The sequence below is a fragment of the Carcharodon carcharias genome, chromosome 2, assembly GCF_017639515.1.
Source record: "Carcharodon carcharias isolate sCarCar2 chromosome 2, sCarCar2.pri, whole genome shotgun sequence".
Lineage (NCBI taxonomy): Eukaryota > Metazoa > Chordata > Chondrichthyes > Lamniformes > Lamnidae > Carcharodon > Carcharodon carcharias.
In genome coordinates this window covers 39,176,208-39,414,938 of record NC_054468.1, presented here as the reverse complement: position 1 = coordinate 39,414,938, position 238,731 = coordinate 39,176,208, and the positions used below count along the sequence as shown (strand labels likewise).

The window sequence follows — 238,731 nt, the reverse complement described above, 5'->3', positions numbered from 1 at the left end:
TCCTGATTTATTATTTTGCCTCTATCCTCTCAAAGGCGATAATAACCTTCCTATAAATGGCTGATTAGGCTGCAGAAGGCGATCTCACTAAAACTTAGACTGTGGTAATACATTTATATTCATTTAGCTAATGAAATACCAACACCAAATTTGCCTTTTTTAACTGTAACTGTTGTTTTCACAAATATCCACTGTAGCCCAAAACACTCTTTAGAAGCACTGTACCATTTAACACACTTGTTCTTTTGCTCCCATAATAATCATTTTACATGTACCGGCATTGTCCACTATAATCACTGGAATATTATTTTAATTCAAAAACAAACTGCTAATTGTAATTTTTAAAATTCATTCATGGCATGTGGCTAGGCTGGTATTTATTGTCCATCCATAATTTCCCTTGAGAAGGTGATGGTGAGCTGCCTTCTTGAACTGCTGCAGTCCATGTGTTGTAAGAACACCCACAGTACTGTTAGGAAGGGAGTTCCAGGATTTTGACCCAGCAACAGTGAAGAAACAACAATATATTTCCAAGTCAGGATGTTGTGTGGCTTGAATGGGAACTTCCAGGTGGTGGTATTCCTATGCATCTGCTGCTTGTCACAAGACTATGATCCTTTATTTTTTGAAAATATTACTTTTCAACTTTTAAGTGACTGGAAATTTTGCAATTTAGACTGAGGCGAAGCAAACTGCTTAAAAATGCAAGGCCGCATTCTAAAGTGAAGGTGAGAAACAAACAAATCACCCTTAGGGGAGTGTGAAGAAAGAGACATTTCCTGCAATCCAGACACCCATTGAAACTCATAACTGCAAAGTATTGGATATTTAAACAATGGCTGCCACAGACAGACATCACCAAAAACCTCTTGAAAAAGTACTATGGGTGAAGTATTTCAAGGCAAGACTGCCTGGCCACTAGTGACACAGGTGGTAACAGAGGAAACAAGCTGAAGGCTTCTTTCTCTCTCCCTTTCTTTCTTTCTTTCTTTCTCTCCTGTTCATTCTCCCCTTGTTCTGTTGTTGGAACGCATTCATTCAGATAAGTGGAGAGTATTCCATCACATCCCTGACTTGTGCCCTGTAGATGGTGGACAGACTTTGTGGAGTCAGGAGGTTAGTTACTGGCTGCAGGATTCCTAGCCTCTGACCTGCTCTTGTAGCCACGGTATTTATATGGCTAGTCCAGTTCAGTTTCTGGTCAATGGTAACCCCCAGGATGTTGAGAGTGGGGGATTCAGCAATGGTAATGCCATTGATTGTCAAGGGGAAAGAGTTAGATTCTCTCATGTTGGAAATGGTCATTGCCTGACATTTGTGTGGCACAAATGTTACTTGCCACTTGCCAGCCCAAGCCTGGATATTGTCCAGGTCTTGCTGATTGTGGACATGGACTGCTTCAGTATCTGTTTTCGCGAATAGTGCTGAACATTGTGCAATCATCAGTGAACATCCCCACTGCTGACCTTATAATGGAAGGGAGGTCATTGGTGAAGCGGCTGATGATGATTGGGCCTAGGACACTACTCTGAGGAACTCCTGCAGTGATGCCCTGGAGCTGAGATGACTGACCTCTAACAACCAGAACCATCTTCCTGTGTGCCAGGTAAGACTCCAACCAACGGAAAATCTTCCCATGATTCCCATTGATTTCAGTTTTGCTAGGGCTCCTTGATGCCATATTCGGTCAAATGCTGTCTTGATGTCAAGGGCAGTCACTCTCACCTCACCTCTGCAGTTCAGCTCTTTTGGCCATGTTTGAACCAAGGCTGTAATGAGGTCAGGAGCTGACTGACCCTGGAGGAACCTAAACTGAGTGTCAGCTTATTGCTAAGCAAGTGCTGTTTGATAGCACTGTTGGTGACCCCTTCTATCACTTTACTGATGATCAAGAGTAGATTGGTGGGGTCACTTTACTGATGATCAAGAGTAGATTGGTGGGGCAGTAATTTGTCAAGTTGGATCTGTCCTGCTTTTTGTGTACAGGACATACCTGGGCAGTTTTTCAAATTGCTAGGTAGATGCCAGTATTGTAGCTGTACTGGAACAGCTTGGATAGGGGCATGACAAGTTCTGGAACACAAGTCTTCAGTACCATTGCTGCAATGTTGTCAGGGCACATAGCCTTTGCAGTATCCAGTGGCTTTAGTCATTTCTTGATATCTAGTGGAGTGGATCAAATTGGCTGAAGACTGGCATCTGTGATGCTGGGGACCTCTGGAGGAAGCTACGATGGATCATCCACTTGGCACTTCTAGCTGAAGATTGTTGCGAATGCTTCAGCCTTATCTTTTGCATTGATGTGCTGGGCTCCCCCATCAATGAGGATGGGGATGTTTGTGCAGCCTCCTCCTCCAGTGAGTTTAATTGTCCACCACCATTCACAACTGGATATGGCAGGACTGCAGAGTCTTAGATCTGATCTGTTGGTTGTGGAATCGTTGTGGATTTGTCTAGTTTCATTCCTTTTAGACTTTGTAGAGGTTTGATACAACTGAGTGGTTTGCTAGGCCATTTCAGAGAGCATTTATGAATCAAACACATTGCTGTGGGTCTGGAAACGCATAGGCTAGAGCAGGGAAAGACGGCAGATTTCTTACACTACCCTAAAGGGCGTTAGTGAACCGGCTGCATTGTTACAGTTATTGACAATGGTTTCGTGGTCACCATTAGACTAGCTTTCAATTCTGTATTTATTAATTGAATTTAAATTCCATCAGCTGCCGTGGTGGGATTTGCACCTGTGTCCCAGAGCATAGCCTGGGCCTCTGGATTACTAGTCCAGTGACATTCCCACTACACCACCACCTCCCCTCCCCTCCCCTTAATACAGTCAATATTAATGGTAATTTTATCCAATTATTAAATTGTATTCTTAAATTCATTCTTCCTCTAATATTTCCTTCACTGCATGTCACAGCCATTTCTTGGTTCTGATGGGACGTAGCTTATGCTTTGGTCCCAACTGACAATCTGGGCACAAATTGCGCTGGTTTCCTGAAATGAAGTTGTGCCTCAAGTTTCTGCCCAAAGTCATTTGCATAACCATGTATAATCATCTATAAACCAATGTAATAGATTGTAAATATTTTTCATTGAATTAAAAATATGTTTGCCTGATAACCAACATTATTAATAGAGCTGAAGGTGGGTTTATCACAAGAGCTTTTTTTTTTAACTAAGTGCCTAATCCACTTATGGGTAGCCTGTTTTTAAATTGCTGTAATTAATTCGAAAAATATACACTTTACTAGTTTGGTGTATGCTCGTCATTTTGCTGTTGTAGTGAGACCAGTTTTGTGGACAGGGCCAGCATTTAAACCAGCATTAAAGATTGTGGAAACTTGATATGTGATTAATGTAACATACATTTAAAATTTGTTGATCATCTACACTGGTTTGGTCAACTTCAGATAAATTGCACCAATGACTTCTCTGCCTGGGACAATCCTGGATGGAGCTTTTCTCTTGGTTCACAACCACCACAAACCCTCCCTCCTCCTCCTCCGCCCCTCTTTCCCCCTCCCCCACCCTTATATTAAGGCCTCAGGAATATAATTTGGAAGTTTGGTGATCAGCTTCTATGTGTACACTTGTGTTTCTAGTGATACAAAGCCAATTAGTGCCCTTTGCATTTGCCCGAGCAATAGTAAGACCTAGATGAGCCAAATTTGCTTAGCCTCTCATCATAGAACAACCCTTTCATCCCAGGAACAAGTCTAATGAACCTTTCCTATATCAACTCCAATGAAAGTATATCCTTTAAATATGGAGACCAAAACTGCACACACTGTGCCAGGTACGGTCTCACTAAAGCTCTGTACAATTGTAGCAAGACTTCCTCCAACCTTCCTAATTGCTTGCTGTACCCACATGCTAACTTTGTGTTCCTTATGTGAATACATCCAAGTCTCTCTGAACATCAACATTTACAAGCTTCATGCCTTTTAAAAAATATTCTGCTTTTCTATTATTTTCAAAATGAATAACCTCACACTGTCCCACATTATACTCCATCTGCACCTTATTGCTCACTCAACCTGTCTATAATTTCTCTGCAGCCTCTTTGAGTCCTCCTGACAGCTTACATTCCCACCTAACATTGTATCAGCAGCAAACTTGGATACATTACTCATTAATATAGATTGTAAATAACTCTGGCCCCAGCACTGATCCTTATGGCATTCCACCCTGCCAACTTAAATGCCCCACTTCTTCCTACTCTCTTTCTGTTTATACCCAATCCTCCACATGCACTAATATATTACTCTCATCTCCATGAGCCCTTATTTTGCATATTAACCTTTTATGTGGCAACTTACCGAATGATTTTTGGAAATTTAAGTTTACTACATCTAATGGTTCCCCTTTATTTATCCTACTAGTTCCATCCTTACTATATCATAGATCACCATAGCTATCTTACTTGCAGTCATAACTATCCTGTCCCCGATCACTGCCAACTCCATTTAACCTGAGGGTATATCGTGGAACAGTGTCCACAAATAACTCTCTTCTTCCCTGATGCCCTGTAACATCTGTAGCTTGGACTCCAGCTCAACAACTCTGAGCTGAAGTTGCTCGAGCTTCAGGCACTCACCTAGGATATGGCTGTCCAGGATCCCCAAACCGCCATATCTTGCAGTTATGGCACAGCCACAGCTGCCCTGTCATGGCTATCTAAACACATTTATTTGATTAGTTACTAATTTAGTAAAGCGAGAGCAAGTACTTATAGGCTAGGATTTTCCCCTCAGTGATTTGGGGGCAAACCCTGCTCGCCGAGGGGAAAATGACGCGGGATGACACTGAGAGGAACCCCCGACGTCATCCCGGTCCCTTTAAATTCTTAGGAAGGTGGGCGGGCAGCGAAATCAGCTGTCCGCCCGCTGACCTGTCAGTGGCCAATTGAGGCCATTGACAGGCTAGTTAAGATAATTAAAGACCTGCCCGTCCAAGCTTAAGGCTGGCGGGCAGGCCAGGAGCCCCAGCGGGCTCCAGATTATTCATGAAACTTCATCCACTGGCAGGATAAAGTTTCATGTCCGTTTTTTAAAAAATTAATAAACTTTATGTTTCTTATTAACATGTCCCATCTCGTGTGACATTGTCACATGAGGGGGACAAGTTAATTTAAATATTTCTCCATTTTTTGACTTTTCTTATCTGTCAGTAAACTTCCTGAGACAGGACTTTGCCTCAGGGAGCAGTGCACACTTTCCCGGACATGTGCGAAAGAGCGCACTTTGACAGATGGGGATTCCCTCCACCCCCCACACAGGAAGGCCACCAGGTGGGCCTTAATTGGCCCACCCACTCAAAATGGCGGCGGGCCCCGTTTCAGTGGCGGGGTTTGGCTGTTCGCCCGCCGCTGAGCCGGTGGGGCCCGCCCACCATCCAAGGGCAAAATTCTGTCTACATTGGTAGTTTCCTAGCTTTGAGACAAAGGAAAAACATTCATTGCAGATAAAACAAAACAAAAAATGGAAGACAGCATCTCCTTCCCCCTCTGGACTGAATTCCCACATGCACCAAATTCCTGACTCTAGCACTGTACGAAGTAATCTGTCCCCTGATTACTCTGTGTTTATTACGACAAAGAGTGTGAAGCACTATATGGAAAATGTATGACTCATCCAAGTAACAAGGCTGCTAAATTGGCTTCCTGCTACTGCCATAGAGAGTTTGATAACTAGATATCTTAATTAGTTTGCTGTTTAAAGTTCTAAGTCAAATTCCAAACTGAATTACAGCTTGAGAAATACTGACTAGAGATCCCATGTACAGCACTCTGATCAGGCACTCTGTTCTCCGATTACTGTGGCTGGGTTTTTCTGTGCCCGTTTGGTGGTGTGAGCAGACAATGTGGTGAGAAGGCCAAAAATCTGTTTCACAACGTTGTGAAATCAGTTTACAATTATCCGCTCAGTCAGTTGATGGCAGGCCGCATTTCCTGCCATCAGAAGGGGGGAATCTCATTGTAATACATCAGCATAATCCCCCACTTGCCAGATCGTCCACCCACATCGGTGGGAAAACACGCTGGTGCAGAACACATCTTGACAAGTGTATCGTGCAGAAGTCGGGACTTACCTGCCACAGCTTTGCTCATATTGCGGATGTTTGAGGAACAGGAGCCTGACACCAATGGGATCCTGGAAGAGCGTCATGCTGGGTGGAGTCTCATGGACATGGTTCTGCTGCAAAGCAGCTTATGGAAGTTGGAAAGTCACCGTTGATGCTCACAATGGATGATGGTTGAGGGGGTGGGAGAGGAAGAGGTGTTGGGAGAGGTGAGGTTTCAGGTGGGAATGGAGGTGTCGGGGGATCGAGGTTGGCGGGGGGAGAGAGGTGGGGAACGAAGGCGAAGATGGCAACTGGGGAGGTAGAAGGTGTAAGGGAAGGAATGCAGAGAGGGGAGGGCATAAGGGTGTTTGAGGGAGTCAGGAAGGGGGAAGGAGCAAGGCTGAAGGAATAAGTGAGGGTGGAGCAAGACAAGGCTGGAGGAAGGAGTCAAGAGGGGGAAGGATTAAGGGTGATGGAGGAAGTAAGGGTGCCTGAGGGCATCAAGAAGGGGAGGGACTAAACAGGGGGGTAGTCTGGGGAGTCAGTGGGAAGACTGAGGATGGTGAAGGGTTTGGGGGAAAGGGCTCCAGAGGGTATACGGGAGGGGGTGGGGGTGTCCGGATGGGGGAAGGGGTTCTGCTGATAAAGGGGTCCAGAGTGGGGGAATGACCAGGTGAACGTGCAAGGGAGAGATCTGATGGGTCCATGGGGAGTGAACTGAGGGTGGGCGTGGTATGATGGAATGGTGAGAATAACCGAGGGCAGATTGAGGCGGTATGGTGGGAGGGCGAGGGTTCGACGACATTGATAGAAGGGATGGCGAGGGTGGTTGGTGGGACTCGGAGACAAACACAGTCCCTGGGGTGGTTAATGTAGATGGAGGTAGGCTTTCTGGAAGTAAGGGACTGTGCACTTTCACCTGGATGTCCCTGAAGGAAAAGTGTTGTAGCTGGTAGGTCACGGAGGGGAGGTGGAAGGTGATGCCAGGAGAGTCAACTGGGGAAAGGAAATGGATGTGTGGGGGAGGGAAAAAGACGGGGAGTGCAGGAAAAACAGAATCCAGACCATGCTGTCCAAATCGAAAGTGAAACGAGAGTCGTGCTGGGTGAGAGCAGGTGCTGCATGGGGGGATGTGATAATTGGGTGGGCGGAGACTCAGGTCGGCTCAGATGGATAACTGAGAGAGAGCTCCAGCAGGCAGTATTCAGAATGCCCAGGACGTTGAGGTGAGTGTGACACGGGAAGGATCCATATGGGTGGGAGAGTGCTTGCATGAGGCTCCAAAAGGTCCTGCCACACATGCACTGGCTGGCTGTTCCCTCTGCAGTGACAGAGGATGAGGTTGAGGGGCTCACAGGCAAAAAGGGACTTGGAGGGAGAGGGCAGCCTCTCAGGTTCTTGAGTGGATGACCTGGGGCTCCTCCTCTCTTCCAGTACCCAGGGGCCCCAGCCAGACTCCTTCAGGCAAAGGAGCACCTGGAGGGATATTGAGGTGCCCCGTTTCCTTCTCATGTTGCCATTGCAGGAACTCATCTATGGCTACTGCGATGGAGTGCAGGTCTGCATGCATCTCCATGTTCTGCTGGACCAGGGCCTCCATGGCGTCTGCCATCCTCCCCATGGAGACCTCCAAACGTGCACATGTGGGCACCACTTCATTAGAGAGCAGGCAGACACACTCCTCCAATTTGCATGCCACTCTTTTGAGGGCTTCTAACAGCTCCTCATGATGTTCCCACACCTTCTGCTGACTCTCCAGGATGAGTTGGAAGACCAAATCTAGAGGCTCGTCATCCGACTTGGACCCGACTTGTTACCTGATCCCCAGCAGTCCTCTGAGTGCTGGGGAGCTCACACAAACCTGCCTCCTCCTGCTGCGGACATGTATCTGTGCGGTGATCACCAGATTGTGAACCCAAGCCTGCTCTGGATCTAGGTCCCACCGTGGCATGTCTCTCTGCGCTGGTGGAGGGTAGGGTTAGCGCTATGATGAGTTTTGCAGGCTGCTTATAAATACAAGTAATTATCATTGTTGAAAAGGTGCCAGAGGTTAGGGGCCCAGAGGGCTGACAATGGCAAAGGAAATTGGGGATGCACAAGATGTCAGAATTGGAGAAGCACAGTATTTGGAGGGTTGTAGGGCTGGAGGAGGTTAGATGGGGTGAAGCTGAGGGATTTTGAACATGGTGTGAATTTTAAATTCAAGGTGTTAGGTGGCAGCAAGTACTGATGTACTAGGTCAAAGGTTGTCTAGTGTTCTATTCACCCTATTAAAGCTATTTAGATTTGTCCAATATATAGAGCAGAGTCCCTAACATGACACATACAACTTAACCAGTCCAGAGTTATAGATGAGCAGAGCAAAGGTTTGAGGTTGCCAGTTACATATAGGAATACTGCTGGATCATCTAGCGTTCAATCAAAATCATTCAGAAAAATCAGTCAAAGCAATGTGACTTGAGTTTTCTTAAAGCCTGCAATCTACAAATCCACCCCCTGTGCTAATTTGCTTAGATGTGCGTATAAAACAATTCTTTTTGCAAATTTGCTTAAATCGGTGGTTCGTAGGCTCTAACTTTGTTTATGACTTAAACTAGACTTCATGTTCACCATGGACTGAATTTTTTGAGGCACGATGAACACATCACACCCCCTGGCTGAAAATTAGGTGGGGAGACTGCCCAAGAAAAGAATGGCTGCCTTTACTGTCATTTAACGGCCAGTTGGCTGTTAATAGGCTTGAGGCAGGCTTTCCACCCCTCAAGGGCAGGACGTTCTTCCTCAGAGAGCTGCCAGCCATCCAATTAGCAGCACCAGATGGGAGTGGTAGCCACTGCTGGGACCGAAGAATTATATCAAGAGCAAGAGCAAGACAAAGCCAAGTGTGTTCCTTAATTTTGCAAATATTTGTTTCTCAGCCTATCAAGCATGGATAAGACACACAGGTGGGGGGCAGGAATTGAGAAATGACCAAAAGGCCCATCTAAGAGGTGGGATTAGATCTAACCTTGAAACAAGAACTGCGTTATTACAGTTGATGCTGCAGAAACAATTTGAAATGGTTATTTTTATGTATTTCTATATGTTACACCATCAACTAAACTTCAAAGTGCTTCAGTAGCTGTAAAATGTTGTAAGACGTCCTGAGGTCATCAAAGACCCCACTTAAATGCAAGTATTTTAAAAAGTGAAAGAAAATAAATATAATGATTATACAAGCAGCTTAAAAGTTTCAGGAGCACACCAAGACTGTTACAGCCGTATCTACAGCATGGACAATTGTATTAAGTGAGCTATTTAAATTCGGATCTTGCAAAGTTGTCATAAGTTGATGTAAATAACTTTGTTGAAATGTTTCATCCAGATATGAGTTGGAGTAAATGTTGCTGTGGGTGATAAGTGGCTGTTCTTTGCACATTCTTTCTATAAGAATTGACAAGAGGAAGGCAAAGGTCTTTTGACCCAAAAGCAAAATACTGCAGATGCTGGAAATCTCAGAAAACTCAGCAGGTCATGCACCATCTGTGGAGTGAAACAGAGTTACTGTTTTAGGTCAATGACCATTCATCAGAACAGAAGAAAAATAGAAATGTGATGGGTTTTGAACAAGTGAAAAGGGAGAGGTGAATGTTTAGTTGGTCACCTTTGGAAACCACACCACAAGTTGGTTGAAACCAGACTGTTTCAGAAAACACAAGAATTGAATTTCAAATATTGACTAATCCATTTGATGAAATGATCAGGAATGTGATATAGGACATATTGATAAATAATTTCAGATATAAAAGCAGATATAACTTCACTAAATATCATTCCAAATTAGTTCCAATTATTTTTATTAAAAGCTATCAACCTATAGTTTTGATGACCAGAGAAATCTCTTTTACTGAAAAACAGCATTACTTTTGATTATCTTGTAAATGCGTATTGAACAAATCATCTTTTGAGGATTAGTTAACACTTATACAAGATGTGCAAGTGAGATTTGGTAGTCCTAAAAATTATAATGGAAACCCAGAAATGTGCTGAGAAACTCAAACTGAATGGTGTAGGAGGTAAGACATTTGCCATTCACCTAAGAAGTTGAGTTGGATCTGTCCCAGAGTGCTGGGGTGAATCTCTTTGTAATGGTGCAAGGATCATATGTAAAGAGTTGGTCAGCTGGCACATAATTGGCAAAATCTGGAAAGTCCGATGTGAGAAATGGAATACCATAGAAACATAGAGAAGTTATGGCGCAGAAAGAAGCCATTCAGCCCATCATGCCTGCGCTGGATAAAAAGAAAAACAACTAGCTGCTCATTTTTAATCCCACTTTCCAGCACCTGGTCCGTAGCCTTGTAGGTTACAGCGCTTCATATGTAGATCCAAATACCTTTTAAACTAGTTGAGCTTTTCAGCCTCACCCACCGATTTAGGGAGTGAATTCCAGATGCCCACCACCCTCTGGGTGTAAAGGTTTTTCCTCATGTTCTCTCTAATCCTACCACTCACCTAAAATCTATGCCCCTTGGTAATTGATCCCTTAGCCAAGGGAAACAAGTCTTTCAGTCGACCTTATCTATTGCACTGGTGCAGTTTAGGGTGCTCTTCTTCCAAAGTCAGAAGGAGCATTATTTTGCATCGAACTGTTTATACATTTAAAAATGCCTGCCCAATTCTGCTCAATTCTGCTGAATATGCTCAATTCTGACCCTGTAGATAAAAAGGATTTTGTAACATTTCTCAGACGAGAAGCCCTCACTCTACTGAGCATACAAAAATGATTAATTATGAGTGGTTCAAGTGTATATAAAGATATGTGAACCTATTGGGAGGATTGGTGAATAGTTTCTGTTGCTTCATGGGGAAAAAAAAAACAGCAAAATGTAATATATTATTTGATTTCTTCATTAATTCAACATTTTTGGATCAGTAATTCATGAGTTGTTGTCCTGAGTATCTAATGTACTGATGTTGGAATACTTGCAAAAGGATGCACTGCAGGTGAGATAGCTTAGTGGACTTACAAAGTGGCATGTTTGATGCCCATGATCAGTAGGATGAGTAATATTTCAGCCACTAGATGGCAACAAGTGGTCCACATACAGTACTTGCCACAATGATAGTGAGGCCCATAAAAAGAACTGGAAAGCTAGAAAAAAACCTTTACACAAATCACAGAGTTCTCTACCACAAACCTGAAGCAGAATCTCAATTTTTTTTAAAAAACAGGATTAATTAACTGTTTGAAAAAGAGGAATATTAAAAGTTATTCATGTGGGATCTTGTCAAAGATTTGAACATCAAATAAATACATCACAGAAGTGCTTTTTTTTTTAAAATGTAACATTCTCAAAGATTAGCCAAGCATGATTTTCTCCTAAATTCATGTCAGTTCATATAATGATTTTTGTAATGGTTTCCATGATTAATGTTAATCCAATGGGTGTGCACTTGCCTAGTTGAATTTGTCCCCTTTTTAGGCATGTCTACAAGTAGGTTTCAGTTCTACAGAACTTCAAGTACTCAATGATTATTTTACGACCATAGTAACTGGCTCACAGGATCTGTTAGTTTTTGGTCCTTTAACTTAATCTCTACATTCAAGGCATTTCAAATAAATCTCCATATACTATTGACATAATTCCTACGTTGTATCAAAAGGCTCTGTTAAATCACGAAAATATTTGATCCTATTCACTAGGGGCTACAATGTTGGCAAAGTTTTCTTAGCAGCTCTTAAGTTTTCCTTATATAATTATCTTTATTATAGTTAAGATTACATTAAAATAATGAAAAACACAATCAATTTTAATATACCTTTATTTTATCCCCTTGGTTTATTGGTCAATATAAACATAAATGTTGTAGGAAAAGTTTTACCAACATAGAGTGGCTTAGGGATGAAAAAATCAACAGAAAACAAATCTTAATAAAAACATAATGCAAACACACAAAACAGCGAGAACCTGTGTCTGAGGTCCAAGATTCTCAGTTTTTTTTTATTGCTACTGATGTAAACATACCAAAAGCATCTGTACCAATGTGTCTTTCAGACTAAAGTACCACTGGACACAAACAAGGCTTTGGGGATTCTCACAGCCTTTAGCCTCTGCTTCATTATTTGCCACATGACAGTCATTCAGTCATTTTCAAGCCAAATTGTACCGCACCCATTTCTCCATCGTGGAAAGGAATTTCAGAAACACTTTGGAACAGAATAGGACAACATCACACAAAAACTGGAGCAGATTTACAAAGTTTTTCAAGCTTTGAAATGTTACGTTTTAACAAACCCATTTTTTATCCTTCTCATTAAATCACATTTACAAGGCACGTTTCGTTCAGATTCAATCAGAACTAAATCTCAAAACACATTAAAAAGCATTTTGTAAACATTTCAAAATTTTGCAAGACAATCATTAAATTCAGTATTTAACTTTAATAGATATCCATGCAAAGCCAGCAACTGTTACAAATCTAACACTTTTAAAGTGAAATCTGCAACTTTCCCTTTTCCTGCATTGGGTGTCCATGATTTTGAACTGAATATATCAATGAATAAATTAATTTACTGTATTATAAAATATATTTTCTGTCCAATGATAGAACTTTGCTCTTCCTAATTAGCTAGTTGATGGAGTATAATTACCACTATCAAATGGTTAATTTTTAAACCTTCTAATGTTATCTTAAATAGGAATGTGGCTAAGAGTTTCAATAGTTTACTCAAGCTGTGTATTTAGTTGTGTGCCCTTGCACAAAAACACTGTAATCATTCACTAACAGGTAATGCAATTCTCTTTTCTCCTTAATACTTGCCTGCCTCGTTCAAAGACAAATCTTCCCACTGAAAATAGTACCAAGCAGGATGCAATATACATAGTACTTGACCACCTGTATCTTGTACCCTTTTACTCAGGTACTATATCAAACCTTGAACCATTTTACTGGTAAAACCTGTTACTATGGAAGTAGAGGAAAAAAATCATTCATGCGGTCAACATTTGCAGCACAGGTTGGCTACTTCAAAAACAAAATAAAATGATTGTGCTGTGTATTTTTTAATATTGCACTGACAATTGGGTAGATAACAGCGCCTGTCTATTTAGGAAGAAATATTAAAATCCCACTAATGTTTAATTACACTTTTACAAAACCAATTTCAATAAAACTGGCACATGCTAGAAATACATTCAGGAATTATGAATTTCCCAGCTTCCACTAGAATAAACTTTGAACCCCTGCTGAGAAACACCTTCAATTTGATAAATGAAATTAAATTGAAAAGTAATCTCATTTTGACAATATTCATTAATCTCCTTCTTTGAAAAAGCACCCACATTGTAGCGTTTTGCTTCTCTTCAATTACTAATTAACTGTTGTGTTAATAAGTCAGTGTTGGGAATGGTTTACTTAATCCAGTTCAGTAACACTGAACAATATTCCCCAAACATTTGGACATAGATTGGAAACATAACTTACCCTAACAGTGCAGCTTGCAGTTTTTGACATGCAGCTGCACTTATTAAATTGTAATTTATCCACACTAACTTGTTGACACAACAGGCAATGTATTTTTTGCCTAGAAATCACAGAAACCAATGTGGTGTAATGGTAGAACCAAAGTATGAGTTATAGATAATGACATTTTTCTAGGTGAAAGCACAGGTACAGATGAGTCTCAAAGGAATACTCCAGTATGATATCCAGTAATGGTCTTAACTTGCAAGATATACCCTTTAGCCCAACAACAATTTTAAGCACTTTAAAAAAAATCCAAATCTTATTTTGGGGTTCTGATAAGCACCTCAGTCTTTTTGCATTTCCAAATCTGCTGCAACAAGTGTTAGCAGGTGCTGGCAGCTAAGGCAAACTACAGAAATATTAGACAGGGGTTGCCACTTCTGCATTCACCATAGCAATTTTCTGTCCATTCAGTTTAATTGCCAGAAAATGACAGGCTAATGAACTCAAACTGAATGACCCAGCCCACTGCTTTTAGTGACTAGTTTTAGAAACAGCACAAAACAAGTTTCTGATCAAAACAGACGCGCTGCACTAAATTTAAGAAGTGGATTAACATTTTTTGGAAATAATAGATATTGTAATATTTTAACTTGGCATATTTCTTGATTGCATTTTTATACTAGTTCATAGTGCAGCTTCAGTATTGACTGCTTCTACGACTGGTTCACTGTATTAGTCATTCAGCAAAATCCAGCAATGGAAGCAATTAGAATGGTAATGATGCCATCAGCTTTTTGAAGTTTACAAGAATGAGTCATATGCCAGAAATTCCACTTCCATAAAGTCACTTTTCGACTGAACTTTAAATGTCAAAAAAATTGGATTCAGCAATAATGCAGATCTAGCCCTAAAAAGGGGATGCACCAAAGGGAAGTTTCCACTATCCCACTCCCTTATCCTCCCCCATCCAAGAACAAAAAAATAGAAAAATATAGCTCCAGAATCACGACATCTTGTAAAGAGGAAAATGCGGTAAGTTACAACTATTTACAAATAAATTACAATCTTAACTGTCACTTTCTGCCCCTGTTTCTTATACAATGGATTAACTTCTTTGGGCTGTGATTGAATATACAATTAAATAGGGAATTGGAAAAAAAAATAACAGCAGAAAATAAAGACACAGCATCCACTATGTCTTCACTCAACTGTTAAGCCACTGAAGAATTTGAGGAACCATCCATTGATGAGAGAGTTAAGATGCTCCTGTCATTCGTGCAGTAGGGATCCAGGTCACTCCAACATCTTTAAAAACAAATAAAACACGTTTGACAACCTGATACATAGAGTATGCTGTATTGTGGAAACTGTACAGATTTAAACTTGGGCTAAGAGCTTAACCATACTTTAAAAAAACACTATCTTAATTTCTACATGTCAAGATCCCTAATAAACCAATAGTATTTAGTCAAAATATATACAAATTCAATAATTTGAGCATTAACTTTATTAAAGACAAATTGCACTGTTGTGTTAAAATTTGTAAGGAATTCCTATTAGCTATTAAAATTTTAATACAGATATGGTTAATCAAATAACAGTGCTGTTCAAAACTATTCAGTTTATGCCCCTTTAGCTGGTAGACCATTTTGTTCTGAAATTTTTGAAAAGAAAAATATATTATTTTACAAAATAAATGATTACAAACCACCACTCTGGTCTAAAATACATGAACACTGCAGACATATACTTTGAATGAGGTTGAAACGGCCTCAAAAGCCTTTTAATTCCTGCATGAACGCTTTCAAACTTTAAAGTATTAAGTGATAATGCAAGAACTTAAATTTAACCGCACAACTCAATTTTCTATTTAGGTTGTTAACTAGGTAACTTAATTCATCACATTGGCTGACCTTTTTTAAAATGGTGAAAGCTCGACGAGGACCCATGGGTTAAGACACCATCAAGATTGAAAAGAGGAAAGAAGATGAGATAAATCAAGTTAGGTGATGCTAAAGTTAGATTAAAACCTGCAGGTGTCAGTGAAAGCCAAAAGAGGTAAGGAGGTAAAGCTTTCCAAAGTTGAGGTGCAGAGAAAGAATAAATTGCATTACAGGACCTTTGTGATGACTCTTCATTTCAATACAGAAAAGAAGCATATAGAACGCTTGGGAAGAACATGGAAGTTCAGAGAAACCGTACTTACTAAGGAAATATTAACATAAAGCATGATTGATAAAAGATCATCTGATCTTACAAGCCCACATATTCCAAAGAGCACACACAATCTATATTACCCCATGTGCTACCTGACTGTTTCAATCTGAACAGATAACATTCTGCATAAAAGTTTCAACCCTCAAACAATGAAACAAAACTCCATAATACTTATTCTCTGCTCTATTAAGTTCCAGTCCGAAGCATTACCCCGCTGTTGCCCCCTACAACTCAGGGTCCAAAACATCCTAGAGAGTCTTGGCTTAGTGGTAGCACTTATGAGTCTCTTAAACCCACAATCTAGACTGACACATCAGTGCAGTATTGAGGGACGGTTGCATTGAACTGTCCAAAATGCCTTCTTTTGGATGAGGTGCAAAACTAGAGGGCCCTGCCTGGCAACTTAGATGGGTGCAAAAATCCCTTGACATTTTTGAAGAGCTAGGGAATTTACCCCTCAATCACCTCACTGCTATTTTTGCAACTTTGCTGAAGGCAAATTGGCTTCCATGTTTCCTAAAACGCTTCACTGGGTTGAAATGCTTCGGCATATCTTGAGGATGTAAAAAGTTTGTACAAAAATGCAAGCCCTTTGCTTCTTTATTCAGTCAATTCTATCTGCATTTATCCCAATACCTCTAATCCCAAAACAGACTATGAAAGTTCAGTTAGATTGAGAAAAATTAAAAGCAATTTATATTGTTAAAATAATGTGGAATATCCATTGGTCCCTGCATTGAGAATGTAATCAAAGTACTGCCATAAAATAAAAAGCCAGAATTTTCCTTTTGCTGTGTATTTTCGGTCTCCAAACATTCTAATGGGACAAACCACAGCTAATTTACAAAATAGAAAATTGATATCAGAAAATGTTTTAAAATTTTTAAAAATTTTGACTACTTGACTGCTTTAAAAAGTAATTCCTGTCAAAATTCTAATGTTTTTACACTTGTAAATTTACTTTGAGGACAAAGTCTGATTATTTTGAAAACCCATGCGCATATAGTAGAATTATCATTTTAGCATAAGAATAACTTAAATAACCTATTACAATTTTATGAGGATGAAACTTGAATGGAAATGGGTGAATGTTTAATTAATAATTGATTAAATCATTTAACAGATCTGATTCTCAATCACTGTGATAATAAAAATGGTGATGCACAATTACAGTACCAGCAGACACTTCATTACCTAAACTACTTCTTTAGCCCAAGTTAACCAGTAAGAATATCGGACTGCTTTTGAAAAGTTGACGAAGCATAGTGCGATATTCTTTTTAATGTAAGGGCAGGGCAAATAAATTTATTCTCATGTAGATTTGGCTCAGTAACTTGTTTGTCCTGAATTTTCCCCCAAAAGTTCATTCAGAGCTTGTCATTTTAGAAAAGGAAAACATGGTACTTGGATTGTGAACTGCCGTCATATCACTTTGCTGGATAACCAAAATCAGTGTAATTGAGGAGCCTTTCAAAAGCGTTTGGGTGATTTGTAACCAGCAACTCAGGAAAAGTGAAAGAGTGAACGAATGCACAGACACCACAGATAAATTCTTTGCAGAAATTTACCACACAAATAGAGAGCTTGAGAATGCTTCAAGAATTAGAAAAGATATAGTGGGGAAATACCCACAAAGCTATTAGTTGTTAATAACTATTCAGTAGCAGAGGGAAGCAAGCTCAGCATAAAACTGAAGGTCCACGACACTGCAAAGAACAGAATTTGAAAGTCCAAATTTGACAAAAGAAATACGACTTCTGATCATTTAGACAAAGTAAAGAATGACAGGAAATTCTCACTTACACCCAACACAAAGAACAGACAATACAAAGTACATTGATAAAACAAAATTTCAGTTTTCTTTACCTTACTGCTGGGACCAACCTCCCCCTCCTAAATCCCAATGCAAACTTACTGTTTGTCCGACATTTTTAAATGTTTTTGAAACAGGATCACTCTTTAGTTTTATTAGGACACACCTACTGCTGTTCTACACATCAACAGCAGCAGGGTCCTCATGTTCGAGTTTGTAAGGGAAATGCTTGCAGCACAGTCTATTTAGAGAAATTCCACACCTGTTGACTCGCAAGGGGTTGCATCTTCCCATTATTTGATCTAGTATTCTTCTAAGAGGCGAACATGCTGTTTCTCCTCTTGAGTAACAGCAAATCGATTCCATACAGGTGATGCCAGAATTGGCGTCCATGAGCTGCAGGGCAAAAGAAGAAAGAAACATTTATTTGCAAGGAATACAGTATGCAATGACATATAAAATGCTTTATATACAAATGTAATGAAAAAATTAAGGTATCACTATTTTACTATGTACATTTACTCTGGACATAATTGTTGGTACATTGCAAAATATCATTTGAATTTGTATTGAAATTTAACTTAATAAAATTGACAAAAAGCTAGAATCTTTTAAGAACTGGACTCTTCAAATCTCAGTTTTAACTATTATTCAAAGTCTGATGATCAGTTAGGTGAACCTCCTGGTTCTGAGCTGGACTGTGATAAGACATCTTGTTGGTTGGGGATGGAAGAAACATAATGGAAAATTAAAAGGCTGAAGATGAGAAACCATCAACAGAATGGTCCATTTCACTCTATAAAAGGGTATTACATATAGAAAAGCATAAACAATAGAATAGCTCTTCTTCTGAGTAAAGGAAGTGAAATAAAAACATTTGGATAAAACAAGGACCTATGATGAAACTTATACACCCTACAACATTTACAAATGCACATCTTTCATCGTACAATTCACAATGCATTATGCGCAAGGCAGATATGCAAAAAAAAAAATTATTCATTAGAAATATTAACCAGCATGTGAGTAACTCAATCAACAGATACTACGACAAGTATTTTGCCAAATCTGATGTGATCAACTTGAAGCACATACCAGTAAATTACTAACTTTAAAAACAAACATCCAATAATTCAAAACAGCTTGTGTATTCTTTACCAAGAAGCCACATTCCACCTGTTAATTGGGGAGAAGAAATTAACCTCTTTGACCAAACCTTTGGTTGAACATCTCTACATGGCTTGATGTTAAATTGTGTCTAACAGTCCAGTCTTGATGTTTTATGACATTAAAAGTCCTATACAAGATGCTGTTGACTCCTTCAATTAGATCATAGTCTAGGAAAAAATTCTAAGTGGGTATACCGAGATACATCTGGAAACCGAGAGCTCATTAAAAGACTATGTCACTCTTGCAGAAGATCTCAGGATTCTCTTGCACTAAAAGATTATAAGACCTATTGTTGTATCAATCAATCAATTTGAGTATTGTGTCAATTCAGCAGCACGTTTACTTGGGCTCTGTCCCTGCTCAAAACATCTGATAGTTTCACATCTGAAGTACTGAGTTGAAGGTATTAGAATATTCTAATAGAGCCGTAACAACAAACCTACACTGCAACTCCTTCTTCTCTGTAGATGATTTAAAATTTACCGCATCATAATTCTATCCAACCCGGTTAAAGAAAAGGAGTGCAGTATATTTTAGTTGCTTTTTGTAAGCAGATGTCAAGCTGCAAACTTATTGATGTTGATAAAATTGAGGCAACATTGGGCCAGATTCTATGTGAAAAAAGAGCGGCCCAAAGTGCTCACCTTTATTAATCAGTAAACTGGTCAACAACTTCCAGTGATTGCATTTGTGCAGTTAAACGTGTGTGCCATCTACAAGATGCACTGCAGCAACTCACCAGGGCTCCTTCGACTGCACCTTCCAAACCCATGACCTCTACCAGCTAGAAAGACAAAGGCAGCAGATGCATGGGAACATCAACACCTTCAAGTTCCCCATCAGTCCTCTCAACATCCTGACTTGGAAACATATCACCGTTTCATCACTGTCGCTGGGTCAAAGTCCTAGAACTCCCTCCCAAATAGCATTGTGGGTATACCTACACTAAATGGACTGCAGCAGTTCAAGGCGGCAGCTCACCACCACCTTTTCAATGGCAATTGGGGATGGGTAATAAAAATGCTGGTCTAGCCAGTGACGCCCACGTCCCATGAAAGAATAAAAAAAAAAGAGCAAATCAGGAAGTTACTATCCAAAATGTCCCATTGTCGGAGATGTCCACTGAAACACATGGACAACATAAAGTTGTTACACTTATCTCACACGTAAGCACTAAACTTGTCAGAAAAATTTGGGATTGTTCATTCCAGGTAAATGCCCTTCTAATGGTGTAGCAATTCTTAAATTGAGTCAGAGATTTTTCCTGTTGGTGCGTGGTATTGAAATCAACTACTGAATGAATATTCATGTTTATCACCTTTCAAAATAAAAATTGATTTATAATTGTCTCTATCAGTGCACAAGCCTTAAACATGACTGGACAATCTGTTTTGGTCAGTACTTTGGCTGAAGGAATCGTTCAGGAAATCCAATGTTTTAGCTTCTTCGCTGACACCCTATTCTTTGTTCTGAGAAAGTACACAAATATTATTGAGTCAATTTTGAGCCATTTCATGTTTAGGCTTCCTGCTGGAATTGATCGGGATCAACAAACAACTTCAAGGTGAGGAAGTGCCAAAGTCAGTGCTCACAAAGCATGGAAACTGGTTACTTACCAGTAAGCAGCCTGAATTGACAATGTTCACCACAACAGCAAAGTACTGAGGATGCTGGAAATCTGAACTGTAAACAGAAAATGCTGGAAAACCTCAGCAGAGGAACAGTGTTGATATTTCAGGCTGGCAATCTTCATCAGAACTGGGAAAAATTAGAAATGTAATAAGTTTTAAGCAGGTGAAATGGGGGATGGTGAAACAGGGTGGAGGAATTGCTGGATCTGGTGCTGGGGAATGAAGTGGGCTAATTGGACCAAGTGCCTTTGGAAGAACACTTGGGTAACAGCGATCATCGTATCATAAGGTTTAGATTAGTGATACAGAAGAGCAAGGGACATTCTACAGTAAAACTCTGAAATTGGAAGAGGGTTAACTTCAATGTAATGAGAAGAGATCTAGCCTGGGTAAAACAGAAATGAAGTTTGACAGAAAAAAATGTAATGGAACAATAGGTGATTGTCTAGGCAACCAGAGGCAGGGCCCCTTGGATGACAAGGGGGATGAAACAATAAAAAGATGATGCATGTCAATGTATTCTTCAAGCAAGAACCAGGCCAAGCTGACACAGGAAGTAAAGAGGAAAATAAGACTGGCAGAGAGAAAATATGAAGAGAGAACGGCAGTTAACATAAAAGAGAACCCAAAAATCTTTTACTGGCATGAAAGTAGTAAACAGAAAGTAAGAGATTGGGCATTAGAGACAAAGGGATGATTATATGCTTAGAGGCACACGGCAAGGCTAGAATACCATGAGAACTTTGTGTTGGTGTTAACTAAGGAAAAGGATGCTGACAAAATATTGGTGAAAGATGAGTTGGTAGGAGGTAATGGATGGGGTAAAAATTGATTGGAAGAACATGCTGGAAAAGCTGGATATGCTAGGTATAGAGAGTGGATATGTAGCCTTATTCAGATAGCTTGCGTCCTAGGCTGCTAAAGGAGGTGGGAGTAGAGATAGTGGAAGGGCTTGCCTTAATCTTCCAATCTTCTCTAGAAATGGGGGAGGGGGTGTTGGGGGAATTGTCAGAGGCCTTGAGAGTGACAAACGTGATATCCTTATTCAAGAAAGGATGTAAGGTCATTCCTGGTAACTACCGGGGTTGGTCACTTCAACATCAGTGATGGGTAAGGTTTTAGAAACAATAGTCAGAGGCAAAAAGTCAACAAGCACTTGGAGAAGTTTGAGTTAATTAAGGATAGCCAGCACAGACGTGGAAAAGGCAGATCATGCTTGACTAATCTAATTGAATTTTTGACGAAGTAATAGAGAAAGTTGATGAAGGGAATGCAATGGAAGTTGTCTCCATGGATTTTAAGAAAGCATTTGACAATGTACCACATAAAAGGCTGGCTAATCATATTAAGATTCGTGGAATAGGAGGGTCAGTGCCAGCTTGGATAAAAAAATTGGTTTGAGTATAGAAAACAATAAGTTATGGTAAATAGCTTTTCAGTTTTTCAGACTGGAGGATGCGGGATATAGATAGGTTAGCTGAATGGGCAGACAAGTGGCAGATAGAATTTAATAAATAGGGAAGTATGAAGTGATGCATTTCAGCAAAGCATATGGGAAGTTGGATATCATAAGTAGAGATGTTGAGTAGTATTGCATTAAGTTGTAGTCACAAGACTTTGGGAAGGTGTGAAGGTCCTTGAGAGGGTGGAGAGGAGATATACCAGAATGGTTCCAGGGATGAGAGATTTTAGCTACAAGGTTAGGCTGAAGAAGCTGAAGTTAGACTCCTTTACTTTAAGGAGAAGAGGAGGAGCTTTGATAGAGGTGTACATTATTGTGACAGGTTTAGATAAGGTCGACAAAGAAAAATGGTTTATTTAAGGTATTAGGCAAGAAATAGCAGGAGGATGAGGAAGAATTTTTTTTTTAAACACAGCACACAGTAATAACCTGGAACTCACTGCCCATGAGGTGGGTGAAAACGATGAATGATTTGGATGGGCACTTAAATAAACTTACAGGGCCATGGGGATGGAAGGGGGGAAAGGAACTGATTGGATTGCTCTATAGGGACCTGGCATAGACTTGATTGGCCAAATGGCCTCCTGTGCCGTAATTACTCTATAAGAAGAACAAAAGGTCATCAATAGAAGGGAAGACAGGAGAGATTAAATGACAAAAGAGTTAGTCATGCTGGGCCAAAGGGAGTGGTAATGGGGCAAGAAAAAACAAAAACAAAAGATGAGCAAGATGATGAATAACTGCTGCCTGAAAGCAAAACAAGAGAAAAACAAGGGTAACACTGAAACATGCAAAGAAAAGGAAACAAAATAGAGGCAAGAGATTACAATCTGAAATTGTTGAACTCAATGTTGAGTCCGGAAGGCTTTAAAGTGTCTAATCTAAATATAAGGTGCTGAGCCTCAAGCTTACATTAAGCTTCACTGGAACATTGCAGTAGGACAGAGAAGTCAATGTGAGAGGAACATAGGAGGATTAAAATGACAGACAACTGGTGGCTTGTGGTCATGCTTGCAGACTGAATGGAGGTGTTCTACAAAGCAGTCACCCAATCTGCATTTGGTTGGTCTCTCCAATATAGAGCAGACTGCTTGTAAGCAGTAAATACAGCATAATAAATTGAAAGAAGCACATGTAAATAGCTGTTTCACCTGGAGGAGTGTTTGGAATCTTGGATGGTGGGGAGAGAGGAGTTGCATCTCCTGTGCTTGCATGGAAAGGTGACATAAGAAAGGGAAGGGGCGTTGGGATGATTGAGGAATGGACCAGGACATCATGGAGGGATTAGTCTTTTGAAATGCTGAAAGGGGAGGGGAAGATATGTTTGGTGGTAGCATCTCGCTAGAGGTGGTGGAGAATGATCCACTGAACATGGTGGCTGGTGGGGTAGAAGATGAGGACAGGGGGAACCCCCATGATGGTTTCTCCCAGGGAGTGGAAGGGGTGAGAGCAGAAGTGCATAAAGTGGAATGGGCAGTCCAGGGCCCTGTCAAACATGCAGGTAGCTATCGTCGGGTGAGGTAAAGGAAAATATCAGAGGGGCTTGTATGAAAGGTTACATCATCAGAATAGATGTGATGGAGATGGAGAAACTGGGAGAATGGAATGGGATCCGTACAGGAAGCAGGCTATGAGGAAGTGTAGTCCAAGGAGTCAGTAGCCTTATAGTCAAAATTTGTGGATAGCCTATCCCTAGAAATGGAAAGAGAGAAGTTGAGGAAGGGTAGAGAAGAGTCAGAGACAGACCATGTGAAACTGAGATAAGGGTGGAAACTGGATGGCATTTTCCAGTTCAGGGGATGGCATGGATAGAGTCATCAGCATACCGGAAAAAGAGATGAGGGAGGGGGCTTTGAGAAGAACTGGAACAAGGATGTTCTACTTGTCTGGCAAAAAGGTGGGCATAGCTAGGCCCCATGTCAATACCCATAGCTTTTATTTGGAGGAAGTGAGCTGAGCTAAAGGAGAAGTTGATAAATGTGATAATGAGTTCAGCCAAGCACAGTAGGATGATGGAGGATGGGAACTGGTAGGACCTTCATTCAAGGAAAAAGTGCAGAGCCCCAAGACTGACCTGGATGGAAGTGTCGAGGAATTAGATGTCCATGGTGAAAAGGAGATGGTTAGGTCCTGGAAATTGGAAACTGTTAAAGTGACAGAGGGGATTGGGAGAGTCACGGTTATAGGTGGGAAGAGACTGGATGAGGAGAGAAGAAATAGAGTCAAGGTAGGAAGCAATCAGTTCAGTAGGGCAGGAGCTGAAATGATTGGTCTACGAGGGCAGTCCTGTTTGTGGATCTTGGGAAGGAGGTAGAAGTGGATTCTTTGGGGTTGGAGGACTATAAGGTTAGAGGCTGTGGGGAGAAGATCTACATAGGAGACAAAGTTAGTGATAGTTCTGAAGACAAATTCTTGATGTTTGGTTTTGGTGTCATGGTCCAAGAGGAGGGAGTGTCGGAAGTTTGCATTTAGCCTCTGCTAGGTAGAGGTCAGTACACCAGACAACAACTGTACCACCCATGTTGCTGGCATGATGATGATGTTAGGGTTGGACCCGAGTAAAAGTGTAGCAAGGCCAGAGGGAGAGAGGTTTGAGTGAGCAGCAGAAGCAGAGAAATCGAGGTAGCTGATGCCAAGCTGGTAGTTCTCAAAAGGTCAAGCAAGGCTGAAAGACCAGAGGGAGGGATCCAGGTGGATGGAGAATACTGGAGATAGGTAAAAGGGTCCACTGTGCGGGTGGAGGACTCCTGGCCAAAGAAATGGGCGGAAGGAGAGGCAAAATAAGGCAACAGAAGGAGAGCTCAGCATTATACCGAGCTTGAAATTAATTGAGATAGGGGCATAAGGGGATGAAGCTAAGGTGTTTGCTAAGGCAGAGGGTGTTCAAACAGAGGGGGTTAGGTCAGAGGGTCTTGTGAATACACAGGAGGTGGTAAAATTAGAAGCGGGAATGGGGTCAGAGGGAAATGAAGGGGAAGATAGATCTGGAGAGGCATTGGTACCCATGAGTTGTTGGAGTTTGCGCTCCTTCACACCTATTATTTATTTATTTGTTAAGGCATCAGATGAAGTGAAGGATGAAATGAAACTGCAAACCAGGATACTTGAAGATGGTGTGATTTGGGGCTGCTGAAGAGAGAGGTCAAGGGTGTGCATGTTGCATGTGCAGTAGGCACATGGTCAGTGCAATGTTGGATTCTATATCTGACCTGGGAGTAGAAAAATGCTTTGTTGTCACAAGCTGAACCAAAAGTGTAGATTTGTGCCAAGAGAAATCAAACACCAACATCCTTGCAGTTGAAGTAATGCCCCATATGAAATGTTAGCAATATCTTATTTTTATGAGGATTAAAGTGCCAAAAAGTATTTAGGGATACTTTTTAAAAAAATCAGTTTGCCAATTTTTGTGAAAATTTTAGAAATAAATATAAAGTGGTATCACTGGCATTTGTTTACCTTTTTTTATTGAACATAATGAAGGAAAACATGGCCTTAATTTTGATGATGACCTGCCCAGATTTGGTCACTCTATTTAAGACATAAGGGCTGTCTGGTTGATTAAACAGGCAGTGAGGATGAACTATTGAAATTACCTCAGTAGAAAGAGAAAGTATTGAGAAGTTTAACATCTTTGATAGTGGTAAATTGCAGGGCCCGGATGAATTGATTCCCAAGTTGTTAAGAAAAGCGAGAGAGGAAATAGCAGAGGATCTGATCATCATTTTCCAATGTTCTCTGGCTACAGGAGTGGCGTTGAAGGCCTGCTAACATTGTACCGTTGTATAAAAAGGGAGGAATGTAGGCTAGTCAGCCTAATCTTAATGGGTAAATTATTGGAAAACTTTGAGTATTAAATTTTCATTTAGAAAGGAGCAGATTAATCAGGGACAGTCAGTGAGGATCTGCTAAGGAAAGTCACGGCCAACTAACTTGAAATCTTTGAGGAGGTATCAAGGAGGGTGATGAGGGTACTGCATTTGAAGTTGCTTACATGGAATTTAGCAAGACTTTTGACAAAGTCCCACATGGCAGACTGGTCAGAAAAATAAGAGCCCATAGGATCCAAGAGAAAGTGGCAAGTTGGATTGAAAATTGGCTCAGTGGCAGGAAGCAAAGGATAATTGTCGATGAGTATTTATGTAACTGGAAGGATGTTTCCAGTGGGGTTCTGCAGGGCTCAGTACTAGGTCCCTTGCTTTTCATAGTTAATATCAATGATTTAGACCTAAATGAAGGTGGCATGATTAAGCAGTTTGCAGATTGTGCAAAAATTGATTGTGGTTGATAGTTGTTTGGAGAAATGCCTTTGTTCACAGTTGCCTGTTGTGTACTGTGACTTGCAATTGTCATGTGACCTCTGATGTCATACCTTTGAGAATAAAGGATTGAGGCAGAAACCATTTTATCACCACATGGTGTCAGCAGTGCAGCTGAAATTGAGTGGATTTTGATCACTGGAATTCAGCCAGCTGCTAAGAAAAAGCAGAGAGTAATTGAAACTTTAGTCTGCAATTTTGTACAGGACATTAACGGCTGGATGAGTCACTATGGCTTTGAAAATTCCAGTACTGGCTCCTATGGAGATGAAGTCAGATTTGAGAAAGAATTGCAAATTCTTCCGGTCTCAATGGCGGAATTATGAAATTACCACAGTGTTAGACAAGAAACCTGAACAAATGAGCAACAACTCTGTTATCAGTGCTAGGGAAAGAGCGCTACAAGCTGTATTGCACCTTGGACCTCACTGAGGAGCAGAAAAAGCTAGTCTTGTGAAATTCTGGAGGCCTTGAAAGCCCATTTTGAACCCTCTATGATTGTTATTTATGAACGCTACATGTTCAACACCAGAGCTCAGGAAGAGGTGCAAAATATTTATTAGTATGTGACTGCATTGAGATGTCTAACTGAATCTTGTGGAATTGAGCAACTGAAGGATGATCTGATCCGAGGATTATCTTAGGAGCAAGAGATCCCACCATAAGAGCATATCTGCTGAGAGAAGAAAAACTTACTCTCAAGAAAGCTATTGACATGTGCAGACACTGTTCAGAAACTCTGAAGTGATTAATCGTCATCTGAAGAATATTGATGGGAGAACTGATATGGCTTTGCACTATGGGGAGAGGCAGTGCAGGCCTTACAAGCACAAGGCAATGGAGAAAAGGAAGAACTATTTACAGCAGGGCCAGCAGAAGGATCAAGGCCAAAGTACTGGATGTAAATACTATAGAGGATACCACATAAAAGAAAAGGAAGCATGTTCAGCATGGGGAAAGCAATGCTCTAACTGCAAGAGGTTGAATCACTTTGCACACCAAGTGTTTTGCTGGAAATAAGAAAAGTAAGCTTGTAAAGCTGGTTGCTGATGAGATGTTCGATGATGATTCTGACCAATTACTATACCCCAGAACAAATTGGCACCATCATGTCTCAATGGTTTGCGACTATTGGAATGATGACTGCAGAAGAAGAGCATCAAGTTAATGTGAATATGGACAATGGTGCCATGTCCAACATCATGAGCTTTGCAGACCTGTGTGAAGTTGTTCAAGATAGTGACCCAAAAATGAAGCTATTGAAGGTAAGGTTGAGGCTACATGATGGAAGCATGTTCACCCCAAGAGGGCAAACTAAACTGAGAGCCCAATGCAATGGGAAGAAAGAACATCTACAGTTCTAAAATGGTAGATACTAAGCAAAATCCCCTCAGCTCAGCTAAAAAAAAGTCAAAAACTTGGACTCCATGTACCTGAAGAAATTTGCAGTGTTTCGCATGGCACCAAGCTGCATGCCCTGACAAATTGCAAAATTGTTTTCATAGGTCTTGGGTATTTTTCTGGTTATCATCTTCAAATAGATGAGTGAGGGACCAACTCAATCTTCTGGAGGACAGTGCCAGCTGTGCTCAAGTCCAGCCTAAAGGACAAGATAGAGGAGCTTGAAAAGACAGGAGTAATCAAGAAAGTGACAACTCCTACAAATTGGATTAGCAGCATGATAGTGAAAAAAAAAACCTGGAAAGCTGAGAGTGTGCACAGATCCTAATGACCCCAATAAAGCTTTGAAGAGATCTCACTACTCAATGCCAATTACTGAAGAAATTTTTCCGCAACTTGCCAAGGCAAAGGCCATAACCACCCTAGATGCAAAGTGTGGATACTGGCAAGTGAAGTCAGAAGAAAGCAGTATTTTCTATGTCCTGGATGCCATTTGGGAAGTACAGGTGGTTACACATGACATTTGGCATTTCCACTGCTCCAGAAGGATGTCAACACAGACAAAGAGATGCTGAAGTGCATCCAATCAAGCCACCAAGGAATTGATTCTGGTCTGAGGAAGGGTCTACTGGCCAAACAAGAGCAATGAGATTAAGGATCACAACAGCCAATGCAGTGCTTGTATTGAATGTCAAGCTAAGCAGGCTAAAGAGCCACTCATGACATCCCAGACAGACCATGGATAAAGCTTGGAGTAGACCTCTTCATTCTCTTAGGAACCGACTATTGCATCACTACTATTCAGACTACCGGGAGTTAGATGGGCCAATGATCAATAACTGCCAGTGAGATCATAGAATATCTTAAAGCACACTTCAATCATCATGGCATTCCTGACACTATGATGAGAGACAGGCCCTCAGTTCACAAGTGAAGAATTCAGACACTTCATGAATGGGAAATTCAGCACTACGCATCATTTCCACGCTACCCCCAGTCAAATGGAAAGGCTAAGGCAGTGGTGAAAATTGCAAAAGGATCATCAAAAAAATTGAATAGATCCAGCACAGATACATACAAGGCGATCTTAGATTGGAGAAACACTCCTTCTAAAGCAAAGTAGTCTAGTCCAGCAGCTAACGTCACGCCACACCCAAACCATTCTTCCTCTAGCTGAAAAAACTACTGAAGCCAGTAATAGTAACAGGAGTAAACGACAATATTAGACAGAAGGCCAAATTTCACTTTGATAAAGCATATCATTGCACTCTGACTAGTGTCAATTCTGGCAAACATTCAATGCACTCAACTTGGCAACTTAGAACCTTTCTAACGCAGTTGTCACAATTGTATACTGCGAAAGTGAATGACCATATATATTACTGCAACCTCACACATACTTGCAATCACAGAACTGCACCTCAACAGCAGACATATGATCAGGAGGAGTTGATTTTGCCAATTGAACAAAGAACAGAATGACCATCAGTCTCAGAGATCAACTGCTCTCCAACAAATGCAACAGATCAGCTGCAGTCACAGCAACAACATTCTCCAGAGAGACAAAGTCACCCCAGGAACCAGCTGAGGCCAGACCAACAACCAATAGCAACCCATGTGCATCATTAGAAGACCTGAATACTTGAAAGATTATATGTGCAATGCATGTGTAGAGCAGACAAAAGTGAGATGGACTACAATGAGCAGTCTTCTGCTCTTGCTTGATGACTTTCTTTATAGTCCATGTATGTGGGTAACTTGCAACTGCGAATGATAATGCATGCAATGATTTTTTTCTTTTTAATGCAAAGGGGGTTTGGAGAAATGCCTTTGTGAACGGTTGCCAGTTATGTGCTATAGCTTGGCATTGCCTCTGAGTCATGTGACCTCTGATGTCATTCCTGAGAAAGTAAAGGATTAAGGCCAAAGCTTTTACCCACCACATGGAACGATAGTGAGGAAGAAAGATGCAGACTACAAGAAGCTATCAATGGACTGTCAGGTAGGCTGAAAAGTGGCAAGTGAAAAGAGAAATGTGCGGTAATGCATTTGGAGAGGGCAAACAAGGCAAGGGAATAAACAATATGATAGGACACCGAGACATGTAGAAAAGGGACTTGGAGTGCTTATCCACAGTTTCCTGCAGAACAGGCAGATAAGGTGCCTAAAGTGGCAAATGGGATACTTTCCTTATTAGCCAAGCGATAGAACAAGGGGTTATGTGAAACTCTATAAAATACTTAGGCTGTAGCTAGAGAATTGCATACAATTCTGGTCATCATATTACAGAAGAATGTGACTTTACTAGAGAGGGGGCAGAGAAGTTTTAAGGATATTGCAAGGATCTGACAATTTTAGCTTCGAGGAAAGATTAGAAAGACTGGGTTTGTTTTCTTAGGCACAGGGAAGGCTGAGGAGAGCTTCAACTGAGGTATCTAAAATTATGAGGGACTTAACGTGTATAGGAAGAACTTATTTCCTTAGTAGAGGGGTCAACAACCTGTGGGCATAGATTTCAAGTTGATTTAAAATTGGTAGATCGATGAGAGATGAGTTGAGAAGCAATTTTTTTCCACCCAGAGGGTGGCTGGAGTCTGGAATTCTCTGCCTCAAAATGGTGTAGAAGCAGAAACTCTCACTACATTTATAACGTATTTGGATATGCATTTGAAGTGCCATCACCTACAAGGCTACAGGCTGAGAATGGAAAGGTGGGATAAATCTTTTTGGCGGGCAGACATAAGCAGCAAAGCGGCCTCTGCTTGCACTGTAAATTTCTATGAATCTACCAATAGTGTGCGCTGAGTGGTGATTTGCGCAGCTATAAATTGATCAGATGTGAAATAGATATACCTTTGATAATGTGTAAATTTGGAATGGATGGTCCATATCAATTCTAAATGGTGTCCCTGTTGCTCCAGCCTCTCCAACTCTTCTTTTTAAATACACACTTTCCAGTTGCCACTTGAGTCAACAATGGTGCTTTCTAGGGCTAAACTTTCAGAGCTGAATCTGCAAGTGAAACCTGTTTGCAAATAGGTTACAAGCTCATTTTTGAAAACTGTGAAAGTATTCCCAGAAGTACTTCAAGAAAATGAGATTCTTCAGGTCTAAAATTTTCTTTGGCCTACCAGGAATAGGTGAGGTAGAACTACTTGAATGTTGCATCACAGCAGTTCCTGGATATGGACCTCCATAAGGTTGTGATTTCCTGGTTTACTTTTCTGAAAGTTTAGCCCTAGAAAGCACCATTGTTGACTCAAGTGGCAACTGGAAAATGTGTATTTAAAAAAAAAGAGTTGGAGAGGCTGGAGCAACAGGGACACCATTTAGAATTGATATGTACCATCCATTCCGAATTTATACATTATCAAAAAGCAAAGGTATATCTATTTCAGTCACTGTTGATTTAATTCCCTATTTAAAACATGGCAACCTTGAAATTTTTCCACAGAATTTACACAGTATGAGGTATGATCAGGAAGAGGAGCTGGTCAGATACTAAAAACATTTCCCAATTTACATTAAAGCCTGCCTTAATTTACATAATATGGAATCAAAAATAAAAACATTTTTAAACACATTTGCAAAAATGGTTATAGCAAATGATAATTAGAAGGTTAACCATATGGATGTAAGAGGGAGAAATCAAAGAATGTTACCATGTCCTGTGCAAATTATTTTCTTTTTCCCGATTTTAATCTCCAATTATCTTGTTTAATTTTCACGCATCACATGCATTGTAACAAGCTAATTTACTGTGCAAGTACAAATGTAATCTGCTGTCCTACTTGTGCAAAATATAAGGTATGTAAAGTATGAAAGAGTTAGTCAAGCGTTCTATGGATGGCTATTTCATACATGATCAAATAGATTTCAGTATAAGATTAAATGGGCATTATGATACAAAGAGGAGCATAACTGGATGGTGTAAATTAAGAGCATGCACCCTATTCCAAGCAAGTCACAAATAAGTTCCGACATTCACCTAAATAAATGATGACGAGCTGCTATTCAATGTCAACTTGAAGCAAGACAATGCACAAACACAAATGTCTTGAAATCAGTAGGAATAAAAATGCTACCTACAGCAAGAACTGTCCTGCTAGCTGGAAAAAACTAGCAGTCCCCTACTCTTCTTCCCTCTGTTCCTGCTTTCAGCAACAGCATATCTGAGCTGACTTTACACTGGTCCTCTTCCATCTAAAGCAGAGAAAAGCCATGAGTCTCAGGACTAAAGACATCCTGGACATGGCACAGTACAGAATGCTATTTCAGCACACAAACATGGTTTTACTAAAGGAAAATCCTGTTTGACAAATTTATTATGAGTTTTTTGAGGATGTAACTAGTACGGTACATAAAGGGGAACCAGCTGATGTAGTATATCTGGATTTCCAAAAGGCATTGGTTAAGGTGCTGCACAAATGGTTAATAGGGAAAATAAGGGCTCAGAGAGTTTGGGGTAATATATTAGCATGCACAGAGGATTGGTTAGCAGATAGAGTGGGCATAAACGAGGCTTTTCCAAATTGGTAGGAAGTGAATAGTGGAGTGCAGCAAGGATCAGTGCTGGGGCCTCAGCTACTTACAATCTATATTAATGACTTAGATGAAGAGACAGAGAGTAATGTATCAAAGTTTGCTGATGATACCAAGTTAGGTGGAAAGATAAGCTGTCATGAGGACAGAGAGAGGTTGCAAAGAGTTATAGACAGGTTAGGCGAGTGGACAACAAGATGGCAGATGGAGTATAATATAGGGAAGTGTGAAGTTATTCACTAGGTCGTAAGAAAAAAAGTAGAATATTTTTTAACATGTGAGAGACTTGTAGGTGTCAGGTCATGCCTGACAAATCTGTTAGAATTCTTTGAGGAGGTAATGAGTAGGTTAGACAAAGGAGAGCCAATGGAAGTTATCTACTTGGACTTCCAGAAGGCCTTTAACGAGGTGCCGCACAGGATGCTGCTCAGTAAGATAAGAGCCCATGGTGTTAGAGGCAAGGTACTAGCATGGATAGAAGATTGGCTGTCTGGCAGGAGGCAGAGAGTGGGGATAAGGGAGTCCTTCTCAGGATGGCGGCCGGTGACTAGTGGAGTTCTGCAGGGGTCAGTGTTGGGACCACAACTTTTCACTTTATACGTTAATGATCTAGATGAAGGAACTGAGGGCATCCTGGCTAAGTTTGCAGATGATACAAAGATAGGTGGAGGGACAGGTAGTATTGAGGAGGCGGAGAGGCTGCAGAAGGATTTGGACAGGTTAGGAGAATGGGCAAAGAAGTGGCAGATGGAATACAACGTGGGGAAGTGTGAGGTCATGCACTTTGGGAGGAAGAATAGAGGCATAGACTATTTTCTAAATGGGGAGAGAATTCAGAAATCTGGAGTGCAAAGGGACTTGGGAGTCCTATTCCAGGATTCTCTTAAGGCTAACTTGCAGGTTGAGTCGGTAGTTGGGAAGGTAAATGCAATGTTGGCATTTATTTCGAGAGGGCTAGAATATAAAAGCAGGGATGTGCTGCTGAGGCTTTATAAGGCTCTGGTCAGACCACATTTAGAATATTGTGAGCAATTCTGGGCCCCGTATCTCAGGAAGGATATGCTGGCCCTGGAGAGGGTCCAGAGGAGGTTCACAAGAATGATCCCAGGAATGAAAGGCTTAACACATGAGGAACGTTTGAGGACTCTGGGTCTATACTCGATGGAGTTTAGAAGGATGAGGGGGGATCTGATTGAAATTTACAGAATACTGAAAGGCCTGGATAGAGCGGACGTGGGGAAGATGTTTCCATTAGTAGGAGAGACTAGGACCTGAGGGCACAGCCTCAGAGTGAAGGGAAGACCTTTTAGAACAGAGATGAGGAGAAACTTCTTTAGCCAGAGAGTGGTGAATCTATGGAACTCATTGCCACAGAAGGCTGTGGAGCCCAGGTCATTGAGTGTATTTAAGACCGAGATAGATAGGTTCTTGATTGGTAAGGGGATCAAAGGTTACGGTGAGAAGGCGGGAGAATGGGGTTGAGAAACTTATCAGCCATGTTTGAATGGCTGAGCAGCCTCGATGGGCTGAATGGCCTAATTTCTGCTCCTATGTCTTATGGTTAATGTTCAGAGAGACTTGGGTGTGTATGTACAAGGAGCACAGAAAGTTAGCATGCAGGTATGCCAAGCAATTAGAAGGAAAATGGCATGTTGACCTTTATTGCAAGGAGACTGGAGTACAAGAATAAAGAAGTCTTGCTATTTGGAGTAGTGTACAGTTTGGTCTCCACATTTAAGAAAGGATATACTTGCATTTGAAGTGGTACAGCAAAGATTCACAATTGGTCCCTGGGATGAGAGGGTTGTCTTATAATTAGGGGCTGAGTAAATTGGGCTTATATTCTCTAGAGTTTTGAAGAATGAGGTGATCTCATTGAAATCTACAAAATTCCGAAGTGGCTTGATAGGGTAAACGCTGAGAGATAATTTCCATTGGTTGGGGAATCTAAAATATGGGGGCACAGTCTCAAGATAAGTGGGCTGAGGAGAAATTTCTTTACACAAAGCTTTGTGAATCTTTGGAATTCTCCACCCCAGAGGATTATGGATGCACCATCATTGAATATATTCAAGGCTTGAAGAGACAGATTTTTGATCTCCCAGGAAATTAAGGGATGTGGGGAGCGGGTGGGAAAATGGAGTTGAAGCTTAAGATCAGCCATGATCGTACTGAATGGCAGAGCAGGCTTGGTGGTCTGTATGGTCTAATCCTACTCCTATTTCTTATGTTCTTACTAGAGAGTATGGACTTGTACTGGTGAGCTCATTATCTCTGTATTAGGACAGAAACCCACATAGACAGGTTGCAAATTATTTTGTTTTTATACATTGACAAGGCCAGCATTTATTGCCTGTGCCTAATTGTCCTTGAGAATGTGGAGGTGAGCTGCTTTTTGACAACTGAGTAGCTTGCCAGGGTATTTCAGAGGGCAGTTAAGAGCTAATGATATTGCTGAGCCCCTGGAGACACACAAGTCAGACCAGGAAGGCAGATTTCCTTCCTTAAAGGAAAGATTTCCTTCCTTAAAGGACAGTGAACCAGATGGCTTTATATGACAGTCCAGCAGTTACACAGTCACGATTAGTGTCACTAGCTTTTTACTGCAGATTTTGTTTAATTAACTGAATTGAAATTCCCCAGATGCTTTGTTGGAATTTGAGCTCATGTTTCCAGATAATTATTTTAAGCTTCTGGGTTACAACTGCAGTAACTATGCTACAGTTCCCATCCTCCAAAACCTTGAGTTGTTTGATGAAGACAGCACAATTAAACTGAGTTATTATGGGAAATTAATCTGCTTTCAGTTTAAATTACTAAACTAAAAACATGCTACTGTTTCAAGTAATTCCTGGACATGTGTATTGCTGGCAAAAGGGACATGTTATCTTGTACTCATCAGGATAGATGCAGGAATGCCAAATTTCTAAGGGAACAATTTATACTGCATGAGAAAAGGGGTGCCAATTGGTTGGCAAGTCAACACTGATTAATCGAGACATTGCCATGGCATATGCACCAAGGTGCTACTGTGTCCCATGCTTTTGTTTATTCAAAAAAAGTGCAATGTCTGGACTCTGCCTGCAGGACAGGTCCCTGCATATGAATACATGTAGCTTCCAGCAAGTGTAAGTGAGCTACACTGCGAGCCCGACTGACAATCTTAAATTGGTCGTTAGTGTAATTCTTAGCACACGGAACGGTTCAGCAAATGCTGCCCAATCACATCTAACATTAGACATTATGTTCTGAGTTTTGCAAGCACAGGTTAGTTGAGTATGGTCAGTTCTCTGCCTATTGTGAATAGCTGAAAGGATGTGCTGTTTGATACAATCTGCCAGCTGTAGCCGTTGAGACATATGGCCTGGACAAGTTGGGAAATATTTATGCTAATCTGTTGAATAAATATCCTCAATTGAAATTAACTATTCTGTTCCCCAAAAATACATGAGTAAATAAGATTTCCTCTCAGGTTTCTCCAAATGGCTGATGGAAGTAAATACTTGATGGGGTTTTGAGCCACAGAGCAAAAAGATACAACATTCTTTAGCTGGTCTCAGTTGGGGCAGCGGTGAGACAAAGGCATGCTCTATTTTTTTTAAATGTCACTTGACAAGGGAGAGAATTCCAAATAAAAATCATCCAAAATAAGCACATTATGTATATTAGGTAAGAAGAGGATTGCACTTGGCTATGGTGACCCCCAACATCTAGATTGTCTGTAGCAGCTCAACATCTAGCATGAGCTCTATCAGAGGACTGGACATTCTCCAAGGAGCTGTACCTCAGCATCAGTCACTATCTTTAGTGAAGGGAAAGAGAAGTGAGGAAAAAAAATCTACTCGCTTTTAACAACACTTCCCATTCTGTAAAAAAAGAGACATGCTATCAAAGTTTTTCGTCTTGCACTCATTGGGATAGCACGCAATAAATTACAAACAGTAAAGGGAATAACAATTTATACTGCATGAGAGAGCACTGTTTGTTTGGCAAGTGGACTCTGATTGGAGGGGGTGTTGCCATGGAAAATGCAGCATGGAACAGTTAACAGCCCAGCTTTATTCAAATTCAAACTGGGCAGTTCAACTGATTGGTCAAGGCATTGCTCTGGGGAATGAACCAGAGAATGACTATTCCCTAAGCTTTTGTTTGAATTTGAACAAAGCTAAGCAGTTAAACTGTTTCATGCTGCATTTCCACGGCAACACCTCCAGCAGAGTCCACTTATCAACCAAACAGTGCTCTCTTCTCATGAAGTATAAATTGTTGTTTCCCTTTACTGTTGGTAATTTCCTGTGAGCTATCCTGAGTGTAAGACGGAAAGCTTTGATCGCATGTCGCTTGTCTTAGCAATGCTCAAGTTCTGTACTACAAAATGACTATTTCCCATTCTATAAAACCTGTAGTTGTTTTAGGAAGACAGCATGGTTCAATAGACAGTAGATTAATTTACTGTATTAACTGTCAGAATATTACTGTTTGTGAATTAATAGGACACCAGTCTAAAGCAGCATTAAATCATTTCCTGAATGACCCTGGAATGCTGGCCAACTACAAAACAATGCTAATGCTAAGTTTTGTTTCCATTTATATATAAAAATTATGCTCTATATAAATTTGCACATTGATTTTGTTTATTGCATATACTGATACTAGCTTAATCACAAAAATTAATTTTCTACTGTACTGTCAGAACAAATGGGAATTTCTGAACACATCCTAATCTACAAAATCAACCAAAGTTAAAGGAATTTTCCTGCTGACTGTAAATAGGGAGAGTCAGCATTATAATTTTTCCCATCATTTTTACTTAATACTATTTCCCTCCTCTTATGCATGGTGCGATTTGTTTCCCTCATCACCTCCCAACACCCAACCCCAAAAAAGCTTATGACAGAGAAGCTACTATCTACCATTTCTACTAACTAATTGAGGAGATGTACTGTTTTTTCAAAAAAGAGGAAAGGGCGGGTTTCAATTAAATACATCAGGTATTTAAATATACTAAATATCTGTGTAAATGTCTTGCCCACGAATACTGAACAATACAGACTAGGAACGCCCCAAACCTTTGCTCCATAATGCAGAGGCTGTAATTGGTGCCTTAACTGGACAACATCCCAGGACTACAACAGCAAAGATCCCTGCTTCTGATCATTAGCAAGTGAAAACTCTCAGAAAGTGCATCCATGTAAAGGTATTGGATGAACTCGGCTTAATGTGCTGCCACCCTAAAGTCAAACAGCCCAATGACTCTCGTCATTTGATTAAGCACATAGAGAATGGGTGCTAGAGGGTAGCTGGTACCTATGGAGCTGTTAATTAGGCAAACATTTATTACAATTGCCTGCAGCCATTGCGAAAATGTGAGTGCATCACACATTCGAAGTTCAATTTGGTCCAATGCTTGAAGGTAGAGAGAGAAATTAAAACAGGTATGAAAATATAATTTCAAAGAAAGTATTCCACCATATGTAACCCATTTAAAAAGATGGAAAAGTTATAGTGAATGTTAACTTAATTTTAACTTCTCTTCTATTTGGGTTGCCAACATTATAGAGTAAAATAAGCTGAGTGCAATAGGTAAAACTGAGATAATCTTCAGTTGAGAGTACCTTGGTATTTCATGTATGAACAACTCGGGTTTATATAGCACCATTACTGGGGAAAACTCTCCAAACACTGTACAGAAGCATAATCAGACAAACATTGTCACAAGACAAAAGTTTTTTTTAGGAAAGGTAATGAAAAGCTTGATCAAACAGGTATACTTAAAGAAGGGTCTAAAAGGAGAAGAGAGAGACGGAGGCAGAGAGGTTAATTTTATAACTTTGGGCCAAGATGGCTGAAGGCACAGCTACCTTTGGAGGTGTGAAGAGAGTGGAGTCTGCATGAAGCCATTGTCGGAGGAACACAAGTGTTTTCAGAGGGTTGTAGGCTGGAGGAGATTACAGAGATAGGGAAGGGTGAGGCTATGAAGGGATTTTAAATACAAGGTGTTGGTAGATTTGGTGCAGGTCAGGATATAGGCAGCAGAGTTTTGGATAAGCTCTAGTTTATTGAAGAAGAATGGGAGGCTGTTCAGGAGAATATTGGCACACCGAAATCTGGAGATGAAAAAGCAAGAATGCAGGCTTCAGCAGCAGGTATTACAGAGATGGAATTAGTCAGTCTTTTATGATGGACAGGAAACGGGGTCTGGTTCACTGGCATATGGCATCAGTGGTAAAGGAAATACTTCTATTTAATAGCCCCTCCATTTCACCATATTTGAGAGGCCTGTACCATTTTAGAGATAAAAGACTGCTCTTACAGAACTTTAATCACCCAGGTACTGGTCCAAAAGAACATGCAAGACTATAAACGGGTCATGAGGTCCCACATTGTTTTTTCTTTGTGAAAATGCCACTGGAATTGCAGTTACTGCAATATCTATGTTTCATTTACTTGTGTAAAAAAAAAATCACAGGCTTATTTCCAAATGCATCATTTAACTTTCCCCTAATTGGAAGCAACTCCCTGTGCTAGGGATGGTGTGGATCTCTGCCAGATCCCGATGTACCCAATATATAATTTAGGCTAGTATGGTACTAATATTGCTATCGGTGGTATAAATATCAGAACTTTGTTTACTATCTTAAAGCACCTAATGTAATCACACTGAATCTTTCACACATTGTATGTCAAAGACCCCAACAATCAATATTAATTACCAATACATATATAATTACCAAAAAGATATATATAATCTTTTTTTGATATATTCTCATTTGTTATTCAATTTCTTAAACCTGCTTATTATACCTATTCATATTCACCTCCTATTTTTTTCAATTACCGTTGTTTGTCTTTCACTTCATAGTGCACCACTTTACTACTAACTTTCAAAGGGCCTCATGAGAATCCTTTGTGCTGTTGTATCCAAAAGTGGCCACTACTCCAGTACAGCAATTTTAACTTACCTCCACTTCATCCTATTCTTCTAAGTAACACAAGATACTTTCCATTTTATCCAATTTGATTAGCTCTGTTTCATAATCGGTGTACCCAAGGATGGCTGCAGTGGGCTGAGACTGATGTCAAAGAGAATCTGCACTAGAACCGTGTGTTTATTTGATACTTTTGTCATAATCACGATTTGAAGGAAATTATCTAGAAGCCATGGAGACCATTTATACTACTGACTAGAAAACAGTACAATCTGTTTTGATGGGAATAAATGGAAAGACTCTCCTGATTTAAAAAAAAACTGTATGAATGAATGTGTTACAAATGTCTTAGAAGGGACATCACCTGGGTGAGATTTCCCCTATGGGTTGATTGAAATATTTTACTTAGTGTAGAAGCTGAATGAATGGCAAACTATTACGCTGTTTTGCAAAGGCAGGTACTTTCTTTCTATAGACACTTAATTACATAAATATTAAATGCATCAACATATAGTATTTGGTTTTATTGCATTTCTGAATTCAATAAAAACACATAATTTCCAACCTTTTCTTAAAAAACATCTGAACTTTCCTGTTAATGTAAAACATACTTATAATAAATTGATCTGAGTAATAGATGAAAAGTATAACATAGGCATTACAGAAAAAGTAAGGCCCCTTTATAGTTTGAAAAACAAACATTATACACGTGAGTATATAAAATAAGAACGGACCTTTCTGTAAAAAAAGTTATTGCATACCCACCAAAAGACAAATATAACTACAAGGCACTTGCTGACACAAACATATAAATGACATAATTTCCAAAACAGCCCAAGCAGTTTCATCTTGTGCTTTATTGCTTCTATTCTGCAAGCTGGTTAGAAGGGCAGTCACATTCAGTTATGAACAGAAATGTTTATTAGGTCCATGCAATGCAAACAAAAATGTGCCACAGCTAATATTGGAGACATTTTAAGCATGCACAGTGATTTAGTACAATACATGCTAAGCAGAGGGGCAAATTGCACTTAGGTTTCCAATCATTTTACTAATGTCAGAATGTGAATGGATTTCAAAGAATTTAAAACACAAAAAATTAAATCTTTAAATAATAAATTTGATAATATATGAATGTGCTTTAGTATTATAATTAAAGCTTCTACCTACCCCAAAAATGTACATCTGCATTCACATAAAATTCCTATTTATACCATATGTAAACTTCATAATTGGAAACAGTTGCCAGCAACTGGCTAAACAGATCACTAGATATCTCAAAAACATGTCATATTTTAAAATTAGATACTGTTGGTCTACTATAAAGTGCACAAATTATAAAGAAGTTATGCATGAAATTAATCAGAACCTACCATTGGATGTAATCACAATTTCACAGTTATTAATTTTCAATTAATTGAAATTCTTCAATTTCAAGTCATACACAAATTATGTAGCAATTTGAATGTCAATTTCATTTTCACCAATGAATCAAATACATGTGCTATAATAGAACATTCAGCACATCTTACACTCCCATCTTTTGTACCAAAGTATACATATTACCTAGTCTTCTGAGAAGACGTTTAGATTGGTTCTGCTCAAAGTTAAAAAAAAATCCAGTCCAAATGAGATTCATCCTTAGGTGCTGTAGGTCACAAGGGTGGAAATTTCAGATGCTTTGGCAAAAATCTTTGAAACCTCCTTAGATATGGAGGTAGTGCCAGAAGACTGGGGGATTGCAAATATTACACTCCTACTCAAACAAAAAAGAGGGGAAGGTGATAAACCCAGCAATTGCAGGCTGGACAGGTGAGGCAACCTTTAGAGACGTGAATCTGGGACAATATTGAATGTCATTTAGACAAGTAATGGCAAATAAATGAAAGTCAGTATGGATTTGTTAAAGTTAATTCATTTTTGAATAACTTGGAGATTTTTGAAGAATTAGTGAAGAGGGTGGATGAGGCTAGTGTGATTGTCCATACATGAAACAATCAACAGGAGTACCATATGATATACCCATTAGCAAATTTGAAGCTCATGGGATTAAATAGACAGCATGGATATGAAATTAGTTCAGGAACAGAAAGCAGAGAATAGTGATGAACATTTGCTTTTGCACTGGTGTCTCCTAGGGGTCAGTGTTGGAACTACTGCTCTTTTTGACAACTTAGCAGCTAGGTCATAATTTCAAAGTCCGTGGCTAACACATGAAAGAGGCCTTGGGGCGCAGTGGGTAGCGTCTCTGCCTCTGAACCAGAAACTCCAGGTTCAAGTTTGACTCCAGGACTTCATGGCCAAGGGATGTGTGTTCATAACACAGCCAAACAGGTTGAGTATTAACTTGTAAATCCTTCCAACATACACCACTGGCAGGCCGTAAGAGTGGAAGAGATTACTGGTCAGTCATCTGATGGAAAAAATGATGGAGCGTCTACCATCCATAGTTCCAGGCTACAATATGTGCCTGGAAGTTATGCTGCCACAAAACTCTGACTCCTTGGGTTGGCTCAGTTGGTTGGATGGCCGTTGTGCATCAGATTGGTTCCAACATTATGGGGTCTGATCCCTGCTCCAGCTGGCATGGATTTTGGACCTGCCTCCTTACCCTACAGGCAGAGAACTCAAGAAGATGACACAAATTGAAGTTGTAGGAAAAAATAAGGAGCATGGCAACAAGCTTCAGGAGGACATGGATGAAATTGAGCACAGAGAAGTGTGAAGTGATTCATTTTGGTAGGAAGAGTGAGGGGAGGCAATATAAATTAAATGGTACAATCTTAAAAGGAGTGCAATTGTGCATGCACAAAAATCATTGAAGGTAGCAAAACAAGTTGAGGAAACTACTAAAAAGCATATAATTCTTGACTTTATAAACAGAAGTAGAGTACAAAAGCAAGGAAATTATGCCAAACTTTTAGAAAACATTGGCGAGACTTCAACTGGAGCATTGTGGCCATTTCTGGGCATCACACATTGGGATGGAAGTCAAAGGGATTTACTAGAATGTCAGACAGCATCTTTGGAGAGGGAAACAGAGACTGTTCTAATAAAAGGTAATTCTCTGCTTTTCTCTCTCCACAGATGCTATCCAAGCTGCTGAGTGCATTTTCTATTTTTATTTCCAGCTTCCAGCTCGGAGTATTTTATTTTGGCTTTTATTTGGATGGCACCAGGCACGACAAACTTCAGTTCGTGGAAAGACTTGAGAAACTGTTCTCCTTAGAATAGAGAGGTTAAAGGGAGATTTGATAGAGGTGTTCAAAATCTTGAGGTGTTTTGATTAAGTGTGGAAGCAGATTAACAGTAACATTCAAAAGTGAATGGGCTAAATACATGAAAAGGAAAAGTTTTTAGGGCTGTAAAATACAGCAGAGGAATGGGACTAATTGTATTCCTCTTTTAAAGAGCTAGCACAGGTATAATGGGCCAAATGGCTTCCCTCTGTGATGTAAGATTTTATGATTCTTGCCTAACAGGATGGTTCTGAGTAACAGTATTAATGTTTTAAGAGCATGTTGCACCGAACAAGTCTGTTTGAATTTAGAGTGGTAAAAATGGAGAGCAAGCTCTCTCTCAAAATATATTTCTGAACAGCTAAAAGTAAATATGGCCAACTGCTCATTCAAAACAATCTCATACTGTTAGTTTTAATCTGTGAAGATATAGATTATCTATTTAGAAACTCATGCAAAATCCTTCCCTAGTTAAAATTAAGTATTTCAAACTGTATTCAAGTGTAAAACTTCTTCAAATGCTACAGATTTTACTTCAGTTGCAGTAAGCTACCAACTGCAACATATATTACAAAATTTTAAAAGTGCAAAATTTTGGATATTTTTAATAAAAATCAAGTTTTCAAATAGCTGCATGGTGGTGTAAGTGTTTATTTATAATAAAACTAAGTAGTTTCTCAAACTAGTTATATTCTTTAACATGTGCTAGTTTTCCAACTGGATTTGCTATTTCTTAATAGGGAACCAGGAAGGCCCTAAAACAGGCGCTTGTTAAGCCATTATCCTGCATGCAGGTTTGCTTCTCCACCCTACCCCAATATTCATGCCTTTTTGTCCTTGCCTAAGCACTGGTTATAGTCCAATCATATTTGCCATGCAAATAACTGAGCAGTTGTTCCTTCCACTCTACCTAATCTTGCTCAGTTGATTCCTGGCCCTGGCCAGTGGCTGTAGAGCAATGTAGTCATCCTCTAAAGCAACTCTGTTGGTGTACATCTATAGAGGAACAGAAAAGGGATGGAACACATAATATATAAGTAATAAACAGAACACTTTTAGTACCTTTTCTAAGATGATCATAAAAATAAGTCATCTCAGATCAAGGTAATATTTTATTGCAAACTTTTATTTTGAAGAGAACAATTATTTAAAAAAAACACTCTATAATTATTTGGGGGTAAAGAAAAACCTGAGTGCACTCTTCCAGTGTTGTAGCGGCTAAATTCACCATGTGACATGATACGAGGATCATACAGTCTCAGACAATCCTAAGTTTGGTTCCCAAGATTTTCTGATCTCAGCTGGGTAGTACAATAATCTAGGTTGGCTTTGGTTTTCTTTTGGGGTGGACCTCACTTGCTTGATTCCGAAGACAAAGTACCAGAGGGCTGCCACTGCTCTTGTAACCAAAATGAAAATGAATCACTCTTTCAGGCCAAGAGGGAAGGAAGTTGAAGAATTGTTTTGATTAGAAAGTATCGCATTGCTGTACACTACAGATGCATAATGATCTGAGATGGTTATACTTTTCAACGTCTGACATTTGAAAAGTGCTGACACAAGGGTTGCATATTCCTAATTTTAATATTAAATTTGTGTTTCAAGAAAGTCTCCGCTTAGTTGTAGATTATATAGTAAACTTTTAGAGATAAGAATTTTTAAACTTACCTTCATAATAAAATGGATGAGTGTGTTCACTATAAATGTTATTGGAGATACACCATCTATTTGTTCCCAGGCCTCATAAAATACAATGTTAACAAAAAAATCTTTATAAACTACATTAGTTGACTTTCGATCTATCCAATTCAACTCAAACTGTACACTGACTTTAGCTCTAGTTGCTTGGTAAATAGTGAGTTTCTTCAATTCATTGCTGTATGGAAACCAAACTACAGATGGTTTCCTCAAGCTGATTAAAGTCTCCGCTGCAAAGCTCATAAAAGTGCGACTCTGTAGTTAAATTTAACGTACAAAGATACTTGGTGATGCTGTATTAACAATTCTGCAAACGAGACCTGACCTTAACTCACCATGAACGGCTACTCCAAATTAAATTTAACAACCTAATTCTTAGCAGATAGTCTTTAACTCGATGCTCAACTTGTAATTCTGGGACTGAATGCAGTTAAGTGACATATTTACTGAACAGTGCTCCTCTTCACAAAAAATGAGCTAAAATTGAAGTAATTTTGGAAATCGTACAAATCAATCAAGATGCAATAAAAATGCACTGTGGAGATGCAACTCATATTTTAGAAATCAGATACACTAAATACTTTGTAAATAACATTACAATAAAAATTCAGCTCATGGGAACTAATAAAACCATCTTTCAATTAAGCAGTCGCCACTTTTAGCACCGTCACTGACAGGCTTAATCATTTATGAAAATCGAGTAGAGATGTCAGCTAACAAGTATCTTGGAGTTATTCAACCCATCTCATGTAAGCAAATATGATTCTTCATTTTATAGCAGGATGTGAATAAGTTGCAGATTTTCTGAAAAGCTTAAATTTCATCATATACAATGCAGCACAGAAGGTGGCCATTTGGCAGTTCTTTGGTAGAGCTGTTGACCTGGTTAGGAAATTGGATTAATGGCAACAAATAGAAAGCAATCAGCAGTGACTCTGATTGGCTGAACATGGCCAGTAGTTTCGCACAATGATCTGTGCAGGGGCCATGCTGGAATCCCTCCAAACAAGCTTCTACCCCTGCCACAGTACCAAAACAGCTCTTATCAAAGTCACAAATGGCTTTGACACTAGGCTACTGTGACAAAGGTAAACTTTCCCTCATCGCGCTGCTTGACGTGTCTGCAACCTTTGACATGGTTGACTACACAATCTTCCTTCAATGGCTCTCCACTATCATCCAGCTGCTCTCGCATGGTTCCATTCTTATCAATATAATCATATCCAGAGTATCACTTGTAACGTCTTCTCTTCCTGCTCCGGCACTTTTACCTCTGGTGTCCTTGGCCCTCTCCTATTTTTCATCCTTGGTGACATCATTCGAAAGCAGAGTACTGGTTTTCACACATATGCTGATGACACCCAACTCTATCTCACCATCACTTCTCTTGACTTATCCATTGTTGGTAAATTATCAGACTGCTTATCTGACATTCAGTACTGGATGAGAAGAAATTTCCTTCAATCGGACCCTGAGATAAGTTTCCAGCCATACCCTCATATCATTAAGACCACCTATTTCCGCCTCTGCAACATCATCTGATTTCACCATGTCTCAGCTCATCTCCTGCTGAAAAGCCCTTCTCCGTGCCTTTGTTACCTCTAACTTTGATTGTTCCAAAGTACTCCTGGTTTCTCTCCCACATTCTACTCTTCCAAAACTCTGGTGCCCATGTCTTAACTCAGACAAGTCCTGGTCCCCATCATCCCTGAACACAATGCTCCAGCTTAACCAATGTTTTGCAAAGGTTCATCATAATGTCCTTGCTCTAGTACTCTGTGCCTCTATTAATAAAGCCGAAGATCACATATGCTTTTTTGATATCCTTCTTAACTTGTCCTGCCACCTTAGCACTCCCAGGTGTCTTCCATTTCTAAACTCCCCTTAAAATTGTACCATTTAGTTTCTATTGCCTCTCCTTGCTCTTTCTTCCAAAATATATCACTTTAAATTTCTGTTTTAAATTACATCTGTCATGTGTCTTCCCATTTCACCAAACTATTCCTTCTTCAAGTCTATTACTATTCTGCTTAATATTTAACACATTTTGAGTTTTGCATCATCTGAAAACTTTGAAATTTTGTCTCATATACCCAAGTCCCGGTCATTAAAATATATCAAAAAGGGCAGTGGTTCTAATACCAACCAAATACAGTATACACCACTGAATACTACCTTCCAGACTGTAAAACAACTGCTGTCTCTTTTCCACCAGCCCTTTAATAACATCTGCTCCAATTTTGCCAACTAGTCTATTAAGCTCCTTTTAAAGGTCAATATCCACATCATCAGCTGATCTATCCTCAACCATCCTCTCCTTTATTTCAAAGAGCTCCATCAAGTTAGTCAAACACAATATGCCTTCAGCAAATCCATGCTAACTCTCATTTATTAGCTCATCCTTGGGTAAAGGCAGCAGATTTCCCTCCCTAATGGACATTGGTGAACCAGATGGGTTTTTATGACAATTGATGAAAGTTTCAGGGTCACCATTGCTGAGGCTAGCTCTCAATTCCAGATTTTAAAAAACTAATTCAATTTAAATTCCACCAGCTGCTGTGGTGGGATTTGAACCCATGTCCTCAAAGCATTAGTCTGGGCCTCTGGATTATCAGCCCAGTGACATTACCACTACGCCACTGTTTCCCCAAAGTTGAGTGTTCTGGATCTACCAATTTATCCCCTCCCCCTTTTTCCAAATAGGGGTGTAACATTTGCAATCCTCCACTCTTCTGGCACCAATCCCATAATTAAAGGAGGATTGGAAGACTGTGGCCAAAGCTTCTGCAATTTCCATCCTTACTTTCTTCAGTAGCTAGGATGCATTCCACCCAAAGGTGTCACTCGGCAACCCGTCTTCCTAACACCCCTCCCCCAACTCACTCACTCAGCAGCCCCTTTTCCCAAACTCTCTAATTGTATGACATTCTACAAATGTATGTAACAATGCAAGTTTCATTGTCTTGGTGGCCAATGATATCCACAGATCTATTGCAATTAACACAATGACTGCTCTTTGTATCAGAATTGTCTGTACAGATTAGAATGAAGTGTTGCAAAAATGCACCGACCATATACATTGACTAAGATGATTTAATATCTCTCTCTCTCTGATCACTAACTAGAATGGCCTTTAGCATCATTTACATATAGGACAATGTTCATGCATTTTGAATCCCTAGCTAGTATAGAAATTCTACTTAATATCTGTACTCAGTTTTCAGAAAAACATATCCTGTTACCTTAGAAGGATAACAAAAAATCCAGACCTTTAAAGGCAATAGAATGCACTAACATTGCCAATAACTACCTCTTTCCAGTTCTGGACAAAATGGAACTGTCACAGTTGTTGAGTTAAGAAAAAAAGACTCTTAATTTTCTGTTGTTTCACATTAGCAAGCTTGTAGCAAAAAAGTTCAAAAACAAGAACTTGCATTAATGTAGCACCCTTTACATCCTCATGATGTCTCAATGTGCAATACAGCTAAATAATTATTTTTGAAAAATAAACAGTAAGTGCTGGAAGTACTCAGAGGTCTTGTAGTATCTTGGGGAGAGAAACCAGGGTTAACGTTTCAAGTGACCATTTGTCAGAGCTTTTGAAGTATGGTCAACTCAGGTCACTGATCTTAAGTGAACGTGGTGGACAATTAAACAACTAACTGGAGGAGGAGGCTCCACAAATATCACCATCTTCAATGATGGAAGAGTGCAGCACATCAGTGCAAAACACAAGGCTAATGCATTTGCAGCCATCTTTGCCAGAAGTACCAAGCAGATGATTTACCTCTGCCTCCTCCCTAGGTCCTCAGCATCATGTCAGCTCTTCAGCCAATTCAATTCCCTCCACGTTATATCAAGAAACGGTTAAGGGCACTGGATGCTGCAAAGGCTGCGAGCCCTGATGACATTCTGGTAATAGTACTGAAGACTTGTGCTCCAGAACTCGACTTGCCCTAGCCAAGCTGTTCCAGTATAGCTACAACACTGGGATCTACTTGGCAATGTGGAAAATTGACAAGGTAGAAGATCCTTTCCACAAAAAACAGGATGAATTCAACCATGCTAATTATTGCCCATCAGTCTACTCTCGATTATCAGCAAAGGGATGTACTATCCTATCAAGCGGCATTTACTCAGCAATAACCAGCTCACTGATGCTCCGTTTTGGTTCTGTTGGAACTACTCAGCTCCTGACCTTAGTACAGCCTTCGTCCAAACATGGACAAAAGAGCTGAACTCAAGAGGTGAGGTGAGAGTGACTATCCTTGACATCAAAGCAACATTTAACTGAGTGTGGCATCAAGGAGCCCTAGCAAAGCTGAAGTCAATGGAAATCAGGGAAAAACTCTCCACTAGTTGGAGTCATACCTAGCACAAAGGAAGATGGTTTTTGGAAGTCAATCATCTAAGTCCCAGGACATTGCTGCAGGATTTACTCAGGGTAGTGTCCTAGGCCTAACCACCTTCAGCTGTTTCATCAATTAACTTCCCTCTATAAGGTCAGAAGTGAGGGTGATTGCACAAGGTTCAGCAAAATTCGTGACTCTTCAGACACTGAAGCAGTCCGTGCCCATATGCAGCAAGACTTGGACAATATTCAGGCTTGGGCTGATAAGTGGTAAGTAACATTTGCACCACACAAGTGCCAGGCAATGACCATCTTCAACAAGAGAGAACCTAACCATCTTGCCATGACATCCCATGGCATTGCCCTCGCTGAATCCCTCACTTTCAACATCCTGGGGGTTACCATTGACCAGAAACTGAACTGGACTAGCCATATAAATGCTATAGCTACAACAGCAGGTCAGAGGCAGAGAATTCTGCTGAAAGTAACTCACCTCATGACTCCCCAGAGCCTGTTACAATCTACCAGGCATGTTAGGAGTGTGATGGAATACTCTGCACTTGCCTGGATGAGTGCAGCTCCAGCAACACTCAAGAAGCTCGAAACCATCCAGGACAAAGCAGCCCACTTGATTGGCACCTCATCCACCACCACCAGCACAGTAGCAGCAGTGTGTGTCATCTACAAGATGCACTGCAGAAATTCAACAAGGCTCCTTCAAAAGCATCTGGCAAATCCACGGTTTCTACCACTGAGAAGCACAATGGCAACAGGTGCATGGAAACACCACCACCTGCCAAGTTCCCCTCCAAGCCACGTACCATCCTGACTTGGAACGAGCTAATCATTCCATCACTGTCGCTAGGTCAAAATCCTGGATCTCCCTCCCCAAAAGCACTGCGGGTGTATCTACACCATATGGACGGCAGTGGCTCAAGAAGGCAGCTCGCCAACAACGTCTCAAGGGCAATTAGGGATCGGCAATAAATGTTGGCCTAGCCAGCGATGCCCACATCCCATGAATGAATAAAAAGTATTAACTCAGTTTCTCTGAATATAAATGTTTTCAATATAAATTGAAAAAGAAGTGTAAAGGATAGCATTATACAGATAATTAAGACTCTACTGAAATCTAAATGGGACATTTATGAAACTAAGGTTAACACATCTGAATAAAATAATGGGAAATATAGGAAAGAGTGTGGGAGAATGAAAAGGAAAATTAGAATGTCTAATACAGAATCTGAAAGAAGCTCAGATGATAATGTAAAAGTAAATAGGAAGGACTTTTAGAAGCATATATTAAAAGTAAAAGGATAATTACAGATTGTAGAATCACTTATGGATGAAGGTGGTAATTTAGCTGTGAAGAATAAAAGATATTTAATTTTGCATCAGTGTTTACGAATAGCAGAAGTGAGAATATACGTATAATGGAGAAGGATGTGAAACAGTTGTTAGGTAGAAAAGAAATTGGTTAGGAATCTAAAGGGGGCAAGTTATTGGATTGCAAAGATGTAAGCCAGAGAGGAATTAGCAGAGGCTCTCATTATACTTTTTTAATCCTCAGATTTACAACTGTGATGTGGGACTGGAAAGTGGCCAGTATAACAACTTTGTTCATAAAAGGAGAGAAAGATAAAACAAACGACGATAATAACAGCTTGCATTTATAGAGCACCTTTAGTGTAGGGAAACGTAATGGATGAAAATTCACACCAAACAGAAGGGGATATTAGGAAGGGTGACTAAAAATTGGTCAAAAAGGTAGTCTTAAAGAAAGAGAGGTGGAGGGGTTTAAAGAAAGCATTCCAGAGCCAAAGGCCTAAACAGTTGAAGACACAACTGCCAATGATTGAGCAAAAGAAGTGAGGGCTGCATACGAAGCAAGAGTTGAATTTCTTGGATTATGGATCAGTTAGTCTGACTCATGGCAAAATCCTAGAATCCATAATCCAAAACCAAATTAACATTTAGAGATTACCTTCATTATCAGTCTCCCATGCGGGACCTTATCAAAAGCTTTGGTGAAGTCCAAATATACTACGTCAAATGCATTGCCCTCATCTACACATCTGGTCACCTCTTCGAAAAATTCAATCAAATTGGTTAGACATGACTCCCCTTAACAAAACCATGTTGACTGTCTTTGATTAATCCCTGCCTCTCCAAGTGTAGATTAATTCTGTCCCTCAGAATTGCTTCCAATAGTTTCCCCACCACTGAGGTTAGACTGACTGGCCTGTAGTTCCCTGGTTTATTACTTCCTCCCTTCTTGAATAACGGTACCACATTGGCTGTCCTCCAGTCCTCTAGCACCTCTTCTGTGGCCAGAGAGGTATTGAAAATTATTGCCAGTGCCCCTGCTATCTCCTTGCTTTCCTCATTCAACAGCTTGGGATACATTTCATCCGGGCCTGGAGATTTATCTACTCTTAAGCCTGGTAAACCACTCAGAACCTCCTCCCTTTGTATGCTAATTTCTTTAATTATATCACAGTCCTTCTGCCTGATTCCCATACCCATGTCATCCCTCTCACTTGTGAACACTGACACAAAGTATTCATTTAGAACCCTACCTACATCGTCCGGCTCCACACACAAGTTACTACTATGGTTCTTAATGGGCCCTACTGTTTCCCTTTCTTCTTATTCTTGATGTACTTGTAAAATAACTTTGGCAGGTAAAATAAAGGAAAATCCAATGTTTATTCATGCCCCCTTTTTGCTCTCCTAACTTCCTTTTTAAGTTCCCCCCTATACATTCTTTACTCCTCTAGGGCTTCCGTTGTTTTGAGCCCTCGGTATCTGCTGTAAGCCACCCTTTTTCTCTTTATCCAATCCTGTATTTCCCTCGACATCCAGGGTTCCCTGGATATGTTGGTCCCACCCTTTGTCTTTACTGGAATATGTTGGCCCTGTACTCTCCCTATTTCCTTCTTGAATGAGTCCCACTGCTCTGACGCAGATTCGCCTAAAAATAGCAGCTTATATTTCACCCCTTTCCTATTTCTACTTAGTTCTGTCGAAGGGTCATGAGGACTCGAAACGTCAACTCTTTTCTTCTCTGCCGATGCTGCCAGACCTGCTGAGTTTTTCCAGGTAATTCTGTTTTTGTTTTGGATTTCCAGTATCCGCAGTGTTTTGTTTTTATCTTATTATTATTATTGCTTCCCAGTCCACTCTGGCCAAGTCATCTTTAAGAGTATATTTTTTGAAATGACTGACTATATAGCCAAGGGAACACAGTAGATGCATGTACATTTTCGGAAATTGCTCAATAATGATATAAAACATTATATTTGATGGGAAGAAAACACTGTTAAGGGGTGTTGCTTGGTGAAAAGTCAAAAGTGGTGTAGCCCAGGTTTCAGTGCTGGGTCCAATATGACTCCTCCTCTTTGCTCTGTAGAAAAGTTATAAAGAACTCAAAACATTAACTCTGTTTCTCTCTCCATAGGTGCTGTCAGACCTGCTGAGTTTTTCCAGTACTTGGCTTCCAGCAACCGCAGTATTTTGCTTTTATTTCAGTGCTGGGTCCATTTTTTATCAGGATGTACAATTTCCACTTGGTCATAGGGAACACAATATCAACATTTGCTAAAGACACAAAAGGAGGAGGACTGGCAAACAATGAAGATTATAAAATACTTCAGGACAACAGACAGGTTATTGGAATACTAGGACTATTACCACTGGAGTTGAGAAGGCTAAAAAAAATGAGTTTTCAGCTGTCTAGGTCTCAAGCTCTGGAGTTTGCTCCCTAAACCTGTTCACCCATCTACCTTACTCCCCTCCTATAAATCACTCCACTAAAACCACACCTTGGTCACCTGTCTTAATACCTAGGTGGCTTGATGCCAAACTTTGTCTGATAATGCTCCTTGGGACACTTTTACTTCATAAAAGCTGTTGCAGAAATACAATTTGTTGAATTTAACTTATTCAGATATCCTGGTTCTGGGCCTTCATTCAGGACTCTTTCTTTACCTGCACATTGTTTATTAAGTAGTTAAGCTTTTTGAAGCTATCCGTCAATTTCTCCAAGTTGGACAACAATAGAATATACACAACTTGGATTGTCCTATAGCCAAACGGCTTACCGGCATTCAGACAAGGTCACACATGGAACATGTCGAGCTGAGTGAATTACTGGACAGCTGCTGAAACCCAACACTCGGGAGAGGGGGGGGGTGCAGATGAATCACAAAAGGCTAGTGTGCAAGTACAGCAGGTAATTAAGAAAGTTAATAGAATGTCATCATTTATTGCGAGGTGAATTGAATGCAAAAATAGAGAGGTTATGCTTCAGTTGTATAGGACACTAGTGAGACCACATTTGGAGTACTGTGTATAGTATTGGTCACCTTATTTAAGGAAGGATGTAAATATGTTGGAAGCAGTTCACATGAGGTTTAGCAGACTAATACCTGGAATGGGTGGGCTGTCTTATGAGGAAAGGTTGGGCAGACTAGGCTTGTATCTGCTGGAGTTTAGAAGAGTAAAAGGCGACTTGATTGGAACATATAGGATCCTGAGGGTCTTCACAAGGTGGATGGGGAGAGAGTGTTTCCTCTTGTGGGAGAATCTCGAACTAGGGGTCACTGTTTAAAAATAAGGGATCTTTCATTTAAGACAGAGGTGAGGCAAAACTTTTTCACTTAGAGGATCATGAGTCTTTGGAACTCTCTTCCTGAAAAAGGTGGTGGAAGCAGGGTCTTTGAATATTTTTAAGGCAGAGGTGGATAGATTCTTGGTAAGCAAGGGGGTAACAGGTTATTAGGGGTAGGTGGGATGCAGATTTCAGGTTACTATCAGATCAGCCACGATCTTATTAAATGGCAGAGTGGGCTCAAGAGGCTGGATGGCCTGCTCCTGCTCGTATGGTGCCAAACACCAGGGCCCTGGCTCAGTGTTGTAACAGTGTCCAGAATGAGGAGCCAGACCTAAAAGATTGTTATTAAAAAAAATCAGAACCGTCAACCTGAGGGTTATGATTTTTTAACAGTTGGTTTTCCGGCTTAGTTTTGGCGAGCTGCTCCTTCTGACAGTTTTGTGGTTCCAATTTTGAAAAGCCCACCAAAAAACCATGAAGTGCCCGAAGGTCAGAAGCAGCAATTGAGTGTTCTTGATTGCAGATCTGTTCAATAGCTAAGTCCCTTAATCATTTGAGAGCTAACTGGATGCTGGAGTCAGTTATTGGGGGGGGTTCCAGTGAGAGGATGAGAGTATGTGGGAGGTGAGGGGGTGGGGATGTGTGGGGATGGAGGTGGGGTGAGCTGAGAGGGTGGGGATAGTGCGGGGAGGTGATGGGGTGAGGTGAGGAGATGGGGTGGGATAGGGTGGATCACTTTTAAGGTTTAGCAGTACAAAATTAAATACTGTACATGTCTGAAAATTACTTTTAAATTAAATTTAAATCAACATATAAATAGCAGTCTAAATTTTCATTATGCCCTAAATTAGTCAAATATCTGATGAAATGCTGCATTGATGTACCAGAGGCTTGAGAATCTTGGGCCTCATCAAAATAAGTATAAGAAACTAAAAACTGGGAATGATGTAAAACAGGATGTTGACTCACTATCGCCCGTTTTATTACTCTTGCAAAGTCTGGGATTGAAATCCCTATTTGTCACGTGGAGATTGCTTAAAGAAAGGTTTTACAAATCTCTACACCATCCTAAGTTCACCCCAGATAGACTGTAATACACAAGTGTACAACATAATTTGTATGACAGCTTCTTAGGGAAGGGGAAACAATCCAGTTCTTGAATTTAGGCCGTACTAAATTTTTGTACCATGTATCATTAGTCTCTGAATTATTGATCTGAATTTTTCAATGTACATTTTTCCTGAGCTGCAGGTAGATGTCTGATTGACCTATCCTGGGGATAGTTTCATTAGCATAAAAGGGGCAGATACCATTTATGGTACATTGTGAGTTGGTGCCAGAGGAGTCAGACCAGTATGATTGCATTAGTTACAGAGTTGAGTTGTTTTGTAAATGTAGTGATATCTTTGTAGCCACTTTCCTAACATTAGTTGATTGCTCTGTGATTAATTATCCTTAGAAACTCAGCATTGGGCCTCCAATTTCACCATTGGCACTGTAACTCTGCCTACTGCACGCAGATGTAATGAAAGAAACACAAAACCTCCATTTATACAATACTTTCACGATGTCCCAAATTGCTTTACAGCCAATTATGTGCTATTGAGTTGTAGTAGTCACTCTTATAATGTAGGCAATGTTATCAAATGGCACAGCAGGCTTGAGGGGCCAAATGGCTTACTCCTGCTCCTAGTACATATGTCATTTGGATGGATGAGATGAGCTGGGCTAGATGGCCTTTGTCATCCATAATTACCTTGCAAAAAGAGGATGGAATCATGGCTGGAGTTCTGTTTATTTTGCTGCTAATGGAGGTTTGCTGAACAGGCTTTTTGGGGTGAAATTGCCAGGACAGGAGTGCGTAATGGGCTCATTGTGAATCATTAGCCTGTTTTACACTGTACATGATTCTCAAGAGTCTTTTCCATTGACTTAAATCTTGTCCTTTTGTCTACTTACCTATTATTCCATTCTATCTTGGTGCTTTTATGAGTTTTTTTTTTAAAGTATTTGATATCGTAATAAAGTTGTGTTGCAAGCAAGATATTGAAAATATATTGTACTGAGAAGCAACAATCAGCAGAGTCTTCAGACTTGCTTATCAAGAAAACACAGCTAAAATTGTGAACCAGTCTTTGTGCTATGGCCTCTTAAAAGTTGTGTTGCAGAGACACCTGAGGGCTCCAAAGTTTCTCACTGACAATGTTGTTCAATCATTCCACTTTGTTGCTCAGGAGTCATAAATAACTAGATTGAATAATATCATGCACCCAGGCAGGAGAAAGTCTTCTACTTCTTCTACAGAATGGAAAATGTCTTGTGCAGTTTATCTGGGTTGCAGGTATTAATCTTCCCACCCCCCAATTATGAATTTACTGTCACCGTGTCCATATGGTGCAATGTGAGAATATGTTAGTGGGGGATGAGACAGTCACCAAAATCAGTGTTATCGTCTGCACAGTGTTATAATTAACCAATGGGATATTTTCCTGTCAAATTAACAATATTGCATGATGCTGTTAAAGTTAAATTTGTACACTCTGGTTTGTTTAATAGTTGTGGTGGGATCACCTATAGGGTGTACACAAATTAACATTGCTTTATATCTTTGCTGCTCTTAATATTAATGACCCATACTGTGTATAAAATCGTACGATATTTGTGACCAGATACCAACAATGGATGTTATCATTTTAACAGGACCTATGATTGTTTGGTGAATTGATTAGTGAATTTGGAGAGGGGAAAAAATATCATATATGATTGGAGGAGAGGAATAAGGGGCTTGGAAACAGGAGAAGCACCAGGGCCCATGATTTCTCTCCCCAGCCCTGCTGTAACCTAGTTCATGCCATCATCTTCACAGGATGGACAGAGAAGTAATGGATAGATTTAAGGACAACTAAAAACAAGGTATGCAACTGAAGACTAGATGACAAGCTCCATGCCATTATCCCAAATTGAAGATCTGAGGTGTTTACAAAATCTTTATTTGCCAAAAAATGTTCATAGGTGAATTATTTTAAAGTAATTTGTTACTAATTATATAGAGCATTTTAAGAGCATCCCCCATTCGTATAATAAATGGGACAAACTTAACCATGCTTTTCTCAATCAATCGCTGAACTACCTATTGTGGTTACAACAAAAGACTCGACTCTTACCATATTAAGGGATCAGATGTTAAGGGCACAGTACCTTTCATCTTAAGATCTAAATATATATTCAGTTAAAAGCTTTCATTAAACAGGTTTACCTTTCTTATTCAAAAATAAAACGAAAGAAAACCAGCTTATTGCCACTTGCAGTTACATATGAGTAAGGGAGTGAATGCGGCTAATAATTCTTCTATTGCTAGAGGACTGTCTGGGAGGTTTGAATCCTCCTTTATAGAGCGACACAACCGTGATCTAGTTGAAAAAGTAATGTAAAGCAGATAAAGAAGGAAAACACAGTTGTGCATTTGTACAAAATAAACAAATTCTGCATAAAATGTAATTAATATATTCCAACTTAACTAGCAATTTTCACATTTCTCTCCATTCGAAAATAACCTATCAATTTCAGCTCCTCTACACAGTGGAACATTCCCAGAGAGAAAGACCAGGCCTCTCCTAATGACACTAAAGAGCTCATAATATGTGTACAGCCCAAACTGACATTCTTTTTCCTGAGGGGATTGTACTTTTACATCGATACAGCACTGCGTCATCCAACATTCCTGTCAAGATCCAGAATTTCGTGCGTTAAGAACTCTTTGCAAGAATCCAGGTCCTTGCTCTCTATTTTTGACTTTTATTTTAAGAAGCCTAACTACAAGACTTCTTCTACTTGCTCAGATGCTGTTTGAATATTTTCTAGATAGGCTAGACATCTACCTAGCAGCTGGGCTTAACTCTTTCTCAATACTTAAATAATTAATAGTATTTACCAGTTTTGATTTCACCAGGGCCAATCAGTTCCAGGTCTCATTATAGCCTTGGTCCAAACATTTGGTGGGGGTGGGGTTGGGCGGTGGAGATAAAGCTGAACTCCAGAGATGAGATGAGAGAGAGATTGCCTTAGACATCAAAGCACTATTTGACAGAGTCGTATCAAGGACCCCTAGCAAAATTAAAGTCAATGGGAATGGGGAAAAACCCAAGTCCTGCCTTGCACAACGGAACATGATTGTGGTTGTAGGAGGCCAATCGTATCAGCCCCAGGCCATCACTGCATGCATTCCTCAGCATAGCGTCCCGTGCCCAACCACTTTCAGTTGATTTATCAATCAGCTACCCTCCAACTTAAGGTCAGAAGTGGGGATGCTTGCCTCCTCCTCACCATCTGTCCTCCTTTAAGACACTCACTCCTTAAACCTACCTTGTTGACCAAGCTTTCGATAATATGTCCAGGTTTCACCTTATATGGCTCAGTGTCAAATTTTGCTTTATAACAATTCTGTGAATCGTCCTGGGACATTTTATGATGTTAAAGGTGCCATACAGGTCATTATCCTCCAAAGTCCTCCTTCCCAGCCTCCCATATTTCTCCCTTCATAAACTTGTCCATAACTTAGCCATCTGTATCCTGACCTGCAATTAGACCCAATTACCAATCACCTTCTCTTCACTGATCTATATGATGTTCTTGATCTCAATATGTTCAATTTAAAATTCTCGTCCTAACCTTAAAATTGTCGATGACCTCAAGCCACCTGATTTTGAAATCTCCTACAGCTCTAAGTCTCTTCCAATACATTTTGGTTCTGTGCATTCCACCATCTTTCAGAACACATTTTTGGACATATCTTCAGATGCCTCAAATATACCCTTTGGAAGTCCCTTTCCAGACAATTTCATTTCACTCCATCTTTAAAAGTACATCTTTCTGACCAAACTTTTACTTTTCCATTATTGCTTTTATTTTTTCCTTCTGTAAAGCACTTTGAGATGTTGTGATGCTACATAAATTTAAGTTTTCATTGTTTCGAGAAACACAAGCTGCAAGTCTCTACATTATCTCAATGTAGAAAGTCTTGAGTTTCCTATTATTTTCATGTTATTGTTTTAAGTTTCCCAGTGCTAATTCCCTTTATTTTGCTCCAGTGCTGCTAGACTCTGGCCCCTTCCCAGTATTGTAAATGTGTGTCCTTTGCAGCAATTCCCATTTAATGCAACTTAACCTAACACTTGTGCTCTTTAAAGCCTTTGGCTCACTATGAGCAGTGCCACAGGAGACCTGTTTATTTTTTACATTTAAAGGATGATAAATGTTTGAAATAATCTGCTAGTTAAGACTATAGAGTCAAAGACATTAGAGGCATTCACAGGACAGTTGGAGGTTAGTCTGAACATCTTAAATTGGCTGTAGATTCAAGATGTCACAAAATGCAAGAATGCAATGGGGTTCCCTCCAGGGATCAATTTTAGGCCCATTACTGTTATATGTAAATGACAGGCTTGGGTGTAGAGAGTACAAGTTTGCAGATGATACAAAACTTAGCAACATAGTGGAGGAGGACAGCATCAGACTTCAGGATGCAATTTAATGTGGATATGTGTGAACTGATGCACTTTGGGGAACATAAAGCGGCACTTTTTAAAATTCATTCACAGGACGTGGGCATTGTTAGCAAGGTCAACATTTATTGCCCATCCCTAATTGTCCTCAAGAAAGTGGTGGTGAGCCTCTTTCTTGAACTGCTGCAGTTTGTGCAATTGAGGTACACCTACAGTGCTGTTAGGAAGGGAGTTCCAGGTTTTTTACCCCGAAGTGAAGGAAGGGTGATAGATTTCTAGGTCAGGAATGGTATATGACTTGGGAGAGAATTTAGAGGTGGTAATGTTACCCTTGCTTCTGTTGCATTTGTCCTTCTGCATGATAGAGGTTGCGGGCTTGGGAGGTGATGTCGGAGAAGCCATGGTGAATACAATCTAAATAGCACTATTTTGAGGTGGTGCAAGAGCAGCAGAGCCTTGGGACTATGTATTGAAGGTGGCAAGGCAAGTTGATAAAGGGGTTAAGAAAATGTATGGGATACTTGGCTTTGTAAACAGGGACACTGAATACAAAAACAAAGAAGTTATGCTAAACCTTTACAAATCACTGGTTGGCCTCAGCTGGAGTACTGTATTCAATTCAGGGCACCATACTTTACGAAGGATGTCAAGGCTATGAAGAGGGTGCATACAAGTTTTACTATAATGGTACCAGGGATGAGGGGCTTCAGTTATGGGGGAGACTTGGGGAAATTGGGTTTGCTACCCTTAAAGCATAGAAGGTTAAGGGGAGATTTAATAGTGATTGAGGGGTTTTGAGCAAGTAGGGAGAAATTTTCCTCTGGCAAGTGGGTCGATAATCAGAGGTAATAGACTTAAAATAGTTGACAAAAGAACTATAGTAGAAATAAAGTGAAATATTTCCCACATAGGGGGGTTGTTAAGATCATAAGGCACTACCTGAAAGGTAGTGGAAGCAAATTCCATAGTAATTTTCAAAAACAGTATCACAGTATTTTTTTTAAACAGTGCAGGAAGCAGCCACTTGGCCCACTGGATCTGCTCTGGCTCTCTGAAAGAGCATTCCAGAGTTCCACTCCCCTGCCTTATCTCTGTAACCTTGCACATTCCCTCTTTTCAGATGGCAATCCAATTCCCTTTTGAATACCTCGATCAAACCTGCCTCCACCACCCTTTCAGGAAATTTGTTCCAGACTCAAACCACCCTCTGGGTGAAGAAGTTTTTCCTCACATCACATTTACTCCTTTTGCCAATTATTTTGAATCTTTGCCCTCTAGCTCTTGATGCTCTCTTGAGTGGGAAGTTTCTCCCTATTTACTCTATCTATACCCCTCAGGATCTTGAATACCTCTATCAAGTCTGCTCTCAGCCTTCTCTTCTCCAAGGAAAGCAATCCCAACCTCTCCAATCTATCCTCATAGCTACAGTTCTTCATCCCAGGAATCATTCTTGTAAATCTCCTCTGTACTCTCTCCAATGCCCTCACATTCTGCCTCAAATAAAGTGCCATCAACATATCATGGCAAGCATTTACACCTTTAAGATGTTTGTGCCGTTACTCCTGACATATGTCACAGATACATGGACAAATCGGTTACATAAAATCTATTTTGAGGGTTATGCTGCAACTTTAATATTACGCTAGAATATTTATATTGTATTTTAAATGGATAACTGATAAAACATGCCAGTTTTATGTCACTTTCCATTTTGATGGTGGCTCACCACCATTTGCTATATTTTTTTTTATCCATTGCACAATTTAACAGGATACGATTTCAGTCACCTACCCATCACAAAATAGCACCGGCATATTGTAATGATTGAGAAAATAGTTACGCATGCATGTGGTGAAAGAGCAAAATATTGCTCAAAATAAAACCACTCAGAATCACAGAATCGCACAGTGCAGAAGAAGCCTTTCAGCCCATCGCGTCACGACACCGACTGATTACAACTTTTACCTAACACTTTGTGCAAAAACACACAGATAGCAGACTAATTATCAACTTGCTAATGCTGATCTTAAAAATAATTGCTAACTGCTATTGTACTGTACTGTTATAATACAGTTAAGATACAGGCCATTATTATTATATGGTATCCATCTGATGTGAACTGCAAGTGTATATCATTTTACATCTATAAAATTCACACAAAAAATGGCAATCAACAAAAAATACCAACTGTTATTCAATTGGATGATTTTTTCTGGTAACCTGCACAAAAATTTAAACTCAAAGATAAACTGCAATGCATCTGAATGTGCCACTGTTGATACAAGGGGAACACTTACCTGCGCTCTTTGTAGTAAGGTAGGTCGTGTATGCCTCCAGAATACTTTCCTTAGGACGTCAGGGAACAAGCAGGCAACTACTATAACAATAATGCCAAGCCAGGCTGAAGCACTGGACAGCAACTGAACGAAGACACAGTACATGTCTTGCGACTGCAAAAATGGCCTGTAAAGAAAGAAATTGGAGATTAAAAGCACTGTTAAGTGTGTTTCTGCTGTGCAATCCTGTGAAGCTCCACCTTAATCCCAAGCCATATCTTTTAAAAAATCTCTCCCAATGCAATAAACCCCAGAGGTAGGATCTTCTGGCCACTAAGCAGAAGCGAGGCCTGCTCGCCGACACATAAAATGACACGGGATGACGTCAGGTGGAACTCCCGACGTCATCCCGCGTCATTTCCACTTTCAGGTCGGCGGGGGTGCAACCGAATCAGCTGTGCGCCCGCCGACCTGTCAATGGCCTATTGAGGCCATTGAGAAACTAATTAAAATCATTAATGGACCTGCCCGTCCAACCTTAAAGTTGGCGGGCAGGTCGGCAGCCCTGATGGCCTTCAGAAAAAGCATGAAACCTCATCCATGGGCGGGATGAGGTTTCCATGAGGGTATTTAAATTTTTAATAAAGGTTTCAGTTAAAGTTATGGACATGTCCCAACTCATGTGACAGTGCCACATGATGGGACATGTCAGGGAGATTTTTCTATCATTTTTATTGCAAATTTTAATTTGGAGCCGATCTCCCTGAGGCAGGGCTTAGACGCCCCTCCCCCAAACAATGGGGGGAAAATATTTTCCCCCCAAGTGTCTAAACTTACATTAATTCTGAAGTCATTTAAGATATTGTTAAATACACAAATTTATGCAAGCTTTCATGTATTGAAATGCCACTACAACGCATCTAAAAATTGAATATGTACCCATAAAACATGCTGATGACAGCTTCATGTTAACTTGATAATCCTGCCCAAATTCTCCATTCTTACCAAAGGATTCTCATTATTTTTGTGTGATTCACTTTTCTCTACCAAGTAGATGACTTAACATATTAAAATGACCTTTATTCCAGTCAGTGATTCAATGTACAAATTAATCAGTTGTTTCTGCACTGCACTACCAGATATATAGAATTAGATAACAGAATTAATTTCAAAATGGGCATTCGTTATGCTAACAAATGTCAAGAATGAGATACTGTAGGTCCAATACAAATTGCTAGAAATAATATTACTAGTTTAACCTAAAAGCAATAGCCCTAGTACCTTAACTCTACACAAATATTGACTCCTGAATTCAAAATAGAATGAATTGTATAATTGCATGTAGCATATTGCACTTTTACAGTTTGTGGAATTTTTTAATTAATGAGGTTAATTGTATTTAAGAGAAAGATAGGGAATAAAGCATTTTCCTTGCTTTAGCAACCAACATTATATGAAACAGCTGGCTAGTTCAAGTGCAGAGCTTTCTCACTCTGCCCAGTAATATGCTTTGATTCCAATTTCAGAAGAGCACTCTGTTGCTACAATACAAATTTTCTATCTCCTACACCATTCATCCTTACAGCTGCAGTATGAATGACAATGTAGTACCAGTCTTTATGGGCAGTTAGGGTGGAATTTTACAGCCCTATCATGGTGGGGGCAGGGTCATAAAATGTGGCGAGCCGTTCAAAAGTCCACTGATTTCGGTGGGGCTGGAAAATCCCACCGGGGGAGGGGCCGTAAATTTCTGCCCTAGGGTGTTTTTTTGCGATGGACTTGAATGTCACTACTACAATTCAATTGAGGCGACTGGAATTCATTTCCCATCACAAAACCATCACAAATGACAAGAGGGGAAGACTTTCTTCTCTCATCTGAGCTGATTATTAGTCCAGTCCTCAGATATGACTCACTGCACTATTCTTCATTTAGAGATTATATTTTATATTCAGGGAACACACCATCTTTCTCCATTTTCAAATTTTGACATCAGTTTTATTTTATAGTATTGCTACAGAACTTGGATGTTAAAATGTTAGTTCCTGCAAAAGTAAATGTACATATGCTTGGTATTTAATTCTCAAGACTATTGCGTGCAACTATTCGAAAAAGCGACTGAGTGGCTGAAACCAAGAACTGAAATATGATACTAATATTCAAGATCCACATCTAAAGCCACAGATTAGTGGAATTTTCTAGCTCTAAACATTTATATATAAATATCCAAAATTGTATTTTTTTTTAAATCAGTTTATCAAATATTCCACAAATTGCTACTCACCAAAGTATTGCTCCATAAAGCAAAGAGAACACGAAGTAAAAAATTATCGAACCCCAGGTAACAAAATGGTTTATCCAGGTCCAGTAGTGTGTCTCTATTCCAAGCTTGTGGTTTTTTGGAGAGGGAGGATGACAGTGGGGAGGAAAACACAGAGAGAGGGAGAGAGAGTGTTAATTTAAAAAGGGTCACTGGAAAAAACAGCAAAGGTACCAGCAGGGTTGGCATAAAACAAAACACTACCACAGTCAAATTTTAAAAGAAATTCCAATTAAACTAATGAAGCATTTTTCAATCAGTTTCAATTTTCAACTCAGTAACATCTAAGGAGGTCGTCATTGGTTCAGAATATTGGCAATCAGGTGAATAATTAAAAATGGAAAACAAAATTCACTTTTCAATTGTTTTAAAATCTAATTATGAGATTTCCACTTTGCGAGTAAAAGGTGATTATTTTAGGAACTTCAAGAGATTTGCATTATTTACTACTTTTGATACCACTCTACCAAGGGCAAATTGCTAAGTAACAGTGCCAGCATAACTAAATTCCTTAGTTCCTTCACTGATGTTGGGACAAAACCCTGGAACTCCCTTCCTAACAGCACATGGACTGCAACAGTTCAAGAAGGCAGCTTGCTACCACCTTCTCAAGGGCAATTAGGGATGGGCAAAAGTGCTGGCCTGGCCAGCGATGCCCACATCCCATGAACGAATAACAAAAATCTAGCTGCTACTGAGCAGATTTTGTTTCCAAAAATATACTTTATTCATAGAATTTCTGAAAGTACATTACATAATGTCATATTTGAATTGTTATGTGGGGTACAATACAGATCAGTTTCTTTCAATACAGTACATGAGGTGCCTCACTACACTTGTCATTACAGGTTATATTTACAATGTACAATTACATTTCATGTCAAGGATTCTCTGATGCATGCGGCCTGAGGGGTTTTAAAGTTGCTACTGAGATGATTTTGAAGGGATGAGGTATGTATGTTAGGTACCACTCATTTAATGAAGCAATAAGAGCCTGAGACAGAGCAAACGGGAGCAACTTCCAAGGATAGCTGACGACGACAATCTAGAAATGCACCCAGAGAAATTTTAATACCAGGGCCGGATAGCTATGGGATCCTTTATACCAAAGGCTAACAAATTTTTGGAGCATACCACATGAATTAGATCAGAATGGGAAGGGGTCCTCACAATTTCTTTAGTCCAATAAGATAACCAGAGTGAAACCTTTATTTATAATATCTACAAGGAAATTCTTTGATGAACAGGAACAAACTTAATAGCCCTCATAATCATACATTTGTGAATAGATGAAACCAATTAAATTTCGCTAAAAATGACGTGTTGTTGAAGGTTTTTGTCTTGCACTCAGGACAGATGCAAGAATGCCAAATTTCAAAGGGAACAACAATTTATACTGCATGAGAAAGGAGGTGCTGATTGGTTGGTAAGTCAGTTCTGATTGGTCGAGACGCTGACATAGCAAATGCACCAGGGAGCTATTGCCCCCAAGCTTTTGTTTATTCAAAAAAGGTGCAAGGACTGGACATATTCCTTTTGCCTGCAGAGGACAGACCCTGCATTTGAATATATGTAGCTTCTAGCAAGCCTAAGTGAGCTACATTGTGAGTCCGACTGATAATCCTAAATTGGTTGTTAATGTCATTCATTACCAGTGAGGTAATTTCAGCCCCAATGCGATGTCAAGTATGTGGGCCATACATCTCAACAACTAGCGGATCATATCAAATAGCATGTCCCTTCAACTGTTCACAATAAGAGCACTGACGGTACTCAAACAACCCATGCTTGCAAAACTCAGAACATAATGTTTAATGTTAGATCTGATTCCACAATCGGGCAGAATTTGCTGAACAATCCTGAGTGTGCTAACAATTTTTGAACAAACAAAAGCATGAAGGATAATAGCTCCCTGATGCATTCTCTATAGCAAAGTCTCAACCAATCCGAGCCAATTTACCAACCAATCAGCACTCCCATTCCCATGCAGTATAAAATTGCTATTCCCTTTGAAAGTTGACATTCTTGTGTCTCCCTGATGAGTGCAAGATGAAAGGTTTTGAACAGCATATCTCTTTTTCCATCAATACTTAAGTTCTGTACTAACAAGCAAATATTTGATGAAATGTTGTTTCCTGAAAATGCTCTTAGATTTCTGCTCCATATTCTAGTTTGTGGTACACTGCTGAGGAACTAATCTGTTTATGATAGCACTCAAGTCTAGAGTCAGGTCCAAGGTTTCAGCTGGGAATAATTCAAGATACCAAGCTCCAGCTCTTTGAGAGAAAATATTTACCAAAGAGAAAGAAGGTGTTTTTATTTTTGGTGCACACAGTCCCTTTTGACTTGCTCAAATCCTAGGTATTTATTGCATTTAGAATGTATATTTACTAAGCTCGTTATCAGATTCAAACACTAGAGGTACCAAAAAGCAATAGGACATATGAAACTGACCAGCAAATTCCAGTTTGCAAAGTCCCTTAAGCAAAGAGCAGTCAAACACTGCATGAGTCAAGGGTAGGCTTACTTAACAGTTTAATTTTGTTAAAAAAGGACACAGTTTCACGTTATACCTCGTTCCACCAATACACTGTTAATGTTCCATTCCTTATAAAGCAGCGCATCATTTGACATTGAATGAACAATGCAAAGGGATGTATGCATATAGCGTTCTCTCTTGTATAAACACACACATGCACATAGTGTGGAATTACTGGGCTCCATTTCATGCGGTTTTGACGCCATTTGTCAGCAGTAGTGAGGAAAAGCATAAACAAAATTTGTTCAAGGAAATCCTCATCGAAATGTTAATGAATGTGGTGTAATTGCCACATCAAGTCTGCTGGAAACCATTATGCATTATCTATAGTTTCAGTACGATGAAAGGTTTCTATCAAAAAGATACTAGAAACAGGTCCAGATGATATGTAAATTTCATGACTTTTCAACTAACCTCTACTTTGTGGAGATCATGTTTTCACTTTTGGGAGAATCCCAAACTCGGGGTCATTAATACAAGATACAGGGATGAGAGTGGCCAAACACCAAAAAGGTCTGAAAATTGGTGACCGAAGACAAAAATATCTGAAATTCTTTGTAACAAGGAATCCTGTACAAAGCAAGGTCGCTGCAGCATGAGAGGCCAGGAAATTTCAACACTTTTTATGATCTGTAGTGAAATGCAAAAGCTTCTAGGCTACTTCAAATGGCTGAAATTATTAGACTTCAAGTGGGTAGAAACGTTAGTTTTCCCCTTGTATACCTTCTATTACCGTCAAGACTGTGGACCAAAGCATATGCATAAAATCACCCGTGACCTCAACATTTCAGCTTTTCATGCAGTTAGTACATAATAAGGGATGAAGTCCATTCTAATAACAGAAGATGTCCTTGCTGGATTATGTACATCATAGGCAGGCAAGTTTCAGTAAGGGGCAAGATATCACCACCCTTGAGCTAAGGCTGCATGTGAAATGTCTCTTTCATCACCCATGAAGTAAAGGTGATTCAGTCCCTGCCATTAAAAGTCAGTTCCGGATACCATTCTTCCTTAGTCCCATGCTATTGTCTCTCAAGTTGGATTCGAAATACAATTCCCAGTTTATAATAAACTAAGATCAGATTCATCCTAAATTCAACTATTGGACACAATCAAATGAATATCAGACAAGCATAAGAAGCAGTTTATGTAAGTTAATAACAGACCAAATTAATTTCTGCATGATTGATCATTTTTCTTCTCATTTGTCATCAGCTCCAACCCATCACCAACACAGATAGCAGTCACAATCCTAAAGGTCTAGCAATCTATCCACTAGACTCAAGTCAGGAAGTTCCCAAGTTCAATTACCTATCTCTGCTGAACTGACTGACCTTCATTGGTCTTGACTGATTCAGTGGAACTATGCTGCAGCCAAGAATCAACACAGTGGGAATGAGATAAAAACAAAAATCTGACCAGTTCTGTTGAAGGGTCATGAGGACTCAAAACGTCAACTCTTTTCTTCTCTGCCGATGCTGCCAAACAGTGGGGATGAGGGTAACCATATTACCCAACAGTATCATCTCTCACTTACAATTTCAAATATCACTAGGCTGATCATAGTCCCATGTTCAAAAGATGGTTCATGAGATCCTCTTAAATCGAGAGAAGTTGCCATGACAATCTTGGGCTGTGTTCCCACACTTGAACACAGAGCCTCGAGCATCAAGAGCAGTGGCCAGTCTGACACACGCCCTCCAAGCCAACTCGGCACAGAGACACCACCCCAAACCATCTCAGTGCGCAAGCATCACTGAATGCTGCATGTGCTGCTAATTAATGCTGATTCTTTTACCATAAAAATTAAACCCTGAGCTACATTCGTGCTCTTTGTTGATATGACCAAGACACCTTTGAAATCTAGTCCTCTGCCTGCCTGCTCCCTCTACAGCCTGGGGTTTGCAGAGTGAAGCTGAGCACACAGTCAACGCCAGCCCCCACCCCCGAGTGGCAATTTAAACATTTTCTGGTTTTTTAAATAAACCTCTCGCCTGTCCAATACTGCAGAGCCATGGGCCAGGAAGACAGACCTTCTCTCCACTGAAGACATTCTTGGTAGAGAAGACTCCCTTAGGTCTGGCCTTGTTACTGGCAGGGATTTTCCAGCCTAAGAGCCTTGTTTGAGTTAGTCTGATACAAATTTTATATTTCACATAATGCAGAGCTGACAAAAATCAAATTCAATAATAATTCTTAATTTTATGATAGCACTTATTTGTATAGCATGTCATTAAATGAAACTGGCATAGGGAAATGCATATTAGCAAAAACAGGATTCAATAAACTGCTCCTTATTTCTTAAGTCCTCAGCTTTAATAATGCACTTACCTTTAATGTAACAGTAATAAACATAACTGTGAAGACCAAAAAGCCAAATGTCCAGTTTCCAGACATCTAAACATAAAAAGAAGCAAATTAAAACACAAATCCAAATCTCCCAAAATCCTCACAAAGAATGCATATTAATGACGAAGAAAATGGAGTAATTGATGAATATTACCTTTGCTAGAAAGCAAGAAATCTCTCCTCTGTAAATTTCAACAATTATAATATTAAACAGATGGGATAGCAATCTAAATCGCCCAAGTTACTCATTTGATTAAGTAAACTAAAGTTACTTTTCTAGATAATTATAAATTCTCATCAAATTAAAGACTAATAACACAATGAGATTGAAAGCTAACTTATAACATAGGCTCAACTCCAAGGCCTACATGGAGATCAGCAGCACCAAATTATATGACCCTGTTCACATTGCACTCTGGACAGGGAAAACAGAATCCGTGTGTTTAAATATATTCACAAAACTCTGCTCGCCTGTATCCCAGTGCTAATAAAATGTTTTATATTAGAGCACAAATGGGGCAGTTAAATCTTCTCAAACACTTAAACCTTAAAAGACCGCTGAGTGTTTCTTAAACTACAAACATAAAACTTAAATTATTGGCTTTGATCACAATTAAATGCAAACTAATGTTTAACCAAAGAGATGTAAGATAACCTCTTCAAGACTGTCGTATGTTACGTCCGATAAGTCATTGCCCTGAGCACAAATTGACCAAACTCTGTAGTATGGATGGTGCATTCGTCAATTCTATCACTGATAGTACTTGAAAAGCAGATGCAAGTTCTTCTAATTCCATTAAAACACATGCATAAAGAACTTAATGCTCCTAGTTTCATAACTTAGCCTGAAATCTGTTTGTCATCAAAAAACTTGTCAAGCCTCCTTCAACAGCACGTTCCAAACTTTTGATCTCTACTACTGAGAAGGATAACGCTAGCAGATGCATGGGAACACCACCTCTGCAGGTTCCCCTCCAAGCCACACACCATCCTGACTTGGAACTATATTAACCTTCCTTCACTGGGTCAAAACCCTGGAAATCTCTTCTGAATAGCTCTGTGGGTGTACCTACACCAGTTGGACTGTAGCAGTTCAAGAAGGGGGTTCATCATTACCTTCTCAAGGGTAATTAGGGATGGGCAACAAATGCTGGCCTTTTCAGCTATGCTTGCATTCCATTAAAGACATTTTTTTAAAAAAGCTAACATAGAACTATCAATGCCTAACCCTGTTCAGCATTGTCATGAGAGCATCATTAACTGCAAATTCACCAGGTTACACAGCATCTTGAATCTGGGCGTAAAGCACCAATCTTATTGTCAGGGAGTCAAAATGGAAGTCCTGACTGTGATGAAATCTGTAGTTTCAAAGCTTGTATTTTTTGAGACGGATCCTAACTGAAAAGGGAAACAGAGGAAGGAAACGAAAACTGAAACCGAGATTAGAAACCAAAACTTCTAGGGAGATTGAACCTGGTTGAAAGCATATAAAAGGACACAGATCAATCCAAACACACTATGGGCAGGACTTTTAGGTCAGCAGGAAAGTGTAATCGGCGGGCCCGGGAGTGGCCAGGGAATGGACCGCTGCTCACGATCAGCGCCCGACTGCTGACATAAGTGCGGGCGTGGGGGAGCACAGAATGAAAGCTGCCTCAGGGAGCTGAAGAATTTAAAACCAACAAATAAAGATTTTAAAATCCGTAAAAAATATCCAGTATCAGAATCAGTCACCTGAACATATCCATGATGAAAATTCTGTCCATGCATTTTTTATTTTAAAAAATTTAATAACAGAAACCTCCTCCTGCCCTTTGATGGGGTTTCATCAATAATGCAAGGGCCCGCCTGGCAGATTTGCCTGACCACCAACTGTAAGGTTGGACAGACCACAAAAAATCAGGTACAACTGGAACTTTAGTGGGCTTAATTGCCCTCTTAATTGTAGGCGTGCGCGCTTCTGACTTTTGCACGCGCCCGCCCACTGAAATACCGCGTGAGCGCGGGATGACGTGATGCTCACCGGATGTCATTATGTGCTATTTTATGCTTGAGTGGGTTGGGCGCGTGTCTGCACACTGAGCTAAAAATTCTGTCCTACAAGTTGATGAGTACAGTGGTACAGTACAGGCAAGCTCAAGAAGCTAAACCCAGAAGCTGAGAATAAGCAAGTACAGACAATGAGCTGTTTCTGTTACTTGAAGATAACATTGATGGATCTACACCATCCAGACCTAGTCAATGACGTTCTGTAGATATGTGCCATTTTTGGCGGAGACCATACCTGTGCAACTCAGATTGGGCGTGCGCTGCTGTCGGTTGGGAACCAGGCTAGCTCCTAGAAGGAGTGGAGCCAAAATTCATCGTGAGCAAGATAGAGTTTTGATGGGCTTTTGTGACTGAGATTGATGACCTATATGCTGAATGGACTGCCGAGCCAATTCATAAGGTCGGTCTTCGTTGTATCTGCCATTTAATGTGTAATTTATAGTTTACAATCAACCACAATTTGCCTGTGAATTTCTGTTTAACTTATTCCTGATTTGAGTGTATGGGTAGTTAGTTAAAATAGTATGAAATGTTTGCTTTTTTGATTGTTGTATAGTAAAAGTTCTTCTGTTTTAAACTGTGGAATTTTGTGGCTTTATTCTTTTAGTAAAAAAACTGGATTTCAAATTTCTTTTTTCTCTACATCCATTTTCCAACAGGGTCATGAGACAGCAATCAAATGCAGGAACCCTGGCTTAATACTGCTCACTGGCCCTGGCAGTTTAGGTTACGTGAAGCATCCCAACCATTGTATTTGCAGAGATCAGATAATTTAGCACAGATCTTATACATCCATGGAATGAATGGCTTAATACACCAAGGTAGCATTTGACCAAGTGTGGCATCAAAGGGCCCTAGCACAACTGAAGTCAACAGGGATCAAGGGAGAAACACTCCGCTGATTGGAGTCATGCCTAGCACAAAGGAAGATGGTTGTGGTCATTGGAGGTCAATCACCTGAGTCCTGGGACATGTTGCAGGAGTACCTCAGGATAGGCTGAATCATCTTCAGCTGCTTCATCAATGACCTTCCTTCCATCACAAGGTCAAAGGTAGGGATGTTCGCTGATGATTGCACAATGTTCAGCACCATTTGTGATTCCTCAAATACTGAAGCAGTCCATGCCCATATGCAGCAAGATCTGGACAATATTCAGGCTTGGGCTAAGTGGCAAGTAACATATGTGCTACACAAGTGACAGGCAATGATGATCTCCAACAAGGGAATCTAACCATCTTCCCTTGACATTCAATGGCTTTACCATCACTGAATCCCCCACTATCAACATCCTGGGATTACCACTGACCAAGAACTGAACTGGACCAGCCATATAAATACTGTGGCTACAAGAGCAGGTCATAGGTTGGGAATTCTGTGGCGAGTAACTCACCTCCCGACTCCCCAAAGCCTGTACACCATCTACAAGACACAAGTCAGATGTATGCTGGAACACTCTCCACTTGCCTGGATGAGTGCAGCTCCAAGAAGCTTGACAAAGCAGCCCACTTGATTGGCACCCCATCCACCACCTTAAACATTCACTCCCTTCATCACTGATGCATAGTGGCAGCTGTGTGTACCATCTACTAGATGCACTGCAGCAATCACCAAGGCTCCTTCAACAGCACCTTCCAAACCAGTGATCTCTTCCACCTAGAAGGTCAAGGGCAGCAGATGCATGGAAACACCACTAACTCCAAACCACACACCATCGTTAAAATCCTGGAACGCCCATCCTAACAGCACTGTGGGTGTACCTACGCCACATGGACTGCAGCGGTTCAAGAAAGCAGCTCACCACCACCTTCTCAACAGTAATTAGGAATTGGGCGATAAATGCTGGCCTAGCCAATAATGCCCACAACCCATGAATGAATAATAAAAAAAATATGCTTTTAAGCATATATAATAGTGAACTGTGAAACACGGATTTTCATTAGTGAGGCAGATCTTCAACTTGCAGGTAGCCAGTCACATAGGAGCTGTTACTCATCAAAATGTTACTATTTTATTTGGATTTTATGACAATACAATTTTCATATATTTGTACATAAATTTTGCCAGTGCCAAATCAGGGTATTGTGAAAGTAGCCAATGGAATTCCCAGGATTATGCATAAACTTAAATTTCATTAAAAATGCATTAAAATATTGAAGCCTACTTCATGAATATGAAGTAATAATTGACATTTTGAAAATAGCTTTCCACTTTGAGATTATAAAGCTCTTTACAATCGTATTTTCAGGAACTGTGTTTGTTAATATCCCTCACAATACTGCCCTCCCAAATACATTTGATAAGCCAACAACTATCTTTCTGAGAACAGGATTGGCCACGCAATTTCCAGGCTGTGATAATAATAGTTATTTTTAAGAGATCATTTTGAAATAATGCCAGTTTTCACAATATTCTAGAATCATCTATTATCTCTAGATCAGTACAAATAGCAAAAATAAATATTGCTTATTAACAACTCAGCTTATCTTTTAGAAAATATTACTTTTTTCAAGTCATCATGGCATTTCTGCTATGTTGAACTCCAATTTTATATTAGTAATAGATCAAAAAAGACATGTTTGTATCCAAGTAGGCATTTGTTTTACACTGCTATTGCTTGCTTTGAATGTCAAATAACACCAAATGGTTGTTTCTAATTTATGAACATAATGGGATAATCACAGCACATTCTATACTGCAGTAGGGGACATACAGATGATTTTAGCATGAAAAAAATACCTCATCAGTGCATTTTCACAGGTTTCAGTGTTATATATATTTTAGCACAAAACCTCTTACATTGTTCATTTAAGCATTACAAAAGACTACTCTTTTTATCATGTATGCAATCAGATTTATACAACTTCTTTGGCATTTATTCATTCAGACTCACTAAGAAATTAAATCAAAGATCTAGTTAAGAAGTATAAAGTAATTGCAGCACTGAATGACTAAAATGTGAATGCTTGTAATTTTTAGTAAAATAAACCAGATTGTGAAGTGTGCTTCAAACTGTAATAGCTGAGTTTTATCCATATGAATTGAGAACGATTAATAATGTATAACTTTATCTCCTTCTGCCCCACCCCATCATAAATGTTAAGATCTAAAACAGTCAACTCTTACCAGTTGCCTGTTAGATTTCAAAATATGAAGTCATGCATGCAATGGGAGAGGAAAGGAAAAACAGCAGAAAGCCAAAAGTTCAAGCAGAAGGTGTGCATAACATTTAATGTTAAATAATATTTGAAACATTTAGAAAAACATATCAATTGGAAACGTATTTTTTGTAAAACTCTCAAAGTAAGAGTTACAATAGTCCATGGTGCACCTTCTAAAAAGAGAAAAAATTTACTAGTTAGAGCCTAATCACATCCTCAGGCTTTTCCAAAGTGCTTCATAATTGATGAATTACTCAAACACAGTCACCATTGTAATGTGGTTTATTGGCTCTAATTCTCCAACTACAGCGCCTGTTGCTGCTATTTGTAAACAACATGGCACTTAATTTAGACTAGCTAGCTTTACTCCAGTTTTCAAAACCAAACAGCCATCACCTTAGTTGCTTCTTGTATTATAATCAATGTTGAATACTCTCAGTATTAAGATAGCACGTTTCAAATACAATTTAATTTTCTTGGATATGGCATACTACATCTAAAGGCTATATACACATGATCTTAAACAATGAAGACAATTTTACTGATATAGAAATTTTTAAAAATGCTCAGTTCACTGTTTTTCATCATGTTTCAAAGTCAATTAAGCTTTAAAATGGAAAGATATGCTAAGATGAAACAAAAAATCCTTAAATAATTTTAGTTTTATTGAAAATGTAAAGTCGGTCCTACCTGCCCATTCCCCATCATGGATGCATCATCTCCCCTCAGAAGGTAAGAACCAAAGAAAAATATAAAGGCATGACAAAATCCTAGCAGTGTCCAATACAGAAATTTTTTGAGGGACAAGACCTCATTTCTGCTAATCTCTCTGTAAAAATATAAAATATTAATGAGGTATACAAAATAGCAAGAATGATTTTAGTTAATTAACTACCTAAATGTAGCATTTTGCAGAGACTTGAAACCTATTTTATGACCACTGCAAACTTATTCACAAGTTGAATTTAGGACCCATACTGCTGGTTCACTAGAACTCCACCATTCCGGCTCCCAGGTTAAAATGGCCCTTTTCTTTACCCTTATTAATATCAAAATAGGCTTAAAATCTGAATATTTCATTGCCACAATTTTAAAAAGGAATTAATTGCTTTCATTCAGCATGTGAAAAAGATACTAAGAATGTAATGATCAAATTCAACCTACTTGTACAAAGCTGGCTTGCTCTGAAGTATGTGAGGGCGCACATCTTGTTCAAACAAACTGTACATGAGGATGGGTAAGGAAGTGAAGCAAATGTTGTACAATGTCAGGTAAGCACCATCATACAATGTCTGTAAGAAAAATACATTATTGTAATATTTTGAAGCTTAAATATCTCTCAAGCTATTAACTTGTATGTACATGCATTCTCTGCACCCCTGCTATCCACTTTCTGGCTATCAAAGACTTATGTACAATATATATTGCAGTTGAACACGTACACATACCACACACAGTTCAACTTTAATACGTGAGAAAAGCATAGCCTCCAGGACAAATTGTAGGAGTGTGTTTTGAACACAAAAATCTGGTGTTTCAGGATCTTAATATTTCTTCAGAAGTGAAGAAAAAAATATTTATGTATTATAGGCAACTTACATATAACAAAGCCGTTCACAACCTTTGGCACGCTCCAAAGTATTTCACGGTCTATAAATTGGTTTCCAAGTCAGTATCTTAACTGAGGTGATTTAGGGAGGAAATTCCAGAACTTGCCGGTCTAGGCAGCTGCAGGTACAAGCTGGTTAATGGTGGGGTGAAGGATATTGGAGATGTACAAGAGGCCAAATTCCAGGAGTGCTGATTTTCTAGAAGGTTGTGGGGCTAAAGGAGGTTATATAGATGGGGAGGGCAAGGCCATCTTGGGGTTTGAAAACGAGGATGAAATTTTTAAATTTGATGCATCGATGAACTGGCAACCAATGTAGGTCAGTGAGCACAGGCCTGATGGGTGAATGGGGCTTGATGTGAGTCAGCAAAGGGATAGCAGATCAACAGGCAGTGACCAAGCTTCTGTCCCAGTATTCTTGTGGTTTGGTCTCAAATTTTGTCCAATAGTGCTTCTGTGAAGCACATTGGGACGTTCAACTATGTTAAAGGTGTTGTTTTAAATACAAGTACTGTTGTTTGTGTCAGTTACTTACAGTAATTCTCACCTATAATCACTATTGTGTGAACTGTGGCAATGGAAGCTTAAAGGGTAATCTCAAAGTAGATAATATACTTAGATGCATCTAACTGCAAATCTGATGGGGAGGAAAAATGGAGTTTGGGATCCCTGCTCAGAAAAGAGCAAAAATAGTATGACATTAATACTGTCAGTGAGTATGAACAGAAATCAGATTTAGCTATGCTGGGTGAGGTGTTTGGCAGGGTGGGGGTGCATATATTTTTCCATATGGTACTGAAAAGCATCAAATAGAAGTCTCTAATATGGTTATTGTTAGATTGTTAATAAACAGTGCCCCTAAAAACTGCTGCTTTAAAAATGACAGCGATCTTTGGATCAAATTCAAAATAATTTTGCCTTGGGGATTCTTTGCTGCCAACCTTTTGACATCATATATTTGCCTTGCACCCTTTTTCAACTGATTGGAAAGCTGGAACCTTTCTGCCTCTCCTTCAAATATTCGCATTGATTTTATCAAGTAATCCCTTGACATAGCAGGGTGAGTAGCAGAGGAAAACAGTGAGTGGATAAATGATAGTGTGATGGCATAACACTAAAAAGCACAACGCCTTCAAACTTACTCTATCCATCCCCAGACAAAATTACTCAAAACACTTTCTCAAAATAGAAGTTATATTAACAAACTCTACTTAACTTGCACCATTAGAATTAATTTACATCACTATTTCCTAAATAGCAACAAAGGGAATCAGAAGTGATACAGTGTAGAAAAAAAATCGTTCAATGAAAATCTGTTAGACATATGAATAGAAACATACAAATCCATCACTGCATTTGATAGCTCCATAACATTCTTAAAAAGGTTACTCAATTTTTTTTTTATTTCAGAGAAATTGCATCACATCCAGAAGTGCAACCAGCTGGTTGTGCCTGAAAATTGTATTGAAAAGGTTTCCAGATATTTCAGTTCTCGATCCAAGGGGAAAGCTATTAATTTCACAATCAAAATATTTTACATCAACTGTCTGTGGTTTCATTCAAGATTTATCCATGAAAAAAATAAATGGAGAGTGCACCAACCACACATCGGAAGTTGCCCCTTTATTACAAGAATTATTTATTCCCTAGTTAATTACCTAAATTGTTTCTGTTCTCTTATGTAAAAATACATAGCCGGATGTGCATTAAAAGGCTATTTATGAATATGTATTATTCTACTGTTATTAATAAAAGTTCTGTCTAAAAATGCTGGAAAATGCCCTGGCATGAAAAAATGAACAAAATGCAAGTCATGCCCAGAGTAACCCTGCCACAAAAAATAAATTTTATGCTTTCAATAACTACCTCCCCCTTCAGAAGCTTGTAAATCCATTAAATGAGAACTACCAGAAGTAGCAATTACAGTATGTGGAAAAAGTTAATAAATTCTGGACTCAAGTTTATTAATTTATATGAAAAGTAATGCTTACCTGTTGTGAAAACAAACAGAAGAACTGATATAAAAACTGAGGTGTAATAAAACAGACATTCTAGGGGGAAAACAGAGAACACAGGTTTGGTTAGTTTTTAATAAGCTATCAGGCACCTTTGAAAAATAATGCATCATATTAAATTTACTGTAGGCAATTACGAAATGGCTACAAAATCCACATATCTGCACGTTGATTCTGTGGGGTTGATAGAGAATGTAACTTTCTGCAAAGCATTTTTTTTAAACACTCACTCATTGACATTGTCTAGTAGAACTATGCCCTACTAAACTGAAGTTTTCAGGTTTGATTACTGATATCAGCAAACTCAACATAGGCAAGTCTAAACAGTGCTGCAGCATGCCTTCAGAGGCCCTATGTTAATGAAGGTGGAAAAAGTTACATTTTGCGTTCCTGATTGTGATCTTGTTTGAAAAGTGCATAAATGGGCATGAACAAGATCGAGCTTGCATGAGGCACCCTTCACTTTCAAGCAGCCTGACCACATTTAATGTCTTGGTTCATAAAGTAGGCATTTGGCCACAACAATAAGTCTTGGCTCAGCTGGTAGCACCTTTGCCTCCAATTAAGAAGGTCATGGGTTCAAATCCCACTCCAGAGACTTGAGCACCGAAGTCAAAGAATGACGCTCCAGTGCAGTACTGAGTGCATGCTGCATTGTTAGATGAGAAGTTAAACCGTCAGCTGGGTGTAAAAGATCTCATGGTACTATTTTGAAGAAGAAGAGCAGAGCTATTCTGGTGTTCTGGCCAATATTTATGCATCAACATCATAAAAACTGCTATATGGTCATTATTACATTGCTGTTTGTGGAAGCTTGCCGTGTGCAAATTAACTGTTGGATTTTCTACATTACAACTGTGGTGGCAGCCTACATCTTATAAGACTATGGTTTTTGCCATGGTTGACAACTCTGTTAAGCATCGCCTGGTGTAGCTCAGGAGCTCCATTCTGTCATGACAGTCTCTGCCACATTTGCTGCAGAGGAATAACGTGGGCAAAAATGATGCATGATTTGCTGGTCTCTTGTTTTCCTGGGCCCTCTTCTCGGCCAGCTGAGTTTTTCACTTCTGCTTGCCTCTTCTAACGCCCATCCAAGCAAACAGTCAGCCTCCAGAGGTCATGGGCATCTGTGACTATCTTCCGGTTGTCAGTGTCAATGTCTGCCACCTTAATATGTTGTATAACAGTGACTAGAATTCAAAAGTACATCAATGGCTATGAAAAGGTAGCAAAACGGCAACTCTCAAACTGCATGCAGCTCTTCCACATTCCTTGAGCTGTGAAACCATTGGAGGGAGGTAAACAGTTGGGTGCAGCCTCAGCCATAAACAGCTTCACAGAGGGAGAGAACTGGAGAGTAGGCAGCAAAACTGGGAGGAAGGAGGGATACGAACAAGATCGAGGATATGTTTTGGCTCATCTTGAATTTGCTCCGCTGCTCAAAGGGTCCATGACTGATTCAGTCTCCATCCAGCGCTGTCATGAGATCCCTTTCATAGTTTCCCATCAGTCTGTCTTAGGGCTCCATGACCCTATCAGTGCCATTTTAGAGAGACCTCCCCAGCTCCCCAACCCATCCTCTTGCTGCTGACCTGCCGGCTTGCGGCCTCTGTCTGGAATGGGAGGGTACAATTTAATACAGAACAGAAGAATGTAAGAATCTGTTGTACTGGGACACAGGTGCTATGATTCAAATGTGTTGTTCAGTAGGTGGTTACAACTCTCCCTCCCCCCACAAGTACAATCCTTTTTTTTTAAAGAGCAGGGCTGCCAAAGTTAGTTAAGCAGTGAGTAGTATATTTGTAAAGGTTGTCCATGTCTTGAGGCTCATGAATGTCTGAAGTATAATCTTTGTGGCTCTAAGGTTCAGAAAGTTTGGCTACCCCTGGGCTTTAAAGAGCTTTAAGATGTCCTGTGATCACGAAAGGAGCTATAAAACTGCTGTCACATGCACACTGTACTACAGAAGTTAGGAAAAAGAAAGCAGAAAGGGTCAGAATGTCAAGAGAAAAAATGTTTTGTTAATTAGCAGGCCAATGTTAAAAATGTGACTGGTAAAATTACACAAGATTCATCAAAGCAACATACCTTATAAAAAAAGTACTGTACAAGATGTGATATTCTGACATAATAAAAGTGGCCATGGACAAACAGTAACTTAGCGAGGAATCTGAACCTTGCTATCGCATAGTCACTATTTCTCACTGCTTGCCTTCCTTCTTTGCCCATAATTCCTGTGAGAAGAAAAATAATAAAAGTTAAATGTAAAAGGAACACAACAAAACATCCCAAAATGGACACAGTTCACATACCCAGTTGGGAGAAATGTTATGAAAGGGGACCTAAATCAATACTAAGGAGGTGGATTTTTAGCAGGGTTTTAAAGAAGAAGAGTCTAATGGTTTAAGGCTCTGCCAAAAGGCGGAGTGCGGGGGTGAGAAGAATTTGAAAAGTAGTCCAGAGTGAGCAGAGTAGGCTATTCAATGAATTATATGTTATACAAACTATTTCTAGTCTTGAAGATTAGAGGGCACTCAACTCCTCTCCAGGTAGAGCTGTACTGATCAGTCTAGTAGTCTATTACACATTCTAGTTGACAAAATATGTAAATATATCATACACACATTTAATTTTAGACACAAGTTTATTGATTGGAAAGTTCACATGGATTATTGGAGAATCTCCCAATCCATTTTCCTCTGACCTCACTACTGTTTGGATTTGGCGGGGTGCTCAAACTTGGTAAGAAATGACTTACATGATACAGGCCCAATTACTGGCTCATTCACCAAAAACTCCTGTAATTTTGCGCAGCCAGATATATAAAAAGTATGAACCCAAAAGTTAAGTGCTTGAAAGCAGTTTATATCAAGTACCCATGTACCCAAAGAGAAAATAAAAACCGAAATGGTTAAAAAAAGTGCTAAATACTTGTTTTGTGACAAATATACATGAAAATAAAAGTCACTTGATCAGGAACATTCCATTAATTTACTGACAGACGATTAGATGTTATCTGGTATGTCATAATTCATTTTCAGCCACTATCCTTAGGAATTGTTGTGCCCATTATAATTCTGCTCATTCATGAGACACACAAAATTGTAATATACATATAATTGCCAATTTTCTGTTTACATACCAATGCCAATATTTGCTTCCATTATCATGCTGACATCATTTGCACCATCACCAATTGCTAAGGTAATAGGCTTGGCTGGCGATGTCTTTAAAAGCCTGACAACCTGAAAATATATAAAACCAAATACCAACTTTAAGGCAAAAGATACAAGGCATGGGGAGGCGGTGGCTTACAAGTATTGTCACTGGACTAGTCTTCCAGAGACCCAGGGTAATGGTCCGAAGACCAGGATTCGAATCCCACCACGGCAAATGATGAAAGTTGAATTCAATAAAAATCTGGAATTAAAAGTCTAATGACCATGAAACCATTGTTGATTGTCTTAAATACCCATCTGATTCACTAATGTCCTTTAGAGGAGGAAATCTGCCTGCCCACAGCAATGAACAGCCTCCTGATTCACAAATACTGCTATTATTATTCATGGTCACTGGCCTAATTCCCAATTTCATTTAAGAATCAACCACATTGCTATGTGGTCTGGTGGTGGGTTTTATGACAATTGGCAATGGTTTTGTGGTCATCAGTCTTTTAATTCCAGATTTTTATTGAATTCAGATTTCACCATCTGCCATGGTGGAATTTGAACTCGGATCCCCAAAGCATTACCCTAGATCTCTGGAGTACGCATCCAGTAACAATACCACTATGCCACTGCCTTCCATACGACCTAAAATTCACAAGTCATACACTAGTTCAATGCCACACATTTTGCCCAAATTGCCCAGTATCTTGCCTGGGTTAACCCTAACCTGTCCGAAGGAAGAGAGACTTCACGTGCTGAAATTACCTCCCGTGAAAAATATACTTCCAAAGACTAATAGGCTATTCTCTCAATTGTCTAGCAGTGTTAGAACTTGTCATACTACATTTTCTGTCAATTGTGGGGAGGATACTTTCATTAGCTAATTATCCAAATAGAGACAGACATTTCACCCTTGCTGTGAAATTATAAAAAGGGACTTGGTAAACACCATAGGCAGATTTGGTCAGGCAACAAGGAAAGCACAATGTAATGGTAGTGTGCGTGTCAACAGGCGTTTTGTTATTTTCCTTGACCTTAATATGATGTGCACAGTCTTTAGATTGACTGCAGCTGTAGAGTCTCCTGGGTATACTTGTTTGCATGATCTGTTTCAGGCAATCACTTCAAAGTAAAGACATTCCCAGCTCTAAATCAAACAAAATAATCCATTATAGGATTGAACCTTAGAACAGTTACAGCACAGAAAGAGGCCATTCAGCCTTCGTGTCCTTGTCAGCTCTCTGCAAGAGCAGTTCAGCTAGTCCAGCCCTGAAAATGTTCTCCTTTCAGGAGCTTATCCAATTCCCTTTTGAAAGTCACAGTTGAATATGTCTCCACCACACTCGGGTAGTGCATTCTGGATCCTAACCACTTACTATGTAAAAATGTTTTTCCTCATGTTGCCTCTGGATCTTGGCTTCTCACTATCTACTCTATCTAGGCCCCTCACGATTTTGAGCACTTCTATCAAATCTCCTATCAACCTTCTCTTCTCCAAAAAGAACTCCAGCCTCCCCAATCTATCCATGTACTGAAGTTCCTCACATCCAGGACCATTTTTGTAAATCTTTGCTGGATTCTCTCTACTGCCTTCACAGCTTTCCTAAATTAAAGTGACCAGAATTGAACACACTACTCTAGTTGAGGAAGAACTAGTGTTACAAATATTCATTATGACTTTCTTGCTTTTGTACTATATGCCCAGGAACCAATGAATTTTAATTAATTCAATTTTCATCTATTTAATTAACAGCAAATAGAACTTACACTCTCCATAAAAGCTTGAAGTTAAAGCCGTTCACTGGTCACAGCAAACAACAGATTCTATGACACATTTGTTCAAAAGTGTTCTATGCTCCCATCCTGTCTTTCTCAAGAAAACCATCTCCCCAATTATGGAACAATGCCTGTAAGAAGGGACTGTATCACTAGCCCTTGACTGACATACAAGACTTCCAGCAGGAATCTCCAGTCAGATGCAAGCTGATTTTCTTTTCATTAATCTGGGAAGACCGCGATGAATTGTCACTTGAGATAATAATTGGGATCAAACCTATAAACTTCCCAAGATGATCTAATTAGCAAATACATCTGTTGCATTGAGTCAAAAGGGGAGCTGAATTTTAAAGATCAGTATTTTCATTCAGGTAAAATAAGTTAATTTCTATTTTCATACCAATATACTCAAGGATAAGGGGATCATGGGACTTTTGGTCTCTATCATATTAGACCACAATTTGACATTGCTAAATTAATATGAACAACATAAGAAATTGCACAAGTAATTTTGATTTCTTTATCCAACTGCACTTTTGAATACGCAACTTACTTTTGCTTTTTGCAGGGGTGCCATTCGGCAACATAACACAGCACTGCAGTTTTTGCTAATTTCCATGAACAGTTCTTCATGTCCCCTGAGTGCGATTGAAAGGCTAGTTCCATCTACAACCAAGCCATGCTGAATCACATGATCCTGTTTTATTCTGCAATCATAAACCATTTGTTAAAGTTTATAATTCAAGTTTCTGATTTTTTTTGCATAGTTAATCTGTGCATGTACATCAGGTAAAACACTGCCTGTGCCAATCTATTTCAGGCAGGATTTAAAGGCTCAATTTAATGAACAGCAAAGAGAATTTACCCTCTCCATAAAAGCTTACATTAAAATTATGGATCCATATGAATGCATTTATTACACACCTTCCACTCATGCACAGGGAAATTTATTTATGGCACAGTGCATGGCTTGCTTAAGTCAATTTATACAAATACATGAATTAGGAGCAGGCGTAGGACACTCGGCCCATTGCGCCTTATCCCATTACTCATTTACTATAGCAATTGCTGCTGCTAACCAGAAGTACCTTTTTACATACGCTCAGATCTTGGTCGTTAGTTGGTTCATAGACTAGAACAAATACAAATTAAATATGGAAAATGACTTGAGGGGATTGCTTTTCTTTTTAAAACAGTACCAACTAACCAAAAATGATAACTGCTTCAGGCAGAAGGCCTATGGATTCATCTAGTCCACCCCTTTGTGCATTTCTGGTAGCCCAAAATCCCATTTGTTAACAAAAACTTGTCTGTTCCTTTTTGAAACACATCAAGGTTTCTAGTTTCATACTCCAATGCTGGTAACCTGTTTTCCATACTTACCACCTTTTTTATTGAAAAAAAGTCCTCCTGCATTTCCTATCTTGTTTTATTCTTAATTTGTAAATATGACCCCTTGTGCTCAAACTCTTTACATGGTAGAAAAGCGTGCAGATCCAATTTGTATGAACTTCATAATGTTAAAAACTATCACAGCCCCTCTCATTTTTCTCTTTCCAAATTCCTCACCTGCTCACGCCAATTTCCATTTTCAGCAGGACTGCTGGGGTCGGTTGGGGAGGGGGAAGAGGAGGTGGAGGGGAAGAGGCTATTCTTGCCACTGTCCTGTTCATTCTTTCCACCAGTATTGCCTTCTTGAATTCTACCCCGTCAACAATCATGGCCCCTCTTCACACTTCCCTTCAGAACGCCTCTTCACTCACAAACCAAGCCCCTGTTATTCATAACCTTATTGGTTGCACTGACAAACCTCTCTCATGGGTGGCAGTATCACACCCCTGATTGAAGCCTCTTTGTCCATCTTTTACAGCCACCATCTGCCCATCCAAATAACCACGGTAATGGTGTGGTCCTTATCACCAAATTGGACCTTTGTCTCCTCCTCTGGTGCCTTCTCCTCCTTACAAGCACTTCAAGCTGTTCCAAACCCCTTGCCTATACTTTACAATCCCTTGTTTATCACTGCCCTGCCGAGTCTATACCAATTTTTGTAACTAAGATATTCGCCCTTAACCTCAACACCAAGTGACTCCTCATTCCCTGTGATTTCAATCTCCATCTCAGGTCACTTTACTCTCTATCCTCTGACAACACTAAATCTCTCCCTCCAAATAAATTCCCCACATTCACTGCCATCCCTTCACTTTGCCATGTTACAGGCCACACCCCACCCCCCCCGACCCCCCACCAACCCCCACCCACCCCTGACTCTCATCACCTGAATTCCAGGTGAGGCCATTTCTGACCACATCCTTGCCTTCCTCACCATCACTTCCTTATGCATCTGTCCTTGGGATAAATTCTCTCCCAAGTCACTTATAACTGTACTTTCAAATTCCCAACTCTCTCATTTTTGGTCCACAATGCAGCTGTTGATCCGCTCAACCACTCTTCATCTGTGATTTCCTGGTTTACAGTTCAACCTCTATTCGATCTCACACTGGGAAATCCCTCTGATGTTGCTCCAATCTTTGCTTCCTCAAGTTCAAGAGGCGCTGACTTGATCCTGTCTAGCACCAAGCTAATTTAGCGTTAATTGCCAGGTCTGGCTGGATCACATCAAGCATTGTCAAAACCTTAGTCTGGTTTATCAAAACCATCCACTACTTCAGGCTCACTCAGAATAGGAAAGATAATCCCTGGTTTCTATTTTCCATCACCAACCGTGTGGTTAAACCACTTCTTCTCAGCTTCCATTGCCCTCACCTCCAACAACAAGTGCAAGGGCATCTTCCTTGTTACCAAGATTAAGACCAACCATTCAGCTACCTCTAAATTTCCCCCAAAGATCCCCACAACACCCCCACTGCATTTTGGTAGTTTATTTCCTATCTTCTCTCATGCCCTCTCTGAACTCATCATCTCTATAAGATCCACCACTGTTCCCTTGAACACATTCTCACTGAACTGCTGACAATCCAATTCCACTTCTTGGCCCATCCTGCTTGCCGATATTGCAGAAGAGTTCTTTCTACGCAGATACTGCTCCCCTCCTTTTCAAAACCATCATCACACCACTCAGGAAAAAAAAAATCACCCTCAACCCCTCTCCTAACAAACCTAACCCCTAACCTCCAACTTCCCTCCCTTCTCCAAAGTACTTGTAACATGTTGTTCCATCCCCAATTTCATGCCCACCTTTCTTGCAAGTACTTGGTGGAAACTCTGCAATCAGCTTTCTGCTCCTCACACAGCACCAAAACTGCTTTGAAGTCACAAAACATTCTTTAGGACTGTGATCACGGGTGCACCATTCTTCTTCATCCTTAAATTGACCTCTCTGCAGCTGTTGACACTGTTCCACTGAGCTGGACAATGGAGGAGCAGCAATGGGATTTGTCCTCAAGGTTCCTTTCTTATTGATACAATTGTAAGCAATGCATTTCCATCAATGCCTTCTCTTTCAATCAAGCACCATTACCTTTACAGAACTCAATGAGCCCATCTCTAGCCCTAACCTCTTCCCCCATCTACATGTTATCCCTTGGCAATATCACCTGAAGAATTAGGGTCAGATTCGACGTATGCACTGACAAGGCCCAGCTCTATCTCACCAGAATCTCTAATGTTCCTTCCTCTGCCTATGTAAGACAGCTTGCTTGTTTGACATCCATCCTGGATGAGTGGCAATTTTTTCCAGTTAAACAATGGAAAGAAAAAGCCACTGTCTTTGAGCCTGCCACAAACTCTGTACTCTAGCCACTGATTCTATCTTCCTTCCTCGACACTGGCTTACATTGAAGCAAACCGTGTCTGACTTCTGTGTCCTCTTTGAGTTGTGCTGAACTTTTGATCCAATATACTCTCCAAAGATTGCCTACTTCAACCAATAACATCACTCAAATTCTTAGCCTGTCTTAGCCCATCTGTTGATGGAATCTATACCCATTACCTTTGGCACTTACAGATTCAAGGTGGTCAATTCCAAGTCAGTATTTGATTCTTCAAAACCCAATCCAAAATTCTGCAGCTGTCCTGTTCACTAATCAATCAAAACTCTACATGCTGACCTAAATTAACATCTAGTCACTCAATACCATAGATTTAAATTTCTCATGGTCTCCCTCTCCTTCTTTAAAGGCCTCCTTAAAATCCATCCAAGCTTTTTGCTACCTTGATTAACATTTCTTTCTTTGGCTTGGAGTGATTTTTGTGTGTTTATGATTTTGTGAAGTGCTTTGGGAAATTTTTCTCCATTAAAGGTGTTATATAAATGAAAGTTGTTACCGAAGGACAGAGGATTTGAAAAAAAATGAACAGTATATAGAAAATAGGAGCAGGAGTAGGCCATTCGGCCCTTCGAGCTTGCTCCGCCATTCATTATGATTATGGCTGATCATCCAACTCAATAGCCTTCTCCCGCTTTCTCTTTGATCCCTTTTGCCCCAAGAGCTATATCTAACTCCTTCTTGAAAACATACAATGTTTTGGTCTCAACTACTTTCTGTGGTAGCGAATTCCTCAGGCTCACCACTCTCTGGGTGAAGAAATTTCTCCTCATCTCAGTCCTAAATGGTCTACCCCGTATCCTCAGACTGTGACCCCTGGTTCTGTTTACCCCACCATCGGGAACATCCTTCCTGTATCTACCCTGTCTAGTCCTGTTAGAATTTTATAGGTTTCTATGAGATCCCCCCTCATTCTTCTGAACTCCAGCGAATATAATCCTCATCGACTCAATCTCTCCTCATATGTCAGTCCCACCATCCCAGGAATCAGTCGAGTAAATATTCGCTGCACTCCCTCTATAGCAAATACATCCTTCCTCAGATAAGGAGACCAAAACTGCACACAATATTCCAGGTGTGGTCTCAACAAGGCCCTGTACAATTGCAGCAAGACTCCCTGTTCCTGTACTCGAATCCTCTGGCTATGAAGGCAACATACCATTTGCCTTCTTTACCGCCTGCTGCACCTGCATGCTTACCTTCAGCGACTGGTGTACCAGGACACCCAGGTCTCGTTGCACATTCCCCTCTCTCAATTTATAGCCAGATAATAATCTGCCTTCCTGTTTTTGCTACCAAAATGGATAACCTCACATTTATCCACATTATACTGCATCTGCCATGCATTTGCCCACTCACTCAGCTTGTCCTAATCCCACTGAAGCACCTCTGCATCCTCCTCACAGCTCACCCTCCCACCCAGCTTTGTGTCATCTGCAAATCTGGAGATATTACATTTAATTTCCTCATCTAAATCATTAATATAGATTATGAATAACTGGGGTCCCAGCACCGATCTCTGCGGTACCCCACTAGTCACTGCCTGCCATTCGGAAAAAGACCCGTTTATTCCTACTCTTTGTTTCCTGTCTGCCAACCAGTTTTCCAGCCATTTCAATACACTACCCCCAATTCCATGCCCTTTAATTTTACACGCCAAGCTCTTATGCGAGGCTTTGTTGAAAGCCTTCTGAAAGTCCAAATAAACCACATCCACTGGCTTCCCCTCAACAACTCTACTAATTACATCCTCAAAAAATTCCAGTAGATTTGTCAAGCACGATTTCATAAATCCATGCGGACTCTGTCCGATTCTGCCACTGTTTTCCACGTGCTCAGCTATCAAATCTTTTATAATGGACTCTAGAATTTTCCCCACTACCGACGTCAGGCTGACTGGTCTATAATTCCCTGTTTTCTCTCTGCCTCCCTTTTTAAATAGTGGGGTTACATTAGCTACCCTCCAATCTGTAGGAACTGTTCCAGAGTCTATAGAATCTTAGAAGATGGCCACCAATGCATCCACTATTTCTAGGGCCACTTCCTTAAGTACTCTGGGATGTAGATTATCAGACCCCGGGGATTTATCGGCCTTCAATCCCATCAATTTCCCCAACACCCTTTCCCCACTAATACTGATTTCTTTCAGTTCCTCCCTCTCACTAAACCCTGTGTTCCCCAACATTTCTGGTATGTTATTAGTGTCCTCCTTTGTGAAGACAGAATCAAAATATGTATTTAGTTGGCCAGCCGTTTCTTTGGTCCCCATTACAAATTCTCCTGTTTCTGACTGTAAGGGACCTACATTTGTCTTCACCAATCTTTTTCTCTTCACATACCTATACAAAATTTTACAGTCAGTTTTTATGTTCCTTGCAAGCTTACTCTCGTATTCTATTTTCCCCTTCTTAATCAATCCCTTGGTCCTCCTTTGCTGAATTCTAAACTGCTCCCAATCCTCCGGTTTGTTGTTTTTTTCTAGCCAATTTGTATGCCTCTTCCTTGCATCTAATACTATCTCTAATTTCCCTTGTAAGCCATAGTTTGGCCACCTTTCCTGTTTCACTTTTGCACCACACAGGAATAAATAATTGTTGCAGTTCACCCATGGTCCAGTATATATTAATAGTAAATGTAACTGTCACAAACTTAAAATTTACAATATTTAATTATTGATTTTACTAGAACCAATTCACTGCACAATCACAAACACAGAAGGATCGTGTGGAATTGATTAAACAGACCACAAAAAGAGAACATGATTACCTTCTATCAAGCCTTTGAAGCTGCGCAACACATTCAGTGTCTGATTTCTGATTGGTAAGTTCCAAAATATTCATGGTCCTGTGAAAATGTCCACTTGATAAACTCACACTAATTGCAGTTTCCTGTTTATCTCCTGTAAGAACCCATACTTTGATTCCTGCCAATTTAAGAGCTTCTATTGTCTCTGGAACTTTTTCTTGCAACCTGGAACAAGAAACAAAGCAGTTAAGATACTCTCAGCAAGCAACATATTATATGTCTAATTAAAATTTCTGATAGTTATTCAGTAACATTGTCAAATTATGCAACTAGGTGGGCAGCAGCTCAGATATAGGCACAGCTCTGATACTCCATGGTCAAAAGCACTGCACACACACATTTCCTGAACTTATACATGTAAAGACTGCTATTTATCCAAGGTACCAAAGGGCCAGTTACTATAGAATTGTACCTAGAATGAGTCCCTATTTTTTGGAGGGAAAATGGGGTAGGTGAAAACTAACATGGAAAACAAAATTATGTTCGAATTGATGTTGCTTTGTAAGTGGCATAAGTGCATTAAATGGGCTACATTTTAAAAATCCAAATGAGTTATTGTCACTTCTAATGAGTGACTCCTATCAGGTCATTTGTTTTTAAAAAAAGATAAAATTCAACATTCAAAGACCCAGGCCCTCGAGGTAGTGCAGTTCCAGGTAAATTAGCTTAACTTGCCATTGAGGAGATGATGTACAAAAAAACACCTTGGTAAACTATGGCTCTTCCACCTCAAAAAAGTTCTTATATGGACTTTCTACAACTATACAAGATTCCCAACTGGTTAGAGAAAGTAAATGTGAAATAATACAGATATGCCAAGAAAGCAGGTCAAAAGAGTACACACTCCAAGATATGAAAACCATATTTAAGGCAGACGTAAGGAAGTATTTCTTAGCAGTGCAGTTGAAATAGGTTACCAGGAAAAGTGTTGAGGCAAGGATATGGGTTAATTTAACTGACAGCTGGATACTATGATGGGAGGATGACTGAATAGATATCCTGTATGAATGAAATAAAATAACATGGGGGTCCCTTCACTGGAACCCTTCTTTTGAGTAAATTCCTTGCTCCTTTCCTCAACGATTAAGTTAATTGTGTAATCAATAATTTTTACTTAAGAAGTTCCATATCACAAAAGAACACACACTCAATCTCATAAATTGAGATATGCAGCTCTTCTCAAAATAATGTAATACTTTATTATTAGTGTGAATGCAAGGCCTGTGGTTATGTGACCTGCAACATCTTACGATGTGCTGTCACGTTTTAATAAATGCGGCCAAAAAAATTGAAATATATTAAGAAGTTATGTCCAAATCACTACACAGCTAAATAATACTGCTGAGAAATGCCTCAATAAAATGTTTTCACTTTAAAGGAATCAAAACATCAGCTCATGACAGTGCTAACATCCAAACTTTTAGGTGCAAAGTATTACTCAAAACATTATCACCTGATTTCATCAAATGTTTATTACAACTAAAATCAATTCAAAAATAAAACATAAGAATAGATTACTTATAATAAAGAGTCTTCATCATTGTATGATCAAAGTTCAAAACCCAGACACAATCAGGAAATGCTGTTATCTCACAGGGGAAGTTACCAGGAAACATTGTCACTTGAACTTCATGTTCTGGGAGTCTGGTAACCTCATTTCCAAACCTTATGTATTACAGCATCACTTTGAAACAGGCCTTCACTCCTCTGTCTGGCAAAGGCAGCAATAAAACCTGTAGGACCACCAAGAGCACTAACAGGTTACAGAAATAAATAACTGTTAAAAAACAAAATTGGGGCTGGCCAGGAGGGTGCTTCATACGAGGAGGCTAAAGTTCAAAGAATGGAGAAGCCTTCACCTATGGTAAGTAATTATAATTTTCTTTTTATTTGTTCATCCTCCAGATAAGGTAATTTTTCGAAGCAGTAACATCCCTGAGAAATTGAATTTTCAGATCATCTTGAAGACTAACTGAGCGCTTTTTGTTTGGACAAAAATGATTTGTGACAGCATATGAGCTGCTCCAGGCAACTATCATAGAAATAAAAGAAGGCCATACTTGCATTTATAGAGCACATTTCACAACCACTGGAAAAGTCTCAAAGCAATTTACAGCCAATGAGGTACTTTTGAAGTGTAGTCACTGTAGTAATGAAAGAAGCCTTGAAGAAAATCTGCACAAGTTGGCCCATCAAGGGACCCGCACACAAACTAAGTGAACTTCATTCGAGTTGGTCTCGCTTTGGCATATAAGTGATACAGTCAACTATCTACATTGTTGACTTATTTAATAATATTTTAAAAAATTTATTATAATTATAATGTAATAATTATTAATAAATATTCCATAATTATCTGAATTTATAAAGGTCTTTCACCCTGACTGTTGACTTGGACACAAAATCTAAGTGGTACTTTCATTAAAAGAAATGTTGAATGATTGACAATGCTTGATCAGTATAATTTTCAGAATTTGGTAACAAAATGATTTTAAGCAGAGATGGAAATTTAACCTCACTCCCCGTCAAACAAGTTAGGTCTACTGGTGAAAGCCATTCACTAGCCTTTGGTGTTTATTATGAAGGCTGGCATCTTTAAGAGATTTCACAAGGGTTGATAAGAATTTGACTTGAGCTTTGATCCCAACAAGTTAAAGTTCCATCCAGGGTCAAACTAAGAAGGAAATGGTTGAATTTATCAAATGTACTTCATAAATAGGATTAAGTGAAAAGCTCTACTATTACCGCATTAGCCAGGTCTAAACCACAGGCAGAAATGGGCACAAATGAATTTGGAGAAACCCCAGCAACCTAAAAGAAATATTGGTATATGATCCTGCATATTTATACTGATCATTTAATGAGCACGTGAAGCAATTCAAATTAGTATGCTAAATTTCCCAAGTGGAATTGTTCCTAATGACCAGCGTATTGTTATATGAATGATTGTTGGATACCCAACAGATAAAAGCCGTGCATTTAAAGACCAGGCTGACAACTACATTTTCTCTGTATAACTTGTAAAGCAAAATCTGCATTTTCTTCTTCCTCACTAGGAACTTACTGAACAGACCACTAATCTCAACAACTCTACTTGGGGTGAGTCCTCCTTCATCACCCAAACATGTTGGAGATATCAATGTACATTCTAAACTCATCAATATCTTTGTTTAGATTCGAGAGTACAGGTTTTGTGATCTAGACTTTCTTCTAAAAGAACTTCAATGTTGAAAGAAACCAAGTGTAACAAGTTTCAATCAGCGCCTTTACCAGGGTATACCAGGTCAATGACATTGACATCTGTTTTGTCAATAACTGTTAGTGTCACTGGGATGGTACCAGAGTCAAAGCCCAGTCAGTAGAATTAGTGGCAAGGTCAACTTGGATGAAAATTGTTTGAGGCTGACGCCAATGCTTTGAGTGGGACAAACAGCTGCATCAATGGTTGTGGTGCCTTGTCTGTCAAAGATCCAGATGTGCTGCTCATTCTACCACTGCCACAGTTGGCAGAAGACCCAGAATCCAAATCTAAAGATTAATTTGCAGCATGGTTAAACGCAACTTTGAGGAATGTTGCACCCTCTCTTCAGTCATGGGAGTTAACAAAAATTTAATTAAACTGATGCAGCTTTAAAGGAACAATCCTGTAAATTCTCCTCATTCACATTTGATTTCTCATCTGGGCCTGGGGCAGGAGATGCTTCATTCCACTGAATATCCCCTTGCGCAAGGCTGAGTTAAACTTTGACTATCTGGATGCCAGAAACTGCTTTCAATTATTAAGTCAATTATGTTTTACTTATGAAATAAATCTGGAATAATTGTGTGTCTATCACAAGGAAGACCTATGGTATCCTACAAAAAAATTTTAAGCCAACACCAATTAGCAGCATGGTGTAATCTCAAGTTACGTTGGTCAGATTTGATGAAAAATAGTTCATCAAAATTTTAAAAAGGATCATTGCTGTGTTCTTAAAGAATAAAAGAGACTAACTTCTATTAAGTAACTGAAAATAATACATGGAAACATGGGAAGCTGCCTACTGCCTCAAAAAGGAAAATGAAAACAACTCTTCAGCGATGCTGTGTTATAGGATGGGGAAAGGTCATCGCACCCGAAGAGTACAATATTCTTAATAGCAATTCCTGATTGTACTTGAAGGCTGAGTAAATTTTAAAAATAAGCATAATCCACATCAGGAATTGGTGGTTAACAAAATATGCCACTCTTTTCTCTAGCAATGTGTCAGGTGCCAATTTGATTTCTTCTCTAAAAACCACCATCTCCTGATGTGTTCCTTACCTTCACATTGCACATGCAGCATGGTCGATGATAAGGAAAACATCCAATGTACAAAACTGAATTTCAATTCTGAAAAGAACTTAAGTATCCTACTATTTTGTTAAATCTCTGAATTCCATTAACACCATTTGAGTGAGTATAGGTAGAGCTGCGTTCATTTCCGTGATAGGGTTAAATACATCAAAAGAACAAGACATCTATTATGCATTCTTAAATTGCAATAAAAACAAATAATTGGATTGATGAAAATGCATTAAACAACTATTGGTTCCAGCACATTTGAGGTTACCTTGACACTAGTTTAAAAAAATGAACCAGATTTTCATTATAAGTTACAAAATGCATAAAATGACAGATGATTAATAGCTTTAAAACAGAAGAAATAAAATAATTTCTGCCTTCTACAATAGATCAATCAGCAACATTTCAAAAATATCCACAGCATAAAAACTTAATCTACAGGATTTGTTAGAAAGGTTACAGCACAGAAACATTGAGCCAATCGTGTCTGCGCTGGCCGAAGAGAAAATAAAACTAGCTGTCCATTTTAATCTCACTTTCCAGCATTCTCAGAATAATTATTTCATTAAATTAATATGAAGAGTCTAATTTATTTACATAACTTATAACTTCATGGCAAAGTAAGAGGATTCATAGATATCTAACTGGAGTAACAATAATGACAAAGCATAAACATACTTGTCTTCTACGCCAGAAACTCCCAGCAGATGCAGGTCTCTTTCAACAAAATTGAAAACATCTGCTATTTCTTGTTCTCTGTGCTGCAGAGATGTCCTAGCTTCAAGAAGCCGAGATGCTATTTCTTCATATTCTTTCTTGGTTAAATTCTTGCATGCTATGCAGAGCGTTCGCAGTCCTTTCTAGAAAGAATGTGTAAAATTTGTGATTTCTGTAGCATCTTGTGCGTCCGAAGTTGCATAGCCAATGACTACTTTTTGGATTGTAGTCAATGTTATGTAGGAAGATGTAGCATCCAACTATGCACAGCAATGTCCCATAAGCAGCAATTGGCTGGATTTTGTGGACAACAGCAAGGCAACGGTGCTTGCTCTGACCTCAAAAAGCTGCCCATAAAGATCCAGTGATCTTTGTGGTGCAGATTTCCCATTTCCTGATGGCAGTTTAAATTTGGTGCCAAGTTAAGGAGATTTCTTGATGTGCAGCAGTGATGTCAACAAGCAAATAAGCAGTCAAACACATTGAAGTATCCAAACACAGCAAACCAGGAAGTTAAAAGCACTAAATCCTTCACACTTAAATTAAAATTTTCAGATCAGTGAAATAAATGATTGTGGTTGAATTAAAATGGAAAATAAAATGAAAACAAACAAAATGGTTTTAAGAAAGTAAAAACACAAATATAAACTGACTTTTCAGGGTCAGTGAGGAGTTAGCAGTAATTATGAAGTTAGTACTATTAAAAATCCTGTTGCACCTTAATCAACAAAATGCAACTTTTACAAGGGTTTTTACTGCAGGGCTGAAATTCTCATCAATTTAAGATTCCCCATTGATTACATCCTAGGGTGCATCTAGGATACTGACAGCAACTTTTGGATTTCCACATTATTCTGTGCACATTTGGATTCCAAAAGTTGTCAGCTTAATTCAGCCACAACATTAAGGGTCCCGCATCCAGCTTTGACCAGTGACAAATGCAGACATGACAGCAATCCACATTCTCTCGAAGGAAGGATTGCTATTTAAAGGATCCAGGGAAGAGTCAGAATGGCTGCAGCGGGCAGAAGAAAGGAGAAGAATGGCATCAAGATGTTGGAAATTGTCTCCCAATTCTCTGACTCTTCCTTGGAGCTCATGCTTAAGGCAGTGAGATTCAGCAAGGAAGTGTTGTTTCCAGTGGACAGGAGGAAGAGGCCAAGCAGCCAATAGCAAATGGGCATAGCTGCAGGTCAATGAAGTAATGATGAGCAACAGGAGTGTGGTCCCTCGCATGTGGGAACAGTGCCACAATGCCACAAAAGATTTAGTGACCTAATAAAGGCAGGAAAGATGAGTTGCATAACACAAGGTGCCAAACGCTATACTCCGACTCCCCAACCACTGTCCTTCATAATACTCCTCAGGCTATCAATATCCTTCAGCTCCACTCATTCCTGTCTCTCCAGACACTTCAACGCCCAAAACGCACTCTCACCCTCACCTGATATCTCATTCCCAGGCTTACAATCACTCCCCAAAAATGTTCTCAACCATCCTCCCCACACATTCCACTTCTGCAATGAGTGAAAGCAGAGAATTATGAATGTGAGAAGAGAAGAAAAGCTTCAGGAAGAGCCACAGAACCATGGGTGGACCTGCAGTTGTTGCCACATTGATTGCTGTGGAGAAACAGGCTCTGGACATCAGCAGGGAGGCACAGTCTGTGGGCGTTAGCGATGGAAAGACTGTGGTCGCCCACATACCATTATGTGCAATGTGCCAAATGGCATAGGGTCAAGCAGATTAGAAAATTAAATGCGTGGCTCAAAGAGTGGTGTGGGAAGAAGGGGGTTTCGGTTCATTGGGCACTGGCATCAGTTCTCACCATATCGCCATTCGTTCACTGTCGTTGAGTCAAAATCTGGGAACTCCCACCCTAACAGCACTGTGGGTGGTCCTACAACACATGGACAGCAGTGGTTGAAGGAAGCAGCTTGCCACCACTTTCTCAAGGGCAATTAGAAGTGGGCAATAAATGCTGGTCTACCCAGCAACTGCTGGAACCCATGAACGAATAAAAAACAACTCAGGAAGAGAGAGTTATTCCTTGGAATGAGCTCCACTTGAAGCAGGCTGGATCAGTGTCCTGACCAATCGTATAACTAGGGCTGAAAGGGCTTTAAACTAATGGGGGTGGGGTTCAGATGAAGGGAAATTTGAAATCAAAAGAGAAGGATTGAGGCATCACAACAATACAGCAACGGGGGCAAAGACAAGCGGAGTGGGACAGGAAGGAACAGAAATTTTAAAATTGTGCATCACCAATTAAGGTTATTACAGGGAATAGAAGAAAAAAAATGAAATTAAATGTTTTTTTATCTGAATTCATGAAGCAGCAACAATATTACAGAAGGTTAAAAGGTGATCAAGGTTGGGAAATATTCCAGGCTACACAATATTTCAGAAAAACGGACAGAATGGCAAAGGAGGAGGCATAGCCCTGATAATAAAGAACGACATAAGGACATTAGTGAGAAAGGGTCTGGCTTCATTGTCTCACTGAAATGCTGTCAAGAGCTTATAAAGTTCCTGGCTAACAGTGAAGCGCAAGTAGACCAAGATGGAGAAAGGGCATGTGAAAGTGGGGACTTCTCTCAAAGTGCTCTCACTTGTCATTCATTGTCCTCCCTTTCCCAAAGGGAGCTCTACATGCTGCCTCCTACCCAGAGTCAGGTGCAGTCTTTGGCAGGGCCCTCTGGCTCATCCTCCTTTCTCCCTCCTCCAAGAACTCCAGTTGGTTGCACCGTTCTCTTCCTATAGCGCCATTACTCTCTGCAGCACAATCTTGGGCAAGGCGCTTCAGGCCACAACCATTCTGGAGACTTTTCATGGCATATACGAAGTGTGTCCCCAGATCTGATAAGGCACCTGAATTACATTTTCAGCAACCCGATGACTTGCTCTATCATCCTTGTGGTAAAGGGGCTCCTGTTGTACATCACCTCCGCATCAGAGATAGGGGTCCTCACAGGAGTCATCAGCCACCTGCCCCTACTGTCTGGAGCTTAAAAACCTTTGGTAGACATAACTGAGGTAGAATGAATGAATCACAGCAGCTCCCTCGATATTTAGTACAGGCATGTATGTTAACCTTCTGATGGTCATAGAAAAGCTGAGCATTGAGTGAATGGAATCTCTTCCAACTGATGAATGCTCCAGGTTATGAACATATGCATTAGGAGGAGCAGGCCACTTGGCCCTTTGAGCCTGCTTCGCCATTCAATAAGATCATGGCTGATCTGATTGTAACCTCAACTCCACATTCCTGCCTAACCCGATCACTGTTAGCCAGGAGGTGAAAAGTTAAGTTGATCTGAGGTCGCCATGTATGTTCAAGCAATGACTCCGTCTATTTGTGGGAATCCAGTCGTATATCCCAAGAGCCTTACAGGCCTCAATTAGTCTCAAAAGTGGACAAAAATAGTAGCTGGCAGCCTGCAGAAATAAGATAAAAACAAAATACTGCGGATGCTGGAATTTTGTTTCAGAAATAAGACATTGGTCACTCGGGGAGGTACACTTGTGGCAATAGATTGTCAGAGTCTGGAGATGTAATCAGAAGATCTCTGGAATAAGCCAGAGGTGAGGAAATTCAGGGCGGTGGTGACCTTGACAGCCACTGGCAATGCATGCTCACTTGGGAGGAGGTCTTGTTCCAGGAAGCTACGTATGTCAGCCTGACGTGATGTTCTGAGCCTCCTGAGGTACTACTTTTTCATCACATCAAGGAAGCTAATTCTTTATCAATGTACATTGTGCTGGGTGTATCACCTTCTTCAAGTTGCAGCACTGTGTTCAGCCCCTCTGTCCTGCAGAGCAGCATGTGGCTATGCAGAAAGCAGCTCCTGCTGCTGTTGGTATGGCTTCTCCTGTTGTTTCTCATCAGAGGTCCATGCCTTAGATGCAAGAGCTGTTCTCCATGCTGCAGTCAAGATTGACAGCAGGAGAGATCAGATCAAGATGAGTGAAGTCAAAGGTAGTTGAAATGACTTCCAAAAAGTTAGAAATCACCTGTGATGCAACTAAATTAGGCTCCCAGAATAAGTCCTATGAGCACAAGCCTTTCACGTAGGTTGGACCAGCTGCTATGCAATTCTTTGAGCTTGTCAGTTTCATTGAACAATGACTCCTCAATGTGCTCTCTGGTCTTGTTGACCCTGGTCAGTTCCACACAACTCGGGAAACCTGTGCGCTGGCTATTAAAAGCCGGAATTTTGAGTTAAGTTCACAATTAATTGACTATTTAAGTTACTTACCCAACAGTGCCATGGGGGTTTCCCATTTGCCCTCAAACGTACCCTGGTTAAACTTGGAAGTGGGCAGATCATGTCAGGTTCCTAACCCACTGCCACTTTGCTGGGCTTTAACCACCCTCTCCCACCCGGCAGTTAAAATTCTGCCCTTTGCTTCAGCATGAAATTTTAAATCAACAAAAACAACTTCAGTGCCAGCCAGACCACTCCCCCTGTACATTATTCAAACTTTAGCCCAATATAAAACATAGCTACAAAAAATGTACAACTGCACCAGCAGCCAGAAGAAATAATCCATCAACTAACCTATAAGCAGTTCATGATCCCTTTATATAGTACTGGCAGAGGTCCTTTATACCATTTAACATGTGCTTGGCTGGTCAGTGGTCTTCAAAAATGGCACCACCAACACTAATTAAGGGGACTGACATCATTATCTGTCTGCTCTGTGTGCTGCTGGAAATCATGAAACGTATACCCCTTTGCCAAGATGGTGCCAGATGTTGTGAACCTCATTTGAACAATAGGAGACCAAGTAACACCTTAAAAAAGTGCTGTACAGCCTAATTTCTCACTCATAATTCTACAGAAAGGTGCATCACTTACCATAGCAAGTTCGTCCACATGTGTGCTAATTGTAGGTATTGCCCCAGTTTTGGCTAATGGGAGGATGGAAGATTCAGCCCCTTTGGTGAACATTACTGTCTTTCCTGAAACAATCATATGTTACAAATCCTCAATGATTAAAGAAACATTATTTATATGTAAATTTGTTGAAAGAGTATATTTTCTCATTCATTAGAATGTCTATGCACGTAAGTTGTTTCAAAGAACTTATTGCTCCACAAGTTTACAACTTTAACAATAGCAAAACATGATATTTCCTATCTTGAGGTGTCAACCTGGTGAAGCTATAACAGGACTACTTGCTTGCCAAACAGCAAGTGATAGATAGACAGCCACCAACAGATCAGATCTAAGCTGTAAATGATGGTGGACAATTAAACAACTCACTGGAGGAGGCAGTTCCACAAATATCCCTATCCTCAATGATGGAGCCCAGCACATCAGTGCAAAAGATAAGGCTGAAGTATTTGCTACAACCTTCAGCCAGAAGTGCCGAGTGGATGAATCATTTTGGCCTCCTCCGGAGATCCCTAGCATCACAGATACCAGTCTTCAGCCAAACTGATTCACTCTGTGCGATATCAAGAAACGGCTGAAGGCACTGCATACGGCTAAGGTATGGGACCTGACAACATTCTGGCAATAGTGCTGAACGCTTGTGCTTCAGAAGTTGCTGCGCCACTAGCCAAGCTGTCCCTGTACAGCTACAATACTGACATCTACCCAGCTATGTGGAAAGTTGCCCAGATATGTCCTGCACACAAAAAGCAGGACAAATCCAATCCGGCCAATTACCACCCCATCAGTCTGATCTCGATCATCAGTGAAGTAATGGAGGGGGTCATCAACAGTGCTATCAAACGTCACTCTCTTAACAGTAACCTGCTCATTGACGTCCAATTTGGGTTCAGCCAGGGCCACTCAGCTCCTGACCTCATTACAACCTTTGCTTAAACATGAACAAAAGAGTTGAATTCTCGAGGTGAGATGAGAGTGACTGCCCTTGACATCAAGGCCGCATTTGACCGAGTGTGGCATCAAGAAGCCCTAGCAAAACTGGAATCACTCTCTGCTGGGTGGAGTCACATCGAGCACAAAGGAAGATGGTTGTGGTTTTTGGAGGTCAGTCATCTCAATTCCAGGACATCACTGCAGGAGTTCCTTAGGGTGGTGTCTTCGGCCCAACCATCTTCAGTTGCTTCATCAATGACCTTCCTTCCATCATAAGGTCGGAAGTGGGTTTGTTCGCTGATGATTGCACAATGTTCAGCACCATTCGCGACTCCGCAGACACTGAAGCAGTCCATGTCCAAAAGCAGCAAGACCTGGACAATATCCAGGCTTGGGCTGATAAGTAGCAAGTAACATTCGTGCCACACAAGTGTCCGGCAATGACCATCTCCAACAAGAGAGAATCTAACCATTGCCCCTTGTTGTTCAATGGCATTACCATCACTGAATCTTCCACTAGGGGGTTACCATTGACCAAAAACTGAACTGGACCAGTCATATAAATACTGGCTAGGAGCAGGCCAGAGGCTAGGAAACATTGCAATGAGTAACTCACTTCCTGACTCCCCAAAGCCTGTCCACCATCTACAAGGCACAAGTCAGGAGTGTGATGGAATGCTCTCCACTTGCCTGGATGAGTGCAGCTCCCACAACAGTCAGGAAGCTTGACACCATCCAGGGCAAAGCAGCACGCTTGACTGGCACCACATCCACAAACATTCACTCCCTCCACCATTGATGAACAGTAGCAGCAGTGTGTACCATCTACTAGATGCACTGCAGGAATTCACCAAGGCTCCTTCAACAGCCACGACCACTACCATTTATTTAAGAAGACAAGGGCAGCAGATAGATGGGAACACCACCCCATCTGGAAGTTCCCCTCCAAGTCACTCACCATCCTGACTTGGAAGTATTTTGCCGTTCCTTCACTGTGGCTGAGTCAAAATCCTGAAACTCCCCTCCTAACAGCTCTGTGGATATACCTACAGCACATAGACTGCAGCAGTTCAAGAAGGCAGCTCACTACCAACTTCTCAAAGGCAACTAGGGATGGGCAATAAATGCTGGCCCAGCCAGTAAAGCCCACATCCTGTGAATGAATTAAAAAAACTACAAATATATTTTGAAAATAATATGTTAAATAGATCATCAAACCAAAATTCATAGTTGTCTGACATCTATGTATTTGTATAGTGTCTAAGCTGACTAGGGAAAAAAAATCATATTTGCCAAAAGGTGCTTTTCAATTCAGTGTCACCTTAGTCCTGCCAGCTCCTAATGCACAGTTGGGTAATTAATTGGCAGGCCCAGCTTCATCTATCATACTTTTGCTGTTATATGTGCCGTCCATCAATAGTATTAGATTGTCTCTTCTATTTATCTGCTAATATAGAGCTTATTTTTATGTTCTCAGCTTTCCTTTACATGCACATATTTGTTGTACATTAACAATATGAATCTTGATATCTTAAACTCTTCTGTGTAGTTAGAGTGTGTTTGTTAACATACCTTCTGGTGTTCTGACAATTACACTCATTCGCCTGCGCTCTGCATCAAACTCTAAAACCTCTAGAAGTGTGTACCTGTAGGAAGGAAGAAAAAAAAAGTTATATTCGTCTGAAGGGACTTTTAAATTGATAATCAAATGGTGTTATAGTTACATCTGAGACCTGTATTTTTCAGTATAGTACTGTCTTTAACTCATGTCCACCATGTGGCATATACCCTGGTAAATATACTTCTTTTCAGTAATGGACTAAATAACTTGCCTCTGATGTTACAGCAGGAACATGGAAAGCTGCAGAAACCACAGGTCAGTACTCATGAGCAGCTACACGTGTCATGATCTAGTAACTATGATCCAATACTCAGGTTGGATTTACACTAAGTGCAGTATTGACGCAAAGTGAAACAGCTTAGCACCAACACTACAGCTGCAGTGTAAATGCACACTTAAATACATCATCAAACAGCAGTGGTGGATAGATGAAATTGAAATGAAAACTGCATCGTTAATACACAGTCCAGCATAGCAAAAAGCTCTATTCCCATCTATGGCGAGAAGGCCAACTTCGCCCACAACAGTGGTAGCGGTAATGCAACTGGCCTCAGGGTTCTTAGCTGAGGAGGGTAAAGTAAGCTGTGGTCCAGTTTCTTATTGCCATCCAGTAACTCTTCTGGGAAAGTCTGTCTGCACGTGAATGTTGGATGGGTATGGAATAGGGTAATAGCTATGGTCTCCCCTAAAAACCTCCCGAGGCTCACTATCCTGGCTGATGCATGAAGAATGGTCAGTTGAACAACATAGCAGTAAACAGGTGACATCAGTGGAACCATATCTTAATACATAGCTGCATATTCAGGAAACAAGGCAGGGGGTTGGGGGAGGGGTGGGGATGAAAATCAGACAGAAAGAGAAAATCCAGTTTCTGGATTTGTTGGTATAATCTTTTAAATGCCTGAATTTAAATTTGTTGTAATTATTCCCCCTCCACAATTTGAGAAAACATATCAAGGCCATGCACACAATTTGGTTACCTTTCATCCTTTCCAAAGGTGTTAAGTAATATATTTTTCTCCTTGGATCCAGCAAACGTAACCCCAATCCTATGTGAAAGAAAGAAAATCTTAAATGCATTGTCAAAACAGACAGCATTATGACAGAATCTAACAAATAGGTCTGTGAAAAGCTTTACTATGGACTCATAGAAAAAGAGCCACACAAGATTCGTTGCTCAGACATGGGCAGCCCAATATTCTGAATATTTGCTGCACCAGATCAAATATTGGTTCACAGGAAATTCCAGGCTTGCCCATTGGAACAGTTAATGAATTAAATAAAATAAAAAGTATTTAAAGATCGCCCAAATTATAACATAGGTGATGATAGACAAACTGAATTCTATATTATTCCATTTTCCATCACATTCAACATACAAACATATGAACTAGGAGCAGGAGTAAGCAACTCAGCCCCCCGTGTCTGCTCCGTCATCCAATAAGAACACAGCTGATATGCTTGTAACTTCAACTCCACATTCCCACCTCCCCCAATAGCCTTTCACACCCTTTCTTATCAAGAATCCATCTAGCTCCACCTTAAAAATATTTAAAGACTCTGATTCCACAGCCTTTTGAGGAAGAGAGCCTCAAAGACTCATGGCCCTCGGAAAAAATTTCTCATCTCTGTCATAAATGAGCGACTGCTTACTTTTAAACAGTGATTCCCTGGTTCTAGATGCTCCCACAAGAGGAAGCATCCTTTCCAGATCACTGGTCAAGACTCCTCAGGATATTACGTTTCAATCAAGTATCTTTACTCATCTAAACTCCAGCGGTTCCAACCTTTCCTCAAAAGACAACATGCCCAATCTTGGTATTAGTCAAATAAACCTTCTCTGAACTGCTTCCAATGCACTTACATTCTCCCTTAAATAAGGAGAACAATGCTGCACACAATATTCAAGATGTGGTCTTACCAATGCCCCATATAACTGAAGCATAACCACCCTACTTTTGTATTCAATTCCACTTGTAATGAACAATAACCTTATATTAGCTTTCCTAGCTGTGCCTCCATACTAACCTTATGTGATTCATGCACTAGGAAATCCAGATCCCACTGCATCTCAGAGCTCTGCAATCTCTCACCAATTAGTTAATATACTTTTTTATTCTTCCTGCCAAAATGGACAATTTCACATTTACCCACATTTACTTCATTTGCCAGTTTTTGCCCACTCACATAACCTATTTATATCCCTTTGTAGCCTTCTTGTGTCACCTTCACATCTTACTATCCTACCCATCTTTGTATCATCAGCAAATTTAGGAACAAAACCTTTGGTCCCTTCATCCAAGTCATTTGTATAAATTGTAAAAAGTTGAGGCCTGGGCACTGATCGCTGTGGCACACCACTTGTTACATCTTGCCAACCAGAAAGTGACCCATTTATGCCTACTGTTTTTTGTTAGTTGGCTAATCTTCTATCCATGCCAATATGTTGCTCTGTACACAATGAGCTTTTATTTTCCACAATAACCTTTGATGTGGCACCTTATCAAATGCCTTCTTGAAATCCAAGTACAGTACATTCACCAGTTCCCCTTTATCCAGAGCTTATATTACTTCTTCAAAGAACTCCAATAAATAGATTAAACATGACTTTCCTCTCAGAAAACCATGCTGGCTCTGCCTGATTACCTTGAATTTATCTAAATGCCCTGCTATAATGTCGTTAATAATAGTTCTATTATTTTCCCTATGACAAATGTTAAGCTAACTGGCCTGTAGTATCTTTTCTCTCTCCCTCCTTTTTTGAATAATGGAGTTACACTTGCTATTTTCCAATCTAATGGAACCTTCCTGGAATCTAGGAAATTTTGGAAAATTAGAACCAACACATCAACTATCTCACTACCCACTTTTTTTAAGGCCCTAGGATGAAGTTCATCAAGACCTGGGGACTTGTCATCCCTTGGTTCCAACAATTTGCTCAGTACTACTTGCCTGATGATTGTAATTTTCCTGAATTCCTCCCTCCCATTTTCTTATTTACAGCTACATCTGTGATGTTACTTGTATCCTCTATAGTGAAGATCGATGCAAAATACCAGTTCAATTCATCTGCCATCTCCTTATTTGCCATGATTAATTTCACCGACTCACTCTCTAAAGAGATCAACGCTCGCTTTGTTAGCTCTTTTCTTTTGTAAATATCAATAGAAACCCACACTGTTTTTATATTTCTAGCTAGCTTTCTCCCGTACTCCAATTTTCCCTTCCTATTCTTTTAGTAATTCTTTGCTGCTTTGTATATTCTATCCAATCTTCTGACCTGCCACCAATCTTGCGCAATTATATGCTTTGGCTTTAAGTATGACACTATCTTTAGCTTTTTTAGTTAACCACGGATGGTGGATCCTCTCTTTGGAATTCTTCTTTCTAATTGGAATGTATCTATTATGTATTTTGAAATATCTCCTTAAATGTCTGCCACTGCATCTCTATTAGCCCATCCATTAACCTAGTTTGCATCTCACTTTAGCTAGCTCTGCTCTTATGACCGCATAATTGCCCTCATTTAAGTTTAAAATAATAGTCTTGGATCCACTTTTCTCTCCCTCAAACTGAATGTAAAATTCAATCATATTATGATTGCTGCTACCCAAAGGTGCCTTCATTATGAGGTAATTAATTAATCCTATCTCGTTGCACAGTACCAGTTCTAGTATAGCCTACTCTCTGGTTGGTTCCAGAGCATGTTATTTTAAGAAACTATCCTGAAAACATTCTATGAATTCCTCATCTAGACTACCTTTTCCCATCTGATTTTTCCAATCTATATAAGAACATAAGAACTAGGAGCAGGAGTAGGCAATTCAGCCCCTTGAGCCTGCCCCGCCATTCAACACGATCATGGCTGATCTCATTTCGGCCTCAACTCCAATTTCCCGTCTTCTTCCCATAACCTTTCAACCTGTTACGAATTAAAAATCCGTCTATCCCCTCCTTATATACAGATTAAAATCCCCCATGATTATCGTCGTACCTTCTGACAAGCTCCCATTATTTCTTCCTTTATACTCCATCCTACCACTGTTAAGCAGCCTGTACACCACTCCCACAAGTGACTTCTTGCCTTTATCATTTCTCATCTTTACCCAAATTGCTTCTACATCCTAGTTTCCTGACTTAGGTCATCCCTCTCTATTGTGTTAACGCCATCATTAATTAATAGAGCCACCCTTCCACCTTTCCTAGCTTCCTGTCCTTCCTAAATGTCATGTACCCTTCAACATTCTGGTCCCAATCTATGTCATCCTGTAGTCGTGTTTCTGTAATAGCTAGCAGGTCATACTTATCTATTTCTATTTGTGCTATCAGTTCATCTATAATGTTTTGAATGCTTTGTTCATTCAGATAGAGCCTTTAGTTTTGTCTTTTTATTATTTTTGTAACTACTAGCCTTATCTGATTTACTCTTAGATTTGTACTCTCTACCTCTTCCTATCATGTTCTGCTTATCATTTCCCCTATTTCTTGCCTTGTCTCTTCTCTTTGATTTACTGCATTTTCCCAAATTATTTCCTGTGGCAAAATGGTTTCAACTTTCACATTTAAGAAACATAACTCTTCCAATTGATTGTGGTATTCAACTTATTCAACTAAGGTGGTGCCAGATGTGACACCCATCTCTGTTGTATTCATTCAACTCTGCCAGGTTGACTGTACAAATAATACAATTCTTGTCAACAAACCTAAGCCCGATATTGAATAAATCAACCAGTAATTAGCATTTAACATGCAGGATTAGTATTCCTTAGCCTCTACTTGGAAAGTTCCAGAGTTTTTCACTGGGTGAAGAGAGAGTTGGGCTCTACAATACTGCCCCACAGTCAAATACCCCCTGACTTTCATTGGATACGTGAAGAATGATTACCTGCATGAGGTAACAGCACCTGGGTAATAATATTCTTATATGAATCATTGCTGTCAATTAAGGAAGACAGGTGTAATGTTAGGGGGCAAAATCCTCCATAGGTGGATGTTAGGAGAAAATTTGACTTGGCTAAAATGTATGGAAAGTAGAATGCCAACACTGCCTAGGGTTGCACCTGATTGTATGCATTTGGAGTAACAGGCAGTGCCATGCAACTGTACTGTATCCTGAGTTAACATTTTCAGCAAAATGGAAAACACTGGGGCAAAACAAAACAGTTAACTGATTTAAAAATATAATGGCAGCAAAGGTCACCTGCTTCATTCAGTAACATATTTCAGAGCAGAGGGTGGCCTTACAGATTTTGCATTTCATCGACCAACATCAATGACATTTATATAGCAACTTTAACATAATAAAATATCTCAAGTTGCTTTCCAGGAGTGTTATAGAATAAAATTTGACACCATAAGGAAATATTAGGTCAGACGACCAAAAGTTTGGTCAAATAGGCAGATTTTAAGGTGCATCTTAAAAGGAGGGAGGAAAAATAGAGAGGCAGAGAGACTTAGGGAGGGAATTCCTGAATTTGGGGCCTAGATAGTTGAAGTCACAGCCACCAATGGTAGTACAATTAAAATCAGTAATGGTGAAGGGGCCAGAATAGGTAGAGTTCTGAGATCTAGGGGAAGTGGTTGGGCTTGAGGAAATCAGAGATAACAAGACCATGAAGGGATTTGAAAACAAGTGAGAATTTTAAAATAGAGATGCTGTTTAACCAGGAGTCAAGGTAGATCAGCAAGCACAGCTGAGGTGGGTGAGCAGGACTTGGTGCGAGTTAGGAGGCGGCATCTGAGTTTTGAATGGCTGCTAGTTTGCAGAAGCTAGAATCTGGGAGGCTGGCCAGGAGTGGGTTAAAATAATCAAGTCCTGAAGTTAAAAAAAGACATGGATGAGGGTTTCAGCAGGAGAGTAGATGAGGGAGGGGTGAAGTTGGGCAATGTTACAGAGGTTAAATAGAATATTACTGATAGTGCAGTATAAGGCTGAAAGCTTATCTCTGGGTTAAAGGTGGTGAAAAATCTGTTTCAGCCTTAGTCAGTTGCCAGGGAGAGTAATGGAGTTGGTAGCGAGGGAATGCAATTTGCGACAAGGTACGAGGAAATGGCTTCTGTCTTCCCAATATTTAATTAGAGGAAATTTCTACTCGAGTACTGGATGCCAGACAGGCAGTCAGACAATTTAGAAATGCCGTTACAATTAACTAGGTTACATGTGCAGTTTGTAATATGCCAAAGCTCTGATACTATGAAATATGCTTTATTCACAGTGCAAGTGAATTTCACAGATTATGTGGTGCGTCAAAGGGGAAGAACAGAGAGAGAGAGTTGCAAAAGAGAGGGGAGAGAGAAATGAGAAAGAAAGGGAAGAGAGAAAGAGTAGAAAGAGAAGCGATTATGAACTTGCATTTACATCGTGACTTTCACAGCCTTAGGTTATCACAAATTGCTTTACAGGCAATGAAGTACTGCACTGAAATGTTGGCTGCAATTATGTTCTCAAGTTTCTAGTGAGGCTTGAACTAAAAACTTTCAACTCAAGTATGACAGCTACCACAGAGCATTGACATTTTTGACAGCTTTTCCACTTTTCTCACTCACCAGTCTTGGTGACTTGCAGAATTTTACTTGGCCATCCAAAGCCAAGGTTTTGGCCATCCAAACACAGGTTTATATGCAAGATTAAAATTTCACTTCATGAGTGTATACTGCAATACGTGCAACTAACCCTTGTTGTATATCAACATATTTCTCTGAACGCACATTGTGCATACATGGAAGTGCATACATGGAATTACAACATTGCTATAGAGCAGCATTGTAAACTATACACAAGTAGAGCCCCTCAAACGCAACTATATGGCATCACATCCACAATATAAATAAGGACATGAAACTAAATGTCATATTCTGTTTGAGTTATACCCTAGATGTGATATTCATAGGCATATGCGAAATTTGCTTGGTGAGGCAAGTGATTTACAGAATGTCAACTAACTTTTTATTTCTTTATTCTTTCATGGGATTTGGGCTTCGCTGGCAAGGCAAGCATTTGCTGCCATCCCTAATTGCCCTTGAACTGAGTGGTTTGCTCAGCCATTTCAGAGGACAGTTAAGAGTCAACCACATTGCTGTGGGTCTGGAGTGACATGTCAGCCAGATCAGGTAAGGATGGCAGATTTTCTTCCCTAAAGAACCAGATTTTTTTTTTAAAACGACAATCGACGATGGTTTCATGGTCACCATTACTTTTCAATTCCAGAGTTATTATCCAGAATTTAAATTTCACCAGCTGCCATGGTGGGATTTGAACTAATTTTCCCGGAGAATTTGCCTGGGCCTCTGGATTATTGGTCCAGTGACATTATCATTATGCCAACTCCTCCCCTGGCTGTCAATTCACATTAGGTATTTCATTTTCATTGGTCTTAATTTAACTGACCCATCATCTACCCACAAGAATAATCCAGCAGAATCATTGTGATGAAAGTCTGAAGTGATTGCTTCCTTATGCAAAACTCCTATGAATTGTTCAAAATAATTTCAGAGCTCAGATTTAACAAAAAAAACGACGCCCGAATCAAAAGATGACATATACCTACTGAAATGAACAGTTCATTGCAGAAAAAAAATCCTTACTTTCTGGCAGCTTCTACCAAAGCCTTTTCATCTGGGGAGGCAGCATAGTATTGCACATTGGATGGATCTCTAACGACATTCCTCAAACTTGGTCTCTGGGTCTCTTCCTGGTCGTTAATATGCACTGTATGACAAATGGAAAGTGCCTTCAAGAACATCTTCTCCTCATCAGTCTAGGAATTGAAGCATGAAAATGTCAGAACACTAATAATATTCATTCAGGCAAACAGTACCTTTTTGCAAATAAGGAGCAGATCTTTTAAATATTGACATTTATTGGGTTACGTTATTTTGTCTAATCAAGGCTCATTAGCTAACTTCCATCAGTGCCAGAAATAATGGCCCAAATCTTCCATTCACTGGATCGGAGATGGGACTTACATCAGGAGATGTGTCTCAAGGCCACATGGAAATCCTGTTGTACAGGCATAGGTGGGAATTGCCCAGGAAATTTAAAAGTCTGATGGGCTGATTTCCAGCAGGGAACCCTCCATAAACGTCTACGGCACTGGGAGTTCAGGGTAGAGACTTGAGTCAGGTATGTGGATGCTACCTGGATACTTACCCAGGAAATGTTAGAAAATTTGATGCCTGTGCTAACAGTTGGTTAGCTACTGAAGAAAGAGACATGTCTAAGATTTTCATCTTGCACTCATCAGGACACTCGCAAGAATACCAATACAGGGGGGAGAAACAACAATTTATATGTATATGAAGAGAGTGCTGATTGTTCAGCCGTGGGGAATGCACCACTGATGGTGACTGACAGTCAACTGCCACTGACACTGTGCCAGTGTAATGCTAGGTATGTCCTAGCCAATGTTCACAATGGGCAAGGTACAGACTGTATCCAACCACCCTGCGCTTGCAAAACTCAAAACAGAATGTCCGACATTAGATGTAATTCCGCAAATGGACAACATTTGTTAAATAACCCTTAATGTGCTAAGAATTATGGTGACAACCAGTTTAAGACTGTCATTGGACTTGCAATGTGGTGCATCTACGTGCACCAGAAACTACATATTTAATTAAAATAGGGTCCTGTTCTTTGTGACAGAAAGAACATGTACATACATTGCACCTATTTCAGCTAAACAAAATGAGTGACAGCCATTTGCTGACAGGAGAATTTATAAGAGAATAAGGATATGGCCAAGCAATTAAACAACTACTTTAGTCTGTCTTCATGGAGGGAGACGCAAATAACTTCCCAGAAAAACTAGGGAACAAAAGGTCTAATCAGAAGGAGGAATTGAAGGAAATTAGTATTAAAGAAACATGGAAAAATTAACGGGACTGAAAGCCGATATACCCCCAGGGCCTGATAATCTGCATCCCAGGGTGCTAAAGCTGGTAGCCATGGAAATAGTGGATGTTGGTTGTCATCTTCCAAAATTGTTTAGATTCTGGAACAGTACCACCTGATTGGAGGGTGGCAAATGTAACCCCACTATTTTAAAAAGGAGGGAGGGAAGAAACAGGGAAACACAGACCAGTTAGCCTAAGATCAGTGGTAGGGAAACTGCTAACGTCTTTATAAAGGATGTGATAACAGGACACTTAGAAAATATCAATGGGATTAGACAAAGTCAACATGCATTTATGAAAGGGGTATCATGTTTGACAAACATACTGGAGCTTTTCAAGGATGTAACTAGCAGAATAGATAATGGAGAACCAGTGGATGTGGTGTATTTGGATTTTCAGAAAGCTTCTGATTAAGTCCCACATAAGAGGTTAGTGTTTAAAATTAAAGCACATGGGTTTGGGGGTAATATACTTGCATGGAATGAGAATTGGTTGGCAGACAGGAAACAGAGTAGGAATAAATAAGCCCTTTTCAGAATGGCAGGCAGTGACTAGTGGGATACCACAGGGATCAGTGCTTGGGTGTCAGCTATTCAAAATATATAGCAATGATTTGGATGAGGAAACCAAATTAACATTCAAGTTTGCTGATGACACAAAACTAGGTGGGAATGTGAGTGGTGAGGTGGTGTTAAGAGGCTCCAAGGTGATTTAGACAAGTTGTGTGGGCAAATACGTGGCAGATGCAGTATAACGTTAGCATGAAATTATCCACTCAGGGAGGAAAAACAGAATGGCAGGGTATTATTTAAATGGTGCTAGATTGGGAAATGTTGGTGTATAAAGGGACCTGGGTATCCTTGGACATCAATTACTGAAAGTAAGCATGCAAGTGCAGCAGTTAGGTGGCAAATGGTTTGTTGGCCTTCATTGCAAGAGGACTTGAGTACAGGAGCAAGGATGTCTTACTGCAGCTGTACACAGCCTTGGTGAGACCACACCTGGAGTAATGTGTGTAGATTTGGTTTCCTTATCAAAGAAAGGATATACTTGCCATAGAGGAAGTGCAGCAAAGCTTCATCAGATTGACTTCTGGGGTGATAGGGTTGTTGTATGAGGAGAGATTGGGCCGAATAGGCCTTTATTCACTGGAGTTTAGAAGAATGAGAGGGGATCTCATTGAAATGTATAAAATTCTGAAAGGGCTGGGCAGACTTGATGCAGGGATGGTGTTTCCTCTGGCTGGGGGGCAGGGAGGGGGTCTAGAACAAGGGGTCACAATCTCAGGATACAGGATAGGCCATTTAGGACAGAGATGAGGAGAAACTTCTTTACTCAGAAGGTGGTGAACCTATGGAATTCTCAACTACAGGGTGCTGTGGAGGCCAAGTCACTGAATATATTTAAGGAGGAAATAGGTAGATTTCTAGACTCAACGTATCAAGGGGTATGGAGAAAGAGCGGAAGTATAGCGTTGAGATAGAGGATCAGCCATGATCATATTGAATGACGGAGCAGGCTTGAAGGGCCGAATGACCTACTCCAGTTTCTATTTTTCTACATTCATTCCTCAGGGCAATGCCTTGACCAATCAGGGTCAAGTTGCCTGGTTTAAATTTCAAAATGCTTGGCAGTTAACTGGCAGTGACCATCAGTTGCGCATTCTCCATGGCAACACCACTTGCCAACCAATAGCACTCTCTTCACACTGTATAAATTGGTGTTTTTCCTCCCTATATTGATGAGTGCATGATGAAAAGCTTAGAAATGTCTTTTTTTTCAGCAATACTCAAGTTCTGTGCTACCAAACCACTAGTTGGGTAACTCCACAACCAACACTCCCAAACAGCTCCCCCCTCTCACTGACCCAACATCACCAATATCCCCCTCACCAGACACATTCATTAAAAGACTTGGACCTTTATAAACTTTGCTGAATACGGCAGCTCTCATAAAAAGGGGGTGCTACTCTCCTACTCCTGATGCTACTAATGCTACACTGCCCATTTCCTGGAAGATTCCAAAGAAATAAGCAGTTTCATTGGGTTGGTAAAAACTTTGTGGGCAGCAGCAATGTACCCAGCTCTGCTGCTGATCAGAAGACCTTGGCTCATGGAATAGTCAATCCAGCTGAACTGCTATAAGCAGCCAAGCCAGGAATGATCATAAATTAAGCTGATCTCATTCAACTACGTTACAATTAACTTCAGCACCTTTAATTAGGAACAGATAACATCAAGCAGGACACCCATTTCTGATCATCATCCAGCAATCTGTAACTGTCAGCATCAGGCTCAGGCTTAACTAGATAGTCTGCCAACAATTACTGTCTTGGTCTATGCAGGAAGAATGAGGTCTTGGGTGAAACACTGGAGGAAGACCTGCACTGTTGTACTGTATCCCAGCGAGCTGACAATGTCTCTTTTGAAAAAGGTGATACTAATCTGTGTTTCAGTGAAAGTAAAATTATTGTCCTTAAGTTAGGATGCTAGTTCTCTCAACAACTTCTGATATACATAAAAAATCAGAGAAACCCACATGGGGATTGGTATTATATCAGCTGTTTAATAAATGCATAGGTATCGTAAACATCCACCTTTGTGTCTGCTTCACTCCGAGTATTAATTTTAAACCCGTGGGAAATTATGAGGCCTTTCCCTTCTGAGATGAAGGTTCAAATCCAGTTAGCTCAGTAGACTGATAGTCTGCTGACAATGCAATGAGTGAAATAAGCCTCAACCCAATTCCTTGCAGGTAATGACCTACAACATAAAAATGGCAATGACACAAATAGGCAATCTCACAGATAGTTTGTAAGAATACTTGATTTGAGAAATGTAAAAATTGACATTGATACACAACAGGTTATATTCACATTTGCTAGGCAAGGGAGAGAGTACAGGTACAGTGCCTCAAATCCAGCTATCTGAAAATCAGATTTTTTTTTTTAAAGCTACCATCCCCTGACTTTTCCCCTCTTCGCCAACATCTTTGATCTAACTATATGGCTGGAAAGTTTCTTGGAAATGCTCCCAATCCACCACTAACACTTCACTGAAATGCAGTGGGAACCTCATTTACATGCATAAACAGACTTTCTGCCATGTTTCCAGCAAAGTAACACTGATGAATCTGAAGCAGCCCCAAAGTGTTCCTGGCTTATCTTTATTTCTTTCAAAACTGCCGTTTACAATCCTCACTTGAGAAAAGAACCCCAAACACTCCACTTGCCCTACGTGGCTTGGTCCAAAAACCAGCAAGATCCAAAATACTGCAGGGACTTGGTCTTGTAGCTGGTTTTGAGACATTGTGCCTACATTTGGCAGATGGTCTGCTTCACCCAAGACAACGTCATACTGATACTACATATGAAAATAAAACAAGTATCCATCGGGAGTATACATGGGGAGTTCGGTGAGGAGGGAGAGGTGGTGCTTCTTTCCCTTTTGCTTTTTCTGCCTTTTTCACTCTGTAGGAATTGGTTCTTAGTCTACTACAGGGAAAGGAGTTAGATGTTTGGTGAGTATCTATTTTTTTATATTCGTTCATGGGATGTGGTCATTGCTGGCTAGGCCAGCATTTATTGCCCATCCCTAATTGCCCTTGTTCAGAGGGCATTCTTATGAGTCAACTACATTTCTGTGGGTCTGGAGTCATATGTCGGCCAGGCCAGGAGGATAGCAGATTTCTTTCTCTAAAGGACATTAGTGAACCAGATGGATTTTTGTTATGACAATGGTTTCATGGTCATCATTAGACTTTTAATTCCAGATATTTATTGAATTCAAATTCCACCGTCTGTTGTGGCGGGATTCGAATCCAGGTCCCCAGAGGATTACCCTGGGTCTCTGGATTACCAGTTACTGCGCCACGCTACCCCAGTGGGAATGCTGAGTGGTTAAGGTCTATTCCAGTCCTAAGGTTCAAAATTATATACTAACTGGTGATAAAGTTAATAAGATATATACAAAAGGAAAATAAATAAGTTAATAATATAATTAAGCAATTAATTGAAACACTTTGAGGATGGTAGGACAGGTGATGTGTCAAGGCTGCAGCATGTGGGGACTCCTGGGTGCCACTGTGATCCTGAGCAAACATATTTGCAATAAGAGTTTGCAGTTTGAGGAGCTTCGGCTCAGAGTCATTGAGCTGGAGGCCGAGTTGTGGAAATTGCAACACATCAGCCAGGGGGAAAGTTACCTGGATGCTCTGTACCAAGAGGCAGTCACACCATGGACAGGGTCTCTTGATTTGGTCAGGGACAAGAGGGTGTGGCTGTGAGTGAGGTAGTAAGGGGACACAGAGGACAGGAGTTTTTTTTATTCGTTAATGGGATGTGGGCGTCGCTGGCTAGGCCCTAACTGCTCTTGTTCAGAGGGCATTTAAGGGTCAACCACATTGCTGTGGGTCTGCAGTCACAAACCAGGTAAGGACGGCAAATTTCCGTAAATGATTAGTGAACCAGACGAGTTTTTAAAAAAAAATCATCAGACTTTTAATTCCAGATTTTTATTGGATTCAAATTCACCATCTGCCATGGTGGGATTCGAACCCCGATCCCCAGAGCATTACCTAGGTCTCTGGAATACCACTCCAGTAACAATGCCACTATGCCACTGCTTCAGCCTTTGCAATTGTCCAAAAGGTCTTAGGTTCTCTCAGCTTGTTTGAATGAGAGTTGGAGATGGTCATTGCCTGGCACTTATGCAGCATGAATATTACTTTCCACTTGTTAGCCCAAGCCTAGATATTGTCCAGGTCTTACTGCTTTTGGACATGGACTGCTTCAGTATCTGAGGAGTTGAGAATGGTGTTGAATTTTGTGCAATCATCAGTGAACATCCCCACTTCTGACCTTAGGACGGAAGGAAGGTCACTGCTGAAGCGGCTGAAGATGGTTGGGCCTAGGACACTACCCTGAGGAACTCCTGTAGTGATGTCCTGGAACTGTGATGATTATCCTCCAACAACCACAACCATTTTTCTTAGTTTCAGGTATGACTCCAACCAGCGGAGAGATTTCCCCGATTCCCATTGACTCCAGTTTTGCTAGGGCTCCTTGATGCCACACTTGGTCAGATGCTGCCTTGATGTCAAGAGCAGTCACTCTCGCCTCACCTTGGGAGTTCAGCTCTTTTGTCCATGTTTGAACCAAACCTGTAATGAGGTTAGGAGCTGAGTGGTCCTGGCGGAGCCCAAACTGAGCATCAGTGAGCAGGTTATTGGGTGCCAATTGATAGCACTGTTGATAATATTAATATAGTTTAATTTTACAGTTAGTTTGAAGGTGAGAAGAGTGGGTACAAGACTCGTATTTTAAAACTAAATAAGGGCAATTATGAGGGCATGAAAGTACAGCTAAATAAAGTAAACTGGCAAATTGGGTTAAGGAATAGGTCAATAGAGATGCAGTGGTGGACGTTTATGGGAAAATTTCAGAATACCTGCATACTAGCCTTTTGTGATTCATGCACTAGGATATCCAGATCCCTCTGAATCTCAGAGATCTGCAACCGTCACAATTTAAGTAATAAGCTTCTTTTTTATTCCTCTTTCCAAAATGGACAATTTCATATTTGCCCACATTGCCAGATCTTTGATTCCAACAAAAAAGAAAAATTCCAAGGGGAGGACCCACCATCCATGGTTAACCAAAAAAAATTAAAGGTAGTATCAAACTTAAAGAAAAAGCATATCATTGCACAAAGATGGGGAGCTGGTTAGAAGATTGGGGAGAATATAAAAAGCAGCAAAGAATGACCAAAAGATTGATAAAGGAGGAAAAGTTAGGGCATGAGAGAAAGCTAGCTAGAAATAAAGATAGATAGTAAGAGCACCTAAACATATTTAAAGAAGAAAAGTTAGCAAAGTAAGCGTTGGTCCTATACAGAGTGAGCCTGGGGAATTAATAATGGAAAATAAGGAGATTGCAGATTAAACGAACCAGTAGTTTGCATCAGTCTTCACTAACGCAGATATAGCCGTAAATCAGGAAATGGAAGGAAGGTAGGAGCTCGGGAAAATTACAATCACCAGGAATGTGGTGCTGAGAAAAATGTTGGAGCTGCGGGCTTCAAGTCCCCAGGTCCTGATCGACTTCATTCCAGGGTCTTAAAAGGAGTGGCTAGTGAGATAGTTGATGCATTGGTTCTAATTTTCCAAAATTCCCTAGATTCGCGGAAAGTTCCATTAGATTGGAAAATAGCGAATATAACTCCTTTATTCAAAAAAAAAGGGAGTGGGATAGAAAGCAGGAAACTACAGGCCAGTTAGCTTAACATTTATCATAGGGAAATGCTAGAAGCTATTAATATAGACGTTATAGCAGGGAACTTGGAAAAATTCAAGGTAATCAGACAGAGTAAACATGGTTTTGTGAAAGGAAATCACGTTTAACCAATTTATTGGAGTTTTTGACGAAGTAACATATGCTGTGGATAAGGGGAACTGGTAGGTGTACTGCACTTAGATTTCCAGAAGGCATTTGATAACGTGCCAACATCAAAGGTTACTGCAAAAAATAAAAGCTCGTTGTGTAGGGGGTAACTTATTGGCATGAATAGAAGATTGGCTAGCTAACAGGAAACAGAGGGTAGGCATAAATGGGTCTTTTCCTGGCTGTCAAGAGATAATGAGTGGTGTGCCACAAGGATCAGTGCTGGGGCCCCACCTTTTTACAATTTATATAAATGACTTGGATGAAGGTACGGTTGCTAGATTTGCTGATGATACAAAGATAGGTAGGATAGTAAGATGTGAAGAGGACACAGGAGGCTACAGAGGGATATAGATAAGTTAAATGAGTGGGCAAAGACCTGGAAAATGGAATACAATGAGATAAAATGTGAACCTATCCATTTTGGCAGGAAAATTAAAAAGCAGCATACTATCTAAATGGTGAGAGATAGCAGTGCTCTGAGATGCAGAGAGATCTAGGTATCCTTGTGCATGCATTGCAATAGACTAGTATGCATGCATAGCAAGTAATTAGGAAAACTAATAGAATGTTATAATTTATTGCACAGGGGATTGAATACAAGGGTAGGGAGGTTATGCTTCAGTTATACAGGGCATTGGTGAGACCACATCTGGAGTACTATGTACAGTATTGGTCTCCTTATTTAAGGAAGGATGTAAATGTGTTGGAAGCAGTTCAGAGAAGCTTTGCTATACTAATACCTGGAATGGGCGGATTGTCTTATGCGGAACGGTTGGACAGGCTAGGCTTGGAATTTAGAAGAGTAAGAGGACTGGATTGAAACATACAAGTTCCTGAGGGGTCTTCACAGGTTCAATATGGAGAGGATGTTTCCTCTTGTGGGAGGATCTACTACTAGGGGCCACTGTATAAAAATAAGGGGTTGCCCATTTAGGATAGAGATGAGGAGAAACTTTTTCTCTCAGAGTTGAGTCTTTGCAACTCTCTTCCTAAAAAAGCAGTGGAAGCAGAGTCTTTGAATATTTTTAAACCAGAGGGAGATATACTCTTGATAAGGGGTGAAAGGTTATCAGGGGTAGGTGGACAAGTGGAGTTGAGGTTACAATCAGATCAGCCATGGTCTTACTGAATGGCTCGAAGGGCCTACTCCTGCTTCTAATTTGTATGTTCGTATGCTCTTCACTGCTGACATTCCTCACATTGATAAGCACAAAATATAACTAAAAAATAGAAAAACGCAACTATTTAAAATCCAACAACATCAACGATACCCCGAGCTCGGGAACAACACCCCGAGGCCGGAGACGACACCCCGAGCCCGGAAACAACACCCCGAGCCCGGAAACAAAAAAAAAAAATCTGACGTTTCAACCTGTTAATTTGCTTTCAAGAGCAGTAACCTACTAAGGACAAGCATATTACACAAATCATTCTTTTCCAGTCAGAAGACATAATGTGGTGAATCTCAAGGCTGCATTTTTAAACAAAAATGACACAGTAAAATGTCTCCCAGACATCCAAGAAACATTAACCTTTTTCCCTCTGAATATTTGAAAACAGTTCTTTCCACCCGGCATATCCTTTAACTCAAGGATTAAAATCATGTTAAAATAATGGAGAACAAATATAGAAACTTACAAAAGTTGGGTTGCTTCTTTCAAACTTCCCAGTCACTCCTTCATGGACCAAATTGCCGTTCATGTATTTGTATTTAACACCATTAATAGAGCATTCCCTGAATTTCATTTCATTTTCAGTCAGTGTTCCAGTTTTGTCTGTAAGCACATACTCCACCTATTTATACAAGTACATGAAATCATTATACACATTTGTTGTGACATTTGTACATTTTAATATAACACACAGCTCCTTGATCACTCAATGCGGTAGGGGTAAATGCACCACTTACTGGGGTACTCAGAGACCAGGAAGGCCCCCATTTTCAATGGTGTCTCCTTAGTTGTTCAACCTCAACTGACAACAATTGGCCTCAACTATCCTAGACTAGGAACTGGAAAGAGCTGGAAAATGATTGCAGGAATGCAAAAAGTGATTCAAATAAATTATACAACCAAATTATAGATCAGGAATTCCATTGAATAATGTAAACTCAAATCATTTAATTTGCATGGAGAAAAAAACAATGAAGGAAAGTGTGAACTTGTCCATTTTGGCATAATCAAACTGCATAAAGTGAAATGGTCCTCAGTTTAACCCTTAACATTTCCATTGCACAAATACTTACAGTGTAAATGCATATTACGCAAGCCATTACAAACATGATTATTTCTGACTCAGAGGTAAGTATGAACTGGGCCAAGCTGCCACTTCAATTCTGACAAAGAAATGCATGTGACATTACTGCCACACACTGAGCAGATTGTGTAGCAAGCACAAGTTACTTTGTTTGATTAAATTGCTCATTTCTTACTGCTGAAATCAATTTGATGGTAGGTTCCATCATGTTTTAGATTGATTCCAGTACCTTTTGTTAACTTTTTACTATTTCAGTAACAGTCTCAGTGATCAGTTTTTTTTTTAAAGGATTTAATAGTTCAGTGTCTTAGATGTCAGTTTTAGATTTTTAAATTTAAGTATTTTACTGGTCAGGGTCTCAGTGATTTAAAAAAATCAGTGGATTGACTACCGTGGTATGGTAGTTGACACCCATTGTATACATATTCTGTTCTATGTGGGAGCTCCAGGGCACTTCATACCTGTTGAATAGCTACGTGTGCAGGGAGTGCCAGCAGTTGCTAAAGCTTGAAATGTAGCAAGACTCAAAGGGTCACTGTTGTGTATTCAAGAGTCAAAGTTTCCTTGAATATATATTCCAGGATGTGGTCACCCCAACAATGATATTATAGCAGGGCACTTAGAAAAATTCAAAGTAATCAGGCGGAGTCAACATGGTTTTGTAAGAGGGAAATCAAGTTTAACCAATTTGTTGGAGTTCTTTGAAGGAGTCACATGTGCTGTGGATAATGGGGAACCAGTGGATGCACTGTACTTAGATTTCCAGAAGGCATTTGATAAGGTGCCACATCAAAGGCTATTGTGGAAAATAAAAGCTCTTGGTTGGCAGGATGTGACGAGTGGTGTGCCACAGGTTGGGGCCTCAACTCTTTACAATTTACATAAATGACTTAGATGAAGGGACCGAAGGTACGGTTGTTAAATTTGCTGATGACACAGATAGGTAGAAAAGTAAATTGTGAAGAGGGCACTAGGAGACTACAAAGGGACATAGATAAGTGAGTGGGCAAAGATCTGGCAAGTGGTGTGTAATGTGGGGAAATGTGAAATTGTCCACTTTGACAGGAAGAATAAAAAAAGAAGTTTATTTTCTACATTGTGAGAGATTGCAGAGCTCTGACATTCAGAGGGATCAGGGTGTCCTAGTGCTTGGATCACAAAAGGTTAGTATACAGGTACATCAAGTAATTAAGGAAAGCTAATAGAATGTTATTGTTTATTATGATGGTTTCTGATTAAAAAAGTAGGGAGGTTGTGCTTTAGTTGCACTGGGCACTGGTGAGACCACATCTAGAGTACTGTGTACAGCACTGGTCTCCTTATTTAAGGAAATATACCAGAAATGGGCAGATTGTCTTATGAGGAAAGGGGGACAGGTTAGGCTTGCATCCACTGGAGTTCAGAAGAGTAAAAGGCAACTTGATCGAAACCTTTAAGGTACTGAGGGGTCTTAACAGGGTGGATGTGGAAAGCATGTTGTCTATTGTGCGGGAATCTAGAACTAGGGGTCACTGTTTAAAAATAAGGGTTTACTCATTTAAGACAGAGGTGAGGAGAAAATTTTTCTCTCAAAGGGTCGTGAGTCTTTGGAACTTACTTGGTCAAAAGGCCGTGGAAGCAGAGTCTTTGAATATTTTTAAGACAGAGCTAGATACATTCTTGATTAACAAATGGATTAAAGGTCATTGGGGGTAGGCAGAAATGTGTGGTTCAGGTTACAATCAGATCAGCCTAGGTCATATTGAATGGTGGAGCAGGCACGAGGGGCCAAGTGGGCTAGCCCTGCTCCTAATTCATATATATGTATGCTCACAGAAGTTGCAGGAGGTAGACCATCAAATAGAGTAGGAAAACACCACAGATAGTGTCAGAATTTTCCAAGCCAGTGGCACTCATTAAATGGTTTTCAGTTTTGAATACCAGGGAGAGTCACTACTTCTTCGAAGAATGAGTAAGAATCAAACTCCTAGAATCACAAGGTATTTGGCTGCACGCAGGGGAAGCAGTAAAAAAGAGGAGGGGGAGGTTAAGAACATGATAATAGCATCATCAAAAGTTGATATGTCACCTGGTACATATGGAATGCATTCTAGGTGCTGAAAGAAGTAAAGGTAGAAACAGCAGAAGCATTGGTCACAATCTTTCAAATCTCATTGGATAGAGGGGTACTGCCAAAGGACTGAAGGGCTGCAAATATTGTAGCACTATTTAAGGAAGTGGAGTGAGATAAACCAGGAATATACAGGCCAGTCAGCCCAGTATCAGTAGTGGTGAAGCAACTAAAACCATTTTCAAGGACAAAATAAACCTTCATTTGGAAAAACATGGGTTAATCAAGGAGAGCCAGCATAAATAAATCATGTCTGACCAACTTGATTGAATTCTTTAATGAAAGTTGATCTTGCAATGCAGTCGACTTTTGGAAGGCATTCAACAAAGTGCCATATAGGAGGCTTATTGAGAAGATGAAAACTTATGCAATTAAGGAGAAAGTGACAGTATAGATACAAAATTGGTTCAGTTGCAGAAAGCAAAGAATGGTGGTGGATAGATGTTGCAGTGGTTTTGATTAAAGGTCACAGACTCAAAATATTTTCTCGTTTTTTTCTCTCTTCACAGGTGCTGCTAGGCCTGCTGAGTATTTCCAGCATTTTCACTGCAGTTGTGTTTCCCAAGGGTCAATTTGGATCCATTACTCTTCATCTTTACGAACCTAAACTCAGGTGTAGGGAGCAGCATAATAAAGTTTGAAGATGATATAAAACTTGGCAAAAGAGTAAAACATGAAAAACATACCAACTAAGAGGAGTAGGCCACTCGGCCCTCCAGCCTGCTCCACCGTTCAATAAATTCATGGCTAATCTGATTGTAACCTCAACTCTACATTCCCTCCTACCCCCGATAACCTTTCATCCATTTGTTCATCAAGAATCTATCAACCTCTGCCTTAAAAATATTCAAAGATTCTGCTTCCACTGCCTTTTGGGGAAGAGAGTTCCAAAGGCTCACGACCCTCAGAGAAAATATTTCTCATCTCTGGCTTAAAAGGGTGATCCCTTAATTTTAAATAATGACCCCTAGTTCTAGATTCACCTACAAGGGGAACATCCTTTCCACACCTACACTGTCAAGACCCCTCAGGATCTTGTAGGTTTCAAGTCACCTCTTACTCTTCTAAACTCAAGCGGATACGAGCCTAGCCTGTCCAACCTTTCCTCATAAGATAAGCCGCCCATTCCAGGTATTAGTCTAGCAAACCAAACAAGGACAGTTATAGGCTTCAGAATGGCAAACAGGATGGTCAAATGGGCAGAAGGTGAAATAGAATACGGAGCAGCGTGAAGTGATGCACTTTGGAAGGATGTAAATGGAAAGACCATCAAATAAGTTCATGGCTGATCTGACTGTAACTTCAACTCCACATTCCCACCTACCCCCCATAACTCCTATAACATTTCGTCTCTCTTGCTTAAAGACAGTGTGCTTACTATAAAAGGCATCATTTTGTAAAGTGCAGATGAGTAGAGACCTCTTTGCCCAGAGACAAATTCTTAAGAGGCGGCTGGACAAGTTGATAAGGTCTTTAAAAAAAATATGGATTACTTGGGTTTACAAATAGAGGAATAGAATATAAAAACAAAAATCAGGCTGGAACTTTATAAATCACTCAGCTGGAGTATTATGATCAATTTTGAGTACCACACAGGTTTGTCAAGATGCTATTCAGGACGAGGGATTTCAGTTATGAGGAGAGGTTGGAAAAGTTAGGACTGTTCCCCTTGAAACAGAGAAGGTTAAAAGTTGACCAAATTGAGCTTTTCACAATGATAAGAGGTTTTGATAGAGTAAAGATGGAAAAAATATTCCATCAGGTGAGCGGGTCAATAACTGGAGGTCATAGATTCAAAATCATTGAGGGGAGTCGAAGAGAATCTTTCTCATTCTGAATTGTCAGGCCTGGAAAGCTCTACTCTAAAAGGGTGGTGAGCGCAGATTCCATAAATAAGTTTTTAAAAAGGAGCTGTGCGGGTACTTGAAGTTAAGGAAAACTTGCAGGTTCACAGACAAAAAGCAAAGCTATGGGCCAAGCACATTCAACAGGCCAGCATGGCGTACAAATTATATGTTTAGTATGTATAAAATTAGTTTGAAGTAGGTAAAGGAACTAGCTTTGCAAGTTCGTTTTTTAAAAACTGGAAATTGCTTAAAATTTAATTTCCATGGAAAGCAGGCTAGAGAGATAATTGTTCAAATTAACTAACCTTATCTAAGGATAAAGGGTCGTAGTGCAACCAGTATATTTTAAGATAACATTAGTACAGAGCTGTGTTGGTTATACTTTGCATTTGACTTCGCTTAACTTAAGATGCTTGCTAAAGTACACATATTCATTAGGTTGAATTGACTGGATGTGACTGTGGTGGACAATTGCATGGTCAAATAGCCTGCTAAGGAATAAGAACAGCTGCACTGAATGTCCATTGTGAAGAAATGGAATCACAAACAGCCGTAGACATAAACAACAGATACTGAAATGAATGAAACCTTTGGGAGTTAATTACTGGAAGGATGTAACTAGTCTGTGAAGGACAGCTTGAGAGGTGGTAAGGAAAATATGAGGCAAGAGTGACTAAATATGGCCAGAAGGTACATCTGAAGGCTCAAGAATATAAACTGGTCTAGGTTTTAAATTTTATTTTAGTAGGATTTAGTGTGCTTGCTTAACTTGACAATTTTTATTATTAAAAGCTTTTTTCAAACATGTATCCTGCGAAGATCTAATTAAGTGGCCATTTTATACTAACGTGAACAGAAAAGAAGCCATGCTGACGTTGCTAATCTTTTACATCAAACTAACCTAATTTAGTACTATGAAGTAGTCACCGACTAACAACAGATGATTGCATTAGAAGAAAGTACCTCAAAAACCCTGTAACTGAAGGATAAGTAAATAATAATCATAGTTAATAAAAGTCAATTATATTATTTCTGTATTTTCTACTAATATTCATACGTTAGGATTTTAAGTTTCAAACTTAAAATGCTATAACAGAAGCTGTGAGAAAGAAATCTACGCTGTCCAGTGATGGCCTGTCAAGAACACACCGACTTTGACAGTTCCAGTGTTGGTCTAATGAATGAGATACTAGTATGGTATTAAGACAAGCAATACAGTCCATTGTCTTAAGTTTAAGGCAATGTGCTCAAATAGCTAGAATAAACTTAACTTACAACATTATTGACCAATTAACATATAACAGCAACCATGGGCTAAGGTGGGGTGACACATCGTTTTCGGTATAAAAGGTGTGACAGAAACCATTTGGTGGTGTACACCAAGTGAAGGGAAATAGTTTTGATCTTCAAACACAGGAATTTTCCTGTGAGCACAGCGATCGTGAGTATAGCACCAGGCCCAGGGCCAGAGGCAGTTTTCCTGTCAGCGTGAAGTCTGGATAGTGCAGTTTCCTTCAAAGGCACAGGCAAATACCTCCTAGTGCAGGCTGAGATAATTGATGTCAACAGATCTCCAGGACAGAGGCAGTTTCCTGTCAGTGCAGGGATCAATTTGAGTCTATATTGTTTAATTGATAAGAATACTTTTGGTCTCTTTCATTAATTAATTGATGAGCGTATTGTTGTTTTATTTTGCTTATGTTCAACAAACTTTGGTATTATTTGCTAATTCAGTGTCTTTGCCTGATGGTTATATCTCTTTCAAGCTGAAACAGTTTAAAGGGTTAATTTGGAATTAGGTAATTAGGCTGCATGTGACTAAATTAAATCGAGTCTAAATTTACCAAATATTCCCTTTTTAAACGTACAAGTTTAGACAAAAACTCTATGCCTGATAGGGTACTTTGAAATAAAATAGATCCTTATAGGCCCAAAAGGTCTTGTCAATAATTTATCCAAGCATCCACCCTTGAGAAAGGGTATAAAGTAAGAGACTTTGGGAAAGTTCAGTGCATTAGGCGGTGGAAAAGGACTCTGAATTAGACTCCAGTCAAACACTCCAGAGGGACTGAAGAATTCAAGAAGACCTGAACACTAAAAAGAAAAGTGGTTCGTGCATGCCACCTATCCTGCCTGATCTGGACTGGTACAAGCTACTTGTCACTGCTGTATTTTTTTGCTGTATAAACTAGTAATGTCATACCCAGTCTTAAATTCTTATTAAAAACTCACCATCCCACCATATTGGTTGCATTTCAATCTTGATAGTGATATGCTTTGAAAAGTACTTGAGCATTAATTCAAAGCATTATTTGACGATTTAAAAAGATTTACAAATAGCACAAATTGGTACCCACAGGTGACACATGCAAACAGGTTGAAGTTAATAAAGGTTGAAGGTGGATTCGAGCAACATGTGTTACAAGATGCCAGGCGTTATGATTTGGTTGGAAAACCTGTGGCTTACACGGCAGGAATGTTTCATCACTGAAACTAATAATTCCAGGTAATTCTGTTTTTGTTTTGAATAAAATGGCAGGTGTGTTTTTTAGGGAAGAAGCTGCAAACAGTCTCAGGGAGAAGATAGGGGCCCAAGTAAGATTGAATTGATACAGTGACAGGAAAAGTTACTTTGAGGTCTAGAGTGATGTATTGTCCCAGGCACATGCAGAGAAAAATAAAAGCAAGGAAGCTGGATAAAACTGGTTTACCCAACCCACTGTTGCATACAGGTGTTATGTGGTGATATAAAACTTAACAACTGTCATAGAGATGAAACAAAGAGCAAAAGTATGCCAGAAGCTAGAAACAAGAAGTGGTGCTTTAAGCTGTATGCTGTTAGCTGCAGTAAAAGCACTAGGAATTCTAATGAGGAATTTCCATTTAAGATTGCGCAGGAAGGCATGGAGGATGTGCACTTAAAGCAATTAAGTGTTGTAAAAGAGTGGCATAAAAGAAAACTGAGTTAGGGAAAACAGTTAGGAGGAAAAGAAATAAGTTAAAGAGCCCACAGCAAAGTTTAAAACTGCTGCGAGAAAGGAACGTGTGTCATGTTCTGATTTTAAGGGAAATGCAACTGGCTTTAGTCTTTAGTATGTGCATTTGTGAATGTTAGAAGCTTCCTGTGAATTAAAGCCTGTTCATATCTATGCATGTTACACATGCCTGTGCTCTTTACTGCAGAGCTAAAAGTTGTTAATCTTTTGTAGTCTGTACTTTAATGTTGGAAACATAAGTTTGATACTTGTCATCTCTATGTATCTGTACATGTGTATTTTTGGTGGAAAACTTGAGTCATGTTTTGGTTGTGAATTGGTTGAAGCTGTGAGCTCCTTGGACTCGACAATGAGAATGTAACAGATTTTTGGCACTGTTCATAACCCATTACAGGAATCAGTATTTCTAAGTTGTTTGGAATTATGAAAATATGACTGTGACTATTGAGTCTGTTCATTTCAATTGAAGATTGTGCATTCAGAAGTAGAAAAATATAAAACCTGAATTACATTTTAAGTGAAAAGAAACTGGTGTGAATATTCAATTCCCATTGGTGGCCACAATGAGCTTTGAATTATTACGTTAAGGTATGAGGGAGTCTTTGGCTTCCAATATAAAGTTTGCTTATATATTAGCAGAATCATCTGGTTGTACCAAACAAATATTGGGCTAGAAACCTCTTACAAAAAGAATGGTAAAAAAAGTTTGGAAATGACTGACGTTTGATCTAAAATGCTGTCTTTAAGATGAGAAATGTTTCCTTTGAAATGGTAATGTTACAAATGATGTGTTGCTTTCAATTCCTAAGGATTAAAAAAACTTTAGGTTTATAAAGGGCACCAAGGCGTCGGGAAACAGGTTAAAATGGTGTTTGGCTTGTCTTCAATCAGGAAGGGAAAAAGTATGTAAAATTATGCAATTGTGTGCATCTCTGAATATTTTACTCCACCCTCTTTCACACAAGTTAACCCTTTCCACTGACAAAAGCGCACCATATAATCAATTTGTACTGCTGAATGGACAGGTATATTTGAACAGATTAAGCCTTTGGACTCCTAAACAGAGCTGCAATGCAGTCTGTTTTTTTAAACAGGTGACAATGGTTTCCAAGGCTACCCGAGTACCGACACCGCAGAAACAGATCTAGAAGTTTTAAGAATTTAAGCGCTTATTTGCAGACTTCAAATGTCACAGCATAGTCAGAATTTGACTAAAACTTTGTCTGTCAAAGATTTGACCTTAACCCGTTCGGCCCTTGGTTATCTTTTGAGGCAAAGTGCTCAAGAAAGGGAAATATGAAAGGAACCAAACTAAATGCTCAGCACAATATAACATTTTATTTTGTTAGAAAATCAAAGGCCCTCTAGAATAAAGAACAAATAGACAAAATGTGTTAATAACTGGGACCTTGTGGAATGTTTAATATCAGTTTTAAAAATATGAGAACATTGTACTGAACAGTAAAGTTTGCTCAGGGCTCCTGAATGAGACAGAATGGTAAATAATCGGATGCCCCACTTAGAAGGTGGAAGACAGGGAAAAAAACACCACCAATTGGGAACAGGAAAAATCACCTGAACATAATTCAATGGAATATGTCATTCTGGCATCCATGTACATTTTACCAAGGGTTAGGAAAAACCAGTTAAGAATTATAAATTGATAGCTTTCTCTTGGCGACATCTGTATCCTTGCCTATGAACCTTTCTTAAGAACATTGCATTTAATAATCTGACTATTAACCGAGGCATTGGGACGGTAAACGGAAGAAAAGCAAAGAGCTCGATACAGACTCTGGCAGGCCCTGATTTTTTGATAAGATCACCTGAAAATCCAGAAATAGCTTTATCAGATGGCATATGTGGCATGATATTGGAATACCAGTGTAGTAAAAGTGCAAGTATGCTTAGTTATCGGCACATCAGCTAATATGCAGAATTGCAAAACAAAAACAGAATTACCTGGAAAAACTCAGCAGGTCTGGCAGCATCGGCGGAGAAGAAAAGAGTTGACGTTTCGAGTCCTCATGACCCTTCGACAGAACTTGAGTTCGAGTCCAGGAAAGAGCTGAAATATAAGCTGGTTTAAGGTGTGTGTGTGGGGGGCGGAGAGATAGAGAGACAGAGAGGTGGAGGGGGTTGGTGTGGTTGTAGGGACAAACAAGCAGTGATAGAAGCAGATCATCAAAAGATGTCAACCACAATAGTACAATAGAACACATAGGTGTTAAAGTTAAAGTTGGTGATATTATCTAAACGAATGTGCTAATTAAGAATGGATGGTAGGGCACTCAAGGTATAGCTCTAGTGGGTTTTTTTTTTAAATTTTTTTTTTATATTTTTTTTTTATATAATGGAAATAGGTGGGAAAAGGAAAATCTTTATAATTTATTGGGAAAAAAAAGAGGAAGGGGGAAACAGAAAGGGGGTGGGGATGGGGGAGGGAGCTCACGACCTAAAGTTGTTGAATTCAATATTCAGTCCGGAAGGCTGTAAAGTCCCTAGTCGGAAGATGAGGTGTTGTTCCTCCAGTTTGCGTTGGGCTTCACTGGAACAATGCAGCAAGCCAAGGACAGACATGTGGGCAAGAGAGCAGGGTGGAGTGTTAAAATGGCAAGCGACAGGGAGGTTTGGGTCATTCTTGCGGACAGACCGCAGGTGTTCTGCAAAGCGGTCGCCCAGTTTACGTTTGGTCTCTCCAATGTAGAGGAGACCACATTGGGAGCAACGAATGCAGTAGACTAAGTTGGGGGAAATGCAAGTGAAATGCTGCTTCACTTGAAAGGAGTGTTTGGGTCCTTGGACGGTGAGGAGAGAGGAAGTGAAGGGGCAGGTGTTGCATCTTTTGCGTGGGCAAGGGGTTGTGCCATAGGAGGGGGTTGAGGAGTAGGGGGTGATGGAGGAGTGGACCAGGGTGTCCCGGAGGGAGCGATCCCTACGGAATGCCGATAAGGGGGGTGAAGGGAAGATGTGTTTGGTAGTGGCATCATGCTGAAGTTGGCGGAAATGGCGGAGGATGATCCTTTGAATGCGGAGGCTGGTGGGGTGATAAGTGAGGACAAGGGGGACCCTATCATGTTTCTGGGAGGGAGGAGAAGGAGTGAGGGCGGATGCGCGGGAGATGGGCCGGACACGGTTGAGGGCCCTGTCAACGACCGTGGGTGGAAAACCTCGGTTAAGGAAGGAGGAGGACATGTCAGAGGAACTGTTTTTGAATGTAGCATCATCGGAACAGATGCGACGGAGGCGAAGGAACTGAGAGAATGGGATGGAGTCCTTACAGGAAGTGGGGTGTGAGGAGCTGTAGTCGAGATAGCTGTGGGAGTCGGTGGGTTTGTAATGGATATTGGTGGACAGTCTATCACCAGAGATTGAGACAGAGAGGTCAAGGAAGGGAAGGGAAGTGTCAGAGATGGACCACGTGAAAATGATGGAGGGGTGGAGATTGGAAGCAAAATTAATAAATTTTTCCAAGTCCTGACGAGAGCATGAAGCAGCACCAAAGTAATCATCGATGTACCGGAGAAAGAGTTGTGGAAGGGGGCCGGAGTAGGACTGCAACAAGGAATGTTCCACATACCCCATAAAGAGACAGGCATAGCTGGGGCCCATGCGGGTACCCATAGCCACACCTTTTATTTGGAGGAAGTGAGAGGAGTTGAAGGAGAAATTGTTCAGCGTGAGAACAAGTTCAGCCAGACGGAGGAGAGTAGTGGTGGATGGGGATTGTTCGGGCCTCTGTTCGAGGAAGAAGCTAAGGGCCCTCAGACCATCCTGGTGGGGGATGGAGGTGTAGAGGGATTGTACGTCCATGGTGAAGAGGAAGCGGTAGGGGCCAGGGAATTGGAAATTGTTGATGTGACGTAAGGTGTCAGAGGAATCACGGATGTAGGTGGGAAGGGACTGGACAAGGGGAGAGAGAAGGGAGTCAAGATAACGAGAAATGAGTTCTGTGGGGCAGGAGCAAGCTGAGACGATCGGTCTACCGGGGCTGTTCTGTTTGTGGATTTTGGGTAGGAGATAGAAGCGGGCCGTCCGAGGTTGGGCGACTATCAGGTTGGAAGCTGTGGGAGGGAGATCCCCAGAGGAGATGAGGTCAGTGACAGTCCTGGAAACAGTGGCTTGATGTTCAGTGGTGGGGTCATGGTCCAGGGAGAGGTAGGAGGAAGTGTCTGCGAGTTGACGCTCAGCCTCCGCGTGGTAGAGGTCAGTGCGCCAGACAACAACAGCACCACCCTTGTCAGCGGGTTTGATGACAATGTCAGGGTTGGACCTGAGAGAATGGAGTGCAGTAAGTTCAGAGAGAGACAGGTTAGAATGGGTGAGAGGAGCAGAGAAATTGAGACGACTAATGTCGCGCCGACAGTTCTCAATTTCTCTGCTCCTCTCACCCATTCTAACCTGTCTCTCTCTGAACTTACTGCACTCCATTCTCTCAGGTCCAACCCTGACATTGTCATCAAACCCGCTGACAAGGGTGGTGCTGTTGTTGTCTGGCGCACTGACCTCTACCACGCGGAGGCTGAGCGTCAACTCGCAGACACTTCCTCCTACCTCTCCCTGGACCATGACCCCACCACTGAACATCAAGCCACTGTTTCCAGGACTGTCACTGACCTCATCTCCTCTGGGGATCTCCCTCCCACAGCTTCCAACCTGATAGTCGCCCAACCTCGGACGGCCCGCTTCTATCTCCTACCCAAAATCCACAAACAGAACAGCCCCGGTAGACCGATCGTCTCAGCTTGCTCCTGCCCCACAGAACTCATTTCTCGTTATCTTGACTCCCTTCTCTCTCCCCTTGTCCAGTCCCTTCCCACCTACATCCGTGATTCCTCTGACACCTTACGTCACATCAACAATTTCCAGTTCCCTGGCCCCAACCGCTTCCTCTTCACCATGGACGTACAATCCCTCTACACCTCCATCCCCCACCAGGATGGTCTGAGGGCCCTTAGCTTCTTCCTCGAACAGAGGCCCGAACAATCCCCATCCACCACTACTCTCCTCCGTCTAGCTGAACTTGTTCTCACGCTGAACAATTTCTCCTTCAACTCCTCTCACTTCCTCCAAATAAAAGGTGTGGCTATGGGTACCCGCATGGGCCCCAGCTATGCCTGTCTCTTTATGGGGTATGTGGAACATCCCTTGTTGCAGTCCTACTCCGGCCCCCTTCCACAACTCTTTCTCCGGTACATCGATGATTACTTTGGTGCTGCTTCATGCTCTCGTCAGGACTTGGAAAAATTTATTAATTTTGCTTCCAATCTCCACCCCTCCATCATTTTCACGTGGTCCATCTCTGACACTTCCCTTCCCTTCCTTGACCTCTCTGTCTCAATCTCTGGTGATAGACTGTCCACCAATATCCATTACAAACCCACCGACTCCCACAGCTATCTCGACTACAGCTCCTCACACCCCACTTCCTGTAAGGACTCCATCCCATTCTCTCAGTTCCTTCGCCTCCGTCGCATCTGTTCCGATGATGCTACATTCAAAAACAGTTCCTCTGACATGTCCTCCTTCTTCCCTAACCGAGGTTTTCCACCCACGGTCGTTGACAGGGCCCTCAACCGTGTCCGGCCCATCTCCCGCACATCCGCCCTCACTCCTTCTCCTCCCTCCCAGAAACATGATAGGGTCCCCCTTGTCCTCACTTATCACCCCACCAGCCTCCGCATTCAAAGGATCATCCTCCGCCATTTCCGCCAACTTCAGCATGATGCCACTACCAAACACATCTTCCCTTCACCCCCCTTATCGGCATTCCGTAGGGATCGCTCCCTCCGGGACACCCTGGTCCACTCCTCCATCACCCCCTACTCCTCAACCCCCTCCTATGGCACAACCCCTTGCCCACGCAAAAGATGCAACACCTGCCCCTTCACTTCCTCTCTCCTCACCGTCCAAGGACCCAAACACTCCTTTCAAGTGAAGCAGCATTTCACTTGCATTTCCCCCAACTTAGTCTACTGCATTCGTTGCTCCCAATGTGGTCTCCTCTACATTGGAGAGACCAAACGTAAACTGGGCGACCGCTTTGCAGAACACCTGCGGTCTGTCCGCAAGAATGACCCAAACCTCCCTGTCGCTTGCCATTTTAACACTCCACCCTGCTCTCTTGCCCACATGTCTGTCCTTGGCTTGCTGCATTGTTCCAGTGAAGCCCAACGCAAACTGGAGGAACAACACCTCATCTTCCGACTAGGGACTTTACAGCCTTCCGGACTGAATATTGAATTCAACAACTTTAGGTCGTGAGCTCCCTCCCCCATCCCCACCCCCTTTCTGTTTCCCCCTTCCTCTTTTTTTTCCCAATAAATTATAAAGATTTTCCTTTTCCCACCTATTTCCATTATATAAAAAAAATATTAAAAAAAAACCCACTAGAGCTATACCTTGAGTGCCCTACCATCCATTCTTAATTAGCACATTCGTTTAGATAATATCACCAACTTTAACTTTAACACCTATGTGTTCTATTGTACTATTGTGGTTGACATCTTTTGATGATCTGCTTCTATCACTGCTTGTTTGTCCCTACAACCACACCAACCCCCTCCACCTCTCTGTCTCTCTATCTCTCCGCCCCCCACACACACACCTTAAACCAGCTTATATTTCAGCTCTTTCCTGGACTCGAACTCAAGTTCTGTCGAAGGGTCATGAGGACTCGAAACGTCAACTCTTTTCTTCTCCGCCGATGCTGCCAGACCTGCTGAGTTTTTCCAGGTAATTCTGTTTTTGTTTTGGACTTCCAGCATCCGCAGTTTTTTTGTTTTTATCTCTGTGCAGAATTGCATGGTGATTTTGCACTAAAGAATGGGTCTCAGATGTCATTGTATCAGTAATTACATGGTTATTGGACCATGACAATCTTTTCTTCTTGACTGGCAATTACATTGTCTAGCATTTACATTGTTAAAGACAACTGCTGGTTAAAACAGGTGATAGACATTTGTTCACCCATAACAATAGTATAAATGGGTACAGTTGTAACACTGGTATGGAAGGGATTGGAAAAGTCTGCTGCACTGAAGAGCTGTCTTGAGAATAAATAAGCTTGAGGTAGCTTTGGACTCATTCTTGCATGACAAGCACTTATTGTGACTAACATCAGACATGCTCAGCAACTTGACAATAGCACAACATAAATGGTTAATGTGGCCAATAGGGTGAGACAGCATATTAAATAATCAAGGCCTCTTCACAATAGCGAAACTGACTTCACAAGAGTCAGAGAATTAAACATTCTGATAATGGTGAGGGGGAGTAAAATTAAGGTTAAGAGATACAAAATTTGAATTAGGATAATTAAGGGTAGGGAGTAATATTACTTAGTAGGAACTATCCACAAAATGGAAAAAAGCAAAGAGAGAGCTGGAGAATCTTTTAAATCCACACATGATCCATTCTGAAACATATATATTTACAACATGCCAATAATTTAGAATTAACAGTATTTTTGCAAAAGAACAACTAATTGAGCGAGGTGATCCATAGGTGTTTAGTGCTAACCCAAGTCGTAATCAAGGCGCACATTTTACTGTGTTTTTGCCTTTTTTTTAATAAACAGAACACAATGGATAATAGCTATTTGACATAAATTCCATATATGTCACCACCCGTTGTCATCTAAGGTTGTGGAAAGAGGAAACTGAACTCTGAAAACTATGTTAAACAAGTTATGTGCAGATCACATCTCTCACGAGCTACAGAAAGATAAAGTGGTAAAGAACAAATGAGGGAAAGGGTGAGTAAGTAAAATCTTGCTCTGTGATAATGGAAGGTCCCTAAAATGGTTTTGTAGTAACTCATACCCATGGGAGTACAATGATGTTAGATATGAAAATCAGTCTGCCACTGAAATGTCAAAAGGCTTGTACAACTATACCTATGAGATCATATCATGTAGCCAACCTTATGTTTCAAGTCTTATAAAATGAGTCTCGTAGGAAGTGTTCATTTAGTACCCGTAAGAGCTCATAACATAACCCAAGTACAAATGAATATTGCTCCAGAAAGCCTAGAAGCAATGGTACAATTTGGAGTGATTCTACTCCATTCTCTTAGTTTAAGATCCAATATTGAAAGAAGTAGTACTTCCCAGAAACACCTCGATGAAACAAGCTTAAAATTGAATTGAAAAAGCAATAAACAAATAAGAAGACCGCCAGTGGCGAGAAATAGCTTACAATACCAGCCAACATCCCTGGGCCAGAATGGCCTCACCGGCCCCAGTAATTGCTCAGTGCCCAGTAGATAGCAATGACATGACATTTGAGGTGTCTAACATGCTGACTGAACAATTGAACTAGTAACTGGTGTGGTTAATAGAAAGTTGAAAGTGAGAAGTTGAATTATGTTTCTACCTCTCAAGGTGGGGAAATACATGGGTATGAGAGGCCAAATGACCTCTTTCTGTGCTGTAAGTTCTTATGATTACTTCTGTTGCAAACAGCCCAGAGAGTCCTCCCAGCTTCATCAGGTCAAGGATGGTTTACCAACTATGCAAATTAATTCTCACCTGCCCAAGTTCTTCATTGAGGTCTGAGGTGTTAACCTGTGCACGTTGACCTGATGCATCATGGTACAAGTCAAGATCCCACATGATGAAAAAGGATCCTAAAAACTTCTGCATCTCAACGGTAACATAGAGTGAAATTGGAATGATGTAATTGTACAGCACCAAGAAAGCCAAGAAATCAGATATACCAGTCAGAATCTACAAACAAAACAAGTATTACACAGTGAAAATAAAACACTGATACAACAGCTATATGAACATGATACATTTTGAAAATGTACATATTGCTTATCTCATACACTCTTTGCAGTTTTCTTAATACTGTGAAATTCATTTGGTTATACATGGCTGATCACCAAGCTAAAATAAAATTTCAGTTTCCCAAATTCTTGAAAATATTAAATATTGAATTTATTGCATATTTTGCCTCTCAAACCTATGCACTGATAACATGTTAAATATCCAAAGCTTGGCACAAGACAATATTTGAAGGTGGTGTGCATTTGACATATTGGGTGAGGAGGTGACCTCAGCCAATGGTAAAGAAAAACTGTTTTCTCCTGTCTGGAAACTCACCCCTATAAAAGCAGGTTCTTCAGTGGGACACAACGAAAATTTATTTTAATCACAAATCCAGATGAGTCCTGCAAAGTTAGAAAGTGTTGCACCTCTTATTGAGTGCTCCTGAAAGTGAAGCTGGTGTCATTGGCCAGTTGTTTCAGCTTCCTTTCAGAAGGATTAGCATTTTACATTCAGTGGCAGCTTATTGCATGATTGCAATTGGAAGATAGCTGGCAAGTTGCAGTGGAAGCATGATTTTTCTGATGCCCGAGGATCCTTAGGAAAGGTTATCTGGACAAAAGACAATAGAACTAGTGTGCAAGGGCAGCTGACACTGGGAACACTTAGGTGAAATATTTTCAACAGCCAGTCAGCTAAATATCACAAGCAGTCTTACACTAACTGATCCTTTCATATGCCCTAAGTGTGCCTTGGTTATTATTCTGCTGCCCAAGGCTGCCCCTTCTAACTCTTACATATGGAGATCACAGTGGTGATCCTGATTTTCCACCATGCTGAGCACGAGAGAAAACGACAGGGACAGAAAATACAAATTGGCCATTCAGCCCGTCTGTTCTGCCATTTAATTAGATTGTGGTTGATCAGTCTCTTAAAACCATTTTTCATCTTGGTTCTGTCATCCTTAATACCCATGCCTAAAACTATCACCAGTAAAGTATGCTGGAAATACTCAGCAAATTTGGCAGCAACTTTGTGTGTACCTACACCACAGGGACTGCAGTGGTTCAAGAAGGCAGCTCACCACCACCTTCTCAAGGGCAATTAGGGATGGGCAATAAATGCTGGCCTAGCCAGTGATGCTCACATCCCATGAATGAATAAAAAAGTTAATATTTCAGGTCTGTGACCTTTTATCAGAACTGGGAAAAGTTAGAAACATAAAAGTTTTTGAGCAATTAGAAGGGGGTGAGGGCATAAAAAAATACAAAAGGGAAGGTTTTTGATCAGGTGAAAGGCAGAACAGGAAAAATGACAGAAGTGTGCAGGGCCAAAGGGAATGTTAATGGGGCAAGAAACAAAAGATGTGCCTAGAGGAGGTGTAAATGGTAGGATCCTGAAAAGCAGCCATCTGAAAGCAAACCAGAAAAATGAGAAAAAGGATCAAACCAGCAACGAAGGAAGCAAAATGGGGGCAGAGGATATGACGTACAATTGTTGAACCCAATGCTGAGCTAGAAGAATGTAAAGTGCCCAGTTGAAAAGTCAGGTGCTGTTCCTCGAGCTTTCTTGATCAAGCTACCAATCTCAAATTTTAAATTTTCAATCGACTCATCCTCAAAATGTTTTTTGGGCCGAGCTCTAACTTTAAGATATGTCCGCTTGTTTTGGAGGACTCCCACATCAGAAGAAATAATTTCTCTCTAATTACCGTATAAAATTCTTTAATCACCTGAAACACCTCTATTAAATCATCCTTAATCTTCTATACTCAAGAGAATACAAGCTTAGTCGGTGAAATGCCTCATCTACATTTAACCCTTCTAACCCCAGTATAATTTTAGTAAAACTGTTCTGCATTGCCTCTCAGGTCAATATTTCTTCTTTTTCTTCCATAGGATGTGAGCATTGCTAGCAAAGCTAGGATCTGTTGACCATCCTTGAGCAGCAGCTGGTGGGCTTCCTTCTTGTAACACTAAAGGAACGGCAATATAGTCTCAATTCAGGATGGTGTGTGGCCTCAAGAGGAACTTGCAGGTGATGCTCCCATTTGTCTGCTGCTCTTCTCATTCTAAATGGTGGGGGTTGCAGGCTTGGAAGATGCTGTCTTTTTTAAGAATTCATTCACGGGAGGTGGGCTTCGCTGGCTGGGCCAGCATTTATTGCCCATCCCTAGTTGCCCTTGAGAGGGTGGTGGTGAACTGCCTTCTTGAACTGCTGCAGTCCATGTGGTGTAGATACACCCACACTGCTGTGATGGAGGGAGTTCCAGGATTTTGATCCAGCGAAAATGAAGCACTGGCAATATATTTCCAAGTCAGGATAGTGAGTGACTTGGAGGGGAACTTCCAGGTGGTGGTGTTCCCATCTATCTACTGCCTTTGTCCTTCTAGATGGTAGTGGTCGTGGATTTGGTTGTGCTATCTAAGGAGCCTTGGTGAATTCCAGCAGTGCACCTTGTAGATGGTACACACTGTTGCTACTGTTCATCGGTGGTGGAGGGAGTGAATGTTTGTGGATGTGGTGACCATCAAGCAGGTTGCTTCGTCCTGGATAGTGTTAAGCTTCCTGAGTGTTGTCACAGCTGCACACATCCAGGCAAGTGAGGAGTATTTCATCACACTCCTGACTTGTGCCTTGTAGATGGTGGACAGGCTTTGGGGAGTCAGGAGGTCAGTTACTTGTTGCAGGATTCCTAGCCTCTGACCTGCTCTTGTAGCCACAGTATTAACATAGCTAGTCCAGTTCAGTTTCTGGTCAATGGTAACCCCCAGGATGTTGAGAGTGGGGGATTCAGTGATGGTAATGCCACTGAGCGTCATGGGGTGATGGTTAGATTCTCACTTGTTGGAGATGGTCATTGCCTGATACTTGTGTGGCACGAATGTTACTTGCCACTTGTCAGCCCTAACCTGGATATTGTCCAGGTCTTGCTGCTTTTGGACATAGACTGCTTCAATATCCGAGGAGTTGCAACTGGTGCTGAACATTGTGAAATCATCAGCGAACATCCCCAATTCTGACCTTATCATGGAAGGAAGGTCATTGATGAAGCAGCTAAAGATGGTTGGGCCAAGGACACTACCCTGAGGAACTCCTGCAGTAATGTCCTGGAGCCGAGCTGACTGAACTCCAACAACCACAACCCTTTGTGCTAGGTATGACTCCAACCAGCGGAGAATTTTCCCACCGATTCCCATTGACTCCAGTTTTGCTAAGGCTCCTTGATGCCACACTCAGTCCAATGCGGCCTTGATGTCAAGGGCAGTCACTCTCACCTCACGAGTTCAGCTCTTTGGTCCACGTTTGAATCAAGGCTGTAATGAGATAAGGAGCTGAGTGGCCCTGGCTGAACCCAAACTGGGTGTCAGTGAGCAAGCTATTGCTAAGCAAGTGCTGCTTGATAGCACTGTTGATGATCCCTTCCATTACTTTACTGATGATCGAGAGTAGACTGATGGGGTGGTAATTGGGCGGGTTGGATTTGTCCTGTTTTTTGTGTACAGGACAAATCTGGGCAATTTTTCACATTGCCGGGTAGATGCCGGTGTTGTAGCTGTACTGGAACAGCTTGGCTAGCAGTGTGGCAAGTTCTGCAGCATAAGTCTTCGGTACTATTGCTGGAATATTGTCAGGGCCCATGCCATTTATAGTATCCAGTGCCTTCAGCAGTTTCTCGATATCAAGTGGAGTGAATCGAATTGGCTGAAGACGGGCATCTGTGATGCTGGGGATCTCTGGAGGAGGCCGAGTTGGATCATCCACTCGGCACTTCTGGCTGGAGATTGTTGCGAATGCTTCAGCCTTATCTTTTGCACTGATGTGCTGGGCTCCTCTATAATTGAGAATGGGGTATTTGTGGAGCCTCCTCCTCCAATGAGTTTTTTAATTGTCCACCACCATTCACAACTGGATATGGCAGGACTGCAGAGTTTAGATCTGATCAGTTGGTTGTGGGATCGCTTAGCCGTATCTATGACTTGCTGCTGATCTGTTTGGCACTCAAGTAGTCCTGTGTTATAGCTTCACCAGATTCACACCTCATTTTTAAGTATGCCTGGTGGTGCTTCTGGCATGCCCGCCTGCACTCTTCATTGGACCAGGTTTCAATTCCCTACAACATTTTCTTATGCATATTATAGGGAAATCATTCAGCATACAGCTGGCCCTGTCAGCTAAAAACAGTGGAGCAGCATAAGTGGGAGATGCTCAAAGTCATAAACATAAGCTACAGATTAAATTGCACTGCACATTGCTAAACTTGAGTGTAAGGCAGCTGCAAAGAACACACATGATCCAAAATAAGACAAGAATTTGCATAATTCCTATGCAAGGAAAAGAACATACCCTGCAGCATTTGCTATCAGTGGAAGCCTTATAATCCGTATTATAATCGGTAATAAAAACAGAACTTTTCACTTTAAAAATGGGAACCATTGCAGAATGGTTATGTTTAATGCAAACGTTCACATAATACAATTAAACATTTAAAATTGAAAATAACATTATCCACATATATAGTTACAAAAGTATATGATGCCCTAAATGAAGTTAAAATCTGTCCATACTCACTTTACTGCTATTAGTCTCCTGTGTAGTTCTTTCATTGTATGAAGGTTCATACTGCCAAACATATTTCAAGATGGTACTAATAATTGCTTCAATCACAAGAATTCCCAGGAAGACCATCAGAAAAGTGTTCATAGACCTAGCCAGAATGGGAAAAATATCACAATTATGTTTTATTACATTTCCTTTTGCTTCCTCATACTTACTTCACCTCAGAATTCTGCATGCTTCCTAATTCAATTATATATTGATAACATCAGTGCTTTTAAAAACTTCATATCTGTAATTACTCCCTGACCTCTAAGAGCGTAAGAAATAGGAGCATAAGTAGAAATGGCTGAGCCATTCAGTAAGATTATGGCTGATCGTCTACATCAAATCCACTTTCCACTCTATGTCCATTCCAGTTGGACTTCCTGTCCCTGTGCTTTTATCAGACTTCTTGTGTTGATGTTTCTGCCTAGAGCAGTGACGGTGAGAGTGAAATTTGGATTATCTAATCAGAGTATGTGCAGTGTACTTAAATACCCAGGATGTAATACTAGAGTCAACAATACTGAGGAATATTTTTCTTCAGCTTCAGTTTCTGTTTAAAGACAGGTGACAAATTTCAAAAGCTTCAGAGGTAATATTCATACTGCTTCTCATAAAATGGTAGCTCAGGGTAGGTATCTTCTAATTATACTCAACTGATGTATGTTTAATTAACTTTAGAGAATAAAAGACAGCAGACTGAGATCAGAGTGAGTGGGAAAGTTGAGGGTGCGAGAGGGCAGAGGACGAGTTAGTGGGTGCTTTTCTGCATTTGGTGTTACTGCAACTTTTAGAAACAACATTGATCCCATCTGCTATCACACCCGTGCTCTTTTGGTAATTATAAAAGGTAAATGTGAAAAGCTTATTCCGTGATATATTTTAATCCTAAAACCTGTCAGGGAAAGAATGAGTGCGCAGGAGAGAGTGGGAGCAAGCAGGTAACAAAGAGTGGATAAGAGGGCATGTTCGCGTGCTGTTGCTATTGTTATTTTTTAAACTTGAAATTTGAAAGCAAACAAATCTGCTAAGGGAAACCAGTTGAGGACTAATTGATTTCTGGTCGCTCACAATCTAGAAGGGTGTGGGAATCAAGGAGTGGATGGAGGGAAAAAGGTAAGGCAAATGACAGCAGAGCTAGGAGGATTCAGTGGCATTGCACGAGAAAGATTTGAAGGTAGGGTTGTAGGAAGGTGGAGAGATGAGGTCACATCCTAGGATATCCATAAAACCTTCAAGAGGCTCCATTCTCATGTAGTTCTTTAACAAAAAAAGTGGTAACATTGAATGAACACTTGCTTTCAAATTCTGGTTAACTTTTGGTCAAAACTGCACAGGTCTATTGGAAGAATATACTTTGCAGAACATAGCTCAAGATGTTAGAAATATTTCAGAAAAAAGTTTTGATTAGAATGCTCCTAGTGCAAGCATCCTCAAAATTAGACAAGTTCACAATGAATTGTTCCTAGAAGAATGCAACCCACACTTAATATTAATTTGGCTAGTTCTACCCAGACTATTATGACAAAGACTTAAATTTAAATCAATGATAAATAAATGTGAACTTAGAAAAACTGCCCAATCAAAACTTGATCAATCTACTTGGCGAAGTTTAAAGATATTGGAATGTTTCTAATGATATAGGCACTATACAAGCGCATGTTGTTAAAAGAGCTTAAAATGTAATAATGTACTAGATTGGTTGAGTTGGGATAGTGAGAACCTTGATGAGTTGGATGGACTGGATGGTAGTTTTATTTCTATTCTCAACTTTCTAAATTCTCTTTCCTCATTTAAAGAAAAAATCCTCATCTTTTCTCCTCTTGAAATTTTAGTGAGAACTCACTTTTCTACAGAGGACCGTTTCTGTGATTTGCTCTTGTAATTCAAAGCAATCTTTGCATCCATTCCCGTGTAAACAGCCACACCTGGAAATCAGAAGTATTGTTTACATTGTAGAAACCAACAGGCTCAATCGGCTGATTCAAAATGGCTTAGTTCATCAAGAATGTGAAACTGCTTGCAGTATGTACCTCAAGAACATATTGTATATAGTTTATTTAATCTAACAACTGAATCTGGCATTCACCTAATTCAAATTGACAAGGCAAAAAAGACAAAAACTGAAGCAGATTAACATCAAACAAAACTTAAGTAAAATACCTCAAACAACTTGTTTCTTTAAAACAAGATTATTAGGGTAGAATAATACCTTCTGCCACAAAAAGTCACCATAAATTTTGAGATTATAAATATCTAGTTACTTCTGTTGGTGATATTTGATAGAGTGCTAACCCAACATTGATTTTTCTCTTAAACACATCTACTTCCATGTGCTAATAGGAATTCCTGTTATCCTACATGAATGAATCATTTAGGGACCTAATCCCACTAAATAATGCACATCAGTGGTTTATTTTGGTCAGGTGAGTTTCCTTCTCCGAATGATATTTCTGTGAAAGGCAGATAACAAGCCAAGATTAATTGACCATAAACACTGTGAGCCTGAAAAGTGCTCTTGGCCAAGCAGTATTTCTGACAAAGTCAAATCATTGAAATATCATGTTTCTTGAAGTTTAAGTCATGGTTTCAGCACCAATAGATAAACCATTTCCACTCAACATTATAAAGATTGAAGCTCTTCTGAATACAAAGATCATTATCACGTAGGATTACTGAGAAGACTATTTTGTTAAATTGCACTCTTGTGAAGTAACTTGGGACAACTTATTCCACTAGTTTTTAAGTTAAAGGTGCTATATAAATATAAGCTGTTGCCATCATCAAATGAAGACTCTGAGGTACTGTGTCATATCTGGCAGTTGAGTTGGGTCAATACTTTGTTTGCGTTGGTTTCTAATACTGAGAAACTTAAGCCATTAGTAAGGGGTCAACAACAGCCAGTTGTCTCCAATAGGATTTTGTAAATGGTCCTTGCAATAAGTGAAGAAAGGTACAGAGAGCTGGCATACAAATTTTCCATTTCAGGAGTTTTGGCATGATGTTGAGGATGAGAATTACTGTTTCCCTACCTTACACAAAACCTTAGTATTTGTTTTGAAAGGTAGTGATAAGCTGTCCTTCTAAAAATTCCAATTCTTCAAAATAAGATTTGGGATTAAGATTGTATACCCAAGGCTGAAACACAATGTTAAAGTCAGCATGGCTATACTGTTCACTCCCAGAGGTATCAAGTGAAGAGACCTGCTTGTTGGTGACTGTTGTACAAGAACCTGATACGCAGTAGGTGAGAATGTGCTCTACTTGCTTGTTGGCATATTGCTGTGGTATTTGAAAGAGTCAATTACTACAGCAAAAGGTAGCAAGAGTGTTGCAGTTACAATCAGTAGATAGCAATTGCCTCAAGGTCACTATGGTAGAGTAGTAAGTTTCTCCTGGTTTATTGCTCAGAACAAGGAAGAAGTGGATGTTACTCATTTTTCCAGAAGACAGATGAAAAAAGGTTCCAAAAGCTTTACATTATCCTTAAAAAGGTTATTCTTAGCACTAGAGTAGTGTCCTATTACAACCATCTTCAGCTGGTTCATCAATGACCTTCCCTCCATTATAAGGTCAGACTTGAGGATGTTCGCTGATGATTGCAGAATTCCATTCACAGTTCCATATGAAACTCATCAGAATAACGAAGCAGTCCTTGGCCAGAAGCACAAGACATGGCTTGGGCTGATAAGTGACAAGTAACATTCGTACCACACAGATGTCAGGCAATGACCATCTGCAATGAGAGTCTAGTCACCTCCCCTTGAAGTTAAATGGCATTACCATAGGGGAATCCATCACCTTCAACATTATTGATCAGAAGCTTAACTCGGCCAGTCATATGAATAATGTGGCCACAAGGGCAGGTCATAGGCTGGGTATTCTACAGTGAGTAAATCATGTCCTGACTGCACATCCATCTACATGGAGGTTTTTTTTTTAAATTGTTTCATGGGATGTGGTCGCTGTCACTGGCAAGCCCAGCATTTGTTGTCTATCCCTAAATGCCCTTGAACTGAGTGGCTTGCTGGGCCATTTCAGAGGGCAGTTAAGAATCTGGTGTCACATGTAGGCCAGGCCAGGTAAGGATGGCAGATTTCCTTCCCTAAAAGACATTAGTGAACCAGGTGGGTTTTTACAATAGTCACAATCATTATTCCGGAGACTAGCTTTCGATTCCAGATTTATTAATTGAATTTAAATTCCACCAGGTGCCATGTTGGGATCCAAACCTGTGTCACCAGGGTATTAGCCTGGAGCTCTGGATTACTAGTCCAGTGCCACCGTCTCCCTTGAGTGTGATGGAATACTTCCCACTTACCTGGATCAATGTAGCTCCAGCAACATTCAAGAGGCTTGACATCATCCAGGACAAAGCAGCGCATTAAATTGGCATCCCATTCAACAATCTTGAACATCCAGTCCCTCCACCACCAGGACACCAGTATGTAGCATCAACAAGTTGTAGTGCAGCAACTCACCAAGAGTTCTTTGACAGCACCTTCCAAACCAGTGACCTCTACCACCTAGATGGACTGGGCAGCAAGTGCATAGAAATATCATCACCTAAAAGTTTCCCTTCAACTGCTTAGGATATGCAGAAGGAGCACAGCTGCTGCTGACAATGGGAAAATGTTAAACGAAGGAAACAAAGCTGCATGATGCAGCACATTTCAAGGAAAAATGCCTCTCGGTAAACCCTTGCCTCATCACTTTCCACTCTCCCCACTGAAATGACATTAACATTTGCATATGGAAATTGAACAAATTTTAAAGGTTATTTGAAAATCTACTTAATCAAATTACCAAGTTCATTCAAAGCAAGAATGATGCTCAACTCAATGCTCAATTTCATTGAGATGAATACATTCAAAGCATGTGAAAGATATGAAATCGCAAGAACAGACTCGCAACACATTTCAGACAAATTAATATAGTAGTATACTTTCAACTAACATTTTTAATTTGACAGAAATATAAACTTGTTGTGCAACAAGGTTTTTTTACTGCAAATTTCATGCATTCTAGTCAAAAGTAATTTTATTAGCTTAAGTGGATACAAAATAGCAGAAACAAATCTTGGTACCAAAAACTGCGCTGGTATTTTTCAAACTTGCTCCTCTAAGTAGAAGGTTTTCTGGTCCCAGAGGTCTAAAGAAACACAAAGAAGTGAGGTGATACTTCAGCAAACCTTCAATCTAAACTTTATATTTTGTCTAGAAGGATAGAAATTAAAAACTTTTTCTTTGTGAAAGAAATTAAACATTTGATATTATAGTAATAAAGCAGGTGATTTCTGGTATTCCAATGGAGCAGTTCTAAAAGACAACCCTTGTTGTGGAATATGCCGCATTTCTACCTAAAGGCACAACTAACAAAAGATAACTGCATATAAGCCAAATTTCCACATGTGCAATTGCTCTGATGTGGTAACTTTGGCAGTCTGGGCAGAATATTCTGCAATTTTGGAGAAGGATATGTGGACTTCGGCAATAGAGAAAAGCATATGCTGGTTGGTGCAGGCAGAATAGAGATCATCCCGCCCAACATGAAATACAAAATGACAGGTAATCTACATGCTTTTGGCAGACAAACATAAACAACATTTGCATGTGGATGGCACAAGGTTTCATGTTTTAAGAGTTTTACTGTAACAAAATACAAAGCACAATTGACTAAATATTATCTTTGGAGGCAACTTATATTTTAAAACAGAACATTTACATTTTTCTTTTAGCACAACTGAAAATTTTCTTCACAGATATGCTTTACACTGTTCATTAAGCGGACATTCAATTTTCCAAGGGGATTCTTAGCTCCTGAGGGTTTACTTCTGTTCTTTTCCTCTGTCAGCTGGGAACTTTTAATCTCAGAATTGTCTTTCATGGTGAGATATTGCCCCTGAAGATTCTTCCTCCAGCGCAAGCTAGGTTAATCTTCCAGCATCATTTTAGCTCCTCGTGAATTAGATCTTTTCAACCCAAGTGCAGGACATTTAGAAAATTATAACACAATCAGGCAGAATCTGAGTTTGGTCTTATTTTATGGTTTCATGAGTAGATTTATTAGAGTTTTTTGAGGACATAACAAGCAGGGTGGATAAAGGGGAATTTGATTTCCAAAAGACATTTGATAAGGTGACACTTAAAGTTTGCTGTACAAGATAAGAGCTCATGGTGTTGTGGGTATTATATTAGTATGGTTAGAAGATTGGCTAACTTAACTGGAAACAGTTGGGCTAAATCGGTCATTTTCAGGTTGGCAAACTGCAACTATACAGGTGCCACATGGATCAGTGATGGGGCCTCAACTATTTCCAATCTATATTAATGACTTGGGCAAAGGTACTACAGCAAAATTTAGTGATAAAACCGAATTAGAAAAGCAAGTTGTGAAGAGAATACAAGTAGTCTACAAAGGGATATAAATAGGGTAAGTGAATGGGCAAAAATTTGGCAGATGGAACTTAATGTGGGAAAATGTAAAGCCAACTACTTCGACAGCATTAGAAAAGCAGAATATATTTAAATGGAGAGAGACTGCAGAATTCTGCAGTACAACTGGGTATCCTCAGATATGAATCACAGTGTTAGTATGCAAGTACAGCAAACAATTAGGAAGGCAAATGGAATGTTAAAATTTATTACAAGGGGAATGAAACATAAAAGTAGGTAAGTCTTGCTACAGCTGTACAGGGCATTGCACATTGCAACACCACACCTAGAGAACAGTGTTTTTGCCACCTTATTTAAGAGGGGGGGTGGGGTAACATATGTGCATTGGAGGCAGTTCAGGGAAAGTTCACTATGTTGATTCCTGGGATGAAGGGGTTGTTTTACAAGGGAAGGTCGAGCAGCTTGGGCCTGTACTCATTGGAGTTTAGAAGAATGAGAGGTGATCGTATTGAAACATAAGATTCTTCGGGGACTTGACAGGGTAGATGCTGAGAGAAGATTTCCTCATGATGGGAAACATAGAACTAGGTAGTACAGTTTCAAGCTAAGGGATTACCATTTAAGACAGGAATGAGAGGAATTTCTTCTCTCAGAGTGTCATTAATCTTTGGAATTTTCTAACTAACAGAATTGGGGAGAACTCGATCATTGAATATGTTCAAGGCCGAGTTAGATAGATTTTTGATCTACAAGGGAGTCAAGGGTTATAGGATGTAATCAGGAAAGTGAAGTTAGGGCCACAATCAAATCAGCCATGTTCTTATTGAATGGCAGAGCAGGCTTGAGGCCAAATGGCTTACTTCTGCTCCTATTTCTTATGTTATGTTAAGTCACTCCAATGGGTTAAGGATTAGTTTATTCAGTTTACTGCTTTGCATCCAATGGTGTTCAAGCTGCCAGAGGCAATTGTGTTATGGAACACTCACAGATTAGCCAAAAGAGCATTCTGCCAAATGATTTTAATGGCTTCAATTAATGTTTCACTTCAACAGATGTAGAACTGATAAAATCAGGACCATTTGATATTATGGAGCAACTTAATTTGGGAATGAGTGCATAACTGAGTGGGGGTCTATTATCCCAAACTGCATATGTACACTGCACCATTATCAACATTCCACGGGGGGTTAACCATTGTCCAGAAACTTTCTTACACCTCCCCACCCTTACTTCTGTAGCCTCCTTCAACTTTACATTCCCCAGCCAAAGTCTAGTGTCTTAGATTCTGGCCTCTTGCATTTTTTCTCCCCATTCCTTCACCTCATCATTGGTTGGCACACCTTCAGCAATTCAAGCCACATTTTCCAATTCTGTGCCGAAGCCCTCTGCCTCTCCTCTTCTAACTTTTTGACAAAGATTTTGGTCATCTACCTCATTTCTTCTCAGTCCCCTTTTTTGCCCAATTATGCCTGTAAAAGCACTTAAACCCACAGAAGGAGACCATTCAGGCCAAAATGTCTGCTCAATTAGTCCCACTCCCTGCTCTCTTCCATAACCTTGCAAACGTTTCCTTTCCAAGAATTCATCCAATTCTTTCGCGAAAGTTACTATTGAAATTTACTTCCACCACCCTTTCAGGGAGTTTTTCTACATTCAAAGGTATAAAACGTATGAGTTATTACTGATGTTTACAGATATGCACTTTCCAACAGGTATCATTTTAAAGGAACAAGAGCATGAACCATGGGCAATTTTCTCTCCTCTCTATCACAAAGGTATTGAGGTCAATAATGGCATCCCAACTACTGCTCTAGTTGGGTTCAGTTAACATCACAGATTGGGAATTAAACACAGAGATTACTAGCCTCTGGTTCAGCACTAAATCACGTGGCACCTTTCCAAATGGGACCAATGGAGGAGTTCCAAAGCAGCTTATGAGTGATTTGCAGATGTGAACTGCCTGTCATATAAAAAAGAACTGCTCCTTCACTAGCATTAGAAAGAGAGAACAATTAAGGGGCTTGTGGACAGTCGGGTAAATGGGAGCGGGTCGACGAGTTGAGTAATCCAGTCCAGATCAGCGTAAGAGACATTTTTGGAAGGCCCCAGCAGCGCAAATCAGCCCATCAGAAGTGTAAACTTCTTGGGCAATTACAATGCATTTTTTTTATTCATTCACAGGATATGGGCTTCGCTGGCTGGGCCAACATTTATTGCCCATCCCTAGCTGTCCTTGAGAAGGTGATGGTGAGCTGCCTTCTTCAACTGCTGCAGTCCATGTGGTATAGGTACACCCACAGTGCTGTTGGGAAGCGAGTTCCAGGATTTTGACCCAGTGACAGTGAAGGAATGGCAATATATTTCCAAGTCAGGATGGCGAGTGACTTGGAGGGGAACTTCCACGTGGTGGTGTTCCCACCTATCTGCTGCCCATGTCCTTCTAGAATGTAGTAGTAATGGGTGGTGCTGTCTAGGAAGCCTTGGTGAATTCCCGCAATGCATCTTCTAGATGGTACACATTGCTGTTACTGTGCGTGGTGGTGGAAGGAGTGAATGTTTGTGGATGTGGTGCCAATCAAGCGGGTGGCTTTGACCTGGACAGTGTCAAGCTTCTTGAGTGTTGCGGGAGCTGCACTCATCCAGGCAAATGGGGAGTATTCCATCACGCTCCGGACTTTTGCTTTGTAGATGGTGGACAGGCTTTGGAGGGTCAGGAAGTGAGTTATTCGCCGCAGAATTCCTAGCCTCTGAACTGCTCTTGTAGTCACAGTATTTATATGGCTAGTCCAGTTCAGTTTCTGGTGAATGGAAACCCCCAGGATGTTGATTGTGGGGGATTCAGTGATGGTAGTGCCATTGAACGTCAAGGGGCAATGGTTAGATTCTCTCTTGTTGGAGATGGTCATTGCCTGGCATTTGTGTGGCACAAATATTACTTGCCACTTGTCAGCCCTAGCCTGGATATTGTCCAGATCTTGCTGCATTTCGACATGGACTGCTTCAGTATCTGAGGAGTTGCGAATTGTGCTGAACATTGCGCAATCATCAGCGAATATCCCCACTTCTGACCTTCTCATGGAAGGAAAGACAGTCACTAATGAAGCAGCTGAAGATGGATGGGCCTAGGACACTACCTTGAGGAACTCCTGCAGTGATGTCCTGGAACTGAGCTGACTGACCTCCAACAACCACAACTATCTTCCCAAATGATAGGTCTGACTTAAACCAGAGGAGAGTTTTCCCCGATTCCCATTGCTAGGGCTCCTTGATGCCACACTCGGTCAAATGCGGCCTTGATGTCAAGGGCAGTCACTCTCACCTCACCTCAGGAGTTCAGCTCTTTTGTCCATGTTTGAACCAAGGCTGTGTTGAGGTCAGGAGCTGAGTGGCCCTGGCAGAACCCAAACTGAGCATCAGTGAGCAGGTTATTACTAAGCAAGTGCTGCTTGATAGCACTGTTGATGACCCCTTCCATCACTTTACTGATGATCAAGCGTAGACTGATGAGGCGGTAATTGGTTGGGTTGGATTTGTCCTTTGTGGGTACCTGGGCAATTTTCCACATAGTTGGGTAGATGCCAGTGTTGCAGCTGTACTGGAACAGCTTGGTTAGAGCCACGGCAAGTTCTGGTGCACAAGTCTTCAGTGCTATTGCCGGAATATTGTCAGGGCCCATAGGCTTTGTACCTTCAGCTGTTTCTTGATATCATGCGAAGTGAATCTAATTGGCTGAAGACTGGCAGCTGTGATGCTGGGAGCCTCCAGAGAAGGCTGAGATGGATCATCCAGCTGACACTTCTGGCTGAAGATTGTAGCAAATGTTTCAGCCTTATCTTTTACACTGATGTGCTGGGCTCCCCCATCATTGAGGATGGGGATATTTGTGGAGCCTCCTCCTCCAGTGAGTTTTTTAACTGTCCACCACCATTCACGACTGGATGTGGCAGGACTGTGCACACATCAGAACTTCTTCAGGGTCCTGACACGCTCCCAAAGGAAAATCACTTGTGATTGAAATAGGCTGCAACCGATTTGAGAGAAATTACCAAATCTGAGACAGTAGCCACACCCTTGAAAAAGGCACAGGGGGAGTCTGAGCTAGGGTGTATGGGGGGGATTAAAGATGAAATAAATTTGGTACAAGCAGTATGCTACCAAAGGTATCCAGGAAGGCAGCAAAACTCAAGCCTTAAATTTGTGAAAGAGGAGCAGAACTTAGAAGAAATATTATTGCAGAGATTTGAAATACCACAATGAAAACCACATAGACAGGTTAAATTACTTTAGAGTGTTGTTCATTTTTTTTAATTCGCTCATGGGATGTGGGCATCATTGGCTAGGCCAGCATTTATTGCCCATCACTATTTGCCCTTGAGAAGGTGGTGGTGAATCACCTTTTTGAACCACTGCAGTCCATGTGGTGTAGCTATTTTGTACAGGTTTAAACAGGACAGGGTCACAATCAAGACAACATGTTAAAATTGCTTTCAAAAAAATCTTAAGCATTTTGATTAGCTGCTTTGCTGGATAATGTCTCCAGTTGTTTGGTAAATGATTTGGTGAATGAGTGAAATCCATTAAGCACTGTTCCCTTAACAATGAGTTCTGACTGATTGACGAATACTTTATCCTCAACTTACTGTCTTCAAAAAATATCCCCAGATTTGCTATGTTGTCTTTGGCGAACTATAAGTAATTTATTATTCTGTTCTCCTCAAAGCTGTGGAGAATTTATAGGTAAATATTTTTATGACAGAGTGCTCTTTTATAATTTTATAGTAAACCAGATGGTAGAAATTCTCATACCTTGCTATGTCGTTCGGCTTTCCACTTATTATAAGTTGACCGACAAATCTGTAAACAAACAGTTATGAAATACTGAAGCAGAGAAAATAGTTTTACAAAGAAAATAAAGTTAAAGCTAAAAACTGCTATAGAAAACAGACTCACAAGCACCAAATCATATTTACTACAGTACAGTTATATGCTGTGATCTCACCTATACAAGTCTGGTTCTGGCTGGTGGCAGGTTATGACAGCTCTCAGTGTGTCCAGCTGACGAACAGTCCGCAATTTAGCTATTTCTGGAACTGCATGATGCGTCTAAAAATAAAAGCACAACAAAACTGAAAATAAAAAAAATTGTGCATGAAGTCTACTCTCAATAAACCTCATTAGCATCTAACCAGATTCACTGAATGAAAACTGCGAATGTTCATCCATTCCTCCATCTGTATTCAACCAGTTATTTTCCACATACAGCATTTCCTAGAATTGCAAGATGATAATAGATGAGAAAGGCTGTTCAACCCATCTTAGCACATCCATCGAGAGAGATCAGAGGGTGCTCCCATTTTGGAATCCAATTACTTCTTAAAAGGCTTTACTGGTTTAGGGAATGAAATTCCATTGTGGAATCCCTTCCCTAAATTCCTCCACCTTTTAAGACTCTTTTTAATACCACCTCTTTCACCAAGCTTATCAGCTCACCTAGTTTTTTTTTTGGCTCAGCATCCATTTTAGTTTGATTATAATTGTGTGTAATATTTCAAGATGCTTTCCTAACCATAATAACAACCCTCTTCATCCACGACCTCCTGCACATTGGATATTTTGAAGAGCCCTCCAGACCCTGCCCCACACCCTGCTGATCAAGTCATGGAAACATTTCAGCACCTGAAGAATAATCTACCTACTTCACTGAACTATTTCAGAATGATGTTGAGGAGTTCTACCAATGCCTTACCCACACTGGAACAGTTATTTAACCCTTTTAACACCCTCTCTCCTCTAAACCAATTATTACACCCTTCTATGCAATTTGTCTCTACTGAGGAAGTCATCATAAATATTTAAACCCTTATTTCCCCAAATAAGTTATCATAAGTCTTCAACCACCATTACCGAGCTTTCTAAGTTCTAGGAAATATCTCTCTGGCTGAACAAGTTTTAGGACCACTTCATTGCCACCCCTCATGCAAACAAAGTGATCAACCATCTCCATAATAATGAATGAATGGACATCTGAATTCTGTATGAAGATAAAATTTTATCAGTTAACAACCTTGCCACTCCAGCTACTAACATGTTCCCCCACTCCCCGCCAACAAAATCACCCATTTTTCCAAGAATCATATTTGTCACAGCCTGCATTCACCAATTTAATCACCATTTAACAAGTACCACTGCTGGCCAAAACAGTCCCCTGCCCCATTTTTCTTTTCCAAGTGTTTCTGCCAATGAACCCTAACCCACAAATCATCTTTACCTCTTCCTCACTGAACGTAAATGTCAACCAGCCTCCACCCAACCCCCACCTAGCTTTGCACCATCAATGTTTTGTAAAAACCTGGAGCGCCACAAGAATTAGTCAGGAACCACAGCTACTTACAATCTATACTATTGAATTAGACGAAGAGGCAAAGGGTAACATATACAAGTTTTCTGACATTACAAAGCTAGGTGGAAATGTAAGCTGAGGTGGATACAAACGACCCTACAAAAGTATGTAGACAGGTTAGAGTGAACAACATGGTGGAACTTGGAGTACAGTGTGAGTAAATGTGAGGACATAAAAATAGAGAAACAAAAGATTTTTAAAAAGCATGAAACTTCTAAACGTTAATGTCCAGAAGCTTGGGTTCGGTCATGCAAGGAATACAAAAGATGGCATGCAGGTGCAGCAAGCAATTAGGAAAGCAACTGGCATATGGCCCTTATTACAAAGGGCCCAGAATACAAAAACAAGGAAATCTTGCTACAACTGCACAAAGCTTTGGTGAGATTACACTTGGAATACCATGCACAGTTTTGCTCTCCACATCTTCCTCCAGGAAGGATATAGTTGCCTTAGAGGTGGTGCAGCAAAGACAATATGGATTATTTCCAGGATGAGGAGCTGTCCTATGATGAAAGGCTCAGTAAATTAGGCCTGTAATCTGGAGTTCAGAAAAATGAGATGTGATCGCATTGAAACATACAAGATTATGAAGGGGCTTGATAGCATAGGCACAGGTCGTTTTCGCTGGCTGGAGAATCTACAGCATGGGGGGGGTGGGGGGCCACAGTATCAGCATAGAGGGTCGATCATTTAGGATGGAGGTAAGGAGAAATTTCTTCATTCAGAGAGTTGTGAATCTTTGGAATTCTTTATCCTAGAGAGATGCTCCATCATTCAGTATATTCAAGGCTGGGATAGATAGATTTTTGATCTTGGGGAACCAAGGGATATGGGGAGCAGGCAGGAACATGGAGATGAGGCAGAAGATCACTGATGATTGTACTGAATGGTAAAGGCTCATGGGGCCATAATATCTACTTCTGTCCCTATTTTTACATTCTTAGACATTTGGCTTGTGTACCACAAGGGCCCTTTGATTCTTGGATTGAAATCTGGTTTGCTGATTCACTTGTTGCACTTCTTTGCAAAGTGGCGAATGCTTTATTGTGGTGTTTCTCAGAATTCAAGATGGGCAATCTTTTACAAATATGATGGTGTGAGAGCATTATAGAATCTCATTAATTCAGTCAAGATGAGCTTGTTAACGAAAAACTTGAACGTACAATATCACGTTGCAGTGAAACAAGAAGCCAGTACTAACTAGATGAGAATCTGAATTGATTTGCGAGCAAAATTGGTGGCTATTTGGAAGGCTCCAGGATGATGTTTTTTTTGACACTTACTTGCCCGAGAGATCAGGAAATAGAGTTTTATTTTAGCTGTTACCATCCCATGATTTTGACAGTGGTAGTTCAATGCTTGCTTTTGAAATAAATGTTTCTATATTTCTGTATAGATAACCACTTTATGAGAGCATAAGTTAGGGACAGAGCCCAAGAATAGCTGTCATTCACTGTCTTCAAATAACCAGGTCTAGCGAATGGGTCTGCAGAAGTGTCTCTGATCTCAGCCATGCCAGGGCAACATGTACTGGATTGAAATAATAATTGACTTCAAGGCAGTCTCAGAATCTGCTGAGTATCTTGTGATTGGTTCAAAAGGTAAGATTTGAGTTCACTGTTTCTCAGACAACCCCAATATCATGTGCCACAGATGGACTGTTCATTGACAATTAAATTTATATTGAAGGAGACACCAAACAAGGATGGGAATGCATTTTGTCATAACGAGCAGCCTCAATATTTACAGCAGACACCTCCAATGGCTTCCAAGTCCAGCAACTTCTCACTTAAAATTCTCATCCTCGTGTTCAAACCCCTCTACGGCCTTGCCCCTCCCTACCTCTGTAACCTCCTTTAGCTCTACACCTCTCCAAGATCTTCGTATTCCTCCATTTCTGGCCTCATGTGCATCCCCAATTTCCTTCATCCCTCCATTGTTGACTGTGTTTTCAGCTGTTTAAGCCCTAAACTCTGGGGTAACCTTCCTATATTTGTTCAGCTGTTTACTTCTCTCTCTCCCCTCCAAAATACTGCTTAAAAAGTTCTCTTTTTGGACAGGCCTGTTCTAATAGCTTCTTGTATAGCTCAGTGTCAAATTTCACCTGACAACATTCCTTGGGACATTTTATTATGTTAAAGGCACTATTTAAATACAAGTTGCCATTGCTAGAACAACAACTTAATTTCTTAAAAGACTATATTCAATGAAATTGGCCACTAAGACATTTATGAGAAACTTCATTCTATTCAACAGCAATAGTACTGAAGATTTGGGCTCCAGAACTTGCCATGCTGTTCCAGTACAGCTACAACACTGGCATCTACCTGACAATGTGGAAAATTGCCCCAATATGTCCAGTACACAAAAAGCAGGGCAAATCCAACCCGGCCAATTACTACCCCATCAGGTTACACTTGATCATCAGTTAAGTGATGGAAGGGGTCAACAACAGTACTATCATTTGCTTAGCAATAACCTGCTATTGATGATTAGTTTGGGTTCGGCCAGGGTCACTCACTCCTTACCTCATTACAGCCTAGATTCAAACATGGACAAAAGAGCTGAACTCTAGAGGTGAGGTAACAGTGACTGCCCTTATCATCAATGCAGCATTTGACCGAGTGTGGCATCCAAGAGCTCTAGCAAAATTGGAGTCAACGGGAATCAGGGGAAAACTCTGCTGGTTGGAATCATACCTAGCACAAAGGAAAATGGTTGTGGTTGTTGGAAGTCAATCAACAGGAGTTCCTCAGGGTAGTGTCCTCAGCCGAACTATCTTCAGCTGCTTAATCAACGACCTTCCTTTCATTATAAGGTCAGAAGTGGGGATGTTCATTGATGATTGCACAATGTTCAGCACCATTCACGACTCCTCAGATAATGAAGCAGTCCATGACCAAATTCAGCAAGACCTGGACAATATCCAGGCTTAAGCTGACAAGTGGCACGTAATATTCAAGCCACACAAGTACTAGACCATGACCATCTCCAACAAGAGAGAACCTAACAATTGCCCCTTGACATTCAATGGCATTACCCATCACCAAATCCCCCATTATCAGCATCCTGGGGGTTAAAACTGACCAGAAGCTGAACTGGACTAGCCATAAAGCAGGTCAGAGGCTAGGAATCCTGCAGCATATAACTCACTTCCTGACTCCCCAAAGCCTGACCACCAGATATCTACAACGCACTAATCAAGAGTGTGATGGAATACTCTCCACCTGCCTGGATGAGTACTGCTCCAACAACACAAGAAGCTTGACACCATTCAGAACAAAGCAGCCTGCTTGATTTGCACCTGTCATGAAACATTGTCTATAACGTTATTGGAAATTATTTTTAAACTGGAATTGTGGTAGGGTGTGTGTGTGTGTGTGTGTGTGTGTGTGTGTGTGTGTGTGTGGGGGGGGGGGGTATGTGTGGTGTGTGTCTTAATTGGATTAAAGTCAGCTAGTCTGGGTGCTTTGATATATAGTAGTTTTTGAGATGTTAATTAGATAAACATAAGTTAATTAAAAGGTAAAGTGCAATTTGCATTTTTAAATAATCCATTCAAAGAAATGGGTAAAATCCTGCACCTAGCTGGGAGACACCAAGCAATGTGTTTATATTACTAATAAAATTGGTGGAATGAAAGGATTATTGTTAGGGGAGGAAAAATTTAAAAACCTAGAAATATAATGGAAAATTTACAAAGGGGAAGCTAGGTATAAACAGAAAGAAGTTTGTGTGTGGGTCAGAGGCATGTAAGAGCTAACCGGCCGGTAGAGCTTACAACTGTGTCTGCAAATTGAAAGGAACCTCATTTTAAATTTGTACAGTCAAATGTGCTTTGGCTGGTGTCTGTTTAAAGTCTATGGGTTACTGTTGCCTTGGTGAAGATTGACCTGGAAGTGATTAATTTAGGGGTTTGTTTAAAAGTTATTATGGTAGTAATTTGTAGACATGTGTATGTGTTTCATTTGTTGTTAAATTAATAAATGTTTAATTTAGTTTTATACAAAAACCAATTGAGGCTTGGTGGGTTTTACTCTTGAATTCAGAGCTGCCTCTCAAACATACCAATTGAAAATATAGGTTATGGCAGTTGTTTAAGTTTCCCTCTGGGATTTAAATAACTCAGCCTTTATCAACTGCTATATCATAACAGCACCCCATCGAAAAACATTCACTCTCTCCACCACCAACGCTGGCCAAAAATTTCCAGAGACTATATTTACGCAGTTAAATGCAACTATGCAAAAGCATAGTGGCAGCAGTGTGTACCATCTACAAGATGCACTGCAGGAACTCACCAAGGCTCCTTAGACAGCACCTTCCAAACCCGCAACCACTAACATCTAGAAGGACAAGGACAGTAGGCACATGGGAACGCCACTGCCTGGAAGTTCCCCTCCAAGCCACTCACCATCCTGACTTAGAAATATATCACCATTCCATCACTGTCGCTAGCTCAAAGTCTTGGAACTCCCCCAACAGCACTGTGGGTATAGTGACACCACCACATGGACTGCAACAAGGCAGCTCACCACCACCTTCTCAAGGGCAATAAAGGATTGGCAATACATGCTGGCCTTGCCCACATTCCATGAATGAATTAAAAAAAGCCGAGCTCCACATTGTATGGGTATTCTCAGACAGCGTATAGAGCATTTCCCTTCCAAACCTCAAGGCAATCCTTTGAGCAATTTTACGGGGCCCTGTTCCTGCAGTGTGATTTTTTTTCCCCATCTCTGGACACACTCAGATACATAAAACAACAACTTATATATATTTTTAATTCATTCACGGGATGTGGGCATCGCTGGCTAGGCCAGCATTTATTGCCTATCCCTAATTACGCTCATTCAGAGGGCATTTTTAAGAGCGAACTACATGCTATGGGTCTGGAGTCACATGGAGGCCAGTCTTGGTAAGGACAGCAGAATTGTTGCCAGACAGCTGGGACTTTGAAAGTGTGGTTGGAAATGGAGAAATAGATTTTTTTCCAGGAACAGTTATAGGAGATGGTAGGGATGAGGCAGGGATGGGGAATATGGGTGTTGAGTGATACAAGGTGGTGTTTAGAGATGGCAAGGTCAAGGCAGCAGCCACGAATATGGGGTGGGAAGTTTACATGGAGGGAGAGATTTATGGAGGATAGGAGGGGAGTGAACTCAGAGGAGAGGGAGAGAGAGAGAGCATGATGAGTTGAAACTGAGGTAGAAATCATTCTGCATGAGAAGTCATTCAGTGCAGAGGCTGAGGGAAGAGAGCAGTGAAGATATATCTGAAAATTTTTAATCATACTTTGGAGCAGAGAACAATGATTGTGAAAGCGAGGTGAATGGAGTAGAACAACGCAAGATGCTCAGAGGAGGAAAAAGTGCCAGAGGAGTAGGGCATCATGCCAAGGTGTGATTTGGTGATGTACACCATGAGTCTTGATAGGGAAATTGGTAGATGATGTAGCCAGGCAGGAAGGAGGCTTCATTAAGGGACAAGCTGTCGTTACCTCTCAGCCATGTTGTCGATGCAACCATCCACAGTAAGTTCATGGATGGCAAGGGTCTTGCTCACAAGTGAATGGACATTCTGGATGGAGATGTGCAGAGGGGTGATGAGGGCTGATTCATTGGCAGAGTCCACAGGATTAGCAATGGGAGGAAGGGGGTGATCAGAAAGAAGATGGGCAAGTTTAGCCCCCAGCAGGCACAATGGGCAGGAAGGACAACAAGCAAATGGGATGGGGCAATTGGGGCTGCTGCTCATAATGAGCCAGTGTCAAGTGCCTCCATGAGCCAGTCAGAGGATGCCAAGAGGGGCACGGAGGAAAGCTGTAGACTTATTTAAGAGGGGATCGAGCCTGGGACAGTGGCAACAGAACAAGAAGGTCGAGGGGTACTGGGTTGGGATAGGGAATTGGGAGGGCAGAGTACCTAAGAGTGGAGAGTGAAAGGAGGCATGACAATAAAAGATAACAGTCTAGGAGGGGTAAAGAGAAAAGCAGTTAAAAAGAGCAAGTGGAAAGAGTGATGGGCTTGGGTCTGGAGCAGCAGTCAAAACGTACATGCAAATAGACTGAGGGAAGAGTTCAAATTGCAATGGTCTGGTTACATAAAAATTAGAATACATAAAAACCTCACAGAAAATGGGAAATAGATAGGAGATAATAGGAAGGCATCATGTGTTAAAGTCAGAGGTCCCGTGGTGGGTTGATGATGGTTTAGGAAGAGTGGTGCATTGAGCTGTTGTCCGAGTTCAGAGAAAGGTGAAGTGAAGTCCAGCAACAATTTGAGGGGAGGTATTCTAGTAGGAATGTGGATCCCGGAGGTGTACAGAGTCAATTGCAGGATGCAAAGATGATCGCGAAGCAGATCCAGAAGCAGAAGTTTGTTCTTCAGCCCTGGTAAGTGATTTTCTGGCCAAGCACATACTGAAGCTGAAAAACTAGTAGAGCCAGTAGATAAAAGCAAAATACTGCAGATACTGGAAATCTAGAACAAAAACAAAAATACCTGGAAAAACTCAGGAGGTCTGACAGCATCTGCAGAGAGGGATACAGTTGACTTTTCGAGTCCATATGAACCTTCATCATTTCTACATGTCTTAGTTCTGATGAAGGGTCATACGGACTCGAAATGTCAACTGTATCCCTCTCCGCAGATGCTGTCAGCCTTGCTGAATTTTTCCAGGTATTTTTGTTTTTGTTCTGGTATAACCAGTAGTCAGACACAGGCTCAGAAGGAGTCTTAGTCTCTCAGTCATAGCCCTAGTGGGGGAAGGACAGTCGATTGATCAAAGTTATTTTAAATATTGCAAAAAAGCAGCAAATCAGAGACAGGAGTTGGGTCTTACAGTATAGCCAATATAGTCCAGAGCAGAACTGTCTTCTTCAAGATGAGTCAGGAATTTGAGAGAAGATCTGGACATAAATTTTTCCAAGTCGTTTCCACAGTTCCCAGATCCAAAAAAAAAGCACATTTTAGATAAAAGCAGAGTCTCTGTTTATTCCGATGCATTTCAGTGCAAAAATGTGTCCTCAATGGCCAGAGGAATCCAGGAATTTGAAGCTAGATTTGAGGAAAAAAATCCACATCCAGGTCTTTTCCAGATCTTTACCAGAGCTCATAAGGTTGAGGGGATGGGGTTTGAGGGGAGGCCATTTAAGCTATAAGTTAACTTGAAAGTTTGAGCTAAAAATGCACCCATTGTTAGAATCAGAATCACTGTCAGACAGAACATGAGAGAATTTAGGAGGAGAAAGAGCAATGGATAGCAGATGGCCATGGATTAACCTGCATAGCAAGGAGAGCCTCCTTAGATAGCTGACTGCCCAGCTGAATCACAGTGCAGCCAATCCTGCAAGATCCTCCTTATTAACACAAGGAGACTGGTACCCAAGTTGGGTGAGAGAGGGACCAAACACGTACTATTCACAGTTGTATCATTCAGTTAACTTTTGAAACTACTCCATCATGATCCTTGTATAAGCCCTGTGCCACAAGTACAAACCTAATAGAGATGGAGACACAATCTTCAATATTGACTTCAGACCTGATGAGATCTCGCCACTTCAGGGCAGAAAGGTCAAGGGAACTTCCTGTTGAATACTGCTTCCTATGCACCCTTCAACTGGGAAATTGGTTATCTTTTATAATTCAACACTATATGGAAGCAGCATTGAGGGAAGTAAGGGCATAAATTTAGGGTGGGTGATATCAACATCCAATACCAAAGCTGGCTCAGTCATATCAGCATTAGGAAAGCATACCCGCAAAGCTGGATAGATTCTGAAGAATGAATCTGTCCAGCTGGGCATGCATCAGGTGCCGAGGGAACCAAATCAAGAAATTAACCTCCTTGCTCTCATTTGCTCTGTCCATCCAAAGCTTTAAGGGAGTGAGTTAATCTAGCAAGATAGTCGAAGAACGTGTTCCTGATTTCTGCTTTCCTATATCTATTGCAGAATGCTCAGCACAAACTGACTAGATCCCACAAATTCCACCCAGATGCCCTTCTCATTATTTTAGATTGTAACAATGTAGACAAAGATGCATTGAAAATTACACTACATTCTTACATTTCTTAAACAGAATTTGTTTTGAAAACCTCACTTTTAAAAACTCAGGAGGTCTGACAGCATCTGCAGAGAGGGATACAGTTGACCTTGAGTCCATATGAACCTTCATCATTTCTATATGTCTTAGTTCTGATGAAGGGTCATACTTTTTTAAAAAATTCACTTACAGGACGTGGGCGTCACTAGTAGCCCAGCATTTATTGCCCATCCCTAACTGCTTTTTGAAGATGGTCAGCTGCCTCCTTGAACCGCTGCTGTTCCTGTGGTGTAGGTACACCCACAGTGCTGTTAGGAAGGGAGTTCCAGGATTTTAATCCAGCAACAGTGAAGGAATGGTGATATATTTCCAAGTCAGGGTGGTGAGTGACTTGGAGGGGAACTTCCAGGTGGTGGTGTTCCCACATGTCTGTTGCACTTGTCTTTCTAGATGGTAGCTGTCATGTCTTTGGAAGAAGGTGGTGTCGAAGGAGGCTTGATGAGTTTCTGCAGTGCATCTTGCAGATGGTACACACTGCTGCCACTGTTCGTCAGTGGTGGAGTGAGTGAATGTTTGTGGAAGGGGTGTCAATCAAGCTGGCTGCTTTGTCCTGGATGGTGTCAAACTTCCTGAAGACCTACAATGATGTCACAACATTCAGCCTAGTCAATTCATGTCAGCATTTAGTTTCTAGACATAAGCAGCTTTACTGAAGAAATTTCACACCACTCAGACATGCCATTTGACCATAAATGCAAAGATATGCCTAAATTAATAACAACTAGTTCATTGAAATGTTGATTCTTTTAAAACCAAAATCTTGCACCTACTTTCCTGTGAAACTCACATTTTAAAAAAATATTAAGATAAATTTAATATTTACTGGACAAAATAATACAAGTGACAAGTCCAAAATTGAAAAAAATTGTGTATAACGAGTAGTTTGGCTTCTGACTGTGTATAAACCATAAAATCCAACCATTTGTACCCTGAAAAATACATAGCTACTTATGTTTCATTTGTCACTTAGATTTACAAAGGGCCAACTTAAAAAAGTAATGCTTCCATGCCATATGTCAGACTACAGTTTTATACTTACAAAAACTTTATAGAAAAAAAATGTCATGTTAAATCCTTTAAAATAGAATGTTGTAACTGATTTTTTCAAAGCACTCTAAAACCTTCCCTCCTTCTTAGGTAGTTAATTAATAATTTCTTATATAAGCAAAAATGGTGACCTTCAGATTTGTTTCTCCATCCAAACTTGCTGTAGTGACATAACATGTCCCATCCTCTTGGTCAGTCGACAGCAGCACTAAATCTGTGGGAAACGTTTGATCTTTTTCTATTCTGACAATGTCACCAACCTACAAGTAGAAATAAAAGACAAGGTATTTCAAAGAAAACACAATTTAAATATTTGACTATTCCATATCTTTTTCTATTGCAGTGTTTTTGGATTTCTCTGCCTGTGGGCAACACAGCAGAGTCTGCATCTACTGTCCATTGCTAGTTACCCCAAGAAAATAATGGTGGATCATGTACTTTTTTTTTAGTAATTTATTTTACAACTATGTAGTTTGGTGAGCCATGTTCGGGGGCATAAATGGTCAACCATACAGTGCAAGACTTTTTTATTCATTCATTTATGGGATGTGGGCATCACTGGTGAGGCCAGCATTTATTGCCCATCCTTAATTGCCTTTGAGAAGGTGGTGGTGAGCTGCCTTCTTGAACAGCTGCAGCCCATGTGTTGTAGGTACCCACAGTGCTGTTAGGGAGGGAGTTTCAGGACTTTGACACAGCAACAGTGAAGGAATGACAATATATTTCCAAGTCAGGATGGTGAGTGACTTGGAGGGGTACTTCCAGGTGGTGGCGTTCCCATGTGTCTGCTGCCCTTGTCCCGGTTATGGGTTTGGAAGGTGCTGTCTAAGGAGCCTTGGTGACTTCCCGCAGTGCATCTTGTAGATGGCACACATTGCTGCCACTGTGTGTTGGTGGCGGAGTGAATGTTTGTGGATGGGGTGCCAATCAAGCAGGCTGCTTTGCCCTGGATGGTGTCAAGGTTCTTGAGCAATGTTGGAGCTGCAGTCATCCAGGCAAGTGGAGAGTATTCCGTCACACTCCTGACTTGTGCCATGTAGATGATGGACATGCTTTGGGGAGTCAGTATGTGAGTGACTCGCCAAAGGATTCCTAGCCTCTGACCTGATCTTGTAGCCATAGTATTTCTCATCACTGGAGTCATGAGGAGGCCAGACTGGATACAGGTGGCATGCTTCCTTACCTTTAGGACATTAGAGCATCAGTTCAGTTTATATGAGCAGCTTTCATGCTTACAAATCATATTTTTTGAACTAAATGTCACAATATGGTGGGGCTTCAGTGCTCAACTTCTAGTTGCTAGTCCAATACTGTAACTGCCACATCACTGTACCCACCTATAGACAAAGACTTGTGTAGGCCATTCAACCCCTTGAGCCTCCTCCCCTATTCAATTAGATCATGATTGATCTCAGTCTTAATTCCATTTGTCCCAGCATTGCTCCACATGAATTAATACCCTTACTTAAATTTTTTTAAAAATATCGACCTCAGTCTTGGAGTGTCAATTGCCCCACCATCCTTGTGGGAGAGAGTTCCAAATTTCTACTATCTTTGTGAAATAGTGCTAAGCTTCCTCCTGATTGGCCTAGCTCTAATTTTATGACACCCCCCTAATCAAACTAAATGACTTGACTAAATAATTCCATACATAAGTTTATACATGACACATGAAACATGCACACAATAATGTTCCCCAGTCTTTACTGTGTTAATCTGTTTCAGCCAGGCAGAGGGCAGGGTGCTACAATTGGGCTAAAGAAACGAGGGAAGAAACATAAAATGTTCCTGCTACTAAGCACTATCCAGTACCCTCAGCTGGAAGAACACATATCCAGGCATTGGCAAATAACAGAATCAAATGGTTAAATGCCCTGTAGCTCTCCTCCATTGTCCAGCTCTGTACCCTTGCATGATTCACTTCTGCCTTGTCTTGGCAAAGCCAGCACATCTCTAGCAATGACTTCTCCTCCTTCTCCTGCACCATGATCTTGAGATTCCCTCAAGGGTTTAACCTTGGTAGTTTTCTGCTCCTTGTCAATGTGCTGCCCATCGGCGACATTATCCACAATTACACATTCAGTTTCCACGGGTGTGTTAGTGATATGCAGCTCAATCTCACCACGATGGGTTACCATTTAATGATTCTGACCGCCTCCACCTCGCTCACTGACCTCATTTCCATTCACAGCTTGAGTCCATGTCTGTCCTTCTGATGCTAACCTGCACCAGGATCCATGTAAATAAGAGAATGTAATTGATAAAGTAAATTCAGTATAATTAAATTGTGTATAAATGGAATGTACTTGGGTACAAGTATAAACAGCGGTAAATTAGCTGTGTAATATTGGTGTGAGTGAGTGGGGAAAACTTAGCTATATCTCTGGCTATGGTTTAAAGTAATCTTTGAAAAAAACTGCACAAGTCTCAACTTGTCTCAAAGTGATTGAAGGTGCCATTGATAGTGCTATCAAATGGCATTTACCTAGCAACAACCTCATCAATGCTCAGTTTCGGGTGTGTGAGAGCCACTCAGTTCCAGGCCTCATTACAACCTTCATCCAAACATGGGGCTGTAACTTCCTTGGAGTGGCAATCAGCGCCAAATTTCTTCCGTGCCTGTCTTACCCGACCTTCCAACTCAGGCTGGGCAAGATCCAGGCAGCACAGCTGTCTATGAAGTCCAGCACCGTCAAATTGCTCCTTGATGTTCCAGTCAAATGCTGCATTGAGGTCAAGGGCAGTCACTCTTGCCTCCCCTCTGGAATTCAGCTCTTTTGTTCATGGGCTGTAACCTTCAAGCTCCCCAGCGCTGGATTTGGGGGATACCCCAAAGATGCACTGGGGCATCCCTCTGGGAAGTTCCCAGGTAAAGGTTTGCGTGGCAATCACCCAGAACTGCATACTTCCTCTGGACAATTGCGCTGTGCTGGGAACCACCCGAAAATGTGATTTAAATCACAAACTTTGGATGGTTCCGCCAGGGTTATGCCAATAAAAACCTCTTTTAACTTCTGGATAACTATTGTGAAGACCTAGACCGGTCCCCCCCATGGGACCTCCCCCACGGTTTTCCCCACCCACCAGCCTCCCACAGGACACCTCACCCAGCACCCCCGGAGGACGCCGGAGGAGGATGCGCCCCCCTTTTTTTTTTTTTTACAGCACTAGCTGCTGTAAAGCAGGTAAGTTTAAAGGTCCCCTTGAAATTGATATGCCAGGGAGAAGGTTAGTGCCTATAGTAAGTGAAAAGGAGGGGTTTGGGTGTTTGGAGGTCAGTTGGGAATGGTGTTGGGCATCAGGGGTGTTGGAGTTGGAATTCAGGAGGGGATGCAGTGGGCCAGACATTGCGGGAGTGTGGGTCAGACATAGGGGTGGGTGTTCGGGTCGGTGGGTAAGAGTCAGGCCCACAAGCAGGGGCATCAGGTGAGGAGTCCCATTCAGGTGTGTGTGTGTGTGTGTGTGTGTGTGTGTGTGTGGGGGGGGAAATACCATGGGGGAAGTCCCATGGCAGGATTGGTCTTTATAATAGTTACCCAGAAGTTAGAAGAGGTTTTAATTCTTTTTCTGGGTAACTATTGGCATAACCCTGGCGGAACCATCCGAAGTTTGTGGTTTAAACCGCGTTTTCAGATGGTTCCCAGGGCAGCGCAATTGTCCAGAGGAAGTGTGCAGCTCTGGGCAATTGCCATGCAAACCTTTACCTGGGAGCTTCCCAGAGCAATTCCCTAGTGCATCTTTGGGGTACCCCCCAAATCTAATGCTGGGGAGCTTGGAGGTTACAGCCCATGAACAAAAGAGTTGAATTCCAGAGGGGAGGCAACAGCGACTGCCCGTGACCTCAATGCAGCATTTGACTGAGTGTAACATCAAGCAGCACGAGTAAAATTGAAGTCAATGGGAATCAGGGGGAAAATGCTTCACTGGTTGGAGTCAAACCGAGCACAAAGGAAGATGGCTGTGGTTGAAGGCCAATCATTCCAGCCCCCACTGCAGATGCTTCACAGGGTCCAACCACCTTCAGCTGCTTCATTAATGATCTTCCCTCCACCAGGTCAGGAGTGGGGATGTTTGCTGATGATGAAAGTACTATTCCCAACTCAAAAACTAAAGCAGTCCATGCCCACACATTGCAAGACTTGGACCACATTCAGCCTTGGGCTTTTTTTCCCTTTATCCTTTCATGGGATGTGTGCACCACTGGCAAGATTGGGTAAGGACAGAGATTTCCTTCCCTACAGGACATTAGTGAGCTGGATGGGTTTTTACGATAATTGATGATAGTTTCATGGTCACTATTATTGAGATTAGCTTTATATTCCAGATTTATTAATTGAATTTAAATTCCAACAGCTGCAGGATTTGAACCCATTTACTCAGGTCACTATTAGTCCAGCAAACATTATCACTAAGCCACCATCTCCCCTGATAAGTGGAAAGTGATACTCGAGTCACACAAGTGTCAGATGATGACCATCTCAAACAAGAGAAAATCTATGCATCGCCTCCTGCCATTCAACGGTATTACCATTGCTAAGTCCATCACCATCAACATGGGTTTACCATTGTCCAGAAACATAACTGGAGCAGACGTATAAATACTGTGGCTACAAGGACAGGTTAGAGACTGGGAATTCTGGGGTATGTAACTCATCACCTGACTCCCTAAAGCCTGTCCATCATTGACATGGCATAAGTCTCCCATTTGCCTGGACGAGTTCAACTCCAACAATACTCAAGATGGCTCAACACCATCCAAGACTAAGCAGCCTGCTGATCGACATCCCAATCACCACCAGCCCACAGTGGCAGAGATGTGTACCATCAACAAAGATGCACTGCAGCACTTTCCAAACCTGTGACCTTTACCACCTAGAACAATGGCAATCACCGTTCCTTCATTGTCACCGGGTCAAGCGTTGTGTAGGAGGGAAGGCTTGAGATTCTTGGGGCATTGGCATCTATTCAAAACGGATGGGCTGCACTTCAACAGGACTGGGATCAATGTCCGTGCAGGAAGGTTCGCTAGTGTGATTAGGGAGGGTTTAAAATTATATTGGCTGGAGGCTGGGTACCAGCACGTAGAAGCAGAAGAGAGAAATAAGGTACATAAAGGAATGGGGGGTTTGTATAGTACTAGAGGAGGAAATCATATCATGTTAGATAGGAGTATCTTAAGAAGGACAACAAGGAATATAAAGGCAGGTTTAGAATGCATGTGTGTGAACACAAAGTGTGCTGAGTAAGGTTGGTGAGTTACAAGCAAATAGACTACTGGGAATATGATATGCTGCCAACATCATGGATGTGGCTTAAAAATGGTGATTTTATATTTTTAAAATAGTACCTTAAAAATAGGCCATTAGTATTGAAGTATACAAAGTGTTCAGAAAAGATAGCGCAGGAAAAATGGGAGGTGGGATGGCACTGTTGATTAGGGAAGACATTATAGTGTTGGAAAAAGAGGTGTCATTGAGAAGGCAGAGACAGAATCCATTTGGTTAGAGTTCAGAAGCAAAAAGAGTATGATCACATTACTGGTGGCATTCTGGAGGCCTCCAAATGATGAGAAAGAGATAGAGGAACAAATCTGCAAGAAAATCACAGAGATGTGCAAGAACTATAGAGTAGTGATACACAGGGACTTGAATTACCCAAATATCAATTGGAATAATGGTAAAGGGTAAGGAAGGGGAAGAATTTCTGAAATATGTTCAGGAGAACTTCCTTGACCAGTATGTTCACAGTCCAACTAGGATGGAGGCATTGCCAGATTTGATGCTGGAGTGGTTAAGGTGGCTATGTGGACGAAGTATCTGTGGGGAACACTAGGGTAAGAGGGATCCTTGGATCATAAGGTCTAGATTAGTAGTGGAGAAGAACAATGAAAAATCTAAAAAAAAATCTAAACTGGAAGAAAGCTAACTTTATAGGGATAAGAAGGTATCTCACCAGGATAAAATGGAACCAAAGATCAACAGGAAAAATGGTAGCAGAACAATGGGTGATCTTTAAGGAGATTTTTCAGGTACATTTCAACAAAGGTAAAAGGTAGGAGAACAAAAGGTAGATGCTCCTTGGGTGATGAGGGAGATGGAGAATATGATGAAACAAAAAAATAGTATATAACGCATATCAGGTGAATTCTTCAAGAGAGAACCAGGCCAAATACAGTAAATTGAAGGGGAGGTAAAGAAGAAAATAAGACTAACAAAGAGAGAATATGTGATTGGATGGTGGTTCACATAAAAGGGAACACCAAAAATCTTCAATCAGCATGTAAATAGTAAGCAGAAAGTGAGAGACAAGGTGGGACCTACTAGGGGCAAAGAAGATGTTATATGTTTGGAGATGCAGGACAAGGAGTACTTTAATGAGTGCTTTGCATCGGTGTTTACAAAAGAAGAGGATGCTGACAAAATATAGGCAGAAGCAAGATGATAGAGGTAATGGATGAAGTGAAAGTTAATAGGCAAGATGTACTGGAATGGCTTGTTATGCTTAGTGGATAAATCGCCTGGTCTGGATGGACTGCATCCCAGGTAGCTAAAGGAGGTGGGAGTGGAAATACTCTAAGGGCTTGCCACAATCTTCCAATCTTCCCTAGGTATGGGGGATGGATTGGACAGGGGCAAAGGTGACATCCTTATTCAAGGAAGGACATTAATAGCTACAGGTTGATCAATTTAACATCAGTGGTAGATAAGGCTTTAGAAACAATACTCAGGGACAATCTTCCCTCTAATTGTTTCCAATCCTTTGAGGAATGAATTTTGTTATGTGCATTCATATCAAGGTAATGTGAGGATGTGCATCACCAGTAGGATCAAAAACCTATACATAATATATATTTCTAAAGAGTTACCATAGGTATAGAATACCACCCCAACCATTGACACAGTAACATGCTAGTCCACAAATTACCAGATTTACTGAACTCAATTTTAAACTTACCATGGTGGTATTTGAACTCGCAACCTCTAGGTTTTAAGTTCAGTAATGTAATCACTGCATTACCATACATGAGAGAGACATTTATTCATTTTCATATCGTAGCTTGTATTTTAGTCATTTGACAGAAGAAAAGTTGAATTGGTAGATCTTTGTTTCAATTTAACAAGTTCAGAATAGAAAGACCTAAGGATGAGTCTCTTTCGAATTGACAGGAAATGTAGAAAAGGCAAGTTTTATTTTTTCAGCTTGAGTGTTTTTTTTACTTAAAACTGCTATGAATATAAGGAAAATAGTTCAGTCATTTTTTCACATCAACAAGCAATCAGGCAGAGGTAAAGTGTCTCTCTGAATTTGGACAGAGGTTGGCTCTAATGAACCAGAGGATGAAGATCAGAGAGACACAGTGTCCCTGTAAATTAAGTGAATGCTGAAGGGGGAAATGGTAAACTGGGGAAAAGAGCTTTGTGTTGACGAGAGAATGGAATCTCAAGAGGGAAAATGACTGCTGAGGTAATTTTTGGGGAAGTAATGGAATTTATTCCACCTACAGTTTTTTTAAGATTAAAAATCTAGCAACTGCAAAATAATAAACCGGTTCACCATTCTTAAAGTATACCATCTTTCACAAAACATAAAAACTCTTCGGAAGAGATGGTATTTGGAGGCATGCAGAGTTTAAAATGTCCCATGAGATAAAATAAATTTTGCATTATTATTTGGAAATCTGTGCTAGGAATCCAAAACTTTCCACAAACTCCCTAGAAATATGCTTGTGTTTTTAATACGTCAAGTGTCTTTGGAATCAATCTTCCTTTAATAATTCTACAAAACCAGCTGCAGCAGAATGACTAGATCAGTGGTATTAAATGGCCCAAAAATCCTCTTACTAACTCTTGATAACTTAACCATTCTTAATAATTTATTAACTCTCAACTTAGCTCCAGCTCACCATTTTCTGCTCCAACTTGCCACGACTTCGACACAACCCACTCGCCGCCTCCCTTCTTGACCATCCCACTTGCCACCTCTCCCTTGAACTGCTTCCCTTCTGCTTGCCACTTCCCTCTCCTGAACACTGGCTGTGAGCGAAGGCTCAGTAGAGGGACAGCGAGTGGGAGGAAGCGAGGCAGCAAAACAGAGGGTCAGCAAGGGAAGTGGCAGGAGGGTCACCGGGCCAGTTATAGGAAAGACAAGTGTTGACACAGCTTCGGGCTCCAAGAACCGACGAGTGAACTTCAGCTGTTAATTCCACCTGTTTAATCATGTCAGGTTTGGCTCACGTCTGTTAATTTCCTATCGTGGGGGAGTCTACCAGCTCTTTGCTTGTGGGCTAGAGTGGCAGTAAACCTCATTTAACCATGAGGATGTGTGCGGTTGTAATAATTAAGTGAGCAGCACTTGGTGAGCTGTTGCACACTTGGACTGAACGCGGCTAAGGATAAAACAATCAACAGGCACTGGAGAAATTTGAGTAAATTAAGGACAGGATTTGTGAAAGGCAAATGGTGCATGTCTAATCTAATTGAATTTTGGATGAAGTAACGAAGTAGGCTGTGGAAGGAAATGCCATGGATGTTGTCTCTATGGATTTTAAGAAACATTTGACAAACTACCAGACAAAAGGCTGATTAACAAAATACAGAAAATGCTGGAAGAACTCAGCAGGTCTAGCAACATCTTTGGAGAGAGAAGCAGAGTTAACGTTTTGGGTCTGTATGACCCTTCTTCTCCAGCAGCCGCAGTACTCTGCTTTTATTTGATTAACAAAATAGAAGGGTCAACATCAGCTTGGATTTAAAAATTGGCTTAAAGACAAAACAGCGAGCTGTGGTAAATGGTTGTTTTTCAGACTAGAGGGTTTTAGACAGTGGTATTCCCCAGGGGTGAGTGCTGGAATCACTGCTTTTTTGATATAAATGTCCTGGATTTGGAATACAGAGTAAAATTTCAAAGTTAACATTTCAAGTCAATTGTTATTATCAGAGACTGATGAAAGGTTATTAACCTGAAACATTAACTTGATTTCTCTCTCCGCAGATGCTGCCTGACCTGAGTATTTCCAGCATTATCTGTTTTTATTTCAGATTTCCTATATTACACTGAATTTTACATTTGTAAAATTTCAAACTTTGCTAATGATAAACATTGAGAATAATACAAATTGATGCCCTGGGACATAGATGGGCTAGCGGAATGGGCAGGCAAGTGGCAAGTGGAATTTAATACAAAGAAGTGTGAGGTATTGCCTTTTGGTTGAAAGGATAGGGAGAGGCAACACAGACTCAATTATACAGTTCTAACGAATTTGCAGGGACAAGGCGACCTTGTGGATCATATACACAGATCCTTGGAAATGGCAGGACATATTAAGAAAGTGGTTAGCAAAGCATATGGGATCCTGAGCTTCATAGATACACGCAGAGTACAAAAGCAGCAAAGTTATGCTGAACCGTTATAAAGCTGTGGTTAGGCCACAGCTAGAGTTCTGGTCGCCACACTTTAGATAGGAGGGTCCTTAATCAGATTGCAAAGGTGATCTTACCAGAATGGTTCCATGGATGGGGCGTTGTAGCAACAAGGTTAGGTTGGAGAAGCTGGATCTGAGGAAAATGCATAGGGGATATGAGGAGGAACTTGTTTAAAAAAATACACAGAAAGTCGTAATGACTGGGAACTTGCTGTCTAGATGGGTGGTGGAAACGGAGATAATCAATGATTTCAAAAGGAAACTGGATGGGCACTTGAGGAAAATAAACTTGCAGGGGCTAGAACGATGGAGCAGGGAAATGAGAATGAATGAATTCTCTACAGAGAGCCAGCACGTACATCCTCTGTGCTGCAATGACTCTTTGGCAGCTCAAGGACAATTAGAAATGGACAATAAACTTTGGTCTTGCCAGCAACACTCATCCCAAGAATGAATAAAAAAGTTCAATGCGCTACAAAAACTGCAGAAAAGAAAGACTTACTCTTATGTTTTGTGATCTTGTTTGGACAAGACCACCACTTCGAATCACATACACAGGAGTGTTATTTACTTCATTGTCTGCTCTATGTCGTAGCCAATCTTCATAACCCTAAACACAAACAAAATTTTCATTTATTACCTAATCTAAACAAGAATTTAGACTTCTTGCCATGCCAATTTATATAGGACCATTTTAAAACAGAGAAAACTAGGTCCATATAGTTAAAAAAATGCTACCAATACTGTTTTTGTGGAGGGATCAAATGTACCATTTACATACTATCGGTTTGCTAACTATTTTGAAATGCTTTAGCATATACCATGATTTCAGCACGGGAAAAATTATGAAAATGTATGTTGGATTAAATGCTTGTACTATTCAACTTTGAAGAAAAGTTGTCTTTTGATTGCATGCATCAGGTACCATTTCAGGGCAAAGAGCAAATCACTCTACTGCTCCTAACTACAACAGTTGTCTAAGTCAAAATGCAATTAGTTTTTTCCCCTCTTTTTAAAGACATGACGGAGAAGAGGAGGAAAGTACACAGACATTCATTTAACTCTGAAGCTTCATGTAGATTAAATATGATGTGTCACCATTGATTCTTGTTTTAGCTTAGCAGCCTCAGTTCTAGGCATTGAAAATTATTTAAGCAATTTCTCAGATGAATTACAATGCATATATCCAAATCTGTAATTAAAGCAATAATCCTCTGAAATTTAGTCTTGATATGCAAGTAAATGTAAATTGTTCCTGTGGATCATGTATATATTTTGTGATTTTAAACAAAACACAAACAAAGCAGAATAAGACAAGGCACCTAAAACAACTTAAATTGAATGTACAATCATGTCAGTGTAAAGCATCACACCTCCACTAAAATTATAGTGTAAATCTAGACTCAGGACCTGACCTTACTGCCATAGGCAGCAGAACGAACAGGGAATCTCATTACCTTTGTCACTGAAGACGGGCAGAGGTAATGCTTTTGCCCCCTATTTGTTAGTATGTTTATCTGTGAACAATACATCTCAAAAAATAATGGGTGTATTTCAAAGAAATGCAGTACACAGATAGGGTATGGCCCAAGGAAGAACTGATTAGTTTTTGTCGAAGATGCGGATCCGGATCCTGAATTTTTTTTTAAAGGACTAATTTTTGGGAGAGAAGGCAAATTGATTGTTTTCTAGAATGTTATAGGTTGTTTTGTTTGGAATGTGTTGATTGTTTTCGAATGTTGTGGATTGTCGCAGCTGCTGTGGTGTAATTTGTCACAGCTGTCAAAGTGAGCAGAGTTTTCAGAGCAGATTGTTGGATGTGGATAGGCCTGAAGACTCCTCAGTGAGATGGAAGCACTTAAAATTTATTTTTCTAGCTTTGTAGTTATAGAGTATCCATCAGGCAGGGAAAAGCCTCAGGAAAGAATTATATAATAATAATTTTGAGTAAACACAGTGTGGCACTGTACTGAATACTCTCTTCACTTGTTTTGTTCCTTTTGGGCTTTAGCTTCAGAATTCTACCATAAAACTTTACTGTTGATGCGAAGTCAGTACATCAACTCTATCACTCTGGTGTGAATGCAGTCTTAATATAGGTGAAGGTCACCGTGCAAGGCAATTTTTGTACTACCAATTATAAAACAGGATAGCTAATATTTGCAGCAGTCTAACCAAAATCAGTTCATGCAGAATGCCCTATTCCCCTTGTTCATTTGATACTATGCAGCAGCAACAACAAATGGCCAAAACAATTAAGGGGGTAAAGGTGGGCAGAAAAGTATTACCTGGATAAAAAGTTTACTCAAAAGAAAAGAGAACTGCTAATGCAGTGGTAGAATTGTTTCCATATGCAATCAAAATGCAACTTTTGCCATAAATTGAGTAATCAAGTTAACAACCAAAGCTCATAGTTCAGGACACCACAAAGGTTGAAAAAATGTAAATAGGGAAGTAGTGATTAGGTTATACCAAAGGTTAGATTTTAAAAGCCCAAATACTTCTACAGTTTTGATAAAGGAGGTGATTAATGGGATTGTATACCCACCAGCCATGGGTGCAGATTAGTTATTGGAGATTATTATTCAAGAAAAATGGCACTATACAGAAATTTGACGTCAAAGAATCTGTCAGGATCTTCAAAGAGGCAAGGGAAGAAAGAAGGCTGTGACAGAGGACATTAGTAAGGATCCCGGCTCAGAAAATCAGGAAGTAGAATCAGTATGGATGGAGACTAGGAATAACAAGGGTTAGAAAAGGAAGGTGGGAGTGGTTTATAGGCCCTCCAACAATTGTTATGCCATTGGACAGATCATTAAACAAGGAACTATTGGAGCATGTAAGAAAGGCAATGCAATAGTTGTGAGGAACATTAACCTCCATATAGATAAGACCAATCAAATTGGCAAAGGTGGACTGGAAGGTGAGCTTGTAGAATGCTTTTGTGAGTTTCCTGGAGCAAAATATCATGGAGCCAAGTAGGGATAAAGCTACTTTAGATCTAGTATTGCACAATGAGGCAGGGTTAATTAGTAAGGTTATTGTAAAAGATCCACTGGGAAATAGTGATCATAACACCATTGAATTCCATGCTAAATTTGAAAGAGACATATTCACTGAATAATTTTAGGCAGAGGTAGCCAGATTCTTGTTAGGCAAGGGAATCAAAAGGTTATTGGGGGCCGATGGGAATGTGGAACTCAAACCACAAACAGATCAGCCATGTTCTTATTGAATGGCGGAGCAGGCTCAAGGAGCCAAATGGCCTACTTCAGCTCCTATTTCGTAGGTTCGTATTTCAATCACAAACAAAAATCTTAAACAAAGTCAGTTGCATAGGTGTGAGGAGAGAGCTGGCTAGGTTGACTGGGTAAAAAGACTAAAAAATATAGCAGTAAATAAACAGTGGGAAACATTTAAAGAAACAATTCAAAATGTTCAACAAAAACATATTCCATTGAAAAATCAAAACTCAGGAAGTAAGATCCAACTATGACTTGCTAAGGAGGTTAAGGATAGTATTGGTTTAAAAGAAGAGGCTTATAATGTTGCAAAGAATAGCAAGTCTGAAGATTGAGTGTGTTTTGGAAACCAGCAAAGGGCCAGCAAAAAGTTGATAAGGGAAAAAAATAGACAGGAATATAAAAAATAGATTATATGAGAAGAAAGTAGCTAAAGTAAACATTGGTCCCTTAGAAACAGAGATAGGAGAAATTATCATGGGAAATAAGGAAATGGCAGAGACATTAAATGAATATTTTGTGTCTCCTACTATGAAAACAGACACAAGTTATACCAGGAATACAGAGTAACCTATGTGCTAAAAGGAGTGAGGAAATTAAGGTAATTAATATCAGCAGAGGCAAAGTACTGGAGAAACTCAACAGAGTAAGCTATGAGGAGAACACAGAGAGGCTGCAAAGCAATAGAGACAGGCTAAGTGAGTGGGCAACCAGGTGGCAGATGGAGCATAATTTAGGGAAGCGTGAAGTTATTCACTTTGGTCATAAGGATAGAAAAGCAGAATATTTTTTTAAAGGCGTGAAACTTGTATATGTTGATGTGCAGAGAGACCTGGTATTCTTGTACAAGGAACAGTTAGTATGCAGGCACAGCAAACAATTAAGAAAGCAAATGGCATGTTGCCTTTTTTGTAAGGGGATTGGAGCTCAAGAATAAAGAAGTCTTGCTACAGTTGCACAAGGGCTTTGGTGAGGCCACACCTAGAATACTATACAATTTCGGTCTCCATATTTAAGGAAGGATATACTTGCAATGGAAGTGGTATGGTGAAGGTTCACTAGATTGCTCCCTGGGATGAGAGGGCTGCTCTATAAGGGGCTGAGGAAATTGGGTCTATATTCTCCGGAGTTTAGCGGAATGAAAGGTGATATCATTGAAACATTCAAGATTCTGAAGGGGCTTGATAAGGTAGGTACTAAGAGGTTATTTCCCCTGGCTGGGGAATCTAGAACAAGGGGGCTCATTTTCAGGATAAGAGACTGATCATTTAGGACTGAGATGAGAAGAAATTTCTTTGTTCGAAGGGTTTTGAATTTTTGGAATTTTCTACCCCAGATGGCTCTGAATGCGATCACTGAATATAATTAAGGCTGTAACAGACAGATTTTTGGTGTCTCAGACAAGTGATAGGGAAGTGGGTGGGAAAGTGGAGTTGAAGTCCAAGATCAGCCATGATCATGTTTGATGGTGGAGCAGGCATGATGGGCCATTTTGATGTGCTCCAGCTCCTATTTCTTATGTTCTAGGACTGGAAGGTGACAAACGTGATGGTCCTCCAAAAAAAAGAGATAAAATAAATCAAACTTCATAATTGGTAAACTTCTAAAGTTTAGAATATGGGATGACGTTACTACACTTTTGAAGAAACGAGTTAATCTTAACAGTCGGCACATGATTTCTGAAGGGCATATCGTGCTCATCTAACCTTGCAGAACTCTGACGAAATAACAGGATAAATTATGATGTGTAAATGCAGTGGCATGGTTTATATGGATTTTTGAAAAGTATCTGACAAGATACTATATCTGACATACATGAGACTATCTATTTTCTAAACAGCCCAACATTGTGAGTTAATGCTTTTGTCATAGTAAATGAAGAGTGGTTGAACTGATTATGATAAGTCACTTGGCAGTGTTCTATAAGTTTTACCTAAAATGGAATAAAGCAATTTAAAAACCAAACAACACTTTGCCTCACGTTAACTTGGCCTTTGGCGAGATTAAAGGGGTATACTTGCTCAAGAACAGAGAAATGGTCCGGATCACAAGAGAGCTACTATTATGCTCCCAGATCCCGCTATCATGTTAGCAGATAAGGGGCAGTGGGAGCTAACTTCTGTAAACAGTCAGGCAACTTAACCACTTAATGGAATGACCAACACCACAGAGCACCATGTGGGTATCTGGGGCAGTGGCCAGTGCTTTGTTAAGCACTTGGTAACCTGTGATGCCAGGATTCAAACATACCACATATAAAGGAAATGTACCAATTATTTAAGAGCCTAAAATATCTTCATTAAATAATAACGCCCTCAAAAGACTGAAAATTGTTGAGGTTTCTCGCCAACTGTCCCAGCCTTGGGTGCTATCCAAAGAAGCAGCATTTGGATGTTCCTCCACAAATTATTCAAAGGCTTATCAAAGGAAGAATAAAATGAACCAAAAATCAAACTGTTTCTCATAAAGGTCTTAGAGGCTAATTTCATAGTGATGAGAGCAAGATGTCCACCTGCCTTCTTAGTCAGAAATGGTTTCAGTAACAGACTCAACTAAAGTAAAAAGTAGTTCAAAAAATGTAATGATTTCAGGGTTAATACAATGAATATTAGCTTCATATCTCACCTGTTTGATTGCTGTTACTGTAATTACAAAAAATAATGGCAGTCCACTGGTGTAAGGGCTGGTAGGAGTATCTATCATCAGCTGGAAAAGATGAAAGCACCAATATGAAAAGATAACTTAAATTCCATAAACTACTGTGTGGATGCATCAAGGAACATACTTGGTATCTTTGCTGGTCAAATTTTGCTAACACTGCACAGTGCCGAATTTATCAATGATTTGTGAATTTTAAGCTAAACACCTGCGACAAAGAGAACATTCGTAAAAGAAACTGGAAGGAATCAGTAACATCAACATATTCCAACCATACAGCCCAAAATGTCTTCTTTTCATAGTAATGTTTGTAAGTTAAAGTCAAATGCTTAATAATGTGTTATCTGACTTAAGTTATATACAAAAAACGGAACACTTCCTAGGTGCCGAGCTAGTCAACCACATATTAAACCATTAAGACATTTAGAGTAATATGTTGGCAAATAACACTTGACCTCTAGATCCCAAGTCTGAATCCAGGGTGATAGTTGAAAGGGGGAAGGTGGGAGGGAGAGGGAGGTAGCAGTGGGTTCACATTCATAGGTGAGATCAATTCAGTATTTATTTGTTGGCTATTTAAAAGCTTTGACTAATAGCATGTTCAACCAGTGATAACAATAACTCTCATGCAGTTTTGCTAAAAAAGAGAGACATGTCTAAGCTTTTCGTCTTGCACTCATCAGGACACTTGCAAGAATACCAATATAAGGGGGAAACAACAACTTATACTATGTGATTGGTTGGCAAGTGGTGTTGCCATGGAAAAAAGCATCACTGATGGCGACTAACAGGTAACTGCCAAGCATTGTTTGAAATTTAAACAAGGCAGCTTGACCCTGATTGGTCAAGACATTGCCCCGAGGAATGAGTCGGCAAATGGCTGTCATTTATTTTGTTTAGCTGAAACAGGCGCAATATATGTACACGTTCTTTGTCTGCAAGGAACAGGACCCTGTGTATTAACATATGTAGCTTACAGTACATGCAAATGTGCCACATCGTGAGCCCGATTGAATTTTAAACTGGTTGTCTGCGTAATTTTTAGTACAATGAGGATTATTTAGCAAAAGTTCACTCGCAGAATCACATCTAATACTGGACACTGTATTTTGAGTTTTGCAAGCATGGGTTGGTTGGGTATGGTCTGTACCGTAAGCCTGTTGCAAACAGCAGCTGGGACATGCTGTTTGATATTATCCGCCAGTCTTAGGGATGTACAGCCTACAGGCATCACACTGGCACTGAAATTCATATACCACATTATTTATTTGTGCAATAGGCAGAACGTCTTTTTGGCTTGACAGCAGCATCCTGTTAGTGGCGAATTCCACTTGTGTTGCTACTGCATGGTAGCAGCGTGAAACAACTTCACCTGTTCCTCAAATTTTTGAGATACCTTGCCCTTCCAGGCTAATCTGAGGTAGGCAGGGCACTTTTCAGAGTCAAAAGTGGCTGCCTTTGGCCTGTTCATGAGTTTGCATTATATACAACGCAAAACGATCTGATCAGGGTAGCCATTATTCTGCACCTTTGATGCGCCATATTTCAGTATCAAGCTTGCAGAGTGAGCAAATGGCTCGGGCCCTATTAGTAAGGTGCTGATAAGACCAATCTTATAGCATGTGCAACTGTAAGAATCTCAATGCGTACATTGACCAGCGAAGGTAGGCTTGTGGTAGGCTGTGGTAGAGAATCCCTTGGCAGATTTCTCAACTAGTTATGTTCATTTGACTGTTCCACTTCATAGGTGAATTTGAGCACAGGATGGAGCCTATTAAGAATGTAAGAAAATTGTTGCATGCAGCTCCAAATTTAAATATAGCAAACATATCATCCACATATCAGAAATATGTGAGGGGTAAGAGGTTAGGTGTCATTCCATCGAAGACGTGTTTCTCATGAACCCAACAAAGATGTTTTTGAGAACTGGACCTAGAGGGGATCCCATGGCAACGCCATCTATTTGAGCATACATGATGTCATTAAAACTGAACTCAACTGCGCGAGTTGCCGAGTTCATAAATTCAATGAATACTGATTCACGCAAAGGTGGCAGGTCTAAATCACCATGATGTAGTGCTGCAGTGCAAATATCTGTGGCTTTCTTAAGTGGAACACTGGTGAATAGATTGGCAATGTCAAATGAGCACATGAACACAGCATTGTTATCAATATGCAAGTCCTGTTTTCCCCTTTATATTCTTGCAAGCGTCCTGATGAGTGCAAAATGAAAAGCTTAGGTATGTCTCTTTTTTCAGCGATACTCAAGTTTTGTACTGTCAAACAACTATTTGTATACCTGAGACAGGGGTACAACAAAGAACAAATTCAGGATATCAACGACATAGTTCGACTTACAGGTAAGTTAAGAACAGGTAAGCTAACTATTGGATTTCTCCAAGCGTGCATTAAACCCAAGGTTGTGCCAGCTTTCATTTCCAAATGTATTGATAATGCTAAAGTGAGACAGTCCCACGATCAAGCAAGTGTTTATGTGAGATGAGATTGAACAGATTCGGAATAGGGTTACTAATTTATACCGTGCCTTACACTGTGCTTGGTCTGAGGTGCACAAACTTCTTTCATTTTTTGATTTGATCCGTTTATGCCACTGTATTGCTTCAATGGATGATTGTACCATAAACAGTACCCGTTTGAAACATGTCCGCACCATAAACTCACTTAAGTGGAGCGGTTTGGCAACGCAAATGATGCCACTAAACACGTAACAAATCTCTCTGACCATGTACTCCCAGAAAGCGAGGAGTTTCTTCTTACGCATGGTTTCAATTTTGGTGTGCCTTCACTCCTAATCAAACGGGAAGAGTTATTTTCTGAGTTTGAACTCCTCTACTCCCAACTATCCAGCCACAAACCAGCGTCCATTGAAGACGGTGAATCCTTGAAAGCACGCCTAGCTGATCTAGTGTACACATATTGCAGGATTCCAAATGACCTGTCTGATTTTCACATGCAACGCGAAGGTCTTACAGCGTTGCGAGGCCTTAGGACCAACCCGGACATAAACATCAGTAAACCTGACAAAGGGGTGAGAATGGTCATCCTTAACAAGCGTGACTATCAACAAATTGTACGCCATCATTAATAACAGGTCCAAATTCGTATCTATTGGGCCTGCCGCTCAACATGCCCAGACAGCCTTGCTCGAAAATAAGCTTAAAAATGCCTGCTGGACTTGTGTAAGAGCAATGAGCTATCGAGTGATATATATGACAGGGTTTGTCCTCATGGTTCGTTACATCCGCATGTGTATGGACTGCCCAAGACACACAAAAATGTCTCTCTACGCCCTATCTTATCTATGACCAGTTCTGCACAACATGAATTGGGCAAATTGTTACAACCAGTTTTGACCAAGTATTCCACATACACGGTGAAGTACTCCTTCACATTTGTGAAGGCCATACAGCACTTGCATATCGATAGCAATGTTGTGTCCATGTGCTCATTTGACATTGCTAGCCTATTCACCAATCTACCACTTAACATTTGCACTGCAGCACTATATCTAGGCGATCTAGGCTGCCACCATTGCATGAATCAGTATTCAGTGAACTTCTGAACTCGGCAGCTCTTGCAGCTGAGTTCAGTTTTAATGACACCATGTATGCCCAAATAGATGGTGTTGCCACGGGGTCTCCTCTGGTCCCAGCTCTTGCAAACATCTTTGCTGGGTTCCATGAGAAACGTATCTTCAATGGAATGACACCTAACCTCTCACATATGTCTGATGTGTGGCTGATACGTTTGCTACATTTAAATCCGGAGCTGCATGTAACAATTGTCTTACATGTCTTAATGGGCTCCATCCTGCACTCAAATTCACCTATGAAATGGAGTAGTCAAATGAACTCCCCTTCTTTGACGAACTAGTTGAGAAATTTGTAGGGGGTTCTCTACAAGCCTACCTTTACTGGTCAATATACGCATTGGGATTCTTAAAGTTCCACATGCTATAAGATTGGTCTTATCGGAAACCTTGTAAATAGGGCCTAAGCCATTTGCTCACCATGCAAGTTTGATGGTGTAATGGGGGGCATCAATAGCATCCTACAGGATAAAGGCTACCCTGATCAGATCGCTTTGCGTTGTACATCACGCAAACTCATGAACAGGGTCTAAGGCTGTCACATTTGGCCCTGAAAAGCGCCTAGTCTACCTCAGATTACCCTGGAAGGGAAAGATATCTCAAAAATTTGAGCAACAGATGAAGCTAGATGTTTCATGGTGCTAATATGTAGTAGCAACACAAGTGGCATTTGCCACTAATAGGATGCTGCTGTCAAGCCAAAAAGACGTTCTGCCTATCACACAAATGTGTAATGTGGTATATGAATTTCAGTGCCAGTGTGATCCTAGGTATGTAGGCCGTATGTCCCAAAGACTGATGGATCGTATCAAACAGCATGTCTCAGCTTTGTTCACAACGGACAGGGCATGGACCATACCCAACCAGCCTGTGCTTCCAAAACTCAAAACACTGCCCAACATTAGATGTGATTCTGAGATTGAGGATTACTTTAGAAAATGTTGTCCAATGTGTAAAGGATTATGCTTACAATCAATTTAAGATTGTCAATCAAGATTGTAATGTGGCGCATTTGCATATACTGGAAGCTACATTTATTAATATACAGGGCCCTGTTCTTTACAGACAGAAAGAACATAGGCATACATTGTGGCTGTTTCAGCTGAACAAGATAAGTGACAGCTATTCGCTGACTCATTCCTCAGGCCAATGCCTTGACCAATCAGGGTCAAGCCACCTAGTTTAAATTTTTAAATTTCAAACAATGCTTAGCAGTTAACTGTGAGTCACCATTGGTGCTTTCTCCATGGCAGCGCCATTTGCCAACCAAACAGCACTCTCTTCACATAATATAAATTGTTTTTCCCCTTTATTGATATTCTTGCGAGTGTCCTGATGAGTGCAAGAAGAAAACCTTAGACATGTCTCTTTTTTCAGCAATACTCAAGTTCTGTACTACCAAACAACTATTTCATACAGTTGCTAGGGTCACTTACTTGTACAAGAAAAATTACAAGAAAGTAGAAGTTAGCTATTCTTCTGAATTGTTCAAATAAATTCTTTGGGATAAAATTCCATACTGTGTACTGTAAAGGAAAAAGAAAGTCCTTATATGTACATTATAAAAAATGAAAGGTACATTAATAAAGTGTTTTCAAATGCAAAATACATCTGTTTTATCAAATAAGAGGCCTGTTGAGTCTTGCTGATCTGGTATTAGACTTATTTTACTTTGATTTATATTCATTGTCTATCTTAAGCAATATTACTCAAAAAGTAAACACAATTCTAAATGCTTTAAGAGTGTGACCTATCTTAGCCTGGTAACCTAAGAAATAGGAGCTGGAGTAGGGAATTCAACAAGATCATGGCTGATGTATCTCAACTCCACTTTTCTGCACTATTCCCATATCCCCTAATTCCCTTAGTACCCAAAAATCTGTCAATGTCTGTGTTGAATATACTCATCAACTGAACATTGTTGATATATTGCTAGTGCAATGAAATTTATAGATTCACAACAGTGAGTGAAGAAATTTCTCATCTCAATTTTAAATGGCTGACCCCTTGCTCTGAGACTGTAACCCCTAGAACTAGATTCCTCAACCAGGGAACACATTTTAGTAGCATATACCTGATCAAGCCTCTTACAAATTTTATATGATTCAATAAGATCACTTCTCATTCTTCTAAACTCCAGGGAATGTAGACATGGTTTACTCAATTTCTCCCCACAGGACAATCACCTCCTTCTAGAACCAGTCTTGTGAAGCTTTGTTGCACTCCCTCTAAGGTAGATATGTCCTTCCTTAGGTAAGGAGCCCAAAACTGCACACAGTACTCCAGGTGTGGTTCACCATACCCTGCATATTATACACAGTAAGACTTCCATACTCTTATCTGCCAATCCATTTGTGACAAAGGTTAACATACCATTTGCCTTATTAATTGCTGGCTGTACCTGCATGTGATTCATGTACAAGGACACCCAGGTCCGCATGAATGTAAACATTTCTCTATCTCCGACCATTCAAAAAATATTCTGCTTTTTCACTTTGCCTACCAAGTGGAAAACTTCATGCTTCACCAGAATGTATTCCATCTACAATATTCTTGCCACTCATCAAACCTGTTACCCCTCTTATCAGCAAACCTGGATATGTTACGCTTATATTTAAGACATCAATATAGACTGTAAATAGTTGAGGCCAAACACTGATCTTCGTGGTACCATATGAGTTACAGCCTGCCACTGAAAATGTCCTGTTTATTCCTATTCTCTGTTTTTATAACCAATCCTCAATCAATGATCCCACCACTGAATTTTATGCAATAACCTCTTGTGCAGCACCCTGTCAAACGCCTTTGAAAATCCTTATACTTCTACATCCACTGTAACCCATATTTATCCGACTGATTATATCCTCAAAATATTTGATTGGTTCCTTTTAAAACGAGCAAAGTGGCTACCTGGTTATGAAATGGTCAAAGAAAATAGGCATCGCACTGATTATAGCCCCAAAAAATTCTAACAGGTTTATCAAACACTATTTTCTTTTCATAAGTCCATGCTGACGCTGGTTAACCAGATTATGATTGTGTAAGTGCCCTTTTACCGTACCCTTAACAACAGATTCTAGCACTTTGCCTACTACTGATGTTAGGCTAACTGTTTTCTCTCTTGTTCCTTTCTTAAATAGCAGGATTATGTTTGCCACCTTCCAATCCCAGGGAACTGATCTAGAATCTATGGAATTCTGGAAGATCAAACCAGCCCACTCTCTCTCCAGCTATCTCTTTTAAAACCCTAGGATACAGGTCATCAGGTCCAGGGGATTTGTTGTCACATAGTCCCACTAATTTCTCCAATACTCTTACTTTATTTATACTGATTTCTTTATGTACCTTATTCTGATTAAGTTCTTGCTTCCCCATCATAACTGGATTTTTTGTGAAGACTGACAGAAAGTATTTGTTTAGGTCTTTGTCACTTTCTTCAAAAGAAGAAATTGGGAACCTATTCATCAATTGGGTTACAAAACAAAGGTCAACAACCTCATTATTAATACAAGTAGGGAATTAAAATGCCTTCTAGCCTACTCCCTGAAGAATCTACATGCAATTTTGTGGTGTTATGGAATCTATTCTACTTAATCTTATAAGAGAAGATAATCATCTCCGGTAAAATCTTCAAAGAAAAAACACAAAAATCCCCATCACCACTGATGTCCAAAATCAAAGCAACCAAAGATTTAAGCTATCAAAATTACAATCTATTTTAAACTTATTCATCAATGGTTTTATACTCCATGAAATTCTCATGTAAACATATTTTCTTTGACTATTTCGTAAGCAGACAACCACTTACCTTATTTTAAAAGGAACCAATCAAATTATTCATCAACAATGATAAAAATAACAATTATCCACTTTAGAGGATGAGGAAGGAAAGAAGATGAAATCAGGAACAAAGGGAAACCAGAAGAAACACTCATTTCTCACCACTCTAACCCTGTAAATGCTGTACTTGTCGCATCTGGCCTTGGATCAGAGTTAAACTGAAATATTCCTGCATATATCCTCACTTTCTACAAATTTGATCATTTTTACAACCCAAATTACCATAGCCTTGTACCCCCTACCCCTGATATCCTCCCACCCCACAATCCTAGTCTAGCAATGTTTCAATTTTAAAATTTTCATTCTTTTTTTCCAATCTCTCCATGGCCTCACCACCGTATCCCCCACCTCTGCCACGGTATCTGTAACTTCCTCCACCTCTACAACTTTGAGATTTCTGTGCTACTACAAATCTGGCCTGTTGTGCAACCTGGATTTTTATTGCTCCAGGACTGGTGGCTGTGCCCTCAACTGCTTAGGCCCCAAGCTCTGGATTTCCCTTTCTAAACCTCCCCATCTTTCTCCAAGATGCTTTTTAAACTTTGCTCTTTGACCAAACTTTTGGCACCTGTCCAATATTTTACTGTTTGATAATTACTTCTGTGAATTGTCTTAGGATGTTTTACTGTGTTAAAGGTGCTGTATAAATGTAAATTGCTTAATTACTACAGCTGTGCTGCAACAGAAAGCATCTGAGCAATAACATCAAAACTTGAAGATTACAGGAGCGGCCATAAACCAAATTTCCCATAAAATACAAGGTTTACTATCGCAATGCTGATAAATATTTGAAAAAGCAGACATTATGAAACAAATCAGCTGAATTAAATTCCTCCATACCTTGGATGATATCATCCTATTGTCTGGAAACTTTTGATGAACAAAATTACCAAACTGGGGGAAGTGATTGGAAACATAAATTGTCCTCATGGGACTCTGATGCGGTGGGTCAAATCCCTGAAAAAGAAAAGAGTTTGTAGCTGGACACATTTTATATTATGTCATGAGAAATTTCACCATCTAAATATAAATACCACTAATTTCTATTTTTAAACTGAAGAAACAGTTAAGATAACCAATCTTCCTGACTTATCACAGTGGCAATTTAAAACTGCAGGAAAAGTAGCAAACCATACCTGATAAAAGGTTAGAATCTTAGAAATATGTGAGCTTAAAAAACAAGTGGAAAGCTGACAGAATTTAAAATGTGTTTTTGTTAAAGCTGAAACAACAAAACAGATTCAACCAGATATCTGCAAGTGGATGGAAGGATAGGGCTGGTGGCTCCAAGATCAATTTGATAGGGTACATTCAGAAGATGGGGAAATCCAGAGCAAGGGAAGAAGTATTTAAGTTGGAGTTCAAGTGTGAGGTTGAAACACCTTAAGAGCAAAAAGGAGAATGCTTGGTAGGCCAAAATTGGAACAGCCAACTAATGTCAACAAGTATACAACTGATGGATGAGTGGGACAGTGCATAGTAAGCAGATAAGAGTTCTGGATGAGCTGTAACTGTGGTAGGATTGAGCTCAGGTAGTCAGTGAAAAGTGTGCCAGTTGGGTCCACTTGGCTGGTGATGACATTTCAGGAGCAGCATGAAGGTTAAAGGAGCAGGAGAGAATACTTAGCTTTGCAAAACAAGTAGTGATCAGATAGTGATAAAACCTTAAGTTGCCTTCACTGTTTAAGTGTCGTTGGAATGGAGAAGAAAGGAAACAGAAGTGAGAAGTTCTACAATAGTGTTATGAAGTTGAAGTGGGACATAGTGCAATTAATCACGATTTCAACATAAGTTTGCTTTAATATTCATGATTGAATGGGAACTTTAAATGTAGTTTTCTAGACATTTAAATTTCATATATAAATTGCAACATTATAAAATAAATCATGAACATTAGCAACAATGAAAATACAGGAAGGAAGATCATCGTGTAGGATGGCATATTTAGAGCTCAGGAGAAGCAACAAAGTTTAGAGGAGCAGTCAACACTGATACAGAGAAAGACAAGAAATGTGGCAGAGATGCTTTAGAATTTGGCAAGTTTTATCTTTAATTCTGTGGACTGCAAGAAAAGTGTCAGGGGAGCCCTCTGAGCTATGGGAGTTTTGGACAGATTTCAGCTTTATAGGAAGTATAAAAAGTTGAAGGAAAGTATCTAGCATAAAAAAGCAAGATTAGCTCAATTGAGGCAGCTTAGGATTTAAAAATTCTAATTAATGGTCAGGTCATAAATTACACTACATGATATTGTCAAACAAACAAATTAGTATATGGGGAGTTGAATGCATTTAATAATTCAATGCAAATATTTGCAGCAGACAGAAATCTACTTACTCATGACTGCATTTGTGCCTAACCTCTAAGTCATCTGGTCTTCCCAATTATTTTTACAATTTCTCTAATTCACATACGAGTGGCAAAATTCTCAGGACACACTTGCAATATGATTTGTCTTGAAGGGGAGATAAATACAGGGATTTGGTGGTGGGGGACATTTATTCTCAAGTAGTACTCCCTAATATTTTATAAGCAAAAGTTAAAATGAATAAAAATATCCTTTTCCCCAATAGCATGAACAGCTTCAAGTACAATTTCCATTCCTGTTAACATCATTCTGTAATTTCATTGATGCCTCTTTGCATCCTTGGGAGGTTCAAGGGACCCCTAGAAAATTGACACATTCAAATGATATGATTTTACTTTTTGTGGGATGTAGGTGTCATTGGCAAGGCCAGCTTTTATTGCTATCCCTAACTGACCCCGAGAAGTTGGTGATAAGCTGCTGCAATCCACATATTGTATATACACCCACATTGCTGCTAATTAGGGAGTTCCAAGATTTAGACCAGCAACAATGAAGGAACAGCAACATATTTCCATGTCCAGATGGTGTGCGACTTGGATGGGAGCTCTCAGGTGATGATGTTCCCATGCATCTGTTGCCCTTGTTCTTCTAGCAGTTAGAAGTTTGGGCTTGTAAGGTGCTGTTGAAGGAGCCTTTGCAAAGTTGCTGCAGTGCATCATGTAGATGGTACACACTGCAGCCACATTGTGCCAGTGGTGGAAGGAGTGAATGTTTAAGGTGGTGGGTGGGTTGTCAATCAAGCAGGCTACTTCTTCCTGAATGGTGCCAAGTCCTTTGACTGTTGTTGGAGCTGCACTTATCCAGGCAAGGATAGATATTCCATCACACTCCTAGCATGTACCTTGCAGATGGTGGGCAGGCTTTGGGAAGTCAGGAGCTGAGTTACTAACCACAGAATACCTAGCCTTGACTTGCTCTTATAGTCACAGTATTCATGTGGTTCTTTCAATTAAGTTTCTTGTCAATGGTGACCCCCCCACCTCCAACTCCAGGATGTTGATGGTGGGGAACCAGCAATGGTAGTGTCATTGAATGTGAAGGGGAGTGTTGTAGGGTGACCGAGTTGTGCTATTAACGATAGAGTTGATCTGCAGACACTTCTTGGGTGGAAACATTTAGTTTATTTACAATATACTCTGCAGCAACTACACATGTGCTTTCAACTCCAACTCTATCGCTACACTGACTCCTGAGGTAGCCTGCGCTACTCTCCTATTGGTTACTACAGGTCACGTGATCTTGCCTAACAAGTATTATCCTTAAAGGTACATTACACTAAATAAAATCATAATTACTACATTCCTCCCCTTTAACTTGGCTATACGTATTTACAAGTACATATTTTTCAAGACAACATAATATTTACACTGGGTAAAGAATTTACAAGTTCAGTCTTTCAGGTGGTTTCCTGGTAAGTGTGGAACGTTGCAGCTCACAACTTCAAATTTTTTGTCAGGAGCCTCCTTTTCCAGAGTTGCCTTAAAATCAGGTGCTTCGGTGGGCACTTGCAGTTCTGTATCCTCAACTCTTATAGGAACATCAGACATGTCAGTCCTGGGTTGAGTATCCTCAACAGGAAACGCAGATTCGGTCATGATCACTGGTGGAACCAAATCTTGGTGATTTGCCTCTCTCTTCCTTAAATGGTGCACATGTTTACGAATGATCCGGCCTTCCATCTCCACGTGGTAAGATAGAGATTTAGTCACGACACTTATTTCACCCGGTAATCACTTTGGTCCTTCCCCAAAGTTTTTTCACGTATACCGGTTTTCTGATGGTAAATGTCCTCTCATGACTATGCCAGTCACGTCTAGTTTTCTAGCTTCCCTGACTCCTTTCCACCTCCCCCTCTAAATTCGGCATCATTAAGCTCAATCTCATCCTGAGACGGTGTTTCAATAATAACTCCACAGGTGTGATACCTGTTGTTGTGTGAGGGGTAGTCCTGTAATGAAGAGGAAAGCATGCTAGCTTGGTTGCCAAGGAATCGCCAGTTAGCTTTTACATGCTTCCCTTGAACGTTTGAACCGCCCTATTGGCCAGTCCATTTGAGGAAGGGTGGTACTGTGCAGTTTTTACATGAGTGATACCTTTGAGGCTGATAAGCCGTTGAAACTCAGCACTTGTAAATGTCATGCCGTTATCAGAAATGACTGCTTCTGGTAGCCCGTGAATGGCAAAACTCTGACGTGGTTTCTCAATTGTAGCAGCCAACGTTGGTGACTTCACCTCATATACATCCAACCATTTTGAATGGGCATCGACAATGAGCAGTAACACTGTTCTCAGGAAAGGTCCAACGTGGTCAATGTGTAACCGCACCCAGGGTCTACCTGGCCACTCCCATGGGTGTAATGGAGCTGTCACTGGCAAATTTTGCAGTTGTTGACATTGCACACAGTGCTTTACTAAACTCTCTATTTCGCCATCCATCCCAGGCCACCATTGATAGCTGCATGCTATGGTCTTCATTTGGGAAATTTCTAGATGGGCACTATGTAGTTCAAATAAAAGTGGCTCCCTTCCCTTTGGAGGAACTATCACTTGTGCTCCCCACAATAAGATGCCATCCTAGCTGGTTATTTCATGTCTTCTGATTAAGTATGGTTTCATTTTGCCACATGCAGGCTCCTGCAACCAACCATGTAGCACTTGTTCTAGGACTTGTCCAGGGCATACCAGCGAGGAATCCAAGAAACTTTGCAGTAAAACAAGGTTCCTGTGGAACTTGGACATGCTCATCATTTTATTGTAAAGCAAACAACTAAGGGCATCAGCGTTTGCAATTTGATTACCAGGCCGATGTACGAAAGCATACTCATATGCTGCCAGAATTAAAGCTCATTGTTGTATTCTTGCTGAGGCTATGGGTGGTATAGCCTTGTCCTCAATAAACAATCCTAGCACTGGCTTGTGGTCTGAAACGATTGTTAAATGACGGCGGTGAATGTACTGGTGAAATTTCTTGACACCAAAGATGATGGACAGGCCTTTTTCTACCTGTGAGTATCCCTTTTCCAATGTGGTGAGCATTCTTGATATGTAACCTATTGGCCATTCTGTGCCGTCATCCATACGATGAGAGAGCACTGCACTCACTCCATAGGGAGATGCGTCACATGTCAGCACCAATTCTTGCATCTGGTCATAATGCACGAATAGATTGGACAAGTGCAACAATTGTTTCACCTTTATGAAAGCTTCTTCTGGGGTGCCTTCCAAGACCAACGTTGGTTCTTTTTGAGTAGAGAATGCAGGGGAGCCAGCACTATAGACAAATTGGGTAAGAACTGCCCATAATAGTTGATCATTCCTGTGATTTGAGCTCCGAGACGTTCTTTGGCGCAGGTGCCTCTCTTATGACTCTCACTTTATCCTTAACTGGTGGAGGCCCTGTGAGTCTACCCAGTGACACAAATAGATTACATCCTTCGCCTGGAACATATTCTTTTCTTTTTTCAAAAACTCCAGCTTGCAAGAAGCGTTTTAAGACTTCTAAGTTTGCCAAATGCTCTTTTTCAGTGAATCCTGTCACCAATACATCGCCTAAATAGACTACAACCTGGGCAATCCCTGCGGCAAGCTTTTCATTGTTCTCTGAAAGATGACAAGCAGAGGAGACAACAAAAGGCAATTGTGTATATTGGTACAACTCTGTGGGTATCAATTGTAACCAATTCCTGGGAGGCATTATCCAACTCTAGTTGTTGATAAGCATGACTCATGTCAGCTTGGATGGAGGTCTTTGATTTTTGGAATGGGGTGCCTGTCTAGCTTAGCTACGTTATTAACGGTCAGTTTGTAGTCTCCACAAATTCAGATGCTTTGGTTGGGTTTAACGACTGGGACTAAGGGTGCTGCCCATTCTGAGAACTAAACGGGTTGTATAAAGCCCAATTTCCTCTAGTCTGTTCAGTTCAATGTCAACTTTTTCCCACAGGGCATATGGCACTGGTCTTGCCTTCATGAAAGGGTTGCGGATCCACATGAATCTTGGCCTGCAGGCTCTGGGTTTTCCCCTGTTCGCCCTTAAAGATGGTGGCATACTTTCTAAGTAGCTCTGGTAGCCAACTTGCTCTCAACTGGAAAATTTCAGACCATTCTAACTTGATCTCTTTTAACCAATTTCACCCCAGGAGACTTGGCCTTTCACCTGCTACCACCATCAAGGGTAGCTTTGCTGATTGGCTTCCATAATGGACAGTTGCTCTGCTTGTGTCTTTTACTTGAATGTCTTCACCTGTGTATGTTTTTAGCTTGGAGACTGTTTCTTCTAAACTTGATTGATGTTCACCATTATTCAAATATCCGAAGATATGTTCCCTAATTACTGTAGTGGAAGCTCCCGTGTCCACTTCCATTCTAACAGGTTTGCCATTTTTTTTAATTCATTCATGGGATGTGGGCATCACTGGCTAGGCCAGCATTTATTGTCCATCCCTAATTGCCCTTGTTCAGAGGGCATTTAAGAGTCAACCACATTACAGTTACATGTAGGCCAGACCAGGTAAGGACGGCAGATTTCCTTCCCTGAAGGACATTAGTGAACCAGATGGGCTTTTACAACAATCAATACAGTTTCATGGTCATTAGACTTTTAATTCCAGATTTTTATTGAATTCAAATTTTATCGTCTGCCATGGTGGGATTCGAACCCAGAGCATTACCCCGGGTCTTTGAAATACCAGTCCAGTGACAATACCACGATGCCGCCGCCTCCCAGAGTGAATTTACTTTCACTGTGACAAATATTGGTTTTTCTTCCAACTTTCAGATTAAACAATGAGTAAATGTCTAAATTTGTTACTTCAGGCCCTTCTACATTGTAGGTTTCATTGGGCTTCTTTTGTTTACAGCCTATTTGAATCTTTCCTTGCATTGCCTCATCATATGCCCATTTCTATGGCAAAAGTAGCATTTGATTTTTTAAACTGCCAATCGCTAAAAGGCTGATTGTTTCCACCTCTATTAAAATTATTCTTCGATTTCGCTGCTAAGTTATTTTTCTTTATTCTTCATCTAACAGGGCTGTTTTCCGCTTCTCGGCAGAGTCTCACTTGATCACTCCTCTTTCAGCTGAGATTTCCCACCCGATGTGGAGGACTGTGCCATTTTGCACACCCTATATTACTTTTGAATCTCTTACTTCGCTTTCCATGGCCAGCGCTATCTCTAGCGCTTTCTTGAAATCCAGATTCACTTCAGACAATAATCTTTTCTGAATAGGGTCCTCTTTCACACCATACACTAAATGATCTCTGAGCATGTCGTTCAGAGTTGTACTGAACGCTCAATGTTCTGTTGGCTGCTTCAAATTTTGCCATGTAGCATGCAATTGACTCACACGGGGCGTTATTTTGCGAATTAAACCTGAATCTCTGCATTGTGACTGAGGGCTTTGGTTGAAAATGACCCATCACAAGGTCCACCAATTCATCGGAATTTTTTGAATCTTGGGCAATGGGTGGCATCAAACTTTGAATCAAGCTGTAGGTTTTGCTCCCACAAATACTCAAGAGGATCGCTCGCCTCTTCTTTTCCCCTGTAATTTCATTTGTTTGAAAAAAGAACATGAGGTGTTCTATGTACTGAGACCAATCATCTGTGGCTGGCTCAAAAGGATCAATTCATCAAAATTGTGGCATTTTGAGAGGGGATAACTTCTTCAATTCTAACCAAGTTTGCTACTTAATCTGGGCGAGGTACAGTGTTAATTTCTTTTTAATTTGATTTCTTCTGTTCAATCCTATCCTATCCTAATCGCCAGTTTGTTGTAGAGTTGCCAGGTTGTGCTATTAATGATAGAGTTGATCTGCAGACACCTCTTGGGTGGAAACATTTAGTTTATTTACAATATACTCAGCAGCAACTATACGTGTGCTTTCAACTCCAACTTTATCTCTACATTGATTCCTGACATAGCCCGCGCTACTCTCCTATTGGTTACTACAGATCATGTGATCTTGCCTAACAAGTATTATTCTTAAAGATACATTACACACTAAACAAAACTATAATTACTACAGGAAGGTGGTTAGACTTTGTCTTGTTGAAGATGGTGATGACCTGGTACAAATGTTACTTGCCACTTATCAGCCCAAGCTTGAATATTGTCCTGGCCTTGTCACATGCAGGCACAGACTGCTCAATTATCAACGTAGATATGAATGGAACTGAACACTGCAATCATTCGCAAACACCATGACTTTTCACCTTATGATAGAGGGAAGGTCGTTGATAAAGCAGGAGATGGTTGAGCCTAAAACACTGCCCTGAAGGAACCCCTGCAGCAATGCTGTGGGGCTGAGAGGATTAGCCTCCAACAACCACAATTTAACACAGAGGAAGATGGTTATGACTCTAGCCAATGGAGATTTTCCCTGGCTCCCAATGACTTCAGTTTACTAGGTCAAACACTACCTTGACATTAAGAGCAATCACTCTTACCTCACCTCTGGAATTCAGGTTTTTTTGTCTATGTTTGGACCAAGTCCAAAATGAAGTCTGGTGCCAAGTGGAACCCAAACTTGAACATTAGTGATTAGGTTACTGCTGAGTAAATGCTGCTTGAGAGCAGAGTCAACGACACCTTCCGCCACTTTGCTGAGAAAAACCTAGTACAATAAGTCTCTGAAAGAAAATTTCTGATTCCAAGTTAATTAAGGATAGTCAGCAAAGGTTTCTAAAAGGGCTGATTGTGCTTGGCTACTCTAATTACATTTTTTGATGAAGTAACAGAGAAGATCGATGAATGGAATGCAGTGGATGTTATCTCTTTGGTTTCGCATTTGACAAAGTACCACATAAAAGGCTGGTTAACAAAATTAAGGTTCATGGAATAGGAAGGTCAGTGTCAAATTGGATTTAAAAATTGGTTTAAGGGATGAAAAACCATGAGTCTTGGTAAATGGTTATTTTTCTGCTTGGTAGATAGTAGACAGTGGTGTTCCCCAAGGCTCAATGCTAGGGCCACTGCTTTTTTTTGTTTCATACAAGTGACTTAGATATTTGAACACAGAGGCAAATTTCAAAATTTGCTGATGACACTAAACTTGGAGCAGTGGCCAACATTGAGGATGATATCAATCGGCTGCATTAGGACATAGGTAGGCCAGCAGAATGGGCAGATAAATGGCAGGTGGAATTTATTAAATAAAAGTGAGTTGATGCAGTTTTGCAGTAAAGATGGGAAAGTGCAATATAGACTTAATGGCACAGTACTGAAAGCGTGCAGCAAGAGGGGACCTAGAGTGGTTAGCAAAGCATATGCAATCTTAAGTTCCATAAATGTAGGCATTGAGTATAAAAACAGGCAAATTATGCTGAATCTTTATAAAGCTCTAGTTAAGCCACAGCTAGAGTATTAGATCCAGTTCTAGTCACCACACTTTAGGAAGGATGTGAGGGTTCTTGAGAGGGTGCAGAAGAGATTTATCAAAATGGTTCCAGGGTTGGGGGGTTTTACCTTCGAGGTTAAGTTGGAGAAGGTTGGATTCTTCTCCTTGCAGCAAATGAGATGGAGGGTAGATTTGATAAAGGTGTACAGGGTAATGATGGGTTTATATAAGGTTGACGAGGACAATCTGTCCCCATTAGCTGACGGTACAAGAACTATTATTCAAAAAGGGAGGGAGGCAGAATGGAGGAAACCAGAAATGGAGGCCAGTTAGCTTAACATCTGTCATAGGGAAAATGTCTGAAGCTATTATTAAAGATGTTATAGCAGGGCACTTAGATAAATTCAAGGTAATCAGGCAGAGTCAGCAGATTTTTGTGAAAGGGAAGTCATGTTTAACCAATTTTTGGGGGGTTCCTTGAAGTAATGTGCTGTGGATAAAGGGGAACTGGTGGATGTACTGTAGTTAGATTTCCAGAAGGCATTTGATAAGGTGCCACATCAAAGGTTATTGCAGAAAATAAAAGCTCAAGGTGTAAGGGGTAACATTGGCATGGAAAGAAGATTGTTTCTTGTTAGCTAGCCAGAGAATAGGCATAAATGGGTCACTTTATGGTTGGCAAGATGTAACGAGTGGTGTACCACAGGGGTCAGTGTTGGGGCCTCAACTTTTTACAATTTATATAAATAACTTGGATGAAGGGACCAAAGATATGGTTGCTAGATTGGCTGATGACACAAAGACAGGTAGGAAAGTGAGTTGTGAAAGGATACAAGGAGGCTACAAAGTATATAGACAGGTTAAATGAGTGGGCAAAGATCTGGCAAATGGAGCATAATGTGGGAAAATGTGAAATATTCTTCCTGCCAAAATTGACAAAAAGAAGCATATTATCTAAATGGTGTGAGATTGCAGAGCTCTGAGATGCAGAGGGATCTAGGTGTCAGAGTGCATGAATTACAAATGGTTTGTTTGCATGTACAGCATGTAATTAAGAGAGCTCATAGAATGTTATCATTTATTGCGAAGGGAAGTGAACACAAAAGTAGGGAGGTTATGCTTCAGTTACGAATACATGCACATACTTGACCTCATCCTCACCAACCTGCTTGTCACAGATGCAACTGTCCATGACAGTATCGGTAGGAAGGACCACTGCACAGTTGTTGTGGAGACGAAGTCCCACCTTCACACTGAGGATATCCTCCAACGCGTTGTGTGGCACTACCACCATGCTAAATGGGATAAATTTCAAACAGATCTAGCAACTCAAGGCTGGGCATCCATGAGGCACTGTGGGCCATCAGCAACTGCAGAATTGTACTCGGACACAATTTGTAATATCGTGGCCTGGCATATCCCCCACTCTACCACTATCATCAAGCCAGGGGACCAACACTGGTTCAATAAAGAGTGTAGGAGGACATGCCAGGAGCAGCACCAGGTATACCTAAAAATGAGCTGTCAACCTGGTGAAGCTATAACAGGACTACTTGCATGCCAAAAAGCATAAGCAGCAAGTGATAGACAGCTAAGTGATCCCATAGCCAATGGATCAGATCTAAGCTCTGCAGTCCTACCACATCCAGTCGCAAATGGTGGTGGACAATTAAACAGCTAACTGGAGCAGGAAGCTCCACAAATTTCCCCACCCTCAATGATGGGGGAGCCCAGCACATCAGTGCAAACGATAAGTCTAAAGCATCGCAACAATCTTCAGCCAGAAGTGCCGATCTATCCTGGCCTCCTCCAGAGATCCCCAGCATCACAGATGCCAGTCTTCAGCCAATTCAATTCACTCCCCATGATATCAAGAAATGGCTGAAGGCACTGGATACTACAAAGGCTATGGGCCGTGACAATATTTTGGCAATAGTGCTGAAGACCTGTGCTCCAGAACTTGCCGTGCCCCTAGCCAAGCTGTTCCAGTACAGCTACAACACTGGCAACTACCCAGCTATGTGAAAAATTACCCAGATATGTCCTGTACACGAAAAGCAGGACAAATCCAACCTGGCCAATTACCGCCCCATCAGTCTACTCTCAATCATCAGTAAAGTAATGGAAGGGATCAACAGTGCTATCAAGTGGCACTTGCTTAGCAATAACCTGCTCACTGACACACAGTTTGGTTTCTGCCAAGGCCACTCAGCTCCTGACCTCATTACAGCCTTGGCTCAAACATGGACAAAAGTGCTGAACTCCCGAGGTGAGGTGAGAGTGACTGCCCTTGACATCAAGGCTGCTTTTGATAGTGTGGCATCAAGGAGCCCTAGCAAAGCTGGAGTCAATGGGAATCAGGGGAAAAACTCTCCGCTGGTTGGAATCATACCTAGCACAAAGGAAAATGGTTGTGGTTGTTGGAGGTCAGTTCTCTCAGCTCCAGGACATCGCTGCAGGAGTTCCTCAGGGTAGTGCCCTCAGCCCAACCATCTTCAGCTGCTTCGTCAATGACCTTCCTTCCATCATAAGGTCGGAAGTGGGGATGTTCGCTGATGATTGCACAATGTTCAGCACCATTCGCGACTCCTCAGATACTGAAGCAGTCCATGTCCAAATGCAGCAAGACCTGGAAAATATCCAGGCTTGGGCTGACAAGTGGCAAGTAACATTTGCACCATACAAGTGTCAGGTAATGACCATCTCCAACAAGAGAGAATCCAACCATCACCCCTTGATGTTCAATGGCATTACTATCACTGAATCCCCCACTATCAACATACGGGGTTGGGGGGGCGGTTACCATTGACCAGAAACTGAACTGGACTAACCATATAAATACTGTAGCTACAAGAGCAGGGCAGAGGCTAGGAATCCTGTGATGAGTAACTCACCTCCTGATTCCCCAAAGCCTATCCACCATCTACAAGGCACAAGTCAGAAGTGTGTTGGAATATTCCCCACTTGCATGCATGAGTGCAGCTCCCACAACACTGAAGAACCTTGACACCATCCAGGACAAAGCAGCCCACTTGATTGACACCACATCCACTAACATTCACTCCCTCCACCACCGACGCACAGTGGCAGCAGTGTGTATCATTTACAAGATGCACTGTAGTAATTCACCAAGGCTCCTTCAACAGCACCTTCCAAACCCATGACCACTACCATATCGAAAGACAAGGACAGCAGATAGATGGGAACACCACCACCTGAAAGTTCCGCTCCAACTCACTCACCATCCTGACTTGGAAATATTTTGCTGTTCCTTCACTGTTGCTGGGTCAAAATCCTAGAACTCCTTTCCTAACAGCAATGTGGGTGCACCTACAGCACATGGACTGCAGCAGTTCAAGAAGGCAGCTCACCACCATCTTCTCAAGGGCAACTAGGGATGGCCATTAAATGCTGGCCCAGTCAGTGAAGCTCACATCCCGAGAATGGATAAAATAAAGTTACAGGGCATTGGTGAGACCACATCTGGAGTACTGTGTACAGTACTGGTCTCCTTATTTAAGGAAGGGTGTAAATGCGTTGGAAGCAGTCCAGAGAAGGTTTACTGGACTAATACTTGGAATAGGCAGGCTGCCTTATGAGGAAAGGTTGGACAGACTCGGCTTGTATTTGCTGGTGTCTAGAAGAGTGAGAGGCGACTTGATTGAAACATATAAAGTCCTGAGAGGTCTTGATGTGATGGATGTGGAAAGGATGTTTCCTCTTGTGGAAGAATCTAGAACTGGGGGTCACTGTTTAAAAGGGGTTGCCCAGTTGAGATCGAGTGGAAAAGCAGAGTCTTTGAATATTTTTAAAACAAAGGTAGGCAGATAAACCATGGGGTGAAAAGTGCCCAGGCCATGGTGACAGAGGTGGAAAATCAGTCACTAGAAGGGTTTAAAATTGATAAGCAGGTGGTAATGGATAAGCTGTCGGTACTTAAAGTTGATAAGGCACCGGGACCGGATGAGGTGCATCCAAGAATATTGAAGGAATGAAAGTGGAAATTGCAGAGGTACTGGCAATATTGTCCCAGGATTCAGGGGAAATGCCGGAGGACTGGAGAATTGCAAACATTATACTCCCTTGTTCAAAAAAGATTGTAAAGATCTACCCTGCAATTACAGAGCAGTCAGTTTTACTTCGGTGGTGGGAAAACTTCTAGAAACAATTATTTGGGATAGAATTATTAGTCACATGGAAAAATGTGGATTGATTCGGAACAGTCAGCATGGATTTGTTGAAGGAAAATTGTCTAACTAACTTGGAGTTTTTTTAAAGAGGTAACAGGGATGGTTGATATGGGCAAGGCTTTTGATGTGGTGTGTATGGACTTCCACAAGGCATTCGATACAGTGCCACACAACAAACTTGTGAGGGAAGTCATAGGTCATGGAAAAAAAGGGACAGTGGCAATGTGGATACAAAATTGGCTGAGGGATAGGAAACAGCGAGTAATGGTTAATGGGTATTTTTCGGGCTGGAAGAAGGTTCGTGGTGGAGTTCCCCAAGGGTCAGTAATGACCCTTGCTTTTCCTGATATATACAGATGATCTAGTTCTTGGTAGGCATTGGGCAATTTCAAAGCTTGAGGATGACACAAAACTTGGGAGAATTGCACATTGAGGAGGAGGACAGTGTAGAACTTCAAAAAGACATTGACACATTGGTGGAGTGCGCAAATAGGTGGCAGATGAAGTTCAATGTGAAGAAGTGTGAGGTGATACACTTTGATACAAAGAACATGGAGAGACAGTATAAAGGATAATATTCTAAAGCGTGTGCAGCAGCAGATAGACCCGGGTGCATATGTACATAAGTCAATAAAGGTGGCAGGACAGGTTGGGACTGTTATTTCTAAAGCGTACAATATTCTAAGCTTCATTAACAGGGGCATGGAGTACAAGAGCAGGGAGGTTATGATGAACTTATATGAGACACTGGTTAGACCTCAGATGAGTATTGTGTAGTTCTGGGCACCACACTACAGGAAGGATGTTAACGCATTGGAGACAGTGCAGAAGAGGTTTACGAGAATGGTTCCAGGGATAAGACACTTCAGTTATGAGGAAAAATTGGAGAAGCTGGGGCTGTTTTCCTTGGAGAGGAGAAGACTAAAAGGAGACATCAAAGAAATTTTCAAAATCATGAACGGTCTGGACAGAGTAGATAGGGAGAAACTGTTCCCCCTCGTAAACAGATCGAGAACCAGACAGTACAGTTTTAAAGTGTTTAGCAAAGGAAGAAAATGTGAGGTGAAAAAAACCTTTTTCACACAGCGAGGAGTTAGGGTTTGGAATGCACTGCCTGGAAGTGTGGTGAAGGCAGGTTCAATTGAGGCATTTAAGGGGGCACTGGATGATTATTTAAACAGAAACAATGTGCAGGGTTATGGGGAAAAAGCAGCAGATTGGCATTAAGTTAAAATGCTCAGAGAGCCGGTGCAGACATGAAGGGCTGAATGGCCTCCCTCTATACCATAACAATTATGTGATTCTGTGATCTGGGTTAGGTGGGAATGTGCGGTTGAGGTTTCAATAGATCAGCCTTGATCTTAGTGAATGGCAGAGCAGACTGGAGAGGCCCAGCAGACTACTCCTACTCCTAGTTCATATGACAGGTTTAAGGTTTTGGGTAAGAAATACAGAGGGAATGTGAAATATTTTTTTATGTAGCGAGTAGCATTACCTGGAAGTAGTGGAAGCAGAGACAATGATTTCAAGGAAATTGAATGAGCATTTGAAGGAAATAAACTTGTAGGGCTTTGGAGTTAAAGTGGAGGAATGGGACCAACAGGATTGCACTGCAGAGAGCTAGCACAGACTCAATGGGTCGAATGGTCTCCTGTGTGCCATAATGTAGCATAAATAATTGTGACTCTCACTGCTTCTTACTTTACTACATAACAACTTGTACTTATATAGCACCTTTCGCAGAGAAAAACTTTCCAGTACAAACTACAACCAATGAAGCTATGACTTGTTTTATCTTTAGTAGCATAATGGTGATTGTTTTAATAGATTTTTATATCCTTTCACATCAGAACCTTGCAAAGTACATACTTTGGCTTCACTATTTTGCATATTTCATACAGCATCTAGTAAATAGACGAGTCAATCTTGATCTCTGTTACTTTTAGTTGTTGAATTGATAACATTTCTTCTCCAATACTGATGCCAGATTCCACAAGTATGCAGTTAGCACCCAGCTTTACTTAGCCACCATCTTTCTCAATCTTTTCACTGCCTCTCGTCAGGTTGATCATCTGATATCCGGTTCTGAATAAACCACAATTTCCTCTATCTAGACATCATGTCCAAAACCATTGTCTTCAGTCCCCACTACCATCTTAGTATCTATTCAACTGTGAGCCGAGCTTCTAATCTCACATTCTCTCCATCACAAAGACCACCCCTTCCACATACATAGAATCACCCATCTCCAGCCCTGCTTCACAGTATGCTGCTGAAACACACCCATGATTTTGCTATCTTAAAACTCAACTATTCTAAATGTTGACCCAGCTGACTATTCGTCTTCAACCACCCACAAACGTGCATTCATACAAATGTCTGCTGCCCAACTCCTAAGCCACACCAAGTCCCACTCAGCCATAAACCTTCTGCATGTTGAACTACATCAGCCTCCTGTTTACCAATGTATGATTTTTTAAAAATGCATACTCATGGTCAAGTAACCCCATGGGTCTATCTTTTAGATCTGCAACCTGCACCAGTCCTATAACTCTAAGAACTCAACATGCTCCAACTCGCACTCCCTTCACCCCCACCATTAGCAGCTGGGACTTCAGTCATTATTATCTTCAGCGCAAATTCTTGCCCTACTCCTTTTACCCTTCTTACAATCTGCTTCTTTAACCAAGCTTTTAAATCATATATCCTAACATCTCCTCCTTTGGTTCAGTATTCACTTTGTCTGATTATGCTCTTGTGGAGCAGCTTATGATGTTTTCCTTCATTAAAGGTGCTATACAACAGCAAGTTGCTCAATTTTCTTACAAATATTTCTAAATTATTTTGATGTCCTAATATTTCACGTTCCTGAAAATTTAGAAGAGCATATGCTAGCATATATCACGCTTCTTGGTATCAGCACTGTTTAGTGGCAGCACTCTGACCTCTGTGTCAGGTCTTCATGAATTCAAGCCCCACTTCAGCCATTTGAGCACACAATCCAAGATGGTATTTCAGTGCTGTCCTGAAGCAGTGTTAGATTACCGAGGTGCTAATTTTCAAAGACATATTAAACAAAGCTTGCTGAAGTGACATAATAGATTCTCATGCTACTGTCTGAAGGTTAGGGAGTTCTCCTGGCGTCCTGGACAACATTTATTTCAACTACCAGCATAAATAATACAGATCAGTCACATCTTATTGACCAGAATAAGGGCTAAAAGGGTTAAATTGAGAAAACAGGCTTGTATTCCCTTGGGTATGGAAGCTTTAGGGTTAATCTAATGAAGGTGTTTAAGATGATTAAAGATTTTAATAGGGCTGAGAAAACAAAAACTATCTATTGCCTCTGGTGTGCAAGTCCATAACAAGGATGCATAACCTTAAAATTTACATTCGGGGAGATATCAGGAAACACACAAAGGGTAGTGGAAATTTGGAACTCTAAAAATGCTGCTCAGATGGCCAATTGAAAATTATAAAACTTAGGTGGAAAAAGATCTTTGTCATATATTATTAAAAGGTATGAGACCAAGTCACGCAAATAAATGGAATGAAAATTTGGACCAGCCGTGATCTAAATGAATGGTGAAATCTGGAGGGGACAAATGGCTTGCTCCTATTCTGGTCGTCTTCACTCTGAGATCCTGCTCTGTGCAGTATTTGCTGCTGACTAGTCTTCAAAAATAACTTATTGGCCGAGAAGTTTCTTTAGACTTCCTGATGAGATGCAAGATCTTCCACCTCGGGAAATTACAACACACTAGTGGCGTAAGTTTTTTCCCCCCACAAATAATGAATCAGAGTTCACGCACATCATTTCCAGCATCCGCAGTTCTTTGCTTTTATCTCATATTTATTCCATCTCGACGGGGCGCGCCTTTGACAGAGTCAAGTGCTGAGCCAAAACTACTAAACTGACAGCAGTCATATAGTGCTCAAGAGTGAAACAGCTCACCCCGATGGCAGCTACTGGTTTGTAAGACTGTAAAAAAAAAATTCTGAAAACTAACCAACCTGTGAAACGGGTCCTTTACCCAATCCATTTTTTTTTAAAAAAAAGCAACTGGTGTCGGCAAGTAACTTATGAGAAGTGGAAAAACCAACTCGAGTCGCTGAGAGTGATTACTGATATAGAACACCAACAGCTCAGGTCAACAATTTCAGGCACAGTTTAGATACAGGGTTGTTTCGTTTTCTAGTTGAAAATATCTGTTGCTGAAACCTCAACACCGGGAGCTCAAAGCCGAAGTGTGAAACCGTTCCAGTCCCACCCACCGCTTGACAAACAGCTGCTTTGCTAACTTTCCGGCCCACAGCCTGGCCACACACCAAATACACACAGCAGGAGCAGACAGAAATCATTGTCCCGGGTCCTTATCCACACCGAGCGGCTGATCAGGAATCGGCAGCCGCTCTCAGCAACCCCACCACCCCCCCAACCACCCGCCTACTAGGCGGCTTTACAAACCAAGAGCGGCATCTGACCTACCAACTGCTGCCGGATCCAGCGGATCATGGTGCTCCAGCAGGCCCAAACGGCCAACCGCAGCCGCTTCCCCCTCACCGCCACCCCCGGATTCGCTGCTGACGTAGCCCAGACTGCTGGGCGAGGAGGCTTCAGCCCCCGGGACTCGGTGGTGAGGATTCAGCTTCAGTCCCGAACCGACATCATCAGCTCACACACACGGTGCCGGAAACAGCACCTTCATGACGTCATCTCACTTCCGTGTGGGGGGGGGGGTGGAGGGGGCTGACTTTGTCATGGAAACAGAAACATAACGCAACTTGCATTCAGGTAGCGCTTACAACCTAGTTGGGAAGAAGTACCAAGGAGCAGTTGTCACCTAGGATGTGACCCTGAGCCACATAAAGAGATATTGGGTCAGATGATCAAAAGCTTAGTGCAATAGGTAGATTTTAAGGAGTGTCTTAAAGGAGGGAGGTCCTCCGTGTTAAATCTTTACTGACAAAGATCACGCCTGCGTGCATGATGTTGGGTAAAAAAGGAATTGGTTTAATTGGCTTTTTCTTTTATATATATGCATGCACACAATCGTCACAAGAGGGTGCAGGATTACACTCCTCGATGAAAAAGTTACAATATGTTCAATTTCCAGACAATCTTAATACATCTCTTTGTTTTCCTTTGTTGAAAAATCAAACTTAACCACAGGTTTCCTAGTCCTAAGGAGATACCTCCTTTCCTGACCCAAACTTTCAGAGCTTTTGGAGAGACCTTGATCCATCTTGAATTGAGTCTGAGGAGAAGTTTTTTCCAATAAGGACTGATTTTGGCCTCGATCTGTGATTGAATGTTCTACTTCATCGGACATATCAGTCTGACTCTGGATTGGATACAAACTAGTTTCCAGGATGGCTTGTATTGGAATAAGTTTTGGTACTCAACTCGGATCCAAACTATCTGATTCATCAGATTCATTTGATTCTTTCTAACTTCTTTCTTTTTCGTGAATCCCTGAAGGCAAAACATGATTTATATGTACAGACTTGATCTTTCCATTACAATATGTCTTAGCCAAATATGTGCAAGTACCACATATTTTCACGACTTTTCCTGGTAGCCACTTCAACCGCTTGTGATCATGATTCTTCACTCTAACCCCCTGGTTCAACTTCAGACTTCTTTCCCTCACTCTAACCCTGCCATGTCCCTCTTTCTGTCTTGATTGTTTCTCTTCTACTGACTGTGCTAAATGTGACTTCAACAATGAAATCTTGCTCTGAGCTGTCTTCTAAGAAACAATTCAGCTTGCGTTCTGCAGGTAGTAGTGTGAGGTACATTATGATATGTAAACAGAAAGTTCGCTAGTCTGTGATCCAATGACAACAGACATTTCTTCAGATTTGTATTTAGCATATGCTTAAGAGCATGCTTAACAATTTGCACTGTGCGCTCTGCTGCTACATTTGAAGCAGGATGATACGGTGTGACTCTGGTGTGTTTTACACCATTTGATCTCAAGAATTGTGCAAACTCTTCTAAACAGAACTGAGGCCCATTGTTGGACACAATTCCCTCTGGGAACCCATTAGCAGCAAACAAACTATGCAAAATATCTAGAATTTTGCCAGTTGTTTGATTAATTGGAAATCACTTAACCCACTTTGAATGGCTATCTATCACAATGAATAGATATTGCCCTTCAAATTCTGCAAAATCGATGCAAAAACTCTGCCACACTCTAGCTGACTATTTCCATGGCTGCAAAGATACTGATGGTGGTTTATTTTCTACTGCATGACACGCATGACATGATTTCACTGTGTTTTCTATTTCCTTATCTAACCCTGGCCACCAAAGATAGCTTCTTGCTAGGCTTTTTGTCAAACACATCCCTAAGTGTTGATCATGAAGATCACATAGCAACTGCAAACTCCACCTTTCAGGAATTACAACTCTGACTCCCCAAAACCTTTATCAATTCATTCTTGTGCATAAAAAACTGGCCTGATTTCTAATTTCAGTATCTGTGTTAGCTACCCATTTATGATATAATCATACACCCTTGCCAATACAGGGTCCCAACAAGTTGTTCTACGAACATCATCAGCTGTGATTGGCAACTCACCTATGCACAAAAAGAAAAATACATGTTCCCTGTTGGGCTCTACCTCTAGGGACAGGAATCTAGACATCGAGCCAGCATTACAATGACCTTCCACTCGTCTATATTTAATGTCACCTTATAAGCAGACAAAATCAAAGCCCATCTCTGCATTCAGACTGCAGCTAAAGTGAGCACTGGATTTAGAATAGCCATCTGTGGCTTGTGGTCAGTTTTGAACATGCAACTATACCCATACAAGTACTTATGAAATTTTCTTACTCCAAAAATCAAGGACGATACTTCAGTTGGCTTCTCCAACACATGAGAGATCACAGCACTTATGTCATATAGAGAGGCACCACTTACAAGCTTAACTTCTTTGAACAAATCATAATGTACAAATATCGTACCCTGATGTTTTCACAAATTGAATGCCTTATCACACTCTTTCATCCAATTCCACGGAACCCTTCCTCAAGAGTTCATTCAATGGATGCAGTAATGTTACTAAATTTGGTATGAATTTATTGTAGCAATTCATGAGGCCCACAAAAGATCTGAGCTCAGAGATGTTCTGAGGGTATGGCACATTTATTGTTTGAGCCTTATTCTTGGTAGGATGTAATTAATCCTTAACAAAAACAGAATTACCTGGAAAAACTCAGCAGGTCTGGCAGCATCGGCGGACAAGAAAAGAGTTGACATTTTGAGTCCTCATGACCCTTCGACAGAACTGATGCTGCCAGACCTGCTGAGTTTTTCCAGGTAATTCTGTTTTTGTTTTGGATTTCCAGCATCCGCAGTTTTTTTGTTTTTATCTCTGTAATTAATCCTTGTCCACCCTGTGACCCAAGTACTCTACAGAGTTTTGAAACACTTCACATTTATGTGCCTTCAGCCAAACTGCATGCTTTTCCAAACATTAGAGCATCTATATCAGTCTGTCATCATGGGTCTGTCAGTCTGAAGCTGAAATAAGTATGGCACACACTACTCTCTGAATCCCATGCAAAAATTTGGTTCACCACCCCTTGGAAAATTCTGTGGACTGAAGAAACACCAAATATAAAACAGAAGTAGATTCACGTGCATATTGATAGTCAAGTATGACTTAGACTCATCATCTAACTCAAGTTGCAGATAGACATTTGTCACATCTAACTTTGAAAAAATCTGGCCTCCTAACAATATTGTGAACAGATCCACCATGTTTGGCAAATTGGGTGGATTACATTCCAGTACCTGATTTACGATTACCTTATAATCACCACACACTCGTACAATACCATCTGAATTTGGTACTACCCTAATGGAAGTAGCCCAATTACTCTGCTCTACCTTAGGCATGATGTTCTCTTTTCAGTCTTTTCAGCTTTTGCTCTATCTTCTTTCAAAGAGCTTGGGTACTGGGCGCAACTTGCAATAAACTGTTCTTATGTTCCTCTGAACTCATACGTTAGCCTTGTCCCCTTGAATTGGTTTGCTCGTTTCACCAAACACCTTGGGGTATTTATTGATCATGTCAACTTGTGGTGTGAATTTCCCTTCAACACAAGAAAGCTCATTCCAATTTAATTTGAGTGCAGCTAACCAATTTCTTCCTAACAAAGCTGGTTTTCACCTTTCACAACAATGATGGGAAATTTTGCATATTGCTTATTGTATCTGACCAGAACCAACGCACTTCCAATTAAGGGAATTTTCTCTTCCCCTTAACTGCATAACTCTATTTGCAATTTTTCCAGCAGATTTTGACTGAACTTTTCATGATACAGCAACTCAGAATTCATGCTAACAGATGTACTTTTGTTAGCTTCCATGCCTACCGGAGCTCCATCCAATGCTCCTTGGACAACAATGCCCTGCAAATTTCCACTCGACATCCTCATGCTTCCGATCACATGGATCTCAACTGACTCGTCATCAGCCTGCTGCTGTTCAATAATTAATGTTCCCTCCTGCTAACATTTTCTCCATTGACCTTCTTGCAACATACCTTCTTCGTTCAGCTATAGCACTCTTCCTTTACAAGTGGACATTTCTGTGCCCAGTGTTGACCTAAGCACTGATAACAGGACTTTGTTGTACCCTGCTACTATCCTGGTAGCCTCCACCATCTGCCATTGTTCTGCTAACACATCTGCAGCTTAATCACTTCAGCAGACAGTTGTTAACTCTAATTTCTCTCCAGTCACATTCCACCATGTCCATGGCAAATGCTGTTTGACAACTTATGTCAAAAGTCAACTTTCATCAACTTACTGTGAATGTACTCACTTTTTAAGCCAAAAACAAATCTGTCACACAATGCTGTCTCTTGAAATTCTCCAAAATTGCAATGAATTGACAGCTTATGCAAGGCCCAATAAATTCACATTGTCCTCATTAGGCAGCTGATTACTTGTTCCAAAATGAAAGTTTTCTGCAGTCCCCAAAGGCTTGGGATTGTAGTGCTGCTCAAGCTTAATCAAAATGTCCTTCTGTAGCGTGTCCTTTGGCTTTGCTGGGATGAGCAAATTCTTCAGCGCCTCATACACTTCTAGGCCTACTTAAGTCAAAAATATCACCCTTTTCCTCCCCCAAACTGCCTGGTTGACAGCTAGATAATCAGGATCTTTAAGGATATTGTAAGCAGTGAAAAAACATTTTTAGGTGCTCCATACCTAGGTCATGACGGTACTCCCTCACTCACCCAGTAATGTTTTTTATTTATTCTTTCACAGGATGTGGGCATCTCTGGCTAGGCCAGCCCTTGTTGCTCATCTCTAATTGGCCTTCAAAAGGTGGTGGTGAGCTGCCTTCTTGAACTGCTACAGTCCAGCTGGTCTAGGTACACCCACAGTGCTGTTAGTAAGAGAGTTCCAGGATTGCCCAACAACAGTAAAGGAACAGAGATATCGTTGCAAGTCAGGATGCTGTGTGTCTTGGAGGGGAATTGCAGGTGGTAGTGTTCCCATGCATCTGCTATTCTTGTCCTTTCTGGTGGCAGAGGTCACCAACAACCACAACCATCTTCCTTTGTGCTAGGTATGACTCCAACTAGTGGAGAATTTTCCCTCAATTCCCATTGACTTCAACTTTGCTAGGGCTCCTTGATGCCACACTCAGTCAAAAGCTGCCTTGATGCAAAGGGAAGTCATTCTCATTTCACCTCTTGATTTCAGCTCTTTTGTCCATGTTTGGGCCAAGGCTGTAATGAGGTCAGGAGTTGAGGGGCCTTGGCAGTACCCAAACTGAGCCTCTGTGAGCAGGTTATTGCTGTGTAACTGTCATGTGATAGCACAATGAATAACACCTTCCACCAATTTGCTAATGATTGAGACTGATGGGGTGGTAATTGGCCTGGATGGATTTGTCCTGCTTTTTGTGGACAGGACATACCTGGGCAATTTTCCATATTGTTTGGTAGATGCCAGTATTGTAGCTGTACTGGAACAGTTTGGCCAGGGGTGTGGCTAGTTCTGGAACAGAAGTTTTCAGTACTTTTGCCGGAATGTTGACAGGGCCCATAACCTTTGCAGTATCCAATCCCTTTAGTTGTTTCTTGATATCACATGGAGTGAATCAATTGGCTGAAGACTCTAGTTGCATTCATCTCTGAACGTCAGTCCAGCTACATGAATGAGGCACTTTTTTTTAGACTGGATTTTAAGCCTTTTTTTCATACAATGAACAGTAACGAGTCCCTTGTTTAGTTAGCTGGGAACTCCTTCAACCGGAAATTTCTCAGCTAGGGAATCCGCAGTCCCATATGGTCACCAAAATTGTCATATCTTTCATGACAAAATCACTTGGAGTTGAGTAAAATAGAAACTGGTTTAATGGGTTTTTTCTTACATACATGAATTTACATTATGGTCACAAGGAAGCGCTATTATAGTCAGCTCTCCCTCGATTTGAGAGTGATGTCTACTCAGGGTCCCAAGTTTCTGCCATGGATCTTCCTGTGACTGAACAGGCTGATTCTTGACCCCCGCATCTTTGGGCAAATGGGGCAGAACGTCCCACGATGTAGTTGGAGAGGTGGAGAGGTTTAAGGATGTTTGGGCATTTGAAAGATCCAGGAATTGAAGTCACACAGATATCTCAGAGGGTTGTAGGTTTGGGGGAGATTACAGAGATAGAGAGAAACGAGGCTATAAGGAAATTAAAAACAAGAATGAGAATTTTAAAATCAAATTGTTGCTTAACCAGGAGCCAATGTAGGTCAGCAAGCCCAAGGGTGATGGGTGAACAGGGCAGTGTACATTTGGATATTGACAGCAGTGACTTGAATGAGCTCAAGTTACAGAGGGTGGAGGTCGGCCAAGAGACAACTGGATTGTTGAGTCTAGAGGTAGCAAAAGGATGGCTACGGGTTTCAACAGCAGTCAAGTTGAGCAAGAGCAGAAAAGGGTGATATTATGAGGTGCATGTAGATAATTTTGGTGATGAGACATTGTCAGTCCAAGTTACTTTAGACTGTGTTGGTGCTTCATGTTACAATCCAAACTGCATCCCCAATCTACTGAATGAAAATCATATTTCAAAGAAGTGCAGTATTTCATGAAAGCAAAATAATGTGGATGCTGGAAATCTGGAATAAAAACAAAAAATGCTGGAAAAGCTCAGCAGGTCCGGCAGTATTTATGGAGAGAGAAAGATACTTTCAGTTCCAAACAGCTCCGACTCAAAAAACCTCTAATATAGTAAGGTAAGCTGATAAATGTCGAGGCTGAATGAAGCTCCTCAAGTGTGGAACTTGAACACAAATAAGATTTTTGAAAGTCTTAAGGGAAGATATCCCATTCTGGATATTTCAACTTGGTTTTGACTGCAAAGCCTCATTGGTGAATAATCATCTCATCCACTGCACTATAAATACTATAAATGCACAGACCCCTACATCCTGTTGCACATTCTGGCACATTTAAATCAACTTTTTCCATGTTAAATTTGTATGTCCACATTTATTATGGAAACTTCCTAAACAAACTTGTTGTAATTACATCTTTTTCACTTGGTGGCACTATAATTCCAGTTTATCAGCTTGTACTGCAGAGAAACACAGGGCTGGATCTAATCATAAATATAAAAACAAAAAACTGCGGATGCTGGAAATCCAAAACAAAAACAGAATTACCTGGAAAAACTCAGCAGCTCTGGCAGCATCAGCGGAGAAGAAAAGAGTTGACGTTTCGAGTCCTCATGACCCTTCAACAGAACTAGGTGAATCCAAGGAAGGGGTGAAATATAAGCTGGTTTAAGGTGTGTGCCTGTGTGTGTGCATGTGTGTGTGTGTGTTGGGGGGGGTGGTGTTGGGTGGGGGGAGAGAAGTGAAGTGGGGGTGTGGTTGTAGGGACAAGCAAGCAGTAATAGAAGCAGATCATCAAAAGATGTCACAGACAACAGAACAAAAGAACACATAGGTGTTGAAGTTGGTGATATATATCTAAACGAATGTGCTAATTAAGAATGGATGGTTGGGGAATTAAGGTATAGCTGTAGTGGGGGTGGGGGAAGCATAAAAGATTTAAAAATATTTAAAAATAATGGAAATAGGTGGGAAAAGAAAAATCTATATAATTTATTGGAAAAAACAAAAGGAAGGGGGAAGAAACAGAAAGGGGGTGGGGATGGAGGAGGGAGTTCAGGACCTAAAGTTGTTGAATTCAGTATACAGTCCGGAAGACTGTAAAGTGCCTAGCCGGAAGATGAGGTGTTGTTCCTCCATTTGCATTGGGCTTCACTGGAACAATGCAGCAAACCAAGGACAGACATGTGGGCAAGAAAGCAGGGTGGAGTGTTAAAATGGCAAGCGGCAGGGATGTTTGGGTCATTCTTGCGGACAGACCGCAGGTGTTCTGCAAAGCAATCGCCCAGTTTACGTTTGGTCTCTCCAATGTAGAGGAGACCACATTGGGAGCAACAAATGCAGTAGACTAAGTTGGGGGAAATGCAAGTGAAATGCTGCTTCACTTGAAAGGAGTGTTTGGGCCCTTGGACGGTGAGGAGAGAGGAAGTGAAGGGGCAGATGTTACATCTTTTGCGTGGGCATGGGGTGGTGCCATAGGTGGGGGTTGAGGAGTAGGTGGTGATGGAGGAGTGGACCAGGGTGTCCCGGAGGGAATGATCCCTATGGAATGCCGACAGGGGGATGAAGGGAAGATGTGTTTGGTGGTGGCATCATGCTGGAGTTGGCAGAAATGGCGGAGGATGATCCTTTGAATGCGGAGGCTGGTGGGGTGATAAGTGAAGACAAGGGGGACACTATCGTGTTTCTGGGAGGGAGCAGAAGGCGTGAGGTCGGATGCGCAAGAGATGGGCCGGACACGGTTGAGGGCCCTGTCAACGACCGTGGGTGGAAAACCTCAGTTAAGGAAGAAGGAGGACATGTCAGAGGAACTGTTTTTGAAGGTAGCATCATCGGAACAGATGAGATGGAGGCGAAGGAGCTTAGAGAATGGGATGGAGTCCTTCTCCTCCCTCCCAGAAACATGATAGGGTCCCCCTTGTCCTCACTTATCACCCAACCAGCATCCGCTTTCAAAGGATCATCCTCTGCCATTTCTGCCAACTCCAGCATGATGCCACCACCAAACACATCTTCCCTTCACCCCCGCCCCTGTCGGCATTCCGTAGGGATTGTTCCCTCCGGGACACCCTGGTCCACTCCTCCATCACCACCTACTCCTCAACCCCCACCTATGGCACAACCCCATGCCCACGCAAAAGATGTAACACCTGCCCCTTCACTTCCTCTCTTCTCACTGTCCAAGGGCCCAAACACTCCTTTCGAGTGAAGCAGCATTTCACTTGCGTTTCCTCCAACTTAGTCTACTGTATTCGTTGCTCCCAATGTGGTCTCCTCTACATTGGAGAGACCAAACGTGAACTGGGCGATCGCTTTGCAGAACACCTGTGGTCTGTCCGCAAGAATGACCCAAACATCCCTGCCGCTTGCCATTTTAACACTCCACCCTGCTCTCTTGCCCACATGTCTGTCCTTGGTTTGCTGCATTGTTCCAGTGAAGCCCAATGCAAACTGGAGGAACAACACCTCATCTTCCGACTAGGCACTTTACAGCCTTCCGGACTGTATACTGAATTCAACAACTTTAGGTCCTGAACCCCTTTCTGTTTCTTCCCCCTTCCTTTTGTTTTTTCCAATAAATTATATAGATTTTTCTTTTCCCACCTATTTCCATTATTTTTAAATATTTTTAAATTTTTTATGCTTCCCCCACCCCCACTACAGCTATACCTTAATTCCCCAACCATCCATTCTTAATTAGCACATTTGTTTAGATATATACCACCAACTTCAACACCTATGTGTTCTTTTGTTCTGTTGTCTGTGACATCTTTTGATGATCTGCTTCTATTACTGCTTGCTTGTCCCTACAACCACAACCCCCCTCCACTTCTCCCCCCCCACCCAACACCCCCCACTCCCCCCCCAACCCCCCCCCCCCCCCCCCCCACACACACACACACACACACACACACACACACCTTAAACCAGCTTATATTTCACCCCTTCCTTGGATTCACCTAGTTCTGTTGAAGGGTCATGAGGACTCGAAACATCAACACTTTTCTTCTCCGCTGATGCTGCCAGAGCTGCTGAGTTTTTCCAGGTAATTCTGTTTCTGTTCTGGATCTAATGCAGCCTGTTGTGGCGTGAACCATGGCAGCCAGGCCCAGTTAATCATGGGAAAAGCCCCTCTTTTTAGGCCAAAAGTCATGACTTTTACATGCGTGTAGAAGGTATTTGATAAAACACTTAAAATAAATTAAACTGGAAAGTGACTGAAAATGTAGATATGGTGACTGTTTAGTTATATTGTTTCTGGTCCTGCTGAGTTGCTACCCTGTAATAAAGTGAAGAAAGTAATAATATATTATATCAAAACATAGAGACAAGATGCTATTGCTCTATGCTTATATGGTCAGTAAGATAGGCAAATAAGTGGATTATCAAAATCTAATGACCTCAGTAAGAGTTTCTCTCCTGTGACATTCTAGCATCTGCTTAGTCAAGTAAATGGTAATTGCAGCAATGCTACACATTTTACAATTGGCAGTTTGACTTAATCACTCATTAATACAAATACTGTGTTAGATACCGTAAAACAGAAATCAAAATCATTAAAAATCTTGTTTAGAACTCACACTAAATCTGTTGCAGAGAGAAAGAAACCTTGCTATCGTTAGCTCCAACAACCTACAAAATCATACAGATTTACTGGGATATAGATCAGCAAAGAACCTGCAGAAACCTAATTGCTTTTAAGGCTGCAATTTCAACTGCAGCCTTTGCTGCTTCCCCTCCATTGCTTTGCCACCAATCCAATTTTCCTCCTGTCTGAGCCCTGAACTAAAGCTTCTGTCTAGTTTCCCTTTCATCTCCCCTCTTCCCCTCAACCAATGTGCTTTTTATGGATACTCTAGCTTGTACAGCGTGCCCAAGAGAAGACCCAATGAAGGATCTAGCATATTTGAAGCGAATTGATCCCTGGGTGGTCGGTCAATTCAGTTGAAGATTCTGTGTCCTTTTGTACTCCCTCACTTTTCCCTTCTGGGTTGATTATTGCTTCCAGATCAAATTCAACCCACTATGAACTGATTGATGGAACTATCAAACACTTTGTTCCACCCATTGCTTTGTGCGAAAGATTCACTGAAATACAGAAGACCTGATATATATGACACAGAGGAATAAGATAACTTTTTCAATAATAATAATAACCAATAATAGATTATTGATCTGATACGTTAACTGTGTTTCCATCTCGACAGATGCTGCTGGATCTGCTGAGTATTTCCAGCATTTTGTTGTTATTTCAGATTTCTAGCATTCACTGTATTTTGCTTTTGTACAAAATATGTTAGTTATGCTGTTCTGTGTATTGACATAGAGCAATCTTCATGTGGTTTCCACTTGTTATAAATTAAAATCCTTTCTTTTGTTAAGCAGAATAAAGAAAATATTTTAAACAACACTTTTACACTAATTCTGTTGCTTGGTAATTTTTTTTTCTAATCAACCTGTTCTATTTGAAAGTGAGCTAGGTCTTTCAACAAGTAAATGTGAGTATTATTTTAATCATCATATGGACTCGAAAAGTTAGTTCTGTTTCTCCCTCCACAGATGCTGTCAGACCTGCTGAGTTTTTCCAGCATTTTCTGTTTTTATTTCTTTTTCAAGGGGCCCTGGGTGCAATCAATGACTCACTGAACTTGTGGAATCCAGCCATTGCAGAAAATCCAATGACCTTCTCACTCTGACTGGCCTCATCAGTAGCAAAGTGTTGGACTTGGCAAACATCAGTAACTTGTACGCAGCAGATTGTGAAAACTTGCAGATGTCCCCAGCAGATCCCTGGAAGGAGCCAGAGGTGAAAAAATTCAGGCCACTGCAATGTGTATCCACTTGGTCCCCTTAGGAGATCTTGTTCCAGGAGCTGCAGATGTCAGCAACAACCTGTGAGGAGCTCCAAGCCTCTTGAGGCCCTATTCCTCAGTCATGTCTAGAAAGCTGGTCCTCTGGCTTTGTCCTGTGGAGTAGGTTATGGGTGAGGAGAAGGCAGCTACTGTTCCTATTGGTGTTGCTTCTACTGCTTGAGGTACTGTTGTTGCTGCTCCTCTATCCTCACCAGAGGTCCAAGATAGAATTGCATAAGCTGTTCCTATGCAGCTGTGAAGGCTGGCAACTAGGAAATGCAAATGAAAGTGAGAAAAGTCCCAGGTAACAGAAATGACCTCTGAAGTGATGGAAATTGCCTGCAAAGTAGTGATAGCACACTGTCAGAACTAGTCTTGTGAGTGAAATCCTTTCACATAGATAAAGAAGCTGGCCTGGATCAGTCATTAAAGGCTTTCCAGCCCATAACTTTCACATAGATAAAGAAGCTGGCCTGGGTCAGTCATTAAAGGCTTTCCAGCCCATAACTTTCACAGTCCCGTGAATCTCCGCTGTGCTCTCACCTTGTTGACCCTTGCAAGCTTCACACAGCCCATGGAACCCATGTGTTGGCATTTGAAGCCGGAATTAAGGGTTAAAGGTTCAGATACATTTCTTTCAACATATTTAAATCACTGTCTCAACTGTCTTGGGGACTTACCTCCAAAAAAGCATTTAAATGCATAAGTCAATGGGTTTTTGTAGACTTCCTGACACACCAATAGCTTTTGCATAATTTACACCCCCAGTTGCACCCTTTCCGACACCCATCTTTACCCTTACTCTTGCAGGTTAAAATTCCTCCCTCTACGGCAGTTCACTGCTCAAGAGCCACATATGTTCAGTAGACTCCAATATGCAGATTACTAACAATCAATTTACATCACATCAAATGTAAAATATATTATTTATCTGAGCTAGAATGGAAGGAAAGCTACCTGCTCCAATGTCATGATGCATCTCTTGCATTACCACTGCAATGACAGAATTATACCACAACAATAGAAGTGCTGCATTTGGCTTGAGATGCCAGTTGGCCACACTTGATCTAAAGTGCCTGCAGGCCTGAAAATATGGTGCCTAGATTTCAGCCAGTCTCCCTGGAATCATTGTAACTTTGAGAACAATTTATCCCATTCTAGGATTTTAACAACGTGGGCAGTTGCTGTCGTTACCAATAAACATGATGGGCTGGATTTTAGCTGAGTCAGGATGACTCGGGAGCCCTTTAAAAATGGCATGTTGGTCACAATTCCGGAATTCCTGACCACATTCCCAGTGTTTCCGATTTTCGGGAGTACTGGTTCGGGTCGTGAGCCTGCATCCTGCATTTCCAGCCTGACCAGTTCCATTGTGGGGATGAGCATGTCCTAGTCCTCTGTAATTTTCATGGAGTCAGGCCACCTTTTCAAAAAGTCACCTCAGAAGTGTCATGAACCATAGTCTGCATGAGGGAAACTTTTGAAAGGTAAGTTCAATAGGTTCTCCTCATGCCCTCATAACAAGATATGACCCCACCCACCCCCTATGGCCCCTCAAACCCCCATGCAAGATATATCCCCAAACAACCCTCACGTACCTCATGCCATGATATGCCCCACACTATCCCCTGTGGCCCTTCATGCCCAACAGGCTAATGGATTTCTGGGCTCTCAGCTGAGCCTCATTATGTATTCTTGCCTGAGAGCCTAGACATCCATTAGAGTATTAAAACACCTGAGCCCCGGGGAAAAACATTGCTTGATTGACAGCTCTGATGATCTGACCTATGCTATCAATTTCACAATATTTATTTGAACAAGTTAAAGAGGTTTCAAGTGCTTGCGGTTTCTACTATTGATACATTAAATGTTATTGATGATTGACACTTTTATTGGGCTGTAGTCAAAAGGAGTTTTTTTAAGAAAGTGGAAAGTGATCAATGAATAGTTGTTTTAAAGCTTTTATTTTACACATCCTACTGTCACTATAGCGTTCATAGCTTCCTTTCAGTCTATAGTGGGCCGTGGAAGTGCCATAGTTTGGCAGGTAGGCATGAGGGGCCATAGGGATTGTTTGGGGGGCATACATTGGCATGAGGGACCAAAAAGGATGATGGGGGGCATACTTTGGCAGGGGGTATGAGGGGCCATAGGTGGGTGGGGGGCATACTTGGCAGGGGGGGCCATGAAGGGCCATTGGGGTGGTCTGGTGGCATAACGGCATAGGGGGCACAAGTGGGTGTTTTTGGGGCATAGCTTGGCATGGGAGCATGGCATGCTATAGGGGGTGGGTGGTGGGCATGAGGTGGCATGGGTAGGGCATGGGGAATGTGGGGTGAGGGCCTTTTTGTTTTTATTATGACTGAGACAAAGTCCCATAGTACCGAGGTGAGTCTCTTAAACAGCCCGTCTTTGCACCCGGCAGTCCCTGTGGTTGCTTCCAAATTTTTTCCCGGGTCGGCTAGCATGACTGCAGCTCACACCCCACAATGAAAGTCACTTTTTCCTGGGGTGGGTGGGCCAGGCCAGGAATTTTCCCAACTCCCACTACCGCCTTGAGGATGAAAAACCAACCCATTGTGATTAAAAAGCCACAGAAGATTTTCAGATGTCTGATTGTCTGGGACTTGTGACAATTCTCCTGAATTTCCTAGTTCTAAATCTAATTTGAAGCAAGTTGATTGCCTCTTGTCACAAAGTTCCACATTGAAGATTTTGGAAGAAAATGAGAAAACATCCCAGCATTCCCCAAAAGCCATGAATATTTTGTATTGAAAATTATAGTAGGAAACCAAAGGAAGAGTGAATGCCTCATTAAACACACAATATATATATGTACAAAGAAAGCACACAGCTGCTAGAACTTTATAAGAAAATAACTTGGAGTAAAGGATTATTAAACAACTCTGTTTTTATGCTAATCAGATGTTAGTGGATCTCCCATGACCTTAAGGGAATGTGGACTTTCTGTGTCTTAATTTTTGTTGATGTGGTTCTATTTTTACCTCTCTTTGGCTTCCACTGAATTTCTGTTTCTCTATATTCTTCAGTTTATCCTCCCCTCTCATTTCAGATTCAGGGAGATGTGTAGCGTTGTGGGCAAGACAAGCATCAAAGAGCTATAAAATTTACATTTTGCACCAAATGGTAAGGATGTGCTTTGTGGGCCTACCTGCTCCCTTAACATCTCATCCAACTCATTTCTTCAATCATACTTTCACCCACCTATTCATTACCACAATGTTCCCTTCCCACTACTTCTCACAACCATTGTGTCCCTGCTTGTTCTTCTTTGCTTGACTATCTTGCCCTGCATCTCACTCTCTTCCCATTATTTCTCCTCTTGTTCACCTCACCATTGTTTTCTCACTCCTCCTGAGCACTCATTCTCTTTCCTATTCAACCTCATTACTTTACTCATCAACCCAGATGCCTCCCCCCCACCTCTCCTTCCACCCCCCTCCACCCTCAGGTCACTTCCACTGCTTGAATATATGGATCAGGAAGGGAGGGTATGAGGCCTGTTAGGAAATAAAGATAGTTTAAGTAAGTTATATTGGTATTTGTGGGTGTTGAGAATGCATTTTAGCTTTAATGTTTAAGTTTGATTTGTATTTATGTAACTGTGTATTAAGAAAAGGCCAAGTTGAGTTTTAGTTTCACCTTAAAAGGTGCCTGCATTCCCAATGAGAGTTTATGACTGTAAGAGAATTTCAGCAAACACAAGAGTAGGAAAACTAAGCTGTTGCCTAGTAACAGGTGTCCAGAGAGGCAGGTCCCTACCACAGACACACACACAGAAGAAACTAGAGATGGCAGTTTGATTTTGAAGCTGTTTGAGGCCAGTTGGTTTTGAAGATGGCTTCCAGGCAGAAGCAGCCTAGAAGAAGCAGATAGCTAGTCCCAAGCTAAAGTTGGTTGAAAGTAGCTGCCAGTGAGAGACTGGAGGAAAGGGGACAGATAGCCAGTCCCAAGCTAAAGAAGAAAGTCCCCAAGAATCCAGGGGAGTGGAACAGGAGAAAGTCCCAAGCAGACCTTCTAGTCAAAGGAAAGACAGGAACCTGGAAAAGTTTCTATTAAGTGAAGTTAAGGGTGAGGGGCAGAGAAAGGCTCCAAGCTTCAAGCTTAAAGCTCCAAGCTGCAGGAAGCAGAGTCAAAGCGATGTAAAGGCTTGTGAGAAGTCAGAAGGTCCAAAGAGGCAACTGAAGGTAAGGCATGTGAAGCAGTGGTGTACTGTTGATAGTTGAGTTAGTGACAGAGAGTGTGTGCAAGAAAGCTTGAATGCACATGGTGACCCAGGGGAAAGGAACACCGGAAGGAGAGCTCGAAACCCTGGAAGTGAACCCTTGTGGAGGCATCTGAGAAAAAGTGTCGGTTTGGGAGAAGATTCAAAAGCAAGTTCTCTGAGACTGGAGATTGGAAACCCTCACGTGAAAAACGGAGTTTCACTGAGACCACTGGCTCACAGTGTGACAAGCAGCTGTTGAGGAGTTGAGGAGAGATCCATAGCAGCTGTCTGGGGTGGGATCTGTCACTTGATTTCAGAGTGTGTTGTGTCTGATCACATTTTGCAATTGGTTTACATGGACTGTGTACTTACTGTGAACATTAGAGTATAAGTTAGCTTTTGTAACTTGTGTTATCCCTACAAACCAGTATATATCTGTAAAGGTTTAGTTGTGGGTGAAGGAGTATTGCAACATAGCTCATCTTTTCTTGTTTAATAATTGTTTTATGCTTTTGTTATAAGTTCATTAGCTGACTCCGGTGACTCTGTTCTGTAGCCACTCTCCATGTATCTAAACAAACAAATTAAAGTCAGGATCTATCAAGCTGGGTTCCACCCTAGGATCAGGCTTGTCCAGTGGTAACCTCAGCTGGGGATCATAACAGCCCAAGAAGTAGATGGGTCAGCAGTGCAATGGCCCAAGACAGGAGAGGGACTGTAGGGAACATGACTGGTGAGTGCTCAGACCAGTAACAAGTCCAATGGCAGGAGCAGTAAAGTGGATGGCCTGGATTCCAAAGTCCTTTGTTAAGGAGGATAGCAGATCAATAAAGCAGCCTTAAAACAGAAAGAAAAAATGCATTTGAAAGAAAATGCGATTAAAAATAAAAATATATTGAATAAACTTAGTGTAATAAAAGATTGATATATTTAAAAGAAAAGCTTACCTAAAGCTTATATGCAGTTAAGGGGCAGAAATTGGAGGAGCAAGCAAACCACCAAATATTAAGAAGCCTGAACTGTAAGTAATCGTTTGTATAGAAACTTAGGTAAAGCTGACATTTGAAAAGCAATTCTAGTTGTTAACCTGGGTGTGACTGCCAGGCATGATAGAACAATAATTAATTATGATAAACACAAAATGCAAGATGGATGCAAGACTTTGTTAGCTGATCTCCTGGGAAAGGGTACAAGCATTACAATTAGCTTCTGCATTCCTTAGCAGTGGAGGGTTCTTGCTCTTAGCACTATCCTGGAGCAACATCAACACAAGGACTACAGTTGTTCAAGCAGAAGGCCCGCTACCTCCTCAAAGGAGGTAGCGACTGACATTAAATAGGAACTTCACAATATTTTCCAGGCCCCAATAACAGTGTTTTAAAAAATATCTGGTACATCATTGGAGGTGAGAATGGGATCAGGTAGTTATGATACTCCCAACAGTGGATCATCTTCTCAGTACTAAATTCTATGCAATTCTGTGCAAATGGCTAGTGAGTGGAGGACAGCAGGCAATATTGGGTTGAGGTCTAATTATGGAAGGAGGAGAGAGAAGAAGATAGCCATGAGAGATAGTGACATGGAGGGGGATTGGGATCATTGGCCTCCACATAGGTGACACTGTAGACAACCTGCTTAGAGATCCTGGGCAGAATCATCCTGGATTTGCACTAAGTGTGGTAGCAGGCAGGTAAAATGATGTCTTGCCCACCAGCCACAATGGTGGATTTTCACGCCCTCATCCCAAACCTGCTGCGTTAATTATACATTCCTAGGAAGCATGCCGTTTCCATGGTGGGCGGGCTCTCATTCGCCTGCCTTGCCATTACCTCGCTTCTTCATCACGCAGGTGCCATGTTTAAAGTGCAGCCACATGCACACCTCTCAGCACTTCCAGCCCAGGACTGCCACACAGAAGACAGGATGGCCTCAAAAGGCAAAAAGACTTCAACCTCCCGCTTCAGTAATGCGTCCCTCGAGTGCCTTTGGAATGCCGTGGAGCCCCGCTGTGATTCCTCCACCCCTGCTCTGGCCGCAGGATGAGCAGCTGCATCACCAATCCAGCATGGGAGGTGGTGGCAGCGGTGGTCATCGCCTATGCCCTGCAAAAGAGGACAGCCGCCTAGTGCCGCAGCAGGATGAATGGTCTCATCCGTTCTACCAGGGTAACTCACTCTTCTCATCATTCTCAACTCACACACTCACAAACCCATTACACATCCACAGGGATCTCACACCTCAAGGGACAAAGCCACTAACTCTCACACACACCCTCACATCTCCATCAGGCTCATACCCTCCAAGTCACTCAGCATCATGACTTGGAAATATATCGTCCTTCCTTCATTGTCATTGGGACAAAATCCTGGAACTCGTTTCCTAACAGCACTGTGGGTGTACCTACATCACACGGACTGCAGCGGTTCAAGAAGGCAGCTCACAACCACCTTCTCAAGGGCAATTAGGATCGAGCATTAAAAGTTGGCCCAGCCAGCGAAACCCACATCCCGTGAATGAATAAAAAAAACCTTCTTGAGTTCACGTCCCCATTCCTGTCCATGACTCGGCTCATCACACAAACATTCCATGCAGTGCCATGCGTCCTACTCACACTCTCTCCATCTGTTTTCATGCAGGAGAGGTCTGCTCACATCAGTAGGAAGAGATCCCCGACCAGGGATGGAGTGGCCCACGTTATGCCCCTCACTCACTTTGAGGAGCGTGCCATCATGCTGACTGGTGAGGACATGGACCGTGCCTGTGGTGATGGTGAGGTCGGTGGTGAACACCCTCGTGAGGATCCTGCACCACATCATCCCTCTCTCAGTGCAAATGTAAGTGCTCTCTTTTCTGCTTTTGACTCTGCTGCCATGCACTACTTATCTCTACTTTGGTTCACAAGGATCTCTGCCAAGCGACCGACGCTCTCAGCCAGCCAGTCCCTCAGCTCCATACACATCCTCACCCCCATCTAATAGGACACCTCCTCCATTGAAGAGCTGGAAATAAGTCTCCATATAGAGGATGGCAGACGCCATGGAGGCCCTGGTCCAGCAGAATGCGGAGATGTCTGCAGACCTGTATTCCATTGCGGGAGCCATGGGGAAGTTCCTGCAGTGGCAACACGAGAGGGAAATGGGACACTTCGACATCTCTCCAGGTGCTCCTTCCCCTCAAGGAGTCAGGCCAGATCCCCAGGCACCCGAAGGGAGGAGAAGCAGCAACTGGACAGCCAATACATCTGAATTCTCTATATTCACCGTTAATCAATTTCAGACGCTCGCTCCAGAATTAAATAATGGTGCAGTCCTTCCAGAATTGGCTCTTGCTCATATGAATCATTGATGCTTGCTTTTGGATGCTGAGATACCTAAACATAAATAAAGAAAGCGGATGGTATAGCTATTTAGAATTTATCACAACATATGCTCTTCCAGATCATTCCATCCTGGGCCCTTTCCCTTCTGTTGGTTTTATCTGAACTTAAAATCTCTACTGTTACTGCAAATTGTAGTTGTGGGGCTCAGCTAGCATAAATGTATACATCATTTTTGTTTTCAAAGTTATCTTAGAAAATGGTGAAAGGTTCCTGCTTGTTTTAATTTTTCTTTAAGAAAATATTTAAATGCAATAATCTCTTCCACAGCTTTTGCTGCAGATTTCAGTTCATACCATCAACATGCAAGACAGGGCTTACACACAGCAAGTTCTGGATGTGAATGTTTAGTTTGTGTCAATCTCAGCTGGGAGATCCGTCAACTTGCAGGGTACACTGGGAGCCTTCCTTCTGATCTTTGGGAATTTCTGCCCCTTTAAGATCCCTACTTCAGAACTGCTGGTGTTTCCTTAATCGCATTGGCAGGCTCCCTCTTTTCTGGTGAGAATCCAACCAGAAGCCTGTGTGCATATGCAATAGGCTCCAATCAAGCAAGAAGAATCAGGCATGGAGTGGATCAAGGTCAGTGCAAACCCTATGGCCAACCCAAAGAGGAGAAGCAATCCTGAAAGATGAAATTAATTTGACAATGATGGTGTTAATGCAGTTCAAAATCTGACAAACCCACTCATTACAGGGGCTTTAAAGATATGTCTTGCTGATATTTGGTTTGACATTAAAACTGTAAATAACAGAAAAACATAAGAATGGTAACAGGATATTTCAAATATATGGTTTGAATCCAACTGGGGAAGATGTTCAAATGGAACCTGGAACAAAGACTTAATACTGGGACTAGGTGTGTGTTTAATTAATGAAACCGTGGGAGCTCTAAACCATGCATTAAGAGCGACTGTGAATCTGGAGCTGCAAATGGACGTCCAGTGACCTATTAGTCATTTTCCATAAGTTTCATTATAGTTTAAAATCACAGCTTTTTTGTTACAAAAGGTCACTGCTACTTGAATATATGTAGAAGGTACAACAAAGGTCTAGTATTTTTGAAACCTTCATAAAAGAACTCAGAAGCTAATTATCAATTATCGGAAATTCTCAAAGATATTTTGCTTAATTAAGAATAAGCCACCAGGGTTAAATAAAGATATGTGCCACAGGAGTGATTAAACCTATGCATGAGGATATACAGTAATATAAGACAAAGTCAGTGTCTGATTTATTAAAGTAATAAAATTATTAAGTAGTGATGAATGGTCAGAAGAAACATACCGCTGCCTGATTTCACATTTAATATTGTGATTCACTTAGGAAGTGTGTCATGTTTTGGGATCTTCTGGCATTTTTCCACAGAAAGGATTTGGAAAAAAAGTTCCTATAAATCTTGTGTTGTTAAAAAAATGGTGTATTCATGCAAGTTCAAAAAAAAGCTGAGGTGTTGTAGTGCAACTGGAACCTGCAAAGGAATTCTCATCCTCATAAACAAAAAGGGTCCTAATCCAGCAACAAAACTAATACAGGGAGTAAAGTGGAACCAATTATCAATGTTTGTTTATAAAGAAACATAAGTTTGGAATGAATTTTTGGAATTGAAACCTAAATATGAAAATCAAACTTCAATCAACTAGGCCAGTGAGTTGTTCGTGCATCCACACTATATGGATTGAGTGCTGAGGATACTGTTCAACAGAAGAATGTACATTTTGGCATGGGACCTCATTATAATGAGTTTATCTTCACAATGAGAATTGTACTGGCCAGCAGTGCTGATTTCCTTTGCCTGATATTTCCATCATGACAAAATGTGATATGCAGCAAATTGGATATCTATACGTTTTTCCAATGTGTGTTCCTTACTGACTAGGCTGTGCGTTCACAATTTCAAGGCTTTTATGTGCATTTCTGCCTCACAATAAATTTTAGGCTTTTTTGCAATTATATCCTCATTCTGTGTGTGTCCAAAACAAAAGACCTAGCCTTAAACTTAGAGAATCGTCCTTCAGGGGTGATGTCAGGAAGTTTTCTTAGCACAAAGGGCAGTGGAAATAACAATCTCCTAAAAAGAGCAGTTGAGGCTAAATCCATTGAAAATGTCAAAACTGAGATTGACAGATTTTTGTTAAGGAGGGATATTAACGGTAACAGAACCAAAGCAGATGGATGGGATTAAAATATAGAGCCACGATCTAAGTGAATGGTGAAAAAGGCTTGAGGGGCTGAATGGCCCACATGTTTTCACATGTTTCCTCTTTGTGATACGATTTGGGTCAGTGATTAGGAGTAGAAGTTTCAGATTATTTTTATTTTGATAACCCAGAAACACAGCAGTCAACTGTAATGCCATCACTTCTGCACTGGCTAAGAGCAGCTAACCCAGCACAAACCAGGAAGCAAATGTGTTTAAGCATCATTAGAAATCATAGAGCCTAATTACACTGACTCAAGATCAGCTCGCATTATTATGGTTTCATTTTCCATTCAAGGTTAGAGTGTCACTTTTCCTGGTCCTGTTCCATATTTTTAAAGTGTTATTTAGACTCCACATGTTGTTTGTTATTAATGTCAATCTTTTTGATTATGATCATTACATACTGCTAGGTCAATATTGATCAAAAGTCTCACACGATCCCAGTTCTGTATTGTACACATATTTATTATTCATTAGGTACTGATGCATACATTACTGTTTGAATCACTGTGTTTGGCTTAGAGTCTATGCTGTTATTTAATTCTGAGAATGGGCAGAGGTGGCACCAATATTGCATTCAAATTGTTTACAAACTGCATGTACTGCTGCTGAACCTTGTAATACTCTCTGGTGACTCACTGTCTTTTGCTGATAAAGGAGAGAGACAAATGCTTGAATGTTTGATGTTTCATTAATAATTAATTAGGAATACATCAAGGAAAACAAAATAGGTGTTTTGTTGCACATATCTGCAAGTTGCCACAACAGCATTACATTTGGAATGGCTGATGTAGCTCCATTTGTTTTCATGAATTTTTGTTTTTCAAATGTTCTTCTTTCTGTTTCCTCTGATGAGGTTTATTTTCTTCATTCCAGCTTATTTTCAGTCACTATTTTTATTTTGTTCTTTCTTTTCTCGTTCCATTCACTTTTCATAGCACCTTGTTAATTAAAACAGTTTTGAGTCTTAATTAGTTTAGTTTGGAATTAAATACGTAATATTTTGCCAGAAAATTGCCAATGAAGATACTCAATTAAACAAACAACATGTTTCAGCTACCTCAAAGGGGCTGGCATTTTCCATGCAGTTAGGTTGAGAAGACTGCAGCTGGATGTTGCTGTATCCAGCTGTAGCCCCATTTCCCAGAATGATGTCCAGCTGCCCTGAAGAGAATCAGGGCCAAATGGTATCTCTGGTAGTATTCCACCTCTGTGATTAATTGTTTAATCAGTGTGTGGCTACAGTGCCAAAACAAGTTGCATTTACCATAATTTTAGTGGCTAGTTACATAACACAACAAGTGGGTCAAACAACAGCACAGCAAATTTTAAGGACCATCAGTTTGGGTTGGTGGTGTAAAGATATCTTTACCAGTAGCCTGTCATTAAGCATATTCCGTTATTGCTACTGCTGTTCAGTTTTCGGATCCATTGCTTCCTAATTAGCACCTGCAGTAAATTAAGCCATCAATGGGAAAGTAGTTGATGCTTACAATCTCACAATTGGAAATGACCTCTTTGACTAAGGCAAATGAGTATGTTTTACAAAACTGGGCCAACAATGCCATTGAAAAACTTGGGCCACTGTGATCAACAAAATTAACACAGTTTCTAAAATATTGCATGCCAGGGGATTGCAGAAAAAGAACCTAAAATGTGTGGCTACATTCAAATTTGTCCATAATTTAGAATATATACATATATATCCTTAATAGCTAAAGAAAATATGTGTCCACAACTGGAGGTAACATAGACAGTCAAAAGATTCCTACACCATACAATATTCTGGCCAAGAGAACCTTTAGCTTTTCATACTCTGATTAGTGAAATTTGTTTTTTCAATAAATAAGAAATAATAATAATTGCAAATTTTAGGGCTTTTCTTATAATGCAAATTTGTTCTTTGTCTATGACCAGTTTCTGTAAGTATATGAGCTAATATTTTCCTCTCTCATTACTCAGCGCCATGTTTTTGAGTTTTAAGCTAAATATGTTAGGAGGGCTCAGTGTCACCAACCACTCATTGCCAGTCTTCATGTCCCTTAGGAAAGTAATATATCTTTACCTGTCCAATTTCTAGCTAAAGAATATTGAGATTTAGGGATCACTGGAGTATACCACATGTCACAATGTCACCTTCACTTTTGCGAGGTGGATATTGAGTATACACTCTATCAGACTGAAATTCAGGCGATAAACCCATAGATTATTTACCTCTGGCCACCCATATCTCACTTCAAATAGACAGGAACCTGCTTAAATAGGCAAACTGGGACCCTTTTCCAAATTATAGTACTCCATTTGTAATTTTCGAGTACAAGCATGCATTTTGCACACATTTGGACCAAACATTGAACAATCAAACCGGTGATCTTCAAAGAGACTTTTAATAACCACACAAAAAAATGGTGCTACAAACTCTTAGGCCAGAATTTTGACGTCGGAGTGTTGTTGTGGGGGGTGGGGGGGGGGGGGGGGGGGGGGCCTGACGTGCCAATGCATAAAATGATGCGCAGTGACGTTGGGCGTGCGTCCCGATGTCACCGCACATCATTTAGATTTTACCTTCGTCAAGCGCATGCTGGATGTGGCTGCACACCTGCCGAACTGTCAACCGCCATTAAAAAAACAATTAATGTAGTTATCAATGCTGCCCATCCAACCTTAAGGTTGACGGGCAGGCAAAGAGCCTAAGCGGCCTTCGTGTTTTTCAGGAAACCTCAACCATGGGCGGGATGAGGTTTCCTGAAGGTTTTATAAAATTACTAATTACTTTTTGCACAATTCACAAACATGTCCCAGCTCATGTGACACTGTCACATGAGGGGACATGTTTAAATAATTTTCGACTTTATTATATAACATCTTTTATTATGTGCTTAACCTCCCTGAGGCAGCTCCATGCCGCAGAGAGGTTCCAGCGCTCTTTCACACACTTGCGTGATTGAACGCAGGCTCCAACTCTCCCTCCTCCCCCCCGCCCACACAGGTAGCTCTGAGTGCTATCAGACATGCGTCACGCTGGATGGGCCTTAATTGGCCTGCCCATGTTAAATAGTGGCGCAAAGCCGATCGCAGGCAGCACCTGCACCCGCTCCCTGATGTGCAGAAAATTCTCCCCTAATTTTTTTTTGGCGAGCCTGGGAGGAAAAATTCTGTTTCTCCACAGGTATTTCCAACTTTCTCCTCCTTCCCCCAGCCCATACCCCCACACCCCTACGAAGCTCTAGCCTGCTGCCAGCCTGATTAAGTCCTCACCTGGGATTGCCTCTCCTCCCATAGAATCATATAACACAGCAGAAAGCCATTCAACTCATCATGCCGGCGCTGGGTCATTAAAGGCACTTTCCAATTTAATTCCTCTCCCTGGCTCTTTTCTCACAGACCTGCATTTTTATCCTTTCCCACTGTATATCCAAATCCCTTTTGAAAATTACTATTACATCTGCTTTCACCACTCTTTCAGGCAGTGCATTCATAACAATTCTCTGCATAAAGAAAACATTTCCTCATCTTCTGTTGGTTCTTGCGTCCTTTTGAACTCAAAACCCTAAAACAGCAAAAGTGATTCTCCCTAAGCTATTTCTTAACAAGAAGGGGACCATGATAATGGATGTCCACTTAAATGGTGTAACACTGCCATGGAGTCAAACCAGTCCAAACTCTCCTACTGTGGACTGCCTAACTGCATTGAAGTTGCCACAAGCTCTCCCAGTAACAAACTTCTCAACTCTGAGCTGCCCAACAAAGGACAACGATCTTTGATTCTGTCTTTTCTCATTGGCGTCAGATACCAATCAAAATCACCGCCCTAGAATGTTTGGTGTGTGTTATGTGTTTTCACCAAACTGTTTTAAGATCCCCTGAAAACATGAAAGAACAAAAAACATTTACAAACTAACCAAGAAAAAAACTACAGCGGCTGAAAATCTGAAGACAAAATCAGAAAAAGCTGCAAATACTCAGCAGGAGACTGACTACTGCTTGGTGGGTGTTTCAAGACTGGGAAAGGTATTAGACCTGAAACATCGATTGACTGACATTCTGTTTCTCCATAGATGCTGCCTCACCTGCTGAGTATTTCCAACTTTTTCTGACATTAGAAAAGTAGCTAGCTCCTTTAATTACATAGATTGGCTGAAATTTTGCATTATTCAAACACAGACGACGTTTGAGGATATAGCCTAGAACCCCATGTGGTTAAGAAGCTTCAAAATTAATAGCTAGGTCATCTAAAGAATTAACATATTAATCTTGCTAGGATCCCAGTGGAATCAAAACCCAAATGCACAGTAATTGACTTTTGGCCTGCCCAAACAGAATTGGGATATTGCAGTTGAAGCAGATCAGTAATGTTAGCCACAGACACGTTGCAACCACAAGCTTTATATGTGTTCAGAACAATGCAGTTGTAAACAGCAGGCTGATACACAGATCAAATCTGAGCAGCAATGTTGGAGACCATCCTTTGAAGTCTTTCATGATGAATCAGAGTGCAGCATCAAAATGTAAACATTCAGGCTATCCCTACAGTTCATGAAACAACAGGTGAAAACAAGCGCTTGGGGGTGGGGAGAGAGGAGGGGAGTAGAAAGAGGAATAAAGGGAAGAGAAGGTGAAGAGGGGCTGATGTAGGGTTACCAACCAGATTGTGGGAGGTTTCATCACATGACCTTCAACCTCTCCACCCCACCTTTCCACACACTTCGCCAATGCCAGCTGGTGCATGCTTCTCCTTTTTGAAGAAAAAAACAGCACACAGGAGGGCAAGGGCATCTATCAAAGGAATAAAAACAAACTGCTGGAAACATTCAATTAGACAGGCAGCATCTGTGGAGAGAGAAACAGAGTTATTGGCCACTCACGCTGACAGAATCTACTGGCCCTGTCGATGTGAATGGAGATTTCAATGGCTCGCCGGCCCCGGTGGAGGGGAACCCGCCATGGGTGGGGGACTGGAAGATTCCGGCCAATGTTTCAGGTTGATAATCTTTCGTTATCCTGGATCCAAATCCAGTGATGTGACCTGGATAAGGAAGCAAGTGTAGGAGAGGCAGAGGTATGGCCTAGCCAAGGGTATGCACAACTCTTAACCTTCCTTCACTCTCTGTCCTTTAATGATATAATCACTGACACCAGCTCTTTAAAGAAAGTAACTTGGCAAAAAGCTGTAGTGAGGACACATTATTTACACCTTTCATAGAATTTTACTCCTTACTGGGGTACAGTTTCAGTAGAGTTGATTGCCTCCTGGTGGCTCAAACAGGGTCCAGATTTTTGTCCTGGCTCAGGTTCATCAAGTTGGGAGATTTCCAGGCTTGGTGAACCTAACCTTTAAAAATATCCACCCCAAGCAAATCTGTTAAAGTCCAACTTCATGAAGCCAGACTTAAATATGGCCTTCTCCACCCTGCTTGCCTGTATGTAACTTTCAACAGAGTGAATAAAATTTTCAACATGCTGCTAGAAGCTTTAGCCTTTCTCAAGGACACAATTGCACCTTCTCTTAATCAGTCATATTGTGACTTCATCCAGGACAAAATGGTACTCAATGCTTAAATAGGTAACCATGGCCAGGATTTAACATTTGGCATGTAGGGGCGGGCCTGACACACACGGAACATAAAATGATACGCGATGACATTGTGCGTGTGTCCCGATGTCATCACGCTGTCTCGCAATATTTTTATCAGTGGGCGTGCGCCAGAGTTGGCTGCACACCCAGCAATAATTGAAAGGCCTATTAAGGCCATTAACGAACTAAGTAATTTCAAATTTACACTGCCCGTCCAACCTTACGGTTGGCGGACAGGTGAAAAGGCCAAGCGGCCTTTATATTTTTTAGGAAACCTCATCCACGAGCGGGATGAGGTTTCCTAAAGCTTTTACAATTTAACTAAAAAGTTTCTTTGAAAAATAAAAACATGTCCCATCTCATGCGACAGTCACATGAGGGGACATGCTTCATTAAATTTCTAATGTTTTACTGTTTTTTTTAACAATCGCCTCAATCTCCCTGAGGCAATCTCAGGGAGATTGAAGTGCTTTTTTATGCTGGATCCGACTCTCCCTTCTCCTCCCCGCCCGTACAGGTAGTGCTCAGTGCTACTGCTTGCGTTTCACATTGGGCGGGCCTTAGTTGGCCCACCCACGTGAAATGGTGGTGCAGAGCCGATTGTGGGCAGCGGTCGGCTCCGCGACTGCCCCTGCCGCTTCCGCCAAGCCCACCTGAAGCTGGAAAAATTCAGGCCAGTGTGTGATGGTTCTGTTACACGACGGGTTTTGCTGGTTATACCAATCTCCTTGTATCTTATGTCCAAACTGCATTAATAGTGGGATGTTTTACATAAACCCTGTGGGTGTTTATTTTTTACATTTTGCCACATGTGCAATTGAATTCCTTAAGAGTTGAATCACCCTTTATAGTCTCGCTCTCTTGTTGAGTACTGTATTGCAAAACTGTTGCTTCTGGACAGATTCTGCACCTTGTTTAGCCTATGCTGAGCTTTACAATATTTTTGTTTGGGATATTTGATTGTATATTGCTTTAATGTGGGCTGTCTTTTCAAGACACACTGCTAAGATAGGTATGAATAGTACACTAGCTGTGAGGGGTAGCATTCACCTCGTTTGGGGAGGTCATAAGAACGTAAGAAATAGGAACAGGAGTAGACCATTCGGCCCCTTGAGCCTGCTCTACCATTCAATAAGATCATGGCTGATCTTATTGTGTTTCGATTTCCACATTCCCCACAAGAGGAAACATCCTTTCGACATCTGCCTTGTCAAGGTCGTTCAGGATCTTGTATACTTCAGTCAAACCTCGCTCTTCTAAACTCCAGTGGAAACAAGCCCAGTCTGCCTAACCGTTCCTCATAGGACAACCAACTCATTCCAGGTGTCAATCTAGTAAACCTCCTTTGAACCACCTCTAATGCATTTACATCCTTTCTTAACTAAGGAGGCCAAAACTGTACAGAATATTTGAGGTGCGGTCTCACCAATGCCTTGTATAACTGAAGCATAACATCCTTACTTTTATGTTCAATCTCTCTCATAATAAAGGATAGCATTCCATTAGTCTTCTTAATTATTTGCTGTACCTGCATACTAACTTTTTGTGACTCATGTACTAGACCATCTAGATCCTCTGCACCTCAGAATTATGTAGCTGTTCTCCATTAAATAATATTCTGCTTTTTTGTTCTTCCTGCTAAAGTGAACAACTTCACATTTTCCCACATTAAACTCCATTAGCCAGATCTTTGCCCATTCACTCAACATAGCTATATCCGTTTGCAATCTCCTTATGTCCTCTTCACAACATACTTTCCTACCTGCCTTTGTGTCATCTGCAAATTTAGCTACCATGTCTTCACTCCCATCATCTAAGTCATTGATGTAAATCGTAAAAAGTTGAGGCCCCAGTACAGATCCCTGTGGGACGCCACTCGTCACATCCTGTCAATGTTACTCTCTGTTTTCTGCCAGCCAGCCAATCTGCTATCCATGCTAATATGTTACCCAGTACACCATGCACTTTTATTTTCCGTAATAATTTTTGTTGTGACACCTTATCAAATGTCTTCTGCAAATCTAAGTACAGTACGTCTATAGGCTTCCCTTTATCCACTGCGCCTGTTACCCCTTCAAAAAACTCCAATAAATTGGTTAACCATGATTTTCCTTTCACAAAACCATGCTGACTCTTTTCAATTACCTTGAGCTCTTCTAAGTGCCCAGCTATAACCTCCTTAATGATCGATTCTAATAACTTCCCTACAACAGACGTCAAGCTAACTGGCCTATAGCTTCCTGTTTTCTGCCTCAGACAAATAAAAAGAAATGAAGTAGCAGCGAAAATATGGAATAATGGTAACAGAGGTGGAAACAGGCAAGCTTGTAATCAAATATTTTTACTGTCATGGAAACAGACACTCTATGCCAAAAATTGAAGACCTGTATGCTAAGCTGGCAGGTGGAACCGTCTACACGAAGCTTGATATGAATCACGCTTATCACCAATTGGAGTTAAGGAGGGCCTCCCAGAAATTTGTCACAGTTAATACACACAAAGGGTTATACCAATATACCTGTTTGCCTTTTGGTGTCTCCTCAGCATGCGCCATATTCCAGAGAACAATGCGAAGTTTACTGCAGGGATTGCCTCATGTTGTAGTTTATTTAGATGACATTATGGTGACAGGGCTCACTGAAAAGGAACATTTGGCAAACTTGGTAGAAGTTTTGAAATGTTTCTCACAGGTGAGAGTGTGTTTTAAAAAAGAAAAGTGCCCGTTCCAAGCGAAAGAGGCGATTTATTTAGGTCACAGGGTAGATTCACAGGGCCTCTACCTGGCTGAGGAAAAGGTGAGAGCCATTAGAGAGGCACCAGCACCAAAGAACACCTCCGAGCTCAAATCACTCTTGGGGATAATCAATTACTGTGGACACTTCTTGTCCAATTTGTTGACAGAGCTGGCACCTCTGTATTACAATGTTGGTCTTGGCAAACACCACAGAAGCTTTCACAAAGGTGAAACAACTGTTACACTCATCCACCCTGTTAGTACATTTTGACCAAAGAAAAGAGTTGCTTTTGACATGTGACACATCTCCCTATTGAGTGGGAGCCGTGCTTTTCCATCAAATAGGTGGTGGCTCAAAATGGCTATTTAGATATGCATTAAGAATGTTCAACACGGTGGAAAAGGGATAAACACAGATAGAAAAAGAAGGCTTGTCAATCATCTTTGATGTCAAGAAATTTCACCAGTTTGTACACGGTCGCCATTTTACTATCATTTTGGACCACAAGCTTTTGCTAGGATTGTTCAGCGAGGACAAGGCTATACCATCCATAGCCTCAGCAAGAATGCAGAGATGGGCGCTGGTCCTGGCAGTGTATGAGTATACTTTCATCCACAGGCCTGGAAATCAGATTGCAAACGCTGATGCATTTAGTCGTTTGCCTTTGAAAGAAAATGATGAGGATGTTCCAGTTCCTTGAGAACTCGTTTTTGTTAGTAAACTTCTTAGATTCAACCCTGGTATGTACTAGACAGATCAGGGATTGGACAAGTTGAGACCTGGCCTTATCCAAAGTAAGAGAACAAGTCCTTCACAGTTGGTCACAAGAACAGGAATCTAATGAAATGAAACTGTATTTTCACAAAAGATATGAGATTACCAGCCAAGATCTTATTGTGGGAAGCTAGAGTGGTTGTTCCTCTAAAAGGACGAAAGCCTTTGTCAACTGAACTACAAAGTGCATATCCAGATATTTCCTGAATGAAGACCATAGCACGCAGCTACCGGTGGTGGCCTGGAATGGATGGAGAAATAAGAGAGCTTAGTGAGAAGTTGTATGCAGTGTCAGCAAGTGCAAAAGTTACCTCCAACAGCTCTGTTACACCCATGGGAGTGGCCAGGAAGGCCATGGGTGTGATTGCATATGTGGGACCTTTTATGGGAACAATGTTTCTCCTTATTGTTAATGCTCACTCAAAATGGAAGTCACCAACATCTTCTGCTACAACTGACAAACTATTGCAAAGTTTCACCATCAACAGACTACCAGAAGTGGTCGTATCAGATAATGGCATAGCATTTATGAGTGCTGAGTTTCAATGGTTTATCAGCTTCAATGGTATCACTCAAGTAGAAACTTCACCGTACCACCCTTCTTTGAATGGAATGGCCGAGAGAGCAGTTCAAATATTCAAAACTGGCAAGAAGAAATTAACTGGACACTCCATAGTGACCAAGCTAGCATGTTTTCTTTTCCATTATAGAATCACCCCGCACACAACAACAGATGTCACACCTGCGGAATTGTTGATGAAACACCATCTCAGAATGGGATTGAGCTTAATAACGCCAAATTTAGGGGGGAAGATGGAAAGGAGTCAGGGAAGTCAGCAAACAGGACATGACTGGCATAGTCATGACAGAAAGTTTACCGTAGGAGAGATGGTACATGTGAAAAATTTTGGAGAAGGACCCAAGTGGTTATCAGGTGAAATAAGTGCAGTGACTGGACCTCTTCCTCACCACGTGATAGTGGAAGACTGAGTCATACAGAGCCATATAGATCTTATAAGGAGGAGAGAAACAAAGTATCAGGAAATGATTCCTCCAATGTTCACGACTGTGTTAACATCTCCTATTGAAAGAACTCAACTGAGTACAGATATGTCTGAAGGATTGGCTCTACCTGCAAGAGTTGTGGAAACAGTTTTGCAGGTGTCCACCGAAGAAATTGATGTTCGGCCAACACCAGAAAAGGAGGTTCTTGGCAAAGCATCTTAAGCTGTAGAGCTGATACATTCTACATGCATAAGGAAACTCCTAGCAAGACTGGAACTGTAAATTACTTATCTGTGTAAATAATTTGATATCTTGAGAAAAATTGTAATTGTAACTTTAAAATGTATTTCTGAGTAAAGGGGGAGGTATGTGGTAACCTGATGTGTAATATACCTTTAAGAAGAATGTAATAATGGAAGATCACATGATTTTAGTATCCAATAGCATTACATATGTGATGTGATGTATGAGTGGTGCAGGCTACCTTAGTAGTCAGTAGGAGTAGTCTAGAGTTAGAGTCTGTAATGTAGAGACAGTGTTCGAGTTGTAAGCACACAAGTGTAGCTGCTGAGTTCCTTTGCAAATAAGTAAGAACTGTCTGCTGATGTACGCTGTCTATGGTATCAACTCGGCCATCCCAAAACAAGCGTGCAACACGGATCCATTAGTCCAATTAAACTAGTGACCAGCATCCAACAAGTACATTCAAATAGTATTCACTCTAAATTCTTTAACCTCCATCGAGTTACCTGACAGGGCTGTCCTCTTTTCCCCCCTATTTTATGCTATTGCTATTGAGTTGTGGACCTGTGGAGATATATAGAGTGTTATATGGGGTTGAGTCGAGCAGAAACTCTCTCTATGCTGATGACTTGCTTCTTTACATCTCTGATCTGGTCTTATCTCTCCCACATATTTTCTCTATTCTTGAGTGATTTGGTCATATTTCAGGTTTTAAAATTAATTTGCAAAAGAGTGAAATTTTTCCTATTAGCCCTATTGCAAAGAGTTACCTTCTTTTTCCCCTCCCCTTCAAGGTCTCCGTAAACAGTTTTAAATATTTAGGAATTTTAGTTACTCGATCCTTTGGAGACCATTTTAAGCTAAACTTTGACCCTCTGTTGGAACGTACGAAGCAGGACTTAGCACTTTGGCCTAATTTAGTTGGTAGTATAAATTCTGTAAAGATGAATATTTCGCCAAAATTTACCATGCTTATGTCAGTGTTTTTCATTATTTATCCCCAAGTGTTTTTTTGTTGCAATAGACCAATTAATTTCTTTCTTTATTTGGAATGAGAAAACACCCAGGATTCGTAAAGTTTTTCTACAAAGTCCCAAGCATTTAGGTGGTTTGGCACTGCCAAATTTTCAGTTTTATTATTGGTCTGCTAATATCCATAATATTTCTTTTTGGCTTCATTCGGACTTGGCTAGTTTAGGGTAGGTGCAATTGGAGGTAGGGTCCTGTCATTCCACATCTCTGCCTGCTCTGTTGTGCTCCTCCATTCCTTTCTCAACCAGTCACTTTTCTTCAAGCCCTATTGTTACAGTCACTTAACATTTGGGCCCAGTTCAGAACACACTTTGGGCTACATTTTTTCTCTTTATGCAGCCTTATTGGTGCAAGCCATTTGCTTCCACCTTCATTAGGGGATTCTGCATTTCAATTCTGGCACCCAAGAGGTGTCAAAACCCTTCCTAACTTATACATTGATAATATTTTTGCTGCTTTTGACTCTGTCTCTCAGAACTATGATCTGCCTGCACACACTTCTTTCGTTATTTATAAATCAGAGATTTTGCGTGCAAAAAAATTACTCAGTTTCCTTTATTGCCCCCTAAATCACCAATAGGTATTATATTAGAACTAAATTGTTTTGTTAGGGGGTTCATTTCCAAATTGTATTTTCTAATTTTTTCACTACACTGCCCTTCGCTTTCTACCTTAAAAACTCTTTGGGAGCAAAATTTTGACTCAGACTTATTAGAAGATAACTGGGAGTCTATTGTCTCTCATGTACATTCCTCCTGCATGTGCAAGACATGGGTTGCTACAATTTAAAGTCTTACATTGTATCCATCTATCCAAAGTGAAACTATTTAAGATAAATGCAAAATACTGTGGATGCTAGAAATCTGAAATAAAAACTTTAGGACACAACAAGTACATATGAATTAGAGGGGCTGGGGTAGTATGGCGTTTATCACAGGTTGGATCAAAATTTGAATAAATCTTAGATAGTTTCAGAAAATCCTGGAAAAACTCAGCAGTTCTGACAGCATCTGTGGACAGAGAAATAAGGTTAACATTTTGAGTCTGTGGAGAGACTCAAAACATTAACTCTGTTTCTCTGTTCGCAGATGCTGTCAGACCTGCTGAGTTTTTCCAAGATTTTCTGAAATTATCTAAGATTTATTCAAATTTTGATCCAACCTGTGATAAATGCCATACTACCCCAGCCCCTCTAATTCATGTGTACTGGCTGTGTCCTAAATTGGCTTTGTTTTGGACCGAAGGGCATCTTCTGCACTGTGTGATTTTGTGTGTGATATTATGTAGCTTGGCAACCTTTCTTAGATTATTTTTAAGAACTACAGCTCTTTACTATCATATAACTGACCCTAATTAGATTTATGTATTATATCACGTGAAACTATATCGGATTTCTGATTGTTGTTGCTTTTCTTATTTTTTTTTTGGGGCTGGGGAGGGTTTTTTTTTCATCTTTTTCCTTTTATTTCTTTTTTTTTCCCTTTTTCTTCTTCTCCCTCCTACTTCTCTTTTCCTTCCCCTTTTCTTTCTCTTCCAGATTTAAGTGTATTGAATTATTGCTGTACGGTAAGCTTTTTTGTACGGTTATGCATTATGATTGTGGTTAAAACTTAATAAACAGAAAAAAATGTCTGCCCAAAAGTCAGATTTTTTGGGGTGGGGGGATGTGGGAGGGGAGAGAGGGGGGGGGGGGGGGGGGGGGGGGGCGTGCCGGGGAGTGGGTTGAACAGGAGTTGGGGTCTGGAATAAATGCACAGGCTGCTGGGTGCGGAGGTGGTCTGGGAGCAAGGCCTGCCTCTGTGTCATGGCACTGTTTAGAAATAAATAAACAATAATAACAAAATAAAATTCCTCCAACCTTCACACGCCCACACATTCCCTATGTCCCACCCATGCCCCCCACCTACCCCTCATGGACCCCATACCCCCTCTACCCACTTCCATTGCCCCCATATCCCAGTGCCAACTTAGTGTCAATTCATGCCAATCCCTGCCCCCCCACCCACCACTTAACCACTCCATGCCAACTCACCTAGTGTCCTTGGACTGTTCCTTGACAGCTTTGACACTTCCTGGATAGCTTTGACAGCTTTAACAAGTTTGGAACTTCTTGGATAGCCTCGACATGTTTGACAGCTGGACAGCTCCTTAACATTCCTTGAAGGCTGGACAGCTCTTTAAAAGCTTAAAATTTCTAATGATTTTGTGCATAAAAAGTGTATAATTATGTTCACATTTAACAATCCTGAAGGGTGCCTTACCTGTCCCAAAGGGTGCCTTAACTCTTCCAAAGAGTACCTTACCTCTCCAAGGATAACTAGGAAACATATTAATCATATTTACAAGTATCAGCCATTGACAATCATTTTCATTTGAAAATGTGATTTTCTGAAGTGCGTTTCTGTGAAAAATAAATTTAGCTTCATGAATGCAGATAGTTTTGGAGTCAGTTCCAATCTTTATAATTATAAACCTGATTGCTAACATTTTTCCCACTTTTGGTGTCAGAATGCATGATAATGATGCTCAGTGCATCTTGTGTGCCACCTGCTGGCTGCTGTTCCATAATACAATATGTAGGAACTGAAAATGAAAAAGAATCTTTAAAAAGCAATAGACTCTCAGTGCTACCAGATCACGATCCAGCTTCTCCAGTATAATATAATATTCCTCATCTTTTTACCTTCTGTACACCAATAATGAAATGCTGACATTGTTCATTCTTTAGTGAACGACAAAGGAGTACATGTACACGAGCAAAATTCTGCAGATGCTGGAAACCTGAAATAAAAACAGAAAATACTGGAAATACTCTGCAGGTCAGTCAGGCAGCATCTGTGGAGGGAGAAACCAAGTTAGGATTTCAGGTTAATGACCTGATGAAAGATTATCAATCTGAAAGGTTAAATCTCTTTCTTTCTCCACAGATGCTGCCTGACCTACTCAGTATTTCCAGCATTTTCTGCTGTTATCAACAGAATATACATTAGCCACTTAAGCAGACTCTGATGCCACTGCTTTTTTGAAGCTAACTATCCAGGACACACTTTAAATTCTAAAATAAATTGATTATTTTGTCATCCGCAGTAATCAGGAAAAATCCATTCACCAACTTAAACACATTTTCAAGTGACATAATAATCCCTTTATATGTGGAGTTTACAAAAGTAATATAATCTCCTTCCTCAAGGTAAAATAATTTCTGTTAGCCTCAGTGTATTAGAATAATGTTTCTACATCAGTCCAACGTATAGCCCCTGAATTGACTCTGTAGCACATTTGCACACGTTTGTAATACTTTCGGATTTTTTTATTTTACCAAGGTCAAATTCCTTACTGAGCTAGTTGATTACAAATGGAGGTGGGAATTTAAGGGGAGGTGGTGGTGTAGTGGGATTGTCACTAGACTGGTAATCCAGAGACCCAGGTAATGCTCTGAGGACAAAAACAAAAATAGCTGGAAAAACTCACCAGGTCTGACAGCATCTGCAGAGAGGAATGCAGTTAACATTTCGAGTCCGTATGACTCTTCATCAGAACTAAGGAAAAATAGATATGAAATGAAATATAAGCTGGTTGAGGGGGTGGGACAGGTCCAGCTCTACCTGTCCACCCCCTCAACCAGCTTATATTTCATCTCATTTCTATTTTTCCTTAGTTCTGATGAAGAGTCATACGGACTCGCAACATTAACTGTATTCCTCTCCACAGATGCTGTCAGACCTGCTGAGTTTTCCCATCTATTTTTGTTTTTGTTTCAGATTTCCAGCATCCGCAGTATTTTGCTTTTATCTTAATACTCTGAGGACCTGGGTTCAAATCCCACTATGGCAAATAGTGGAATTTTGAATTCAATAAAAATCTGGAATTAAATGACCATAAACCCATTGCTGATTGTAATAAAACCCAACTCATAATGCATTAGGGAAAGAAATCTGACCATACCTGGTCTGGCCTACATGTAAGTCCAAACACACAGCAATGTGGTTAATTCTTAACTCTGAACAAGGGCAATTAGGGATGGGTAATAAATGCTGGCCTAGCCAGTGAAGCCCAAACCACATCCACATCCACATCCCATGAATGAATATTAAAAAAAATTGATGAAGGAGAGAATGATGGAGTAGGGCACTAAAGAGGCCAAAATTGATTTCGTTAATCTCTGGATTATGGAAGGAGAAAAGCTAGTTAACTTTCCTCCTAAGCTCTATCAAATAATTCTTGCTGAAAAGTACCATATCAAAGGTGGACAGGATCAAGTTGATCTCCACTTGATTGAA

General features: G+C 40.8%; 1 protein-coding gene across 4 annotated transcripts; it reads right to left on the bottom strand.

Annotated features, from left to right (window-relative positions):
* Positions 1 to 11,853: 11,853 nt before the first annotated feature.
* atp11b (ATPase phospholipid transporting 11B (putative)) lies at positions 11,854 to 201,997 on the bottom strand. Of its 4 annotated transcripts, XM_041217012.1 has the most exons (31): positions 201,775 to 201,997; positions 184,228 to 184,344; positions 180,984 to 181,073; positions 175,905 to 175,985; positions 170,540 to 170,647; positions 160,748 to 160,876; positions 150,064 to 150,167; positions 149,871 to 149,918; positions 143,756 to 143,820; positions 140,516 to 140,597; positions 138,640 to 138,775; positions 133,828 to 134,025; positions 117,727 to 117,882; positions 108,336 to 108,508; positions 101,732 to 101,800; positions 100,703 to 100,776; positions 98,159 to 98,262; positions 93,258 to 93,439; positions 88,217 to 88,420; positions 82,216 to 82,369; positions 79,862 to 79,964; positions 78,808 to 78,953; positions 76,696 to 76,755; positions 74,260 to 74,387; positions 73,786 to 73,924; positions 67,870 to 67,935; positions 62,964 to 63,067; positions 60,701 to 60,866; positions 43,149 to 43,234; positions 17,811 to 17,944; positions 11,854 to 14,823 (listed from the first exon to the last, which is right to left on the bottom strand). In XM_041217012.1, the coding sequence occupies exons 1-30, from the start codon at positions 201,799 to 201,801 to the stop codon at positions 17,851 to 17,853; spliced, it is 3,393 nt and encodes a 1,130-aa protein (XP_041072946.1). In that variant the 5' UTR covers positions 201,802 to 201,997; the 3' UTR covers positions 11,854 to 14,823; positions 17,811 to 17,850. The 4 variants fall into 4 exon arrangements, with proteins under 4 accessions (XP_041072946.1, XP_041072939.1, XP_041072954.1 ...); XM_041217005.1 differs by lacking the exon at positions 43,149 to 43,234; XM_041217020.1 differs by lacking the exon at positions 11,854 to 14,823 and having other exon boundaries at positions 17,810 to 17,944.
* Between the last annotated feature and the right edge of the window lie 36,734 nt (positions 201,998 to 238,731).

Excerpts from the sequence above, each read along its gene's own strand:
- atp11b (XM_041217005.1), bottom strand. The coding sequence starts at position 201,801 with ATGATCCGCTGGATCCGGCAGCAGTTG. Across the intron at positions 149,919-150,063 it reads CCAGAACCAGACTTGTATAG|ATTTGTCGGTCAACTTATAA; the intron begins GTGAGATCACAG and ends GTTTGTTTACAG. Across the intron at positions 101,801-108,335 it reads TTGGTAGAAGCTGCCAGAAA|GATTGGGGTTACGTTTGCTG; the intron begins GTAAGGATTTTT and ends TCTTTCACATAG.